This window comes from Rousettus aegyptiacus, unplaced genomic scaffold (assembly GCF_014176215.1).
Source record: "Rousettus aegyptiacus isolate mRouAeg1 unplaced genomic scaffold, mRouAeg1.p scaffold_m13_p_2, whole genome shotgun sequence".
NCBI classification, from domain to species: Eukaryota; Metazoa; Chordata; class Mammalia; order Chiroptera; family Pteropodidae; genus Rousettus; species Rousettus aegyptiacus.
Genome location: NW_023416295.1, coordinates 139736002 through 139993959, shown reverse-complemented (window position 1 = coordinate 139993959; position 257958 = coordinate 139736002). Strand labels below are relative to the sequence as shown.

Sequence of the window (257958 nt, the reverse complement as noted above, 5' to 3'; positions counted from 1 at the left end):
TGAGTGAGAGCAATGTGGACCATTCCTGCAACACCACTGGAGGTAAGAAAGAGGCCAGGATTGGTGGGAATTTGTAGAAGGGATTTTCTTAGTTTTGATTGTATGTGCATTGACTAGCACATTGCAGGAACTCAGTAAAGTAGGTTCCTTGCCATCTAGCTTTTCTTATAACACATCTCAAATTGAGTTTATAGAACCTATGTCATCTACTATAGTATCAATAGGCCCTAAATACCAACTAACTGGGGAAAATAGTTATTTCTTTCATTGTCTGTTGGTCTATCTAAAAACTAGATTGCTTACATTGTATTTGAAGGAGACTTAAAGTGTACAATGAAATCCTCCTTAAAAATTTTGTAAATCAACTATCACTTAAACACTTTAAGAAGAAATTCAAAATAATTCATCTACAACATAACTGTCATGGAAGATAAATCTTACTGGAAAAATATGGCCACTGTCAAAAGTAAACAATTTATAATATTTAAATGTAGAAAGAAATACAAAGACAAATAAATATAGTGACATCCTGTTAAAAAGTAAAGAAATGTTGCCATAATATGTGAGACCCAGTGCAAAATGGAAATGTGTACCTCCTTGTTTAAAACTTATTAAGAATTTCAAAACAGTGGCAGTAGAGCATTAAAAACCAAGCAGAGAGTCTCAAGACCCTGTGTGACTACAGGGATCCACATGGCCATGAAGCCAGCCTTGCCCAGAATGTGCTAAAATAATGATACAGGACCTCAAAACTGAATGTAGCTATACAAAATCTGGGCTTTATTTTTAACAGAATGAATTTTCCAGTTTCTGTGCTTAGATGAAAAAATAATGTGTTTATGTTCTGGAGGAAAAAAAAAATACTATTCGAAGAGTTATAAATTTGAATCTTGCAATATGCTCATATTCCAACACAGCCATACATTTTGATTCAAAATTTCTAAACTCTCACATATATCCTAAGTTGTACAAAGATTATAAAAATCAAAAGAAATTCAAAATGTCAGCAGTAAGCTTTATAATTACTGTATATTGAAGTAAAACTAAGAACCCTACTGATACCTTCATAACTTGACTTCCTTTGAAGTTTTAAATTATTAATAATGTCATCAAATATCACAGGAAGATTTACATCTTTTAAAAGAGCTATTAGCACAAGATTAATAAGTAATTTATATCTTTTCCTCCAAATAAATCAAAGGAGAAATTATTCACCTCATTGAAATCTATTGACACAAAATATGGGCTCATGCTATATTAAGCTTCCTGGTATGTAAAAAGGAGGAAATAAGAATATATATTATTTTTTCCTTTTTTTTGATAAAGTAACAGTGGAAACCTATAGAAAGGGTTATCCGTAAGAGAGCAAAGGATTGCTAGGAGGGAATGGAGAGAGGGGTCAGACTCCTTCATAGGTGAATGAATGTCTTTTTATATTGTTTTTCTATTTCAACCGTGGAAATATAGTACCTGTTCCAAAATGAAAATATAAAGAAATATGGGCTCTCAAAAATTTCACGGAGACTTTGCGGAAACATGGCAGAGTGAGAGACATCCCCAAATCTCTTCCCTTGAAACAACAATAAGCTGAACACCTAAAACTCAAGAAAAAACACCCAAACTGCACTCCAGCACGTCTGAGTGTGGGATCTGCGCATAAGAGCTACCAACAAGTCAGAACCCTGGGTGTCGGGCGGTGGACTGGAAGAAATAAAGAAGCTGCCTCTCGCAGCCAGAGCTCTCTGTAGGAGGAGGGTGAGGGGAGAAGGCGTGGCGACTTCCCTGAACAACCCTGCCGGAGAGTGCCGTGGGCAGCAGGGCCCAGTCCTCAGGGCAGAAAGCAGGGAAGCAGGACAGTACCACAGAAAAACAACAGTTGATTCTTACCAGCCACAGTTGTAAAACGGAGGGTGAACTGCAGACCCCAACCCCCAATCCAGAGGGTCCCTCCCCCAATACTCTCCAAGACTAATCATCACGGAGCCCCAGAGAAATCTGAACAAACATTGCTGAGACTGTCACTGACACAGGGACTGAAACTGAGGGTAGCGAGTGTGATTAAATATCTACAAGGAAATTTTTTAAAAAGGCATTTTTAAGGCTTTATATAAAGCAGGGATCCAAGAGCCTTAGATGCCACCTACTGGAAATCAAAAGAAAAGCACCTTCTTTGCAACAGGCTAAAGAGAGATCTTTACATATTAAGCCTTCTTTCTGGAAAAACAACAGAGTACACACTTCCATCAATGCCCAGGCAGAGAAATAGTCCATTAAACACCATGAACAACCGAAGTGACAAGGCATCTCAAAAGAAAGAGAAAAATCTCCAGAAAATAAGCTTACAGACATAGAAATATGCAACTTAAATGACAGAGACTTCGGGATGGTACTTCTGAAAAAACTCAGTGAGTTCTGAAATGAGTCATATCAACAATTTCAGGAATTAAAAAAAAAAACTAGATGAGCAGAGCAAGATTGAAACTCTCAAAAAGAACCGAATAGATCTTCTGGAGGTAAAAAAAAAAAAAAAAAAAAAAAACCCCAAAAAACAAAAAACAAAAAACACTACAAGAGTTGAAAAATGAAATAGCAAGCATGGAAATAGACTCAACCAAATCGAGGGAGGATCAGTGATATCAAAGACAGAAATCTAGAAATAAATCAGAAGGAAGAAGAGAGAAACCGAAGAACAAAAAATAATGAAAGAGAAATACAAGAACTAGCTGATACCATCAGGAGAGGAAATATAAGAATAATGGGCTTTATCAAAGGCGAGGAAAAGGAGCAGGGACTAGAAAGCATTTTCATACAAATGATGAAAATTTCCCAAATCTAAGAAATGAGCTGGAGCTTGGAATTTAAGAAGTCAACAGAACATCCAATTATCTCAACTCAAAAAGGCCTTCACCAAGACAGTGTATTAAAATTATCAAAAATCAACAACAAAGATAGAATTTTTAAGGCAGCCAGAGAGAAGAAAACGGTAACATATATATAAAAGAAAACCCATTAGATTATCATCGGACTTCTCAGCACAAATCTTACAAACCAGAAAGGAATGGAATCCAATATTTAAACTATTAAGTGAAAGGAACTACCAGCCTAGAATAATGTATACAGGTAAGCTCTCCTTTCGATATGAAGGAGAAATTAAGACCTTTCCAAACATACAAAAATTGAGGGAATTCTCCATCATGAGGCCTGCACTACAGGAAATACTTAAAGGTATCAGCTCATCTAAAACAAAATAACAATACAAAACAAAACAAATACATAATTAGGAGTAAAGTGACTATTAGGCAAATAGAAGCAGAGGAGTGCAGCCCTTACTAAGGACAGGGCATCATAAGCTTAAATAATAAGAAGTGAATTGTTATAACAAGATAGTAATGAATGTTCAGCATATATAGGGACAAATTGAAATGACAATGACTGAAAAGGGGAGGATTCCAAGACCCAAATTTGCAAAGAGGAATGGAGATAAGGCATGTGCAGAAGAAAATGGATGATTGTATATATATAACTATCCTTTACATATTCGTAACGGTAACCACACACCAAAGATTCTGAACTGAAGTCTATAATATAAAACAAGAAGAATCAGAGGCAAAATTCACAAAAGCAAACCGAAATAAAGGAAACAGAAACACAAGGACAAGGAAGCAATGGAAACACTGAGCTACCAAAAAGTAAAAGATAAAATGGCTATAAGAAGACCTCATATTTCAGTAATCCCCCTAAATGTAAATGGACTGAACTTACCAATAAAAGGCACAGTGATGCAGAATGAATCAAAAAACACAACCCAACCATTCGCTGCCTCCAGGAGACACATCTCAGCTCCAAAGACAAATATAGACTCAAAATGAAAGAGCAGAAAATGATATTTCAGGAAAATGGCATTCAGAGAAAAGCGGGAGTAACAATACTCATAGCAGACGAAAAAGATACCGAGGGACACTTCATAATGATAAAGGGAATCACGCACTGAGAAGACATAACACTTATTAATATCTATGCTCCCAAGCAGGGAGCCCCGAAATATGTAAAGCACTTACTAACAGAACTAAAGAGAGAAACAGACCAAAACATGATCATAGTAGGGGGCCTAAATACCCCACTATTGGAAATGGACAGATCATCCAAACAGAAAATCAATAAGAAAATAACATCCTTAAATGACATTAGACTAACTGGACATAATTGACATTTACAGAGCCTTCCATCCCAAAACAGCTGCTTATGCATTCTTCTGTAGTGCACATGGAACATTCTTAAGAATTGACCACATACTGGGACACAGAGATAGCCTCAACAAATATAAGAGGGTTGAAATGATACCAATTATATTTTCTAATCATTATGTTCTGAAACTAGAGATCAACTGCAAAAAGAAAGCAGAAAGAACCACAAATACATGAAGATCAAACAACATCTTACTGAAGAATAATGGTCAGAGAAGAAATAAAAAGAGAGATCAAGAGATACATAGAAACGAATGATAATAATACAACATATCAAAACTTTTTGGACACGGCAAAAGTGGTTTTAAGAGGAAAGTTCATATCATTACAGGCCTACCTCCAAAAATAAGAACAAGCCCAAATAACGACTTAATGCTTCATCTTAAAAATATAGAAAAGGAAGAACAAATGAAGCTTAAAGTCAGCAGAAGGAAAAAATAATCAAAATTAGAGCAGAAATAAATGAAATTGAAAACAAACAAAAAATAAACAATAGAAAAATAAATGTGACAAAGAGCTGGTTCTTTAGAAGGTTAATAATATGTAATATAAATATTATACAGACTCACTAAAGAAAAAAGAGAAAGGATACAAACAAAATCAGGGATGAAAGGGGAAATTACGACTGTATCACAGAAATACAAAGGATCACATGAGAATACTATGAAAAAGTATATAATACCAAATATAATAACCTAGAAAAAATGGACCAGTACTTAGAAAAATACAGATTCCTAGACTGAATGAAGAAGAACTGGAAAATCTAAATAGACTGATCAGTAGCATGGAAATTGAAACAATCATCGAAAACCTACCAAAAAGTAAAAGTCCAAGACCAGTTGGCTTCACCAGTAAATTCTACCAAACACTCAAAGAAGATTTATGATCTGTTCTCCTCAAACTCTTCCAAATAATCGAAAAGGAGCCAATACTTCCCAACTCATTTTATGAGGCCAATATTACTCTGATACCAAAACCTGGTAAGGATAACACACACATACAAAACTACAGACCAATATCTCTCATGAACACAGATGCAAAAATCCTCTTAAATTATACTACAAAGCGACAGTAATCAAAACAGCATGGTATTGGCAGCAAAACAGACACATGTACGAGTGGAACAGAATTGAGAGTCCATAAGTAAACCCATATTTATATGGACAAATAATTTTTGACAAAAGAGCCAAAACGTATAGTGGAGAAAGGAAAGCCTCTTCAATAAAAGATGCTGGGAAAACTGGAAAGCCACCTGCAAAAGAATGAAACTAGACTATTGTCTATCAACACGCACCAAAATTAATTCAAAATGAATTAAGGACCTAAATATAAGACCTGAAACAATAAAATGCATAGAAGAAAACATAGGAACGAAACTCGAGGACCTTGGACTTAAAAAGGATTTTATGAATTTGACCTTAAAGGCAAGGGAAGTAAAAGGAAAAGTAAATGAATGGGACTACATCAAACTAAAAGCTTCTACTCAACAAAAGAAATCGTCAACAAGGTAAAGAGACAGCCATCCAAATGGGAAACTGTATTTGCAAGCAATGCCTCCGAAAAGGGCCTAATATCCAAAATATACAAAGAACTCATACAACTCAATAACAAAAACAAAAATGGGCAGAAGATCTGAACAGACACTTCTCCCTAGAGCACATAAAAATAGCCAACAAATATATGAAAAGATGCTCAACATTGCTAGCCATTATGGAAATGCAAATCAAAACCGCAGTGAGATATCATCTCACAACCTGTTAGAATAGTTATAATATACAGGAAAAGTTATAACAAATGCTGGAGAGGATGTGGAAAAATAGGAACCCTCATACACTGCTGGTGGGACTGCAATTTGGTATGGCCACTATGGAAAGCGGTATGGAGGTTTCTCAAAAAACTAAGAATTGACCTACCATATGATCCAGCAATCCTTCTACTATTTATCCCAAAGACTTGAAAATTTATATTCGAAAAGATATTTGTGCACCAATGTTCATAGCAGCATTATTCACAGTGGTGAAGACATGGAAGCAACTGAAGTGTCCTACGATAAAGTGTCCTACTGGCTAAAGAAGCTGTGGTGCATATATACAATGGAATATTACTCAGCCATAAGAGTAGATGAAATACTGCCATTTGCGACAACCTGGATGGACCTCAAGATAATCATGCTAAGCAAAATAAGCCAGACGGAAAAAGTTGAAAATCACATGATATCACTTATTTGTGGGATATAAACCTAAAAGCAACAAATGAACAGGACAAACGAACAGAGACTCATGGACATGGACTATAGACTAGTGGTTACCAAAGGGTAGTGGGTCAGGGAGGATGAGGAGGGGGAGGGCATAAGAGGGGTTAGATATAGGGGAATAAGAGAAGGGCGAAGTGGGTAAAGGGGATCAAATATACGGTAGCTGAAGGAAGTTGGACTTCGGGTGGTAGACACACAATCGAATATACAGATGTCAAATTATAATGTACACCTTAAAATTATATAATTATATTAACCAATGTTACCCCAATAAATGTAATTAAAATAAATAGATAGATAGATAGATATAGATAGATAATAAAAATTTCACAGTGAAGTCAGAAAGAAATTTTTATCATGAATTCTAGAGAAATAATTGTTCTAAAGCAGGCTATGTCAACAGAGGTATTTTTAAAAGCGTAGAGTTTTTAGCAAAGTTTAGCCCTTGTACTTATCGGCTCTGAGACTCCAGCAAGGTATTTAATCTCTCCAAGCCTCCATTGTCTCATTTTAAAAATGAGGATAAAAATTCTAACCTGGCAGTTATTTTAAAGATTAAGCGAAATAATAAACACGACATCTGTCAAATGGTGTTTAGCCTTTGATAACTAATATTTTTAATAACAGTGCCTAGAGTATAGGGATGAAATTCATGCACTTATACATGCATTAATACAGCAAATATTTATTGAGAATCTATTTTGTATTAGATATTGTTCTAGGGGATTAAGATACGTCAGAAAACAAAACAAAGAGGCTTTATGCCTTTTTGAAGCTTATATATCAGCATTAATGAAGAAAAATTTTAAAAATGGTAAACAATACATATGTAAATACCAAAGTATATTAGACGGTGAAATTGTTATGGAAAAAGAAAAAGTAAAACAGAGAAAAGAGATTGTGCTGGGTGAAGTGGGGAGAAAGTGACACATTACCATCTTAAATGGGGTACTCAGGTTGAGCCTTATTAAAAAGAAGAAATAGGATAAAAATTATCTTGTTCCACATCATGATTGCTTCAGTTTATAAAATTATTTAATTACATATGTTTAAAGTTTTAGAAGTTATCCATCTAAAAAAATCAAACCACAATTCACATTAAACACTAACATTTTTAAAAGCCACTCTATTAAAATATTTGAATAATTTAGAGTAACCATTTAAAAATATGCTTATATTTTACTTTATGACAATTTTGCTTTAAAATCTCAATATTTTGCAAACAGATATGTTTTCTTGAATCTTTAGGACATGCCCATTTATGCTTCTCCAATAAAAATTTTAATCAAATAATTTTACTCAACGTTTTTATTGATAACTGTCAATTCTAATGAAGTTATAATTAACTGTATAAATAATCCTAAAGATAACTCATGATGTTTTTCAATATATAATCAGAGGCTAAGCTACCTTCTTCTAATCCTTAATTCCAACTCTCCTTGAATGATCCTCTCATCCAAATATTCTATAACATGAAGGGCATCTTTTAAAACATATGCTCACAAACTTTCCTCTTTATTCAAAGGTAAGAAAGATATCACAGATTCAGTCTCAAACTTGGCTATTTTATTAGACTTGACAAAAAGTAATAGATATTTAAAACTCAGCCTTCTCTGTAGTCTCATGAACAGTTGCCCTAATTCTGGGTGACTTTATTAGAAATTAAAGGCCATGTTACAAGATATATTTATATAATGTGGCAATGGTCTCATCAAATTACATGCCTAGGTTAGTATGCATATTTAATACCAAACAAAGATGAAAATAAAATCGAACTGATAAAAATATCATCTATTAAAAGTCTATTTAATTATCTCCTGTGAAGAGTTCTTTAATGTCGCTTCTTTCCAGCAGATGCAAAAATAAAGCTGTCTCAAATTTGGGTATAATTATGATAATGTGCTTTTAATTATACACACCAAACCAGTCAAAGGTTATCCTTTAAAAGTGTGTTTTATCAGGAAATCATTTGATTTCCACGTCTAATGATTAATGAGAAAAAGAAGATTTTTCAAAAATAACTTCTTAGAAACACATTCTTATTGGATGTTGAGTATTTCAAAGTCCATAATAGAATATATTGTGCATGTTACTATATAGTTTCTATATATTTTTATAAAGATATGTATGTAACATTTCAAGGATATTTTCTTGCTCAGGATACTTGATTAGAACTCTACAAATGAGGTCAGATCAGGGAAATGGAATAACTTCATATTTCTTCTATTATTGGAACAAAAACTAGATGAGTTCCAGTGATTTCAAAGTGTAGGTTATCAGTCTGTTCTCTTGATAATAACTTTGCATATGACCATTAAAACTGCAGGGTTTTTTTCATATAATCAACTTAGCTACTACTAAAAACACTTGTGGCAGTCAGTAGATGAACATTTATGGACCATATATACTACATGCATCAATGGAATCTCAAAAATTCCTCTAAGATCAACTGAGCAAAATTGTACCAACTACCCAACATGAAAAACTGGGACATGTGCTGAAGTACTGACTTTCTCCTGGTGCTTGCGGCCCTTTATTAAACATTGTTGATTCTTCTAGAGCAGTCTCATTATTTAGGGCATATGAATATAATATATGTACCAGAACATGTCCAATAAAGCTTGAAAATAAGCACAGAGAGCCTGTAACTGTTTCTATTTTCAGATTTAAAAAACTGTGCCTAAGGTATTGAACAAATTATTCGAGAACGGATTGTGTTCTTAAATATCCTCTAGGTCAGCAAAGACACGGGGTGATAATTGGCTGGGTAAGTGAAGATCACACCAGTGAGGCTGCCGAGGCAGTGTCAGCTTTTTAAGTTCAAGATCATATTCACAGCCAGCCTTGTTTATTATTCTTGTTCCTGGCAGAGCTTCTTTTGTCCTTGGGTGGGGGTTTCATCTCTCCTCCACAGCCAGGAAGTTTGGGAGGGACCTGCTCAGTTCAAGATAAAAACATTCATTTCACCTAAAATAAATCATTATTTTCCTGCAGATTAGTCATAGATGAAGTTCTATCAACCCCATTCATTTATTTCCCAAATGTTTGTTTTTCTTCTCATAGTAATAAAAGTAATACATGTTTATTGTAGCAAATTTAGAAAATGTTAACAATAAAAATTGTTAACATTTTGGTGCCTTTTCTTGAATCATACTGAATATACAATTCTGAATCTTGCTTTTTTTACTTAATATTTTATGATGAATATTTTTCTAATTTATTAAAAGTTTTCAACTACATTATTTTTAAGGCCGGTATAATATTCTATTGGAGGGATAAACTATAGTTTTTTTCAAAAGGAAAATGTTCTCCTATTATTGGATATTAAATTGCTTCCAGACTTTTGCTATTATAAATAAAGATGCCATTAAAATTTCACACAGAAACTATCTAAATTTCTGACAATTTACTTAAGATCTAGTCCTTCAGGAAGAATACTATTAATGGTCATGAATATTTTTTCTTTCATGCATTTTTCTTCAGTCAATCTCAGTGAGTGTTTTACTAATGGAAGCTACTGTGCAAGATGCTGCAGAGGATACAACTATGAATTAGACAGACTTTGCCATCAGAAGCTTACAATCTAGAAGGGAAAATCAGACAAAGGTATACATAACTATAGCATATGGGTGGAAAGTGACACATTTGTGCTTTAGAGACTCAAACATTGGGAGTCTGTTTTCTTGTGACCAATTGAAAACTATTAGCATGAAAATGTTTATTCCTCGCTTTAAAAATATTTCTGATTTCCAATATCCTTGTGCAAATATTTATCATATATCTGCGTGTACTTTGAGAAAAAAGCCTCTTTTGAAGTTATTGCATAAATAATATCACTAACTTCAGTTTATACTTAGAATGATTTCAAAGTGTTTTGAATATGGTTATTTTATATTCTAATGATGCAGAGCTATGTGGGCTACAGCATATGCCTGTAGATTTATGAGCTTTGTAACAAAGCAATGGTATTACTGGAGAAAGAGAAATTTACAATTACAGATTAGCACTACAGTCTTAGAATCTCAATGTGTCCCCTTCTGTTGATATTGTTATGGAGTATACAAAGGCATAACATATCAGAGCTTAAATTATAGTTTTTGATAATCATTTTTCAAAATCAAACATCAGGTGTCAACAAACTTTCTCTGTAAAAGGACAGATAGTAAATATCTTCAGATTTGCTGTCAATTGGGCCTCAGTCCCACCTACTTGATTGCTGAAGGCCAGCTAACTCCTGGTAAAATATGTCATCGTGCATGTGTAAACTTGGTCATTGAGGGTTTTTTTTTTTAATTGTGGTAAAAAGATATAACGTGAATTTACCACCTTAAACGTTTTAAGTGTACAGTATAGTAGTGTTAACTATATGCGCATTATTATGCAACAGATTCTAGAGCTTTTTCCTCTTGCAAAACTAAAACTTTCTACTCATTGAACAACAGCTCCCCTTTCCGCCCCCCTCCCCAGCCCCTAGCAACCAAGATTCTACTTTTGTTTCTAGGAGTCTGACTCCTTAAGCTACCTCATGATCATTGGGTTTGTTCATTGTAGATCTCATGTGGTAGGTTTAAATGCATTTAAAATGTCTCCAAAGATTTCATTATAAAGTGGAATTAGAAAATCTTATGGAGAGTCACAGGAGAGAAGGAGGGATTAGGAGAATCCTTTTATAAACTATATAAATGTCTTATTGAATACTGTATACTTGAAACTAATAAAATTAAATTCTAAAAAATTTTACAGTGTATACAAAAAGGCACAAAAACAGAGCAATGGGTGCAAATGCGATATTACCAAATATTTGTTGGAGGAATGACTATATTACTATATTTCCTTGCAAAAAAAAAATAGCACTTCATGTGACTTAATAAAAGAAGATACCTATAAGTAGATAAATCTGTATTTTTTTCTCCAGATATGCTAAACATTTTTCTATCACATTCCAAGCAATATAGTTAAAGCCCACAGAAATTGCCAAATTCCTTTAAATAGATAAAAGAAATTCCACAGTTGCAAGATTCCTGAATAATCGTTAAAACATTTGTTATGGTTTAAACTAGCAGAATTTCTTCCTTAGTGGTTCTTCCAATTGATGGCATCTTAGATCTGATGAAATGGAGTTTATGCTTGAGGATTTCGATAATCCATAAATGTAGCCTCTGGGACTAATAAATTTATCTTTACACTCTGGGCCTGCTCACTTCACAGGTTACTGTTTCGTAGCACTAAACTGGAAGGCATGCAGTGGTCTTATATCAATACCTATTACCAATTAAATAACCAAAATAGTCAGTAACATCTGGAAAGCTGAAGTACACATTCAGAATATTAGCTTTGTGTTTCCTGGTCAGGAAAGAGGAAAATAGTAATACAGAATTGCATTCCATTATGCTGTGCTCTAATTGTCCTGGCAACAAGTGAGATAGTTCAGCAGCATTTATGTATGAGATGTATAACAAAACAAATCATAAAACCACTACAACAAGAACTAACCAAAAAACAAACAAAACAAAACATGATGTAGGCAGCAGAAAGATGTGAAAATCTATCCCTAAGGGATAGAAAATATTTTCTAAAACTTCATCTATGTACCCGATAAAGTAAATTTCCCAAATATTTCATTCATTCATTTATTTAGTCAGTCAGTCAGTCAGTCATAGAAGTAGTATTCTTTGAGATAAAACACTTCAGGATTGATCAGTTTTTAAAAAATCCAATGGCCTAACAATAAGGGATGTGGACAGCTAAGGTGATTACTAAAATGCAAACCTGATAGCACTTCTTACTTAAACTCTTAAAAATTGCTCTCTCTTCATCAGAATAAAGTCCTAACTCTTTACCATGATGTCCATGATCCCTAATGATCTGACCTTACTTTATCTCCAGCTTCATTTTTCAATTCCCATGCCCTGAAGTACCACTTTGTCTCTCTGCCCCTCTGTCTCTTTCCCTCCCTCCCTCCCCTTCTTCCTTGTATGTCCTCTTCCTTCCACTAGGGTAGCTCTTTATCCCCTTTCCCAGGCCTACTATCCATCTTTTGAATATCCCTTAATTCTGACTTCCTTTAGGAATCTTCTGATAGGCCAGGTTCAAATTGCGTGCCCTACTCCTAATCTCACAGAAATATGGGATTAGTGATGACAGGGACTATGTGCTTTAGAAAGTAACTGTTTTCCTTCCAGTTTCCAAATGAATTTAAAAATATGTTGACTGACCACTTCCTTTGAGAGAGCAATTTAAGTACAGGGTCAAACTTGTACCATGACAGTTTCAGGTGACATCTCAAATTTGTACAACTTCTAAGAGGTGTGTATATATATTTTCTTACAAAAGTCATTATATATGCAATAATACCCAGTCAAAATATACACAGAGAAATTAAAATAATGTGTCAGAAATTAGATAATCTGCATATATATGATTTTACATATATATGAAACTTTATCAAAATCTTAGTCTGCATGAACTCAAAATATACTGTTTACTAAGTTCCTGTTACTCGATTAGGTCTTCATGAAATTATCTTCTGTACGTCAGCCCCCTGGTGCTACTGCATAAAGTCTTCATGATTCATGCTCAGTGACCTTTCATACTTTAATGACATTTATATGAATTCCCTCCTAGTGATAGCATCAAACTAAATAGTTAATACATTTATAATTCATTTACTGAGGAAATAACATGATTTATTATTAAAGTAGATGAAATTCTTTCCTAGTGAGATTAAAATAAGAGTAAATCTGCTATAAAGTGTTGATTTCTATTAAATTCTAACTTGGGAAGTGATGTTCTATCCGTAGTTGAAACAGCTTATTGATTCATTATTCTTCTCCTGAGTATTTTTTTGGTTTTATTTCATTTGTTAGAAACTAGAACAATCAGACTGGCTATGTTGATAAAATTAAATGGAATCTTGGTTTAAAACATTTTAATTAGAATTGAGACATCCATATACATATAATTTTTGCTACACTGGAAAATATAAAAATAAAATTTAAGGAACATGAATCAGTTCATACTCTTCCTGTGATTATATTAATTCTTAGGAAAAGGGTGCTTCTGGGGCATCAGCTCTTCTGTATATAGTGACTCCTCCATGGTCTAGGACTCCAGGTTTCTCTACCAGCCCCGCTGCACTCCAGCTGGCAGTTGGAGAGGAGGAGTAGAGAGTTTCACGACAAGGGTGCAGAAGCCAGGTTTTTACGTAATACACATCACTTCTGCTCACCTAACTACAAAGGAGGGTTTAAATCAGTCTTCTTGCATCCCCGAGGAAAGTGATAGAGGATTCGGTCAGCATTCAGCATTGTCTCGGCCACAGAGATATGGAGTATAAGCACTTGTGTATTGTGTACATCTCTGTATTTCAGGACCCGGCACAGTTTCCACTCAGTATGTATAAATGAGTTAGTGACAAACTTCCTATTAGCTATATAAACCAATAAAATAGTACATTAAGGCTATAAGATGATATCCAGTACTTTGTTCTACTCTAAGATAACTTGAGGTCAAATAAAGTTCGGTTGACTCATTCACTGAGTGTTGCAAAATGTAGTCATTATATACTAACTCCCGTAGAAATTTTTTTTATCTGAAAGTAGTAAGCAGCAGTAATATCAATAGAGGTATGTCAGATGATATGTTATAAAAAATTCTATCTGAAAGTACAGACATCCACTAATGTGAACTAATATATTATGAGGCAAATGTGAACAACCTGAATCAAGTAACAGAAACACATATAACATAAACAACTCAAAATATCTAAATGAAGAAGCATTAAACTGCTGCCCAAAATACTTTAGTAAAATACATTTTGCTCTATACAGATGTGTTTACAGCAGTTCTCTATAGAAACAGTGAGCATCTACTGACAAAGAATTTGGGAGGAGGGGTTTCCTTTAAGTTTCATTAGTAATCAGTTCTTTAAGAGAGAAGATTGCCAGTGTCTTCTCTCTTAAAAATAGGTTACTCTAAACTAGATTGCTAGTTCAGTATTAGTTACTGCGATACTACTCTTCTATTGAAGCAAATAAATTTTATTAGAAATTTACATTTATAGTTAACTTATGTATATGGAGGTAAAACCTCTTTTGGTATTTATATTTGAAACTACTTGTTTAAATCATTTTTGATACTATATGGCACAGTAAATAACACTGCAATTACACAGAAAAATAAACAATGATTAGGTGCAGTGCGGTGATACAGGGATAATAAATCTGAAGGGAACAAAAGCTCCTTTTGACAAGGTCTGAACAAATGCATTAGAACTTAGGGGCATAGTTCCTTCTCCTCAGGAGTATATTTATTGGAGTAGTAGCCAAGGAGGCTGAAACAGTTGAACTGACCTCCTAAAGGATTTCTTGAGGAAGAGTGGGTTATGGGCTTTACTTCAGGAAGCATGGGGTAAATGTTACCTGGGTGAGGGACCATTTGAATAAATGTGGAGTGGGTTTCCAAGGTGGAAGGGATGGTGAATTCTTTCCGCTTGAGCTGGGGCACTTAGAATACTGCCCTTTCCCCTCCTATCTTTGTGGTTTTGGACCCTCTATTATTAGAGAGAGTAGTGAATTTTAAAATTCAGGTAAGCAAACCAATTTAAAATGTATTTTCTTCAATTTGGTATTTAGCTGATGTTAAAAATTACTTAACAAATTAAAAGGACTCTATAGTGCGTTACTAATAAAGTCTTGAAAGTTCATGGTGATGGAGGGTTTGATACTCTTCTGGAACCTGTAGATTGTTAGCTCCCTCTTCTCTCCCACACACACCTTCAGCGTTCTGTGGGCTGATGCTCCTGGCAAGATGGTTTAATTCAGAGAGATAAGAACAGACCTTGGTGCAGAGAGCCGGGTAAGGATTCTAACTCTGTAGTGCTATGTGACTCAGTGTCGGTTTCGCACTTTGGTTTTCTTATCTGAAATACTTAACCCATTGGATAGTTCCACCACATAAATAAGATTGTTATCAAGGGCTCAGTACAGCGACTTGGGACACACGTATGACCCTTGGCGTGTGGGTCTGTGAGGACGGCAAGCCTTTGGGCAGAGTCCAGAGCAGCTGTAATTATCTTCTCTTTTTTCCCAAATTCAGAGCGTGGTTCGCAGGTAAGCGCGGCTGACCTTTTGAGCACCCCAGGTGTGCGGCCGCAGGTGAGCGCCGCGCAGTTCCTCTCGGCCAATGAGCGAGCTCGGAGCGGCGGGGCGGGGCGGAGCGCGGCGGGGAGGGATCACCAGTGGCGAATCTGCTCTGCGGCCGCACCCAGAGCGCTCCACTAGGCACAGCGAGTTCTTGGCTGCTTCCCGGGCGAGAGGAAGAGGCAGCGGCGGTGGCTTGGCTGCGCAAACAGCCTGAACTGTCTGTGCTCTCCTCGTCCCGCCCTCGGAGGCCACCAACCATTGGCTCTAGAGAGGAGGGGGTGGAGGCAGCCCCGGGCGAGCCACTGCGGTAGCGGCGTCAGGTGAGTGCGGGAGTCGCAGGGACCGAGTGTCAGACTCTTGGCGCGGCCCTGAGCGTCCCGGGAAGGAAGGGACGAGGAGGCATTAGCAGAGGAGACGCTGGAGCAGAGGGGTGCCGGCGCAGAGCAGCCCGGGAGTTGCCCCTCTCGGGTCGCGCGGAGCTTTGGCATGAAGGCAACACCCACCCGGGTCCGGATGTCCGAAAGGAGCCCGCCGAGCGCGCACTTGTGTCCAGACCAGGGCTGGAGAGAGCGCCGAGCCAGGAGCGAAGCCGACACCATGAGCAGCGAGGGCGGCTACAACTTCAGGCGGGTGGCAATACGACGGAAATTCAACTTCTCCTACCTGCCGCCTGGGACCCCTCGACCCTGGAGCAGGCCCTTGTCGCAACCGAGATGGACCGAGACGGCCACCTTCAGGGGCCAGGCACTGGCAGACGCCCCAGGTAAGTGCCCCCGGAGAGAAAGGATGGGCAGGGGGCGTTGATGCAGGTGAGGGACGCGCGGAGCGCCCTGCAGGTGCGCGGGGTCTGCCAGCTGCAAAGGGAGCCAGGCGGGGAGATTTTCCCAGAGGGCTGCGCTTAGCCGACTACCTCCTTACCTATTTTGTCCCTTCCCTCCAAGGACCTCGCTTGGGCAGGAACCCACGTAGAGCCGAACTTGCCCTAGAGGTCAGTTATCCGAGAATTCCGGAAGTAAAGGTATAACTATTAAAAGTTTGGTTATAATGCCCATTTTCTAAATACTGAAGCTTCTTTGCTCAATTTCTGCTTTTGGCAAGTCTTGGTGAAGGACGAGTGCTTGGGGGGAGGCAGATGTTTATTCCGCTCCAGCAGCGGAGCTGTTGAGTGACCTCGGACCTGTTATGAATGCTCCGGTTTTCCCTTTTGAAAAAGACCCTTGACTCCTTTCCTGAGTGTGAAAAAGCTGCAAGCCTCTCATAAGAAAGCATTTCCCTAATATCAGGAAATTTAATTCTTATTGCTGTTTTCCTTTGATAAATTCAGATATCAGTAATGAGGTACTTTGAGTTCTGAATTCTCGTGGAGTCTTGTGTTGGAAGAAATCCTCAAGATCTATTCAAGCCCATCTTCTTTGCTCTTCAAAGGCATTCCTTTCTCCCAAGGCGAGCTTGAAACTAGAACAGACTAGAGATATTTTTCTTGATTTATGAAACTTTCCTTTAAAAAAAAAAAAACTTCTTTTTTTGGTGCTCCTATTATGCCATAGCCAGAGATGTCGTGTTTGTATACCAGTTATGAGGCAAAACCCTTATTTAGGCAGCAGAAATACACATACTTTGATTCACTTTTACTCATTTAGTTCTGGTTTAGCAAAACTATTACAATGGTTTAAAAGTGGTGAGTATTGGAGGTTTTAAAATTTTCTATCTAGTCCTTGTCCTGAAGCTGTAGCAGTCATAGGGCAGAAAAATATGAGTTGACTAACAATTATGATGAATTTATAGCCACAGTATAAGGGCATAAATAGCAATGTGAGAAAAAACGTAAACTAGTAACCGAATTACAGTGCTGTAGGTCTCAACTTCTTCATCTGCAAAATGAGGACACTGCTGAGATAATCTCTTAAAATCTTCCAGATTTAGCTGTGATTCATTCTAAAATGAATGGCAGAATGTTTCTTCCTTTTAAAGTGAAAATATATTGTTTGTGTTAAAGTTATTTATGAATTAATTTTTCGGTTTGAGCTAGCCTATGTCTTAATTGCCAGCTGTTTTCAATTTGAGGATAATGGGATCCAGGTTTTTTAAATATCATTTTACTTAAAATCATTTGCTTTAAGTTTCAAACTCTGAGCAGGTGAGCAAAAGATAAATGCGCCCTCATAGTAGGAGTAGAGTTGTAGCAGTCTATAAATCATTTTCTACAAGGCAGCTGTACTTATTGAAGAAAGTCCGTTTTTTCCTTTTCGATTCTATTTTTTATTTAGAGAAAATTCAGAGCATTATTTTTTTTGTTCATGAGTTGGAGAACCTACAATAACTTTTCTAGGTCTATTACATTGTCTCAGTATTGTTTACTAAGAAGAAATCAAAGTTTTTGCTCTTATTATTTTCTGGGTTGAAAAGTATATCTTTCTAGATACAATTGTTTCTCTTTACTGTAATTTAATCTGTAGTATCTATTGAAGAATGAGATAGTGTTTTGACGGGTAGTCTTATACTATTGAATAACCACTCACACCATATTCAATTTTATGGGGCAAAAACATTTTAGAAAGTACTTTCTTCTTCAAATCAAATCTGCCTTTTAAGTCTCATCCAACTATCTATCATCAGTAGAATCCTCTCCTCATCAAAAGCTAGGTTTAAATTCCCCCGAAGTGCAAATCTACTCTATAATACCTAGAAAAGTATTTATATATGAAAATTATAACAGACCTACTGCATACAGAACGGATGTTACTCTTAATCCAATTGTTACTTACCCTTTTGAAGAAGGAACAAAAACTGAAAGCTCAAGAATTTATTAGAGAATTCAGTTTAGGAGTATTGTGTTATATTCTATGATTGTGAAACCCACTATTTTTAGATTTCTCTGCTTTTCAGCCCCGCCCTCCCCCCCTACAATTCTGATAACTGCATCTTCCTTATATACCTGAATGTGAATCTTCTCATCTAGGGAAAGCAGAGAGGTGAGGTAATTAAGACAGGCTTTGGGGTCATATAGCACCCAAGTTCTAGTTCTCCCTCTGTTACTGCTTATGAGAATTCAATCAAGTCTCTTAACTAATTTCTTAGTTTCTTCATCTGGACAATGGAGATAACAATACTTTGTAAGGTTGTTGGGAGGATTAAGTATAATTATATAGGAGAATTCTGGCACTAAACAAGTGTGCCAGATAGTATCCTAACAAGGAATCGTTATCCATCTCTGTCCCAAAGAGTCTGACACTAGGACTGGTTCATAGGAGACACACTGTGAATGTTAATAAAAGCTACTATTTATTGAATGTATTTCTATACTTAGATCTCTGCTATGAATATGAATGTATATGAATTTGTCACAACAATCTTAGTAGGTAGGTAGTACTGCATTATGCCCATTTTGCAGCTGAAGAAGTTGAGGCACAGAAAATTTTGCTAACTTTCTTGGAATCATAAACTGGTACTTGGTTAGTCAGGATTCAAGTTCAAGTGTGCTTGGCATCAAAGGCAATATACTCTTACTCTTACCACACATAACATACAGCTCATAATTCCCTTATGGAGGGGGAAAAAAATTAAAGAGATATATGTTTCTCTCTCTCTCTCTCTCTCTCTCTCTCTCTCTCTCTCTCTCTCTCTCTCTCTCTCTCTCTCTGTGTGTGTGTGTGTGTGTGTGTATGTGTGTGTATATCTCATACACGCACAGTAGGATTAAAATTTTTTTACTTTGTGCTTTTTTTTTTGGTTCAACTTTTCATGTGGTTTTGCTTTTTCCATAGTCTGAGTATCTGAAGCCCTTGGCAGTGGGGGAAAGTATCTATTGAATGTTTTTCCTGCTGTTATTCAAAGTAGCATGTTTCCTTAATTATTCCTTAGTTTTATGGGAATTCTGAAGGGTCTGTATTGAAGATGCCTTTCTGAAGAAAATGTTTGTTTCTACTTGCAACCCAAGACCACTTTCATTAGCCAGGCTTTTCCTTGACTTGAAAATGGTGTAAATTTAAGTTCAGGCTTACTCAGAGGAGATCAGCATCATTATCTTTATTAATTAATTTAGTCTTGATGTAGGTCATCAGTTTGCCTAACTGGAAGGCAGATTTTTCCTAGGCTACTCTTTTACCCAAGATGTAGCTCCTTCAATATGGAACACTGGTGTCCGTTCTCAGATTCAGTCCTTTCCCATTTCACAAACTCAAGGTCAAGTCTCCCCATCATCCCCTGCAAGGCCCTCAGGTCCTGGCCTCTGTCTAGGTTCCTGGGAGGGAATGGTTGCCCCCAGGGCAGCATGGGCTTACAAATTATTTTGCCACTAAAGTTTAGGTTTATAGTTCTTTTTTTTTTCTTTTCTCTTGTCCTTAGTAACCTTTTTTTTTATGATCTCAGCACTGTACTTAAAAGTATATCTTTTGTTCTTTATTGAGCGCCTGGGTGCTTTGTGGTGAAAGACTCTACATCATATGACATACAAGCTTTCTATAAGTAGAATTCCTTTTTATAGTTCTCACTATAGCTGGACTACTTGGGTTTTCAACATTTATTTGAATATCCTGAGCACTTTAGAAGACTAATTTCACCTTTGATTGGGAGTGGGGGAAGGGATGGAAATCTGGGTAAGAGCAGTAAGAATAAATACTATTCATTGAATGCTGGCTCTGAATCAAGACTGTATGTATTTTATTTATAATTCTTATTCTTATGACAACCCAGCAAGATAAGAGATAATGTTACCATTTTAGAGAAGAAAAAAAAAACAAGTTTCAGAAAGTCTTACCTGTAATGCTATATAACCAACCTAAGTTTCAGAGTCAGTATTTAAACCAGATCTCTCTGGTTTTAGTTCTCACATGCTTGTAATGCTCATTATTAAGACGTCCCAGGGCTTTTTAAGGCAAAGTACAATGAAATAACAATTATGTCATATATGTTTACACACGTTAGGCCTAATATTATTTATAACATGAATGAATGTATGTTATATTTAATGCAGTGGCCTAAACAAGTAATTTATCTAAAGATTTATAATAAATTTATGATGGACATTAATATCGTTAGTTTCTTAGAAGCTGCTTAAAGATGGACTTTGAAACTGGAACGTCCTTCAAAGGAACAAGAACCAGGAAGAGTTTTTTTTTCTTTCTTGGATTTCCTTCCAAGAGCAGTTTAAAGAGTAGTCAGTCAGTCATCTCTAGCCAGTTGTGCCACTGGAGCTTGAAAGGTATGTCAGATAATTCTGATGATTTGCTTGGTTTCTAAATGCCATCCTACTGGCTGCAACAGAATTATTTGGAGTGCTAATTGAAAATTCTCAGCCACACCCTAGATGTGAGTCAGAATCTCCAGGGGTAGGGCTAGAGAAGTTAAATTTTTAACAAGTGCACCTGATGATTCTGAATGCAACCAGATATATGAATGACTGCATTTCCAAACATGGGTAAATTCCACCTTTGGTCCTGAGCAGAGGCAACCAGGGTTTGTATGTGCAAGGCAAAGAATGGTATAGATCATCCCTTAGCCAACACATCATCTGGGTCCTTTGTACTTTTTGGGAAACTTTTTGCCCATTTCTGGTTGATTTCTAATTTCGTTTTTCTACATCTTCCTTTTCTACTTTGCTCTTGTTTCTCAACCCCACCATGTTGGAGTAGAGTTTATGTTGATACACAATTTATATCCAATAGGAGTATCTGATGTGAGCTCAGCCGACCTGTTTTCATTCCCTCCTCTCCCTCTCTTCCCTCCAAATGAGGTCTTCCTAGAGTTTTACCTTTAAAGTCTCTGGAGCTTTCTTCCTTAAATTACCATATCTGCTTTCCTTGCTGCAGCCACTTTTTTTTTTATCTTTCTCCCTACATCCTTCTATGCTGGCCTCTGTTCCTAACACTGGATCAGTGCTCTAAGTCAGCAGTGAATTCCCAAGTGTTAACCTAATAGCCTGTTTTCAGTCCTTATTCTTAATTTCTCAGTGGCATTTGCTTCTTTTTTAACTCTTTTTTTTCTTTTTCTTCTTTTTTCTTTTTTCTTTCTTTTTTTTTATTCTGAATTGCTCGAGATCTCTTGATTTTTCTATTTCACAGGATCTCCAGGCTTCTACCTCTGGCTAGCCCATTTTTCTCCTTTCTAACCTCCATCCTCTATTTCCTGCCACTTCTATTCTCTGGGCTTCTCTAACTCCTCAGTATTTTCAAGCAACTGCTTAAGAAATGTAAATGTCCTAAGGCGGCCAAATCGCAACTGCTTTTTCTGATGCAATCCAGCCCTTCCTCTTGACATTCCATGGAGGTATAAACCAACCTTGCTTTTGTTAGGCTTTAAAGTTTATTTTAAATCTGCCCTTCTCCCTCATCTATTTGCCACTCAGTCAGCCACCAGTTCTTCTTGGTTCCCTTTCTTTTCATGGTGGCACCTTTGTCATATTTCAGGCCCACTTCTCTCACGGGTGGTGTCGCTATTCACTCTACAACCCACTCCCCACCCAAACTAATTTTCTTAAATCTGGGCATTGATCACATCCTTCCCATGGCCAAAAGCCATGTATGGTTCTCCAATTGCCTGTTATTGATGTCTGTAATGGGATATTCCATATCTAAAAATAATCACTTGGTGACTCTTGGTTAAACCTTTACCAGTAATCCCTCAGTATAGAGATGGACCTTTTAAATTCATACAAATATGTAACCTTACTTGACCTACTAAAAGCTGGATTACTTATGCATTGATTACACTTTACAAATTGTATGTGTTTTCAGAAATAAATCGGGCATAATTTGCAGAGCATTGTGTAGAACTAGTCATCTGTTTTTTGAGTGCAGTTGACAAAGTGGACATTAGCACCAACAAGTATTCTGGGAGCCCACGTCAGGTTTGTATGATTGTCTCACTTATGCAGGAATAGATGGAAGACAAACCCAGCTGCTGCGCCCCTTTCACGCATGTACCCTTGTTGCAGAAAAATTGCAAAACTCAGATAAGCAAGAAATCAAGCAGCACCCGGAGGGTTGGAGAACTCAGTTTTATTACGCCGGTGGTCCCAGAAGAGCTAGTGCTCTGAAAATCAGGGCCTCGAGCTTAGGGGTGATTTTGCTTTTATACCCACGTTGACATGGGCTGATTTTCAGACCCCAGGAGTTGCTATGGGTTACAAGTATTTAGGCAATACCTCTGTTATCTATACAAAGCATTCCTAAGGGGAGAGTCGGTCTGCATGTTTACAGAAACAGGACAAGGAGCTGATTATAGCAAGCAAGCATGTTTTGCAGAAGCAGAGCAGAGTACGGATTACAAGGTTAGCTATTCAAGTGGAAAATTCCTCTTCACCCATTCACCAGAATTAAACTGTCCATTTTCACCACCTGCAGCCACACTGTTCTGGGGACTTTACTGAGCTAAATGTCCAGCCTGCTGCACACAAGGCTAGGCTGTTCCCTGGGGCCTCTGGCAGGCAGGATTTTGTGTTAGGACACATGTTGATTGTAGCCTAAAAAGTGCAAATGCCTTTCCAATAAGGTTATTTGTATTTTTAAAATATATGCTAATGAGTACATTTAGAAGGTGAAAAGTCAGTGTGTAGAACCAAATAAATTGTAAAATATACCAACTGAAGAATACTGAAGGGTTATTGCTTATAATTTCAAGTGCAGAATAATGTATATGACATTATCAAATTATAGCCATATTTGGTTAAAAATAATTACTTAGAACCCTCTATAGAAAAATGAAACTTTTAAACAATGTAATCTGCATTTCATCTGCAGAAAGTTGACTAATGTGTAACATTTTTTCCCTAAAACATGCTTCCTTAATGCTGTTTTATTGGCCACTTACAATATGATCATTGGGACTGGGAATCCAAAGATGAATAAGACAAATGCCTTGACCTTAAGTAATTTGCAGCCTAGAAGAGGGAACGTGATATATAATGAAGAAATCAGGATATAAGGCAGTGTTGGGTGGAAGAGCAGTCATCATAGTGGTTGTAATTCAGAGGAAGGCACACTTGGGCTCTGTTGCATCTAGCTTTGGTGAAGACTACACAACTAACTTGGACCTTCAGGGTCACCTGTATGCCTGTGTCTGCTGGTTTATGTATCTGCTTGGAGCTGCATCTTCCTGACAATCTGGAATTCTATCCCAGGTTAAAAAAAGAATTTCTTCCTCAAGTTCCATTCAGAGGCCTATTCATTCCACCAATATCTCTGTTTTCTTATCAAATCCCTAAATCCTCCAAAGTTTGCCTCCTATAATCCCAATAAAGCTAGGGATCCTTCAGTCCTTCAACAAATATTTGAATGGTTACTATGGACCAGGTATTGTCTGCAGGCCTAGAGATCAAGGTGAAAAGAATATCCTGTGATGGTTAACTCCAGTGTGGGCTCTGGATACTGGCTGGCTTTGAATTTTTCTCTTGTCGTTATCTGGGTGATTTAGGGCTCTTTTTCTTAATTCAGTTTCCTCATCTGTACAATGGGAATATAAATATTACCTACATCATGGAGTTATTAGAAGAATAAAAAAATTAATATTCTTAAAGGGCTTAGATTAGTGCTTGGGAAATATTCAAATCATTTTTTAGGACTTTTGTTAGGATTGACACATGCATTATCTTCACAGTCTGGTTTCGTTTGATTTCATGTGTATCTTTAAATCTCACACTATCTCACTAGATTGTGATTGGTTGTTTATACTGGTACCTACTGAGTGCTACTTACTGCCCAAGATACAAGCTCTTCTAGGCACTTGTCTTTCCATCCCATTTCATAACGTTTTATGCTTAGCCCTCTCCCTTTGTCCCTGCCAAAACTGCCTTTCGTTGCTGGCCTCTCTCTTCAGTCTTTCCTTCTGTGCTGTCTTGAGCCACACCCCTGTTTATGTCAACCTTCCTCAAAGCCTGAATTGCATCACAGAACCACCATCCTCTTCCTCTATTTCCAGAATGAAACCTAGCTTTCTCCTTTTTTTAAACAACAAAATTTATTTATGCTCTCAGCACTGTACTTTTGTTATTTTTGTTTTTTACAATTTTTTAATTTTTTAATTACAGTTGACATGCAATATTATATTAGCTTCAGGTGTACGACATAGTGATCAGACATTTATATAACTTAGGAAGTGATCACCTCAATAAATCTAATACCCATATGACATCATACATAGTTATTACAATATTATTGACTATATTCCCTATGCTGTACTTTACATTTCCATGACTGTTTTGTAATTACCAGTTTGTACTTCTTATACCAGTCCCTTTTTTATGCATCCCCCCAAGCCCTCTTCCATCTGGCAAACATCAAAATTTCTCTGTATATGAGTTTGTTTCTGTTTTGTTTAATTATTTTGTTCTTTAGATTCCATGTATAAGTGAAATCATATGGCAGTTGTCTTTGTTTGACTTACTGCACTCAGCACAATATCCTCTAGAAGGTTCATCCATGTTGTTTCAGATGGCAAGATTTTTTTTTTTTTTTTTTTTTTATGGCTGAGTAATATTACATTGTATTTATGTACCACTTCTGCTGAGGGACACCCAGGTTGCCTCCATATCTTGGGTATTATGAATAATGCTGCAATGAACATATGTATTTGCATGTCCCTTTGAAGTAGTGGTTTGGGTTTGTTGGGATAAATGCCCAGAAGTGGGATTACTGGGTCCTTCTTTGTTTCTTGTTATAATCTTTGTTTTAAAGTCTATTTTGTCTGGTATTGCTACCCTAGCTTTTTTCTTTTTCTTTTTTTCATCATTTTCATGAAATGTCTTTTCTTATCCATTTACTTTAAGTCTGTGTATCTTTCCATCTGAACTGAGTCTCTTGTATATCTATTTCCTTAACCAGGTTAGGGAAGTTTTCCATCACTATTTCTTCAAATACAATTTTAATTCCTTGCTCTTTCTCTCTCTCTTCTGGTACTCCATGATGCAAATGTTGGTACACTTGATGTTTCAGAAGCCCCTTAAACTATCCTCACTTTTTGGATTCCTTTTTTCTGTTTGCTGTTCTGATCGGGTATTTTCTGTTACCTTATCTTCTAAATCACTGATTTAATCCTCTGCTTTATCTAATCTGCTATTGATTCCTTTTAATGTATTCTTTGTTTCAGTTATTATATTAATTTCTGACTGTTTATTTTTTTATCTTCATTTTTATGTTTCCTATCACTTTGTTGAGGTTCTCACTGAGATCATTGAGCATCCTTATAACCTGTGTTTTGAAGATTGCTTACCTCCATTTCGTTGTTATTTTTCTGGAGCTTTGTTCTGTTCTTTCATTTGAGACATGTTTGTTTCCTCCTTTTGGCTGCCTCCCTGTCTTTGTTTCCATATATTCAGTAGAGTTGCTATGTCTCACGGTCTTGGTAGGGTGGCCTTATGTAGTAGGTGTGCTGTGCGGCCCAGCAGCACAGTCTCCCTGGTAACCTGAGCCTGAGCTGGGCACTCCATGTGTGATTCTTCTGTGGGCTATGCATGCCCTCCTGTTGTAGTTGAGTCTAGATTGCTATTTGCACATCAGTGAGAGGGACTGACCCTCAGGCTGATTGAACATGAGGATTGGCTGGGACTACAGTGGAGGAGATGTTGTGTAGGAGTTGACTCTGTGGAGCAGGATTCACTTTAGTGGGGCTCTGGTGCCTGCCCAGTCTGCCCTTCGGATGTGTCTGGTGTAGTCTGAATCTGACCATCAAGTGTGTTAGTTCTGGGGCCTCTTGAGGGGGCTCTTTTGTAGGCCAAGGTCAGCTGCTGCCTATGGCCTGCTGGAGGCCATTTGGTATGAGCTACAAAGTGATCTGCAGATGGTTGCCACTTGTGCTGGGCTTGGAGGTGCCTGGGAGAGGCTAAGCTGAAAACTGAGGCCTGCAGCCACTAGTGCTGGGCTTGGGGCTACATAGCAAGAGGTTTGGGGCAAGCCAAGACCAGATACTGCTTGTTTAGGGTTTGTGAACCTTTGAGAGATTTTAGGAAAGTCTGCAGTGTGAGCCAAGACAAGCCATGTGCATGGAAAAGCCACTGGAAGGGGCTTGAGTGGCCCTGCAGGTTAGGCGGGGCGGGGCAGGGCCTCAGGGAATCACCAGGGTAGAGCCAGTAGCGATAGGCAGACTGATGGAGACTCAGATATGATGCTATATGACGTGCTTGCCTGCAGTCCTCAGGGTGGGAGAGGGCTCGACAAAAGAACAATGGCTTCTTCCAGCTCTTCTGTCAGAAAGAGAGCTGCTCTTCCAGCCCTCACCCTGAAGCTAGACAGTTCAGTTCCTCTTAAAGTGTCCCTGACACCGGGGGAGCTGCTGTCTGAGCACTGGAGCACAGAGCGAGTGAGTCCATCAGCAAGTAAGTCCGTTCTGGGGCCCTTTAATGGGGAAGGCCTGGGGACTCCAGCAGCCCTCATCTCGCTCAGTCACAATCTGTTGGTTTTCACAGCCAGAAGTTGTGGGAACTTCTCTCCCAGACACTGGAACCCTGAACTGGGGAGCCAGGTGTGGGGCTGGGATCCCCTTGCTCCTCTCAGGGACATTCCACAGACAAGGCATCTTTCCCGATTTTTAACTGCCACATGTGGGTATGGAACTAGCCCGTTCCACATCTCTGCCCTTCCTACCAGTCTCAGCACGGCTTCTATGTGTCCTTAGTTGTGGGACTCTTGTTCAGCTAGACTTCAGGTGATTCTCAATGATGGTTGTTTTGTAGTTTAGTTGTAGTTTTGATGTCACGATAGGAGGCAAGCACAGTGTTTACTTGCTCCGCCATCTTGACTGGATCTCTAGCTTCCTCTTCTTAACATTGATTCCCTGGTGACTCAAGTGGCAAATGATCATTTCCATGTGCCACACAGTGAAAGGTCAGGACGTGAGGTCAACCCTCTGTTAGCTTTCTCTATTTGTTTTCTACCCAATTAAAAAAAAAATCCTCCTGCATTCAATCTTGCCAACTTCCTCCATGTCTTTTCTTTTTTTCCTCTTTAATTCCTCCCCCCCACACACACTTCTACCCCTGACCTATGGATGTTGCCGTTTCCCCTTAAGAACTGGATCTCTGAAGGTGGGGTGTCTCCTCTCACACGCTTGTGATGTGTACTAGCATCCAGGTGCACCGGGGCCAGGCATCCCCAGTGAACTTGGGGCCTAGCATCCCCAGCGCATTCGGGGGGCCTGGCGCACCCCCTGGGGCCTGGTGCTCCTGGGGCACCAGGCACACCCAGGGTATGGTCTGTGGCTCCACCTGGAGTGCTAACCCAGGACCTTCTGCGTGTAAAAGAGGCGTGCTAACCACTACACTGTGGAGCCACCCCTACCTCCATTTCTTCATTAAAGTTCTCCTTGGTTTTCTACTGTTCCTGCTCCTCTAGTTGCCAACTCAAGTCATCTGTTGCTCCTCAAGGTCCATTCAAGGGCTCAATAAATATTGAATAAACAGAAGAACCCCAAACTGGATTGACACATCTTGCTTCGACACAAGAATTTTCTGACAACACTGTCAAAAAAAAAATTGAGTTCCTTTGGTAGTCCTCCATTCCTTATTAACGAGAATACTCAAAGAGAGGCAGGATGACTTATCTGCTGTACTCTAGAGACAGAATGGCAGATGTAACCCTTACTGATCAGTAATCCCAGTTTACAAACTCAACCTTCTAACATCAGTAATTCTTGGCCTTCCTTCTGTGTCTACACCATTCAGATGTCTTTTTTAGGAATATGTAGCAATTTTTGTACAGGGGTGTATTTAGAAAGGCATGGGCATAGAATACTTCATTCTCTTTGAGAATTCATGGACTAGATATCCCTTTTGGTTTAAGGATGCCGATTATTTCTGGCATCCTTTCCGACGCTGTAATATGTTCGATTCAAGAGTGTATTGAGATTTGTAGGATCTGGGTCGCTCCTTTACTGAAACGCCCTGGAATGCTTTGTTATGTTGTCAGGAGTGGATCTTATAGCTTTATCATTTCCTGTTCCTACTGTCTCTTTTTCTTCTTTTATAGCCTTTTTCTTTGCCTACAGTTTCCTTCTATTAGAACTTGGCTTTTAAGATCAAAACTAACAAAAGTCCTCCTCTTTTCTGCTCATCTCTAATGGGCTTGCCTTGAAAAATAATCTGAGAAGCGGAAACTAGGAACGATCAGAAGCTAGATTTTAGCTTCTAGCTCTTATAGAAAAATATGAGACTGTGGAATATTTGACACCTGAAATATCGCTACTGTTTTCCATCTCTTAATGTATTTCATCAAACCTAAAATGTACACTTTTTCACATTTTTAATATCTCCAAAATTGTGATGCTTTTTTCAATTAATGGTATTTTAAAAATTGTGAGACATTGAAATGTAGACTGGCCTAAATTTTAAAATATAATTACACAATATCTATTCCCTCTGGATAATAGTAAAGATTATGAAATATATTCCAGGATTACATAACTGAAAATATTGACTAACGAATTCCTCCCTCCCCTCCTCTAAACCCAAAACATACTATATGTGGCTATCCCTTTTTATCTTTGCTCGCTTCTTTAGCTCTTTTAATAATAATCCTAAGAGTCATAATAATAATAATAGCTATCATTTATTAAGCATTTACTTTGTCGGTCAGACACTGTCCTTAGTGCTTTAGGTGCATGAACTCAATCATCACAAATAGGACCCATTATCCCCATTGTATAGGAATCAGAAGCCCAGATAGATTAAATAATTTGTCCAAGTTCACGTGGCTAGGGGAGCCAGGATTTAAATTCATATTCTTAATCCCTGCACTTTTTATCTCTCATAACCTTTTTGTTCTTGTTGTCAGTTTTTAACATCTCTAAACATAAAGGTGCTAATTGCTGATCTTTAGTAATGAAGAAAACACTTTTCTCTGATATTTTTATCCAGTTTATCCAGAGTATTAAATATAGAAGCAATTCTCTAATCAACTTTACCTAGCGAGTGAGGAAAAACAAACTTTTCAAGGAGAAAGAAATACATATTCTTAGAAAAGATTCGGGAAATGGAAACAAGAGTATCTTCCTGACCTTTGTGGTGCACCCAGAATTCTTGGGAAAGCCTGATCGGGCCCTCTGCTGCTTTCTTTCTAGGAACTTGTTTGACTACATTATGTCACATCTCATTAGCAGGGTGATAGTTGCCTACTAAACTTTGAAGTTATGTAAATGATATTAATTTTCAAGAATCCTGTTAATTTTAGATGTTCTGCAAAAACAGGCAAAACTGCACTTCTTTTTACCCCGTTAAAACAAAAGAACTGTAACGAATGACTATATAATAGAATGTGTCTGTATAAATGCACACATACATGTATGTATGTCATACTAATGTATCAGTATCATGATCCGACTGGTGTATGTTGGCAACCCACTTTAATTTTCCTAAGAGAATTTTGCATAGCTTTTCCCCCATTCTTTTGAACATTTTAGGGTAATAAAAAATTGAGTGCGATTCATTAACCAATGTCACCTCAATAATTTTAATCAAATATAAAAAAGGGGGTATAAGTAGTCATTCTTAAAAATGCTATCCACCGTGCGAGAACTAGGGAACTGAGTAGGGTGCTAATTAGAGCCCCTCTATAGTTCTGGTTATGAAAACAGTGAAAAGAAGGGAAGAGAAGGATTCAGGGGGAAGCAGGGAGGAAACTGCCAACGATGGCAGTCATTGTTCTGAAGTCAGTGTGGTGCCCAGTTTGAGCTCATTTTCACTGGGAACTCATGCCAGTTTCCATGTTTTGGAACTGAATGAGCAACTTGTATGTTTTTGTTAACCTGGGAGAATGGCTTTAACCACATTGTGGGTTTTGGGAAGGTAGAAAAAAGAAAAAGAATTAAAAGATATGCACATAAGCCCCACTGTTAGTGGGCAGCTGACATCATGTAACCTTATGAAAGCTCTCTGACGAGCCTGTAGGCCGGAGTGGGTGCTTCTGTCTCTCATGGTCGTGGTGGTGGCTTATTTCTGTAAACTTAAGGAAAATTTTTCTGGCAATTGCATGTATCACTGATATACCCAAAGCCCTTATTTCAGGATATTTATTCCCACGGCCCTTTTGCTAATTGTCAATTTCTGGTTGAGATTTGTGGGTCCCACTACAATTTATACTGTTTCATGTTAAAAAGGATTTTTATTTTTATTTCTTGTTTTGGGTCCCAAAGCCAATTTCTTACAGTTTGTTTCTGCACATGTTATAGTGGCTCTTTCAAAAAATAGGCTTAGCGATGGACTTTTGGAAAAGTTTAATAGTTTATGTTTGCTTATTTTCTTTTATCTAGTAATTACCCCCAAGAATAGATGAAGAAAATAATTTCCCTTTGTTAGTTTTTTTTCTTCTAATATTTTCTGTTTGCTAACGTGTTAAGTGACACCACTTTTTATTGTAGGCTTGAAAGCCTTGACTAATATGAAATTTCAGTCACTTGAAACCTTACTTTTAGTGTTTAAAAAGTGTCGAGTTGATACACACTGCACATCTTTACTTAAATTCACCTTCTTGTTGAGGCCTTTCCTTGGCCACCTTATTTAAAATAGGAAGCTCCACTCCCATACTCCTTACCTTGTTTTATATTTCTCTCTATAACACCACTATCTAACTCTGTATTTTTTTAAATCTTATTTCCTGCCCCCGTCCTTTCCCCCAGTGCACACATAAAACCCCATAAGAGCCGGGGGTTTGTCCGTTGCAGTTTCTTTTGTATTTATTTATTTTTATTAATTTTATTTATTTATTTTTTAGGCAAGGCAACCCTCGGTTTGACCTCACAGAGTGCAAGGACCTTGTCATTTTACAAATCCCTTATTTTTTAAAAAAATTTTTTATGCTTACAGCACCTGGTTTTCCTAGGTGGTCTCCCATCCAAGTACTAACCAGGCCCGACCCTGCTTAGCTTCTGAGATCAGACAGAATTGGGCTTTTTCAGGATGGCATGGCTGTAGACTGCAGTCTCTTTTTTAAAAGGAGTGTACAGTCAGGATTCCCAGTATGGAGACCACTGAGCTTAGCCCTGAGGACTCCTTCTCAGCAGCTGGTCTGTGAGACAGGAAAAGAGGGGGTGGGGTGTGTGTTTGGGGTGGGTGGTGAAGGTGAGCATTGCACAGATCTTAGAAGTAGGGTGCCAGCCCCTTTGCTCCAAAGCACCAGTGGCCATAGCAATTGGGACCTCGTGGGCTGCTGTCTTGACAGGAACAGGTAAAAGCTGAGGATGAGATCAAACTGATTTAAGTAAGGATAAGGTAGAGCAAAGAGTTGGCATGAGGCCTCAGTTCATCAGGTTAAGAAGCTTTCTTCATCATCTCTTTTATTAATTTGTTGGATCACTTTGACATTAAAACGAACCTTTCTGTTAGCATCATGAGAGCAAGGACTATATCTGTCTTGTTCCTCACTGTTTCTGGACACCTAGAAGAGTTCCTGGCTCTTATTAGGTGTTTGTGAAATTCTAATTGAGTGAATGAAGTGCTACATTTTCAAAGTGCACATTTTATGCCAGCCCAGTGCCTAATATAAATATACTAAACCAGTAGTTCTCAGCCTGGGCAATTTGACTCTCAAGAAATATTTGGCAATGTCTGGAGCTACTGGTATCTAGGGAGGAGAGGTTAAGGTGCTGCTAAATATCCTACAACTAATAAATAAGCTTTTTCACCATCTTACCTTCATTTTTTTCTTCACTCACTTTTTTTCCTCCCTCAAATAGGATTCCTTTAAATAAATTTCCTTGGTTCTTTGATAGATGATTCAATTTAAAAGTGCTTTTAACTATGACCTTCAAAAGTGTACCTGTTTTATGTAACAAAGTATCCTTTAATTATAGCTATTGAAGTTGTGCCACTGTCGTTTCTTTGAGATAAAATTACATCATTGAAAATCTCTATTATGATTGGTGGGTGGGGTGCAAGAGAACAAAATCCTTTGGTAAAGCAAAGGGATTTGCTATCTTATACTATAATTAACTTGAACTAAGTAACAAACTGAGCCTTTTCCCTTGTTTTTTAAGGTTCCTCATACATTTCATCCCTTTCCAGCTTTTTTCATTAATGGTACATTCTAAAACTTGCTATCTACACGTTTAAAATGGAGGAGAACCTTAAACCACTATAATTTGTTCCTCCTGTGTTAGCTTGCGTTAAGTTCTTCCTTAGCTACAGAAAAGTTGATTCCATTCCCGGTAAATTTCATGCCAATGAAATAATTTTGAATTCTTATGCTAAATTCCTTTCTTAGCTACTTTGAAATAGTATGGCCTTTTCAAAGAAGAAAGCTTTAATCACACTGTCTTCAGGAAGGTCATTTCCTTCATGCAAATTAGTGTTTCAGAGCATCTGGGCCTACTCTGGTTTCTTTATGGGTATAATTAACTTAATTGCCTTCCTGGTGCTTTATGTTAAGAAAATGGAACTACTTGAAACTTCTGAAGATATTAACATTTAGAATATGAGTAACTTGTGAACAAGGTTCAAATTTATTCTAATTTAAAAATCTGCACAATGTGGAAAGGCACCGTGTGGTGTTCTGACTGAATTTTGTCTGTACTGCATATAAGTCATGCAGAAGCAAGTAAGATTTTTAAAAATCAAATGTAGTGGTGAATGAAAGAGAATTTCTGTTCTTAGAGGAGTAGCTTCATTTCTTAAATGTATGATAAAACTAGTTATGCGAGGTGACTCAGTAGTCAGTCAGACCTGTGGTCAAATCCTGCCTCTGCTGTTTTACAGCTTTGGGCAGTTGCATGACCTTCCTAAGGCTGTTTCTGTACAAAATCAGGATAATGAAAATATTTGGTAAGGTTTCAAATGATTACATTAAGTGATGTATATAAAGCTTGGTACCTTTATGTATTCAATACTCAATAAATGCTAGCTACAGATTTTATTTATATATGTATATGGTGTTTCTGTATATTTTAATTGGTGATTGGAATTGGTCTGGGCCCTTCTGAGGATATCTGATAAATGTAATGCAGCAAAACTTGCAGACAGGTTCCCATGGTATTTATTTGTGTAGAACCAGCAGATTTCACATTTGCAGATGTTTGTATTTACTCCTAAAATCTTAGAGAGTGAACTGATATTAACATGTCGTATGAATTCCTTCTTTTTCTTTTGGATGTTTTGTATTTGACTAGTGTCCTTTCATTTTCAGAAAAAGTAAAATCATTTCCAGACACACAGTCCTACTATTGTACATTATTTCACTGTATCATCCCACATATCACATATACATTTTTCATGGTACGTTCTTTTTCATCGTGAAATTTTTTTTTTTCAGAATGTTATTGATTTCAGTGATGGAAGTAGAAGTATGCAGGAATGGTCATTGAACCATTTCTTCTCATCTTAGAAAACATTAAATTCTCATTTCTTTTATACAAATGGTTTGGAAACATATAACATTTAATAACAGTGTACTTACATAGGTCAGACTTGGGATAACAATAGTACCCACTAGGGCATTAGCCCAAGTTGAAAGAAAAAAGTATCTGCTCTTAAAATATTGTTGAAAACTCCGAAATTGATCACTTTAGCCTTCACTCAGCAAATTCTTTAATAAACTTCCTTTTAGTTTTTCCATTGCTCACAGTGGGTGAAGAGTCACAGATTAGGGGAGGAATAGAGTGGCTCTGGAGGGAAGTAGCTACAATAGTATGCTTTTAGATGTCGCGACAAATCGATGGTCTGACAAGATGAATAGAAAAAATTTGCAACAGTACCACCCATTTCAATAATGAGTATTTACACATTTTTATAAAAAAAAGTTTAATACGTAGCACTGTAGACAGCAAGATAGTATATAATTTCCCAGAAATGTCAACCAAAATATTTTTCAATTATAACTTCATGTACCAGAATAGGTATATAGTGTAACATAATAGAAATGCATTCTGGTCATTAAATCACCACTAGGCTTCTTTTTTCTCCTATGGATTCTGGTGGTCCACCTCATGTCTTCCTTGGATCAAAAGAAACAATGCAGATAAAGGGTCTTAAAGTTCTCTACAAATGAAAGTGGTTGGTAAACAAAGGATTTTCCTTGCGGACACTGATTACAATGATTAAGATGACCATCAACAAGGTATTTTGTTAATGTAGGAGTTCTCATATTGGCATTATTGACATTTCAGGCTGGATAATTCTTTGTCGTGGGGGCTGTCCCGTGCATCATAGGATGTTTAGCAGCACCCTAACCTCTCTTCCCTAGATACTAGTAGCTCCAGACATTGCCGAATATTCCTTGAGAGTGAAAATTGCCTAGGCTGAGAACCGCTGTGTTAGTGTAAGTATATGTAAGTTAGGTATAGACTTAAAACCACGTGGATCACTAATGTTGTTTTAGCTATACAGGACCTCCAGTTACCATCATCTCTGCTTGGTCATTTTGGGTACCTTCTGTTCTAATTTTTTTTTTTGGAACAGAGAAGGGAACTGCCTGTGTTTGAAACTGCTTCTTGCTTCTTGTTTTTATTGTGACTTTAATGTACTGGAAAAGATTTTTGTGACTTACAGGGAAGTATACATCATTGTTTAGTTTCACATTACAGGTAACTTCTAGACTTTTTGGTGGGTCATATAATTCTTAGTAGAGTGCCATGTGCCGATGGGCGAGAATACGTGTGACTTGCCTAATTTGTACCTGGTGTTCCAAAATAGGTGGTACTCTCGAAACCAATCTCTGTGGACATGCTGAGCTGTGTGTATGCGGTAGGGCAGAGTACCAGAGAATCTATCAATGAGATGAATGTTGCCAGCCTTTGCTCCCTTGGCCAAAGAGGGTGCTGAAAGCTTTGCTTTCTCATTTCTCCTTTCCTCCTCATTCCATCAAGAATTCTTTCATTTCCATATTGGTTTTATAGGGGCATGAACTGGAAAAAGGGGGCGGGCAGGAGAACCATAGGAGGCTAGGGTTGTGGGGGAATGTTTGAGGGAGAGTTTATACAGGCCCGGGAATGAATGCAGAGTGTTAAGAAGTGCTTGGGAGAGCAGAGGGGGTTTTAGGAGATGGTGCTGTGGAGTGGACACTATTTGTAGTGTTTTAGGGCCTTCTACATGCCAGGCCCTAAGCTTTAAATATACAGCTTTATTTAATTCCCCCATCATTTTGCTGAGGCGTGTACTGTTACATTTCTTTTACACATGAGGAAACCAAGGCCTCTGAAAAGTTGCTGACTCGCCCACAGTCTCATATCATAAACTAGTAGAACCAGGACACATTGAGTCTGGGCCAGGTCTAAAGCCCACAGTCTTAACCACAGCATTCATTATTTAGTTAATATGCTGTTAGAAATTACATTTCCAGTTTATGAGATTTAGATAAACAAAATAGTAGAAACTTATCTTTTATCTGGATTAAACAAAAAGGAACTGAAGTACTTTGGACCCGGGAAGAGGAGGAACACTGCTCCCTGCCCCGTGTGAGTGAGTTCATGTCTTTTAGCAGCATGACTTCTTTCTTTCTTCCTTGGGTGTGTGCACCTAGCTTCCTGGTTTCAGTTAGTCTACGTAGATGTTTAGGTAGATTTTTTTTTTTTTTTAGATAAATATTTCTGAGGGTAGGGAGGAGATTACAAACACTGAAACTCTTGTTTTATGGTAAGATATATGTATAAACCACCCACACATATCTCAAACTATTGTTTCTGACCTCTGCCATCTACATAAATAAAACCTCTGGATCAGTTCTTTTCTTAGAGAATTACTTTAAGTGATCCAGATTTTCGAGTACTTGGCTAGTAGCCGTCTGGTTTTATGGTGTGTTTTATGACAAATGTATCCTCTGGCCCTCTTAGTTAGGCAAAGTTCATTGAACCATCAGCTCGGAGATGTGGTCACAGTGGCTCACCTCAATCCTGTCCCCAGCTATTCTTCAAGCAAAAGTTTTATCTTCCAAGCTCAGTTCTTGTTTGTAAGCTGTCACATTCCTCAAAGTGTTTGCTTGTTGCTATGGCCAAGAAAAGGTTCGTGAAGAACAGACTATCATGTCAAGAAAATATGTTATTCCAGGAGAGCATAGTACTGATAGTCATCGAAAAGCCAGAAAGAAACGAATGATATAACCTTCAAGTTCAGTGTTTTGCATTTGATTGTGAAGAAAGACAGTTTTGAAAAAGGAACGGTATTTGAAAGGACTTAACACCAGACTAAAGCAGTAAATAATGATTTTAAAAACAGGTTGATTTAAAAAAAAAAAAAAACTTCAGTGACATGTAGTTCAGATATACAATTAACCCATGTAAAGTGAACAGGCTTATTTCTGAGGTGGGAAAACTATGGACTGTTTTTATACAGTTCCATAAAACTCTGAATTAGGCAAAGATTTGTGACGGAGGAATTTTCTCACTTCAAAAGTGCTTAATTGTAGCAAGACCTGAGGCGAGGCTCAAACAAAGAATAGGTGGCATTTCTTTAGGATTCAGTGGAAAGGTTTTGGCAACCTTTAAGAAGACTCTCCTCCCTAAATTCGTAACCATTTAAATGCTTTCTACCAAATTGTGTTACATATATTTGAAATGGTGATTGGTAATGTAAATAGGAATGGTTGACTTACAGGAATATCTTTCATGGAAGCTTATTAGCAACTTGAAGGTGGAAGAAAAGGGTCACTGATGAGTAGGTTTCCTTGCACCAGTTGAAGACTTTTGGGTGTGTTTGTGAATTGGCCTTGGGAAAAAAGTGAGACCAATGAAGTCTGAAAATGGTTCAAAGGTCCTTCAAAAGAAAGGAAAGTGCATACTTGCCATAATGAGATTTGTTAGAAAAAGAAGTTGGTAACTGTGAAGTTTTTGGTGAGATCTCAGTCCGTCCAGTCCTTATAGGATGGAAAACAAAACATTTAAAAAGACATACAATGTTTATAATATGGCTCTTTATAGTTAAGTTTTTTTATATGCTTAATATCTGTAAAAGCCCGAGTCAAAAATTTCTTTTTATTTTGCTATTTCTGTGGTATAAAATAGGAATTTAGGAAATTTGACTCTGCCTTATGTAATTCTTACCCTCTGACCATTGCTTAGGAATGATTAGGTTGCAAATTGGAGTTTGCCTCTAGGACAATGGCTTTTTATATGTGTAAGGACTGAAGGAAAACAGTTCATGATAGCATTATTGAATACAATGTATTGTTTCTATGGGTGCTGAAAACGAAAACAGCAGTCAGAAAATATATTTGTTGCACTTCCTCAATAGTTCTTTGTGCGTTGGTTTTTTGGGAACTGAACTAACACATCTCACGTAAACAATCATTTTGAGAATGAGGTGTAAGTTGATACTGGGAGTTACATTATACTGCGAGTTGTGAAGAAGACACGTATTATTTCCAAGAATCTTAATTTGGATTTTAGATTCTTCTGCCTGTGGAACTTCCAATTTTTCTAAAGATGCCTAAAGACAGGAATTTTATATAAAATGTCTTAATGGTTGCAAGTAATTTAAAATGTTACGTTTTATGGATCCAGCAAACCATGCCTATGGACTGGCTATGTGTCCATGTGAATCTCCAGCCTACATGGTGTGGGTCATGATTCTGCCTTCAGTGGAGAGGAGAGACATTGGTACCTGTTACACAAGCGAGGCCTAGGGTGCATGGAGTTGCCAAGGCCCTGCAGTGGAGGGAACAGGGAATAGCCCACAGAGGAAGAGACACTGATCTGGGCCCCGAAGGTGGGATTTAGAGGTGGGTGGGTGAGGGGCGTACATTCTTCCCGGAGGGGGAAGCTCAGGCTGATTATTGTGAGCAGCAATTAGTTCAGGGTGGCGTCAGCCTTGGGCTGTGGAGATATTCCAAGTAGAGGACAAAGCAAAGCTCTTTACATAATTTGTGTGAGCCGTGTACCCCAAAACCTCCTCACATGAATCATGTAGTGTAGGTCAAAAGAGATAGTGAAAATTTAAAAATAAGGAAAATCAGCGTTAAGATGGGTCCCCTTGGCCAACCAGATTGTTGACCCTTAACAACTTTTCTGTATAGTGGAGTTCTTACTTTTCTATAGTCACCCATTTTTCATCTGGGGGAGTCACTGGGCTGAAAATAAAAACCTTACACATCTTTCAAGTGAAGAAGATATTAGTTCAGTACTGGAAGCATTTAAGTCTTCAGTGCCTTAAATTTTGTTTTTCCTTCACTAGGTTTTCATATTTCAGAGCCACCTTTATATACCTCAGTGAGTAGTTTCTTGTTTGTGGTTGGATGACTCAAGGAAAGGCTAGTTATTCTTTTACCTTCCCATAAAGTTTATTGCCCCTTTCCTATAAGCATTAGATTTGCGGTTTAAGGTGACACTATTATATTTACACTATTGTGTTGTGTTAAATGAGACTGTCCGTTTGAAATATGGAAGATAATCTGCCACAACTAAGAATTAAATGTATAACTGAAAGGCTTGGCATTGTGGTTCTGGGTCATCCACTAATTTGCTCAGTGACAGAGCAAATCACTTGAATGACGTGCTTTGTTTTTCATCTGTTTGATACAGAAGAGTAACCTGGTTAAATATTTGATAGGGAAAGGTTTGGAACACACAAACAAAAATGCTGCCCCTCCCCCTAGTACACAGTATTTGATTTATTCACCTTGGACTGCTGATATGGTGCCTCATACATAGCAGGCACTCAAAATATTTGTTGGTTGATATCAGTGTAGAAGAGAAATCTATTTGTTTCTGTGGTGTTAGGAGATGTTGAAGGTATGTTTTCATTGTTTTTATGAGAGTGTGAAAAAAAACATTAAGCAGGAAAGGACATAGCTACAAGACAATGAATTGTTCAGAAAAAGTTGGAAGCGAATGCCTGCCAGATCTGCTCCCCAAAATTCAGGTGCCTCAAATTGTAACCTTGGCCCCTTTTTGACCTCACGTGCTCATTCACTTTGGTTGACTCATTCATTCAGAACCAATTTATTGAGCATCTAGTAGATGCCAAGTCCTGGTATAAGCATGATGGTGGATAAGATGAATTCAGGTTCATGCCATCAAGTAGGCCATCACCATAGCAGAGAAATGAATAGAAATAGATCACAATGCTATATGATGTTAGAGATATTATGATAAATGTATGTAGAAGGTATAGTGGGAATGCATATAAAGTAGCCATTATCTCTGAGCAGATGGAGCAGAGTCATATGGGCTCAAAGAAACAGGGGTACTTGAACTTGGTCTTGAAATATGAATATACACTGAGTAAGGGGAAGGGAAAAGAAGGAAATGAAGAGAATTGAAAGGAAGGGTGTGATCCTGGGGATATGGGAGCAGCTTGATCACTTCCTGAATTATAAGAGAAGATATGTGAGAAGGATGCCAGGAAAAACTAGCAAAAAACTAAGACCATAAGCCGTCTCCTGAGGCAGAGTATTTCTAAAGTAGGGTTATAAATTAATATATTTTATGTTAAACAATATCTTTCTTCCAGTAAGTATACTAAAAATTACATTTTTATGTAATTTAATCTTTCTAATATTCTTGTGGGAATAGTGTAGACTGAGAAACTGAGGTAGAGAAATCAGCCAGGTAGTTTCCTTAGGGTAATTACATTAGGTGTGTGTTTTTATCATTTTAATTTAAAATACTATCAAATATGAAAAACTTGCAAATATAGTACATAGAGTTTTTTTTCCTGATTGATCTGATAGTAAGTTGCCTGCTTGATGCTCCATCATCCTGAATGTTTAGTGAATCTTTTTTTAATCAACGAGGGCATCAACCTACATATTCAATACTGCCATCAAGATCAGGACACAATATTGATGATACTATCTAATCCTCAAGCCCTATTCAAGTTTCACAAATGGCTCTAATAATGTCCTTTATGGCAAAGGACCCATTCAGTATTACCTGTTGCTTTTCGTTGTCCTATTTTTTGAGTCTGGAACAGATCCTTAGTCTTTCCTTGACTTTCATAGCCTTGACACTTCCGAAGATTAAAGGGCAACTATTTCGTAGAATGGCATTCCATTTTATTTGTCTGAGGTTTCCTCATGATTAGAGTTAGGTTAGGCATCTTTGACAGGAATATCACAAAATTCTCTATTCTTCTAATTGCATCGTATCAATCGTGAGATGACTCATGATTTCTCTTTGTCCCATTACTGATACTGTTTGCTTTGATCACTTGACTAAGGTGGTGTCTGCCAGGCTTGTCTGCTGTAAAATTTCTCCCTTTGTAATTCAAAATTTTTGTGGGGAAGTACTTTGAGACTTTAAAATCTCATTTCTCATTAAGCTTTAAATTTATTCATTTATAGCAGTGTGTACCCATCATTTCTTAATAAGTTATAATCTGTTACCTTCCTTTCAAGTTGGCTTCTGTTACCATTTGACAAGTTCCATAATTCTTTGAGCACTTGTGGCTGGCATAAGATATTCTAGGGTTGTCATCTTGCTTTTTCCTGCCTTGGTCCTGGAATCAGCCATTTCTCCAGGGAGTCCAGGTTTTTTTTAGTGGAGAATGGTATTTATAAACCAAGATCTGGGTGCTAGATATGTTGATGGCTATTGAAGTGTTACTGTCTTCTCAGGGAATATACGCACTTATACACATACATATATACATTTACACTTTATCTATCTAAAATCATGAGTTGTTCATACAGATATATCCAATCCTAGTCTGACACCACAGAATTCATTCTAGTTTTTTCCCTAGTGGTATTTGTGATTTCCTTTCCTGAAAGCGAGAACTCTGCCTCCTATTATTCTTAATATATTTACCTATCTAGTCAATCTCGCTGTACATAACAATTTCCCATTTCTGCTGCCTGCTTCTCCCTCTGTACAGGTGTCCTCACACCACCTGTCAAGCTGGTGTCAGGTTGACCCACAGGCGGACATCCTCTTGACTCAGCTTGTGCTTGGTTTTTAAATGTGGCAAGTATGAAAGGCTTAGTTTACTTCTCTTACACTTTGGGTAAAACTTTGAATGGGATAACTAAAATCTTTCCTGTACTCTCTTAATCTTAAATTATATTTCTGTTGAGTTTTTTTTTTTTTATCTAATTAGGTATCTTTTTGTCTGTTTTGTCCTCTTCTATAATAGCAAATATATTTATGTGTGGATGTTTTGATTCTTGTATCAGTAAATACTTAAATATATCATTATTGGACAGGTTGTAGTATCTTACATAAATGCTATATATGATGATATGTTTTAGGCATAAGTAGTAAAGCTGTAAGTTTGTAGAGCAGCATAAAATGCAAAGATGTTAGGACTGGCTTAAAAATCCCATATATCTACCTGTAATTCTCATTACCACGAGTTACAATATAAATTAGAATATTACATTAATTTGTGATTCTCTGATTTTAAAATTATATAAAGACATTACCATTGGTGTTTTAGTTTCTTTTGGTAGTTGTGTTATTCCTTAGAAGAATGTGTTTCCACCCCGCCCCCCACACATATGCATTAGGAGAAAGTTACTGATTACAAGGTCATGCTGATGTTATAAAGATAACAATAACAGGGTTTCTTACCTTCCTGAGCTACATTCTTTTGGATATCCTTCTTCACAAACAAGCCAGTTTGCTGGAAAATAGAGTTTCCTGGACATTCCTATTTTACGTGCACTTACATATTTTGGAGGAAGCTGTGTAAATGTGGGCACTTTGAATAGTTGTTGACTGATCACCAAAGTTCTGATTGATTAAAAAGCATGCTGACTTTAAAGTTCTTTTAGTTTTTTTCTTCTTTATATTTTCCCTTCTTAAGTCTGTTCTGAAATAACACTTTTGGGAAGTTCCTATTGCATTATTTTTTCTTCAGTGATTTGGAGAGGCAGTTCTATAGGAAAAGGGTTTATATCTGTGCCTGTGGTACATGGTAATTCTTGTGGAATTCAGAGTGTCAGTATGTACCAGATATTATTCAGATCTCTCTCTTTTTTTTTCTTTTTGCAATGAATCTAGAGATTACTGTTGCACTCATGGGTGGGCAGATAACTTTACTCAAAAGTAAATAAATGTATCCACTTGTCTATGAATGTAATTTTGGTGAAATAAGTGAGAAGTACAAAAGAAGTTATCAGTACAAATATAGGTATATTAGTTTGTAAGGTATAGTCACACCGTAAAGTAATACAACTGGCTGGATTGATTAGATGTACTGTTCTTTGGAGGTTGAATTCTGAACCAAAAAGAGAGCTTCAGTGAGCACTTGGTAGGTGAATAATTTTATTTGAGCATTCTCCTTGCTTTCCATTCTAGTTCGTTTTTGTCCTGTGGAACCATGTGACACCTTGTGGTAAAGCATGCACTAATTAAACAATTTTATTTAACTTTTTATTATGGAAAATTTTATTTATGCAAAGTAAAGAAGAATATGAGCTCCAGCTCTATCACTTTGACAATTATTAACATATGACCCAATAATTTTAAGTTAAAAAAGATTTTTAAAAGACCCTTTGAATACTTTTAATGAAATGCAACTTATTTATAACTTTTATGTTCTCAGAATGAAAATAATTTATATTTAAATCAATTATTCATGTGTGAACCTTGTCTATCACATGAAAAATGAGAAATTTCTCTTGGATTCCAGTTCATCATTGCCTTAGATACTCTATTTTCTTTCTTCCTTTGTTTCGTGAAATCATTTGGATTATTTTCTGGAAAAAACCTTCCCATAGATCTAATCAACAGTAAGTAAAACAAAAAATTTATTGTACTGATCATTGTTAGTTACCTGAATGAATTAAAAGAGTTCAAGGCCGTCCACAGAGAACTTTTTTCCTCCTTTTTTTCATTGTGGCAAAATACACATAACAAATTTTACTGTCTTTATCATTTTTAAATGTACGGTTTTGTGGTATTAAACACAGTCACGTTGTTGTACAATCATCAGAACCATCCATCCCCATAACCCTTTTCATCTTGCAAAACTGAAACTATATCCATTAAACAGTAACTCCCCATTTTCCCCTTCCCCCACCCCTTGGTAACCACCAGTATACTTTTTGTCTCTATGTCTCTATGATTTTGACTATTCTTAAGTACCTCATGCAGTATTTATTTTTTCTGTGACTGGCTTATTTCACTTAGCATAATGTCCTCATATTTCATCCATGTCATGGCATATTGCAGAATTTTCTTTTTAAGGTTGAATAATATTCCACTGCATGTATATGTCATTTTGCTTATTCATCCATGGACACTTGAGTTACTTCCATGTTTTAGCTATTGTGAATAATGCTGCCAAGAACATGGTTGTAAAAATATCTCTTCAAGACCCTACTTTTGTGTGTATTCCCAGAAGTGGGATTGCTGGATCATATGATAGTTTTCAAAATTTTTTTAAGGAACCACCACGCTGTTTAATATGGTGGCTGTACCATTTCACATTCCCACCGAATGTGTGCAAGGGTTCCAATTTCTTTAGATCCTCACTAACACTCGTTTTCTGTCTTTTTGACTATAGTGCAATCTCACTGGAGTTTTGATTTACACTTTCTTGATGATTAGTGATGTTCAGCATTTTTTGTGTACTCGTTGACCATTCTTATATTTTCTTTGAAGAAGTGTCTATTCAAGCCCTTTGCTTTTTTTTGAATTGGGTAATTTTTATTTTAGGAGTTCTTTATATATTCTGGGTATTAATTCCTTATCAGATTTGCAAATATTTTCTCCCATTATGTGAGTAACATTTTCACTCTTTTGTCAGTGTCTTTCGATGCACAAAAGTTAAAATTGCATGAAGTTCAATTTGTCTTTTTCTTTTGTTACCTGTGCCTTTTGTGTCTTATCCAAAAAATTATTGCCAAATGAAATGTCATGAATCTTTTGTCCTATGTTTTATTCTAAGAGTTTTATTGTTTTTAGGTCTTTCATTTAGGTTCTTGATCTATTTCTAATTAATTTTTGCATATGGTGTTGGGTAAAGGTCCAACCTCATTCTTTTGCATGTGAATATCCAGTTTTCCCAGCATCACTGATTGAAAGACTATCCATTTCCTATTGAATCGGCACCCTTGTCAAACATCATTTGATCACATACATAAGGGTTAATTTCTGAGCTCTCTATTCTGTTCCATTGGTCTATATGTCTCTCTTTATCCCTGTATCACATTGTTTTGATCACTGTAGCTTTGCAGTAAGTTTTGACATCAGTACATGTGAGTCGTCCAGTTTTATTCTTTGTCAAGATAAAAGGCATCCAAATTGGAAAGGAAGAAGTGAAATTATCTGTAGATAATATGAACTTCTCTGTAGAAAACCCTAAGATTCTACACACACAAAAAAATGAATTCAGCAAAGTCCACATGTAAAACTCAGTGGCATTTCTATACACAGTAAACAAACTGAAAAGGAAATTATGAAAACAATTCCATTTACAATAGCATCAAAAAGAATAAAATACTTAGGAATTAACTTAACCAAGAAGATGAAAGACTTGTACAATGAAAACCCCAAAACATTGCTGAAACTTAAAAAGACATAAATAAAAGCAAACTTAAAAAGACATAAATAAAAGCAACCCCAAAACATTGCTGAAACTTAAAAAGACATAAATAAAAGAACATATCCTATGTTCTTAGATTGAAAGACTTATGTTAAAATGTCAATACTTCCCAAAGCAATCTACAGATTCAGCGCGATCCTTGTCAAAATTTCAGTGACACTTGGGTCTTTTTTGGGGATAATTTCTGTTTATTTTTTTGTTTGTTCGAATGGGTTATACGTTCCTATTTATTTGTATGCCTTGTGATTTTGTTGTCATCAACAAACACTGGACACATCTAAACACTGGACATCTAATAATTGGTAACTCAGGAAATCAAATTCTTCACTTTCCCAGAATTTTTTTTATTTGTTTTATGATTGCTTTGTTATTGTCTTTTGTTGTTGTTGTTGTTATTGTTGTTGTCAGAGGCTGTCTCTTTGCTGAGGATCAGTGTGAGGTGTAAACTTAATGTCTTCTCAGGTCTTTTCTGAGTCTTTCTGTGGCCAGAGGCCTGGTCAGTTTCTAATTTTCTTGTATGTGTATTAGTTTATCAGTGTTCTAGTCTTTGATGTCTGGTTCTTGAAAGGTAAAAAAAAGTGGAAAATAAAGTGGGGAAAGGGGGCTCCGACTCCTTAAATCCCATGCAATCACTTCAGCTGGTGGGGCAGGGCAATGTGGAAAGGTTTAACAACAATGACTGCCTACCTTTTTTTTTTTTTTATCCCCCTCTGTGATTAGAAGCAGCAATCAGCAATGAAAGCACAGTTCTCCATTGTTTGGAAAACAGTGTTCTTTTTGCCCACCCTGATTCCCATAAGCTGTGTGCAGCTGCTCCAGAAACATGTGCACAGCTGCCTGCCAAGTGTCTGGGGGTGGGGAATGGGTTACTGGTACTGTACCAAGAGCTGAAATTGACCTATGTTAACCACAATTTACCATCCTAGTCTTCCTCTGGAAGTTGCAAGCCTTCAGCAAACTCCAGAGTTCCAAAAATAGTTTTATCAGACAGATTCTGCCAATGCAATTGCTATCTAGGTGGGGAGACAGATTCCTGGTGCTTCCTAGTCTGACATATTTCTGGAATCCTCTTCACAGAGAACTTTATGAGGAGCACAACATCTTCCCACTATAGTACAGATTGGGTCCTGTGGTACATGTACTTAATTCTGTTTTACTTCATTTAAAATTTGTTGTTCTCCCCTCTCTGATCAGCTTGTTCTAGAGTTTGGTCTTTCAGATCATATTACTTATTTGACAATTGTCTGTTAGGGTCGGATGATCACAGAGGACTTTGTGAAATGAATACCCCCAAATGATATTTGAGCTTAATTTTAAGGATTGGTAAAATTTAGAATGGAAAAGGTGGTATGGGAGTTGGGAAGACTATATTCCAGATCTCTGGAAAGTATAGAACTATATCCAATTATAATAAAATAAATGTCTTCTTCTATGACAAACTCTGTTAGATTTTTTAAAAATATTGTTTGTAATTCAATAATAACCTTAAGAGGTAGATATTGTTATCTGCATTTCCTGTATAATACTAGTCTACTAGTCTCAGGATTCTTTCTTTCTTTCTTTCTTTCTTTCTTTCTTTCTTTCTTTCTTTCTTTCTTTTTTTTTTTTTATTGGCATGTCATCTTGTTTAGTGTTGGTCCTAGATAAGTGTCCTACTTTGGCTGATAAATTATATCTTAATCCTACAGAGAAACAAAGTAGTGTTCAGACTTAATAAACCTGCTCAGTTTTCTTGGAAAGAGCCTTATTTGAGCTCATGTTTTTCAAATTGTAACAAGTAATATTTTCCACAAACTGTCTTGGGTAGAATACTCAGGATGGGGAGAATAGTGGGGAGTAATTGGCCCTAGATCAACCAATGCCTCGGACCTGCCTAACAAGTATAAAAGCAAGACCTGAAAGGCACAAACTGTTCCAAGTAATTTCTAAGTGCATCTTGAGGAACAAAAATCAAGACTATTTATAGAAATACAAAAATAGTCAACATTCAGCAAAGTGAAATTTATGTCTGACATCCAATCAAAGATTACTAGGCATGCAAGGGAACAGGAAAACACAACCCTTAATGAGAAGAATTATCAATGAAAACCAACCCAGACTAACAAAGATTTTAGAATTATCAGAGAAGATCATTAAAACAGGTTATTATAACTGTATCACTTGTTGATAAAGAATTAAATATAGATATGGGAGATGTAAAAAAAAAAAAAAAAAAGACCCAAATAGAACTAAAGTTGGAAACGACAGTATCTGAGATGAAAAATACACCAGATGGAATTAATGACAGATTAGACATCATAGAAAAAAGATTACTGAAATTATAGGCATGATAGAAATGATTGAAAATAAATTCCTGGGATGCAGGGTGAATGAGGGGATAAAATGAAAAGAGAATAAGTGAGCTGTGGACAACGTTAGGCAGCCTGATAAGTGCACTTGTAATCCCTGAAGGATAGACAAGAGATAGGGACAGGAAAGAAAATGAAGGAATCGCCAGAAAAAATTCCAAATTTGATGAAAACAGTAAATCCATATATCCAAGAAGCTCAGTAAATCTGAAGCACAAAAAATTCTAAGCAATTACACAGACCAATCATGATCAGATTGCTCAAAACCAGAGATAAAAATCATCAAAATTTAAAAAAAAAAAATGAAACTAAACATTTTAAAAATCATCAGAATAGCCAGAGAAAAAGAGATTAATAACAATTAGAGGAATAAAGATAAGGATGTGAGGAATAAAGATAAGCATGTTTGGCACTAATTTCTTCTCTGAAACAAAGCAATTGAGAAAAGAAAAGAGCAACATCTTCAAAGTACTCAAAGAAACTATAAACCTAGAATTTTATACTCACTAAAAATGTTTTCCTTTTTTTCCTTGAAATTTAATTGTATTTATTTTTCTTATACTGAATCAGAGTAGTAAAAACCAACAACAACTCCAAGTAAAATGGCTTAATCTGATTGATTTGGCTGCATACTTTCTAAGCGCATAGTATTCTAAATTAAAAATAAGCACACATATGTCATATTACAAAATGTAGAGGTAGATTTTTTAAAAAGTTCAAGTACTAGCACATAAATGATGCAGTGTGTTAGGGAAACAGTCAATTGCCCATTTTCCCAATTAAATTTATATACGATTTCCTTTTTTTTTTAACAACTTTTTTTTCATAAAAGTACTTTCAGAAGTTACTTTTTAATTATGTCTTGAGTTTACAACCGGTAATTAGTAACACTTCTCTGTCTCCAAATCATCTTTTACAGAGAGCTTTTCTGCTTTGCTGGGGAATAGCACCTTCAGCACACTGCTCTGTGCGCTTCTTGTACAGTGTATAATCAGTGAAAAGGGGTGACATTTCACATCCTAAGTACTGTGGTGAAGCACTAAGAATGATTTCGGTTTAACAGAGTTGTAAATAGGTTTTGATGATGTATTTAAGAAAATGTGTTTTCATAGGAAAAAAATCCTTAAAAGAAAAGCCTCTGAAATTATTTAATTTCCATTTTTAATATGCCTTTTCTATTGCAAAACTATTGGATGAAAGGTTGAAATTTATTCCATTGATGTAGGACTAAAAAGACTAGATATCCTGGCAGTTGTTTTATAATAATAAAAACAGCATAAATAACACCTTATCATGATTCTGCAGGGGTTTTAACACTTATAATAGTAGGAAATAGCCTTTAAAAAGTTGTTCTTACTTAGATTTCTAGCTTTAATGTTCTTTAACAAAGACCATATTTTGTGTGGCCTTAAAAACAAGCAAAAACATTACATCTGGCCTTAAGTATTAGTACTAACACATTAGTACTAACACATTAGTACTAACACAGGGTCCATATGTAGTTCTGGAAAACTATATGTTATGTTTATTAATAAATGTGTCAACTAATTTCACTAAAAAAATCTAGTATTTTCTGATGCCACAAGCTTACTACAAAATTACTTCTAAAAATTTATAATACAATCATTGAAGTTTTAACTACTTTAAAAAAAAGAAGGGTATCTGTTTCTTTTATGTTAAATAACCTGAAAATGAGTCTATAAAATATTTTTTAAAAATGTATTAACACTGCTCAGTTTGTTAGGAACCCCTCTCCCCCCACCTTCTTTTCTGTTAGAAAGAATGGACAACTCTTTTTGCAATTAATGCTAACAAAAGAGAAAAAGAAATAGTGCTCCCTTCAAGTTTAGTAGCAGCATAAACATCACCCCTATCTGTCTCAGAGCACTTAGAAAGAAGCAATCAGAACAACATAAACTATGGATCCTTCAGGAAAAAGAAATCGCTTCATTGCGCTGGAAGCTACAAGCTGGCCTGTGCTCAGTGTCAGCATGGACAGGGCAGCAGCATCTTTGTCCTTTCTCCTTCGTAAAGTGCACCAAAGCCTTTTCTTCTATGACAGTCTTTTTATAAAAAGGTCGTAGTAGAAATTGTTTTGTTCCTTTGGGGTACCTCCCATATCTCCTGCTTGTCTTGCTTTGGGGTTACTATAACTTTTCTATGTCCATTTCACAACTAGTGTCCTTTCCACTATATTCCATGGCTTTACAGCTTCATCTCTGACCTTTATACTTGACTCCTTTCCAACAAGGTAAAATGTGTTCTGCCCATCTATATTCTGGTAGATTGAAAAGGATCTTTAAGATCCCGAATAAGTAAGCCCCTTTGGGAATTGAAAGTTTCTTCTCAGAGACCTGAATTATTAATGTCTTTTTAAAAAGATATTAAATTCAGAGATTATAAATAATGTCAGTTGAAAACATTAAATAGTTGAGGACTTCATCGGCAAAGCAAGCAGAGTGCATGTCAGGTGAACCCAATGTTCTCTCTCAGTCCTAAAAAGTCCTAATAAAAATATTTTTGGTTACATAAGAGGGATTGAGTACATATTTCATACCTTTTATACCAACAGTGGCAGATAAGGTTAGGATAATATATTTAGGAATCAATTTTACTGAATTCAGAAATGTATGTTTCCACCATACATCCTCAAAGGGCTTTTTTTTTTTTTTTACATACCATCAGAAATCACTTCATCCTTCAAACAGTTTCATAGACAAGATGATTTTAAACACTTGAAATCTTGAAAGCAAAACCATCAAGGTTTCAGAATTTGAAAAGCAACAGCTTCCTGTGTGTGCCACCAGGTTGAAAGCTATGTTGTCCTGATATCAGAAGTTTCAAAAAGATAAAAATACAGTTGCCACTGATTTATCAAAAACATTTGGCTGCCTTTTGTCATCAGCTACAAAATTTAGTGCTTTGTAAAATAAACATCACATTCTAACCTGCACTTTAAAAAAATTCAACTTGCTATTTAAAAAAGTTTTGCTTAATGAATAGTCAGAATTAGTAACAACCTGGTCTCTTTCAGAAGGTCTGAAGTGTAGGTACTGTTACTAATGCTGCTACTACCTTCCTGCTGGAAGGACAAGTTGTCTAGATGCTATGCCATAAAATGATGGAGGACAAACTACAATAGGATCGTGTGTGCCTTTGTAAATACAGAGTAACAAGAATCATCAAATCTAGTGCGATTCAAAACCACATTGCATTCCATACAGCAGAATTTTTACTATCCATACAATGGGTTTTAAAGCTCAGGCTAAAGCATTTGGTATTACTGTTATCAATATAGTTTTTCAAACTATAAATCAGGTTTGATTTCGTGTACATTTCTTGGACCGAGCCACCTGTCAGAAGTTGCTGCCTATGGTCAGCTTTTTATGATACATAATCCATCGAAGTATAAATTTCAACTAACACCCATAAAGCTTTGTTATGGGGCTGCAGAGAGAAAAACAGAGAAGCAATTCTTCATAACCACTACAGGAATGTAGGCTTGTGTAAAATGAAAATAGAGTATTTATTTATGTTTAGCTTAAGTTGCTGTCAGTCAAATCCAGACAATGATTTAACTGGCCACAAGGGAAGGAGGGAGCATGAGTCATGGAGGCAGAAAGTGGTACACCTGCAGACTTGCTCAGCTCCATCCATTTTTCCAAGATGCCCAGGAAATGTCAGATAAAAGCTGCACTCAAATTACAGCGGTATTGATTACAGCCAACTTAGGAAGAGCTCACTTTTGTTCAGAGCAGACTCTACATCATTGAAGAGGAGGATCAGATCTTCAGATTCCAAAGTTCCTAGGTCAACATTCGTTCCTGGCTCAGGGTACTTGGTGCCCATTTGCTGCTGGTATTGGTGATTCATCATGAGATTTGGCTAAGACACGGCCATGGACCTCTGGGGTTCTGGTGTGGATATGGTAGCAGAGTGAGGTTCATATTGATTCAGGGGCTGATTCAACGCCTTTCTAGGGTCTTGCCATGTGATATTTTTCTACGTACCAGTGGCCGTGAAGGTCATCTCCCAGCTCAGGTGCAGTGGCAGCTCTTGGTCTCATGGTACGACTGCTGGCGGCGGTGTGTGCGCTGCTGCACGGGGCTGCCCACAGCGCCCGCACCAGTGTCCAGCTGCAGGACACCGGTGACGAGTGTGAGCAGACGTGCTGGGCCCCCGGTGGCCATTGGACGTGTTGGTGCTCGACTGGGTTAAGCGCAAACAGGAGTCAGGCTCCTTGGAGAATGTTTAGGACAGGCTGTTCCTCTACCATGAGCCGGGCTTCAAGGCTGAGTTGAAGAGGACTTCGAGGTCTGTGTCCAGGTCCTGCGTGGCATGGGGCACGTGCCGTCCAGATGGCAAGGGCGGGAGCTGAACGAGCACCGAGGCCCGAGTCATCTTCTGGGCGCGCAGTGAAGCCAAATCCAGGTGTGCGGCATCTGGGCTTTCGGTGGCTGCTGTGGAGCCTGAGTTGCTTTGGCGCATCCCAAGATTTCAGAGCTGGAAACCAGCCTGGCTGGCAAATCCCAACTCAGCTCGGTGCCTGGCAGCCCAGGGGCTTGTTTCTCACATTCTGTGAACTGGTTTCAGGTGTTAGGACTCCAGAAGGAGGTGGACAAGAAGCAGACAGTGTGGCCACTGTGGCTCCTGAACTGTTTCAAAAGTATCTTTCAAAAAATAAAATTAAGATAAGGTGGGGCTCAGAGGATGGGCAGAAAAAAAGGAAGAGAATTATAAAATAAGTCATGGGAGTTTAATGTACAGCATATGGAATAGTCAATATTGTAATAAATGTATGGTGTCAGATGGTTACTAGACTTTCTGAGATTACTTCATAAGGTATGTAAGTGTTGAATCACTCTGTTGTACACTCGAAACTAATATAATACCATATGTGAACAAAAATTAAAAATTTAAAAATCTTAAGGTGAAATAAAGACATTTTAGCTGTTTTCAGATGAACAGAGCCAAAAGAATTCATCACTAAATGTATGGGCTTTCAAGAACTCTGTTTGATTGGGCACCAATGATTTAATGAGCAGACCTTAGCTGGGCCAATCAAAATATCCTAAGAATGTGGATTTTGGACTGAGAAAACGTTAATATATGAGGTTGGGGAGTGTGTGTGTGTCTATGAGTGAGTGAAGGAAAGACTATTCTATGATGTGACCTTTGCCTGAGCATTGCTGGACCTGCCAGCTAGATCCAGGGCAGACCAGAGATTGCTTCCCCTGAATCAGGTGTCCGCAACCCCCGGGCTGAGAACTGGTCCCAGTCCTAGGCCTGTTAGGAATCCCAGGTGAACCAGTGAAGCTTCATTTGTATTTGCAGCTGCTCTCAAGCACTAGCATCACTCTCAGCTTCACCTCAGATCATCAGGCACTAGATTCTCAGGAGCGCTGGTCCCTGGTGCCAAAAGGGTTGGGGACCTCTGTCCTAAATCCCCTCAGAGACTGTCTGACCCCTCCCCTATGCCTACAGTGTGCCGGTTTGTGCTGGTTCTTCTTGGAACAGACTGTTGCCCTGCCCCAGGCAAACGTGATAGGCCAGTTTGTCCTTATCTGGGGCAGGTCAAGGCCCAGTACTCCTGTTGTACTGCCCTGCCCTACATAACCTCTTAGAGCCTGCAGAGGATATCCATGGTGTCTATCTGCAGCCCAGGACGCACTGTATGTAAGTTTCCTTAATATACTCAGTGTAATGATAGAGTTGTCAACCCCTCCTCTGGTCTCTCTGCCCCAGGAAGTTTTCCCAATAGTGTGGTAGGCCGTGGAGACTGAATAACAAAAGATTATGAGAAAAAGAATTATCCATGAAATGAGACAGAGGCCAGAAGCAGATGCTCTCTTGGTTTCCAATGGTCTTCCAATTTCCGATTCTCTTATTTCCTGAGACTGAGATACAGCCCTGCATTTGGATTCTGTGAGAAACCATTCTATCTTTAGAATAGATTTCTCTCTTTTTAATCTACCACTGTTCTTGGGTACTTCTCACACATATACACACACAAAAAAATCCAAATTTTCTTCCTTGTTTATTTTCACGTAAATAATTATGCTGAGGTTGTCACATCTAGAACAAAGAATAAAAGTAAATTGTGAGGACTTAGCATTTCTGGGCCTATTCATGTTTATTTGGTGAACTTTAAGACCTTGGGTTTCTGTTGAGTTATGGAGGAAAAAGATTTGATAGTTTTAAGGTTAGTTCCCTTTCTCATCATCTAGTGTGCCTAGGCAGCCAGAAATTGAAGAAATGAGGTTTTGGAGTCCAGAAAAAAATAAGGTTTTGTAAATGTACTATTTGCTTTTCAGGTATTCGCCACAAGATACTCTTATATGTTCTGATTGTTATTAGATATGTTAAACAAAATTTTTAACTTCTGTGGCTGAAAGAATTTTAAAAGGAAGAGTTTGTTGGGCCATTGCTAGCAAGGAAAAAACCAGGTCTGGGGGAATGAAATTGAAACCACCAGCAGCAGCGCCAGGTGGAAAGGGCAAAATGTCCACCATCCTGGAGTTGGTGACTGTTCTTGGTACATCAGGTAGGGACTAGAAAGATGCAAGTTGTTTTGAAAGAGATTACATTGGCCATAGATCAAAGGGGGTGGGAGAAGGTGAAGTCCAGCTAGTGCTGGGATAGGTGCAGAGTCAGGGTATGTGCAGAGTCTGTAAGGAAGAAGTGTTTATTCATTCGGATTGGTGTGGGCAACTGTTTGGAAAGTTAATGTGTAAACTAGAAGTGGAGGCTCCTGGGATTCGATGATACCTGGCTCTTCTCTCCTTTTCATAATTGTGGAAGTTAATTCAAAGTTCAAACATGCACTCAGGAATGTGAACGGTCTTGTTAGCTAGCCCCTAGCTACTACTAAAGGCTAACCACTCTCTTCTCACTCTCCAGCCTACTGTAATTTAATTTAGAACACCTCACAATTTTTCACTTGTAAGATAGAAGAACCCTTGATTTTGCCTTTTCATTAGTCACTAGTCTTTTATATGCCTTAAACATTTTTTTAAAGCACTAGTGTTTATAGAACAGTATCAGCGTGATAGAATCCATCTTCTGAGTCCGTATCAAATGATTGTTTTAAGCAATTTTTTATTTCTATTTGTATCTCTAGTAGTTTTGCTTTCTTTTATTTATTTCAACAGGATAATAGAATGCTTTTGACCAAGTATTTTGCTGGTAAATAAATTGACTAGACTCCAATTTAGAATCTCAGAAAATTCTCTTTTAATAGTTGCTCTTTAAAAAATCCTCAATGTCCCTTTTTCTAACAATGTATCTTGTGATTCTTTGTATTTTTCTTCCTTTCTGGGTGAAATGACAGAGCATTAAAGTCTTTTATGAAGGTTTTGGTGATCTAAATACTGTTTGGGGAGCTTTGACCTACTTAGAATGGTCCTTTGTGCTAGAGAGCATGTTTATCCCCCGGGGAAACTGCTATGGCATTGCCCCGTGTGAATGCATTAAAACTTCCCACTTGCCAGATCTTTTATTACACCAACACAATGAAACAGCATGCAGCCAAAAAGAAGTGAGGAAGGTTGCATTGTACTTGACTTCCTTGAATTAAGTTTTATTCATCTTAGTGTTTTCTGCAGATTCTTTAACAATAATATTGTGAACAAGGATTTTCCAGCTACAGTTGCTTGCCATGTGTATTCATTCTCAATAATGTTTGCTGGGTTGGGAGACACCTTTAAGTTTCATACTTAAACACCGTTTTGTTTAATAGGACATACTTACAGATAAAATTTTACTTTATACTTAGAGCTTTTTAGGCATATGGCTCTAGTGTAGCACTGTAGTCCTTTTAGATATTTAAAGATGAACTATAAGGATACTCATATTTACACTTACAGTATACATTTTTTAAACATTCACATTTATTAATCTTCCATTTTTTGGTGATTGACAGCATAATATTTATGTCATTTGCTCCATCTCTTCAGGGTTGGATGATTGGCAGTGGACTTTTCACCTGACCATTTCAATTTTTAAAATGCAAGTAGATATTATTTAAAATGCATCTAGAAATTAGAAAAAGAGTCACTTAAAATAATAAAATAAGCAGGGCCTGTGCTGTTTGGTCATTATAAAGACTAATTTGAGAATATAGGATCTTAAAACTAGACTGATAAATATAGAGGTGATTTTGTGTACCTTCTGCCTCTAGGAGGCAGCATGATCTAGTTAAAAATCTCTGGATTCTGAATGAGGAAACTTGGACCTTTGTCATTTTAAGGACTTGCCTGCCTGAAAATATTTGCCCTCTGAGTCATAACATTACACTGGAAATGAATAAAATAACAGCTGATAGTCACAGAATCCTAGAGACAGAGATTTTGTGATTGTTATTCTCTTCGTATTAAAAAAGGAAAAGTAATTATTATGATTGCCATAGCAGTAGCCTAACAATTACAAAAGTGGAAGAAGAATTTTAAAAGGGTGAGTATTGTCCATTTGTAAATATTCTCCGAGCTTTATTGCCCTTAACAGTGAGTTTGGGTCTCTTATTTCTAGCTGGTGTTTTTGCTAAAATAATATGTTGTTTGTTTAAATATAATTTGAATAAAATCATTAGCAATGTTATAGCTCTCCTATAGCTATATTAAAAACTACCTAAAATTGCTTGAGATTCAGGAAATAGATTGTGCCATTTTTTCCATTATAATTAGATACTTTTGGATGTGATAAAAATGTTCTTATACCTGTGACTGTTGCTGCCTTCAGGAGTATAGGGACTGTGAATGTATTTTAGGGGGACAGTGGTTGAGCAGTCATCTTTTAGTCTCTTTTCCTTCCTTTTCCTGTTTTTATGGCACCTGAGTAATTACTATTTAGTGACTTGGAGAGAGTATTATAGTAAAAGGATAATGCCCCTTGGTTCTTTTGGAATGGACACTTTTAGGATAATTTATTCTGCTTGGCACTCAAAGATAGATTCAGAAGGGAAGGAACTGGTGAGGAGATTTGTATATAACCTTATTTATGAGATTGATATCATTGTTTTTGTCATTAATTTAATCTTGGATCTGTTTCAACCAAAACCTCTTAAAGTTCAGGTCATGCTCTTTACCCATGAATTCACTTAATCTAGAAAGATTTAACTAAAGTAGTCAAAAGTTAATCTGAAAGAATTAACGAACATTAAGAAAAATTAGGGCAGCTCTGTAATCTAAAGAAGTCCAGTACTTTTTGCACAAGGAATGGATTATTTAAAATGGAAGTCCCTATGAACAAATAATCTGTCATTTTCTTGATTGAACAGTCTGAGACTTCCATGTTTCCTTTTGTATTAGAGACACAAAAGTCTTCAGTCAGCTAATGAGCTGGGCTTATTTTGCTTTTTTTTTTTTTTTTTTTTTTTTAAAGAAGTGTTCATTTAAATGTTTGTTGTTTTTTCATTGACAGGATGATATTTGGGACAATATGGAAATGGGAGGATATGAACTGGTATAATTTGTTCTGAGTTCTATAACGGGCAGATGTGTACTTAATGAAGGAATTAAATTATTTGGAAACTTTTAGATTTAAAAAGGCAAAACAGGGCCTCTATTCTACATTTTTAATGTATTCTATATTTTGTCATTGCAAAGTTACTTATAGGTAAACATAATTTTGACCAAGAAAAATGGTGGTTTTAAAAAGTATCCTATTTCAATATTGTTTATTGCTTTTATTTAAAAATAGAAATCAGAGGTAATGAAAGAGAATCATTGTGAGACATTCTACATTTTAGTCATTGTGTTTGTGATTATTTTTGCCCATTAACTTAATTCAGGACTGCTACACCTGAAATATGCTTAGCGATACCATGATCTTAAGATGGAGAATTGTAGGACCCGGATTACTTTTCTTGCTACTTAGAACTTTCCTCACTTTGGAACTAGTCTAGCCAATGCATGCCACAAGTAAACATCACAAATATACTACAGTGTCTATAGAGTGTGGAGGGAAATTTCCAATATCTAATCGCTAGCCTCTTTTGCAGGAAAAGATGGCTTGTGCTTGGTTTGTCAAATTAATATGGAATAATATGTGCTGTTACAACATCCTGTGAGCTTCAAGGATGTCTTCAGTGGACCCAGTTCTTCAAAGTTCTGTTCTATGGGTCTGTGTTTATGTGAGTGTATGTATATGTATGCCAGGCTATTGCATTAAAAATTGTCAGCTTATTAGGCACTATTAAAAATATTACATTGTTATTTGCACCCAGAACAGCATGAAGTACATACAAATCAAATGCAAATTTCAATGGAATCCAAAGAGTCTTAGAGCTGAAAGGGAGCTTGAAGAATGTCTACTGTTTTGGTCTTTTAGCTCTGCTCCCAGGGGCTGCACTTAAATGATTAATAATTAAATTAAATAATGACAGGATGGCTTTCCTTTCTGTTAATTAGATAATGAATAAAATTTCCTCATTTAAAATTTTTTCACTCATTTTTTTTTAACTTTTATCATTTCTTGCTATTTGTTTGTGAGTTCTAACTGAATTCAAGGTAAAATTTGTACAGGTATAAATGAATGCCAAGTAACAGAAAAACAAATGGTCCATTTTTTTGTGGCCTATTATGCTCATGGCTGTGATTTTTAAGTTTCTAATAGGTGTAACATAGTTGTATTTTCTGCTCATAAGTGTCCCTTGTGTGATAGCACTGAGCTTAGTTGGTAAATCAATATTTTATCCCACAGGAACATTTCTGCAAAGAGCATCATAAATTTCAAGTGCTCCATCACCCAAACAGTTATTAGAATTAGTAATCCAGTCCAGTGCTCTTACTTACCAGTGAGGTCCAGAGAGATTTAATGACTCAATTAAAGTCATCCAACAAATCAATGGTAGGTAGGGTTAGGGCTCTAGTATATGGCTTCTAACTTTGCATCCATTGTTCTAGATTTAACAGCAATACTTCACAAGTGTAACTGAATTTGGAGGGGGTTTTTGTTGGGAAAGCATTCCCGTATTTAGTAATGTAATCTCCATTTCTATAGAGGAGAAAACAGGCTCGTATAGTTTAAGGGATTTGCCTAGAGTTTGCTAAAGTTTCTCTACTAGGTCTTATACTGAAATTGCTGGTCTTTTCTTCATTTAACTGTCTGTTGGAAGGAAGGAAATTATGAACAAGAGTGATGATACCTTTAGAAATCTCCTGACTCATTAGAATTAAAAAATTTTAAAGATTTAGCCAGCAGGAAGAGCTGGGTTAACAGATAGTTATTTGAAAGAGATTATCAGTTTGATTGGTAAATTGTGGTTCTTTGGGGGATGTTTGACTATTGCTATTATAAGGATTACAAAAAATAAATTTAAGGTACTTAAAGACACTTCTATATTTGGATTTGTCACCTTCAACAAAAATAAAGATTTTAAAAAAGCAAGTATATCTGTTTAAAATTGTATAAGTATACATGGATATTAGTCTAATTTATTTCAAAACTAATATATCTCAGGTCAATACATGAAACTGAAAAATTGATTATGCAGCTAACTCAATTTAAATTGTCTTATTTTTCCACAAAATATTGTCTGGTTGCAATTTACCTGTCCTCTGAATTCTCAGTTTGATATATAAAAGAGTTTTTCATTAATGAAGAAGAAGCCCTAATGGTTAAATACTAGGTATTTTACTTCCCAGTGTCTGATAGTTGCTGGGACTTATAAAGACCTGAGGGAGGGTGCAGGTTACTGGAGAGTGCTCAGTGTGAGAAAACGCACTCAGTATGGTGTGTGCATTTTCCCCTGTGTGTTTATACTTCTATAAAATTTGGAAAAGTAAATCACCTATAGAGCAAATATATTTCTTAAGTAGTTAATCTTAACTTTAAAATTTTGATAGTTGTCATTAGGCGAAATAATTATTTTGCAGCCTTGCCCACCTCTTTTCAACATTTGACGATTCACTTTTGTACAAAATTTGAATTGGAAATGTCATGATGAAATAGCAGTAGGAATATAACAGTATCACAAAGTGATACCTCAATTGCTGGGAAGAGGTGACCAAGTCTTTCCAGGGCAGTTTGTAAAGTAAAAATTGACATTTGAACTGGATTTTTTTGAAGGAATCGTAATAGATTATCAAACAAGGAACAGAGGAGACAAGTATATTCTGAGTGAAGGAAATAGCACCTGCATGACAGGAGCTTAGAAACCTTCCTCACTCCAGAGTTTCATAACACTTTGTATTTATATCTCCATTAGAGTGCTTTTCATGTTATGCTGTAATTTTATTTACTTGACTATTGTGCCAGGCGACTGAGCCTTCAAGGGCAATTACTGCACGTTGTTTATCTTCCCCAGTGCTTTGTATATAACAGGTAGCCAATAAATGCTTGCCGAATGAATGAAGGTGTGCAAGACTATGTGTGGGAAACATCTAACAGTTCTGTGGGGCTCCAGAATAAGGCATAACGTAGGCATTGGTAAGGGATGATGCTGGATATATATGAGTTCGGGGCTAGACTTTTTATGCCTTAGGCTTTTTATGCCATGATAAACCGTAAGGATTTGGATTGATGCTGTAGTGCCATTGAGGATTTCCAAAAGGGAGTCGGTAACATCAGATTTACGATTTAGAAAGGTAGCAGTTGTAAGCAGTGCTGAAGATACAGACTGGGGGCAAGAAGAGGCTGACATTGGTGAGGGGAGGCCATTTTAAGAGTTTCAGGCCAAGTGCGATAGAGGATCTGTATATATACTAGGGGTATGCAAGATATCCCAGGTTGGGAGAAAATATTAGAACTTCTGTTTATTAGTTTTTAAAAGTCTTACTAACATTTATTATATGTGTCAAAAAATTATGTTACTTTTATATGTTGATGGTGAATGCCTAGTCCGAATGTCACATTATCACATGTCATATCTCATGAGGTAGATAAGGCTTCCTGAAAGGAGAGTGGCAGTTTGACAACTCAGAGAGGATGGCAGGGCTATTTTGTCCTTTGCTTTTAGTATTTTGCTAAACATTGCAGTTCCTATGTGCTTGACTTAGTGGATTTAAAGAACATATTGTTGAGCTTTAACTAAACTCTCACAAAATGGTACATGAATGTGTAAAAATACTCTTAAGAAATCAGTTTAAAAAGTAAGCCTAACAATGTAAGTGAACCATAAGTAAATAGTAGAGCTAACACTTCAATGACTGAGTCACATTATAATGCAAAAACTATGACTGTCTAACTAGATATGATAAGAAAATTACCCCCCCAAAATAAAATCAGAATTATCACAAAAGTTCTTTGAAATCTGAATTGACACCCACTGTTGTTAAATATGAATTTGCTTTTAGCTTTAGTATGTCTGAAGATATTAAGTAATACTAATACTACGAAGTCAGTATTTAAAACTGTGTTTCATTTTATCTTCATATCATCTTATTAAAAGTTCTATTTTCATATATTTTATAATAAATATAGTGATACGTATATAAAATTGATAAATATTCATATCCTGGGGTTGAGTCAAAAAGTTTTAGTGGGTTATTCTGATGAAAAAGATTTGAGATGAATGGTTTAAGAGAAAGATGCTAAGAAACCAAGACAAAGAGTTTGGTCACTTGAATATCTATTTAGATTCTATTAGGTACTGTATACTCTGTGGTTTCTTTTGTAGTATATGTTATACAGCATAATGTTAACAGCAATCCTGTGAAATAGACATTGCCATTTTATAGACAGCAAAACTGAGGCTCAGAGAAATGAAATACCTTGCCTAAGATCACGATATTGAGGATTCGGTGTTTCAGCCAAGATCTCTTTTAAATCCATGGTTTTTGTACATATTGTTTCTATTGAATAGTTGAGCATTTAAAAATGTTATCTGAGATAAAGAATACAAGTAACTCACTTTCTCCAGTAGATAATCAGTGAATTTTTTATGAAGTTGCATTTATAGTAACCCTACCTGACACATCTAATCCATACATGATGCATGTTATTTGCTTCTGTGTATAGCGGTCCATAACTTACTCATTATGTTCAGAGTTAATATTGTTTCTTCTAAGTTTGTGTTTGATGATAGGCTATTCAAATAAGAAAAACTATTTTTCTTTTGGGAAATGATCCTAATTTAAATCAGGAGACAGTGGGAAAAACAAAACTATTCAAGCACCAAAGACTGGTGTAAATACAAAATTTACTGATTTTGGTTGTTGTTGCCCTTTTCAGATAAAGATATTCATAGCTCTTTATGATTCATGTATCTCCAGGCTTGTTACAAAAGCTTTCAAATGATTTCTTCAGTCTTAGAAGCTAACAAGACGAAGAAAAATGGCACAATGCTTAAGAGGTTTATTACCTGATGAATTTATAGATAATACTTCCGTTTTATCTGTTTCTCTTTTGATGTATTTTTACCAGGCAATTTATTTATCTGCTATGAATTTATGCAACTAGCAGAGTGGAATTTGGATCCACATATTTGCACAGAGCACTGAGAGATGCTATAAAGCAAACAGAAACCTTCCTTGAGGGAATTTCAAGAATGTTTTACATTTTTAAAATGGAAATATTTGTATTTCTTGATCCTGGTTTATGCTTTTTTCCCTGAGACTATTATCCTTCCTTTGGTTTTTTAAAAGTCTTCACTGTGACCTTTTAAGTTTTGGATGTGGTTTGTTTTCTGCAGAATATCAGATGGTAAACACTACATATCTGTCAGAGGAAAGTTGGTAGAAAAATTACTTTTCCATTCTCGATGTGGTAGCCTTAAGTGCTTTCACAGCTTATTCCACAGTTTGCCTTTTCTGATGTGTGTTAAATACAATGGCACATGCAAAACTTTTAAGTACTCAATAATTGCTATGATTACATTATTCTCCTGTGTTTGACTCTCTCCCTTTTCTAGTTCAAGGCCATTAACATTCTCTACAGGGTTTGCTTATCTTTTAAATCGATGCCATTGAAACCCTACCATGCACTAGCATTTGCTTTCTGCCCATTTCTTTTTCATCTGTGAGGAAGCTACTTATATTTAAAACAAAACTTAATTTTTATCCAGATAGGTTTCCAAATATTTCTAAAAACAGACAAAAGGCTGGAGGCAATTTGTAAGTGCAAAAATGCTTGGTTCTCTCCTTCATTTTCCAAGGGGCCTCCCTCTCCCCACATTGTTTCAAGAAAGTGGAACCAGGATCAAAATAAGGGAGAGAGTCCAGCTACCACATGCCTGGTATAGCGCTAAGCTGTTTAGTAAGCATTATGAAACGTATTATCCCCATTTCACATTGAAGTCTTGTGGCTCTTGCCTGGTGGCTGAGAAAGAACTTGATTGGCTCAGGGAATGGCCCAGACCTTTCTGTCTCAAACACAAGCAGTTAGCATTGCTTTAGTGAATCCTGCTGCCACTAGGCGGCAAAACAGAGGTAAGAATTCTAGGCAGACCTATAAGATTAGGGAACTTGGACAACCATACTGCTGGGATGGGAGTAGGGAGAGGGCGGTCAGGGTAATATGCAGGGAAAGAGGTGGTGTCCTAGAATTGATTTTTCTGGTAGTTACTTTAATTCTACCTCTGGTGATAAAGTTTTCTGGTGACAAAATTTAATACTTAGTGTGTGTCATCTTAAAGATGTGAGTCATAAAATCTTAGCTGTTGGAAACTTTGCTAACCTCTGCCATCAGGGCGATAAGGTACTGTGATCCCTGTTTTACAGATGTACAAATAGAGAGCCATAGAAGTTGGCTTTTGCAAGATCTCACAGCAAGTTACTGGCAGGTCTTGCTCTTGAATTCCAGTTCCATGCCAATTAAACTATCGTTTTGAGCTCAGTCTTATTTATGGAAAAAATTAGAGACTAGACAATGTCTGAAATTCTACCTTCTGGTTATTCCTAACCCTGAATTTGGGCCATGTTCAGCCACAACCAGGCACTGCTCGTCAGTAGGTGGTAATGACCAAACAAGTCCTGTGTGTACAAGAGATGACCTTCATTAGGTCATTACTTAACCTGAAAAACTGTATAGTCAGAGTGGCTACCACATTGTGATACAGAATTGTGAAGATTTAAGTAGTAAGCCTATATGTGTGCCTGGCATATAATCTAGTACAATACCTGGAACTAATAAAATGTTTTTCCCTCTGTACCTGCCTCCTCCCTAGTCAGTCTTTTCCTATGTTTGTCTCTTGTCTCAAAAACGTATTAGTTTTCTGGGCATATTAATAATCAGTCGGAACCAAAGTGCTGAAGTAGGAGGGAACACTTTCTTTTCAAGAGTCCAGCCTTTTAAACTGTCTTTCTTTGTCATAGCAATGGACTTTTACAAAGTAGTGTTACCATGGAAACTGAATATATAAATGCTTTTCCACTTATTTTCAGAAGGAGAGCAGTCAGTAACTATGCTTTCCAATAGTGGCTTTCAACCTTTTAAACTACAGCTCAGTACAACTCTCTCTCTCTCTCTGTGTATGTGTGTCTGAAATAAAACTTATCCTTTCTATGTGCTTATATACTCTGCAATTGTCCATCGGATCTACTAATGGGATTGGACCATAGTTTGAACCATCTTCTGCCTTAGAGGAAAAAGCAATAAGAAAACATTCTTTTTTGGTTTGTTCTTCTATCTTAACTGAACACTTTCTAGGTTGGCAACACCCATGGCCAAATTAAAAATGAGAAGGTTTACCTCTTGAAAAATATAAGATTGGATCCTAGACCTTGATGCTTCCAATAATGAGTGGGGGTGGGGGGTCACTGACATTTTCATCAGCTCACCCCACACTTACTAGTGCCATAGTGATGATTAAAGGCAGTGAGACTAGAAAGAAAATGCAACGTAAGTACTGTGACTCACAGCTGATATTTTTGCTAAAACTTTTACTCACCCTGTATTTCTCTTGTGGATGGATTTAACCTTAGTTCTTGAAGTTCTTGAATCAGTGGGCTTGTGTTAACTTACATCACCTAACAAATTCACTTGAGACAACTTCAGCAATTCAGGTGTGAACTGTTGAATGACATAGACTGCTGCCTTAGCAGGTGATGGAATAGGGTGGTAATGTTGACCGGTGCCTTCTTGTTCATAACTTGGTGTACGTGATCTTGTTTGCTCCTCACAACCCTGTAAGAGAATAGTTGTCTTCTTTATTCAGAAACACCCACCACCACTGAAAAACAAAACCCAAGGATACAAGAGGTTAACTAGCTTGCGCAAAGTCACATAGCTAGCAGGAGTGAAACTGCAACCCCACTGTCCTTTATTACTAAAAATCTTCATTTCTTAAACACTTTATAATATGTAATTTAAAATGTCAAGAATATCTTTGATGTGGATTAATATAAATTAAAATAGGAATTTGTTGGGAGACAAATTAGTGTAAAAAGTATAACACAAGAAATACATTATCATTTGAGAATAAATAACCCATTCTTCTTGACTTTGTACTTCAGATACCTAAGAAGCCTTCATTAGAGGAATGATACCATCCCCATAAATACATTTTTCCCTTTGTGCAGCAAACCTGGAAGTCTGTGGAAAAGGCCTGTGTGTTATGGTTTGTTGTCTTTACGGTTTTTGCTCTGGAAAAAAAAAAAGTGAAGTAAAGGGGCAGGTGATGTCACTGTTGGCAACACTGAAGTCTGAAAAGGTTGTGTGAGACTTTAAATGAGAACTTGGGTCTTCTGACTGCCTGCCCACGTGGCAGAACCATTAATCCACGTGGGCAGAGTAACTGAATGTTTTGAGTAAAGGCCCAAGGTCAGAAATGGCAAACGAAGAGGACCACACATTGTATTTGCTTCTCAAGTTTAGAATGTAGCCACATCAAGACTGTTTTGTGAGTATTCTATAAAGTGCTCTCATGAGGGGACAATTAAGTAAGAGTTCTGCACTTAACTAGTTCACATAGCTAATAAGTAGTCAACTCAACAGGTAGAAATATTCTCTAAGTTGTGTGTGTTTTTTTTTCAGTTCCAAGTTTCTATTAAGGTCCTGATAAATACATATTTGCATGTGACCCAGTGAAGCATGCTATGTAAATAAACACTGGATTAGTCATAGTTTTTAAGTGTTTGGCCTCATCCAGCTGAAATTCTTGATTCCACAAAAGATTAAAGAAAAAGGACAAATGTGAATAGGGCATTTATATTATATAACCATTGAAATACTGATTAAGTGATAATAAAAAGAATGGATTAAGTTTGTTGAGGGTCATAGATAAGTGGTTTAGCAAGTGTAACTGTTATATTGCCTCCTTGTGTAATAGACTTTAAATTCGGAGTTAATAGAAAATAGGTCCTAATTGTAGTTTTATTGTTAATTTATAGTCTAAACTTGTACAAGTCACTTTATCTCTTATCTCTTTTTGCCTCTGTTCTTAATCTCTAAATTATATAATAATAGTTGTTCTACCTACAACTTCATTTTGTGATAGGGATTAAAGCTACAGAGGTACAGTGGCCGTGGAGCAGGATACATTGTGGAAATGAGAGGCAAGGAAGAGGAGGTAAAGATGATTGAAATACTTAATTACTTTTTAAAAATGTTTACGTGCAAGAAATACTTCAAAATGTTGGTTTGGTGAGAGAAAAGTAAGTGCAATATGTAAATTGTCAGGGTAGGTAAGCTATGGGTACCATCTTCATGGGAAGGTGAGTGGGAGGGACCAGAAGTAGATCCTGGAGAAGAAGCACAGTCAGTGATAAGTGGAGGTTAAGGGATAACCTGTGGGGGCTGCTGCCTGAGAGGTGGACAGCAAGGAGATGAGCTAGGACGACATGATGTGGGATGTTAGGATGAAGCATAACCACGAGGTGGTACATTTATTACAGGTTTATTTGCTTAACCAGGCAAATGTTGATGAAAAGGCTAAAAACTGGAATGGAGAAGTCCCTAACTGTTTAGGTTGATATTTGGTAGTAATTTGTTATTTTGAGGGAGGCATGAATAATTCAGTCATTTGTTATGGAGAACAATGTGTGTGATGCACCAAATCAGGGGACTTTGTGCTTTCTGCCACTGTCTGTTGGTTTTTCCTTCCCTCTTGTCCTCTCATTTTCACAATGACCTCAGCAGGTCACTGCTGAGACTTGTCTAATTATTCGATTTTTATATTTGTGTTTTTAAGCTTTGAGCAGAGTATGAATTGCTTTCAGGAATCAATTATTTTCTTAGGAATCTAAGGAGTAAGGGATAATAAGCTGTGCCTAGCTATGTCTCCAGGCATATCAATGCATCCCCACTCAGCATGGCTTGGAGAGCATCATGGTAGAAAGAAAGGTTAGGTATGCCCTGATCAGGAGAGGCCATTTGTCCCTCCTTGAATGACTCTGTGTAGATATTAAACTGCTAGTAGCCAGGCTATGACTACCCAAGGGAGCTCCCTGTATTAGTTAGGATTCTCCATAGAAACAGAACCATAGGGTGCTGGTGTGTATGTATGTGTGTGTGCACTCACACATATGTGTATGCACACAAGTATATTACAGGGAATTGGCTCATGTATTTAAGGTGACTGGCAAGTCTGGATGTGCAGTGTGGACCGGCAGGTTCAAGATCCAGGGAGCCCGTTACATGTTGAGGTCCAGAGGCAGTCTGCTGGAAAATTTTCTCTTGCTCAGGGAGGCCTGTCTTGTTGTTTTATTCAGCTTGTCAACTGATTGAATGAGGCCTACTCACATTATGGAGAACAATCTGTTTAACTCCAAGTTCACCAATTTAAATGTTAGTCTCATCCAAAAACACCTCCAGCTGACACACAGAATTAACCATCACAGTCCCCCATGGAATGTGCTGCAGGTAAGACCTCTTAGAGAACTTCAGCCCTCACCACCCCATGGATGGTGACTCTACATTGACCTCAGAATTTCTCTCAAATGCCAGCATTTTCAGCTAAATGTAAGTAGGTAGAAATCCTATAACCTGTTTGAATCAAATCAATGGATAAGAAAGAACTTTGAAAATTGCGAAGTAGTTTACACATGCAAGGAATTTGAGGAAGTGATGAGTGAAGAGGGAGTGGGTAGGGTTTAGTATCATTGGGTGGATTGCCACCTGTCATGAGGATTGTAGTTTGGCAAGAGAACAATGAACTCTTCTTTTCGTGACCAGACTTCACATGACCACGCACAGTGCAGTGAGGGCCTTCTCAGAGCCTTCCCTTAGATCTGCAGGAAACCCCCTTCTCTTTTCTATGGGAGAGTGGCTAGGGTGGGACCTTTGGAACTCTGGTTCTGCTATGTAGCTGTTGAATTATTCTCACCTACTCTCTGGGTGAGCTGCTGGCTCTTCAGAGGACTCCTTGTGGTGCTGTGCAATCCATGGGTTAAAGAAATGGATAGATGAAAAATATGATTTATTTACAAAGCAGTTATATTTTGAGCCACATTATCTCATATATACCTTGGGAGAATCTAATAAATTAGAAGGGGTGATTATATTGTTATTTATACTTTCAGATAGAACAACTACAGTTTTAGTTCTTCTAGTCAGTGCAGGACAGTATTTTGCATGTAGTTGCTTAATAAACATTTGGTTTAAAAGAAATTTTATTTCTGTATTCTTCTCTTTTATTTCTTACCTCTGATTTTCCCACAACTCACGTTTGAGTGCCTACTATGTGAAGAAAGTCGTGTTATTTTTTAGAAACTAAGTAGAGTTGAGATCTGCTCATTGAGGAATTTTAAATGAGATTAATTTATCTCAGCATCACAGTGGAAATAAAGTGCTTAACACTAAATACTACATTGTCATTTAATACCTTTTAAAGTACTTTTTTGTAACTTAAATATTTTATTATACATCAGAGAGGAAGCCTTTCTTTAGTTTAACTTACAGAAATGGTGGTGTTTTCATTTTATAATGAACTCACAACAAAATGTTCATTAATTAAAAATAGCTGCCTGATACAGGAGACAGTTCATGTTGCAGCTTCTGACACTGTTCTAAAAACAGACTTGAGATGCTCGTGTGCTAAAGAAGAATGAACACTGGAAACTGTATGAACAAATTCAGGTAAAAGCATGCTGTTTTAAGAAGGATTTACACGTGCCTTTACACTAATGTTTTTCTGATTATGAGTCACATGAGCTTACTCTTTCAAAAAACAAGTATAGCAAATTATTATGTAGAAAGTGAAATTCCTACCCAAAGTGTGATATTTATTTAGTCTGGTGGTTTCAATCAGATTATTTTTCTACATGTATATAAACAATATATACTTATTTTGAAAATAGAATTTAATATTCTTTCAACTTGGTTTTTCATATATACATTAGGAATTTTTCACATTAAATCTTTCAAAAGTTCTTTATTTTATTATCTCTTTTAAGGTAGCATAATATTTCAATGTATAGCCATACTATAATTTGTTTAAACCAGTTCCCTATTAATAGACTGGTGATTTGATACTATTTTATTTAAATTTTTTCCTTGAAAGTCATTGTTTTTAGAGCAGATACACTTGGAATTGAACAAATTTACCAAATGTACTATGTCGATGGTGTACTATATTGAGAGTTTTCTGTGTGTCTGGAACTTTTCTCACCACTATCTTATGAAAATTAGAATAATTCTGCCATCTTATGAGAGATTTACTATTAATATTCCTATTCTTGAGATTCAGAAAGCCTCCAAGCTTCCTGTATGCCATCATGGCCATTTGTCAGATGGACTGAAAGACACGGTGACTGAGCAGACATGTGAGAGCCTTCTAAATCCAAAAGAGCTAAGCAGAAGGACAGCAGCTGTGTCAGCATAAGAGACAGAGGAGCTTACAAATTCTTATTAGAGTCACTGATGTTAAAAATCTTTTCTCGTTGCCATAACAACAGAAGACCTGCCATCTTAACCCTTGTGGCTGTGCCTTGAGGATTCCCTGGCTATTACCACAGATTGCTTGGTATCTGTGTATCCCTTGCTGACTTCCAAATTCCTGTTGCGAGTTTATCTGAGGTACAGGGCCTCTCTTCAGATTTGTTTGTACCCTGGTTGTGCCTTGCTGAGCACCAAGAGATGTCAGTTAATGCTTGAGATCTCCATCCTTAGTCAGTCCTCCCCGATGACCTAGATAGCTGCTTTTTGCTTTCTACTACTGCAAATGAAAACTCTCAAGTTTTGTTATTAGTAGTGGCTTAGGCTCTAAGATCTATCTCTAAGAAAAGTCTTATTTCGTTTGCTTCAACAATTATTTAATTGATCCTAGGTACAATACATTAAATTTCCCTGGGGAGGGGGGAAGTTATTTCATATTACATTTCTTCATAATTAACTTTTATATCATAACTAGAGAGAATTAAAGTTTAAAACGCACCAAAAGGGACCTGTGTTTTGGTTATCTATTGTAGTGTAATAAACCACCCCCCAAATTAATAGCTTAAAATAGCAACTTATGACCTCATGATTCAATGTGTTGACCAGGCAGCGCTGTTTCATGTGGTGTTTGCAGGATGCTAGAATGGCTGTGGCCCTCTGAGGCTTGGGTAGGAGCTCACCTGGGACCCAGTGGCTGCTTGGGTTGCCTTGTGCTGTCTGTATTCCAAAGGGGAAGAAGTGGATGCTGCCCAGTCAGTTAAGACCTAGGCCCAGAATTGGCACTGCATCATTTCTGTCATATGGTCTAAGGCTTAGACGCTAAGCAGTCATAGGCCCATCCCAGAGTCAGTGTGGGAAGGGACTATACTATACAAGGACATGAATACCCAGAAATGTAGTTTGTTGGGGGTGATCCGCAAAATAACAGTTTGCCATAGTGTGCTCCCTGGCCCATCTCACATGCAAACTATGTTAATCCACACATAAGACCTTCACAAGTCTCACTTCATTACTAAATCAGCTTGAGTTCAGGATCTCATCATCTAAATTGGGTCAAGGTACAGATGAGGCCCTTTCAGTACAGCTAATCTCAAACTGAATACCTGTGAACTAAAGGGGCAAATGGTTTGCTCTTGTCCTGAACCCCACATGCAATAGTAAGGAGGGACAGGAAAATTGAAACACACACCCTTCAGAAAAGATATTAGAGGCTCTAGAGAAACCAGAACCCTGATATACTGGTGTTGGGAGTGTAAAAAAGGTATCATCATTTTAGAAACAGTCTCACAGTTTCATAGAAGGTTAAAACAGAGAGTTGCCATATGACCCAGCAATTCTGTAGCTAAGCATATATATCAAAGAGGAAGAAAAACATGTCCATATAAAACTTGTACACAAATGTTTGTAGTATCCTTATGATAGCCAAACCCAAATATTCATCATCTGAGGAATGGACAAATAAAATGTAGGGTAGTCATGTAATTGAATGAAGTCCTTATACATACTACAACCTGGGTGAAACTTCAAAATGTGCAGAATGAAAGAACCAGTCACAAAAGATTAAATGTTATATAATTCCATTGATAAGAAATGTCTAGAATAGGCAAATCTATAGGGTCAAAAAGTATATTAATGATTTCTTACGGCTGATGGGAATGGCTGTATTGGGGGGAGGCGGGTGATAACTAATGGGTACATGTTTCTTTTTGAGGTGATAAAACATGTTCTAGTGTTAATTGGTTGTATGTAACTGAATATACTAGAAACCTTTAAATTGAAAACTTTTGGTGAATTATATGTGAATTATATTTCCATAAAACTATTATTCAAAAAGAAAAAAAAAGAAAGAAAAAGGGAGTTGGGAAAATGGGAGATATACAGCAGTCTCTGGTCCGTGGCAGTTCTAACATCCAGCCGGGTGTATGTTAGCGGTTCCTTATTTAGGGACCAGTTCGTAACCTGAGTGGTTCTCTGTTGCTCTCAGCTCCACCCTATAAGCTCTTGGCTGTGGATTCTTTTTACGTTTCCACAGGAGATGGTTCATATTGGCAGCCTTTTCTTATCTGATTAAGGGCCCTGATAGTTTTCATTTTGACTATTTTTGTCTTTTTGATCTAGGCTAATAATGCTTCCACTGATAAATTTCTCAAAGTCTTTGCAGGTTTTCCCATGTATCTCTCTGGGATTCACTGTCTTTCCACAAACCTCTTTGAGACAAAGCTCTCTACCTGGGACAGCCATTAAGTCAGGGTGCTGTGTAAAAACATTTTTAAGATTCTTAGAAGTTCTACTGTCTGGTAGAGATGTTCCTTAAGATGCACCCTTAAAATTCTTTAAAGCCTTTTGGTCTAGCTCTGTGATTTGCAAATTATGGTGTTTGTTTCAGCAGCATAAGCATTACTTGGGAACTGACTGCAGAGGTCAGACCCTATTTTAGATCTGCTGGATCAAACTGTGAGGATCCAGCCCAGCAATCTGGGATTTACAACATCCCCCTCCATCCCCCACCCCCAACCCCAGCTGCGTCTAACACACACAAAATTTTAGAACCACTGGTCAAATGGAAAGAGTCTATGAGGAACCACCTAAAATCTTTGAGGGGTCAATAAATCATACAACCACATCCTTGAGACTACATTTTACTGGCAGCACAGGATTTGACCTTTGCCCTTAGCTATTTCTTACTTTTGGCATCTTTTACTAAGATGCATAATGAGAAATAGTTTTATTTTTGAACCTAAATTCTGCTTGGAAAGGAACTAAACAGTTTCTTTTTTAGTGCATCTCACTACTCCTGTGTTTTATCAGAAGTAGCTAAAATTAGCCATTTGGTGCTTTCAATATTTGTCCCGTAATTCTTCTTAGTCAGATCCATGAATTTATTAGGTAAACTTTCTATCTTCCACATTACTGCATTTAGTGGATTTGCTAATTATTCTGGCAGTCCATGACATTTCCCCTTTCTTCATCCACCAATAACATTTCTTAACTTTTTCAAACCTTTATTAACAGTCTCCTCAAAACTCTTCCAGCTTCTCCCCATAACCTGGACCCAAAGCTAGAACATATTTTAGGTTTTTGTGATAGTAGAGCCCCACTTTTGGTACCAGATTTTGTTTTGGTTATATTGATGCATAAAAAAAAATCACCCTCAAATTTAGCAACTTAAGACAACATTTATTTCCTTGCTCACAATTTCGAGATTTGTTAGGGTTTGATAAGGATGACTTATCTCTGGTCTATGTGCTATCAGCTGGGAGAGCTCAATGAGGGTTGTAGAGTTTATTTCCAAGATAGCTCACTGACACGTCTGGCAAGTTGATGCTGACTGTCAGCTGGGATTTTATCTGGAGTTGTCAGCTGGGACCTTGATTCTCCTTCATGTAGACCTTTCTCATGCATGTAGCTGCTCGGACCTTCTCACAGTATGGCACCTGGATTCCAAAATGGAGGAAGCAGAAGTCGCCAGGCCTTTTAAAGATTTAGCCCAAAACCGGAGGCACAGTGTCATTTCTGCCCTTTGCTGTAGGATAGAGTCATAGGCCCAACCCACATTCAAGGAAGTGGAGTTGTAGACTCTACTTCTTTGTGAGAATACTGACAAAGAATCTGTGGCTATTATTAACCCTCTCTAATCTGTTAGGAGTTTTCTTTCTTTCTCTTTTTTTTTTTTTTTTAAATAGTACTGAAAGATATTCTTGGCTTAAGTCATGAGTTGGTGAAAAGTAATTTGTTCATTAACTTGAAGAAAGGTTCAAACTCTGGAAGAAGGTTTAAAAGAAAACATTTACATATAAAGAGCCTATGGCTATCTGTTTGGAAATTTGAAATCTTATATTTCATTGGTGGACAGAAGTCATATATATATATATTTTTTTGTAGAATTAAATTTTAAAATTTCTCATCAAGAGAATAATACTCTTTAGCACCTATGGCTGCGTCAAGATTTGTGAGGGGACATATGATTGTGTTTATGTATCTTATTTGGTCTTAACAATGAACTGTTTATTTTTAGTAAGCATTACCTAATAATGTATGTTATCAAATGCAGACAAATAGTCCCCTTCCACAGACTACCCTTCTTAAAGAAAGTAGGGACTAAATACTGTTTAAGAGTTACAAATGATGAAAGGCAGATTCTGGATACATTATAGAAATGATTGTGGTAAAGGATGATCGTGGGTTGAAAGAATCCTAAGGTTTTCTGTCACTTGGAGCTTTTGTGTGCATCTGTTTCTAGATTAGCAAGAGAGTACAAAGCAAATGGCAGCAGAAGTTGCCTCTGCTTTTGCTCCTTCACCCGGATCATCTGTTAGCTCATACAGGCTGGTAAATGGCTTCCTGAATTTGTTAAGGACCTATATTAGTAAATTTTTATCACCCAATTTGGAGTTCTATTTTAAAAAAAAAAATCAATGTTCTGTTAAAATAGTGATTCAACAGAGTTCAAATACATGTTATAGCTTTAAGATTCATAGAATCCAATGGGTATTAAATTTTTGACCTTTAACTTTAGTTTTTACTTTTAGCTTCGGTTTCATACTTTTGTGTTTGGTTACACATTATGTTGATTGTGGTGTAATACTTTGTTCAATAATAAAATAATTTTATTTATATATTTATATTATTTATATATTTTTATATATTATTTATGTTTTTTCAATTAGTTGTAAAAATTATAGGCCAGCACTAATTCCCTTACTGGCTTTTAGTTTTACTCTCTCACATCTGAGTAGTTGCCAAGTGTGACTAATAATGTGTTTCCTCATTTTCTCTTTCTCCTTAGTTCTTCTAATTATGTTTTTCTTCTCTGTTCTTCTCATACCCTACCAAGTCTGGTAGAGTGACATATTTAGGGGTGAGATTATGGGTCGTATGTATGAGATTATTATGGTATATGTGTTTGATGATGTATGAAGAATCCTTCTAGATTCTTCTTGATGCTCTCCATCTGTTAAATTTCCCTGGCACGATATCAGTCCAACAGTTTAGAAAACGATGCCCACTTTCTTGGTTTTCAGAAATTGCCTTCTTTTTCTCTACAAATTATAATTCCATTTGCTCTGGGGTACATACTCATTAATCCACCAATTACTGAGTATGAACGAAGAACATATTCTGAGAGACAAAGAGGTGAATAGAAAATGGTCACTGTTATTTGCTCCTCAGTCTCCCTTCTTCAAATTCTTTCTCAGTCAGATTTGAAATCTAGGCATGGTTTTCTGAAGGCTTGGATTATAGACTTATAGAATGTTGGGATCAGGCGGGGTGGGTGGGTCTGTGAGTTACTTTGGTGCTCTGAGGCCTTCACATCTCACTCATTATTAGTAGGACCTTCCTTATTTCATGGTTTGCACAACCACTGTAGTCTCATTATCTTTTTTGCTGCAATTCTTAAGAATATTCTTGTATATATTTTTATATGGCTATTTATTTCATTTGGGTAGGTTCATAAGTTCCTGATTACCTTCCAGGTATTTTCACAGAATTCTCATTTCTAGGCTAAATAATTTTAATCCCCTTGATTTTCTCATATTCTACTTTTCTTCATAGCTTTAGTAAATTGTCCAAATAGTTACATACATTTACTATTGAACAGAATTATTTTTTTCCCACTTGACCTTCCTTCTGTAGATATTTAAGCAGCATAATTCATAAAGCATTATTTTCTACCACTTACTCTTCAAAAAGTAATTCATAATGTAATGTAGAACTTGGAAGGGACCTTTGAAACTAAGTAATTTGTTATTTAGGGCCCTCATCTTGCACTATTTTTGTATCTGTAATGCATAGGTTTGATACATAGAATAAACCTAATAATAAAAAAAAGAGAGGAAAGTACTGCTACATGTTATCAGTGGATACTTACCCTACCCTTTTTTATGCCTCCAATCTACTCTATTTACTGTTTTAATTGCAAAATTCCCTGTAGCACCCCTTTGTTCCTTTGTAAATCATGTAAAGCCTGTCTTTTAGCAAGATCTGCTTAATTGCCTCAAATGGGTATATATCTGTTTATGTTATTCTAAAATTTACATGGAAAGGCAAAGTAACTGGAATAGCTAAAATAGTTTGAGAAGAAGAATAATGTGAGGAGAGTCACTCTACTCAATTTTAAGACAGTATGTAGCTATAGTAATCAAGACTATGATTTTGCCAGAGGGATAGGTAAATAGATAATTACAACAGAATAGAGAATTTGGAAGTAGTCCCATATAATCATAGCCAAATGATTTTTGACAAAGATGCAAAAGTAATACAGTTTGTCTTTTCAACAAATGATGCTAGGACAATTGGAAATGTATGGACAAAAAAGCAAACTTCAACCTAAACTTTAGACTATATGTATATAAATTAACTCAAAATAGGTCATTAATTGAAACATAAAACATAAAACTGTCAAATTTTTTTTGAAAACATAGATGAAAATCTTGACCTAGAGCTTGACAAAAGTTCTTAGCTATGATGCCAAAAGTATGAACCAAAAGAGAAAATTGAGAAATAGGATTTCACCAAAATTTATAACTTTTGTTCTGTGAAATACTGTTAAAAAGGTGAAAAGATGAGCTATAAACTGGAATAAATATTTGGGAACTTTATATTTGACCAAAAACTCTATCTAGTATATGTGAAGAACTCTCAAGACTCAACAGTAAAAAACAAAACAAAACAAAACAAAACAACAACAAAAAACTCAGTCTAATTAGAAAATGGGGAAACAACATGAAGACACATTTTACCAAAAAGGATATAGAGACAACAAATTAAAATAAACACATGTGGGACACTCATCATATAATCTAGCAGTTGCACTTCTGAGCATTTATCTCAGAGAAACGAAATCCATACTAAAACCTGTGCACGAATAGCAGTTTTATTTGTAAAAAACAAAAACTGTAAGCAATCTAACGATTGGATAAATGATTGGAATGATTGATGGATGGCTAAACCAACTGTGGAACATCCACACTATGGGCTTCTATGCTGCCGTAAAAAGGAACCGTACTACTGATATATGCAAGAACTGTAATCTCAAGAGCATTATGCTGAATGGTAAAACTTACTGTGTGATTCTGCTTACATAGCATTGTGTAGATGACAATGCGATAGAAATAGAGAACAGAGTAGTGGCTGCCAGGGGTCTTGGGGTGATGGGGAGAAGGGTACTATGTATGACTTTTTAGGGATAGCATGAAGAAGTTCTTTGTGGTGGTATCGTTGAATATCTTGATTGTGGTGGTCGTTATACAAATTTATACAAGCGATAAAATGGCATAGACCTAAACGCATCCTGTATCTGTCAATTTCCTGGTTTTTACATTATAGTATAGTTATATGATATGACATAATCAAGGGAAATTGGACCTATGTACTATTTTTGTAACTTCCTGTGAGTCTATTTCCAAATTAAGTTTTTGTTTTTGTTTTTTTTTTTTTTTTAAAGATACACCCAGACTTTAGTCCTATGCTGTCCACTAGCCACAGGTTGATTTTAAAATTTAAATTAACTAAAATAAAATTTCAGTTCCTTGTTCATATAAATTATGTTTAAGTGCTCATGTACCATAAATGCAGAATGTTTCTATCACCACAGAAAGATCAGTTGGCAGTACTGCGTAGACAAACCCTCTGCGATGTCAAATGCTATGCATGTGGATGCCTACACATTTCTTAGTGAACTGCCTTAAATTTATAAATCAAAAAGTAGTTAGTGCCAGGAAAATTCAAATAGAAGAAATGAATTCAACAAGACAATTTTAAAAAGTATTATAATTTTCGAGGCTATATTCCATATTTTAATTAGAAAAGAAAATAAAACATTTGTTTTATCTTTGAAATAGGAATAAAGGTTTTTTCCTCATCTGCCAAGGCAGTCGTAGTTTCTTTCCATAATCACAACATAGAATATACAGTCAGGGGAAATGGGCAAAATAGATGAGATGGACATGTAGGAGAAAGTGATATCAACAGGAAAAGTGTTTTTAAAATCCCATACTTGTTATTTTCTGTTTCTGAGTGACCAGCTCACCAATTGTAGCTTACCATTGCGGACGAAGTGTGGGTTAGCAACCAGATCTTAAACTATAATTCTATTTCTGGCTCAAAGTGACCTTGAGGAAGTGACATATTTACTCTTCTCGTTCTCATAACCAATAAGCAAATTAAGATAAAACCAACTATTGCTTGGGTGAACTATAAAATAAGTTATTCTAAAATAGTCCTGTGATTTGAGGTTATATGTAAAACCATTTGCTTACAAGTAGATTTTATATACAAAGTTTTGAGGAATTTAGTTATGAAGAGTCATATGATGTAGAAAGAGGAAGTTTACTGGGCATGAACAGTTTTAGGTTTTGAGTTTGGGAGTTAAATGCAAGAAAACTCATATATAGGATAGAATTTTTTTCTTATTCCATCCCAGGTTAATAATTCTGAGAAAACTTTGGGAGAATAAGCAGACATTTTGCATTTGAGAGCTTTGGTTTTGAAGTTAAAGAGTACAGGGTTTGAATTGCATCTCTGCCATTCACTCTCTGGGAAGGTTATTTAACTTTAGTTCTCATTTTCATCATCTACTAAATGGAGCTAATGACACTTTTTCGTTAGCACTGTTATGAGAAGGACACATAATAAGTTAAGTATACAGCCGTAATTATAATATTGATGTTATTGAGACATGAAGTACAATAATGGTGGTGTTAAGAGCAGATAAACAGCTCTGTTTATTCCTTTATGAAGATTTCTTTTTAGCCACATAATTTGTTAGGAGGAAAGTACTCGTTTTAGCTTTACAAAAATTGGTTGCTGTCATGGTTCCTAAAGCCATTATCAAATTTAACTAAATGTGTGTGTGATTAAATTGATCAGAATCACTTGCTTTAAAGCCAAGAATAAATCTACTTTTTTTTTTTTTAAATCTAGCGGCTGAAAATATAAACAGCAAACTAAAGAAAGTAAAGCACATATATATGAGAGAAATTTAATTTTAGTGCAATCTCTGTAGCATATCTTTTTAAAAATTTTTAATTAAGTTTATTGGGGTAACACTAGTTAATACAATTATATAATTTTCAGGTATACATTATCATTTCACATCTGTGTATTCTATTATGTGTTCACCACCCAAAGTTCAGTTTCCTTCAGCTACCATATATTTGATCCCCTTTACCCACTTCACCCTCCTCCTACCCTCCCCCCTCCATATGTGACCCCCTTTACCTCATCTGCCTCCCTCTTCCTCTCCCACCCCCATCCCTCTGGTAACCACTAGTCTACAGTCCATGTCTATGAGTCTGTTTGTTTGTCCTGCTTATTTGTTGCTTTTAGGTTTATATCCCACATATAAGTGATATCATGTGATTTTCAGCTTTTTCTGTCTGGCTTATTTCGCTTAGCATGATTATCTCAAAGTCCATCCATGTTGTCACAAATGGCAGTATTTCATCTCTTCTTATGGCTGAATAATATTCCATTGTATATATGGACCACAGCTTTAGCCGATCATCTGTTGTAGGACACTTCTTTTGCTTCCATGTCTTGGCCACTGTGAATAATGAAGCTATAAATATCAGTAAACAAAGATCTTTTTGGATATAGATTTTCAAGTCTTTGGGGTAAATACCAGTAGAGGGATCTCTGCAGCATGGATCTTTTACAGCTATAGCCACATAAGAATAGTGAAGAGATTAATTACTTACAAAGACATATAAAAATCTACAATGTACAATGTAAAATTGTTAGAAAATATTTCATGTGAATTTTCTTTTTCTTTGCCTACTAAATTGCTAAAACATTGAAAATAGGTCAATGGAACCTCATTAGGAACCTTCCAGCCTTGGTACACTAAAGCAGAGTGAGACAGTTCCAGTTTTAGCTAACAGTTGTGGTCAGCTTGAAAGTTCCTGTCCTCTGAACTAGGGAAAGGGAACCAAAAGTGCTGACATCCTCATTTGACTTTGTCACTCATGCCTGCTCACACACACCAAGACTTTCTGTGCAAAATCTGCACCGACTGCAGAGACACCCCCGGCCCTCAGCTGACCTGAGGGGATGACGACTTGGACTGGTGAAGTTTGGGAAGCGTTATCCCTCAGTTGGATACCGCCATGTTATATGAACATGCCATATTTCCTCACTATGCCTTCCACTTCATAGAGATCAGCTTTAAAACTTGTAATAATATTCGTTGACAGCAACTGATTATTGCAAGCAGGTGAAAGAATTATCCTGGATGACAGCATGCTTAAGAAATAGCTGATTTAGAAATGTAATGCCATGGAAATTGCACTGCAAAAAAAACTGTCAAAAGATCTGAAATGTATATAGCTCGTCTTCCTAATGTCAATATGGCTATGTCTGTCCTATCTTAACACTGTTGGCCTCAGTTTTCTTATCCATACAATGGGAGAAATACATTTTTAAAGTGTATTTCTCCAAGTAGTTTCCTTTATGCTTCCACTTGTTGGTTCATAAGCAACGTTAATTTTACCCATCAAAATTTTCTCAAGTACCTTAAGGTAGCATACTATTTGCAGTTTGTTATTCTTTCAGAAACTCAGTAATTAGAAGTGATATCACAAAGCTGAACCAAGTCCAGGTATTGTAGTTCGGTTTTGACTAGAACATCTATATATCACATAAAAAGGAAACTAGAATTTGGATTATTGAGCAAATGTTCAATCCACATGATGATGAACCTTTAGGTGTTTGGAGAATTCTGTGGTATGTGATAGTTAACTAGAACATTGACTTTAATCAGTAGTTTTATAAATATGGCAAGGATGAGAAATTGGTGCATCGGTGCCTTTCCTACTTTAAAATCCTGGTGTGTTTTTACGAGGTTATTTGGGATTGCCAGGTGCACTGGGAAGCAAATAGAGACTCTTTTGCTTTGAGAGGGATGGTGAGCTTAAACACAGTTTCATTATATAGTATTTCTTCTGACTTTTTAATGACCATGAAGAGGAAAATTTCTAAAATCCTTTAACATCTAATTCCGGATAGTTTGTTATAAATCTAGAGGCTGTAACTACAAATCACATGTAGTTGGCCCCATCCTTCCCACTCGACCACAGCATTCTGGAGTTTACTCACTACATTTTGAAATACTTTCATAGACTTTTGAAATGCATTACTTGCATAGTTCTTTGAGGCTCTGTCACTGCTAGAAATAAAGTTATGAAACCTAGCTCTGCACTTCCCATTAAGTAGTTCTTGACCACGTCAAACAGAAGTCAAATACAGAGTGCCTGTAGATTTCACGCACAGATCATAGATCCAAATATTCCTCCACAAACAGGAAATAATGCTTAATCAGAAGATTAAAAGGCACTGCTGGATGTTGTTTGAAAGGATTCCCTTATGGGGGGCTGTGAGTATTGTTATTTTTGCAATTTCCATTTCTGAAATATGTCAGGTTAAAAACATTTGAAAATTTTGAGTATGCGAAGTGTATGGGTAGATGAAGTAACTGATGTTTGCCTTTTTGTTTACTACTAAATGATAAGCAATTTGTATCATTATGGTAAATGTATTATGGCTCTTGTTTAGAATGATTTTGTGCTGTGATTTCAGCACAAAATGTACTTTTCTTATTTTTGTGGTCCACGCATACTTAGGAGGTAGTGGCATTTCTCCTTGTGGATTCACGGCACAGCAGTGTTCCCTGACAGTAGAGAAAGTGAGCTATGCTTTCAGTGCAATCACTGTTAACCTTTCTTATGGGAGACTTTTTATTATCTCTCTCCTTCTATTTCTAATTTCTATTTCTTTTCCTTTCTTCTGTTACTAATATGTAAGATCTATACTACAGCGATTTTCTTAGAACTTATTTGTGCACTTAATAGTCTCTTGATCACTAATCATTTGGTAATAAAATTCCCTATACTACTTAAACAGTAGTAAGGTACATTGGTAATGTACAAATTTAAGGGCTTATTGAAATTACATATGATTTATTAGAATCAGAGGTCTAATTGACTTACTAGATCCTTCTATCATTGTGCCTTTAATGTTCTTGTAATCTTTTATATTTAATTGAAAAACTATTTTTAATAAATGTCTTTTTCCAGAAAAAAATATTTTTAAACAAATTTTTTTGAGTCATAAGGAGAAAAAAAACATACCATCCAGATCTAACAACTGGTAACATTTTGATGAACTTTAAAAAAAAAAAAAAGCTTTATTTTGTTATTAGTTTCCAGTATACAGTACATTGGTTAGACATTTATATAGTTTATTAAATGGTCCCCCAATTGCTCTTTCACTCCTCTGGCTTTCCACCTAGCCATTACGTTAATGCCAACCACATTCCCTATGCCGTAATCCCCATCCCCGTGACCATCTATCAACTACTAATTTGTACTTCTTTAACCCTGTACTCCTTTCTCCCAGCCCTCCAACCTCTCTCCCCTCTGGCTGTCACCACATTGTCCTCTATGTCTGTGAATCTGTTTTTGATTAGTTTGTTCTTTCTGTTCCTTAGATTCTGCATATACATGAAATCATGTGGTATTTATCTTTCTCTGTCTGACTTATTTCACTCAGCATAATAACCTCTAGGTTCCATCCATGTCATTGCAAGTGGTAGGATTTCATTTTTTTAATGACTGAGTAATATTCCATTATATATATGAACCATAACTTCTTTATCCAACTGTCTGTTGATGGGCATTTAGGTTGCTTCTATATCTTGGCTATTGTAAGTTGTGCTACCATGAACATAGGGGTATATAGATCTTTATGAATTATTGTTTTGGTTTTTCTTTGGATAAGTATCCAGAAGTGCAATTGCTGGATCAAAAGGTATAGCCATTATTATTTTTTTTTATTATGGTGACATTGGTTAATGAAATCCAGTAAGTTTCAAGTGTACAATTCAATAGTAAGTCATATATATTTTACATTGTATGCTCACAGCTCATAGTTAGATTTCTTTCTGTCACCACATATTTGAGTCCCTTTTCCCCCATCTACCTCCCCCTCTTCCCTACCCTCTGGTAACCACTAGTCCATTGCACATGTCCATGAGTCTCTGTATGTTTATCATGTTCGTTTGTTGCTTTTAGGTTTATATCCCACATACAAGTGATATTATGTGATTTTCAACATTTTCTGTCTGGCTTATGTCACTTAGCATGATCATCTCAAGGTCCATCCACGTTGTCACAAATGGCAGTATTTCATCTATTATAGCTGAGTAATATTTCATTGTATATATGTACCATAGCTTCTTCAGCCAATCATCTATCATAGGACACTTCTTTTGCTTCCATGTTTTGGCTGCTGTGAATAATGCTGCTATGAACATCAGTGTACACATATCTGTTCAGATATATGTTTTCAAGTCTTTGGGATAAATACCCAGTAGAGGGATTGTTGGATCATATGGTAGATCAATTAGTTTTTTGAGGACTCGGACTCTCCATACTGTTTTCCATAGTGGCTGTACCAAATTGCAGTCCCACCAGCAGTGTATGAGAGTTCCCTTTTGTCTACATCCTCACCAACACTTGTTGTTTTTTGATTTATTGATAATAGCCATTCTGACAGGTGTGAGGTGATATCTCATTGTGGTTTTAATTTGCATTTTTCTGATGATTAATGATCTTGAGTATCTTTTCATATGTCTATTGGCCATCTGTATTTCTTCTTTGGAGAAATATCTATTTAGGTCTTCTGCACATTTTTTAATTGGATTGTTTTTTTGTTGTTGGATTGTTTGAGTTCTTTATATTTGATGTATTTTTTTTCTTTGTATCTGTTTTGCAAAGTTGAAGTTATAGTAAAAAAAATAATGGATTTTTTTAAATCATGCTTTTCTTTTCTCACACATAATATTAAATTATTTAATGTTACTAAAAATTTAATAGCTATATAATACTCTTACAAAGTAGTACTTTATTTTAGTTTATGTGCCCTCTATTGTTAGATATTTTAATTTTTTTTAGGATTTTAATTGTAAATAACTATGAACACCATCATTTTTAGATCTTGCAAGGTGCCTTGTGGGGGAGAGGGTGGGAATTCCACTGTACTTTATTCTTGATTTAAGATACTATTAATAGCTTGATTTTAGAAATTTAAAGACAAACACTGAATTAGGATTTTAAGCAAAACTGTTAGGTGCTATGTTTGTTTAAACTTACAGGTACCACATTTTAAAAAAACTTTTACTTCTTTGTGGCAGACAGCCTATGAACTAGCTTTTTCAAATGTGGGTTACATTGCTTTCTTCATAGAGACAAACCAGAGTGGGATCCATAGCACTTTTGCAGATAGGTGGATCATTTAGGAAAATTGAAAGAGGACTTTCCTAATTAAGGCAGATTCTTCTATGCCAAAAGCCTCATGGGCTATGAAAATACTGGTGCCTGAAAAACACGAAGTCACAGACTTTGGCCAAAGTGTTTCTTTGTTTCATTATATTAGAAATGGCCTGAGATTCTCCCAATAATTCAGTCACAGAAGGAGAAACAGTTTGTTTCTCATTCCCATTGTTTAGAGCCCTTGTGTCATAGACTTCCACCAAGATGGAGTACTGACCTTCTTTGTGGAATGAATGGAACTGAGTTTAGAGTACTTTGAGTTATATCTTTTATTTAAAATTTCAACAGTATGAAGATAAATTTTAAGAAGGATAAATACGGTACTATAAAATCAAAATATGGAAGTTTGGAGCCCTGTTCTTCAAGTAATTATTTGGGATCAGAAATTTTGATTTCAGGATGTCAGGGGATTTATTTTTCTTTGCCCTACCTCTGTCTTCCCCTGGCTTAGTTTAGATCATAATACTTTTCTTTATAAGTGAGTATAATTTTATTGAATATTTGTTATACTTAGAAGTAATCATCTCTCCTAATTTTTATTGTACCTTTAAAATTTAGCATCTGGTTGCTACTAAATGTCAGATACACACATATCCATACACATATCTATTTTATGTTAAAAAGAAATCAAAGTGGAATTTATTACAGGACCTATATGTTTTATTCTCTAAATACAAGTATGAATAGATTTATAAAACTAAAGGAGACTCAGAATTAGGCTAAAAACTGTAGTAGTACTGGATTTTGTTTTTTGTTTTTCATTTTTCCCCTTCATTTCCTCTCTCTGTGTTTCAGGGATCCCAACCTGCATACGCTCCTCCTCAGAGAGTACACACAGTGCACATAGTGTTCTGAGGATCAACTTTGTAACTGAACCATTTGGGTTCCCATCCAGCACTTATACACTTGGCATTTCTCCCACCCATTTGTTTAATCTTTCCCATTCATTTGATCCTCTGGCATTAGAGCTGACAGCTGCAATTACATATGGGGTGCATAAAGTAGCTGAATAATAAAATGCCATGACCTGGTTTTTGTATAGTTTCATGATGACTTAGCTGGCATCTCAAAAATGCTATAGATTTATTTGGTGGGTCAGGTGGAACATTATTTTACAGGAAGGGAGTTTATATGTAAAAGGGACTGATCCTAAGTGATATATTTCCTAAATCCTAGTCCGACTGTTTATTTAGCGCCTACCAGACAGTGCTTTGTGTTATATCCACATTATATCTAGTCCTTAAAATCTTGTAAGAGAGGTGATATGACCCTATTTTTCAGAAGGAGAAAGCAGACTCAATGAGGTTATATACTCATATCTACATATTTAGTCTTACATGGTGAATAGCAGAATTGGAATTCAAGTCCAAGATCATCTGTTGCAAAACTTGTGGCCTAGCCATTACACAGTGCAGCAGTAATTTTGTTTATTGTAAGTAGTATTTTATTTCCATTTTGCTGTTGATAGACACTGACTATTATGATGAGAAACGCTATAAACAGTGTACATGTCTTTTGGTAGAAATCACCAGGTCATGGGATATGCGTGTGATCAGCTTTGGGAGCTGTTGCCTAAAAGTTTTCTGGAATGGTTTTGATGTTTGAGTATTCTAGTTGTTTCACCTCCTTGCTAATACTTTTTGTTGGTTTTAAAAACCTTTAGCCATGTGGCAGATGTCTGGTAGTATCCTTTTGGGATATTAATTTGCATTCTCTGATGATTAATAATTTTTATATGCTTTTTGGAGATCTTCTTTTATGAAGTGCCCAATCAAGACTTTTGCTCATTATAATAAAGATTGGATTCTCTTTTTGTGTTATTTATATATTCTGAGTATGAGTCCTTTGTCCAAATTTTGAGTTACGACTAGTAATTTTTTCTCCTGTAAGGCTTCCTTTCTTACATTTAGTGATGTCCTTTGAATACTGATGTCCAATTTTAGTTCTTCATTTAAAGTTAGGCCTCTGTGTTCTTTTTTAAAAAAAAACCTTTGTTTATCCGAAATTCATAAAGATGTTTTCCTAGGATATTTCTAGAAGCTTTATTGTTCCACCTTTCACATGATCCATCTGAAATTGGTTTTTGTGAAAGATATGAGGTAGGGGGTCAAGATTCTTTTTTGTTGTGGTCTCATGTGGATATCAATTTGATTTAGCACCATTTATTGAAAAGACTGTCCATTGCCCACTATATCTCAGTGGCAACTTTGTTTTATATTTTGGCTGAGAATTCTGACATCTGACATTTCTAGAATCCAAACCATCTGAAATTCTTTTTGTAGTTTTACTTGTCTCAAGCATGAACCATGTTTCCTATTTCATCTTATCTCACCTTGTATAATACTCTGTGTACAGTACATAGTAGGATAGAGCATAGAATTTACCAGTCTTGAGGGGTGTGTGTGTGTGTGTGTGTGCGCGCACGTGCGTGCGTGTGTGTAATTACTGAAGGGAAGGGCTTCACATTGCTGGATGGGAGCAGTTTATGTGTTGTTTCAGGATCTTCCTAGCTGCAGTTTTCCCATACATTTCTTTTCATTGAAAATTATGAAGGTTTAAATTATAGACCCTCTCAGGGGACTGAAAACCAGTATCAGAGGATTCATTCATTCAAAACAGAATTATTTAGCTGTACTACTTAATGTGTTTCATATGTGCTCAATAATCCTACATATAGTTTAACAGAGTGGAGATATTTCGCGCCCCCCCCCCATTTGTTTTGTTTCATTGAGTTTTCTTAATAAAATCGAATTTTCAACAAGCATTGAGAAAGGATTCTGGCCATAATGGAGTAATGTATATTAGAATACTCTCTTGCCATAAAAAAAACAAACAAAAACAAAAAACTGTAAAATAGGAAAAATATATTCAGTAACTGTTTACAGGCATATAAGCCGTATATTCTTTTACTAGGAAGAAAATAAGTTTTAGAATCAATGATCTAAGCTTCTATCTGAAGAATTTAGAAAAAAGAGCAAATTAAACCAAAGGTTAAAGAGGGAAGAAATAATGAACACTAAAACAAAAAATATACAGTGGAAAACAAAAGAATAATTTGTTTCCTTGAAAGTTTAATAAAATTTGTGTCCTCAAAAATGTAATAAAATTGATATATTCTGAATGAGACTGATCAGGAGTGAGTAGAAGACAGTCCCATCATCAAGATACTTACAGACATTAAAAAGATTAGTGATTATTATGAATAACTTCATGCTAATAAATTCTACCTAAATAATATAAACAAATTCCTTTGAAAGACAAATTGAATAAAACAAAACAAACCCTGAAGAAATAGAAATTTGAATAGCCTTACTAAAGAAAATGAATTTACAATTTAAAATCTAAGAAAGAATGCCAAGATACTGCTGACCAGGGCCCGCTGTGTTAGACTGTGAGGTCCATGAGGGCAAGGAATAACTTTCAAAGATCTTTTTATGATCTGCATGTGACAAAACATTCTTGGTACATACTTATTAAATAAAATTTAATTGATTGAATAACATGGAACTAAATAGAGAGTTTGACTTCTTGCGAAATTTAATGATTTTTTTACCTTCTTCCTTTGCTAAGAAACTGATTATCTGATTCTTTTCAGAAAATGTGTACACCTTACTGAAATAAGCGTTCTTTATTTCCTTGTGCTTATGAAGCTATATCAGATTAGGAATGCCTCAGTGTTTCCTTGGTGAACATCCATATTTTTTCCCCTTCTTTAATTCCCCCTACCCTACTTCCACCCCTGACCTATAGATGTTGCTGGCTCTCCCACCCTTTTTTTTTTTTTTTTAAAAGAACTGGATCTCTGAAGGTGGGGTGTCTCCCTCCCACCCTGCCCCCGCCCAAGTAATCACAGCACACGCCCAGCGCACCCGGGGTATGGTCTGTGGCTCCACCTGGGGTGCAAACCCAGAACTTTCTGCGTGTAAAGCAGACATGCTAATAACCGTTATACTATGGAGCCATCTCTGTGAACATCTAAATTAGGTTGGGTGTAAGTATGGGCTGTGTTGTTCCCAGGCATGCTACTGTAACCTAAAATCATAAATCCTAGTGTCTTACACGACTTAAGCCAAAATTAACATAAATCTTCTTTCTAGCAATGGCTGTTTTAAATAGGGAAGAAATAATGAACATTAAAATGAAAAATATACAATGGAAAACAACAGAATAATTTGTGTGTGTTTCCTGGCATTGCAGTCTGTTGAACACTTTGTAGTCTGATTTTAAAGAAAGAACCAAATTATAGCATCCCAATTATTTCTTAAAATTCATGATTTTCATCCAATATTCAGCTAACAGTTGAAAATCCTCTAAATTGAACAGCACTTAGGAAGCTGTTGGAAGCCTTATTAGAAAGTCAGAGAGTGACTCTGACCAGTGACTAGCTCAACCTGTAGGTAAAACCTGTACATTAGCTGAAAGTAGAGAAGTTTCCTTTGAATCAGGTCAAGTCTTTTTGGAAAGAGTTTTGTTTACTTAAAGAAACTTGAAATAAACATACTGATATTTATTGGGCCGTTAAGAAATTATGTTCCTGAGCAGTGCCAACTCCTACAAAATAAGTTAAGTAGCTTAATTACATACTGAAGTCTTCTTTTAAATCCCAACTATCCTCATGTGATTGAGAAAAAATGAAGCAAACTTCTTTTGAAATGATTTCATAAAATTTCTTATAGAACACAATGTTCAGAAAAACCTCAAATCCTGATGTGTTATGAAAAAGCTTTTAAGGAAATCCATCAAAATGCTAATCACAATTATGTCTACATGGTAGTTTTGTAAATGATTTTCATTTTCCTTCATTTAGTAATTTATAAATTTGTAAAAACACCTCTTTGTCATTTAACTATTTTTAATGTTTAATGGAAATATTTGGAAGCATTAACCAGAACAAAGTAGAGTTTTTTTCAGAGTAAGCACAGCAGTTAAAATTATTTGCACCTCATATTTTAAATATACTTACAAATATGTTCAACAGAGCATATATCTGAAATTGCTCTAGTGTTCAATAAAAAGATAAAGCAGGATATACAATACACTGCTTTTGTAAAAATTAAATATTTGTAACATATCCATGTTTATCGATATATGAATATTCAGAAAATAATCTGGAATAAATAACCTAAGGTATTAATAGGGGTTATCTTTAAGTGATGAGAGTAATCTGCATTATCTTTTTGCTCGTTCTCTTAAAAACTTTTTGTAATGAATATGCATTACTAGTTTATAAGTTTTCTTTAAGCATGGGAGTCAGCATTTCTTCTAGCTTTGGCAAAGGCATACAGCTGATGCCCTAAGCAGGTGGCAGTCCCCTGGTGACAGCCATGCCCTCCAGTGATAGACAAGAAAGGTGGAACCCACAAAGAGAACATAGTTGGGTGCTACACCGGCTGTAATAGGCTCCCATGTCTGCAGACTCCTGCTTTCAAGAGGAAAACTCCATGGTGTGAGCTCATTGGAATAGTGGTGAAATTCTGATGACTGCCAGGTTTAGGTCATGAGTGTAAAGTCTGGGTAATAGCCAGGGAAATGGAGATCCAGCATGACTGTCAACAGACAGTCATTCTCCAGCCACCCTGGAAAGCAAGAAACAGGGAACTGCAAAAAGAAGATGAAAAAAATTTTTTTACTTGATTTATAGTCTTGCTAAGGTGGACAGCTCTTTTTCAGTTTTTCTCCAGAAAGCATACAGAATATCAGTAAGCTCCATAAAGTCCTTCATTATCTCCTAGGCTGCCAAGCATCTTTGAGCTCTGTTCTCTTGTTCTGGAGACAATGTGGTAGCTGATAAGTAAAGTTCGTTAGTCCTGGGAAATAAGCTTCTTGCCTACTGGTTCCTTGAGAAGCCCAGACTTAGCATTGTTTTCATTCATTTTCTGCCATTTTTTTATTCTTTTCATTTGTTCTTTCAACAAAGAGATAATGAGCACCTATTTTTTTGCCAGACCCTGGGGGTTCCTTGGTAAACAAAACAAAGCCCCTGTCCTCATGAACTTTACCTTCTAGGGAGCCAGAAAGCAAAATGAGTGAGAAAGAAACATTTAATATAATATTGGGCAGTGATAAGGGCTATTAAGTAACAAGAAACAGATCAAGGTGCTAGGATAGATAGAAAGCAATAGAGACAGTTGTGAGGAAGGACAGATATACCTGGGGAAGTAGCATCTAAGTGCAGACTTGCAAGAGGTGTGTTGTGGAAGCCAGAGGAACATCTGGGTGAACATGTTCTAGGCAGAGGGAACTGCAGGTGCAAAGGACCTGAAGCAGAAATGAGACTTGGCAGGGAAGTATTTACATTCCGGCAAAACTGTTCACTGGTCAAGCTCTGGAGGGATGATACGGTCTTTACTTGTACCTTTTTCCAACCATTTACTCAGTAAGATATTATTTAGCTCGTTTTCTTATTTATAAAACTTATAAGCTACTGTTCAATCAGGAAGGTTCCACGTTTGAACTGATAACTTCATATTTTGCCAGCGAATTGCTATGTGATATCTAAACATATTTACTTACTTGTAGTTTGTCACATGAATGTTTATTCAGTGAGCATTTAGTGATCTTACCTGATTGATTGGATGCGATGGAGGAGGGAGAAGCTAGGGAGATGAAGAAAGGAGTTCCTGGGCAGAGCCCTGGAGAACCAGGCAAGCTGCTCGCCAGGGACCCAGGAGGAAAGTATGTCAAGGAGAACGAGGTCAGCACTGAGGATGGCACTGGGAGAAGTTCAGGGACACAAGAGCTTAGTGGTGACCTGTGAATGTCCCTGCTGGTCTTGGTGGGAACAATGTCTGATGTGTGTTGGTCTAAGGTGAGCTGAGGAGCTAAGAGGTGAGGAAGTGGAGGCAGTGATTGTAGAGTTCCCACCTTTTGAGAAGCGTGAACGAGAAAGAAAGGAACAAAATTAGATGACTTGACAAGAACACGAATGGAGCCAAGGGTTTTTTTGTTATTCGGTTTGACTTTGGTGGCTTTTTTCCATGACAAGAAGTCATCCTTTGTTATTCTTTGCTCAGAGTAAACAGTTGTTTACCCCCTTAAACATGTTTAAAATTTCTTACAGCTGCATAGTTTTCCAGGCATTCAGAGAATTCACTTAATGTAATCTCACATTGTTCTGAGGGAAAGGTGCCAGGTATTTTATTCCTCTGTCTTAGATGAAAACTTCAAAGCTTAATAGTTGTAGCTTAGAACTTATCCCACGAATACACTATGGGACAAAAATTTTTATCAGTGTATTCTATCCAGCCCAGAGTTTGGGACTTTATATGCATAACATTAATTAACAGTGATTTGCCCCATATTCAACCGGTCATCCTCTGCTTACCCCCAAAAAGAGCCCAAAGCATTTAGATATAACTTACAGGATGAATTAAGAAGTTTTTCAACATACCCTTTTATGTCCCCTTTGCACACACCCATCTCACCCATCTGTGACTCATATATACACACACCATCCAGCCCCCACACACAGCCTGTCACACAACCAACCTCAAAGTTGGACATCTTCAAGTGTTCACACTTAGATACACCTCATTCCTAGTCTCAAAGGGCCCTTGCCCACAAAGCTTAGCTACTCTCTTTTCAATACTTTCCATTTTCTGGGGATTGAACTTGGGGTAGCAAGCTGAAAATTAGGTTAGAGAGAATTGATTTTATAAAACTAGAATAGAAGCCATAAATTAATTCCTAGGTTTCAACAATAAGGGTTCAGTTGATCATTAAGTTTTTGTTGAATTCGTTTTCTCTCCTCACAAAGGAAATCCTGTAGAACTTAAGCAGTTTTGAGTAAATTTGATCTAGTGTAACAGTTGTTTGAATGCTTTGGTCCTTCAGGATATTTTTTGAATTACAAGGGTTAAGCTGTTGAACATTGGGTTTTATGAGTACAAAACCTGGATTGTTATATTTTTCATTCAGGCTTATTTCAGCTCTTAAAATATTGAAAAGAATGCTCACAATATTGATATTTTGATAACTTTTACAGAATGACATATTTGTATGGTATATCTTTGCTGCTTATCTACATGTATCCTTGTTTTAGCTTGTTAGCTGTTTCCAAAGATCAAAGTCTTTGTTTCTCAAATATGTAAAAGCTAATCAAGAGAAAGGAGCCAGTGTTTCCTTTTTTTTTTTTTGTCTATAGATTTAAGGTTGGACCTAAGCTTTGGTCTCAGATGAGGTTCTCCTCTCTGCGATGAGTCAGAGGATAAAGAGCTTAATTCCTGAGTCTCAGTTTCCACATCTAAAAAATGAGGATACTAATATGTACTTCTTAGTCTCTATAAGACTTAAATAAAATATTTGGAAAGTGCTTATTATATTGCCTTGCAGATACTAGGGACTCAGTTTCTTAGACTGCCTCTAAATATGCACTGGAATAAAGAATTCTGCAGCAAACTGTTATTCAATCAGCAGATTCGATAAGTGCTCACTATGTGGACCTTTGCTTGGCTTCAGGAGCACAGACTTTAGAGCAGCACAGTCCTGGCCCTGAGGAGCTCACAGTTGGGAGGGGGAGATGTGTACAGATAATGCTGGCCTATGGTAGATGCCATCACTGTACAAATTACTGAGAAAGTTCAGAGGATAGGACAAAATGTCAGGCACTGCCTTAGAGAGAGCTCAGGGAAGGCAAAGAAGGGTTGTAGGAGATGAGTTAAGTGATTTAATAGGGTGGGGTAGATCAGGTTACTAAAGGCTCTTTAAGCCATCATCATACAGATTGGGGCTTTTATTCTCAGCGCAGTGAGACAGTCAGCTTTATCCGCTTAGGTTATCCAGCCTATAGGGGGCAAAGTGGAAGCAGAGAGTTTAATTGGGAAGTTAATAAAGAAGCCAGTGAGAGACGGGGTGGCCTAGATCGGGTGGGAGTGGAGGTGGTATGAAGGGGCCAGATCGGAAGAAATAACCCACAACGTGAGCTATCAGGTTGAATGTGAGGTGTCAGAAAGAGGAGTCAGTGATGGGCTACAAGGCATTTAGCCTGAGTGATTGGAGTGGTAGAGTTACCATTTCCAAAAATAAAAGTAAAGATAAAGATGTGAGAGGAGCAGGTTTGGGGGAAACATCAAGAGCTGAGTTGGAGAATATTATGTTTGAGATATTTATTAAACAGCTAGGTAGAAATGCTTAATAGGTAGTTAGATGTACAGTCTGGAGTTATAAATGCAAGATGTGTTGGTGTATTTATGGCATACCGTGTTTTTAAAATTTGATAATTCTTATATTAGTAGTTGATATTTGGGCACAGGGAGCATGGCAGAGGGAATGTAGTTAACATTAATATGATGGCTAAGTGGAGGACCGGGGGGGGAGGGAGCAATTGGGGGGATCATTTTATGAACATTATAGATGTCAACCAATGTACTGTATTCTTGAAACTAATTTAAATAAACAAATTTATTTTTAAAAAAATTTGATAGTTCTTTTAGCCATTACTCTTTTCATACAGAATTTTCTTTGGTATTTTCATATATATATTTTTTTATTCCAAATAAACTTAAGATTCACTTTGTTAAATTTATTTTTTAAAGTATGTTGGAAATTTTATTAGAAGACTGTGTGTGTGTGTGTGTGTGTGTGTGTGTGTGTGTGTGTATAAATTTACTAGATGACTAGAAGTTTTGTGGGAAGACTCGATTTTTTAAAAATGGATCTTTGTATCCAATATTACATTATGTCTCTCTACTTAGTTTTCCTTTATTTTCCTCCCAAAGGGAGTTCATTTTTTCTCCACATATATCACACATATTTCTTGATAATATTATTCCCAAGTGTCAGATACTTTTCGTTGCCATTGTTAGTAAACCTCTTTTTATTGATATTCAGATGAATTTTGCTCTTACAAAGGAATTACTGTATATTGATATATTTGGCTACTTTACTAAATTTCTGGTACTATAAATAATATCTTGCTTGGTTTCTTTGAATTTTTTTTCTAGGAATTGAATCATATCACTTGCAAGTAATAATTTAATTTTCCTATCAATATTTATGTCTCATTTCTATTCGTGCCGAGAAAAGGAACCCTAAATTTAAGATGGGGTAATTACAAAACAAGGAGGCAATTAATTAATACCTACAAGTCTAGTCACAGGTTACCATTTTTGTGTCATTAGTTTTGCTTTAGGCTTGTCCTAAATATTTCTTTTCCTTGCCCCTTTATTTTATTTATTTATTTTATTATTTTTTAAATTTTTTAGGTGAGGCAACCCTTGGTTGACCTCACAGATTGCAAGGAGCTTGTCAGCTTACAATCCCTTATTTTTATTTTTTTATTTTGTATGCCAACAGCACATAGGTGGTCTCCCATCCGCGTACTAACCAGGCCTGACCCTGCTTAGCTTCCAAGATCAGATGGGATTGGGCTTTTTCAGGGTAGCATGACCATAGTAGACCTTGCCTCTTTAAAAAGCCATTTTTGATAGATTTTTTGAATGCCTAAAACTTACCTATTTTAGATTTTTTCATTGCCTCCAATGGTTGGTTTTGCTGTGGTGTGTTTGGTTTTCAGCCATTTCGCTCTTACAAGGACTTATTCTGATCGATTACCATGGATTGGGGGAAAGCCCTTTTCCTGCTGAATTAGCATTTGACTTTTATGAAGCAGAAAAAAAAAACTAGTATAGAGTACATAGCAAGAGATTTTAATCCTACAATTAGGTAAGGCTCTAATGAAAATTTTAAATTCAATAGCCTTCCCTTCCCTCATCAACGAATTACTACAACTGTTTTGCAAAAATTCTTACATGATTTATAAAACAATTACTTTTGAAAACCTTTGTTTTCAAACTAAAACACTATAGTTTTTCAAATTTGAAAATTGTTTTGTTTAAAAAAACTTCGTAAATATAAAACCTGTTTTACTTTTGATGTAGATGGTAAATCAGAAAATGACTTGCTGACACAGCTTAGATTTCTAGAATGCTTTATCATAAATTTTCAAGTTAACTTTCTAGTTTTGTTTCCTGTTTGTGAAGTTAAGCTTTTGATGACCTTTCTCCTTGAACAAGCAGTGGACACTACCTGAAGTGTTCGGACTTTGTACCACCAAAGATAGACTCATCGTAAAGCTTTTATTGGCCTGCATTACCTTGTTTAAATAGCCAAACACCTGCTGGGCAAGCCCTGCGCATGTGAGTGGCTATATGTTCCTTCATTTAGATTTTGCAAGGCTGGAGCACAAAGACAGCGATTGTTACCCAATAAGCAGTAGTCACACACTTCTTCCAATCGCCTTAGGAGGGCTGGTTACCATGGAATCCACCATCTGTTCACTCCCCGCTGGAATGTGATTATCCTTGCTGGGCTGGGAACTGGGGGAAGCAGGGGAGCGTGTGTTGTGTGAAATTATCTGCAATGGACTGGGTTAATAGGAGGCTAGATTTGGCTCGCTGGAAGAACAAATGAAGGGAGTTTTACCTTCGTGGCTTCTAACCAAGAGGAATAAATTCAGCTTTTATAAGGTAAGTGACCCTGGTACTGTACATCTAGTTTATACTACGTTTGGTATGGGGCATTATCTCCATGTGGTCTAAGGAAAAGGAGCTTATAAGCTCTTCTACAAGAAATCTCCAGTATCACACACTTTCGTCGGATTGATTTTAAGCAGCTCACTTATGCCTGTGCTATTAAATGTCGATGTTGCAAAAATGAAAGAATTAATCTTTAATCTTTTAAAAATTTTGTGCCTGTAAAATTGTTTTATGATCTCTGAAAGTGGCAAAAAGACAGTCATTTTTAATGGTTTCTCAGAGTGAATTTTACCGATATTCTTTTTGAAATACGCCCTTGGCCACGTGTTCAATGTCTTTTCTTCAAATAAGAAAATGTCTCATGCCAGGGACATTTGTAGGGTATAATTTAATTAATGGCTTTTCTGGCACACATGATTTGCCTACCATCAGTAGCTCATGTTTTGAAATGTGATGTTTATGTAGTGTAATTTCGCAATGCTTTTGCACAAGTTTCAAGGGCCCAAGCATGTGGAAACAATGTGACAGTGCTCTAACGGCAGGCATGCAGGCGCACTGATAAAGGAAGGGCAAAGCTAGGAAGATCTGCTTCTGTTTCAAGGGCTTCCTTTGTTTTTCTGTTTCAACAGCCCGTTAAAATGTGTGGTGCATATTGTAAGCAGTGGAAGGAGATTTTGGTGCTAACAAATGGATGACTGACATTTTTCTGTGTGGCTAAGAGGCTGGTAGCTCAAACAAGGGACTTCTATGTCCTTTGTAAAGCAGCATTGTATCCCCTTCCCCAAAACTGTGCGCTAAAATGTAAAAGTGAAAAACAAAAAGAGGGCTGTCTATACGCTGGATACTTCTTTCGTGTAAGTTTTTCTGTCATTTAAACCACAGCGCCAGGGCTCTGTGAGTCTAGCTGGGTCTGCCATTTTTATTTGCTATAGGAAGGCTGCAAGGACAGGCTTCGCTTACGCAGCTTTAGTTCTAATTTGCCGTTCAGCTGTCATCTTGGACATTCATGTCAGTGGCTGCTCAGAGAGCTGGAAAGGTCATTGCTAATAGACTCTATTTGTTTAGTTTTCTTTGTTTAATGATAGCATAAAATTAGGTAAGTCCTTGTATTGGTCAAGGACTCATGTTCTTATTTCAAGAACAGGTTTTTAGAACTGACTGACAGTTGTGGGTTCTTGGTATTAATGGTAGTTGACTTTAAAATTCTTACCATTTGTACTTACTGGTCTATATACTTTATCATTACTATTTTAAGTATTTTTAAAATATACCTCCTTAGATTAGGCATATACTAACTCTAAAAAGCATATTTTTCAATAATAATAGATGTATGTGTGCCTGAAATTTTCCTTAGCATCTATAAAAATTTTTAAGCTAATCTTGTATTGAGATGAAATTTTTATCCATAAAAGTTCTTTGTTCATAAGCAATCTAAATTTTGGAGGAAAAGAAGTTAATGTAAAAGCAAACCTAAAAAAGCCTGTGGGTGAATGGATGTGAAGTACGTGAGGGTCTGGTTACTTAAGCAGTTGAGTTGAGTTGAGTTGGATAAATCCGGACAATTCTCATGTCCTCTAGCGTTTGAATTTTCTTACTATTTTTATTATTACTCAGAGTTGTGATTGTGTATTTTTAAGTGAATATCTAGTTAGAATTTATCTGTGTTCTATAGGTATTGGGAGGTACCTAGTCATTTATTTTCACTCATAAGCGTATTTCTTAATATGTTCCTTGACTGAATTTTCCAAGTAACTAAATAATAAAGCCACAGGGTGTTCAAAACATGTTGAAAACACTGTTCCATCAGCCATTGACAAGAAACTGAGGGTTACAGTTTATGAAATTGGTGAAGAGGAGTGGTCAGCAGGGTCAGTCCCTGGAGCACCTACCTCAGTGCCAACCACTGTACCAGAGGGTGAGGAGAGCATGGCCATATGACATGGAGTTTACCTGAAGGGATGCGGTTTTTGGACCTACTGTTCCTTATTGCCCAGGGTAAGGTGTGCACTTCCATTCACAAACATTGTCAGTGGTGAGACCCAGCACCATGCCCAGAGTCTTGTGGTAATGAGTTTAGAATATGCTGAGTTCTCAGATCTGCTATGAAGCATTGCTTTCTGGCTCTCTTTGTCCTTGTCTGCAAAGGTAGGGAAAGGTCCCAGATTTCAGTGAGTTTTGAGACTTCTTACAGCTTTTCAAGCTCTTTGATGGCATGACGTTTTTCAGTCCTTCAGTACAAATTCAAGGTTTTACTAAATGACAAGTTTATATTTATATTTGTAAATATGTAAAGAGTTATTTCTTATAAAGTGTTACATAGACGACAGATTGGAAATGCTGAATAAAGTGCTTGGAGTAATTCAAACCTGTAACAGAACAGTCTGAGTAGACAGATCAACCCACCACTATTTCTGTGCAAATAGTCAAGTCTTGCTGCTTCTTGCTTTGACACATTATGCTGGAATGCTGCCTGACGTGACTTAAAAGTGAATAATTTAACTACAGAGAGAATAAACAGCTGTTAAATTCTTACCTTTTTCCCCCTGTGTTTTATTGCCACATTCTGTCTAATCTCTAAATTGAGTTTTTCTGTCTATTGGCTTTTGAGGTACGGATTTATAATCTATTTTTTGAAGTTAACTATTTTTAGTCATTGTGGTCCATTTGGTCCATGAGCTGTCTCAGCTGTCAGGATCTTCATTTTAACACCCTCATTTCACAGAGAAGAATCTGAGGCCCATAAAGATTAAGCAATTTGTTCAGGGTCACAAAACTTGAATTGCAGAAATGACTAATGTTGAGAATTGCATGTTGGAAGCAAAGATATGGGGTAAGGTCTACTGACTTCCTACATTGTTAACCCATATGAAGAGTGGAACATTGGATATCACCCTAAAGTCTCACAGATGTGACTTCCAGTGTGCTCAGGGGAAGAGCAGGTTTGAAGTGATTCCCTCAATAACCACGGTAGTAAGAAAAAGAACTATTTTTCATTATAAATGCCTAAACTTTTACAAAATATAACTGCCAAGCCAGTTAGATGTATGTGCCTTTTAGTTCACATGTTCTCTTCCTTATATCTATATTTATAGAAATAAAATGATAATCATAATGTTGTTTTGCGATTGTGGAGCCCAGAGCAAGTGGGGAAGGAGCACTAAGGAAAGACAGCCTGAGGTGCGAATATAGTTCTACTCTAGGGCACAGGTGTCACCTGGACAGTATGTATATTCATGCTGTGGGTTAATGCATTCTCTTCTGTAGGCATTGCTGGTGACATAGAACCTGTGTTTGCTTACCTGGACTCTCTTTCCTGAGCTCCCCTCACCCCACCAACCTTCTCCAACTCGGAGAAATTCTTTCTTTGGCTATGTTACTGTTATCAGTGGTAACCTTGTGATCATTCGTCAAATATTTATTGAACGTTTACTCTACCCTGGGCAGTGTTGTTGATGTGGAGGATAGGGCACCGAATACAACAGGCAAGGTCTTTAGTGAAACTTACATAATAAAGGGTGCAGACATAGTACACAAATAGGTGACCGGTGTAACTTCAAATAGTGACAAATGTGTGAAGACAAAACATGATGTGTTAAAGAGAGATTTTTAGGGCAGCAAACTTTAGATTGGGTCATCAGAAAATGCTTATCCTGGGAGGTCTCATATAAGCTGAGACACAAGAATAAGTATCCCGATGACCCAGTGGAGAAGGCGTGTGTTTTTATCTATACTTTATTTAGTGGAAATTGAGGAAAGCCTGTCATCATGATCATTTCATGTGCAATTACTGCTGCAAAACCATATCACATGTTGGCTTTACTTTTCTTTCAGAGCACAGTACTGACAATTTTTTTTTTTTTTTTCTAAATCAGAGTTTGATGGGCTAGCATGAGAAGGCATTTCAGTTCAGTGGTTAACAGCACAAGCAGACCTAGATTTAGTTCCATCTCACATCCTGGCTACCTGGAGGTATCTAGGCAGGTTACTTAACTCTCTCTAAACATATTTGCCCGCTTTCTTAGAATTTACTGGGTTATCATTGGTATTAAAGAATGTAATATTCAAAAACCCATTTAGTGCTAAAGATGATGTTGACAGTTGTGATATTCTCTAGAGTATCAGTAATAATCCCAGGAATGTTAAAATATTTGCTACTGTGGCAGTGAAATCCTGGAATACTATTTTAGCCTTCTCTCTACAGGATAAATTTTTCTTTAATCTCTTTCATTCACACTCTCATCCCTCACATTCATTCTCACCTAACATTTTTTTATTCAACACACCTTTTTTTTTTTTTTTAATTCCTTTATAGAGGCATGGCCGACATACAAAAAGCTGTACATATTTAATATACACAACTTGATGAGTTAGGGAGATAAGTATACACTTGCAAAAACCATTACCTTAGCCTATGCCATGAACGTATTCATCACCCCCAAAAGAACAAACGCTTTTTGCATGTCTACCTGCTCTTGTTAAATTCTAAATGAAGAAAATGATTAAACATGGTATGTGCCACGGTGCTCAGGTAACAATTAGTGGGCCTGGGAAGAGCTAGTAGCTGAGCGCAGAATTTGAGCTAAGGTAGGGCAGGATTTGAGAATGGAGATATTGGCTTGCATGGACATTTTTACTGTATCCTATAGAGAATAAGGAATCTTTGAATAATTTTAAACATTCAAAGAATAGATCTTCAGTTTTGTAGTCTAATGATAACTGAGAGTTTAAATAGTGGAAACATTGGTGGGAACGATATCCAAGGCCGGCTGAATTCTTCTTTTTCATCTTCCTCTTCTTCATTCACAGCAGGGAGAATTTTTCTTCTGTCATTACCATCACAATACAGTCAAGTCCCATCTTATTCTTGATATTCGGATTCTAAAGGCAGCACATAAAGTAATACTTGCATCAAGTGAAAAAAAAGTCCTTGAGAAATAGCGTAGCTTTGGAGATCCGCTCTCTCACTAAGTCCAGCCCAGTGCATGTTATTCCCCGCCTGCCCACCACCACCCCAGGATTAGAAGAATCTGATGCTTCTTTGCTTGGGCCTGAAAGGAAATAATCACTTTGCCTGCATTTAGGGACCATGCTGTAGGAAATATGAAGGAGCAGAAGGTTCATGGTCTCTGTCTCACTCCTACTGCCAGGCACGTGAGCACTGGGGTCAAGTTGCCTAAGCAGCTTCGACTGTTGCACTTGTGTTTGTGAGCTCTCTTGCATAGCTGTTTTCTATAGCTGCAAAACAGTCATCATTCACTTTGAGCAAGTGTAAGGGCATTTAAGGTACAATTATTGGAATTACAATATGAACTTTTAGTGTTTTCTTAATGTCAGACAACATAGAGTACATTCATCATCTTATTTAATCCTTAAACATTAGAGAAAGTGGAGTTTATCCTCACTGAACAAATAAAACTCTTGCTATGAGATACATATTATTTTCAAGTTTCACTAATAATTAAATGGTGAACTAGAATTAAAACCCTGATCCATTCTGACCTCAATCCTACATTCTCAGCTTTTATGCTCAATTTTCTTAATGAGAAAGATATTGCATTAACTCAGATATGAAACTTAAATATTACAGTAGCAGAGGAGTATAGAAATGATAAAATTTCAAAGAGAAGAAGATAGAGAATTGAGTTACTGTCTTTAAGAAGCCCTTAGATAGTAATTGTCAAAGAACATGAACAAATATTTCAAAAAAAAAATAAAACAAATGACTAATACAGGAGAAAAAAACTTTCATGTAACTGGCAATCAAAGAAATATACAAATAAATATTCTTTTCTTACATTGGCAAAAATTTCCTGAGTAGTTATATTTTAGATTGGCACCCTTATAAATTTCAGATGACAGTGTAACTTGATGCAAACTATGGGAAACCAATTTGACAATATGTGCTTAGAGAACATTTTGTTGCAAGGAATCGAAGAATCCCACTATATCTTAGAGAAAAAAGGGATGTATGAGGACAGTAAAACGGTATTTTCTAGAGCCAACGGAACAGTAAGTTCATCTGGCCTCACAGGGGCCCAGAACCAGAACAGTTATGCAATCTTGCCATGAGACTGGCCTCTTCTGCATCTGTGTGCTCTGCAGAAACATACTTGTTTCAACTACTGATGCCTTGGAGAGAGACTCTGATGGGCTAAGCTTTGGTTAGCATTTACTCTTGGTCCCATAAGATGTGGCCACAGAACACAGGCTGCTTGACTTAACTACCTACTCAGAATGTCCTGTGAAGCAAGAGCTCTCTGAAAAGAGAATGCATGGAAGTAAATAGAAGAATACACCTGCTACATGTACCAATAGCACTAAAAATGTTGATGTCTTTGATCCCACAGTCTCAGTTTTAGAAATTTACCCGTAATAAGTTACTGAGTGATCTAGTGAATAATTGATCACATCAGGTACTCCAGTGGGAATGGGAAGAAATGGGAAGCCACTAACATGTTCAACAATACAGAAATGGCTAAATGAATTATCTACTCATGGGACACATTGTGAATGTTGAAGCTAGAAATACCTACATGATGTCAGGTGGGTTTTTTTTTTTTTAAACAACAGAAAAAAAAATTCAGTGTTAACTGTACTTCCTTTAAGACACTGCTCAACTACACGTCTTGCAGTAAAGCTATTTTCCCTATGGCATTATTCTTCTTTGAGCTCCTTAAGCACTCTGTGGTAATATGTCATCAACATATTTTGCAATTGACTATTATCTTGTCTCTCTCTCCCCAACTAGATTGAGTTCCTGAGGCTAGGAACTATTTTACTTATCTTAAATCTCCAGTTTTTGGCTCAGCATAGAACACACTTACCTTTTAGATCGTTGAACTGAACTAGGGCTAAATAAAAAAATTTAAGGTAAAGAAACTTGCCTAACTTGCCAGTGACAGTTGTATGTTGCCATTTTAATAATTGGAAGACAAGGAGAGATACCACACTGTAAGATTAGAGCAGTAACTATCTGACCTAGCTCCTATGTCTCCAATTCTGGAAAGAGCTCTACTTTGAGAGAGAATTAAACTGTTCCTCCTCCAATCTCTAATGGTTCAGAATTCATTTTTGTCTACCTCTCCCTGACTAAATTGGATGCTTTTGAAGGTCATGGATTTTGTTGATCATTTTTGTGCTCCTAGGTGCTGCACAAAGCCTAGCAACTAGGAAGTGCTAGGAAGGAATGAGGAAAAGAATGAGTCTTACTCAGATGTCATCAAAATGTTTAAGAATCCCTAAGGAGAAGAATAACAAGCAGAAAGGGGAATTTTCAAAACCAGAAATAATCCATTGAAGAAGTCAAACCCAATCCATAAGCAATAACTTCATTTTAATAAATAACAGGCTGTTAATTCTAAATTAGTATATGACGTAATAACGAAATCGTCAAAATCAAAACTTAAACTCTTCTTAGCAACCCGGAAAAAAATTTGAATAATAAGGAGTGGGGGCGGAAAGCCCTTTGAAAGGTTATAGGATGTGAAACTAATTACCCTTTTTACAGTTGTGGTTAATAGCATCAACATTTTCTGTTTGCACTGAGTATGCATGGTCTTTTCAACACTACCCTGGCAATAGTAATGATAGCGAGATTGACAGAAGTTATTCCAAACATGTAGGCTTACATTGATGCATACCGTAGACTACAACATGTGTAAACTATAAAGTGATCTTTTAGCATCAACTCTTACATTTAAAATAGAATAAAGTTTATTTTAATAGAATAAAAGTCTCTCATTTCAAAATTCAGGGTGGCTAGTAGATGGTTTATAAATAAATGATAAGAATAAAAATTCTTCTCAAGTAAAAAGTCTCTGACCTATGGATATAGATACCAAAACTCTAATTTATTATTTAAATGAAGAAAGAAATGAAACTTAGTACTTTGAAATGATAATTTTATCTAATGAACACATTATCTATTACATATATTGAGAATATTATTGTATAATGTAATGGATCTGGAAATGATCATAATTTAAATTGGGCAATTTCAGGTCTAGCGTGTTTTTAGTGAGTACCCCCCAAAAAGTGCCTACATGCTTAGTGCAGCTTCTTTTTTAACTCATTCAAATAGTCAATAGTTCATGGCTTCTGTGTACTTTGAACTGACCTTGTCCTGGGGAAAGGAGTATCGTTATAAAAATAATTTTGTTAAACTGTTAAGTTGCTTCCAGTTTTTCCCTGTTCTAACTGACATTACATTTATCTTTATGTATGTAGATTTTTCTTTAGGAGAACTTGCCCAATGTGGCAGAGGTGATGTGCTGTTTTGTGGTATTTTGATATTCATTACCACATTTTGCCTTCTCAATGGCTGTTTTCTTGCCGCTGGGAATACTTGAAATGACAGTTTCTTCAGGATCGGATCTTACAATTTAAAAGCATTTATTCTAATTCAAAGCTAAAAGTAATATTATTTTAACTGGTATCTTTTATTATGGGGATGACATTCTTTTTCAAGGATTTCTTTACCAATATTATTCAGAGTTACTTTTAGATTAAAATGTAATGGCATCCTAATTCCATTAATTTTCTTAATTTTTCGTTATCATAATTGATATCCTATAATCAAACCATAGGGTTAGGTAGTCTTTAGATTGTCTAGACTATTCTAGAGACTATGATTACAATTTTGAAAGAATTCAATGTAATTCTGGAGATTTTTTTAAAATGTTTTTGCATGTGGCATTTATTGTTTATGCTGTTTTCTACCATCATCACAATTTTAACATTGGTACAACAACATTTATGTCAGCTTTTTAATTTACATAATTTCAGGAATAACTTGAAAATCAAAGTGGTATTAGCTGAAATATACCAGATCCCTGTGAAAAACTACCTAGGAACATAAATGTTACTTCTATAAGTTGTCTTCTCCAGAGCAATGGTCCATGAAGGGTTACATGCCCCCAGGAAGTACAAAATTTGAACCACTGGAGTATAAAAAGCAAATCCTAGAACTTGGAACCTTTTCCCTAAGCAGTTAAAAAAGAAAAAAAAGAAAAAAAGACCTTAGCATTCCTAATATTTATGGATGTATTCATCAAGTATATTAGATAGGTACATATGAGGAATTCCAAGGGAAGGGTGGGAAATGGCAATGGGAAGCTCAATTGTGTCCTTCCTGCCCTTGGCAGTTTGGACTTGGCTGATTATGTCGACTGCAATTACATTATTTTAGATAGTGGAATTCTGGGACTACTTGGAAATAAGCGACCATCTTTTGTACTACCCAGAGATTTGTAGGTTCTATAATGACTACTTAAATGAGTTCTCGGACCAAAGAATTTATCTTTTTCTTTTACAAAAAACCACACAACTGTTCGCATTCACTAACATTTCATGTGAGCACAAGTGTTTGTCAGTACATATTTAGCAGGTTCTTACCAGGAGATATATTTGAAAAAATAAATAGAACCTATCCTTCTGAGGTAACAGTGAGATTTGAATGAGCAGAAGAAAAGAACACCCTGGACAGAGCATTTTTAAATGATTATTTGGAAATATTTCCATTATTGTGTAGTTTTATCACCAAGATTGATGTGTGTATCTTTTTAAAAAACTTTTTTAAAGCCTCATTTCTGCGCGCACACATTCAAACTTAAATACAGATCTTTTTAGCCTTGTTTTAAAATTTTTGAAATAGTTTTAGTAGGTTTTAGACCAAATTTTCAAAAATAAAAAATATATATATATATTACACTTAAGACATCAAAGCAGATGGAAATTTAAATTTACCAGAAGAATTACAAGGAAAACCTTTGCACAATTGGTAGATGTTATTTAAAAATGTATATCATTATTTAGTAAGTGGAGCCAATGCTATATGTCTTAGAACAATGACTCTTTCTCAACTAGGGCAATCATTAAAACCCTATATGGAAGTAAACTGACTTTGATCTGCTCTTTCAAATGGCTGTATCACGAAATATTTAACCAAAATTAAAAAAAAAAACAGATTTAAACACATCATTTTCTCAAAAATAGTATGTCTTTACTTCATCCTATTTTATGTTCTATTTTTGTGTTTTACAGTATGCATTGTATTGAAGTAGTAGTTGTATTTAACTTATACATGGATGCATTCATGCATGCATACATACACACTTGCGAGTGCAACACCCAGATTTCACACCGAGAGGGTTGTGGCATCAGAAGGTTGAAGATCATTTGTTCCAGAAAGCCTTTTCTGACCCTCATCTATACACTTATAACAATAACAGGGCCCTAGCTAAACCTGTCACCATTTTACATGTCTGCTCTCCCTTTGAATCCTTGGAAAGGGGATCATTTAATGAGATTGTATTAAGTGTCTGACACGGTGTGCCCAGGGCCCATAATAATGCATGGGACAGTCATGGTCCTTGCTTTCCAGGAGTTTTATGAATAGTAAGGACAACAAATGCTAAACACAGACATTGTATGAACGTTTATTTAATTACAGGTACAAAAAAGTGTTTAAAGGAAATCCATAGGGGATAGTGAGATTAGTCATATGCGAAGACCTTGAGGCCATAGGAACTCAAAGGGATAGTGTGGCTGAAGGAAAATGAGGTTCTAGGAAAGTGATGGTCAGGACTTACCAAAAAATTCCCAGGTACCTAGCGGTGTGCCGTGTACACTGTGTAGAGTCCCACCTGGGCTCAATAATTCTTTGTAAATAAACAGATAAAACAATTTTAAGAGGGATCGCAAATTGATACCTCAAAGTTTTCTTTGACCCACCCAATGTTTTTGTTTAAAAATTAAATTTAAAAAATTATTCCCCAGTTTGCTTAATATATATTGTTTAAACCTGTATCCTTACCCATTTGTGTGGTCTGCCTAGATGCTAAATACGTTTGCCTTTGCTACCCTGTGTAGAGTATAAATATATGCCATTTTTACAAATAGAAGATTATTTTGAATTCTAGTGATTAATGCACAAACAAGTCTTAAAGGCTATATGAATATGTTATAATCCTTAATGTAATATTGAAAACCTATTTCTGTTTCATCATTATTGGTAAAGTTCAGTATCTGTGTTGCTAGGATAATAATTTGAAAATTTCAAGCAAGTAAATTTATAATTTATCAAGTACCCATTTATCAGTTATGGCCCATATGATGGAAATGGGCTGGGTTTTTTTTTTTTAATTCCTGTTTTTTCCTTGCTTTTATTTCCTGCTACAAAGATAGTAACTTAGATAAAAGTTTATATTAGTTTTCTAAAAGTTTACTAAAATCTAGATCTACTACTAATAGTCTTTCTTTAGAATTTTCTCACTTCTATAATATACTCTGACATTGCATCAGAAAGGAAAGTGCATCTTTAAGTGTGTCATTATCTGTGGGACGAAAGGGTAGAAATAAGTAGAGTGGATGATTTGCAAAGACAAGATGGTGCTGTTTATATTTAGGGTATCCACATTCTAAGTTTGTTCTTACGAACATTTGGACTAACGCAAAAGGCCTAAGCGGCTGCTGTTACACTAACAAACTGTGCATTGGGGTCTTGGGGAAAGGAAGACAGTAATTAAAAGAAATGTAGATGAGACAGCTAATCAAGAAAAAAAAGAAATGAAAGTTCTTCCTCTTTTCTCCCAAGTTAGTAACAAGTAGCTGGATGTGCTTTATTACCCTTTATCTGACCTGGCAAGAGCAAAGCCTAAGTTTTATTTTCTTAAAGTCTCAGAGGAGCCTTTTCTGGAAGCTACATGATTATTTCAAAGTTGGAAAAAATAATAGTTATGTTCCTGTGGAAATTTATGAAAAGAAAACATTTTTCTTGACTTCCTTCTCAAAACCGATGATTGATAGAGGGAACAGGGTTTGGGAACATATTTTGAAAGCAAAGTGGCAAGAGATGAGGCTAGGAAGGTAAGTGGAGGCCAGAGCCTTCAGGCCTTATATGGAATTTGGATTTAATTCTAAGTGCAGCAAGCAGCCATCGAAGATACCAACTGGAAGTGGTGAACAGTTCTGCAGGCCGTAATGAAGTTGAAAATCTGCCACAGATTTTCTCACTGCAGACCTAAAATATGATCCTTTCCCTCTTTTTGCTGCCTAATGAAATCGCACTTATCCTCAAGATGAGGTTCAAACTTCCCTTCTCCAATAAAGGAAATAGCTTCCAGACATGTGGAAATGAGAACATGAAGCTGAAAAAAGAAGTTGGTACTAGGAATTGACATTTTAGAATTTTCTGTACAGTGGAGGATTGTAGCCCTCCAATAGGTCAGTTGTTTAGAGAAGAAAAGGAAGAGAAGAATGCAAAGGAATAGTATAGGCAATAGAGAGCCTATGATAGTAAATTCATAAGCATGAACAAATAGATTGGGGAACAGCAGGGATACGTAGCATAAACTGGTGGCGGAAAATGTAATTGCAGTAATTTTTTATTGTGGTAAAATGCACATGAAATTTACCAGTTTAGTCATCTTTAAGTGTACAATTCAGTGATGTTAGTATTCACTTATTCTACTAGCATACCACCATCCATCTCTGGAACTCTTCGATCTTCCCCTACTGAAATTCTATACCCATTACATAATTGGAATAATATATTGCTCACAATAGATGGCAACCTCAGCTTTATAACCCTACAGGTAGACATTGTCATGGTAGGTATAAGTATAAATGAAAGAAGACTCTAAATTGCTAGAGGAAGCGTTTGTAAAGAATGACTCTTATTATGAGGCAGAAGATCTATGATAGGGATTGAGTGGAAAAGAGAACTGAACATCTGTTGTTTGCCTAGCATGGTATTAAGTGCTTGGTATATGTTCTTTAATGAAGATATTATGAGAGCTAAGAATAGTTTCACTTAAGAATTTTGAGTAGGAAAGGTAGAAATCTAGGTGGTGGCAAGATTAGAGTTATAGAATTTAAAATCTTAAAATTAACTACTTGATGAAGTGAATGTGATTTACTTACAGGATATACATAGCTCTTCCAGTGCAGGGTAGTTACTTAACATTGATCAGGTGGAATCCAAAGAAATTCTGTAAAAATAATAAAGGTTGATAAACACCATCTTTATCCATTCACTTTGTTTCTGCTTTAACTTTATATAATATCAATTACTAGGGATTAGTAAAAAAAAAAAAAATTAAGAAAAAACATGCCAGACTTAAAAAGAGTAGACCGTGATGGAGGGAGGGGGAAAATGCCAAAGAAAAAGATATATCACCAATTTAAAGTGTGCTTACCACTGAATTCTGTATTTGAACACATAAAAGGAATGGTATGATGCAGGAAATCCATACAGACAAGATTAGACAGGCTATAAATTGGGGCATGGGAATCAATTTCATAATTTAGTTTAAGAAGGAGTGATTTTATTTCTTGGATTATCTATATTTTATTAGAAGAAAATTATTAAAATCAGATGATATTTCAGATACAAGGTTTCAGCTAAGTCATATACCTGAAATATATAAATTATTCCTAGTCACATGTTATTAGAAAGGTGCGAAGCTTTCTATTCATTGTCTTCCAAACTGGGAGAGTAATGAAATAGAACTAGAACCCACAATGGGCAGTAGTTTAAGATTGTGTCATCCATCCAGAAACCCTGGTTTAAGAGATACTGTCTACTTGAACAATACTACATGGTTGGGACTTCAAATATCTAACTAAAGAATTAATATAAAACATTTATATTAAAAACATTTTTTATTAAGGAATAGAGATCTAGGGATAATAGGCTTGCTTTGAAGATCTGTATAAAAATAGTTTGGTACAGCAATATGCAAGTAGCAGGATTTATCTGGCATATTAAAGAATTTCCAGGCCTCACTTCATCAAGGCTTGCAAACATGTAAAACAGAAATTATTGGTGGTTGTTTTTTTAATTAAAAAAAATTTTAAAGCCAATGAAGGAATCATCTAAATACCAAATTGTTCTTGGACTTTATTAGATTGTCTTAGAAGATTAAAGATTACAAAATGGGTTAAGATTCAGTTTAGTTTTACTTTATGAAAATGAAGACTGCTTTTCAGTTAAACAATATTGGAGAAACAGTTTGAGAACTTTACTCCTTAGTTGATAACTGAAAGTCAGCAGTACTTCAATTATTTTTTTCCTATTCTTTGTTTTATCTGAAAAAAAAAACTGAAATAATAACATTCATTTGATATGTGTTCTGTTATTTTATTGCCAAAATATGTGTATTAGTAAATAATTAGTAAAGCCAACTTTGTCATGGGTACATGAAAGTTTTCAATTATATGACAGATGATGTGTCAGGTTGTTTCAAATAAAAATGATGGGGTAGACTACTTAGTAATCCCCACACCTTTTTAAAAACATTGTTGATTAATGAATTTTAATTCAGGAAGCACGGGTTATATGGTAAAATTCTTGGTTTAGGTTATTTCGATTAGAAATGTTACACTATTGAAAACAATACAGGTAGGCTTTAATAAAAAGTAAACTAAGTTCAATATAATGAAAAACATACCATGTGAATGTTGAGAAGAACTTTCTAAATTCCTTATTCAACAGGATTTGTAAAGAAATAAACTGCTCTACTAGGAGGAGAAGAATAAAAGCAAGAACACAGCCCATTAAGTCTTCAGTGCACAGGGTGTTTTGTGAATAGCTGTTAGTTGGTTAGCATAGATTTTTGATATTTTTCAGGACTGATATCTATGACAAGTAATCTTTTACTAAATTACCTAAACATTTATTTGAAAGATCCTTTTAATTATACCATCATAAACTTCACTGTTCACAAATGAACTTTGGGGAGCTAATTAGGTCACTTGAATTTTTCAAGATTTTTTTATTTTCTATTTTTCAATTACAGTTGACATTCGATCTCGATGTGACTTCTTCTTTATATCTTCTGCTATACGAGTTCCATTCAGCTAATCTTCAGATGGTTCTCCAGGGTGATTGTTCTATAATTTAGTTGTAATTTTGATGTGGTCTTGGGAGGAGGTGAGCACAGTGTTTACCTGCTCCTCTGTTAAACGAGTCTGTCAAGATTTTTTTTTAAAACACAGGAAACAAATAACAGTGACCCTGTGATTATCTCTACTGTTGATGAGAATGGCAATAGATGTACCAAAAATCATTTAGTTTTGAGTTTACATTATCCAAAACAAACCATTCATTTCATAGCCTTTTGTTTTTTAACCCATTTCCTGTTTAGAAAAAAAGAAAAGTGCAGCTTGCTGCCAGCATTAATTTAATTTTACATAAATGTGCTTATTGAGGCTGAAGCAAATCTGATTGGTTTTCAGTGTGAAAATAAAATATGAAAAATTTTCTTGGAGTTATTTCTAAATAGAACTTGTCTCTAATCCTAATGTAACAGAAATATATACATAAGTTGAATTCATCAAATGAATCTTTGGCTAACAACTGAGAATGATATTAATCACATTTTCTAGGATTGACATTTTCAACGATCAAGAGTTACTGTATTTTATAAATGGAAATAACCACTACTAAAAACAGAATGCTGTAAATAGAATGATGTCATTTGTTTCCAAAGGTTATCAATATATTAGAGTGAGATGAAAATAATAATAAAAGCAATATGTTTCATGGTAAACTTTGAGGGTAAGGTTAGGACTGTAATCCATGAGTTATCTCGGGGTAAACACTTCAACCACAAGCACTGCCTGTGAGTATTCTCTGGGCAAATGGGAAATGGGTTAAAGAATAAATTGCTTTTATTGCACTTTAAATTGCTGCTCGATTTTTTAAAAATTTAAGGCGTAATTTATGTACAGTAAAATTTATCCTCTTTAGGGTACAATTCTGAATTTTGACAAATGCATACAATCATGTAACCACCACCACAATGAATATATAGAACAATCCAATCACCTTCAAAAATTTTGTCATGGCCTTTTGTAATCAATCAGTCAGTCCCTTCTCATACTCCCTGCAGCCTTAGTTCTATTTTATTGCCTTTTTCAGAATGTCATATGGAATAATATCTATGTAGCCTTTTAAATTGCCTTCTTTCTAATGTGCATGTGTCAGCTCATTCCTTGTTATTGCTTAAGTGTTATGCCTTTGCATGGATTTACCATAGTTTGCTTATCCAGTTGCTAAATGAAGGACAATTGGGTGTTTTCAGCTTTTGGTGATTGTGAATAAAGCATCTGTAAACATTTCATGTACAGGCTTTCGTGTTAATGATACATTTCACTTGGACGAAAGTATCTAGGAATGTGATTGCTGCATCATGAAAGTATATGTTTAACTTTATAAGCAACTGCAATGGTTACTATTGGGAAGCTTGGAATTTAGTTACAAGTTTGTGGTAAATGCTGAATATAATTGCAGATTATCTATTTGTGGACAATGAGGGTCAATGATAGTAGTTATGTTTTATTTTAATGATCACTTTCTAGCTGCAAATCATGTTTTGGTTTTCTAGTTTTCGTCTATAAAGATTCAAAAGTATATTCCATTATTTCTTCATTTATTGTATAAAAGTGAATTAAATTTCTTAAAGGTTATTATTTCCCAAATGTTATGGGCCAAGATTTTTAACCTTTTACACTTAGATTTTTATTCTGCAAAATGACACTAAATTACTATTTCTTACCTTACCTATATTATTCCTTTTATAGAAGAGTGGTTCTCTTCTGTAAAATAGTGATAAATTATTATGATTTTACAGTGAGGATTTAATGAAATGCCGCATGGAAAGTGCTTAATGTAGCGCCTGGCACAGAGTAAATGTTAGCTATAAAAAATGAAAAGGTATTTGTTTGAAAACCAAACCTGAGGTTATAAACATTGCTATCAAAGCTCAGGAAGCACAGAAGTTGGGGCATTTTTATGACAGGAAAACATTCTGTTTTTTACATTACTGAAACTTAAAAAGGCTGAGTGGTCTTGGAATGAAATATAAACAGTTTTCCTGCCACAGTGAAATTTAAACACTTGGGTAGGGTTTGTGAGGGAAATAAGAGACAATTCAGGTTTTTTCTTTGACCCCTTTTTCTTTGTCTATTCTTTTTAGATTAGTTGTAAAACTAATTCATGCCTAATATGCAAACATATTTATTAAGAATTATCAAGTTGCCAGCCCCACTTCCTTATTATGAGTCCTGTTCGCACGTGCACATAAGCCCCGCTCACACCGCATCATGAGTATTGTCCCCTGCCCCGACTTGCTGCGATTCCCGAGCAGGGGCAGTTGAGCCAGAGATTCAGGCCATCGACTCCAAACCAGCAAGTCTGTACCTAAGTGGTTGTCCTAGTGCCGTCCCAGAAAGCAATGTCAGCATTCCCTGGAAGATTGTGAGAAATGCAAATTCTGGGACTCTACCACAGACTGGTTGAATTCAGTTCTGGAAATGGGACCAGGCAATGTGTGTGGAAAGGCCATGCAAGGGACCTGGTGCACACTACAGTCTGAGAACCCCTGCATCTGGACACCAAGGAGGGGCTTGGAGAGGTTGTTATCTACCATGGGAGTGATGTCTATGGCCAAGTTACTTTATTGTGATTTTATAAATATTTTAATTGACATTTTTCTCATCTTTAAGGGCTCTGAGAAAATTTTTAAATGTCAAAAATCAAATGACATAAACTTACAAAGGTATATAAAAATGAGTAATAAATATTTAACCAGTTAATGTTCTGAAATAACATGTAGAGCATGGCTTCCTTAGGAAATTTATGGTAGTATTTATTTGCTCTGCACTATTGATTTATCAAGATCAATGAGCTGTACTGAGATGGAAAGGCAGAGGTGGCAGAGTAGCATTCGAGATCATTTATAATGGCATTTTACCATCTTAAGCCTGTAAATCCTGACTCTGTAACCTCTGTGGTCCAGGGTATGGACTCAGTTAAAGTGGAAACAAACTGTTTTCTTGTTGGCTTTTTTAGAGCATTACTAATGGTTAAGGAATTAGTCAGTTTATAAACCATCCTATTCCCCAATGTGTTCCCAGTGCATTTGAAGCTTCCATGTGCCTCTGTTGTTGTTTATTTTACTGTAATAAATGGAAGTCTCTCCGTCTGCCTATTCTTGGCCTCATGAAAAGCACTGCAGCAGCCCTTCCTCTGGGGAGGTGTGGCATATTATGCATGAGGTTGTCTTTGAGCCGTGAGGTTTAAGAATGCCCTAAAGTATAAAGTGCTGGGATCCGAACTGACTGAGCTGCACAATCTCCACTACCAGAGGCTACAAAGCCAGCAGTGAGATTTTATCACATGAACTTTAAAAGACTAAAGCTAAATATTTTCTTATCAAACCAGAGTAGACTATATATCAGTATATGTGAAATCATGTCCACTGATCAAGGTAAGTGGTTTCATTTTCTAGTGTATTTTATGTTTTTTCTTTTTTCTTTTTTTTTCAGTGTGTGGGGGTCAGTGTGTAAACAGCGCACCGAGGAACATCAAAGTGGCAGTTTGCCTTGGGTTTGAAGTTAAGAATAAGATTCACATTATTTTCCAGATTTAACATTAAAAATATGTACTATATTCATGGGGTTTGACTGTTCCAGGAGGCTTCTTCTGGGCTTTCAAAATACAAATTTGTTTAATAGTTCTGTTTCTCTGACTCATTCTTAGTAACATTTAGAAAAGTTTGAAAATTCAGTCACCAAAGAGGAATGCAGAGAAAGAAAGCAAAAGTTTTCTTTCTTTTTTTCCCTTCTCTTTCTGGTGTTGAACAAAGCTAAGAAATGCTTAGCACTAATGCTTTTCCAGTGCTATAGCATAGAATGCTATTCTGTTCAAACAGAAAAGTCCCGTCCATCCCAGTCTTCTTGATTTAGCAAAATTCAGGAGTGTGACTTGTTTTTCCATATTAAATAACATTGTAGAGACTGGCATAGATTTGTTATTTGAAATTGTTAGTGGTATTAATCGACTATTTTTCTTCCATTATTCTACAGTGTATCAGAGACAAATGAAATGCTACTGTGTGGTAGAAATCTAATCATATGACAGGAAATTTCTGCTAAAAATATTTTTAAAAAATGAAATGGGTTCATTATGTGTAACAATTTTCCTGTTGTTTCTTCACAATATAAACCTTCCTGAAGAATGTCTACACTGCTAAAAAAGACAAACCGAACAGGCAGGCTTCAGAGTTAACAAGGTGCTCTTTCTTGTGGTGTCACTATTTCCTTCTTTTGGCCTTGGGGGGACTTGCACTCCGAGCAGAATCTCAAGGGTGGGGTTGGTCAAAGTGCCACAGCGGGAAGCTGAGGTTCCCTCTGCAGCTGCATAGCCTTGGCTGGCTCTTTTCCAAGGCTCTAGCCCTTGCTAGAGATTGAGTGTCCCAGTCTATGCCTGCCCTGGCTTTCTCCATCGTCCAGGCAGAAGCCTCGAATCCTTTTTCGGGGGTTCCACCATTCTTGCATAAAGTTCAGGGTTTCTATGATCTCTCTCCATGGTTTACCATTGCACTCTATGAAAAGTTTTAAAGTGGTAAAAGAGAGGTATTTTCTTTCTCCAGTGAAGTTCTCTATCCCTGAAACAGCTTCTATCCCTTCTTATTCTATCCTCAAATAGTTAGGTATGATTGGAGAGAACTAGTATTTCCTCTAGAAGGCAGCTCACAACTGGAGAATTTTCTGCGATAATAGACAACTCTGTTGTGAGTGACCACTACAATAATGTGGGCTTTAGAAGTTCCTTTTAAGGTTTGCAAACTAAAAATACATTAATGTAGCACTTCCTGTACATAGTACTGGGTTGTTTTATTGACTAAGTTGCCTAAGAAAAACTCTTAAATATGCATATTTAGTGTTCATGTTATTTGTAAAAGTTTTATCTTTTTTTAAAATGACTTGGAGAAACTTTCCTTTTTAAAACCTGTGCTTGTAGAGAAACATGAAAACTGAACAGTGAAAAATAGTATGATGAATGACTCAATAGGAAGTATCGTTTAGTCTTCGTGGGGATGATAACATGGTCTGTGGTATTCATTCAAACTCTATGTAACATAAATTGCAATCCAAGATTAAGATTTACATTTGACCAACTCTCCTTAAACATGAGAACAATCAATATTCATCCTAAAAGTAAAATGGCCTTTTCCTAGGTGCTTAGAGACTTATCCATCCCTGCCCCCTGTCTGATCTACTCTCTAATATTCGTCTCTACTCTCTGTGCTTTTTCTTCTTTATAAAATAGGGAGTGAACTTTCATTGGTCTGAAATATATTTTTAAAGGTCTTCATCCTGATTGAAATATGTTCTCTGACTGATCCCCTAACACAGTGCCTGTTAAGCACTGCTTAGATCGTGTGTGTGTGTGTGTGTGTGTGTGTGTGTGTGTTAATGATTGACCCAGGGTCTGTAGTTGGTCATATGTTGAAGCAGGCAGAGCAAAACACCTTTGAGAAGAAAAATAGTGTTAGTCATGGAAATTGGTCATTCTACATGGTGATTATTAAAACCTGACTTGGGGAAAACCATTCTTTCTCCCTCTTAGAAAATGAATACAGACGAGATTTGTTATTAATTTTAAACAAAAAATAAAAACGCGAGTCATTGTGATCTCAGTCTTCTCCATGTCATTATATAACAATAGTTATTTCTTATGCTCAGGCCAAACACCTCCGTCTTCATTGAATATTTTTACACATCCAGTTTGTAAACAAATCCTGATTTAAGAGGTATCAAATTGACCATATCTCATGCCTCCACTGCTGCTACCCTGGTTCAAGCCACATTCAACTTTTCCTTGGATTATTTAGTAGCTTCCTATCTACCACTAACGCTGTGAAGTCTGTTCTCTACCCAACAGCCCCAGTGCGCCTTTAAAAACGGAAAACAGGGAATCGTCACTCCCCTGCTCACACCCCTTCAGTGGATTCCAGTTTCTGTCAAAGGAAAAGCCTCCTCAATCCTGTCAGTGTTACGCAAGGCCCTACCTGTTAACTCTCTGACCTCAGTGCCAAGTATGCTCCCTGCTCAGTCTCATCTGCGTTGTCTTTCTTATTTCCCTTTGAACACATCATCTGCACTCCAGTTAAGATTTTGTAGTTTTATCCTTTGCTTGAAACGCTAATCCTCCAAATATTTGTGTGCCTCACTCTGTCCATGTCTCTCTACTCAACTGTCACCTGTTCAGGGAAGGCTTCCTTGAACTCCTTGTAAATAATCGCAGCCCCTTACCCAACAGTACTTTCTATCTCCTTTACTCAGCTTTATTTTCCTCATAGCACTTTATACCATCTAGCACGTTATGTAAATTGTTGTTGTTGTTGCACAGTTCAGTGCTGTATCTCTAGGGTCTAGAAAAGTAACTGATATATACTGGATACCTGATTAATATTTGGTGTGTGAATGGATACATTTCTAATATTCATATGCCTTTTCAGTTTGTAAATTTAAAGCTAAATGAACAGGGATATAAAAGAAGGGAATAACTTATAAATATTTATAGGGTTCTCCATTTCTTCCCCTTAATTCTCTTTTACAGAGTAAATATTCTGCTTATTAGTTTCTGGTCTCTCTTGCTGTGTAGAATCTGAGTAATGAGTTTCTTCCCATTGGCCTGAGAAGCTGAGTTGATCACATTTATAAAGGACTATGACTAAGGAGGGTAGGCAGTGAGACTGGAGTCTATGGATGGGCTCAATAAACAGTTTTGGATTATAAATTTGGGGGGCTCTGTTGGGAGAGAAGAAAATGGATGGGAGAAGTTGTGGCATGCTAGACCAAGAAATTTGAGGAACAGTTTGTCTGCTTGGAGAAAATTGTAGGAAGATGTAGAAAAATTATTTAAAAATTGTTTTGCTATGTATTAAGAGTGTACTCCCCCACTTTTTTTCTCCTGCGTTTAAGGTATTTAACTCTTTGACATTCTCCTGAAGTATAAATATGGTTCCTTTTAAGAGTTCTTATAAAACTTGTTTGAATTGTGTAGAAAACACAATTCAAACAAAGAGAATTAAAGTGTGAGCATTAGATATTTATACTTCATGCAACTTCTTTCTAAGTTCATCTGGAGAATTGGAAATTGACCTGCATTTAAAATTTTGTAACCAGCAGTTAAATTTTGTGAACTGTTATTTGCTATATGATAATACATTTGATCAGAATAATAATGACACATTAGATCACACAACTTCTTAGAAATATGACATCTACTTTGAGTATATAGTAAAAAGGAATATACAACTTGGAAATGATTATTTTTGTGATTTTGTACATACGAGCCCTTTAATGACTATTGATTGAACTGGTAGAGTTACAAATATGTATGGAATATCAGTTCTTCTCTTTTAACATTGCCCAATAAATATTTTCCTTGAACGATTTCTATCACAGTTGCTACTTTAGAGTATAAATTAGCAAAATAGTGAATAAGAATATTGAGCAAAGAAGATATTTCTTATACCTTTTTAGTCCAAAATAGATTAACTTATTAGACGTAAGAGAGTAGTAACAAGACATGGTGAGAAACAGGAAATATAACTATTTACTGGACTCGATTCTAAAACCTTTAATACTCCTGTTTTCAAGGATATTTAAGTCCGTTTCCACCATGAACATCTAAAAGCAGTAAATGTGCACGACAAATGTCACAGTAGAGATAAAAAATACGTGTTTAGAAATAAAAAAGGAAGGGCAACTGATTTTGAATCAAGGAAGTGTCCTCAAAAAAGATGACATTGGAATGTGTTTAAAGAAAGACTATCAAGCTAAGAAGTGAACCAACATAGGTAAAAACAGATAGAGACACAGAATAAGAGTATAATGTGTTCTAGGAGTCTACAGCCATGCCATGCTGAACAAGCTCGATCCTGTCTGATCTCAGAAGCTAAGCAGGGTCGGGCTGAGTTAGTACTTGGATGGGAGACCATCTAGGAAGACCAGGTGCTGTAGGCATAAAAAATAAAAAATTAGGGATTGTAAGCTGACAAGGTCTTTGCAATCTGTGAGGTCAACCATAGGTTGCCTCACCTAAAAAAAAATAAAATAAATAAAATTTTTAAAAAAATGTGTTCCAGGAATGGAGAATATTAGAATGTAGCTAGAACATTGGGGGTGCATGGCTGGAGTAGGTAGATATGAAGGTAGGTTGATATCTGATAGCAAAGGGTCCTTTATGCAAATTAGGGGTTTTTTTTCTCCTGCAAGTTCTGCAGTTCCATTAAAGGATTTTAAGAGGGGGAGTAATAAGATTGGCTTCATTGTTGAACAAATAAAATAAATATTTTTTTTGTAGGAGCAATCATATTATACCTAACCAAACATGACTATATAATGCAGTTTTAAAATTCAGAATTAGCAAAGTGGTTATTTTGATGAGTTGGCTTATTTTTCTTCTTAACTTCCTCTGTCAGACAGAAAGAAAAAAAAGATAACCTAATGCAGTATTTGTTTAAGTTTTGTATGACTGAAACAATCCCTTACACTGTTAGAAGCTGAACACACAATGCTATTGTGCTCCTGGTCTAGAATCTAGCCAGGGAAAAAACATGAGGCCTGCTGGTCTGATTTCACAGCAAGGAGTAAAGAAAGCAAATATCTTATTTTGTAAGCTGTTAAATATTAAAATTTTAGGAAAATTGGATTTGTATTATTGTTTGTCTTAAAGGAGAGAGTATCAAAATAAAAAGGAATATTGGGACAAGAATAGAGGCTATCAGCAAGCCCTTTTTAGAAAGCCACCTATATTGTCAGGTATGTTTTTTAAAATTGCTACCAGTCAAATAGAAGCATCTGGAAAGCCACATCCACCTACCTGTGACCTGTACCTAAGCAATGACACTAGAGCAGTAAAAATTTCTCTTAGGAGGAAGTTAAATAACTTCCTCATTTTCACAAAGGAAGTAAATGGTCATGTCGTAACTTTGTCCTTTCAACCTATAGTTTTACTAATCTATTTTTACTATTTTCTCCTAGGGAAAAAAAAATGTGCTTCCCAGATAAGCATAGCCTTTCTTCTCACAGCAGGTCTGGCCATGGACTACAGTGATAACATTGGTGTGGTTAAAATAAACTAGCTTTCGAGATGAAGGACTGGCTGGCCCTAAGGAATTTTTCCTACTTGGTACAGTTCATTTTCTCCATTATTGCCATGGAACTAAGTTTAGGTTTGAACAGTGAATGAACAATGTCAATAAATGCAAAACAAAGTGTTGGAGGACAGTAGACTGAGAAGTGGACATTGGCCAATAATTTTAAATAGACAGAAACAGAAATTAGTTTACAGAGTATTAGGCTGTAATGTTTTAGCTGCTGGGAATCAGGTTTCGATAAATCAAGTTCAGAAAAATAAAACAGAAAAGTAGTTACAGAACTAATGAAATCAGGATCAGAAAGGATTTGCTTATGAAAAGCATGTATATTCCTTTTTGTGAAGAGAAACAGTAGCCTGTTCTGGGTTGCTTGCGATTAAGACAATTAAAAACAATTGCTTGGTTTTAGCAATATCCTTTTTCAACCTTATGAAACATTGGCCAGTTTGATTTTCTCCATTCTGGGTCTGTGGATAAATTTATTGTGAATAAATGGAAAATAGTTTGGCAGTGGGTAGGAGGAAGAGAAAAAGCCAAGATTCTGTTAATTTATAAACCAGACATCTTGAGTGAATGAGTTGGCTACGGCTCTTAGGAAAAAAAAACTATCTTTTGCCCTTCAAGTTCTTTTCTTACATCTGTTTTTATTTCAGAGTTTATGGAGTCAATAACATTTTTAAATTTTATTGTTTCAGAAGTCTCTTCTTTCATTTCAGAGCTTTTCATCCTTATACTCCATCAGTCAGTAACAGTCTCCCTATTTTGAACTATCAAGGTTCCTAATTGGTAGCTTTTCATATAAACCAGAGGATGTCTAGGTTATTTTTAGAAGAGGATTCTAAAATCAGAGATTCATACTTTGCCTACCACATGGTGAGGAGGGCCTCATGCTTGACATATAAGTATTGTCTGTGATTTAAACAGGAGTCAGTTGATGCTGTGAACCTAAATCATGTCTATTAAAATTTTATTAAGTCATCATAGTATCCCCATTTTAGGATATAATTTTGCTGGAACCTTAACAGTTTAAAATTACAGAATTTATCTCATACAACTTCCACTGCAAATACTGATCTGTTCCAAGCCTGTTAACATGACACCAAGAATGGTGGTTCTCAACCTTGACTGCACATTGGAATCGCCTGGGAAGCTTTAAAACACAGTGATACCTGGGCCCCATCCCCTAGAGATTGTGATTTCATTGGTTTGGGATACAGCCCCAGGTAGTGTAGTTTTCTTTTTTAAAGCTCCATAGGTGATTGATGGTTGAGAACCACTGACCAAGAAGCATGACTCGTTGACTCTGGTTCACATGCAGTAGATAGCTGGGAAAGATAATTTTTGTAAAAATATTAGGAAGAGAACTGAATAAATAGCACACTAGGCATGTGGGATTTAAACCAATAAGAAACTAAAGATCATGCCCTATAAAACTGTTAATTTAACAAATACACTGTAAGCTGTAAGCCCAGAAGTGCGCGATTAGCTGTGCCATGATGTTGCCAATGAGTTCCCTGAGACCTAGAGATTTCTGCTTGCCAAAGGTCACATTGCTAACTAGGGGCAGAACCAGGACTGGTTCTGGAAAATTATAGTACTAATATATTACTATATAGTGATACAAGGATAGTGTTATAGCACTTCTGGCACTAATCCGTGGTTCGTTGCCTTGATTATTTAGGTCAAGTTCTGCACACCGTTTCTGTAAAGGGCCAGATTATAAATATTTTAGGTTTTGTGGGCCATATGGTTTCTGTTTCAACGACTCAGCTCTGCCAATTTAGTGAAAAGCATCATACACAATATGTAAATTGTATTGGCTGTATTCCAATACAATTTTATTGACAAAAGTAAGAGGTGGACCAAATTTGGCCTGCAAGCTGTGGGTTGCAGACGTCCAATTCAGGTATATTTTAATCTTTCCACAGAGGGTTTCCTGGGCTGTAGTTTGCAGTCCTCTGATTGAGGAACATTTTAATCTTAGTACTTGATAGCAGAGTTAGGCTCTAACTGATCCTACACAGTACCTGGCACTTACTGATCCTGTCAGTGATCCTTGTAAGGTGCTAAATAAATGCTTGTTGAATTAATGCATTCGTACAACTCTTAACCTTTCTTCTCTTATCTCCAGCCCACCGTTATAACTAGTCTTTCAATAGGGGGAAAAGTCAGCATATATTTCAGCCATGGAGAAGAAATGCACCTTGGTTCTTAGAGGTCTGCAGCAGGTTGTAATTGCTGGATTTGGTAGAGCTCTTGAAGCGAATAGAGATTTAATTTGCTTTGAGGACATTTATTATTGTCCTAATTTCCTAGAGCAGATTCTAAGCCTTTATTTAAAAACTCAGAAGTATTTCTTAAACTCGTGTTTGTGACTAGGGTTTTGTTAATGATGGAAAGAGTATTTGTAGTCTCTTGAAACAATACTTCAATTGATTTAGGTTTAAGATCACCATTGTGCTTGTACATAGTGAGTGGAGTCTTTGGCGAAACAGCAAATACTGATCGGTCCTCACAGCTCTAGAGGTACTGGAAGTACAGCTCCAGATCACAAGCCCATTTCCAGTGCAAAACACAGTGGGCCTGACAACAGTTGTAGTGGAAAAAATCATTGAACTTGGAATCAAAAGCCATGGTGTGACTCTTGGCTTTGCCCCTATTTACCAGCCTTACTTTCCTCAACTATAATTTGCAGATAGCTGTCCTGTGGATGCTGAAGGTGAGATGTGGTATGATCTATGTGAAAGTACCTCATGAGGTCTTTTCTGACCTCTTCTTGAAGAGGTCTGGGTCAAGCTGAGCAGAATCAACAGCCATGTGCAGAGCTAAGACCAGACTAAGCATGGAGTGAACCTAAGGGAGCATGCCCATTAGTTTCTAGAAAGAATGTGTAAGAGTCTGTAATGGAGAGGCCCTATTGGCCTCAGTAGAGCAAGGAGATCAGAAATCTGAAGAACGAAGAGCAAGCAAGGAGATTGATAGCTGAGAAGAGGCAAGGAAGTCTGGAACTCTGCCTTGATCTGCTTAGTTACCCCAAATCCAGATTCACATCCTTCTCCCATATTTCTTAAATTGTGTGTGTGTGTGTGTGGTCTTGGGTATTTTGAAGCTTTGGGCTGCTTAGTATTGGCTGAAATAGAGGCATAAGGTCAGGGCAAATAGCTGTAATATTCTAATTACTTGGTTACCTGCTGAGTGAAAGCCAAAGGATTATGAGTTAGAGTCCCTGTCCAGAGATACATATGAACTATATATATATATATGTGACATCAAACACCAGCCTCATCACTTAACACCACTCGGTTTACTTATCTTTACAATGAACATAAAAACGCTTGCCTTACTTTATCTCATAGGATTCTTGAGAAGAGCAAATAGTTACATGCTTGGCACAGAATAAACAAATGTCATTACTACCGTTATTACTAATAGTAATAAGAACATTAGTAGTGTTTGCAAGCAAATTTGTTGTTAACTGTAAGTTTTGCAGCACTGTGGAATCCCAAGTTATAATTATCAATATTTTGGGGACGTTCGGGATAAATATTTTTGGGTATATGTTACTCAAGAACATGTCTCTTAGTGTCTGTGTATCCCTCTCTGAAGCTTGCACTGCACTGTGTTTATACAAACTTTTCTTGGTGTCTATAGAACAAATCTGTTAAGGTGATTTTGAAAATGAGTTGTTTTTCCCTGTTCTGATGTCCTGTTGGTATATGGGTATATAAGTCTTCAGAAAGAAGTCAAACACCTTATCAAATAAAGTAATTTTTTTTTTTTTTTGCCTGATCTTGGGGTTTAAACCCACAGAGGTCACAGAGCAAAGAACAGTTATGTCTGTGACTCTGCAGAATGAAAGGCCAGTGATGTGCTTTTACATTTAGGGTGTTTAATTTCTTAAAACATTATTTCAATTCATTTGGATTTAAGGTCACTATAATACTTGAAGTGGTCAATGGAGTCCTTGGCAAAAGGGAGCAAATACATACATTCTTAAAATACTTGTCTTAATGAAATAAAACTGCCTGCTTTATCCTACACATGACTCTTCTCTGCATTGTTAATTATTTATAATACTTCACATTTCATTTTATAACCACTTTAAGAAGTCCCTTTGGAGATTTTTCTGTGTTACTGAGTTGTATGCCTCCAAGTCTGCTAGGCTGCTAGGATTTGCAGCTAAGAGGAGGAGGAAGGTAGAGAGAACAGAGAGACAGTGGACTGGCAGAATTATAGAACGCGATTTCACCTGACTTTTTAAGCTGAAGGCTATTTTAGTTTTAGGCTTCACAAGTGGAACCCAAGCGTTCTGGGCCTGCCCCTGGTGCAGCTTTTGTGGCCAGTGCATTGTGGGATTGCGAAGCCTCAAAACTGGGTGCAGCAGGGTCATGTCCAAAATCCAAGGGCAGGTCAGAGTTTTGAGAGCCAGGGTCACGAGGGCAGCCAAGGTGGTTATCGGAAAAGTCAGGAGCGAGATGCCAGTAATGGAAATGGGGACGTGTGGGAAACAGCCAAAGCAATAGCTGACAGGACATGGGAAGGAGTCCCCAGGGGTGTCTTTTCCCAAAATGTGTTCCAAGACACACTAGCTTCACGAGATACTGAGTTGTACTTGATCCACAGTGGAAATGTTTCCTGGCCACACACTGAGTTCAAAGTTAAATAGGTTTTTCTACTTACAGGGCTTTTCACAGCCTCTAATATGCTCACTGGCGTCTTGAATATAGAAGATGAAACTGTAAATTTAGCAAGTTACATCTTTCATATAGAATCATGATCGTTTGTGGTGGGGAAGGTGGATGGGGAAGATGTGCGATCCTATTGCTAGTAGTCCTGTTTCGCAGAACACGCTTTGGCAGAAGTTTCCCTAGGGCCTGTGGCGTGGGCTGTGAAGGTCGTGAAAGTGTGTGACTGGCTTTTCACCTGGGCTCTTTAATGGGCTGCTCTGAACCCCTCGTAGTCCTGAAGGAACCAGCTAGCACCCAAAAACTGTTCTTCAGGATCTTAGTGCTTTTTTCTCCCTCCAGCCTAATCATTTAACTGATATTTGTTACTACTATTAGTAAAATTAAGGATATCAGTTCTTACAGGAAGAAATGGAGGTAATTTAATCCATAATTACTAAGACGGCCTCCTCTCCTCTCCCCTGCTCCCCCCCAAAATTCAGAGCCTCTGTACAATTGGCTCTGCATCAGGCAAATAGGCTTTTCCATCCTCCATTAAAAGGCAATGGACTGATATTGTAAAGATAATATCAAAGGGAATATATCTGAAAACTTTGAATAATGTGATTGAAAAATGGAGCTGATAGAGTGTTTAGGGATGGCCGAACCTAATGAATAGCATGGCAAATCGTTCATTCTAGACAATCTCACAGGCTCCTGAAACTACCATATACAAAACTGTTCTTGCATTCTTAAAGATAAGGCACATTTCCATGTCACGTTAGTCAGGTGCCTAAGTAAGCATCATCCTTTATTACTTTCTATCCCTCCCTCAGCCAGTCCCCTACCCATTTTCCCCTCAGTATGTTCCATAGCCGTTTCTCCTTGTTACCTTTAGCCATTGCCGCATTGCAGGTTCTTACCCTGGTACAGTTGCTTCTAACCACAGTTAGCAAGGAGTGGTGGTGGGAGGGGTAGGTGGGTGTTCCAGATACCTATGGAACTGTACATCTCATTCCCTCTTTAAACCATGAATTACATGAGGGTGAGGATTATGTCTTATTTGTCCTCCTGTCCCCAATAATTAGAGTACCTGGCACTTTTAATTAAAGAGTTATCACTCAACACATTTAAATAGGAACAACAACAACAAAAACAATGGAATAAAGTAGATGTTTGGTTTTATTACTCTCTTTGCAGTTGATTATTAGTTATTCTCAGTCCTTCCAGGACAGTGTGTACTTTGGAGAAGTATAAAGATGAGAGCTCTTAAAATTAAATACTGAGTTTCTTTAAGAGGTCATAGACATTTAAATTTTCTTTTCTGAAAATGACTCATTGTCAAAACGAGCAATTGTGATTAATATCAAATGAAGAAATGTCAAATGGAGGAAAAATGAAAAAAGTTTCTTGATTCTAAGACACACATTTACAGTCATGGTGTAAAGGGTGAACAATATGATTAAATCATTTGGGATTAAACTTCAGTAAATTCTCCCAATGTCAGACATCATTTTGTTATTACTAACATTATTGTCACCTTTAGTGAAAATGAGATTCATGATTGATGGACCAGGCCATACACATATAAATAATGGAATGTCAGTCGAGCACCCAGCTAGTAAATGGAAAAGCCAGGATTTGAACCTAGGCAAATAAAATGATAGTTATATAACTGAGGTGCACTGAAGAATGTTTAAATTGCTGTAAGGGTATATTTAGTACTTAATAATATACAATAACTAGGACAGTTAGCATAGAAACAGCCAGATACCGTGCTTCTGGAGATCAAGGAAAGCTGTGTAGGTGTGCATGCGCATAGCATCTGAGCTGCCCTTTTGATACAGATGATCATATCAGGGAAATCTAACATTAGTTATCAGGTCCGTGTGCACAGTAACATACTTAGAGATCTTTGTGGTATATTCATTAATATCAAAGCTTAAAACTCATGAAGAATTTTAGGTTCTGGCAAAAGTGTGATGGCTTCAAAACTCAGCAGTTATTTGATTGTATGAATAGGCAGCTTCTCAGAAACATTTCTCGTCACTGGTACCACAGTAACACAGAGTGTTTCCAATTTCTCCTACTCAGTTATGCTTATCAGTAGAAGGAACTAAGAAAATGGGTGTTGCTATAAGTTAGAAACAATGTATCAGATAAAGCACAGCAAGCTATGAAACTCCAACTCAAAGATGTCAACTAGAGCTACCCTTTACAAGTAAACAAAGAGAAACACATGTAATTGTTTGTGGTTTTTCTCAACTCCCACCTTCCGCTCTAGCCATGGCTGCATATACAGAGTAATTTTTGTGCTTTTAATAGTAAGAACTTTTTGTAATCTTGACTAACATTCTTAGCTGAATGTAGCCAAAAGGGGAACCTCTGTTAGTGTGCATGGTTGGGGGTGGGAAGGCTACCTCCAGTTCCCTTCCCAACTTGGGTATTCTGGAGGGAGTTCAGTCTCTAACTAAAATAACACCAAACCAAGGCACAGCAGAACACATTGAACAAGCCAGTCCCAGCACCAATCCAGATGTCATCATGGAAAGTACACTTTTAATAACTTTCTATGCAGGGATTCATGATACGTAACAAATGGTCACCCTGATAGTGAAGAGCAGAGGTTCGGACCCCTAGAGCCAATGTTCAAATGGTAGTGATATATGTAGTCTCTGACATAACAGGCATTATGGCCATCGATCTCATCTGTGAGCACCTGCTCAAAATTGGAAGTCTGACAAGTTTAGTGAAAGGTGGTTCAGTTTAACCAATAGAATTCAAACTTTTAAGGGACCACAAACATAAGCATTCTTTAGAAATTGTATTGGTATTCTTTTCATCTTTTCTGGGTAGCAAAAAAAATTTCATTCAGTAAATAATCATGGAGCATGTTTCATATTTCAAGGAAAAGCAATATTTTTAGTTTGAAAACAAATTATTTTTGTGTTTTTAGAGGCTGCACATTTCTTTTATCTCATTGCATACATACACATTGCATTTGCTTAAGAGTGATATAATAGTAACAGTTACCTTCTTATGCATTTTATTGGTGCCATTCAGTTGTGGAACCTTTAAAAATGTTAAATATCTGTAGTTTCCTACCTTTAAGGCTTATTTTGATTTCATATTGCTTTTGAACTTTAAAGACCTCCAGCAATTTGCTTTTCCTGACAGTTTAACATTCCATAATTTTAGGTAGACTCAGAGGATGAATCTGAAACATTGGCAGCCTTTAGTGCATTTTAGTTAGTGACTCTAGTAACTGTAAATAAAATTACAGATTATAATAAATGTTAACATTTCAGTTGCTGGGATTTTTGGCTGCTGCTGTTTTTATCAAGACAAACATCTGGATCCCATCATTCCAGATGTCTAGAAATCTGCTGGGTTGTAAGGAAGATTACTTCGGTACAAGTTTTTTTCTAGATATTTAGAATTTGTGTAGAAATAACCTTGAATGTTTCAAAATTTAGATAAGAATGGAAATGTTTGGAATTTTATATAGAATGAGCTCTAAAATAGCTACATATTTTGTTATTGTTGGAATTTAGAAAAAATTTCTCATGCAATAGCAACCAAGAATGAAGACAAATGAAGAGGAACTCGCCTCAGGTACCTAGGATTCATTTGTTCAACAAATATTTATTGAGCATCTACCTACTATATGACAGGTAATGCCACTGGGGTACATCAGAAAACAAAGATCATTGTCTCCTCAGAGCCTACATTCTAGCCAGAGGAGACAGACAATAAACACCAAACAAAATAATGTAGCCTGTTAGACAGTGATAACTGCTTTGGGGAAAAAAAAATTTGTAAAATATGATGAGTAGCACTTACACTAGATAGAGCTGGCAGGGTAGCTCATATTGACAGTAGCTAGACCAAAGGCCCTATGGCGTGTGTGGCCCATTTGAGGATTATCAAGGAGACCAGTGTGGTTGAGTGAAGTGAGCAATGGGGGCAACACCAGCACTGAGATCATTGGTCAGAGGACTAAGACCAGGTCACGCAGAGCCTGCAGCCACTGTGAAAGAGCTGAGTTTTCACTGAGTGAAATATAAAGCTATTGGAAGATTTTAAGCACGAGAGTGACATGATCTGACTTGGGTTATAAAATGGATCTCTCTGGTCCTGGTTGAAAATATGGACTGTACCGGGGACAAGGGTAGGAACAGGGAGACCAGGTGGAGAGTCTTGCTAAGATCCAGTTAAAGATTGTGGTCATTTATGCCAGAATAATAGCAGTGGAGGTGGTGTTAGATGGTAGAGTGAACAGAATTTCTTGATGGATAGGATGTGGAGTATGAGAGAAAAAGAGAGGCCTTGAGGATGCTTGTCACCCTAAGCATAGATGAAATTGCCATTAACTAAGATGGAGAAGACTGTGAAGGTAGTTGGTTTGGGTGAGAGTTGGGAGATGAGGGACTTAGATTTGGATATGTCGAGTGTGCAATAGCTCTTAGACGTACTAGTAGAGATACTTGTGTAATTTTAAAAATTTAATTATGTTAAAAATGCATAGCAAATTGAACATCTTAACCATTTTAAGTGTATAGTTCATCGGCATTAAGTACATTCACATTGCTGTGCTGTCATGACAACCGTCATCCACAGAACTCTTCATCTTGCAAAGCTGAAACTCTGTACCCATTAAACAATAACTTCCCATTCTCACATCCCTCCAGTCTCTGGCAACCACCATCCTACTTTTGTCTCTGATTTTGACTACCCTATGTACCTCATATAAGTAGAATTATACAGTATTTTTATTTTTTTAACTGGCTTGTTTCACTTAGCATCATAGCCTTGAGGTCAACCATGTTGTAGCATTCATCAGAATTTCTTTCTTCCTTAAGGTTGAATAATATTTCATTGCACATATATGCCCAGTTTGAGGGATATTCTACAAAATGCTTGACCTTTAAAAGTGCCAAGGTCGTGCAAGACGAACAAAAACTGAGTGACTCACAGATTGGAGTATACTGAGACAATAAAAACTAAGTGCAGCATGATGTCTTGGATTAGATCCTGTAGCAGAAAAAAGATGTTTGTGGAAAAATTGGTGACATCTGAATGAAATCAGTGGTCTAGTATTGTATAAATATTAAATTCTTAGTTTCGATACATATACCTTAGTTTTTTAAGATGCTAAATTCTGGAACGTGAGTGTAGCTCTTCTGTAATTTTAAAATTATTTCAGAATAGAGTTGTTTTATTTTTTTTTTAAGGTATCTCTTTACTTCTGAACAATGTACTACTGGAAAGATTATTTCCCCTAGAAAACTACTTGTGTCCTCTTAAATACAAGAGATCCCCTTGTCCCAAGGAGTGGAGTCCATTGAGATCTTCTGGGCTAGAGACTTGGTGCAGGTGGGAGAGAAGTTATGAATGAGTGAGGCAGTATGGACATAAAGATGTGATCTGAGGTCCTGGATACCATGGCAAGAGATCAGGCTTGAAGAATCAGAGAACTGAGTGGGCCTTGCTTTGGAATGGATGCCCAAAGTATAATTTCAACTTTAAAATGTGAAAGAGCGATTCAATGATGATTTGGTGAAACATAACAGCCCACCATTAAAGTTTTGCAAATAGGAAACAAAATCACCCTAAACCAGTTAGGTTTTATCTTCCACTTATAAGTGTCCTGCAAAAGAAGACAGATAAATAAAAGTTAAGCCATAGGGGCATCCTCTCCAGTTGGAACAGGGAGCCTTATGCAGTCAAAGGTGAGGTTGAATTATTTGAGAGTATTTTAGAATATCTGAGGAGCCCCTACGGTTAGCATATGTCTAGACATTCCTTTTAGGAGTTAAGACCCAGAAAGCATAAGTGAGGTACCCCAAGACAGAGGAATTCAAAATGATTAGGACCCGTGGCTGAAAAGATTACCAATTCTCAAGAAAAGACAGTATATAATTAAGACTCCTTCCCCAATGTGAACATAATATGACTGGTCATATCTGTGTCCAAGATAACTGTTTAATCACTCCTGGTTTTTCTTGGTAAATTGTAATCTGCAAGTCTCTACATTTAATATAAATTTTCTTGAATGGGTGGATCATCTGGATACAATTTTGGTTTCAATTCCCTGTTTTGCAACTGGCACCCAAAAAAGGATTGTCTCCAAATGTGAGTAGCCTGCGTCAGTCGTAAACAAGCAAAAAGAAGTTTAACTTTTTATTGCTAGTATTTAAGCTGTTAGAAGATGAAGTATTTAATGAAACGGTGCATCTTTTAGGCAAACTTCCTTTATCTTGATGTGTTTGGCCTAGACCAGTGTTCAGCTAACTTTTCCTATAAAAGGTCAGATAGTGAATATTTTTAGCTTTATAGCCATATATAGTCTCTGTTGAACATATTTGTCATCACTTTAAAAAAAAAAAAACCTTTAAGAATGTGTTTTCTGTCTTTTACCCTATTTTCATGCTTTGTGATAGTGGCTAAAGTTTGGAGACTGATTTTAAACAATGATCTGAAATTAAGATTCTGGCTATAGACTTATTGTTATGAGCAAAAGATTTGTAATTGTGACTTTAATGGATTTATAAGAAAATGGATTTATAGTTGACCTTTTACTGAAGGCTTTTCAGCACATTAGTGTGAGATATTCACTAATAGATGACACTTGTAAAGCCCACCATTACTTGACAGTTTGCTCTACAGAAATTAAGTACCTAGTTTTCAATTTCAAATTGTTATTAATTTAAGACATGCTTTGTTTCTAAATCGGCTAGTTATTAAAGTAGTTTCATCTTTTAATAGCAACAGCGATCTGTTTTTTAAGGTTCAATTTAATAATTTATTTCCTCATCTAACCTATTAGCTGTGGATTTTTTAGAGTTTTACTGCTTTAAATTGCCTCTAAAGCTACTTTCTTGCTTTCACAGTGTCTCATTTTTTATAGTCACAGGAGAGGGCCTCTGACTTGTAGTTGGGCTGTGGTTTTTCACTGTTTCTGGCCCAAGGCTGTCCTTCACTAGACCCCAGCAGGTGGCTTGTAGGATTACTAAACCATTGCTAGGATCACTGTGGTGCAAACACTCTCATGCCCCTAAAAGGCTTTAAGTGGGTGATAATATAAAGTAGATTTTAGGGATGTATTTTGCCCAATTTACACATTTTTTTTTCCAAGAAAGAAGATAATAATCACACATTTAAAGATTTGAACTTATTTTTCTTCTGTTTATAATTTTAATAATATCCTGTCAAATAATCTTCCATAAGTCTTTGCCAAGATTTTGGCAAAATAATGCTTACTCCAGCTGACAGCCTATTTTAGCAGAATGGTGTCATGTATTTCATTTGTTTTAGCACTGTGTCTCTAATAACTTCTTAGACAATATTTGAAACTGTTAATATCTTTTCAAATTTATTTTACCAAGACAAATTTTATGGAGAGCCCAGAAAATAGAGTAGTAGTGTGGTGTTTAATCAATATTACTTAATAATCAATTGAACTAAAAGGGAATTAATTGTTTTAGTTAATAGACTAATTGATTGGGTTTTATTAGCTTTTCTTGTTTTGAATAATAAAGGCATTTTATCTCTAATAGTTCTTTTTACAGATATGTGAATTCTGTGAAAATGAAACTCTTTGTTTCTTAAGCAAATCATAGTTTCTTAAATGGCATGCTTTTATTTAGTGGTAGAAATTTTATTTTCTCCTAAGCTAGGTCAAATCTGTTGTTAATATCACCATGTCAACTAGAAGAAATGGAAATTTAGTATGCATATAAAGAGAAAACATTGACATATGATGCCTTAAAAAGTCTCTGAAATTCAACATTTAACTTATGTCAGAAACAAAAAATAGACCTATTCTCCATTTATCTGTCATGATGTATTGTAGTGTTTTGAAGCATATTTGGGAGCTTTGAGTTGTAAATATGTGCAAGTGTTATTCATGTAATCTCATGATTTTTTTCTTTTTCTTTTACAAAATGTAGATATTCCTTTATATATATTGATGTGGAATCTGAGTAAGCTAGTGATTCCTTACTAATAGAGCTATTCTCATAGAGTCTTTAGGTCAGCTGTCACGTTAGTGCTTTCCTGCTTTGTTCTTTTGAGTTGCTCACTGACTGAATGCTGGAAAGGAATGTTTCTAACAGATTAGTGCTGAGGCCCTCTGGTCCTCTCCTTAGCCTGCTTGGTCTGCATCATAGCCGCTGCCTTCTGCCCTTTCTGTGGCCCTGCAAGGAAGGGAGTGTTTGTATGTGTGTATGTGCGCACGTGCACGTGCACTCACGTAGCAGTCTCTCAGTATGCCTGCATCATAAGGTTTCTCAAGCACACGGAATGAGATCTTTCCCAGGAAAACTCTTTGTCAATGCCAGCACACATGAGAAAAGAATTTTTGTGCTTAGTTTTGTAACTGATTGTTTTTGCTTTATGAAGTTAGAAGAAATTTAAAGTCACAAGACGTAGTTATGCTTCACATCTGCATTTACCTGACCTTTCTTCTTGAACTTTTCCAGGTAGCAGTACTTGTCCAAAGATCACTAGAGTTCCAACGTCTCTGAAAAGCAGCACAACCACACTGGTTGATCAGAATGTATCTGATGAAGAGGCTCAGGGAATAAATGGAAAAACGCCAGCGAAACACTCAGCCGCAAGTCCAAAGCCACAAGGTACACTGATCAGGGTTTTTTGAACAGGTTGGGTACTTTGTTTATCAGCGAAGGCTACCCAGAAGAATGATGACCACTAAGAAAGAGTTTTAAGCTACCAATGAGAGGAATTGTGTGCATTTATTTGTTTAGGAGAAAACTTACTTTGTGAACCTTCTCAAACAGAGTTGAGTATTTGCTCTGCTCCTAAAATACATTATACATTTTTCTGTCACAGTTCTTTTTATGTTGCAGAAATTGGCTACATGTCCCCTTAAGGGGACTGTGTGTGGTCTCTTCAAGAATGATGCTTGACTTAGTACAGGGCCTAACTTACTGTTTGCGTAGTAAATGTGTAACAAATGAATATGTTTGGAAATACTGTCAGAAGTCATTATGCCTTGTTAGATGTCACAGGGTCTGTGAAACAGATCATTCTAAAACAGTGCTTAGCATGCTTAGCAAGAAGATGATTTTTACAATATTAAGGAACCTGGGCTTAATAAGCCTTCTTAGTAAGTCATCCACAGAAATTAAAATTAAACGGTCCCTCCATTCAGGAATGGAGTAACAAGCAAGTAGTAATTACAATAGTGAAAATCTTTGAATCTGTTTTGTTCAGGGACCATTTCCTTTTACAAATAAATTTCTAATGAACTGAGAAGAACAAAATTATAATTTAGATGATAGCAAGGCCTTTTAAAACATAATATAAAACTAAGCTCCACTGTGGTTTAATGTGTAGTTTCTTCCTAATATGTTTTTATGTACATTGAATGCTGAACATTCAGCCAAGAACAGTAATGAACATTTGTAGAATTACTATACTGTGGGAAAATCAATTTCTGTTTGGTTTCTTTTATATTCACTTTGGCGTCTTTCCTGCTCTTGCAAAGAAAAAAGTGTTATAGAGAATGCATTATAAAAGGGCTGGTGTTATTTTTTAGAGTTCTTATGTTTTAAGGATTTGTGAAACAGACCCTTAAAAGGATTTTAAATGGAGTCTTCCACATTATGGGCTATTTTCCTTTTTTTCTCAACTACTAGCTACATTGGTGGTGATATGAGGTAAGGTTATCAAGCAAGATGAAATAATTGGTGATTCAAATGAATAGCCAATTCATGAGTTTATAACCTTTTCTTTTAATCATACTCTTCCCCATGTGTGAATATGAACATGGAAATTTTTGATCGTGATTTAATTAAACCATTTATTTGCAGAATACAAAATTCCATCTTGCTCATTAGACCTGAGTTGACAAAGATTAAATGGGGTAAGATATAAAAAGTGAATATAACTTAATTGTATATAATTGCCTAGATCAGAAGCAAAAATTTCATTATTTATAAAGCCTTTTTTTAGAAGTATCATCGCATTACTTCATTGTTTTTCATAGTTCATTAAGATAAATTATAGCAGTGTCGTTCCTGTGCTACCATGTGCTGAAATAATCATATTCTTTAGGGAGACAACATTTGATCTTGCTTCTGCTGTTTATAGTTATATTAAAGTCAACATATTGCTACTTAAACACATATTTACTTCTTATCTTGATTTGAATATGGGTTCATAGATACAATTTTACATAACTACAGAGAATATTTCCAGATATAGTTATGTGCTGCTTAACAATGTGGGTACAATCTGAGAAATGCATCATTAGGTGAGTTCATTGTTGTACAAACATCACATACTGTATTTATAAACCTAGCTGGTTTAGTGTACTACAACCTGAGACTAAATGGTAGAGTCTATTGCTCCTAGGCTGCAAACCTGTACAGCATCTTACTGTACAAAACAACATGAGATTAAATCAAGCACAAGAGAAAATGAGGCAATCAAGAGACGTGATAAACACAAGAAATATGAGGCCACTGCCTGCGGCACAATAAAGCATTTTATTTTCCAGCAAATGTTTTGTAAGTAGAAAGAGTACACTCTAAAATAATGTTAAAAATGTAATAAATACACAAACCAGTAACAGTTGTTTGTTATTATTATCAAGCATTATGTACTGTACATAATCGTATGTGCTATACTTTTATACAGCTAGCAACAGAGTAGGTTTGTTTACACCCACATCCCCACAAACATGTGAGTAATGCATTGTGCCATGACGCTATGACAGCTAAGATGTCACTAGGCGATAAGAATTTTTCAGCTCTGTTTTAGCCTTAAGGGACCACAGTTGTACGTGCAGTTACTCATTAACTGAAATATCATTAGTAGGCAGTGCATGACCATATTAAACAAATAGAGTATACTTTGTTTTCAAAATGTTCTCACTCTTTTTTGGCCGTTCCCTAGACCTCGAAGTTAAAATTTTAACTCCACCCTCAACTTGGACATTTCGTATTTCCCCAACCCTACTTTTTTTTTTTTTTTTCCCACAATCTGACCTACTATTTATTTTACACTTCCAGGTTGGGTTTTTGTTTTTGTTTTTTTTTCTGTCTTTTGCACTGCTGCCTCCCCCATGCCTGGCACATAACATAGCAGGCCTTCAGGAATACTTGTGAATGAATCCCTGCTCCATCATGTTTCCTCCACTTCGTTTCTGATGTTCTTTGTTTACAACTTAGAATATGTGCCATAAAGAGACCAACATCCCTGAAGTGAGGTTATACACCTTGATATTGTGAGATCAGCTGCCAAATAGATGGGGTACTACTTATTGACTTATTGACAATAATAACTGTTCCCTACCCTCTGGTAGAGAGAAACTACTTATAATTTCCCCAAACCCTGAAGAACGTCTGGGTGACCAAGGCTGAGAAAGGGGATGCTAATGAGGACTCCCATGCAGAGGAAGAGATTATCACACTGATATCTGTATTCCCACTGTATTGCAAATCCCTTACAAGTAATGAATGGTGAGGCTGCTGAGGCTTCAAGATCCATTATGTACTTTTAATCTAATTGATGATGCTTATTCTAGATCAATAGTTCTCAACTGGAGACAATCCCCCATTGGTATTGTCTGGAGACCTTTTTGTTTGATAACTGGCATCTACTAAGTGGAAAGAAGCTCCATATCCTGCAAGACACAGGTCACCACTCCCATCCAAAAGAATTATCCAACCTGAAATAGCACTAGTTTGTGAAAATCTCATCTAGATCCTAAAAATAGTTCATAATTAAATTTTGTCTGTTTCTCATGTGAAGTGCTAATAAGATCATAGCTACAATTTGGTGATTTTTTAAAAGGAGAGATAACATCGAATAACTTTATAAGTGGTGAATATACAGTAATATGTCTGGAACAACATCAGGTTTACGTTTGTGTTTATTCATTACCAATAAGTAAGTATTTTTGAAAAATTATAATTTTTAGAAGGATATAAGAGTTAAATTTTAAATTAAAGATAAGCTTGCGTTTGAATCTAAACTGGAGATGGTGGATTTAGAAAGAGGTTCCTTCAATAGTCAGGGGTTGTTTTCCCTCAGCCTTTGAAAACAATGGTTCATTCACTTAATACCAACCCTACCAGTCAAACAAACAAATTAGTGAGCAACTTCAAATGTAAGTCTTTCTTCTCATTCACCACTCTTAATATTGTCCTATTTCCTTCCATGTGAGACAAAATCCAAAACAACTTTCTTAGCAAATAAAGCTAATAGTTCTTTTTCTCTTAAGAACTTTGAGTGCAACAGTCTCCATAGTTAATTATTTTGATGAAACCGTGTATTGTCAGTTCTCATTCATTAAACCTAAATGTTTGAAACAGTTTCATGAACTTGGAAAGCCACATTATTGTTTGACTATTTAAATAAATGTAGAATACTAAAACCTATTTCATTTACTCTGGAGTAAAGAATTCTATATATAGTGTTCCATTCTGAAGATATAATGCTATAAATTTATAATGCATTAATATACAGTTAGCTACTGTTTTTCCTAGTAAAATAAAAATAGTTGAAATGTACTAATCATCCTTAAAGTTAAACTGCAATCAGTGTCCCTTTCATTCTTAATAATTATTTTACATAGTTAGAAATTTTTGAATAATTGATATTGTTAGATTTAAAATTTTTGGTTAATCTGATGGGGCTGAAGTGATATCATATTGTGGTTTTCATTTGCATTTTCCTGATTATTAGTAAGGTGGCACACTAATTTTCCTGTTAACACTCTTTGGGCCGTGGGGTGTGGGGAGGAAGAAGTAGTAACTCTTGTTCTAGTGATAATGAACTAGAGGGGCTGATAGGACACCCAGGAGGTGTTCCGAGAGCATTTCAAAATGTTAACCCTCTATAGTATAAAAGAAAGATCAGAAATGGCGAGAGAAAAGAATAATTTTCACTTGTCAGTTATATCCTTTGAGCAAAGTATGCATTGTTTTCCTCTAAGACAATGTTTCTGATACTTTAGACATGTATGTACCACTTGAGATTTTTGTCATAATCCTGTAGTGTTTGTGCTTTTATTTAAAATGTGTATATTTACCAATTTATTATACATTTAGATTGTCTCTCTTGCTGAAGTAGATGTCTCCTCTGTGTATCTAAAATAACTGTGTACCCAGTGTCCACCTTTGTCAACATCATTAAACTGTCTCCCCTCTAGACTATGAGTTCCTTGTTGACACAATTAATTAGTTTCTTCATGTATTCCACAAATTTGTCAATCACTGTGCAAGTAGTTACTAGGAATATAATTGTGATCAAAACAAATGTTTCTTACTGTTACAGAACCCCAGCCTTGTGGAAGAAAAAGCTGTACATCTATAATGTATTTAATATTTTATTGCTGATCTGTTTAGTAATACTGCTAATTAATAATCATAATTTATTATAAGTACTTCCAAAAACACATAGCATTATGAAACAGTTTAAGAGATAGGCATAATTGAGATAGGAAAAACTGGTGTAGTCATCTTTGAGCAGCTGATTGGCTGATACATATTATTTTATGTGAGTTTTTCAAGCATCTAACAATGTCTGGCACATAATAAATAAGGAATGTTTACTGAGTAAACTCTAGATTAGGATGAATTATTTTATAACAATCTTTGCACACAGAATTGTGAAGAACATATTCAGATTCTTCTTTGAACATTCTAGTTAGAAATGTTGAAATTACTCCTAATGTTAAAACTATTATTTTTTGGGGGGGGGGATATTGTCCTGGTTTACTATCTTGGTATACAGTTTATACAGGAAATAATTCCTTAAGATTAATAAATAACACATTTATATAAACACCCTCCTTCCCAATAGACACTATATTAACTCCCCCCAAGCATATCTTGGGGGAAAATATCTTTTTTTATAAAAAGAAGTGTTATTTTTACTGGGATTGTCTTCTCATTTGTGCTGAAAGTAATGAGGTGAATTGTTATACTTGTAGCTCATTGTGATATATATACTTTTTTTTTTCTCTGTAAGAATTGATAACTTGAACAAAAATGATGAAATCTAGGCCAGTTAGCATCAGACAACCATCAACTGAGTTTATAAAAGAGATGAACTGACTGAAAACCAGCTGGAGAAAATGGGGCATGTAATTAGGAAGAGACATAATACCCCACCCTTCTTCCAGAAATTAGGAAAAAGATTTAAAAAACATAGGATTCTATTAATTTGTTAAAACCAGTAGTAGAAATACACATACATGTTATAATCTTTTATCCAGAATGTAAATTAAGCTCTTATGATATATTTTCTTATCTAGAGTTTTTCATCTGTTAGGGGAAATTCTGTAGATTTTAGTATTAGGGGAAATGATCTGTTCCTATTCTGTTAATTAAGTGAAAGGTCTATTAGTAAACATGATTTGAGGTAAATTAATGCAAACCAGCTATTAATGTAGCAGACAGTAATAATAGAACTTTAATACCCCGCTTTTGCTGGATTTATGATGAGGAACTGATAATAGAAGAAGCCAGAGTCTGAATACCAATCATAAAATCAGATTAGCCTTGTTACCTCAGGCCAATCACTTAACTCTCTAAGCCTTTGAGGACATAAGGGATGAGTAATGGTACCTACCTCGGAGGACTGTAAAGTAAAACACTTTATCTAAAATCAAATGAGAATAGGTACTTAGGTTAAATGGGAAGTTGCAACATTATAATGCAATATTACTGTTGTTTGTTGTTGTTTTGCTGGCTTTTATGTTAACTACCTACTTCTGGATTCTGGTATATTTGTTATTTATTCAGTTATTGGAAAATGTGTCCTTTAGCAAGCAGTGTATCCCTAGGAATTAGTTTCACGTTTAGCACTTTCTTTTCTCTGTTTAGATAAATAACTGCTATGTTAACTCTAACAGAGCTTGGAATGCTGTAGCCCTATGTAGATGGCTAGGTGGTTAATATATTTGAAATGACCTAAAATTAAAAGATCCACTTGAATCTTGGAAATAGAATTTCCACAGGACACAGAGCAAATGTCCAAGATAGAAAAAGGTCCCTTGGTTAAAATTCAGTACAAATTTGACAAACCTCTTTACAAAAGTTTGACAATGCTGAAGATTTTTATATCCAGGACACCAGAATTTTTTTGGTTAAGAAATACTGAATTATATTAATTCTTTTCCTACAGTGCCTCCAAAGCCATTGCATCTGCAGAATTCACCTTTGTCCAGTATACACCAAACCCCCAGGCATAAAGCTTTATCTAGTGCAGCACAAAGGATGGAGGAAGTTAAACCTGCCTCTGCTTCTTGTGTCTCAAAAGAAAAATCCAGTAAAGTATCAGATCTCATCAGTCGCTTTGAAGGAGGCAGGTAAGAGCTAATTTACAATGGGAGAAGACAGAGTTCTGAAAAAGATGATGCAGTCAATAAGTTTTCTAAATCAAAAATGTGTCTTCTTCCATTAGATTTAGTAGGCCATCAGAAAGAGTGATTTTTAAAAAAATATTTATTCTTGCCATTATATGAATTGTCAGCACTTACACCACCAGCATCTATATCACTTTGTGTGCTATATAAATTTATAAATATGCTCTCTCTCATTCTTCTGTATCTGCGCATATCACTGTGTGTTTTCTCTTTGTGGGTCCTTCCGTTGGTCGGTGGATATCTGGGTTGGAAAGGCAGAAAGTTGTCTCTGTCTCTTTGTTTCTCACTTTGTATGTTTGTGAATGTGACTTCAGTGCTGTCCCATCTCTATGGGCTTTATAGTTCTATATTCTTTAGTCCTAATGTTTTAAAAACAGTGGGTGAACTATTATATATTTCTTGCTTGAAGATAAAAATAAACTCGCTTAAGTTGCTTTTCTATTTATATGACCCTCAATTGTTTTTTCTTAGAATTCCCATCACTGACAAATAGAATTTTAAAAAATTTCTATCAAAAGCATTTTATTTTTATATGTCATTGAAAGTCTGTATATCATTAAACAGAGTATATATAACTTCACTTTCATCCTTGAGGCCACATATTTCAATTCGTTCCAGTGTGGTATTGGGTAATGTTTTCCCATTAAGTGATTATTTTATTTATTTGCAGTGATTGTATTACTTACTAAATATTAACAAAGATTATTGAATATTGTTAAATATTAATAAATATTTTAATATTTGTTTATTGTTACTTATTTAATTAATCATAGCTTGGAAATGCTTTAAAATCTAGATATTGTAACCAAGTATAAAACTACAGTGTGCCTCATTTAAAATGAGACTAAATTTAGTAACAAGTTCTGGAGAAAATTAGTTCAGAAGCCTGTCTCCATTCCCAATCAATTGTGGGAATTTGGATCATGAATATTTAAACTTCAACATCTCCCACTCTAAAATAGGATTTGTAATACCTTCTCTATCTTAAAGTCATCTTTACTAGAATGAGTCAATTCCACTTTAAAAGTTTTCTTTCTTGGGGCAAATTGATTCAATTGCACAGAAAGCGACTCCTCATATTTGTAGCTTTTCAGTGCCATGTCCAGTGATAGCATAATTTAAGGAGGCACGGGAGCCCCGACCCCTATCTATTAGGGTGCATGCCAGAGCCTGAATCCCCTGAATGGGTCGGTATGCCAATAGCTGAGTCCTCTAAACCTCAAAAATGTGATAACTCACTCTTTGCATTCCTCTCCCTACCCAAAAGGTACACAGTTTTTCTACTTATTAATATTGGTCTTTTACTCTTTCAAATTTCACAGTCAAAGTCATATTTTGATGCAAAGCTTGACAGTTGATTCTGAGGAGAGATGTGCTGTAACTTATGACCTTTTAAGCAAACTTGTTCTAAGTGACGCTAGGATGCCATGTGAGCATTTTAGCAAATCTGGCAAAGAGCCGTTACTTGTGGCAGAGTCCACTGCCAATGCGAAAAATAATAATGTTCTTAGTGAGGTGTTATCAGTAGGAAATGGCCCTAAAAGAGTCTGAAGGGGTGAGCATTGCGTTAGGTCTGTAGGATTTTAATGGGAAGCTTGTATTTCCCACTGAGTGATGTCCCTGTGCCTGCAGGGTGGCTATCCCATTTTACCCCAGTTATTTATTACAGCTTTGTAGAAAAGAGGGAGCTTTGGCAGGCTCTGAGTTACCACAGTAAACTGACCAGAAGAGCCCATGTCTGTTACAGTGGGATCATAGAAGACCAGACCGCAGTGTTAGGACCTTAACCATATATCATAGTTTTGCTTTAAGTAACTCTGTTTTAAGATGAATGACTCAGAGGGTGTAGTTGGAGCCAGTGAATTTTATTTTATTTTATTTTTTTATTGTGGGTTCTTTTTCTTTCTTTTTTCTCTTTTCCTTTTTTATTTTTATTTTTTTAGAGTAAGAGAAACTAGTTTTTTTTAACCTGTGGAACAATTTAGGATCTTAGGAAGAAATAAATAACGTTTTCTCACAAAACTGAACATTAATTTTTCCCGAGAACACCTCCAAGCCAACTCCTTTTCTCCAAAGCAGCAAGAATCTCCTACCTACTAGTCAACCACTGCTTTTACTAACCTTCCCTGCCCCCTCCCCCTCAATCTCTCTCCCTCCCCCACATATGCCCTGGATATCACTTATTACAGCAAATTCTCACTTCTCATCCAAAACAGTCATTTTCAGAAGTCCTAAGCAAGCCTAATGTTTGGTATAGGTGATCTACTGCTGGGGGTCTTTCCATCAGGTTGCTGGACGGATGTGGCCAGGAAAAGAAAGACAGTTTCATTCAGATCTCCCAAAACTGCTAGGAAAATTATCTAGGCCATGGGTATAATCTCCTAAAAGACAAATATCAGTTTTGGAATTATTATGAGGATGAAACAAGATAATCAACATGAAGGTCATAGTAGAGGTTCTGGTGCTTAATGTTAGTTGCTAATGTCGATTAAGTGCCATAACTGTTATCATAATCACAGTTATTACTCGAGTATTTATTGAATACTTTCCACATGGCACATGCTGTGTTAAGAAGTGGGGCGAAGCAGAGAACAAGACAGGCACTTTCTGCACCCTCAAAGAGTACTTGTCTATATTTATCTTTTCTCTTCATTAGATCATAGGAATCTCTCTGAGACTGCAGCCAGAGTTTTATTTTTTTCCCCCAGGAATCTTACATTAAAAGGCTATACAAATATTTTCAAAGAAATATTGTAATATGTTGGCAGTTTGATTCCATCATACTATTATGGTTCTGTATAATGTCAATAATAGAGGTTTTAAAGAAAACGAAAATGTGTAGTCAGTCAGTGGTGGAGCGTGCGGTAATAGATAGAATAATCCAGCCAAGGCCTCTTTGAGGTGACATCTGAGCAGAAACCTGAAAGATGGGAAGACGCCAAGCACACCAGTGTCTTGAGGAAGGTTGTCTTGGGCAGAGAGAGCAGCAGCTCAAAGGCCCTTGAATGCATACATTTGCTTATTGCGAGTGGGGGGACAGCAAGGAGACAGATATGGCAAGGGCACAGTGAATGAGGAGAAATGGAAGTTAATGAGGCCAGGACTAGTAGAGTAGGCCACGGTCAGGATGCCCAATTTACCTTTAAGTGTGTGAGGAAGCCCTCACGGAGTGTCATCTCTACAGCTGACTTGGAGAGACGAGATCGGAAGGGATCAGGGGTGGAAGCAGAGAAATACGAGGCTGTGGCAGCATGTGTAATAAAGTTTTCGAGACTATACATTCCGTTTTCCAAACAAAAATAACTTTTGGCTTCTAACATGGTTATAAATGAAGGGCTGATTATATTTGTTTTTAAAACGTTAGAGAAGTAACAAAAAATCTTGAGAAAAGACGGTTTTATTAAATATAAATATTTCTCATATCTAAGCCTATGCTATCAGTATTGGTAAATAACCTGAGGAAATGTTTCAGAGCATACAGGTAAAGCTCAGTCTTATCATCTTTATTAAAATGTTTAAGTGTGGTTAGTATTCCAAGAGACTGAGAGCTACAGGGAATATTCTTATCTATCTTTCTAAAACGATCAGAGGAGGAAAAGAATGTCTTCACTAAATATCCCTTTTAAACTTGTATAAACTTGTTTTTACTCTAGAATTTGTCAACATTGTTATGCCTCCTTTGTGTTTTATCTTTCAGTGCACTATCATCAAATTATGGTGATTTGAAGAAGGATTCTGCCATGAACCTAAATGCTTCCAGGACCCCAGGAAGGGTAGGACTGACAACCACACTTCAGCCAAAACTCCTCCCCCCACATCCACCACAGAAGCAGGAAAATGATCCAGATTCAACTCAGGGAGTACAGACTTGTGTGGCGAACGGTGTTACGGCAGCACAAAACCAGGAGGAACGTGAGCAGGAGAAAGCAGGCACCCGTAGCCCAGGTACTCCTATTCAAACTTCTGAACCCTTGCTTGACGCACACTTAGTCAATGGAGAAAGAGATGCAAGTTCCACGGGCCCTGCCTCACCCACAATAAACGACCTTGATGGAAATGCTTCTGACAGTGGCCGCGGATCTCTAGGCGTAGGCCCAGTGCTCCTGGAAGATGGAAGGGCAGACATGGAAGGCAAGGTGCAAGAAAAGGAAAATGGAGACAGCCCTCTGGAACTGGAACAGCTGGACCAGCACCACGAGATGAAGGTAAAGCATGAGACGAGCTCCTAAGTGGGAGGAAGCACTGACCGTTCCACTACAGTTTTAAAATTCTACTTCACAGCACTGTGAAATGAATGAGTCAGATCACGCTCACCACCAGTTTAACAGTTTTCAAGTTTAGCTGCTAATGGGTGTTTTCCCTACCCTCTTAGGAGACATTTCACTTTTCTTCTGTGTAGTTTCTGTTGATCTATTGTGATTTCAAGAGTTAGAACAGTGGGAAGACTTCGATAGAGGAAAACCACATTGTTTTTATTTACAGAGGAAGAAATGTTCTCTGTTGCCCTAAGTTTTAGGGCTGCCTCCCCAATATCTGTAGGCTAAGCAAGAAGAAATTGTATGATTTTTGTTGTCAGACATTTCTAACCTAGTAAAAGAAGTAGACCTGGAACATTAACTTGTACTAGCAAATGTTTCTTGAAAGGACATTTAATGTAAAAGTACTAATGTGGAAATCCTTACAAATTATTCAACAGATATCTATAACTTCTTCCAGGCTTCTAATTTTTTAAAAGAATTTCTTCGTAATACACAATTTAGAGTCTCTTTGAAAGTGATCCTAGTTCAGCAATTCATTTATAGAAGTAAAAGCAGTCCCAGAAAGATGGTGTGATTTTTCTAGGGTCACCATAACAGCCTGGCTCCCCTGGGCCCTGACTACCAGGCCAGTGTCTGTCCCTGATGCAAGAAGTCACAAACATAATGCCTAAGTGTGAGAAATGTCAATGACTGTAACAGCCACAAGTAATATACTAGAGAGAGGTGAGACTTTGGCAAACCGGAAGTTCAAATTCTTTCTAATGAGGACAGTGTTTTGGTGAGCCACCTGAAAGGTGTTTCTGCCTGTGTGCTAACAGAGCTGATTTGCTGGTGAAATACAGTCATAATTTATTTGTGTCACAGTAGAAACTTTGATATAATTCCAATGATAAAACCATTGCATTTGTATTCTTCATTTATGTCTGTATAGTGCTTTAGAAATATTGATAAATATGGCTTTTATAAAGTACTTGGAATTTCTTGGATCAAAGGTGCAACATAAGCATCAACACCTGGACTAGACAGGTGTTTACATCTCTGAAGACAAGAAAAAAATTTCCATTGCTTGGTCTCTCTTATCAATTTTAAATAACAATCTATGGAGAAGAGTCGAGAATTGAAAGTTTAACAATTATAGGCAAATCCAGCTCCTAAATCTATGTTAACTGACATTAATGTAGGCAGAAATTAAAAGGGATTGATACTGAAATATTAGAGTAAAGAGTGATTGATTGATGTATTTAGAACTTTAAACTTTATAGTACATTTTCCACTGACCCTGAAAAGAATCCCAACTAGACAAAGAGCCACTGGTTTATTTATTTATTTACTTTTGAGGTTAGTAAATTAATTTTAAATGTTGACTTTCACAGGGAAAGTTTAAGGAAGTGGGTGGGAGAAAGTCATACTCGTAATGTCTAAAATATTAAAGCAACAGGACATTGCAAAGTGATTCTCTTAACATCTTGATATAGTGGTAAGTTTTAGTGTCTCCATTTGAACTGTGGTGAACAGAAGAGAAAATTAGAACAAGAAATTAGAGACATAAATCTGTCTTTTTACCTTCGGGATGATACCACCAGAAAGTATTTATAAAACAGTAAGAGTCGTTCTTATTAAAGGAAATATTTTAGTCAGTGATGATGCCTGTGGTTTCTCGGTACTACTTTTTTCCCCCTGTCATATGTTATGTATACATTTTCAGAGATAAGTCTTATTGGTTTGGGAGAGACTTAATAGAAGTTTCCTATTAAAGTAGTGAAACATAGACTAGTACAGCTGGCCTTTCTCCTAAATGGGAATTTAATTAGTGGATGGCACATGATATGTGTGGGGTAAAAATTTTTTTTTTCTTTGCAGAGCTGTTGATCCAAATACCACATGTCTCCCTTCTAAAAAGGATTATTAGGATTTAATTTCTCTGTGGTGACAATGTGTTCTTCTTTGCTGCTCTGATGTTTATTGCATTGCCTTTCCTGATTCCAAAGTGCAAATATAAATGTTAGTAGTGTTAAGATGGTAAATTTTATGTTATATACATTTTACCACAATCAAAAATAAAAAATTAATCTTAAAAAATAAAGTTAATATACAACTGAACCTAACAATTGGAACCAGGAAATCTCGATGTTGCTTCTGGCTTGTCCACTAAGTAGCAGTATGACCTTGAACAAGTCAATTACATCCTTTGTGCCTTTAGTTAAAGACTATGAACTGATTATGATCTTAATTAAGGCCCTCGTCAGTGATAATATAATAATTCTGTGCTGTTATATGTGGGCATATCCTTTGTTAGCATAGCCCTCTAGATTGTTAGCTGCTTCTTAAACTATCTAATGTGCTTAACTTCTGAGATGTAATGGAAATTTTGAGTTTCACTATGCAGATAACTGAAAAAAATTACTCCAATCTTTATATAACTTGATAAAGAAATTTACATCAAAATAGTCTTAAATAAATTTCATTTAAACCAGAATTAAATTTAATGGACATTTCCTAAATGCCCACCACGAGTGGGAGTATTAGATGTTTGGGACAGAGGTAAGAGTAAAATAGAATGACAGAGATGGTTCAGAAAAGTAGATACATATTAGAATATATCTCGAACAATCATTATTAGTAATTGAGGACTGTCTCAGCCTGTGTAACTGTTTCACTGGTTATCCGATGTATTTTGACCAAGAATCCCTTTTGATGGCGAATACCATTATTTTTACCAGGTAAAGATAAAGAACACCTACCTCATTGAAATTGTTGTCTCTGCCACACTTTCGCGATGCTACACTTTTCTAATGTTTAAACTTTTGGCAGCACTATTGATCTAAAACATAGCCAGAAACCTCAAATAAGCAAGTATATTTTTTTAAACCTCAGAACCAAAAGAAAATGAACACTTTGTGATACCTTATCACACCCACAAGGTATTATCACTATCTTTAAATTAAGGTTAATCTTGTATTACAGCAGATCACAAAAACTAAAATCTACTAAATGGGAGATGTTGTTTTAAGGGAACATAGATTCCAGGGAAGATGGAGACAAAGAAATATCTCCTTTGTGCAGGTGCAAACAAACATACTTACAGACACTGGGAGAGGAAAGGTTGTAATAATATATAATTTCTGTTTGGCATGACAAATTTGGGTTTTTATAAATATTATAAACTATATTAGGACACTTGGACAAATGGGTTGGTACATTTTAGAGTGAATTTCATTAAAAATGGTCCCCTTTTCTCAGATTTGTAGGTTTTAGTAGATAAGCTTTAGTAGAAATGCACTAATGTGGAATCTTGCATTCATAGATTCTGTCAGTTTTCACTAGTCTTTTAATATCCGGTGTATATATTAATGGGTTGTATTAGTAGATTTTTCTGAGATTTATTATTTTCCTCTATATTTCGTATAGCAAGCCAAATGTAAATGTGTGTAGAAGTGAGCTTTTTAAGACTAAAGTTTGACAAATCTGTTATTGGCAACATAAGCTCAGCGTAGCAGCGTATTAAAACTCTAATAATAGTTTTATCAAGTCAATAACAGAAACAGATTTTTCTATCAGAGTAGCTTTATTATATAAAGTTAAAATATCCACTGGGATAATTTATACCTAAAAAAATAAAATACCAAAATAGATTTAGTTATTTTCCTTAATATAAGTATATCCCCCCAAAAGTCTTTAATTTCTTGTCATTTTCTTCTTTCTCCACACCACCCAGGATAGTGTTGAAGTTTTACCATTGAATTAACTGTGTAGAAGCAAGTTCTCCCTTTTTTTATCCAAGCCCTTGGACCAAAACTCCTTTAAAATATAAATAGCTCTAAGATCTTTGGCTTTTACTTTCATATCAAAGACTTCTTCCTAAACCTATATCCATAACCATGCTGTGTGAACCGCATTGTACTCAGTTCATCGCTTACAGAAAAGGGAGAGTTTAGTTGATCTTGTCCGGCTTTGACTTTGTGACCAGAGGTATTCCAGTACCAGCCCAGATTCTAGACTACATGATGAGCTATTTCTCTCCTTTATTTTTTACTTCTTCTCTTGCTTCTTCTGTATTTTTTTAGGGGAGGGGGTAATCATTATTGAATGTGGTGGCAGATGGCATGTCTCTCAGTGAAATCAAAGGCATGTGGCGAGCTGTGTTCAGTAGTGCCAGGCCACCCTTTCAATATTGTCTGTCTTGGTCTCTGTGGTACAGGGAGATGCTTATGCCTCACCCCTAGGTGCTAAGATCCTTCCAGTGCGGCCTTGTTCTTGAAGAAATTGTTAGCTGTTCTTCTTTTAGAGGGAACAAAGTCAGGAACAATCTATGTCACCATGTTAATTATGTCACTCCCTAGAAACAGATCTCTTTTTAAGTTAATCTTTCATTTTACCAAAAATTAAAGAAATTATATAATAAAGTGGTGGATAGATGAAGAAGGAGGTATCCACAAAATAGGGACTTACAGGAACATTCTTTTAAAGAAAAAAGAAAAAAACTTCAACATTTATTTCTTAGTTATTTCTGTTTTTTAAATTACCATTTTATTTACTATATTATTATATAAGCCTTGAGGGCTTATAACTTTCGAACATATTCAAATAAAAATTAAGACCGTAATCATCTCCAAGGAAAAATAATGACAATCAAATCAGAAGTAAGTTGTGAATAGAAAACAAGTGCTATAATCCAAGTTCACTTACTTTTCCTCTTTTTCTGTCAATTTTCCCTAAGTTTAATTATAATTCTTTAAATTATTGATTAATTTTAAAAGCTATAATGTGTGATTATCAACTTTTTCTGGGAGTTAAAACAATGTTTACCTTAGTTATCCATTTCATATGATGGGCGAAAAGTTCTTTTTTTGGTAAAGCTTTAAATTTCTTTTGGTTCACTTCTTGAATCATAGGATAACTATTGAGGTCTTCTTAGATTTGAGGACAAATAATAAATTACTCCTTAGAGGTTTCCTCTCTTGCCAAACCAACTTTAATTCTAAGAAAGTGAAAGACAGCCCAACAAAGACGTTATCCAGCTTGACTTATCAGCCTTTGTCGTTGCTGTTATTATTATGAAAGCTGCAACCAAAGTCGTAGGCGTTTTAAAACAATATGTAGGATAATGGAAAAGTCACACCATTAACCACATGGTTAGTTCATAAAAATCTTGAACATAGCTTTTCTTTATTCACTTAAAAATGAGTGGTAAACTCAGAAACTTTTTTATTTTGTGGTGACTCCATTTAGTAAGTTGGAAAAGCATAAGAAAGAGAAATGAGAAAAAAAATGAACTTCTGAGAACCTGTACCTGAAAAAACCACCTACTTGTTCAGTTTGAAAATTCAGTGTGCCAGGTTCACTAGAGGTGCTGGAAACAAATGACCAAGTCAGTCCCTGCCTGCAAAGTTTCAGTCTACAGAGGAAAGAGAAACTTAAGTAAATAGCCGTGAGGTGATATGTAATATACTTCAGAAACGCTATGAGGAAACAACTGTGCCTGGAGGAGGGCTGGTTGAGGGGTGAGGTGATATGTAATATACTTCAGAAACACCATGAGGAAACAACTGTGCCTGGAGGAGGACTAGTTGAGGGGTAAGCTGCTGAGAAGCAGTTGAATTGGGCTTGAAGAAAGAGTAGAAGCTTGTTGGGTTGTCCAGAACAGATGAGAGTAAGGTAGGGAGCAGGAGTGCATCTAGGCAGAGGGAAAGTGTGAGAAATGAGTGGAAGTGAGAGGGTAGATGCCATATTTAGGGGTATTTTTTGGCCTCATAATAAGAGGCCGGAGGTCTAGAGAAATGAGTGTGGGTGTAGAAGGATAGGTATAAAAAGAAGATGTAAGCTAAGGACAAATTGCAATGGGTTTGACTGCAATTACAAATTGCAATGGAGACCTTTAAAAAGATTTTTAAAAGTCTTAATAAAAATTAATAATTCTCTTAGAAGATCATGGAAATGCAGCAAATCGTAAAAAATACAAAAATCACCCATAGTTTTACCACTCAGAAAGAGCTGCTTTGATATTTAACAGTCCAGCTTATTTTTCTTTTTAAAAATGTATTTGTTAGCATAATGTATGGTCATTCTGCATCCTGTTTTGTTGGATTAAATGTAGACATTCTCCTGTGTTATTTCAAACTTTCCGTAACCCTGATACTATCTGGCCTCGGAGGCACTTAATTAAGTGTGGAACATCTGTAGGTTTTAGAAGAATGAGTCAGATAAAAGGGAAAACAGATGGAGCCGGGTACATAGTAAATGACTGCAGTAGTCCAGGTGTGCAAGGACGAGGTCCTGGCTGCAGCAGAGGGTTTTAGGACCAGGAAGAGGGATTTCCGAGGATGCTGTGACTAGATGTAGAGAGTGAGTCATGTTCAACTCTTAGCTTAGATGAAGTGGCAGATGGTGTGCCATTTATTGAACTGCAAGGAAATAGAAGGAGCAACATATTCGGGGGCATAAAAGTTTATTGGATTTAGACAGACTGAATTTGTGAGAATTCTGGGATGTCCAGGTGAAGATGTCGAAAAGAAAAATGGGATTTTTCTGGAGACATTATGGTTTACTGATTAAAGATAAAGGCTTTAAATTTAAGAGAAGAGTACAAAGCCCATCTTGGTCACTTACCTGCTAGACGACTTTGGACATGGCACCCTAACATCACTTTCCAGGCCTCATTTTTCTAACATGTTAATGAAATGATTGAGATGGTAGACAGGAAAGAAGGTAATTGTGTTTGGAATGAGGGGAGGGAGTAGAGTTGTTAATTAGGTTAGTTTTGTACGGCTACGTTTATGACACCTACAAGATAACCATTTGGAGATGTTACTTCAGCAAATGGAAATGTGAATCTGGAGCTCTGGAAGGAGATAAGACTATAAGAGGATATACACGAGGGTATGACTAATACTGCTGAAATAAAATGCGTAGGAACAAATCAGTGGTTACAAAACAATCGCGGGGATTTAGAATATAGCACAGAGCAGTGGTCCCCAACCTTTTTGGCACCAGGTCTGGTGCTCCTATGAGAATCTAATGCCCGATGATCTGAAGTGGAGCCGGGGCGGTGATGCTAGACTGGGGAGCAGCCGCAAATACAGATGAAGCTTTGCTTGCTCACCTGCCACTCACCTCCTGCTGTGCGGCCTGGGGGTTGGGGACCCCTGGCATAGGGTATATAGTCAATGTTATTGTAATGGTAGTGTGGTGTGCCAGATGGGTGCTAGAGTAATTGGGGAGAATCATTTCATAAATTACATGAATGACTAACTATTGTACTATATACCTGAAACTAATATAGAAAAATAAAAATAAATAAAAATAAAATGTGTATGAACAGAAAGAAGGCCAAGGACTGAGCCCCAAAAGCACAAACATAATCAAAAGGGAAATACTGTGAATTCTTTGAGAGGAAAAAAAAGAAGAGAGAGCAGTGTTGTGAGAACCAGGGGCCTTGAGAGCAGGGAGGACATGAGAGTATTGGTAAGTTCCTGTGGACAGTTATCATTTAGAATATGGAACCAGGAGTTAACCTGGAGACCTAGGCATTTACTGAGACATTGCAGCTCACTAGCTAGTGAACCTGGGTAATCAAGTTAAATTGAGTGGATTTATAGTGTGTTTATACTATGTTCAAGACACTGCAGTGAGTATGAATTGGAAACTAACAGTTGAGAAGGAGGATCACGATAAATAAATGACTATTGCTTATGCTACCATAAAGTACACGGGAAAGGAGAACTCAAAGATAAAGCTAAGGTTCCCAAGCGTGGTTGAGAGGGTGAATTCCTGTCGTGAACACAAATGGAGAAGTCGGGCAGAGAGTGTGCAACTCGGTGAGGTAGAAGAGACCACAGTGCGGAGATGACTTGGAGGCTTGGTGCTGGACATGTCGATTTGGGAAGTGCCTGTAGAGGCCAATGAGATGTCCTAAATTAGGGATGAGGCTTGGAGCTTGAGCACAGTAGAGAAGGTTAGCTCTTGTGGTAACTTGTGACTATGACACTGAGGGCCCAGGTCAAAGATAATGGGATTAGCCAGCAGTCTCTCTGGCATTGCTGCATGGCCTGGAACTCAAGAAAGAGAAGAACCAAACTTATAATGGGAGTGAGCTGGGATCAGCAAGTGAGCATGCCAAGAGAATGAGGGAATAACGGAGTCATGGGTTCGACAATGTTGCCACGAACCAGAAGCTTTGGGAAAGTCCGGTGCCTGGAGGTCACGATACACATATAGATCCAGTTTAGTGTGGGTGTGAGAGAAATGGAAAGGTCAGATCTTGAAAACACAGCAGTTGTATGTGGCTTACAAAAACAAAAAGAAATCGATACACCATAGCCTGGTAGTCAGGAAGACAGGCACAAGAGCCAGACTCTCTAGGTTTGAATCTCAGCCCAGCCACACTAGCTGTGTGACCTTGAGCAGGTCTCTTCAATGTCTCTGTACCCAGTTTCCTCATCTGTAAAATACCTACCTTATAACATTGTTACAAGGCATAAATCATTTAATAGTTGTAAAAGACTTGGAACAGTGCCTTGAAACATAGTATGAGCTGTGCATTTGTTAAATAAACATAAAATAAAATCCTATTTCTTCATTTATAAGTCAAGACAAATAGATTTATGACCTGAGATGTCCCTTAATAGGTCCAAAATTCAATATATCCCACCTGATGAATATTCTAGAACCTTCTATCATTTCCATTATAAACTGAGCTGTGCTCTCTTGTGCGATGCTCAAAGGTAAGTTTGCATGACTCTTTTTAATGTAGGTGTCCTGTATTTTGTTTGTCTCTTGCTTAAAAACCATAGGCTTTTACCACACAAAGTACTTATTTTTATATATAAGATTTTAACTCCAGGGAATTATCATCAGAAATATTTATAAATGATCTGATTTCTTTGATATTCTGCCTAGACTTGGGGTAGGTGAATTCAGTTATTGATTGTATTTATTCAGTTCTTCTTGATTTCTGATTTTTAATTTCTGTAAAACCCAAAGGACAGGTTAGTCTAATGTATAGTAAACTGAGTAGAAGAACAAAGATTTCTCTTTGCTACCACTTACTTCTTGTCTGACCTTGTGCACATAATCAGATTGTCCTTGTCAGTGCAAGCTCTCTTTCGCCCTCCTCCCCAACTTATCGCAAAAGAATATAATTAAAAGCTTCAGATTAAAAACTCTCCCTCAACTGCCCTCCTGTTTTGAATTGAGTAAATAGTGTAGAGGACATAAGATTGAGAAAATATTGGTGCTCGGTCAAGAGAAGGCTTGGACTTTGCTCCCAAGGCTCCCTGAAGGATCATGCCTGTGACACTCTATTATAAAGCACTAGGAAAGGAATAATGTTTGTGTGTTATAGTGAGTATTCTTTTTTTCTTGTAATGTACACCTGGCAATAAATTTCTCACTAATTACAAATCTCCAAGACCGTGTGGCCTTACTTATAGCCTTATTACATGATCTTAATCAAACACAAAATTTGTTTTATTCCCTTACCTTCTCATTTTCTTGCTACCCAAATCCAGAGGAAGTTTTCTCAGTAAAAGGTTATAACAACAAGAACTTTGTTTTTACAGATCTGGATTTAAAGCCTGGCTCAGTCACTTACTAGCTGTATGACAGCTAGGTTACCCAGCTAGGGCAGGTTACCCAGCCTCACAAAAACACAGCCACTTGCTTCATGAGAATATATTAGGTAATTCATGTGAAGCACTTAGAGTAGTGCCTAAGACACAGTAAGAAGTCAATAAATGGGGTTTATCACTGTCTTTCACTTACGATAGCTTCACTCAGTTTCCCTGCTCCGTAGTATAATGAGAAAAGGTACTGGAATGTAGGTGTCTAACTCAAGTTAGTGATTTTAAGGAGCTTTTGAGATGCTATGCCAATTATGTGACATTCAACTATCGCTGTGATCTAATTTTAAATTATCACCTAGAGCCATATTAAATACTTTGATGTCTGGAAATACATTAAAAATGCCAATCAATATTTTGATGCATCTCATGAATTACAGTACAAAATCAAATGTTTATTCACTAAGTTGACTGATCTTGTTATAAAAGAATGGACTTCAGGGAGCGCTGAGATACATGTACTTACACAAAGCCACATCTTTCTCCATGGAGCAGTCATTCTGGTCCCATAAAATCTCAATAATTTATATACATATTGTTTTTAATATAACGTCTCATAAATTATGGGAAAGGCTTACGAACTTTTAGTAATTTCGATTCAGTGCTTTTAGAAAAAAATTCTTCCTGTTTAAAACAAAATTACATGAGAACATGTACCGAAGAGTTATAAAGCATAATTGAAGTTATAAAGCATAATGCCAGTGTCTGATTCATTTTAAAGTAATTGAAGATTTTGCCCTTAAAGCATCTTTCAGGAAACTGTAATTGTTCATTAGCGTTTACAGAATTCTTTCCAAAATATCTATTCTCCCACTTGGTGGTTTTGAGGCATGTGGCAGGGCATGTGGCACCAAGATTTTGCAGAATGATTCACTGGCTCCTCACAAGCCTTTTCTGCCTATCCAGTTAATAGACTCTGTGAGATGCAGTGTGGGGGGTGGGGGGGAGGGGGCAGTTTGTCTCAGCTCCTGCCATGAAAGCGTCATGTCAAAAGGTCTGAAAAGAGCTGCAGGAGCTGGTGACATCTGCAAATAAGGAGACAGAACTGGCACTGCAGCACAGTCATGGGCCAGTGACAAATAAGCAGGGTGAACCTAACTAACCCCAGTGGGAATGGAACAGATCTCTACGAAAGGTCTCCTGGGGATGTGAAAGGGCACAGTAACAACCTAGGAAGTACGTTAGGCAGAGAAGAGTAAGAGAAGCAGAGAAGAGTAAATTGGATAATCTATTATTGCAAGAGTGTATCTTACTTTTTTGATTCTGGTACTTTAGGTATACTCTTAACATATTTTTGTTTGAGGCAGAAATACTGAGAAGCAGCTTCAATATACAAGCATGTATTTGCAAGTGAAAAAAATCCTTTTATGGAGGGATACCAAAAGTAAGATGCTTTTTAAATACCACATTTATCATTATTCTGAAAAGTCAAGCCTGTTTATTAGCTTCCAATAGAAGCAAATAGGATTATTTATCAAATCAATATTGTGTAACAGTTTTGGTTTTCCAAAGAATCACAAGAATAAATGATTTCTGAGTAAAGTGCTAAATATAAAGTAGTGGTTATATACTATTGAGTGGCAAATAGTACAAAACAGTGTGCAACTTTACCTATTTAACTATTTAAAAAATATCAGGCTGAAGCTTCAGTGCATCAGCAATTTTAAAACTACTTTGCTATTTAAGCATAAGTCTGATAGAGTAGTGAGAGCCTTGTGCATGCGGAGGGATCATATATTTCTCTCTAAATGTACTCATAGATTAGTTTCAGTAACTAAACTAATTTTTAGTAATTAAAGTAATTTTTTTTAAAGTTGGAAGCTATCATACTATTACATCAAAATGACAATTTTTTATCCCTGATATTTATTACTAAAATGCTGAAGAGTATTTTAAGTAGAATTTTTGTTGGAAAAATAATGTGTAAATTAAAATTCATAGTAGGTAGGAGCCACATTCCATTTCAAAGTGGATAGTTGGTATTTTGCTAGTCCGTTCACTTGTAGGCATTTAATACAGCTTTATTTTTTTATTGCAAAAGAGGATTAGAGTGAGAGCCAACTACTTACTGAGTAGTTAAAATCACATACCACAGATTATAATTTGATTCAGTTACTTTCTAACCGTGATCTTGGCCTCTTCGTTCTGTTGTGTATATGTGCTGCATGTAAGATAAAAATTATAATGATACCTGTTTTATAGAGTTGTTGTAAAGGTTAGTCAATTTATGTAAAATACTTGTAACAGCGTCTGGCACATAATGAGCAATCAGTGAATAGATGTTAGTTGGTGATATTATTGTTGTGATAAACCTAGAACAAGACTTCATGAGTCAGTGATTTTCTGACCTCAACCACAAAATCCCTAGTAACTTTTCACAAACCTATATGTGAGTGATTAAACTGTGTCAGCAAGCTTACTTTTGCTTATCTTTGTGTTGGCTTTAGCAAGGTCAGGGACCTAATCTTAGAAGACCATCTGTGTGAAAGGAATATAGCTTTTGCTAATAACTGCTGGCATCCCCTTGGATTTTGCACAAAATGACCAGGATACCCACAATTTGCCATGTTCAGCTAAAGTATGATCTGCAGTCAGCAAAAGATTGTTTCTTATAAGCATCCTGTCTGTGATCCATAGGATGTGGAAGACCTCAGGGGTGACTTCATTGTGTAGCAATAATAGACAGTGTGACCTGTTGGTTAATGAATTCTCTCTGACTCATAAAAGATAGCCATGTCACACATTCTGCTAGATTGTTTTAAGGATATTTGTCAGAACTAGTGCAAATCAAAAAGATACATCACTGCTATTAGAACGAAACTGGGAGCTTGAAAAGAATAATTACTACTACTAATAATAACATGGATGTATCTCAGATGTATTTTGATAAGTGAAAGAAGCAAGACTCAAAAGGCACATACTAAATAATTCCATTTACAATTTTGTTCATTTCTGGTTAGATATTCCTTGATGGCCGTAAGGAATTGGGTACCTGAGAAGCTTTAGAAAACTGTTTTTATCAAACAATTTGATAAGATGTTTATTACTTGGGAAATATTATCCAAGCTTTATTTTCTAATATGTGAATATCAATTCTATTTTTAGGAGACAGATGAGCAAAAACTTCACAAAATAGCCAATGAACTTTTGCTTACAGAAAGAGCTTATGTCAACCGACTTGACCTCTTAGATCAGGTAATATTTTCCCTTTCAAATTGTTTTATTTTTTCGTACTGTATATTTTAATTTAGTAATTAAACTTAGTAATTTAGTTTTAGTATAAGTGCTGCTGAAGTGAACATATTAGTAATTTAGTTTTAGAAACTACAAGAAAGGCCTGACCATTCTTGGCCAGTGAAAGGAAATTTCTAACATTGTCAGCTTTGTCAGTATAAGTGAATGCACTGGGTATAAAGGTTTTATACTTCATGAAGAACAAATTGAAGGACTCTCTGTACATGTCACAAGAGCCTTTATCTTTATTTTCAACCCTAACCACTAATCTGTTTCTTGACCATTTATTGCGATTCCAGGAGCCATGTCATCATTGTACTTTAAAATAAGAGACTGATGCTTCTAATACTAACGTGAACACATCACTGATCCTGTTCAGCTCGTTTGCACTTCAGCCCTATGTGAAGGATCAGAATTACTGCACTCATAGGGCCAGAAGGAATTTTTAGAGTTCACTAGTTCAGCCTTGTATGAAACGTTTAATATGTTGCCTAGTGTAAAGTTGCACAGTCAGTATTTGTTGAATACATGAATCTACTTTATCACATCTTTTTCTTACATCATCATAGAGCCTCGAGTATTATTTCAAATGTACATTTGCAAGGAAAGCTTTAATATGCATCATAAGAATACCCTTGAACACTAAGGCTTCTTAATCCTGTTTCAGTGATAAAAGAACTAGATAATTGGTAGGTTGCTAATTTAGACTGCTCTTATTAGAAGAGAAAGTTGCCCACCAATTTATTTTGAGTTTGTGCTTTTGAAACAACTTTTCTCCTCATGGGGATCACAGATCTGCAGCTTTTAGATATTCCTGTAGTGGAAATGTGTCTTCCTCTTGATGAATTGTGGTCCCTCTAGCCCTTTATTTTCCCCAGCCGTATTAGCTTGTTCAGCTATTGTTGCTTGCCTTTTAGGATTTTAGAGTCTAAATTAGTACAATATCTTATCTATTGAAGTCCCTAAGGACATAATTTTGTGTTCTTTTTGCCTCCCAAGAAAATGCAATGGAGGTAAATTTAGAAAATTAACAACCACCTGGACATTATGAAGGAGCAGGTCTCCTTCTGCCTGCACTCAACAGAATGGCCAGAGGTATAGTAGCCCCAGTGGAGTAGAGCCAAGACAGAAATGTTTTTTATTGTCTTCAAGATACCTCTTATTATGTATAGGAGATCTTTTTATCCTCATATGAGTGTTTTAAGTTACACGTTATTATTTTTTATTAAAAGACAAGAAAACATTTGAGAACTGAAATAGTCTTTTGTTCATCCATTGACCAAATATTTATTAAGCACTTTTTCTACTGTGAAGACTAAATTATGATGTCCTCCTTCCTCAAGGAGAGTACAGTTTTAATAGGGGAAATAAAATTTATGCCAACAAATGACAATGAAGGCAATATGTAGTAAGTGCCAAAGAAATCATTCAAAACATAAACAGGAGTGGAAAATACCACAATTATTATGTGTATATAAAGTTTTTTATATCTCCAGAAAGGGTAAACCCTGTTAACCTCAACTGGAAGTTCTCTGGCATAGAAAAGGTTAACATCTCACAGAAAGAGACATATCCTAGGTTAGAGTCAAGGTTTCCTAATTCTGATTCCCTGTTCTTCTTACTCAAAGCATGTACTCACTCCTACATTTCAAAAATGACTTATTTCTCGAACCACGAATTTTTCCGTTTATTCAACAAGTTATTAAGAGCCTAGTATGTGCCCAGCATAGTGCTAGGTGGTTAACCAATACATTCAATGTAATGTTTGCTTTGTTTTCTTATTCAGGTATTTTATTGCAAACTATTGGAAGAAGCAAATCGAGGGTCATTTCCAGCAGAGATGGTGAATAAAATCTTTTCTAATATTTCATCAATAAACGCCTTCCATAGTAAATTCCTATTGCCAGAACTGGAGAAACGAATGCAAGAATGGTAAGAGGAGTAGAGAGCAAACGATATGTCTTAAGGTGGTTATATTAGGCGCTGTGTTATTCAGCTTTTAAATTGAAATACTAATGCTGCACAGAGCTGTAGCCAAACATTTGTGCTAAATTTTTATGTTAAAGACCGCTAATGGAAGTTGTTGGTACATTTTCAGCTTTAGTTCAAAAGGGATGCATCTCTGCTCTCTCGTCTTTTGACTGGTGGAGATAAGATATTAGGGGTTATCTGGAGCTTCAAGAATCCCATAGCATCTCTTCTTACTGTGTCATTCCTAAACTTCTTTAATTCCTGAACTTCTCTACTTTCCTTTATTCTCTACCATTCCCACAGCAAAGTGGATCTGATAAAGTACGGGGTGTATGTAAAGAAGTGATTATGTCATTTGAAGTCCTGTTAATTCGCTCATTCTATAAGAAATCTTAATGACTTGTTTCTATATTTTGTGCAGGGAAACTACCCCTAGAATTGGTGACATCCTTCAGAAATTGGCACCATTCCTTAAGATGTATGGAGAATACGTGAAGGGATTTGATAATGCAATGGAATTGGTTAAAAACATGACAGAGCGTATTCCCCAGTTCAAATCAGTAGTGGAAGAAATTCAGGTAATAGGACTCTTGTCCAAGGCTATAAATTATTTTTTTTTTGGTAAAAATCATACGGTCTTATAGATCTAAAATTTAGATGAGAAATCTGAGACATCTATCCAAATTCCATTTTATTCTGAATTATGCAAAAATCTTCTCTGCAAAGTTAAAATATTTATTGAGCATATGCCATGTGCTGAGCAATAAATTTTCCATTTGCTTTTGAGACCAGGAGAGTTTGGTTTTAGCAGGCTCCACATAAGTTCACAAAGGGAATTCCCATTTAGTTCTGTGCCCCTTGCTTTCTTTCAGAGGTTGAGATGTTGGAATGACTATAAATGAATAAAACGAATGATTGCCTATAAACCCTGACACTTGCAAAGATAATTATTCTGGCTTTGTTTGTTTGTTTGTCACTTTATATCCTGATTTTGAAAAAACATTTTCTCACACCCGGGTAGTACATTTTCATACCATAGTAATTTCTGTTTGATTCTCTAGTCAAAATTGTTAATAACTGTTCCTTGTTAAAGGTAAAATATTACAAAGGAATTTTTTAGATCACATAAGATTCTTGGTATGGGGATACCATTGCTCCTTGACTTCTGCCTTTTGTGTTTCCTCATGCTCTATATTTGCCTTTGAGATAATATATTCAAGGTGCTTACCATGGAGATTGTTGCATATTTCGCTGCATGATGGTGATGGTGGTCATTATTGTTTTATCAAATCCTAAAATTCTATCTTTGCAGTGTGTATGTTCTCCACATCATGAGGAAATGATAGGGTTGTGAAAGGAGTGGTGGATTGAGAATCGACTAACCTAGTTTAGAATTCTAGTCTGCCACTTACAGTAATTGACCTTAGAAAACTATCCTAACTTCTCTGAGCCATAGTTTCTTCACGTACAAACTTTGGGATCAGTTAACATATACTGTATATCAGTATATACATACATACGTACACAGACACAATAGGTTTGTTAGAGCAAATCAAATGCGATAGCTAAACTTGTAACAGTTTATTTCTTTAATAAACTGTAAATAACTTTAAGAAAAGCCATTAACCCTTGACTTCCAGGCTAATTTCAGGCCACTTTTATTTTTCCTGGCCTACAATAATAACTTCCAAACTAGTTTCCTCACATCTTCCTTAAGCCGTATTGTAGTAGGTTTTAATAGATCTCGGATCTAACAATAATCACTCCTCTGCATGAAAACCTTCATTAAGTGAAACAAGTCTAAACCCAGCTAGACATTCTTACTCCAGATTACCATTTCTTCCTCATCCCCTGTTTCCCTATAAATATACTAGCCACCAACAAAATTCAGTTGTTCCCTTTTACTGAATATGTTTCACGTCCCACTGTCCTGGACCTGTTCTCCAATGGCCCTCTGTCTACCCTTGCCTCCTAGTCTTCCTCACTTCTCTTCCCACCAAAGCCTGCCATTATCCAAGTTCATATTAAATTCCCCTTTCTCTGTGAGGCTTTTAGTTTTTTTGTTTGCTTTAAATAGAAATATCATGTCTTAATACAACTTTCGTATCCTGCAGCGCCTTGATCATGGTAGGAGTTCAATAAATATTTTAAAGAGTTTCATGCTTTGTTTCATGTGAAAAGAACACATTTTTTTAAAGTAATCTTTTCCCTCTCATGTTAACAAGTTATTGAAAGTAAGTATTATAGACTCAATATTTTTTTTCCTAAGAAAAGGAGCTCTCCTTATAGAGTTAGGTTTCTGATGAAAAAGAATGCCATGACCTAATGCAAAATTAAAATTTTCTGACAGATAATGAAATGCTCAGATCTTGTCATTCTTCTTTGTAGAGTCTTTTTTAAGTTCAAAGGAAATGACATTTATGGTAGCCTTATTATGAAATAGTTTCTGCTGAGTACAAAGTCATTTAATACAGTTGTGTTTAGTGAAGCTCATTAATTAGATGTTTCTTTTGAAAATCTCTGAGTATGATTTAATAATGCGACCTCACAAACTCTTGTAGTGACTAATTGAAAAGATTGCCAGCAATCGAATTTCTTGCTTAAAATTCTGCTTGATTTTTCTTTCTGTTCTTATACTGGATCGGTGGTCCTCAAACTTTAATGGAAGAATCTGGGGTGTTTTAAAATACATATGCCCAGACACTTGCCTCCAAGATTGTAGCTTCATAGATTGGAATGGGGTTCAAAATTTCTATTTTTAATAGCACTCCAGACACATCTAATGTAGGTGATACTCAGACCACACTTTGTAGGGAGCTGCTGAGCTGGATAAAAGTTTTGTATTACAGCGAGTTTTTAGTTCTTAGGCTAACCTAATTTTTATATCTTTCTTTACAAACCTTTCTTATTACAGAAACAGAAGATCTGTGGGAGCTTGACTTTGCAGCATCACATGCTAGAACCTGTTCAGCGGATTCCCCGATATGAGATGCTCCTTAAGGACTACCTAAGGAAACTGCCCCCTGATTCTCCAGACTGGAATGATGCAAAAAGTAAATGCTTCCCCCGCTCTTTTTCATTATGGGATAATTCAGTGGACAAGCAGCCTTGTGGTTCCAAAGTGAGATAAGTCTTAGAGCTACTTTAGTAAAACGTTGGTACCAGAAAATAACCTCACTGGAAATTGTTATCAACATCTCAGTTAAGCAAGCACTTTTGAGCTCAAATCATAGGTTTAGAGCAATGCAAATTACATTTCTCTTGTTGGTTTCATGTTAATCATTAATTCTGAAATATAAAACCGTAGTCTTAGAGATATCTGGAATAGGAATACACAATTACCTTCTCACAGGAAGAATACAATGATTCAAAATCACTAGTGCTGCTGGTTAATTAGATAGGTTGATGCACACAAAGAAAGTTAAGATGGCACTTACTGTGTAAAAATAACCTAAGCAAAGTTGGCTCTATCTGCTCAGAAAAGAAAATGGTGCTATTTAGTGTCGGTTACCATTTTCCCTGAGAAAACTTAATTTCTTTTCTGTTGTCTTTTATTTTTTCTTTTGATTGGAATGAAAGCCTTTTTCTTTTTAAGGCTCAAGAGTATCAATAATTTCACTTATGTACTTTTAAAAAGCTAATTAGCTGTGAAGGGAAGAATGAAAGTGAAGGAAAAAATGGGTTAGTATTCAACAAGTACTAACGATACTTAAAGCATCGCTAGTTGTCCTAATAATTTTTTGTCTTCCACTGTAAGTGAAACTCGATACGAGATGAGGAGCAGAAGACAGAATCTTTGCTCTTGGAGCCTGAGTCTTTTTTTGAGCACAGGCTCTGCTTTGATTCCGCACCACCCAAGTGAGTCAGTGACCACAGAAACTTTTCTTCCGCCCCGCCCGCCCTTCTCCATTTCCAGTTTAGAGCTTTCCCGACTTGCCTCCTTCCACTTTCCACTCATCCAGCCTGAGTGCTGGGTTTGGCAGGGCTCGTAGTTGGGTTAGAGATAGGACTCATCATTGCGACTCCTCAAACTGGTGTCCTGGGCAGCAGCCCCAGCCCGTCTGGTTTTGTCTCCGTCTACCATGTATCCTGTATGGAATGCACAGAATTGCCCAAATCAGGATAGTACAATAAAAATTCAGTGTGTTCCACACTCAAAGTCTTTGATTCTCTCTAAAGTGCCAATGTCAAAAGTGACAAAGTTGGCAGCGTGGTAGCATATATTATTACTCTTTTTTGTTTTCCCATTGCTACTTACACTAAAATTCTAAGAAAATCACAGAAGTGCTTTTAGAGACCTACAAGTAGAGGAGAAGGCAACCAAAGTGCATTTTGTTTAGCAGTGGAACAAAGAAGACAGAAATGTCGGTCCGGTCCAGGGGTGATAAAGTTGTTGTGATAACAGAATTAAGCCGACGGGTATTCACAAGATAGAAAAGAAAGGAAGAGAGCAGGACACGGTTTCGGATTGAGAGCGTGCCCTGGAGTTGAGCCAGCAGGAGGCCTCAGCTCCCACAGCTCTGCACCAGCAGTCCCAGGGCTCCTGCCTTGCCCACGCCCAAGAGTTCCCATTGCCATCTCTTGCTACCCCCTGCCCCCGCAACAAAACCCTCCATCAACATTGGCACCAGAAGATTCTCTTTCATCCCACTGAGGTTAGAACTGTGAGTATGTTTTCTCAAAGAAAGTTGGTTCAGCTTGGTGGTTAATTTGCTCATAAAACCAATGAAATACTACTGCTGAAATGTAGAAATTTGAGTAAGAAGACTTAGGTTCAGATGTGGCCCTTTTGTGTGACCTTAGCCAAGTCATATCACTCTCCATTTCTTTCAGCTGCCAGATAGAACTAATATACTTTCCATTCAAGGTTTTATAAGAATGAATTGACATAATAGATATGAAAGCATCTGGCAAAGTGGCCTTGTACCACGCTGGTATACCTGGTATTTGTTGATTTTGAAGGTCCATTATGGATTAAATATACATATAAGCCTCATCATTATATATGACTTTTTGTGAGGAAATATCCTTTATCCTTCAAGTCCCAAGTAATCTGCTTAAAAGTGAACTTTTGAAAGTATCTAGTTTGTGAATGAAAATTATCCCTGCTTTTATTATGTATCTTTGATCTCAGATTTTTTCTTTTTTTTTCTTTTTCTAGATTTCTTCTTATTGTAGTGTGTAGTGTATGTTACTCAGTTATCTAGTAGTATATAGTAAGAACAATGTATATTTATTTTCTTTTCCTTTTTCCCCATTTAGAATCACTTGAAATTATATCTACAGCAGCAAGCCATTCTAATAGTGCAATAAGAAAAATGGTAAGTGGCTTTCATAGGAGACAGGAGTCTTCTAGTTAGATAATTATTGATAATGTAGCCTAATTTTATCTACAGATTTCCATCCAAATGAATTGATACAGTAAACAGAAAAGATTGTTTATAAAATTTTAGTGTTATCTGTAATAATCTCTCTTCTCTCTTCTCCCTTGTTTTATTTTCCTCATAACTGACACATTTTATGCCAGAATTTATGCTTAGTTCCAATTACTTCTGGATTATTCATACTTTAAGGTTGTTATATTATTAAAGCCACTAAGGTGAAACCTCCTTATATTTGATCTTGTCATATTTTGTTTTATTTTCCTAGGAGAATCTAAAGAAACTCTTAGAGATTTACGAAATGTTGGGAGAAGAAGAAGACATTGTAAATCCTTCAAACGAACTAATAAAAGAAGGACAAATCCTCAAACTAGCTGCTCGAAACACATCAGCACAAGAACGCTACCTTTTCTTAGTGAGTATTATAGTGTGGGCAAATCACATAAGAGTAGTTCACAAATGTTATATACATCATGGAAGAGCCGAACGCTTGCTTGCTTGCTTGCTTGCTTGCTCGCTTGCTCACCAAAGCAATTCTGTCTAACCCAATGTAGTCAGGATTCCACATAAGGGAATGTCCTTAGTGATTGAAACGTGTTCTTTCCAGGACACAAATCTTTTTTTGAAGTATTTTTCTATAATTTTTCTGTGTTCTTACCATATATAATTTATTTCAGCAAAACATATTGAATACAACCTTTCCGTGATGATCAATAGCCATGAGTGTATATGTGGTGTATGATATGCTTTTTGGAATTCTATTTTTGTTTCAGATTTTCTCTTTTCTTTCATTCTTACAGGCTAAAGGATATGATTTCCTAGATATTTTGTCAGCATACTATTTCCTGACAGCAGTTTTCTTCCTAATCCTCTCTAATCACTAATTTTAATCTTTCTAGTGTGAAGAAATGTATAAGCAATGTTGGAAAATTTGTGCCTAAAATATCTGTGAAAAGTGCATGAGTTTGCTACATAGTTCCTTTCACTGCAGTCAGTCCCTGTCCCTTCCTTCACTTTTTGGAAATCACAGTCAGTCTAGGGCTTATCTCAAATGTAAGAGCTCTTCTTGGAGTAGCTTGGATACTGGTACTTACAGCTCCTTTTTGTATCTAATGATATGATGATAATCATAGTAATAACTAACAGTAACAATAAGCTAACACTGAGTAATAGCGTAGTAAATGTTAGCTATTATTATGACTGTTATTTTAAGGAAAGAAACAGAGAGACTTTGGTGAAGAGGCTGCCCAGTGACTGGCACATAATACAGTCTCAGGATAATACTGACAGCTGACTTTTCTGCTACAAGGTAGTCATCTTACCACCAAAATATGAGTTGTCATTAAGGGCTTAGAGGTTTCTATTGTCTGATTACAGCCTCTCTTGAAAGGCAAATTTGCAGGAACTGTCATGCACTATTAGAATGGCTTGCAACTGTAGATATACGTTCAAATGATTCTAAATGGGGAAAAAGGAAAAGAAACATATGTTGTTATTAGTGTACTACTAGATGGCTGAGTAACATACACTACACACTACAATAAGAAGAAATCTAGAAAAAGGAAAAAAAAAAAAAGGAGAAAATCTGAGACCAAAGATATACAATAAAAGCAGGGACAGTTTTCTAAAAAAAGAACATATGGTCACCATATGACCAAGCAATTCCATTCCAAGTTTGTGCATAACTCAAGAGAATTGAAAACATATGTCTGCACAAAACTTGTACATAAATGTTCCTAGCAAAATTATTCATACTAGCTGAAAAGTGGAAGCAACCTAAATGTTCATTTGCTGATAAATAGGTAAACAAAGTGTGGTATATCCATGTAATAGAATACTATATGGCAATAAAAACTAATAAAATACTGATACATGCTACATGGATGAACTTTGAAAATACTGTGTCAAGCGAAAGAAGCCAATCACAAAAGGCCACACCGTATGATTCCATTTATATGCAATGTCCCAATTAGGTAAATATGTAGAGGGTAGGATATAAGTAGTGGTTGCCTAGGGCTAGTGGGAAGGAAGAAATGGACACAGGGTTTCCATTTGGAGTCATGAAATACTCTGGCATTAGATGGTAGTGAACATTGCACAATTTACCACTCTACTAAAAACCATGAATTCAACATTTTTTAAAAGGGTAAATTTAATAGCATATAAACTATATCTCAACAGGAGTACTTCACCTTTCAGAGGTTATAAAGCAAACTAAATATAAATCAGGGACATGTAATGTCCTGTCAGAATTCAGAGGACTATTTATTTTGAAATACAGCTTTTGTTTTTCAGGTATGGTAAGGCCACCAAGTTGGAGGCAATTGCCATTGAAAAAAATAGTTATACTCAAAAAGAGAAGGCATGCCACACCATGCAGTGTGGGGGAGGCTACATGAGAAAGGACCAGAGTCAGGAAGCAGAGAAAACAAGCAGTAAATGTGAGCTAGAGCCTTACTGTAGTTTCTGTGAGAGGAATGGGCAGGGGAAACAGGCTTAGGATTCCCTAGTGTAAATGATTTTGTCAGACTCTGGGGCTTAGGGTCTGCAGTCTAGGGTGATGAGAGCTGGGCAGTACTCTGCCCGAGTGTGAGAGAGAACCTGATAAAAGAGAGGTTAGGGCGCATGGGCTCTGGATTGGTTGGTTTCCATATGAAAGGCATGCTTGCAGGTGAGTCATTTACTTTCTCTAGGTATTGGGTAACCCTGAGAGGGGCAGTCCTTCCAGTGTCCCAGCATCAAAAATACAGATGAAAAAGACATGCTTGATACCCAACATGCCCGGAAGTCAGTATCTTCCCTTTGTCTTTACCCCACCTTTAGGCGCTTAGGTAATTTTCTTTTCTCCTCTTCCACGCTAGTGTTTCTATAGTTAAACTTTAACTCTGTATCTAACAAATTGCCTTAGTTTAAATTTCCTATGTGAGAATTATTCTGGAGATAGTTTTAGGTTGAATACCTTGATGTAGAGCCAAAGTAAGCAGCTGTTTGGAGAACACAGAGACAGTAACTTTGAGGAAAGGAATCATTGTGTTCTCGTTATTGTAAGCTGTCAGACTTATGCCATTGCTTCCCAGGAGAACAGAGTCAGACAGCAGGAATTTTAGGAAAGCCACATCCATCTTCTGAAGGCTATCTTAGCAGCATTTCCTGTAGCGTTCATTCTTTAATCCTCCCCTTGTACTACGGTACTGGTCACAAAATCCCTTTATTCCCATTAGAGCTGCTTGGTTTTTCTGTATGTAGAAACCTCAGAAGTACCATTTTTATTTTCTTTCTCTCTAGAAAGAAAACGAAGGCTAGTTTTCTGTTTCCTACTCTGGGGGTGTTACATTTGTCTGAAAAGCCAAATTATGTTTAGAATTTTATTTCAGTTTTTTCTGAAACAAACTTTACTGACACTGTCACTGGTAAGACATGAAATTGAATTATTTCAGTCAAATTAATATGTTTTAAGTGACTTGAAATAAATAGTTGAATAACATTAGAGATCAAGAAGGGAGAGCTTCCCTATGCTTTTAATAAAATTGATACTTGCTTCTAGGTTTTGGCATAGCCTAACACTTCTAGATTTGCCTCACCGGCCAGAGATCACTTTGTCAATAACTACTTCTTAGCTAGGGGCATGAAATAAAAAAGGAACCATCTACACTGAAAGGAAAATTGACCTACGTGGTGCAATAGTTGCCATAACTTCCTTTTTTGATACCAGTGAAAACCCAGAGGGAAGGTGATGGTGGCTTTTGCCGCAAGAGCAAAGTTCACAGAGGAATCAGGACTAGCTACCTGATTGCTTTACATATATTGCGTCTTCTACTTTGTAAGCAACATTTTATATCCTTCAAGTGCTCTCACCTTCGCCTCTAGGAAGAAGAAAAAGAGTATTTATGGACTAGCATTAGAATGTGATCTGAGTTATAAAAGGTTATAGTACATAGTTATTGATGATTTGGAATGTGAAGTCTCACTTAGGAAGAATAAATAAGTGAATTGTAATCCTGAAAGCATGAAAGGGAAAGAGAAACATATTCATATTCGTTGTAAGATATAGTCTGTCATCTTGCTCGAACATAACTCTAAAAAGTAAATGCTAAGAACTTCCATAGTCGTGAACTTGTATATCTATAAAATAACAAGACTTTGCTGAACTTTATAAAGTGAATTTGAATACAAGTATCAGATAACTCAGAAATTGTTATGGCCCAACATTACATTTGTCACACAGTTGGCTGAAAAATGTGGCGGTTGTTGCCATCTTGAAGGTGTGAGCCCTGGCGGGCTCCTGCTGCACCATTCACATCCTTGACCAAATTCCCTCCTGAGAAGACCTTGACAGGAGAACGGTTAACATGAACAGGTAGCAGACTAGCAGTTGCCTTAATCAAGCTGGAATGGTGATGAGAACCTTTCAGAGTGTTTTCAAATCTCTAAATCCTGTGTGCTACAATGAGGCTGTGATTGCCATAGTTAGAATACAGCAGACAGTTCATGATAAGGCATAGGTAATTATTAGTGTTCTTTTCTAGAAATATAAATGCAAAATGTAGTGCTAAGATATATCTGATAAAATGAATTTTGTGCCCTTTTATTTCTACATTATCCAGTTGTGGAAATGAAATTTATAACACTAGTTACAGGAAGTTGCAAATTAATGCATGAGGAACAACTGGTGAGAACTTTGTTTTCAAAATGAGTACAACGGATGGTGTCGCATAAACATGTTGAAATGTGTTAAATAGTCATCAACATTTCTTGTCTTTATGTCCATATGGAGCCAGACAGAGAATCTGGCAGAACAGGACATTTTTCTTCATTTAATCCTTTCAACAACATGTGACTTTTATAAATAATAATCTTGAGACATGAGAGGTCACAAGCACATAAGAGTTTAAGTCACCAGTTGTTCTTATTAGAAAAATATATGTAACTCTAGAAATAATGCAAGAAACAAATATGAATTAGGGAGATATAGGTATCTTCGTTAGGGATCTGCCTACAGATTAACCCATATATTTAGACTTTCATCTTTTTTGCATGTTTTAGTATATTCAGTGTGAATTACATACCCACTCCAAATCATTGCTTGTGCCTAATTAGCGAGAGCTCTTCATTGTTGACTAGAAATGAAGCAGTATATATAATTTGATTCAGTTGCAAAATAGTTTTTCATTTTAAAAGTAGATCCTATAAAGATCTTTAAAGACCGCTAAAATAGGTGACTTTTCTGTTAAGTTGTACCCAATAAATTCTTAAGAAGTGGGCCAATATAAAATAGTGACTTCATTTTTTACATGGAGTTAAGTTGCCAACCAACCCCGCATGTTCTAATGGCATTGAAACTAATAATTTAGGCTATATTTAAACATTAAACACATTGATAAAAATAATTGCTAAACATTACTCCTTTACTCTAACAGCTATTGTAGAGTTACTCTCTCAGACACATGAATGAGAATTTTGTTGTCTAAGGACTTCAGCTTACATGCTTAAGAACTTCATTTGCTGGTATATAGAAGGTTCTTAATGAATTGTTGCTGAATTTAATTGAAATAATTTATAGTACAAAATGATGACTGCTTTACTTAAATATCATTAAAACCTTTTGAACCAACAAAGGGAAGTATATGATATAATTTGAAAGTATGATTTTAATGCAAATACAAAATCTCAATATAGTTTTTAAGTAATTTTGCTCACATAGAAAGCATGCTATTCCTTGGAAATTCCTTGGAATATTGCCTTAGGGCTACTTCCAATATTGGTCACTTTTCACTCTCCTTTGTTTTCCTGTTTACTGATATATGCTCTGCCTCTCTGCAGTTCAACAACATGTTGCTGTACTGTGTGCCAAAATTCAGCTTGGTGGGCTCTAAATTCACAATTCGAACCAGGGTTGGCATCGATGGAATGCAAATTGTAGAGACTCACAATGAGGGATATCCACACACTTTCCAGGTGTCTGGGAAAGAGAGAACACTGGAACTGCAAGCCAGGTAAGAGGACCATTCTGTCACACAGCTTTCCAAAAGCATCAGAGTGAATCATAGGCAAGAATAATTCTGAAGATCTTTCCCAAGTGAATGCTACAGACCTCTGGGAACACAAGTAGAGAAATATAAGCTCTTGAGAAGCAAGAATTATGTATTCCCTTTGGATTCCTCCTTAGTGCCTACAATGGTGGTTTTCAGAGAGTAAGCATCCAGTGAATTATGTTTACTCTTCAGATTTATAAGGTGCTCAGAGAATGAAGTTGTTATATTTAAGCTGGAGTTTTGAGTCTTGTAGGAAAAGGTGCTCCCCTAACCCTTTTTCCCTCCATCATTCCTTTGGGTCCACAAATGTTTATTGATGCTTATTATTCCATGCTAAATGTTGGAGCTTTAACTCTCAGTCCTTCAGAGGCTCTGCATTCATGGAAGTTCATGGCACTTCGATGGAGAGAGTATTTGGAAGAGGTAGGGTGGAAAAAGTAATCATTCTCCTGCCACAGTTGGAGAATACATGAAAAAGACCATTTTGGGCCTTGGTGTCCTCTAGCAACCAGGACTTCTGGAAAGGGGGCTCCTCTTATTTGTTTCGTTGAGTGGGATAGAAAGGGCCGGCATTTGAGCATCCACCCCCCTAGCATAACCATGTTTGAAAAGAAAAACATGAGAATCACTGCAGTAGACCACAGCTACCTCATCCGTGAACCACTGGAAGACAAAGTGCTGTCTGTTTTTTAAACATCTGTGTTAGAAGACTATCATCCATTTATCCTATAAAGCCCTAGCATGGCGAAAATTGGGATACTTCAGAAAGTCAAAGATCAGAGGGTTAAGTACCAATCCCAGCTCTGATGGTTCTGATACCTTAGAATCCATGGAGAGTCTGTTCCTTTCTGTTCCCTTGTACCAATAGCATGTAGATCTGGCTGCTCAGATGAATTCATTCTGGATATTTGTACTTAGTAATTGTGCAAGAGCTCAAACTTCAGACTTCCAAAAGAGAATAAACTTCAGACTTCCAAAAGAGAATAAATCATTTTAGCAGGAATCTATGCCCTGGAAGTCAGAATTGGTGAAATGAGAGTTGTGGAAGATGTGGCAGGTTGCCAAAATTTGAAGAAGTTGCCACCCAGTTCTTTGATTTCCCACAGAAAATATACTGAACCTGACTTACAGGGCTGCCAGGGGACTACTCTGAGGATTAGAGGGGGGCATTTCAAGCATGAGTTAAAATGGTGGAAGACTTGGCTTTGGATATCATGGTGTTTCTACCTTGTCATGATGGGGTTTGGGCCCCAGCTGTCAAACATAAGAGAAGAATGTATGATGTTGACTCACCGAGTGATTGGACTGGTAATAAGGAGGATTCACCAACAGTTTTCATCACAGAAGTCTTCATTGCAGAAGAATGAGGTGCTGCTGGCTCTGAAATATCAACATTCTTCCAAATCTGCAAACCCAAGAGGTGTGTCTGAACAGCAGGAGAGAGACTGATTATCAAAGTTTCTTGGGTTACCTAAGTTGAAACTTCAGCCCTCCATTAGCAGGTTGGGCTGTTTTCTCTTTAGGAGGGGGCTTATTCATGAGACATTTTCTTAAGTACAGGTAATCATCACTTTGTAGAGTTCCAATATGAGTACTGACTGTGTATATTTCAATTAGTATTGAAAACATGGTCGTTTTTTCTTAAATTTCTTATTCCCCTAATGTCATTGCTTTAGTTATAATTATGTGAATTGAAGATCTAAATTGTTATTACTTTTCATCTAGTCTATAATGACTCAAGAATGGAAATAAACATGAAGGTCTTAGAAAGTTAGAGTGTTAGAGGGATTACATGGAACTCAAAAATTAGATATATATTTGGAGATGTTTAAAGAGAATTCACTTCTGAAGCCACCTGAAAAAAAAAAAAAAAGCCTTTTCCTTTTCTTGTTAAATGAGCTAGCCTCAAGACTGACCACTTATATTCTGTGCACTCAATGTTCAAAGGAATAAAAGTATTCCTGTTTAATATAATTTTTATTCAATGGTTTTCTATTGCTAAATGGATATAAAAGTATAGTAATAAGTAAATTAAACAAAGGAGTAAAAAAAATCTGCCATGACTGAGAAAGTAAAACAAAAAGCACTAAAATTATGTTAAGGTTCTTTGCATTTAAAAGGCTAAAAGCAACTAGCAAATACCTATGCTTTCAGGGCAATAGAGCTGATTTTGTGGGGACGGGACACAGCAATAAGGAAGAAATATTTTTCTAGCTTGGTCCAAGATTCCCCAGATGAACATTAAGCAGAATCTTCCAATTGACAGGCATAGATTCCAGTAGCATTCCTGGCACATCATGGTGCTTAATAACAAATTTGCTGGAAAGCTATATAGTGTCACAGGAGCAGACTTCCTGCCAAACTCATGCATGTGTGATACTTGTAAGACCAAGACATGTGACATTCTGGCCAGAATTCGAACTTAGCTCAAGCCTACCAAACACATGCCAACAGAGCCCACTCTTTGACACTCTTCAAAATCCCTCAATTTGAAGGTCTTAGAGTCTACTAAAGGGGATTTTTCTAATTTAGGACACAATGACTCAGCTACATAAGCTACCTGCAAGGGAGATGAAATGAAAAAAAATTTGCCTTAACAAGAAAACAGGAATTTTTTCAAAGAAATTTTTCCCCAACAGAAAATTATTAAATACTTCCAAATCTGCAAACCCAAGAGGTGTGTCTGAACAACAGGAGAGAGATTATCAAGATTTCTTCTCTTGCCTAAATGGGAACTATGAATCTGTGAAACTTCTTTCCTACAGGGATTAGAAATTTTTGTTTTGCTCCGTCTATAATTGGTTAGGTATGGTATTGCCTGAAGCCTTCTAGGGAAATAAAATTAAATTGTTTATCAAAGGAAACGTTAAATAACTGCCTATAGCCTTACAAAGATATTTTAGATTCTCAAGGATAATTATCTTTTTTTAAGATGAGCTTTGACTAGTAACCTTTAAAAGCCTCATCTGTTTTTATAAAGGTGAATTGGAAGACTAGTTATATATCCAGTATAATGCCAGATCTCCAGAGTTACCTCATTTATACAACTGGATGACGGTTGTTAAACTTTACGTCAGGGCAGTATGTTACTAGAAGCTAAACTTATCTCAAAAATTATTCAAAAATTATGTGTACCCAAATAAATGGATGGTCTAAAGTTCTGTTTAAGAATTTATTTGTTCATTTTCCAGAGATTCTGTTTAATTTTGATTATAATTCCTTCCCGGATATCCCTCAATTTTCCAGAAAGTAAACATTAGTAAACAACATTAAAGCATAGTTTTATTCACCAGGTGTAACTCATTAATGGTCTCTGCATTCAGTTTAATTTTGTTTTGTTTTAGTTCTGAACAAGACAAAGAAGAATGGATCAAGGTAAACCTGATTTCCATTTTCATTTTTTGTTTTTTGATAACCTCTGTATCATACACAAGTGTGCACATACTGTTGTTTTGTGCATGTGTTATAATCATTGGATTAAGGTTCTTTAATTTTTAAGGCGATGCCCATCCTAGATATTTTTTAATAAAGTGTTTTCATTAATTTGCATGTGATACTTTAATGTGTTCTTTGAATTTCATTTATATTTTAGGCCCTTCAGAAGACTATTGAGGTTTTCCATCAGAGGCATGAAACCTTCAGAAATGCAATTGCAAAGGATAATGACATTCACTCAGAGGTTTCTGTAAGTTGAATTAAATTCTTAACTTTAAGCTTTTTTCTCTTTGCAGTCACAAAAAATCTATCTGGTCATTTTGTTCTCCACCTTTTTCCCTTTGCAATGCCAGAACTGGCTGTTTAAATACAATCTCATTCCTTCTTAGATGAATACAATAGTGAGTACCTTTTCATACCGATTCAACTTCTTTGAATCTTTTATTTCTTTACCTGGGTCTTGAGTTTCAAAACATGGTATAAGCAATGTTGTTAAAGTGCTTTTTATAAATGAATGAATGAATGAATGAATGAATGAATGAATGAATAGATGGATAGATGGGTGGATTGATGGAATTGATAGTTTTTTCCTATTAAAACTGAATCTCTCTTTCTTTTTTAGACTGCTGAGCTAGGGAAAAGAGCCCCAAGATGGATCCGAGATAATGAAGTAACGATGTGTATGAAATGTAAAGAGTCTTTCAATGCACTGACAAGGAGAAGGCATCATTGTCGAGCATGTGGACATGTAAGTGAGATTTCTTGGACGTTAAGTTTGCTTGCAACTACATAAGTGCTGTAAAATCAACTTGGGAAAGACCCCAAAGACCATTCATTAAATTACTTCGTTGATAAAGATATTTTAGTGATAACTATGTATAAAGCACTATGCTGGGTCCTGGAGGAAAAATGGTAAGCAGGATGAAACTCAGCTTCACATAATTTACATTCTAATGGCAAAAATAGACCAAAGACAAGTAAATGGACAAATAAGCATTTCAAATCACTACAAATCCAATAAGGAAGCAATCAAGAAGTTAAAATGGAGAATAATGGTAAGGAAGAAAGATTTGGAATCAATTTTAGGTAGAAAAATGAAGACCTATCAGAGGGGTTAGTATTTAAGCTGATGTCTAAAAGGCAAGAAAAAGGTAACCAGAAGAAGAGAGGCGGGAGGAGCGTCAGGCAGTGAGTCTGTGTGTTAGAACCCCTGGGTAGGAAAGAGCTTGGTCTGTTCTTGAGACTGCCAAAAGGACTTGTGGCTGGAGCATAATGAATAACATGATATGTGACATAAGAAATAGAGAAATAATAGCCGCAGGAATTGTTGGCTTTGAGAAAACAAGAGATGGAACCTGTTAGCATTAGTGGAAATTCAGGCTTTTATAAGGAGAGGGAAACTTTCGTCCCTATAACAGAAAGGAAAAATGAAAAGGCAGGTGCATATGTGGGCGTGTTTTCGATTTTGTGATGAGAAATGAGGGAATTTAGGTCTGATGATATGTATGTTTTCATTGAGATATGAAGAAAAGTAATGAGCAAAGCGAAGGGGGAAGGAAGAGAGATGGGAGAGATTCAAGAAAGAGGCCTGAGGGTGAAATTGCTGTGTCAGGGTAGGGGAAACAAAGGGAAACAAAAGCATTCTCATGGGTGCCCTTTACAGGTTTATGATTATAAATATAAAAGGACATACTAGTCCATTTAATGGCAGTGATATTTTATTGACAAAAATTCAGCAACTCAAGCCAGAGAAGGCACATAGTAGGTTTTCAGCAATTGAGTTGTTTCATATGGAAAGAGTGACAAAGAACAATGCATCAAATGAAGCTGCAGAGAAGTAGCAGCAGGTTCTGGAGAACCTTGTAAACCAAGTCGAAGATAATACACTTTCCTCTAAAAAGCAACAAGTAAACATAGAGAAGAGTAGGCATTGCAGTGTTATGAACTAATATATTATTAGCATACTTAAATGCAATGATTATTATTGATCTTTTAGATTATTCTCACACTACAAATTAATTCATTCTCTTTTTCTAAGGTTTGATTCAGTGAGATAGTTTTGTAATCAAAATTAAATTGACAGCAAACATCTTTTTTCCTTCAGAATAAGACTAAAATCAATCATTGAGTTTGCATGAAATGATTTTAGGTATTGACATACTTGCTTTCAGTAAACAAAAACGCGTTTGAATGTGGATCATCAAAATACTGTGGTATGATCTGAAAATAAGATATTGGTTGATAGGAATTTATAGATGCAGACATATTTTATTCTAACTTCTAGAGTAATTTCATTGTAATTATGAGAAAAGCATGCAGTTTTTTTAAATCATGAATTTTACATGCTATGAACCTAAACCAAAAGTTTTACTGATGTTTATATTTTTTAAACAAAGTTCGTCCACTATAAATTGGGGGATAATATGCTTCTAGAAGCAAGGAGATAATTTTTAAACTGGAAGGTTTTTAACAATTATCCTATAATAATCAGGAAAAAATACTATTCACTAAGAAATAGTATATTTTCATTATAGTCATTCATTCCTTAACATTCTACAAATGTTTATTATGTGCTGATGAGCAAAAGATGCAAGGACAATCTCAGAGCTTATAGCCCAGTCAGTACAACACACATTCATCAAACAGTTACACAAATATGTGATTATAACCTGTAATTAGTGCATGAAAAAGTATGGGGATCTTCAGTGGCACAGTGACAAGAGACATGCTCTAGTCTGGAAGTTGGAGTCATCTTTCTTGAAGAAGTAAAATTTTGAGTCAACATCTGAAGGATGAACAAGAGTTAACTCACTGAAGCAGAGATGAGAGAGGGAGAGAGCAGAGCACTTTAGGGGTTGTAGAAGCAAGTGTCATTAAAGATACAAGGAGTAAGACTAGTAAGAGGGGCAAGACTTCGTAGGCCATAGATAAGAATTTGTTGGTTATCCAAGAGCAAAGGTAAAACCAAAGGATTTTAAGCAGTGAAGAAACATATCAGATTAACATTTTTAAGAGAGCATCTGGCGCTGTTTGGAAAATAGTTTGGAGGAATGTAAGAGTAGAGACCTGGAGGCCAGTAAGAATGCCATAAGAATCAGTCCTGAGGCTGTAATCCAAACCTGGACACTGATAGCTTGAACTCAGGTGATTACAAGGAAGTTGTAGAAAAATGGACAGATTGAAAAATGACTCAGGAGGTAAAATCAGCAGGACTTTGTAATATGATAACTGTGGGATGAGCTGTAGAGAGATGTCAGGGATGGTCTTAGGTTTCTGACTTGACATGACTAGTGAGATGGGTGTGCTGTCACCTGTGATAGGGGCACTAGGAGAGAGGAATGAGTAGGGCAGGGTGGGATGGAGTAAGCTGAGGGCAGGGAAGATTGTGAGTTCATTTTGGGAGAATATCAATAAAACATCCAGAGTATGAAGAATAAAGGTCTGTACCAAGACTTTGAAGATCTCCTACCTTCAGAGGCCAGAAAGAGAAGGGTAAACAAACAGAGCTGATCACAAACAGCGTTATAATACTTTGAGAAATACTCCTAATGATCATGGAGATATTCTTAGTCTAATAAAAATTCACCATTTTAAAAAAAAATCCTTCCTCATGTATCAATACTGTATTGGTTATTGCTTAAAACTTGTTCTTTAAATATGGTTATTCACTCTTCATTACCTTTTCTAATTTAAGGTGGTTTGTTGGAAGTGTTCTGATTACAAAGCTCAGCTTGAGTATGATGGTGGTAAATTGAGCAAAGTTTGCAAAGACTGTTACCAAATAATAAGTGGATTCACAGACAGTGAAGAAAAGAAAAGAAAAGGAATTTTAGAGGTACGAAATATTAAGATTTAAATATCTTTTAGATTTTTATACAAGAAACAAAGAATTGTCTTTTAATCCTGTAGAATACAAGTAACATGCTTGGTTATTTCTTAGTATTTATTTGGATAACGGTGAGCAAGATCATACTTTTGTTCTATATTGCTGAATTTGGAGATCATACTTGGTTGTATAGAAAGAAGAGAGAAGCAGTACTATGTTAAACCAACATGCATTTGAGAGTGAAATATTTTGATTTTGTGAAGGTAATTATAGTCAAATATTAAAGTATTAATTGTCATCTCTTCTAATGCCTAAATTATTATAGTATATATTTTTTTAATTGGAAAGCTTTTCTCTCAATTTAATCATACTGGCTTTGAGAACTACTCCATGAAATTATTAAAGTATTATTATCTGAAAAACTCTTCCAACTTATTGTACTAAAAGTATCATTACTAGCCATTGACAGTAATCTCTTAACTGCATTGAAATACCGAAATGCCTCACAAGTGAATTCGACTCATATTTTAGAGGAAATTCAGACCCCCTAAGCCTGGGAACTATAATGCAGCTTCTATCTGAAATGAGTTTCACACCCAAAGATATTAACAACATAAGGAATAAATTATATAATAAGGCCTTTGTGGCAGAAAGTTCAAGAGAGCCTAGAAAATCTGTGAAAAATAGGTTCATGGTCAAACTTTTATGTATCTAAAGTCATAGACGTACTGGTTTATTAAGAGTTTCTATGGTTATATTAAGAATCGATGAATGTTTATCGAGCATCTACACTCTATAAGCCTTCAAAGGTCATTTCGGGTAACTAAAAAGAATCATAAACTTCAAGGTACATTTTAGGTTAGAGTATAGGCCCACAAACTAAAAGTTTAACTCTGAATTCTAAGGTATAGATGTTACCCGAATGGCAGACCAAAATGGGACTTTTTTATGTCTGGTGGGTGGGGGTGATGTAAAGAACTGCTTCATTGGCTCCAGAGCCTCAGTACTTAACAGTCACAACCAACGCTACTGACATAATATAATAACTTGTTTTGAGGGATGAGTTTCAGACTGTATCCATGAAATAAAATTCTCTAGTTTTCTAGAAAAACATACTCAGGGAAAAATCAATTACTAGGTTAACACATTTAATCAAATAACTATATAATGTAAAGTCCATAAATAGAAGATAAGTATGTATGCGTGCATATTTAAAACTTACTATGTGTCAATTAGTTTGTTATGTATGCTAGACCAAGGGTCAACAAACTTTCTGTAAAGGGCTGGAGAGAAACTATTTTAGTTTTTGCAGGCCAAGAAGCAAAACTGAGAATATTACTTCTATAACAAGAGAGAATATTACTTCTATAACATTTTCACAAATTTTTATTGGTAAAATTTTAAATATAATAATTTGATATAATTTTTAAAAATGATAATAAGAATAGAATTCTTTGGAAGGGGAGATAACATTTTACTTAATTGGAGTCCAAATTTAGCTTTTCTAATTATCAAATTGATTTTAAATGTTCATCTGTAAAAACCATTCTCAGCTCACAGGTAGTACAAGAACAGGTGGTAGGCTGGTGGGCCATAGTTTGCCGGTCAATGCTTCTTAAACTACCTATGATGAATGGCCAGTTTTATCTCCAAACCATCACAGCTCAGTATTTTTGTAAAACACACAATCATGTGCTTGGGCGCTGTCACAAAGTCAAATTTCTATGAAAGTTTCTCAATGCTTATTCTTACTCTCTGTGTTTACCTTGAACTGGTAACAAAACAGTTCGCAAACCAGCATTGTTCAGTGGATGACACTGAGTAGCACTACCCTAAGGATGTGAGTGATAGAAAATAGAAGCAGATGAATTACTTTCCATAATGTGTGTAATAAAAACCATCATTTAGTCAAACAATTTTATTCCTCTTTTAGCCAGCGATATGTGTGTGTGTGTGTATGTGCGTTTGTGTATACATATATAATATACATTATATATACATTAAGAGGCAACCCAGAAAACTGTAAATGCCTCTACAAAGAGTTAATACAATTTTTAAAACTTTTAAATTATTTCAAGTTGCAAGACAAAGATTGCTTGTCAGTCAATATTTGCCTTTTTGATATTGTATTCTTTTATAGTTGAAGTCGGTATGCATTGTGGTCGGTATGCATACCGACTGTGGATCCAGACTCTGATCTTAGCAAGCAAATTCTTATGTGTGTGATCTTGGGGAAGGTATTTCATCTCTGAACCTCACAGATAATGGACGCTGTAACTTCTTGGTGTTGGTGTGAGGATTAAATGAAATAATACTCATAGCAAGCTAAAGTGTCAGCATAGTAAGCAGTCAGTAAATGTTTAATTCTATTTAAATTCAAGGTCTGATGAAAGAGTTTAAAATTGACTGAAGTATTTTCTCATGCTAGTAATAGATCTAGATGAATGTTTAATGCAGATGAACCTTTTTGGATGAGCCCAGGAGACGTTTTATATAAACACATTGTACTTTATGATTATTTTCTTAAGTTGTATTTCTTCTCTATCTGGCCCATTTTGTGTTCTCTTTCTCTCTCTCCAATATTTTTTTCTAGATTGAATCAGCAGAAGTATCTGGAAACAGTGTGGTGTGCAGCTTTCTGCAGTATATGGAGAAGTCAAAACCTTGGCAGAAAGCTTGGTGTGTGATCCCCAAACAAGACCCTCTTGTGCTGTACATGTACGGTGCTCCCCAGGTATAGACTGCATCCGTCTGAAGGGACAGAGGTCACGGGGGGCAGAGGAGGGCGAGTGGACACTAACTCAAAATTCTCCCATCGCTCCTCCATAGAACAAGAGTGCTCAGACAATTTCACTGTTTTATTACAATTAAAAAATAAGTCACTAAAATTCAAGTTTATTTAAGCTGATCGATTCCTTTTATAGTCTGTAATTTCTTCACCCTCTGGATCACTCTCCCCTTCTCTCATTCCTATTCAGTGGGTTTGAGAAAAAGGTGGGTTGAAATAGGAAGGGGCACAGGGAGAAGGGGATGAAGAGAGGGGGAAATGAGACAAAGGAGCATTTCCAATGACAGGAAACAATAGCAAAGCCCTCTCCACGCTCCCCCCCCCCGCCCCCTGCCTTTTTTCCCTGAATGGAGGGATACCTGAAAGAGAAATTTAGAGTAAGGGGAATTTAAATCAACTTTAGGTTAACATTATCCAGTAACGAATTTTTGAGACCCATATGTGCATGGATCTGAGATAAGCCTTTAGGAACAACAGACGTGCAGGCTTAGCTTCTAACCAGAACAGCACTAGGCACTATGGACTGTGTAGTGCTTAACAACAACAAACAAACAAACAAAAACTTAAACCAATTATACATTCACCTAGAAATATATAAAATTTTAAAGGTGCCTGTTTTTTAGCCTGTATCTACATTAAGGACTGGTAAAACGTTTTTATTTTAGAAATAGGCTTAAAATGCCAAGGCATACATTTTATTCTGTTTCATTGTTTTTCTTATAACCTCTCTTATAACCTCGCCATAAATAAATGGATGCATGAATGAATGACACAGCAAATAAAACTGTTTAGTAATGAAAAAACCACTAACACTTGCCGATTTTATATACTAAGATGACTATTCTTTTTTTCCTTTTTTCTCTGAATGAAGGGCTGAGTAGGATCCCTCACAGGGAAGAGGTATAGAGCCAGTGAAACCTCACTGGTTTGGGTGTCAGCCCTCTTTTGTTAATTCATTCAGCCAGCATTTTCAGTGGCCTCATGTACAGGTGCTGTCCTAAGTGCCGGATCACAATTTCTTTCTGTGGAGATCTCACAGAGCAAGTCTGTGTGGAATGGTAGTAGGAAAAGAGGTTGAATAGGAACCAGATCACAGAGGAACATGCATAGCAGGCTAATACATCTCACACTCTTACATACCATGTTTTTTTTTCTTTAGGATGTCAGAGCCCAGGCTACCATTCCACTCCTGGGCTATACTGTGGATGATATGCCGAGGAGTGCAGACCTGCCATACAGTTTCAAACTGACCCAGTCCAAGTCCGTGCACAGCTTTGCTGCAGACAGTGAGGAATTGAAACAAAAGTGGCTGAAAATCATCCTTTTAGCTGTTGCAGGTGAGACACCAGATGGCCCTAATGAGCATTCGGCCACCTTGGACGATCATCCTGAACCTAAAAAATTAGAATGGTGAATCCAGGACCAACCATAGTGTGGGGCTCTGAAGATTCAAAGCTCATGACATTCCCGGTTCTCCTTATTCATCTCTTTGCACTTTATGTTGAAAACTGTAAGCTCATAAATGCATCTGTTAGGGGACTACTTTCTTATGTTTATGTACTCTTAGTGAAATTAATGTGCAGAGCCATTCTACCTATAAAAGTTGAAAATAATGTGAAATATGGAGCGTTTTTAAATGAGCTACTCTGTGAATCTGTACTGTCTTGAAGAAAATGGTGTTAATTGATTCTATCACTATCAGGTTAGAATAGCCCACTTTGGTTTAAGAAATCTTTTAATGTCTTCTCTTTCACTTGTAGGACTTGTAACATTTCAAAGATATACCTCCATGTTGCCAAAATAGATCTATGGTTAAAAAAATACAGGGACAGTTTAGGCTATTGTATTAACTTATTTAATTTAGTTTATAAAGCTCAAGCTGCATAAATAATGTATGTCCTTTTAAAACAAAAGACAAAGGAAAAATTGTTGGTGTTCAAACTTTTGACTTATTAAGAAAAGATAATACTTGTTTTTGTAGAAATACTCTTAAGAATAAAATATCTTAAGTATATAGCAATTATGTATATATAGCATTAAATATAAACATATATATACTATACATGCTTTTCAGCTTTAGGTTCATATTTGTTTCTAATTTATTTTTAAAATCTAAAGCATGTTTTATCTTGGAATTGAACAATGTTCTAAACTTAAGAAATGTTTTTGGTGATTCATGTGTAACTGATTGACATCTAAGGGTATTGATATTTTTATAATAAGAAAAAGCAGTAATTTATGTGGCATGGGATATGTTAGTGAATTCCAACAGTATTTTTAAAGTACTACTTTTTTTTTTGTTCTGTGCCTATTTAAAACAGTGCCTCTCTTTGAAGGTGCTAATAATTCCTGTTTAAATATAAGATGAGGGTTTAATTAATGCTTCAGTCTTGATTATTCTGAGATAAAGTACATTTTGTTCACTGGGATGGTCAAAGTCATACAGGTTATTTTACCTTTTACAATCTTCCAGTCATTGCAGCAGTTAATATCAGCTTATACAAAAAATTTCACCAAAACCTAAACTGTGCAAAATGCCTGACCCTACTCAGCACTGGGACATATGGAAACTACATTTACTGTAATGTTTTTCCTTTCCATAAGACTGTTAAACATGGTAAATGAGGACTATATACAGTTAACACTTAAAATGACTGTGTGCACCTATTCTTTGTCAGATATGAAACAAAATCCACATGTAATGACCTCTGCGGAGGTAGATAGATATTAAAATAAGTTTATGCTCAACTCTTTAAACTCATCGCTGAAGAAGAGAGGGGAAATCACAATGTTGAAAAGCAATATTTTAATGGTAGGTTTTGGGGAGGTACAGATGATGAAGAGAGTCTGAGCATTTTTTCCCCGTTTATTTTTCTGGGGAATCATAATAGACAAAATTTACATTCTTGTGATGAAAGCTGCTCTTCGTTAAATGATAGTTATTAAAATCTTGTCTTAAGTTGGCTATTTAACTTAACCCTTTTCTCGAATTAGATCTTTTTCTTTTATTTCATTTACCCTCTTATGCCCTAAACATTATCACTTTTAATGTATTAGTCTAGAAATCCACAATAATGACCTCACTATTCTCAGCCTTTGGGGATTACACCTGAAATGTAGCATAGAGTCACTCAGAATATGAGATTTCTGCTCACTTATTTGGGCAATCTTAAGAAATATTTGAAATGTCACTTCTCCTCCACCCAAAGGAATAGATAAACTAATTATGGCTGACACGATTAGGTTGCCTTCCTCCATAAAAGGAATACCAGCCATGATCATTTACATTAAGCCTAATACTTGGAGCCAAAAAGAGATAAAGATAACTTTTTCCTATTAAATCAGGGTCTAACTAAGAAATATTGTACATTGCTTCTCTTTTCTAGTTGCCAACTGGTGTGTGTGTGTGTGTGTGTGTGTGTGTGTGTGTGTGTGTACAACATGTGTGTTTATGGGAGGTTTTTGAGAAGGTTAAACAATAGCTATAGATGATACTTTGGTTTACTTAATCTCAAGAAAAGAGAAGCAATGAAAATGTAGAATGGTTATCAGGAGAAGATAATATTCATAAATGTGGATAGAACAATGGAAATGTAAGGGCCAGTTAGATTTATAGGCCAGGTTATTTTTTAAACTGTTTTGAACAGCAAAAAGACCGTACTTCCCCTATCAGTCAGTTATTTTCCTGCAGTGGAAGTAACATGGACATACTCAAGTTTTGGCTCAATAAATGTAATGTTACTTAATTTATAATACTGAAAGATTACTCGTGAAGAGAATATTTATCATCATGGTCTTAGGTATTACCTTTAATTTGTTTTAAAAATTAGAAATAATATTATAAGAAGAGAATTTCTGGTTATCCAGTCACCATCTTCACATCCCACCCCATATTCTTTAGCCAAGCACAAAAAGCAGCAATGAAGCAGCCTTACCTGTTTCTTATTAAAGAATCACTAATGCTTTTACTTGGAGAAAGGCAAAGGAATACTGTTAGCCACTCAACTAAACCAAAAGACTTCAAAGTGTGATTGGTTACAAGAATTATCTATGTTTTTTGCTTTCTGAGGCACCTGAGCAGTCATGACAAATGGAATCTAAAAAAATAATTGGTTGCTTTCCTATTGAAACCAACATTCCATATGGGTCTTATTCTTTATTTTCTCTAATTTGGTCCTGTCCAAGCCATCTTTTCTTTAAAATGCCCTTCCTCCAACCTTAAAAAATAATTGTTTGATAAAAACTGCTATTTATTATAAAACATTCCAATTTTTTAAACTTAATTTTTGCTTTATTAAAAGTCTACCATTGGTATATTAAGCATGAAATATAGTGCAGACTGATATCCAGGTTTTAAGTGGGACTCAGTAATGAAAAACACCATCAGCCACTTTTATAATAATGGCATCTACAATGCTATCATGTATGCAAGCAATAAAACTCTTCAGGGTATGCTTTTATACTGACATTTTAATATAAACACCCCTAGCCACAAGGACATAAAGAATTAACTTCTAAAAGTGATAATGCAACTCATTGCTCAATATAGGGAAGAGAAAGTGTGTGTGGGTGGGGAAGTGGACGTTGTTCTTTGGATTCAAATATCTATCAAAAGCATTTTACTTTTCAAAGGTCATGGATGGTGAAACAATTGAAGCACATGTGCATCACTTCATCAAGGTACATTTCATTTTAATACAACATACAGGTTGCTGTACTTATCTTCACTGAGTGACCTACTCTAATTTTTTAAAATTACCAAACTTTTTTTAAGAACTAGCCTTTTAAATGTACCCTGTCCCCATATATTTTAAAAAGAATACCCGTTGTCGTCATAAACATATAAAGAAAACTACAAACTTCATGGTATTACGGGGTTGTTAAAGATTCATTGATGCCTTCTAAAAACCTTATATCAAAAATACTGCAAGTTCACAATTATGTCTTACTTTTTCTTGTCTACTTTGTGAAAAACAGGGTGTTTTATTCTCTTCAAATTTAGATCTCATTTCTGGTATACTCAAAGCCTTAAGTTCTTATTCTGAGCATTTTGTCTGTGATAACTCTGATAATGATATTTCTGGGCTTTATCTGTCCTGAGGAAAAGGCACCAACAGGAGCAAATAAAGTTCTAAGGAACAAAGGTGTCTTTGCTACAATGCAGAATAGAAAATTAATTAAAATTTTTTACATCACATGATGTTCATGTTAGTGGGTCTAAAATTAAGCACATGGTATTTATAAGCTAAAATTAATTCAAAAGACAAGAATGTCTTTGAAACTAATAATAAAATAAATGTTTTTTTTTAAAAGACAAGAACGTCTTAATGTTTTCATTCTTAAGTTTTGTATTCTTCAAGAATGTATTAATATAAAAACTATGACTAACCAGTTCTTATTTTTAGGACTGTATTGACATCTGTAGTGGATTATGTTATTTCTTTATTCTCATCCAATTTTAGTTGAATCAAATGGTTCTTTACTTTCATATCACTACCTATTATAGATTCTCCAGATTTAGAAAATATGGATATGATATTTAAAGACCACTAGATCTACTTAAAAAACACTTTTTGTGAATTTATGCGTATATGTACATATGTAAAAATACTATTTCCAATTCTGTTTTTTCATAGGAATGAAATTTTTATAGAAACGATTCTTTTTAATTTAAATACTTTAACATAAGTTATTTACATGTATTTTCAGTATAATTCATTCTTATGTATGCCTATAATCATATCATGAGAAGATAACTTTGCTTTCTTTACTGATATGGTAGAGAGGATTAAGATTAGAAACTGAAACAAGAATGAACAGGTTGGTGTACAGAAAGAGACTGCTGGTCTCCAGATCAGAGCAATGTGTGTTAAGAGAAAAATACTTACCCTGCAGAAGAGATATAAACTATAAAATATAAATATGTAATTGCATACTGATGGGATCTGTCGCACCCAGGCTTTTCACCTTGGCCTCTAAATTATACCATTAGCATCTTATCATTACTTTCTTTTTTTAATTTAGGCTTTAAAAGAAATAATTTCATTCTATTGGGCCATTTTCTGTATAGTTTACTGAGGCAAAAATCCCTCTGAAGTCCATCACGGTCTTTAACTTTCTGGACTGAACATTGGAAAGAATGCAGTGTTCTGAGATGAAATAGCACATGGCTTCTACAAGATCATTTTTTACTTGGGGTCAATGAGGGTTACATGATAGTCATCTCTTCCTAAAGTTCGTTATAGATTTAGTGAGAAATTAAATCAAGAAATCTCACTGTAGCATATTTTAATAAGTGAATACCAAATACATAGAGTGATTTTATTTATATATATATATATTATATATATATATATAATATATATATATATATATAAAATCACTTTGGAAAGAAACGATAATCTGTGGGGACCATTATGATAACAATTGCATTATATATTACATATTATATAGATGTTGGAATGTATCACTTGGGGGTGGGGGATTTCCCTTCATTAGCAATCATGTCTGTATATAAAACTGATTTTTGTTTTCATTTTTTCCAGACTAGCATTTCATTTTGTGAGTGACAATTGACTGGTATTTTTGAATAAATGTTATCTGGGATTTGAATTGTTGACTGATGAGTTTGAAAAGTTATGTTATCAGAATTTTAGAGCTAAATGTGAAAAAAATACTCAAAAGTAATTTTTCTTTTCTAGCTATATGAATGTAAAATACTTGCAGATACTGTACATATTGTGTAACATATGTATATTTGGTCATAAAGGCAGAATTGGAAACAATGTAAAATTAAGCACCTTAATTCCTATTAAATATTAAATATTTGTATCTTGTAAATAAATACATCCTTAAATGAATACTAAAGACTTAGATGTTATTTTAGCTGTGGTTATATATGTTCAGTTCACAACGGTTTTGGTTGTCAAAATTTTGGTTCGCTCCTTCTCCCTCCCTCCACTGTTAAGTAAGCAGCCCAGGGACACAAGTCAAATCATGTTACTTCTCCACCACAGTCTTGGGTGGGGGTCCCCATTTCACTCAGAACAAAGCCAAAGTCCTTTGAGTGGTCTTGGGAAAGGCCCTATATGTCTTCCCCCTACCACCACCTGGTACCACATGTCTCTTTGCTTTTCTTTAAACAAGCCAAGTATATTCCACCTTAAAATTCACACAACTGGCTGTTCCCTCTTCATGTGATGCTCCTTCCCCAGGTATCTTCATGATTAACACTTTGCCAATTTAAAGTCTATGCTCAAATTTCACCACCACAATCTCACTTGACAAGGATATCTTAGATTACAACTGCTTCCACTACCAGCATAACACTCTCATTCTTTCTTCATCTGATCTATTTTTTCCAAGAACACTTATAATCTTGTAACAAATTAGATAATTAGCTATTTTTTGTTTGTTTTTATTGTCTCCAACTACTAGAACATAAGCTCCATAAAGGTAAGGATTTTTCTCTGTTTTGATCACTGATGTCCCCAATCCCCAGAATAGTGCCTGGCACATTGTAGGCCCTCAATAAATACTGAATATAAAAGTTAGGTTATATAAAAGGGAAAAAAATGAACAAAATTTTTCTTCCAAAGTGTTCAATTGTTAGGGTACAGACCTTTGGAAGAGCGACTGAGAGAAAAAGAAAACATTTTATATAACTAAATTGTTTTAATAACAAAGCCAGATTCCTGATTAAGAGCTTAAAACATAGCCAAGGATTTAAAATATAATGGTGACAGTTTTAGCCTTTATGTGATCTACTCTTGCTTTTAAAAAAACCAGTCTCAACCTATTGTCACCACCATCACCAGGGCACCTGGACTGTGAGGAAATCAGAGGCAGCTGGTCACTGTTCCAAAAAGAGCCAGAGATGCTGAAAGATATACATCCTGAGGAAGTGGGGCTGGCAGAGAGGACCTGGCCCAAGGTGTGGATAATGAGCACTTACTCTGCAATCATTCTCGAAAAGGAAGTGATTCATTTTGGTCCTGCATTTAAGTAAAAACAAAGCCAAGTTGTTTGTCTCAATAAAGGAAACGCTCCTCTTTTATACAGTAAGATGGCACCCTGTAATCCATTATGGTGTTTTCACGAGACACAATCTTTTTAGTTAATCACTTAAATATATTGTTATCATGCATTGAACAGAGTTCTGAGTTGCTGATCCTGGGAGCCAGTTGTTGAGGTGATGTCCAAGTCGGTGAGCAAAACTCCAGGATGCTGCTACTTGGAGCTTTGAGTTGGCTTAAGGGCTTGGTTCACTTTTATCAAAGAATGCACCTTGGTCTCAGGGAGATGAAATAATTCTAAAAGCTTGATTAGTAACATCAAATTTTAATTCTTCTAATAGTCACATTTTAAAATATATGCGTTTTTTTTTTTAATCTAGAGATACAAGGAATTCCTGCATTAGAAAAGTTTTGTCAAATTGAGGGTCAAAAGAATTGAGTTCTAATCTTGTCTCTTCTAGTAACTTGAGCTGTGAATGTAGGCATGCCATTTTACCTCAGAGCCCTGGTTTCCTTATTTATAAAATACTACTGTTGGACTAAAATTTAAAATGATGAAAATTGCTAACGTTCTTTTAGGCTCTAATATTATAATCTTATTTATATATTTGTTATTTATTGATCTGATTCTACTTGCCTTTGAAAGCCTATTTTGGTATCATGTGCAAGTATAATTTAATTGTATGTATAAAAATACATAGTCGCTTATATTTTTCTAGTTGTTCCTCAAGTGCTTCCTTAATATAGTGCTGTACGGAGGATCTTCTCCCCATTGCCATTCAGCCAGAAGATTCTGATATCCCAGCCAAAGCCAGTGGGAGTCAATGGATTCTGTGAGTACAAATTAGGTAGTTGGTTGGCTCAGCATTGGTGCTGATAAACATATAAAAATCTCTTTAAGAGTCAAAGTTTTTACTCAGGCAAATAGGTTGGGCTTATTGTCAGATAAGGCATTCTAGGTGCTGAGATGACTTTTGTAGGGGCCATTTCTGCCCTTGCTGAACTATGCCTGGAGTCTGATTCCTAACCCACAACATACTTATCCTGTACCATTTACTTGTAAAAAGGCCAGATTTGGCTCTGTGACTTCACTTTTATACACCTAAAGATACCATTAATGTAATTAAGACAAAATGCATATTGAGAGAGAATGTTTACAACATATATAGCAAACCTTTTTTCCATAATAAATATAAAAAACTAACAGATTAATATTTTAAAATATCAGTGTGATGGGGAAAAAGGGACAAGAATATGAGTAGATAATTTACAGAAATATAAAGAACCAATATATGCAAAAATTCACTAATGAAATACAAATAAAAAAGATTGCTTTTTTTAACCTATTAAATTAGCAAAACAAAATATTGATATTACCCTAGAGCAGGTATGGGGAAATGGGTACTTAATACACTTTTACTTGAAGTACAAACTGCCACACCAATATTTATTTAGATTTTAAAGATGCACACCCTTCAACTTAGAAATTCTATGTCTAGGAATATATCCTACTGCAATACTAAGAAAAGTATAAATATATACATATATAAGGATATTTTCCACAACATCGTCCGCAATAAATTCAAAGTAATCTATCATCTATCAAGAGAAAAACTGTTAAATAAATTATAATCTCTCCAAAAGAATACTATGCAGCTGTTGAAAACACTATTTTTTTTTTGGATTTTTATGTATTAATATGGGAGATATCTATAACAGCAATGAGTGAAGAAAATCTACAATTAAAGGAGCTTTTTTCAAGTTATATGTAGTATGATCAAATTTATGTTATAGGTTTGTATAAAAAGTATGAATAGACAGAAGCTATTGAAAGTGGTTCCCATCTGGAGACTATGATCAGAGGTGAGGTTTTTTTCATATTTTACACTATTTAATGACATTGTTTTGGACCTAATTGTGTCCCCCCTAAATTTATGTGCTGAAGCCCTAATCTCCAATGTGACTGTATTTGGAAATAGGGATAATTAAGGAATAATTAAAGAAATAACTAAGGTTCAATAGCCATAAGGCTGGAGCCCTAATCTGACAGGACTGGTGGATGTCCTTTTAAACAGGGGAAGAGTCACTAGAAAGCTCTCTCTTGCCACATGTGCACAGAGGAAAGGCTATGAGAGGACACAAGGAGAAGACAGCCAGCTGCAAGCTAGGAAGAAGTACATTACCAGACACCAAACTTGCTAGCCACTAAAGCAAAGCCCACAGGAAGAAAGTTGAAATACATTGTGAACAAGCCATTCTTTTATTTCTGTTTGCCTTTTGGCCACTATTTTATGGGTTTTTTTTTTTTTTTTTTTTTTTTTTTTTTTTTTTTTACATCTTTCTTCTGCCTCTTAACTGTCCCTATTGCCCATTGCCCTTGCCTATTTTTTTTTCTTTTTTCCTCTGGACAGGCACATCTATTCTAAATTTGTCCCAGTGTCTCCATGGCCATCAATACCACCCAGGTATACATTACCATCATTTATGACTTGAATTACTGCACCACTTCCTATCTGGTTTCCCTTTCTCCCTTACCTCAGCCCAATCCAGTTGGAATGGGGTGATCTTCATAAAAGTCATAAGATTATGTGTCTCTGCTCATTCTGATTTTCTCTATTACCTTCAGGTTACATCTCTAGCTCCTCATTCTCACGAGTTCATCTCTGACTGTCCAGCTATTGGCCTTGCCACTCACCATTCCCTCACAGACCCTCCTGCCCTATACTTAGCCACACTAAACTAAAGCATCCAGAATGTATCATGTTTTCACTTCCTCTTCCCTCTGCCTGGTTTGAAAGTTCTTTCTCTTCCTCTGGTCAACTCCTTTAATCCAGGAAGCCCAGGCTATGTCCTTTTCCTATGTGCTGACTTCTGCTATATTAATTCTGATTACTTGTTCCTTTCTTCTCGAGACTAGGGAATGAGAAGAAAGGAGATTTGAGGAATCTGGAAGAATGCCAGTGACTGTTTTGCTTACCTTTGTATTTTTATTACTTATAATATTAAAGCTAAACTGTTTTCATTTTTTTTGTTGTTGTTCGCTTTTGTTTTTGCTACTGGTGTGAAAAGTGGCACACATTTAAGACTAATGTCTGGATTTGGGTTGCGTCATTTTCTACATTTGCTAGGACTGCTAATGCTTTTTAAAAACTTTTATTTTGATTGTAGGTCACATCCATAGTAGTTATATTATTATTTCTATTTCATATATCAGGGGTTGGGAGTAAGATCATGGCTTCTTAAAGAGGATGACTAAGGCAGAACTTTTTCCTCATGCTGTACTAGTTCTAAATAACAATGTGTGAAAGTGGTTCCATAGTGTAGCGGTTAGCATGTCTACTTTACATGCAGAAGGTCCTGGGTTCATGCCCCAGTAGAGCCATGGTCCATGGTCTATGGCCATTCCACCCTGAACAAGCCTGATGTCTGATCTTGGAAGCTAAGCACGGTCGGGCCTGGTTAGTACTTGGATGGGAGACCACCTAGGAAGATAAGGTGCTGTAGGGCATAAATAATAATAATAAATAAGAAATAAGTAAAATAACAATGTGTTAGTCACTGACTAGCTGGGATGAAGTATATTTAATATGCAAAACTTTCAGTCATCCAAACATCCATCCATCCACCCATCCATTTAGTCAAACATTCAGTAACTAAAGAAGAACTAAAATAAATAAAAGCCATCATAAAGAAAAAGTCGACTGTTACATAAACCTTTACTTTACATATATTATATATGCTGTAATTAGTACTTTATTTATACTGCTTTATTCATTAATTTACTAATTGTATCACGGATGTGTCTTATCATCTACCATGATTGTATGTAATTTCTAGACAATTGGTTCTTAAAACTCAAAGTGACTTAAGCTGTCCTCTATTGTTTAGATGAACTGGTTGGAGAATTAGAAAGAAAAGATGTTCAAAGTCTCTATTATATCTAGCCGCTAAACTAAGAAATCCAGGGTAGATGTTCCTTTTGTTTACTACTGTGTACTAGTGAGATTTGATATGCAAAGACAGCTAACCAAGGGCTGAAAAGTTAAATTTCTCTTCAATGTAAAATGTGGGCTTATGCAGTTGGTGTAAGGAAGACATAAAAGAAGCCTAAAAAATAGAAGAGAAAGGAGATTTGAGGAGCTCCTAAGAATGCCAAACAACATTTTGGGAATGTAGAGTGCAGCTGTAAAGAAAAGAAGCTAAAGAGAAATTCCCGGAGACAGGATAGATAAAGTAGTTTAAGAACAGAGATGTCTTAACATGGAATTTTCAATTGTTGGCATTACTGTAGTGTAAAATCACTCTATTATCTCAAACAGTTAGTAAAACATGCCATATGTTTTAAGGGTGGGAGGATTAAAAGAGACTAAATTCTATTTCTGTATGGGCATGGAGCAAAGGGAAGAAAGTAATCTAGGGAGCAAAGGATTCTACTACTCTTAATTGTGTTGTTACACTGCCCTCTGATGGACTGCCAGTATTTCGCCAAATTCAATTACTGGACTCCACCATCTGCAGACAGTTTGCTGCATCTGCAAACAATTTCCTGCACCTGCTGACAATGTCTGTTAAGCTTGAGGCCTAAGGAGTAGGACAAGGTGATTACAGCTGTTCTGTTTATCATTTTTGCAAAATATGAGCAGAGTTTTCAGAATTCTATATTTTATATTAACTTTAGATCTTCACTTCCCACTATGATTTGAAGACATGGATAATGAGAGCCTGGCTATTAGTGATGATCGATACGTTGGCATTAAACGATTTGAATACTTAGGCTATAAAAGTAGTCTGAACGATCTTTTGCAAGAACTATTGAAAATTGTCCAGTTATTAATTTGATTTAAAATAAACTCTCTCATTAGGGATTTTAAGTTAGAACAAAGCCAGCCTATTCACTAGCAAAAAATTTTGCTGCTAGTCTGATGAATCCTATGCCAGGCCAACCTCATATGTTTTGGCTGGGTTTGATTGCAAATCCTAGTTGCAATTGTACCAGTTTAGAGCTGCTTAGATCTTTGTTGTTCCAAGTAAAAGAAAACTCCAAGTTTACTGGAGTACTATTATGTAGCAAGCATCATACTAAACAGTGGAGATAACTAGCTAAATATGACACCACTTCTGCCTTCAGCGAGCTCACTGTTGGCTAAGGGGGAAGGGCGTGTTACCGTCATGTTCACAGTGCCTCTCTCCCTTTAGCAAATACAGTGCCTGGCTTGGATCCATACGCCTAATAGATACTTGGTAAGTATGTGCCGAAAAATGAGGGAATGAATGAAGAAATGAGGCAGTATATATAGAGGTTTTGATCCCAGCTCTGCCACATACTAGCTATGTAAATGTATCACTTTACTTAAACCTCTAGAGACTCAGTTTCCATATCTGTAGGCCTATCCCACAAGGCAACTTAGCGCAGTGCCTCACATACAGTAAGTACTCAATCAAAAATAGTTTAATAATATTGTGTGAAAAGAGCGACAAGGAAAAGAGAGAGTGATTATGGGGATTATCCTAGATTATGTCCCATACATGTACATTCAGAACTATGGAAATTATTTGCTTTGAAAAATTTTTTTATGGCAAATAAGGAGTCTACTTTATTTTCTAAAACCAATTTATTCCATTTGATAAGAAACATGATCTCTGGTGACAGTGACCACACCCTTATAGCTCCATAACAAGAGACAAAAAATTCTCTGGTTAACTCAAGTTAAATATTTCTCTTGAAATATTTAGGGAAGGTCTCTAAATGGCCTGCTTAGGTCATGTCCATTCCTAGACCAATCACCTTAACCTGGTGTGGTAGGCAGAGTCATGGTCCCTCAAATATGTCCAAGTCCTAATTCCTGGAACCTATGAACTTTATGTAAAAAGACCTTGCAGATGAAAGGTGTAGCTGGGATAAGGAGCTTGTCCTGGGTTATTCAAGTGGGCCAGATTGTCCTGGTTTATCCAGGTGAGCTGCTCAAATCATAGGTTCTTAAAAGCAGAGAACCTTTCCTGGCCATGGTCAGAGAAAGATATAATGACAGATGAAGGGTCATAGAGATGTGATATTGCTAGCTTTGAAAGATGTTGGAAGGGGGTCAAGCGTTAGGAATGTGAGCAGTCTCAAATCAAGGAGATGGACTCTTCCACAGAGGCTCCAGAAAGGAATGTAGCATTGACGAAACCTTGATTTTAGACCAGGGAGAGACACATTGTACTTCTGACTTACAAGGCTATAATAAACTTTTGTTGTTTTAAGACACTAAGTTTGTAGTAATGTGTTAAGACAGCAATGAGGAAGTCATATATCAGGGAGACAGGGAGACACCTAGTTTCAGTTTCTCCTGAGATTTGCTCAGCCTCATCTGCCCTGAAGCAGCTTGGTCAGTGAGATCCCCTGCAGCCTCCACTGTGGTCTGCTCACTTCATCCACAAGAATAAATTGATTTGAGAGAAGGAAGTAGATGATGCAGAGATAGAGGTAAAATTCTCATCCTGCCTGAGCCTCTGGTTATAGTAATTTTTGAGGTCAAGGTCATGCTAGCTCTTTGGTTGTATAAGTTCATTAATTCCTCTTTTTCAGCCAGTTGGTATGAGTTAAATTTTTGAGACTTGCAAGCAAACCGCCTTTCCTAAATGATAAACCTACAGTGAGAGAGGGATGGCTGAAAGAGGACTTTTAAAAAAAGCGTTCGGAGACAGTACCTGATAATGGCTTAATTTGATTTCATAGCAACCCACTGAGAAACACATTATCCTACTTTAGATGAGAGAAGTCACACTTATTAGCTAAGTGGCTTTCTCACAAGCAAGAGTGTTCTGAATTTAAAATGTGAAAACCCAAATTCGTTGGCTTTCTTTCTCGTGAAACACATTGCACATAGAGTATCCTGCCTTATATTTTTAAAAAACTGTTATCGAATTAGAGCCACTTTTTTTTCAAGGCCTCACCACTTCCTGTTTCTCTAGCCTCAAACAATTTTCTTCCATGCCTGATGAACTCAATGCTCTAGTGCAGCGGTTCCCAACCTTTTGGCACCACTGACCAGTGCTCCTGTGAGAATCTAATGCCTAATGATCTTAGGTGGAGCTGAGACAGTGATGCTAACGCTGGGGAGCAGCTACAAATACAGATGAAGCTTCGCTCCTTTGCTCACCTCTTGCTGTGCAGCCCGGTTCCTAACAGGCCATGGTCCAGTACTGTCCACGGCCTGGGGTTTGGGGACTTCTGCTCTAGTGTCTAAATAGGTATTGGACAAAACCTGCTTAAATCTAATTGGTGGTGCCTGTGATAGGATACTTTTGAGCACTGGCCATGTGATCATTCTTCCTTCTCCTAGAAAAGCAGTCATTATTGTTCCTAAAGCATGTTAAAACTCTGATGTTCCATCACAAGAAATATTTTATAACTTAAATGGAAATATATAATGCCATGTAAAATTCATGACATTTTTTCTTTCTGGAACACATGTATGCTTGCTCTTTTGATGTGGGCATTAACAAACAGGAAAAAACTATGTCTGTCTGTGCCACAGATAAGGGTAAAACAGTTGTAGCTGCATTATTTTTGCCCCAGGGCACGTCCCCCATGAAACAGTTACTGATTGTACCCATGGAGCTTCACTATCAGCCTACTTCCTCTCTTTTGTCTGCTCTGTTTTTTGGAGTTTTGAAATTTTCTCTCAATGGCTCTGAAAGTTTTGGTTTTTAAAAGCATTCAAGAGAAGGGAATGTGTTATAAAACTTGGTAAGATGCATAAATACCACGAGTAGACCTTTGGGTCTTAGCTTGTTCAAAAATATCTATTGAGTATCTATCATGTGTCCTGCTGGACAAATGGAGCATGTCCCCCAGGGCTATTGTGTATGGCTGTACTCTTGGATGGTACCTACTCAAGTGGTGCAGTGCACAACTTCCACTAAGGCTGGTGGGCCTTGCCCTCATGGAGATTAAATCTAGTGACTTCTAGAAGTCTTGCTTGAACTTTCTCTCTTCCGCATTAGAAAAAGTGCTCTTATTACGTGGTCCATAATACACCCAATTATAAGACTTTACCCTTTTATTTATAATGGTTCCAGTTGGATTGTAAACTCAGAGATTAGTATTATTCATCACTTTCAATGTGCTAGGGATGCATCACTGAATTAAACAGTCAAAATTCCCTGGCCTCTAGGATCCGATACTCTAGGTTATTTTAGCAAAAGGAGAGAGAGCAAATAAGCTAAATGTGTAGTACGTTAGATGGAGATAAATTCTATGGAGAAAAATAAAGTATGGAGGAGGGTTTTCTCCTCACCTACTTTACATCTTTGCTTAAATGTCCCCCACTTCCCTCCCCACCCTTGCCCCACTTTTTTACTTTTTTTAACTTTAAGATAGGAAACTATGAAAGTTCGGTGTAGAAGGAAGATACTGTCTAAAAAGAAAAACAACATTTAGGAATAGAATAGTAGGCACACTTAGCAAAAAGCTACCAAGGCGGTTATCAGATCTCCACTTTGCAAGGAATCAGACCACAACGAATAACATTTTATACAGAATATACAGAAAAAGGGCCTGGCCCTTTCCCTCTAAAACTGACACTCTAAGAGTCTTTATAAACACGTTTTTACAAAAATCCTGGAAACCCGCCTGTTGTAACATGCCTGATTTTGTATTATTGCAAAATAGCACCCCACGCCTTTTACTATCAGCCTACAGACCTTCTGCATCTAGCTGAAGTGTCCGAGGTTGTCATTTAAGCTTTTCCAACTTGCCCTTATAAAGTGTCCTCATGAGGAAATGGCATCTTGGATTAATCGAGAGACTTTATAGTACTTAACACATATTTGGTATAATACATCTTGAGGACAAGATAAGCGTATTGCTTCCCTCCTAGTATCTGGGCCTCGCTCCCCAGTGTTTTGACAACAACCCGGGTAGGATTCCAGGCTAAAGCACCCCTCCCACTCCCGTCTTGGGCTCCGCTCGCCCCGCGTAGCCTTCTGGAAGCCGTAGGCCGTGGCTTTCTTCCGCTCCAGAACTACAACTCCCGGCAGGCTTTGTTCCTCGCCACCTCCCTCTTAGCGCACGGCCTGCCGGGAGGGGGCAGGTAGCGGCCGGCAGGGTCCAATGGGTGCTGGCTCCCGAGGAGAGGGCGGAGGAGAGGAGGGAAGGAGGCGGACTCCGGGCCGCGGCCCCATTCATTGCCGCTGCCGGCCGGGAGGGGGTCTAGTGTTTTGGGGGTCATGGAGGCGCTAATTCCTGTTATCAACAAGCTCCAAGACGTCTTCAACACGGTGGGCGCCGACATCATCCAGCTGCCTCAGATTGTCGTGGTGGGAACGCAGGTGAGACGAGGGCAACGTCTGCCCAGGCCAGAGCCCGGGACGCGGGCCTGGTCGGGGCTGCGGCGGCGCACGCTCCCGGGCCAGCCTTTGCGGCCTATGGGAGGAGGGCGCTGCTTGGGACCTCGGGGCCACCCCGGCTCTGCCGTGCCTGCTCGCCTTGGTCTGAGATGCCCTGGGGCTGGGAATCCGGGCCTTGCCGGGAGGCGAGGGGCGGAGCCGGCGCGGCGGGCCTAGCGGGTCCCATGGGCGGGGTGGGGGAGGGATGGGTCGGCAGGCGGAACTGGAGTCCGCCGGGACCGGGCGCGGCTTTTCCCACAGGCCGCTGCTTCCAAGGGCACCTGGGGGACGCGGTGGGCACGCGGGACTCACTGGCTTGTGGTGGGCCGGCTAGCCCCTTCTCGGTTGGTTTCAGGGTGGCAGGGTGTTTTATTTCCCTTCTTGCCTTGCTTAGGGGTTGCAGAGTCAGTTTTGGGACCGCAAGCCCTGGACTGAGATGGACGCTACTATGTAGCACCTGAGTATTTTTCTGCAGTATTTATAATCCGTCCAGTTTGGAGAACGCTGAAGCAGTAAAAAACCAAAATACCCCCAAATCACTTAGACCCGGGTGTTAGGAAGTAATATTCCCATTTTTCTGCGTGGGCTGTCTTTTTTGTCTTTCATCTAAATTGGGCATCAGGGTTCTCTGGTCTTTTCATGTTGGGTCTCAGATAACGCATAATTTTTTATATGCAGAAATGTGGAAGAAATGTTATTTCTAGAGTGACAGAGAAGTGTGTTTCATTTTTCTCTGCCTGCTGTTTTTCTTTATTGAAGAGGAATCATAGGACCTTATCAAGGTTCAGAGATGCGCGTGCTGGAGGCTACTTAGCATATTGATTTTAAGTGCTTTCATTTCTTAATGATCTTTTCTGTTGAGAAGGGGATGGTCTCCCATTCGTTTTTTCACGAGGTGCATCACTACATCTTGCTACAAGTTGAAGTGTAGAGTATAAATATTATAACAAGAAACTTAATGTTTAAAATGCTACATGTCTAGAGTATATCCAAACTGGAAACCTTGGAAACTATAGACATCTCGTACTGTGTGTGTGTGCGTGCTTTTAAATAAATAGAAATTATTTCAGAAACAAATTTCCTTGGTCTGTTAAAAGATCTGTATAAATTCTGTTCAGTCCCGCCTGCACATATTGAAGTGTTTGTAACTCAATATTTGTAATGATTGGCCACCCTGAATCACTACCATATAACAAATTATGAGCAATACTTTAATGAGCAGGTTTTTTTTCACTGCTGTGTTCCTATTCGTAGCCCCAGGAACAGTCTGGGGTATGTAGTAGGTGCTCCATAAATATTTTGAAATATTGTTCACTGTAACTAGAAAATACTTTAAAACATTGGAACTTTTATCATCAAAATCTGTTTTTGTAAATAGAATTAGAGGTGATGATATAAATTAAATCTTCTTTGGTAGTATTTTCAAGGTGTTTCCTATGGTAGACTGGAAACTTTCCATAACATTCTCAGTGCTTTTTAGGCTTGAAGAAATAAAAGAATATCTATATTGTGTGTATGGACTAGAGTATGTCAGTATAAATAGTTTAAAATCTAGAAGCATTTTTCTTACCCAAAATAGTTTATTTCAGTGAGTAAACCTCGCAGCATTGGAAGGGGTAGGGAAGACTAGAAAAGATCTCACCATTATGAAAGCCATTAACATATGCTAGCAAAAACCCTAGTGACAGTTGATGTTTGAAATTACTCAGAAGGAAAATTACTCAGATTTTAGATTTGCTTTAATGAAGGTTATCTTCGTTTAGGTCTTTATTAACTGAAATTCAATCCTTTATTATTCAGATGCAGAAGAAATAAGAACAAATGTTTTTCCATATTTTCAATGTTGAAAAAAACCTCATCACTTGATTTGAATACAAGTACACCACTATTTTGTCATCTATACCATTTAATGTTGTGTAACCTACGTAGACCACACACCTTCACATTCATATTTAATGGAGTAGTGTACAGTGAGTTCCAGACACGAAAAGTGTTTTTGTATTCTGTACTTAGTTCTGACACATAAAGTCAGTGGCAGTGATCCTGTCGTCTTAATACAGATGTAGTCTTTTATACATTACCTATACCTTAAATGGCTGAAGGTCTCGTTTTCTTGAACTTTTTAGAACAATGATTCTCAAACATAATATGTATAAGAATCACTTTGAAAATAAGTTTCCTGGACTCCATCCCCAGAGATTTTGAGTTTCTAAATCTGGAGTGAGCCAGGCACAACAGGTGATGTAGATGATTTCCTAGATCCTAATTTGAAAAGTATATTAGTGAGTCTTTGATTTTAAAATGCATGAAACTGGAAAAATCAGGGAAAGGAAGCTGAGTCTAAGGGCATACCACCAGTAACATGTTGATCTCGGTGGCTTTCTTGCTTCAAATTATCAACTCCCAGTCAATCTTTATTGACATCTAAATGTTTTAAACTTTGATTTCTTAAATTGCTGAATACTTATTTGGAGCCTAGAGAGCTAGAGGAGTTGAGAGAGAATAATTGGTTTACAAATTGGTCATTTAGAACTCAAATTCCTTACACAATCATTCACAGGTTTTATGATTTAGATAAATTGCTTTCCTCTTTTTCTAGTTGAGATCATCTGTGGAAAGAACAGAAAAGAGGAGAAAGAGGTTGATACTTTTGAGCATGGTGTACTTTGCAGATGTAAGAGGAGATAAGACTTGAATAACTTTTGTGAGTCAACTTGAGAAATTTAATCACTATTTCTTAGATTGAGAAAGGGAAGGATGAGCCGTCTAGGTTTGTAATCCAAGCCACCACCCAGAATAGGAATCCCTATGCAGATAGCATGAATTTGAGACTCTAGCTCAGTGTTGTTAGCTAGTAATGTACTTTTCACTTTCCCTTTATTTCAGTGATTTCAGCATTTTACCTTTAGTAATTCAGACAAATGCAAAAAAAAAAAAAAAGGAATTTGAGTTCTAAATGACCAATTTGTAAACCAATTTTTTAAAAATTCAACATTAAAAATATTGAAATATTCATATAAAATTCACCATTATAAAATCTACAACTTAGTGGTTTTAGTATATTCACAAGGTTGTACAACCATCACCACTAATTCCAGAACAATTTTCATATTCCCAGAAAGAAACTCAGTACCTATTATCAGTCACTTCCCATTTTGTCCTACCCCAGCCCCGGCAACCACTAATCTACTTTCTGTCTCTATGGATTTACCTTAATCTACTTTCTGTCTCTATGAATTTACCTATTCTGGCCATTTCGTATAAATGGAATCATACAATATATTGTCTTTTATGTTTGGCTGCTTTTGCTCACTGTGATGTTTTATAGGTTCATCCATGTTGTCACATATATTAGAACTTCATTACTTTTTATGGCTGAATAATACTTCATTGTTTAGATATGCCAGAGTTTATTCAGTGAGTCTGTTCTATTCATTAGTTGGTGAACATTTGGGTTATTTCCACTTTTTGGTTACGATGGTTTTATTATGCTGCTGTGAACATCTGTTTTCAGGTTTTTGTGTAAACATGTTTTTAGTTCTCTTTGTTATATACCTAGAAGTAGAATTGCTGGGTTGCATGGTAATTCTATGTTTAACTTTTTAAGGAACCACAAAACTGTTTTCCACAGTAGCTGTACCATTTTACAGTCCCACCAGCAATGAATAAGAGTTCTAATTTTTCTTTGTCTTCGTCAGTACTTGTTATTGTCTGTTGTTTTGTTGTAGCTATCCTAATGAAGATGTGAAGTGACATCTTATTGTGGTTTTGATTGCATTTACCTAATAACTAATGCTATTAAACATCTTTTATGTGCTTGTTGGAGTCATTTTTATAATCTGGATATTAGACCATTATCAAATACGATTTCTACATATTTTCTCCCATTTTGTAGGTCCTCTTTTCACTTTCTTGATAGTATCCTTTGATGCACATACCTAATTTTGATGAAGTGTACTTTATCTCTTTTTCTTTTGTTTGTGCTTTTGGTGTCATAGCTGAGACATTGCCAAATCCAAGGTTGTTAAGATTTATTATTATTATATGTTTCCTTCTAAGAATTTTATAGTTTCAGCTCTTACTTTTAGGATTTTGATCCATTTTGAGTAATTTTTTGTTTTTGGTATGAGGTAGTGGTCCAACTTCATTCTTTCCATGTACCTTTGCAGTTGATCCAGCACCATTTGTTGAAGAGACTATTCTTTGCCCCCTGAATGGTTTTGACACTGTGGATGAAAATTAGTTGATCATTTTTTTCCCACTGCTCCGTATATATGTTCTTAAGCTAATACCACATTGTTTTGATTGCTGTAGTTTTGTAGTAGGTTTAGAATCAGGAAGTGTGTCTTCCAACTTTGCTCTTCTTTTTTTTTTTTTTTTCAAGATTATTTTTGCTATCTGGAGTCCCTTGCCATTCTGTATGAATTTTAGAATTGGCATTTCCATTTCTGCAAACAAAGCCATTGGGATTTTGATAGAGATTGTGTTGAGTCTGTAGATTGCTTTGGAGAGTATTGCCAACTTAATATTAAATCAAATTTAGAATTATTGGTTGATAGGCTCCCTCCCCCCTCTCCGTCCAGCAACTGCCTCTGGCTTACATGTTGATGAGAAATCTGTTGTATTTGTACATGAGTTACTTCTCTAATCCTTTCTTGTTGCTTTTAGTATTTATCTTTATCTTTCAACAGTTTGATTATAATTACTGTGGATCTCTTTTTCTTTATCCTACATGGAGTTAATTGAGCTTCTTCATTGTGTAGATTCATGTTACTTATCCTATGCTTTTCTGCTTTTATGGAAAAGTGGGCATTTTTATGGATATTACTTCTGCTATTGAATTTCATGACCTTTTAGATATCTAGACAACACTAGGCTGGTACTTTTATTAACCAAGAAAAACATTCTTCCCTAGGGATTGTTAGGTCTGCAGTATTTTAGCCAGTTTGAACTCCGGACAGTTGAAGCGTTACAATATATTGAGTTAAATGTGCAGTAATTATTCAGTACAAGAACCACAGTTTAAGACCAAAAGTTATGAAGTGGTTTAAATTTTAGATTTAAATTTTGCTGACGGGTAGAGAAATTTTGACAGAGATTGCATTGTATCTCTCTGTAGATCACTTTGGGTAGCATGGACATTTTAACATTTATCTGTGCCTGGGCTTTTGTTCATTTGGTGTTTTTTCATTACTGCTTCAATCTTGTTACTAGTCGGTCTGTTCAAATTTTGTTTCGTCATAATTCAGTCTTGGCAGGCTGTATGTTCCTGGGAATTTATCAGTTTTTCTGGGTTGTCCAATTTGTGTGTAATTGTTTATAGTAGTCTCATGATCTCTTGTATTCCTGTGGTTATCAGTTGTAATGTTTCTTTCATTTCTGATTTTATTCTTAAGTCCTCTTGTCTTCTTGGTGAGCCTAGCCAAACGTTTATTTTATTTATCTTAAAAAAAACTAGGTCTTAGTTTTAATGACTTTTTTTTTTCTATTGGCATTTTAGTCTCTATTTCATTTATATCTACTCTGTTGATATTTTGTTCCTTTATCACTAACTTTGGGCTTAATTTGTTCCTTTTTTTCTAGTTACTTGAGGTATAAAGTTTATTTGAGATCTTATTAATATAGGCATGTATTGCTGTTTTGTGATTCTGTTTTGCTATGAACTTCCTCATTAGGACTGCTTTTGCGACACCCCAAGGTGCTGGTATGTTGTATTTCTGTTTTCATTTGTCTAAACATGTTTTTTGATTTCTTTTTTCATCCATTGGCTTTTCAGTAGCATGTAGTATAATCTGCACATATTTGGGAATTTTCCAGTTTTATTGTAATTGATATCTACTTTTGTACCATTTTGGTTGGAAAAGATGATTCATATGATTTCAGTCTTCTTAAACTTATTAAGACTTGTTTTATGGCCTTAAATGATCTGTGCTGAAGGATGGTACATGTGAGTTTGAAAGGAATGTATATTCTATTGCTTTTGAACAGAATGTTCTGTGTTTATCTGATAAGTCTATCTGGTCTAACTTGTTTAAGGCAAATGTTTATTAGTTTTCTGTTTGGATGATATATTCATAAAAATAGGGTATTAAGTATAATAGTATTGCTGTCTATTTTTCCCTTTAAGTCTCCTCTGTTGGATATGTAAATATTTACAAATGTATAACCTATTGTTGGATTGACCCTTTATCATTACATAATGGCCTTCTTTGTCCCTAATACAGTCTTTGTTTTAAAGTCTGTTTTGTCTCTTATTTGTATAGCTACTCCAGCTTTATTTTGGTTTCCATTTGCATGGGATATCTTTTTCTATCTCTTCACTTTCAGTCTGTGTGTGTTCTTACACCTGAAGTCTCTTGTAGGCAGCATATACATGGGTCTTATTTTTGAAATCCATTCAGTCACTCTGTGTCTTTCAATTGGAGATTTTTTTTTTTTTTGTATTATAGGCTTCTTTATAAATGTTTTAAAAAGTTTTTTTATAATGGTGACATTGGTTAATGGAATCCAGTAAGTTTCAGGTGCTACTTTATTTCCTATCCAAAATAATGTGAAATAATGTTGAAATATTACCTGAATTGCTTCTAGCTCTATTGTAGCTTGAGTATAGTACTTTGGACTTTTCAGCAGAGTCGGACATGTAAGCTCTTGTGCGAAAGGGCAGGATGGACACAGGAATTGGTCTATAACCTATATCTAAGCTGTGTGGCTATACCAAGTGTCCACTAAGGGTATAGGAGAGAAGAGGAAATGTTGTAACTTCTTACCTTTTCATTATGAGATCCTGTACCACATTTGAGGTATTATAAAATTATGTTGAAATATTGAAAATGTCAGCAGCTTATAAGGAATGATACTATGAACACCATTGTATCTACCTCCCATTTTTAAGAAATAAAACATTAACTACCAAGTGAAATTTCCCTCCCTTCCATAGAGCGAGAACCAGTTTACGCATTTGGTGTTTATTGTGCCTATACACTTCATTATATGTATTTTACACATGTAGGTAACTAAATAATATATATTGTTTTACATGGTTTAAACCTGAAGTAGTGTCAAACAGTATATATTCCTCTGTGATGATTTTTTAGTCATACATGTGATTTTTACTCATACATACACATACATTTTCTTAATTTGCTCACACTGCTATATAATATAATTGATTACGTAACTGTATCAAAATTTATCATCTTGATGAGGAACATTTGAGTGTTTCCCATTGTTTTCTATAGTAGTTTAGTAAACAAGGGTATTAAGAACATTCCTATAAATACATCATTGTATACATTTGAGAATTTCTTCAGGGTATCAAATAGTGGAATTTACTAGATTGTGAGGGTTGTATTTATTTTCATTTTTACATGATACTGCTACTTTCTTCTCAGAATGATGGTAACTCATTATATTCCCACCAACACAGGAAAGTCTGTTTGTTTATATCTGTACTTGGTATTACATTTTTTATTTATAGTATCTCATTGTGATTACTAAGGAGTTTGAGCATCTTATGTCTTGGCCCTTAGTGATTCTGTTTTGTGAATTTCTCTTCGTATCTTTGCACACAATTTTTATTATATTATGCATGTTTTTTATTGATTTGTAGGGGTTATTTATATATTTGTTTACTAACTCCTTGTCAGTTATGTGAATCAAATATTTTCCTCAATTTTTTAATATGAGTAAAAGAAAAAAATTTTTGTTCTCACTGACACAGCTGGCAGACATTTTACATTTTCACCTTTTCAAAGATTACATTCATTTACTTGAAATATGTGACAAGCACTCTTTCATTCCACAATAAGCCTAAACCAAATCCAGGCCACGTGCCCATTTCTGTCACCTCTTGTAGCCTGTACCTTCAGAGACATTAATCAAGGGGCCTAAAGTGAGACAGGGCAGCCACACCATGATTTTCAAGTTGCAGAGGGATGACACACTAACCTGAGCGCTCTGCAGGATACAGAAAACCCCCTTTAGACCATTCGGGTTGATCCCTAATAAAGCCTGAACTACTTTTAAGAGCAACAGAGCCAAAGAAACCTGTAAGCCTTAGAATAGATTGTTCTCCCTCAGTCGAGATTTTCAGACAGGGGTAACAAACCATCACAGGCTTGGAAATTTTAAATTTTACTGTAGTTAAATTATCAGTCTTTTCTTCACTAGTTTGTACATTTGTGTATTAAGGAATCCTCTCCTATCTCAAAGTCATGAAAGCATTCTTATGTTATTCTAATTTACAAAGTTATGCTTTTTCACATTTGTTTGTAATTCATTTGGAATTTGTTTTTCTCCTTTGTTTTTTAACAGCTTTATTGACATGTCATTTATAGACCATAAGCTCACCCATTTGAAATGTAATAATAATTCAGTGTTTTTAGCATGTCTGTAGAGTTGTGCAACCATCACCATAATCTATTTTAGAGTATCTCATTATCCCAAAAAGAAACCTTGTATGCATTAGCAGTCATTCTCTACACCCTAATGCCCCCTAGTGTTAAGCAGACACTTAATCTACTTTCTTGCTTATTCTGGACATTTCATACAAACAGAATCAAATAATATATGGTCTTTTATGACTGACTTCTTTCACTGAGCATAATGGTTTTTAGGTTCATCTATGTTGTAGCATGTATCAGTACTTTATTTCTTATTATGACTTAATAATATAAAAAACTTATGTAAGACTAAACTTTTAGTTTCAGAACTTCTGAGTGGGGTTAAATTTCCATATTAGGGATTCTGGGAAGATGACAGCAATGATAGAATAGTTTACTAATCTCTCTATGACTTTCTCATAAAAAACAAATACGATAGGAAAAGCAAAAACTCAGGAACAATATTTACAAGACAGTTAGTTGACCGTGTTTCCCTACAAACCCTCACCAGTAAATTAGGGTCAAACCACCAACATCTCCAAGCCATGTGTTATTATCTATGTAGAAAGAAGAAGGAAGCAATGGAACATCAGATCAATCTGAGAATTGGAAAATAGCCAAAAAGAACTGGAAAGCTTGGTCCAGTTTAAGAATACCAGCTGAAAAAAAAGAAAAAAAATACTAGCTGAAACTGGGAGGGGTTTTGCAAGCACTGATAATGGGCGAATGAAATTGGTCATAAAGTCTTCAGAGACTGAAGTGCCTTCGTGAAACTGTTACCAATCCTCACAGTGAGAAGGAACTGAGAATACAATTGATTATTCCCCGAAAGATACAAAGGAAAGAGATGGTCCAGATAAAAGTGATGGAGAAGAACAGAGCCAAGATATTTTAGAAAACAAAGAAATATATTTTCAAAAACTTATGAAAACAAAAGGAGGAAGTTTTAGAGTATGAAGTTAGAATAGTTATTCTAGGCCGAGTCTCCTTTAAAAGTTCAGGAAAATGAATTTCATTTAAATATCAGCAATATGAAATTATTGTTGTCAAATCTTATACAAAGTTTCTAAGAAAAATGAAACTCAGGATAGCATCCCTACAGACAGTGAAAGCATACCAGAAAGACATGTCCACAAAAAAGATGAAAACCATTGGATATTAAAATAAAAGGCAAGACATAAGATATTGTAAACAGAACAAGACATTTCCATGAGACCAAGTTTCCATAAGAGAAAAAATTTAAATTAGGTGGTAGAGCTTAATAAAGTATTAGAAGTGAAAGACTATGTTAGAAAAGACATACTGGGAAGAACACAAGAGAAAATAAGCATAACAGTAATACCTTAGAGAAAGACATTGAAAAGAGAAAAGTCGTTAAAAAGGATAAGAGGTATAAAAAATTTGATAGAAATTGACATACTGAAAACAGGCAAAGATCCAACATATGTATAATAGGAGTCCCCAAAGAAGAAAAATCAATAGCAAGGGAACAGAACAGATACTAAATTTAATTAAAAACAGATTTGGAACTCCATTTTGAAGGAGTACAGCACATACCTGAGAACATTGACACAGTAAAATTATTGGACTTTTAAAAGAAAAAAAATAATCTTTCAGACATGCAGGCAAAAGTCACAAAGTCTCTCATGAGGAAAATAAAATCAGATTATTATACTTTTCTGCAATAACAATTTATGAAATGATAATGAGAGAATTTATGAGAACACTTATGGCATTTCATCTTTAAGATAAGAAACATGAACCCAAGGTTTCATATATAACCAAACTGAGTTTCAAGTATAAAAGTCACAAACTATTACTAGTGTGCTAGAACTTGAAAGATATTGTTCTTATTAGCCATGCCTGAGGAATTTACTAGAGAACAAGTTTCAGAGAATCACAATGACTAGAGAGACATTAACATAAAGACTTATGGTTAGCATCACACATTACAGAACCAAGACAAAATGAGTCTTAAAAAAAGAGGTTTGTAAAGAGGTAGGTATGAGAATGGAGAGGTCATATACAAAGCATTTTAAAAACTATTTTCAGTTATCATATTGGTGATGTAGTATTGGCATTATTTGGAGACTATAATGTGGGGAAAAAAGCAAATGAATAAATGTGTGTTATTCTAGTTTTGTCATAATCTGTGTCCTTGAAAACCATGATTCTCAGCATAGAAGATGGAAGATAGAAATGACTCAGATTAGGGGATGTACATGTGTATAGGGTTGACAGGACAAGAGTTGGTATCCAAGATAGAGAAAATAAGCTAAGCATTTAATTCTAGGTCTCTTAAAAAGGAGAATAAATAACTCCTCTTACTCAGGTAAGAACCAGGAAGAAGAGGACCAAGAAGAAGAAATTAACAGTATTAAAAAAAGTTATAAAGTGAAAACAAAATACAGATTTGGTCAATAAAATCAGTTAATAGTCAATTAGAAAATCTAAAAAAAGAAATACAAAATATTAGAAATAATAAAATGAATAATTTTTAAGAATATTATAAGCAGGTCTGCCTATAAATTTGAAAATCTAGGAGAATTAGATGATTTTTTTATGGACAGGTTTTATCAAACACATAAAGAACAGGAAATTTCTGTTTAAATTATTTCTGAGTACAGAAAAGAAATGACTGAAAGCACCTCATTTTACTTAATGAAAAGGATAAACGTTAGTACCAAAGCCTCGCAACACCAGATAGCCACATAATCTTCAGTATGACCCTCCATATCCTTTGTTATATGGGCCCTTTTATCTTCTAGCTTCTGATTCAGTTTGGAAATGGGGAGTGTTGGCAGGAATTGGAGAAAGGAAGGAGACCAAAATTTAGGTATTTATTCCCCTGGCTTATTCCCTGTATATAGGTGCCTTGGTCTGGCTCTCACTCTTCTGAAAGTCCCAGTACTTCCTTCCAGGACTATGGATGGATGATAAGAGATCTGTTGTCACAAGGCTGGGTTTTGCATTATCGTTTGTGATTCTTGCCTCATCCACAGCTTTGGAAATAGTCCGCTTGTAAATAAACCTTTCTTAAATTAACCTCACTTGAGTGGGATATCTCCTTTCTGTAGACCCTTTTTGATGCAATAGATGAGTTTAGGATTTTGCATTTGTAGAAAATATGAAATTAAAGATGTGCTAGGTTTGACTGTTAAGAAAATGTGTAGTATGGAAAATTCTGTACGGAAAAATATATTACAAAGTTAAGAAAAACAGCAAATTTATAAACATTAAAAGTGTTGAGACTAGGGGTTTATGTTATTTGATTATTATTTGTTTATTATATTAGTACAGTAAGCCCTCACTTAACATTGTTGATAGGTTCTGCAACTTTAAATGAAATGACATATAGTGAAACCAGTTTTACCATAGGCTAATTGATATAAACAGGAGTTGCAGTGTCATCTCATCCAATGTTATAGATTTGAACAAAATGATGCTGAAGGAAATAATGTTATTTGAGAACCCGCTGTATTGTATCTATGTTAAATTTCCTGAATGTGACCATTGAATTGTGGTTATATAGAAGAATGCCCTCGTTAGAGATATGCTTCAATGTTTAGGGATGAAGTGTCATGGTAACTAACTCTCAAATGGGCCAGCAAAAGACGTGTGTGTGTGTGTGTGTGTGTGTGTGTGTGTGTGTGTGTGTGTGTGAGAGAGAGAGAGAGAGAGACACACACACAAAGTAAATGTGTTAAAATAATAAAATAATAATTAGTTCATCTTCGTTAAGGTATATGGTTATTCATTTTAATATTCTTGCAACTTTTTGTGGCTTTGAAAATTTCAAAATAAAAAGTTAGGGAAAATTGAAAACAAAAAATGAAATTATATGGATAAAGCATTTTATTGAACTAATAAAATACCAGCATTTGAACAAGCAAATCATTGAAGGAGAAATACAGAAAATCCTGGCAGCCTGGCAGTATCTGTGATTCCTTAGTATCTATGATTTTAAATCACAGTATTTTTATTTAATGAACTAAATATAATGAGATAATAGAAGTGAGTGAAGTTATATGTACAAAGCATGTACATTGAAACATCGTTAATAGTAGCAAAAACTATTTGAATGTCATTAGTTGAGGTTTGCTTTTATACACAGTAGAATACTATTTAAACTGTTTAATACAGCAGTTAATATATTGATATAGAATGATATCCCTGATTGTAAAAAGCAGGTTAGAGAAAAATATATATAATACTGCCCCATTTAAAATAAAATAATTATTGTAGGTATAATTTTACAAATACCAACATTATATAAGTTTTGGAAACCTGGTTGGGAGAGTGTCAGAAAGGTAGGATAATTATGGTGGAGGGGGACTACTTTATTTTCTCTTTGGATTTTTTATTTTAAAGAAATAAAGATCATATATTAGAAACTAGAACTTTCATTTTAAAAGTTTCTGCAACCATTTTTTCTTTAAAATACTTTCACATATGCTGCTTTATTAGTTTAGTCTTAGTGAGTTGTAAAAAAAAAATTCGTTAACTCATTTTGCTCTTGTATATTCTGTTTTCAGAGCAGTGGAAAGAGCTCAGTGCTAGAAAGCCTAGTGGGAAGGGACCTGCTTCCCAGAGGCACTGGTATTGTCACCCGGAGACCTCTCATTCTGCAGCTAGTCCATGTTTCACCTGAAGATAAACGAAAAACAACAGGAGAAGAAAATGGTAAATTCTAGAATTGGAATAAAAATGATTATTTTTGGTCAAATCTTAAAAAGGTATGAATTGATTAGTCAGAAATTAATGGCTGTAGGAAAATCAGAAGTCCTGTGAAGAGAATTGGAATGCATCTTTTCTCATGTAAAAGAGTAAATTTTTGTTTTGAGGACCATGGATAAACTTTTTGGCAATTCAGCTTAGTAAACTGTTGATAATGCTATCGTATGGAGGATTTAGTGAGATACTCTGCATAGAGGAATCAGTTAATTTTAAAGAAAAAGTTTTTGTGCTTTTGGAGTGTTTTAAACTATTTTCCCTAGTGTTTAAAACAGTGTTCTTGATTTAGAAATTAAATAATTTAGATTCTAGTGTAAAAACTTTAAGATTAAAATGACTTTGATTTTCAGCATAGCAATTTAATCTCACCTTCCCTTTTCTGGTCTTATCAATGTGCTTGCTAAGTTAGAATCCTTTTTCCCTGTACTCTAAGAAGAATATTATTATTAGAAAGAATTTTGATATATTTACTTTTTTTTTATTTTACTATTCTTCTTTTGCTAAGGCTTACTTACATAGCACGTACTATTTTGATTTTTAAGATCTCCCTCCCCTGAATAGTAAACATGGATTATTAAAGTAAAATATGCACCATCCTTTATCTAACTTCTTTGATTACACTGAAGATATCTTAAGAAATGCTGTATGTGTTCATCAGCTTATTTTAAATTGCTTAATAAATATGCATCCTATATTAATCTTTTATATTGGCGAAGTTTGAAATGTTGAATAGGCATAATATATTTAATCTTCCGTTTTTTAAGTTCAGTGTTTGGTTCAGACTTTCTTATTTATAAAAGTCTATGAAATAGCTCTAATTGTTAAATGACATTTACAACAGAGTGCCCTGTTTGCTTTTCATCTGCAGAGATCTGTTTTCAGTGCAGTTTCATTCTGCTTATATTCTGATTTAAGGTGATAGTGTTGATGAAATTAAAGTTACTTTAATTTCTGTATCTAATTTTTTTTTCTTCACTGATTATAAGAACATTGGTGGTGGTTGGTTTTTGTTAGTTTTTTGCGGGGGAGGGTGGAGGGAGAACGGGGGCAGACCTGTCATGAGCATCCACAATGATTGTAGAAAGTTAATTGCTGAAGCAAGTTAATGAAGTCGTAGATGTTAACAAGTAATTTTTGGGATAGACTTCCAGATGATATGTAAGAATCTTTTAATTGTATTGGGTAGCCTCTTGGTATATTATCGATTACTTTGCATTTCTATGTTTATGATTAAAATTCTTGACCTTGAATTTAATCATTTTGCACTGATTTATGACCCAGCTTCAAATATATAGAATAACTTTAAAAATTTTATTCCCATGAAATAATTTCATCAAATTTGCTAAATACCTTAAAATTAGACTTTAAGAAACTGTATGACATTCATTAGCTGTCTTTATTCTTAACTTTCTATTTTCTTCAGTCACCTTGAAATGGGCAGATGATACCTTGCCTCTCAGAAACTATTTGCAAATGTGGGTCGTTTTTAGAAAAGGATGTACATTTCAGCTATAGAAGTGTCAGTTTCTCGCTCTTTGCTTATATGTCCACTATGTTCTGTTTACGTCTCCTCTTGGTGGTTGGTCATTAAATCTGCATATCTTTGCCTGTATATATACATATATATATATATATTCCAAGCTTAGTGCTTATTTTTTATATATTAAAAAAAAAAAAAAACCTCAGTTAAAATGACATCTTAGCTACCCAGAACATGAGATTTCATAAATTTTGAGTACTAAATTTCATGTGTCTTATTAATAAGTAAGATAGTTCCTAGTTACTCCTCAGCGCCTCTTTATCATCTAGATAAACAATTCTACCTAATCATAAATCATTCTAACCCGGAGGAAATTAGAACAATGAAGCGGAAAAACATTTAATTAATCAGAAGAGTATCAACTAACTACCTGACAACCTGACAACCACTGTGGAGAAAGGGAGAAAAACAATCAGAAGAACTTCAAAAAAAGAAAAGATTAGATTCTAATCATTTTTTACAGGGCTTATAGCCTGAGGGCTTTGTTATGTAACAAAGGCCTAAGATACCAATAATAGGTTAATTTAAGAGGAATGTATTTTAAGGTGTCATGGAGTAATACAATCCATTTTAGATATAGGTCTGTCAAAACTGGCTTAAAAGATTTTAATAATATATATAATTTATTTATCAGGAAAATTTACTTAATGTGAGATCATTCTGACAAATATATAGGATTATTGAGGTGTCAGTATATAGATTTATAGTATTTTTCATCTTGTCCCCCACTTATGCCAACGTAAAGAATTTTCTGATGAAATCTTAATAAATTTAAACTATTTTAGAGTGGGATGGTGTTTTAGCGTGAACTTTGAACTCCACGATTATCAGTCATATGTTTGTAAGATTTCCTTTCAGACAAAATCCAAAAGTACCCTGCTAATTAAAAACCAAATTGTTTCTGTGGTGTTCCATTAAATTCAATATATATTTCGAAGAACATAATCCCTTATAAAGCTCAATCTTAGCAAATAGGGTAAATACTTGTATATAGTTATTTGCTTTTAGAGTTTTGAAAGATGTCTTTGGTATGTTTTTGTAGATTCTTTCTGGCCAGGCAATTTATCTTTTTCCATAGTCAGTTATCAAATATCTCAGGCAAATTTTTGAATAGCAAATTATTTTTGATCCATTTTGTGTTAAAATTAGAAACCAAGGGTGACAAAATTAGTTGAATGGAAAATAAAAATAAATGATGGCACACAACATGCTTCATTTGTATCATTTACAATATTATATACATCCCTCTAATTAGAACTAATTAATTATAATGGAAAGTATACTAGTTGTAAATTTTGAATATTTGAATGCTACATGCATTTGAAATGTGTTTAGGTTTATGCACATTTTTTAAAAAAGGGTTCATATTAGGGATAAGCACTAAACTTATCATTATGTGCTGTTTCTCTTTAACTGCAGACCCTGCTACATGGAAAAACTCAAGACACCTTTCTAAAGGTTTCTTTTATCCATTTGTTTTTGGCCCTTTTTCTATTGTGCCTGCATGTGTGCTTATGTACTCTTCCAGGCTGTGTGCATTTTTTTATTTGCGTAGCCACATTGATTGTTGCAGGTTTTAGTGGTTCTTGTTGGCATTTCATCAGAATGCCCGCTTCTTTTGGTGGTGAATGTAATTTATTTTTATTTTAAAAAACATGCTTGTGAAGCTAGACATTTTTATATAAGGTGAATTCTAAACATCCCTTTGGTATATAGTACTTGCCTCTGTGAGTTCCGTTCACCTATATTACTCCAGTCCTCCAATGAGACTTCTTGGAAGAAGGTACTAAGCTTCAAGTAGGTGAGCATTTTACTTGTAAAAAGAATCCAGTTTTATTTACCTTTATTCCTCCAAAGACATGATCCACTTTTCCTTCAATAAATATTTGAATATCTTAGTCATTTTTATTTTGATTTCAGTTGGCTGATATGCATTACTCATAAATTCAGTCATTAAGATATTTAAAACTCTGAATTTGGTAAAAGCAGAATAGCTTTATCTTGGGGGAGGCAAAATTAGTGTACCTTTCTACAATTAAACATTTTTTGCTTGCTTTCTAAGTTTTGTTGCATATATTTTCCTTTTTCAGCAAGTGCAGACCAACTATTGGAAACTAATGGAGAGTAGTGACTACATACAGTTCATATGCTAGGGTTCCCCCACTGCCGCCTATTTCATTCCTTTCCAACTATCATTCCTGAGGGAAAACAGTCTCGCTCCTGGGGGAAGAAAATCACCTTGAAAGTGCATATAAATGACAATACCTTTACACTACTAGAGAGCTCTTTAAAGGCACAACAAATTGTGACTTTAGGCATCCAATAGGAAACCAAATTAAAAAAAAAAAAACACGATGGAAAAGTTAGCCGTTTCATTCACATATTGCAGATTTTTACCTTGAGTTATGTGTGTAAATATGTTTTTTGCATTACTCAGTAAGATTCTTAATTTTTCTTCTTTTAAGCCATTAGGCTTAAGTGACTACTTTCATTAGATAAACTACTTTATGTGTAAAATATTTAAAAATAAAGTATGTTTTTTACTATAACATATTAAAATAAAATTTTATTCACAAAAATCTAGATTTCAAATGGTGTGGAGACCTGTGAGCAACTCAATCTGAAATTTGTCATGTTTTTGAAATACATGATAAAATTTTAAAACATGAAAATAAAATTTAGCAGATCTTAAAATACTCATTAATTTGTAGTTACCGGCAAAATAGGAACAAATAATATTGTGTTGCCTTTTTAAATCCCTAACTAAAGATAAAAAGTAATTTCCATAGTTTGCTGAAATAAAAATATGGAGCTTTTCTTTTTCCAGGGGTTGAAGCAGAAGAATGGGGTAAATTTCTTCACACCAAAAATAAGGTAATGACATAAGAATATCTGAAGAAATAGCATGTTGAAAAAAAATTTTGTACAAGTAGTTGATAATTTAGCTTCTTATCATTGGCAATGTGGCATACTATCTCTAGGCAACTGCTCTTTATAAAATAAACCTTATCTTGGTAACATTTCTGACCACTGTAGTTTATTTGGAAACACCTTAAGTTGAGCCCTAGTCTCTCTGATTTGGAGATTTTTCTTTTAAAATTTTTTTTAAATTTTATTTTAAAATTATAGTTGATGTACAGTATCGTGTTAGTTTCACATGTACAACATAGTGATTAGACATTTCTATACAAAGTGATAACTACAATCAGTCTATTACCCATCTGGCACCATACTTAGTTTACAGTATTATTTGACTGTATTCACTATGCTATATTTTATATCCCTGTGACTATTATTATGTGGAGAGTCTTAACTGCTGTGGGATCAGGCAACTTTGAAAAGCTAATATAAACTTTATGAATCCTTGGCTTAGAATTTGTTTACTAATTCTCTGAGCAAATCCATAGACATTCTTGAAATTTATCAACCCCCCCATTTAAGAATTTTTTATCTTAATTTTGAATATCCTGCTTTTTGTTTCAATTTTTAGCTTTACACGGATTTCGATGAAATTCGACAAGAAATTGAAAATGAAACAGAAAGGATTTCAGGAAGTAATAAGGTAGGCATCTTTTTAGAGTTAGGAAGTGGGAACATAAGTAAATTTATCATTGAGAATATTCTGTATATAATATGTGGTGAGCATTATAAATTCATAATTACAGTCTTTAATGGAGTATTCTCACAAATATATGAAAACTTAAAATCCTTTTGTTTCTTAGAGCTCTTATATGTTATCAGATATTTCACTTAGATGTTTAATCTTGATCTAGTGACATACATACCACTTGATTATATAATTTTTCTATTTACTACTGCTACCGTGTTGTCTTTTTCTGATGGATTGATTGTATTTAATTTAGGAAACATTATGTAACTTATGAGGTACATATATTTAGAGGAGCTCTTTTTCTCACCTGTGTAAGGCTAAGTTTACTTATGAATGTAAAGAAAGAAATTAAATATTTTTATTTCAGCAAATATGAAAAGTGCAGTTGACCCTTGAACAGCACAGCAGTTGTAGGGTCACTGACTGACTACCTTCACAGTGGAATATCTGCACATAACTTCACTTGGTCCTCTGCATTCATAGATTCCCAGCTGAGGAGTTGACCCCTGAAAAACATGGGTTTGAACTGTGTAAATGAATTGAACTGTGCAGGGCAATTGAAAAAAATCCATTTGTGAGTGGAACCAGGCAGTTCAAACCTGTGTTGTTCAAGAGTCAACTGTAATGTTAACAACTGAATTATTTTCTTCTAAGATTGTGAGAATTTAAGATAAATTAGGTATCTGAGATAACCATTTATCTCGACATCAGGCACTGTCAAACTGCCTCCATTAAATGTTTGTTTTTTCTTTCTCCTTTATTCTTATTGCCCTTTTTGTTTTTACATCTATTCTAGTATTATCCAGAGGCACATTTAATCCCATGAGTAGGCACTAGCCTAATAATAATATTCAGCAAATATTTATTGAGCCCTTTAACCTGCCAGATACTGTGCTGGGGAGGTTATTTCCTGACAAAAAGGCATTTTTGGAGCCAGGTTAATTTTTCATGCCTATCCAGGTTATTTGTCTCTTTTAATGATTGACTAAATTTTGTTCATTATTGAATTCTAGGCTGCTACTATTTTATACTTACTTGAATTTCTAATAATTGTGTTGTATAGAAGAGATAGAAAAAGTAACAGGAAACTAGATTAGCTTGTCTTCATTCCTGTAATTATATCAGGGATAATTTTGACTTTTGGGATGTCATTAATTATAACACCAGTCTGAATTATCTCTCCTGTGATCCCCATAGATTTACTGAACTCAGGAATTGGTGGTAATTATACATAGTACTAGAATTTAGAGCGGATGTGATTGACGATTCAGAAAGGAAAGATTTTAATTACACTAAAGTGAATGTCATGAAAGATCTGAGTTCATATGCATACAAGGTGTTTCATTTATAGTGGGGATATGCTGTACTTACCTACCAAGTTTTCTCATCCACAGTGTCCAAAAGTCTCCTACCCCCAAATCTATGAAAAATCTTTCCTAAGTCATGTTTGAAATGAAGTAAATTGTCCTTTATCTTAAAGAAGTAATTTTATATGTGTAAATATGTAAATGATTTCATATGCCTAACATAAAACGTTGTAGGATTTAAAATATCTGTGAGATTGGAGTTGTAAAAGCTTTTGGACAAAACTTTGTATTGGTTATAAAAGAATACCTGAGAATCGTACAGCCAAGGTAGATATACTGAATATCAACAATAATGACTTTAGAACATAGGAGTTTTTAGAAATAGAAAAGTAGTTTAGAGTAATCTAACATAGCAAATGAAATTGAATATAGAGAACTCAGAGTAAAGGATGTTCCCCAAAACTTTTTGGTAAGTTTGAATTTTCAGTGGAATAATGAAGGAAGATATGAGGTGGATAAATAGAGGAAAGGACATTTTAAAGGATAAAGAAGGACATGTAAAAAGACAAGTTTTGAACATTTTGTAAATGTCTTTTACATATAGCTGACTTGACTAAAATTTGTAGAGGGCCAGTAGTGAAGAGGAATGAGCTGAAGGGAGAGAAGATATGGGTATCTCTCACTATCCAGATTCTTTTTGTTTGAATTTAGGGATCTGGAGATCCAGATAAATTTTCTGAGTAATCTTTCAATATGTACTCTTGCCACTTGATAATCAAAGATTAGGAAGCAAATTGATTTAGATAACTTGCTGCTTTACCTCACTCTCTGAACTCAAGAACCTCATAAGTTGGGATAGTGATACATTATTCTTTTGTTCAGCACTAAGTCTATTAAACAATTTAAGAAATACTGCTTAGAACCAAGAGAAAAGAAGGCGAAATAATACAGGAGAAATAAATGGTGCATATTAATGGTATAGGGTTGATAGGATTAACCTACTATATGCCTGGCTGCCTTACATTCCCAGGTTTTGTGTTTTACCAGGTTTTGATTGATGAAATGTTTTAGGGATTTAATTTATATTTAAAAGCACCTAATGTCTGTCTACTTGATATGAAGTTTATTTTAGCTTTTTGTATTTTGTTGAAATTTTAATGTGATTTTAATATCTTTAAAACTTATTTTTAGGGAGTAAGCCCTGAACCAATTCATCTTAAGATTTTTTCACCCAACGTTGTCAATCTGACACTTGTGGATTTGCCAGGAATGACCAAGGTAAAGAAGAGTTGTTACTCATTGTGGATTTGGTCATATTTGTTTTCACTTGAACAAATGTGGTTTTTCCTTAATCTCATTTGAGAATAATCAGCTTTTTTTCCTTTTTTTTTTTTTTTTTTTTTTTTTGCAATCAACTTGATCAATTAGCAGCATTTGAAGTAGTTGAGCCCTCCCTTCTCTTTGAAGCACTTTCTTTACTTGGCTTCGAGGATGCCATACTCAATAGGTTTATCTCCTGTCTCACTGGCCCACCACTCCTTAAAGTCTCTGTCACTTTTTCTTATCTTCCCAGTGTCTAAGCAGTGAGTGCCCAGAGCTTGGTTTTTGGACCTCTTGTCAGGGAGGTACAGTTAGCTCCTTGATGATTTCATCCAATCCTAAGGCTTTAAATACATGAGTGACTGTATGCTGACAGTATTCAAGTATGCCCAGACTTGTATATCCATTTCCAGAAATGTATACCCAACTATCTACTTGACATACACACTTTAAAGTCTAATAGGTATTTCAAACTTAACATATGAAATACCACATTCCTGGCATATCTATCCTTCAAGTTGACTTGATCCTTCTATAGTCATCTCCATCTCAATAATTTTAACTATCAAAAAAAGCTCTGTTCTACATGTTGTTTAGCCAAAAAGTTCGTAGTCATCCTTGATACTTATCCCACACCCTACTTCTTCTGTTAGCAAATCCTCTTGGCTCTCCCTACCTTTAAAATATATCTAGAACCTTGTTATGTCTCACACATTCATCTACACACATTCGTATCTACTATCCTGATCTCGCCACTATCATCTCAGTCGGATTACTGAGATAGTCTCCTAACAGGTCTTCCTCTTAATCTATTCTTAACTAAGCAGCCTGGGTGATGCTACTGAAGTGAAAATTACATTGTGTTATTCCTTGGCTCAAAATCTCTCCAGTAGCTTCCCATTCCATTCAGAGTCAAAGCTTAAATTCCTAAAGAGATCTAAATTATCTATTTCATCTATTCCTATTACTCTTCTCCTAACTTCTGCTCCAAGTCTTCTGCACTTATTCATTCTACTGGAATGTTCTTCCCCAGATATCTGCATGTATCTTTCCCTTATCTCCTTCAGTTTCTGGTCATTCTCTCAAATGTCATTATCTGAGTGAGGTTTTCCCTGATTACTTAAGAGCACAATGCAATCTCAAATAATAATTTAAAAGTATAATCTTCTCTAATCATTCAGTAGTATCCTGTTCTGCTTTCTTTTTCCATAGCCCTACTACTACCTAGATACTATGTTTACTTGTTTATTATCTGCTTTTCATTACTAAAATACAACCTCTATGAAGGCAGGAATTGTGTTTTTTTAAATTCACAACTCTGATATAATCTGGCATGTAGAACAGTGTGTGGAATACAGTAGGCTGCCAATAAATACTTGCTAATTGAATGAAAGAATGAATTTGTCTGTAGATGCTTAACATTGACCAATCCTTAACATGGTAAACTTGGTGTTTGCAAGAGTTATACTTTGCGACTTTCATTTATTACCAGATTCATATATACTACTGTAGTGTATAATTTCTACATTTTAACTATCTGTAAATGGAGTAATACTTAAAATCTGTGTATTACATGTGGGTAGGGGAAAGCTGAGTTGATTTTTATTACTAGTTCCTTGCTCATCTCTGTTTGGTTCAGGTGCCTGTAGGCGATCAACCTAAGGATATTGAGCTTCAAATTAGAGAGCTCATTCTGCGGTTCATCAGCAATCCGAATTCCATTATCCTTGCCGTCACTGCTGCTAACACAGATATGGCAACATCAGAGGCACTTAAAATTTCAAGAGAGGTAGATCCAGATGGTAAGGACATGTGTTAATATTTAATGAGCTGCTTGGTTAGTAATGGTAAATCCACCCTCAAGAAAGGAATTGTTATTTTTAAAAGAAATAGTTCTAGCTTTACAGATTTAAAAAATAATGTTTTCCTATTTTGCTTATAGTTTCAAATAGAAGTTCTAATAGAAAATAAAATTTTAATAGATAAGCTGTTACACAGGCCAGGCAAAAATACTTCACCATAATGTCCATATTTGTAATGGTTACCTAATGATTTAAAAATAATAATGTGGCTTTGCAAAATGAGTTTTTTGTTTTGTATAAATAAAATGATTTAGATTTTTGAATAGCTGACTTCCAAGAATAATTAACTCACATAGTAGATAATTATTGTAGATCATTATGTTTTAGTAGATAATTATGGTATCTACATTTTGCAGAGGTGGAAAACATTTAGACATGCTTAAGGCAGAGGAGATTCTTAGAAATAAAGGTAAAATCATTCTATGTAACATTTATAACCCCAAGGATTTATACTGTGGGTCAGTGTATGATACTTGACTAATGCTGTAGTGTGCATCTCTTAGTACATATAAAATGCTAGCTTGTAAGAGAGTAATTGTTATTATTGCTAATAAATGTATGCTTTGCTCCATACAGGAGCCAGTTTTTTTAATCCGAATATTTGAAGGGTCTCTGGGCTCTGTCATACTTCTTTTTTCCTGCTTTGAGAATTTCAGATAAAAATTTGGTAGGAAATGTTAGTGCTAAAAAGACTGATAAATTGAAATGCCCATAAACAGGGTCATTAAATTTTTTTTATTAAGTTTTTAAGAAATTTGTACTGTATGAGTAACTAATGTTCATTTTAGTTAGCTTAAAAGATAAACTATCAAAAGGTTTATTTAAATTTTATTTTTATTTAAACTGTTAAGCATTAATTCTATTTTGTATGTATTCTATTTTAAAGAGACATTTGAGCCATAAATATGATCACACTTTTGATCTAGTAATCTTAATATAGCGATATACTGTAAGGAAATAATCCAATCCAGTATTATAGTATCAAAACATTAGAATCAACCAAATACATGGCCCACCGTAGGAATGATTAAGTAAATTAAGGTAATAGAATATGAAATCACTAAAAAAGATGATTTTGTAGATTTGACGCAGTATAGAAAAATGCTTATAATTGATGCCAGATGTAAAATTAGACAAGATGCAGAGCAGCTGGAACTTTCATATATTGCTGGTAGGAATGTTTTAGCTACTTTTGGAGTTTGTCACTTAAAAAGTTAAATCAGCTCTTCTACTCCTAGGTTTTTACCCATGTTAAATGAAAACCTATATTCATATGAAAACCTGTATGCAAATGTATATAGTAGCTTTATCCATAGTCTCCTAAAACTGAAAGCAACCCAGATGTTTTTCAAATGAGGAATGAATAGCCAAAACAAAATATATCCATACTATGGAACATTATTCAGCAATAAAAAGGAATGAACAATTGACATAAGAAACAATATAAATGACTGTCAGATGTATTATGCCATATGAAAGAAGCCAGATTGAAAATGTTATATATATAATTCCATTTATATAACATTCTGGAAAAAGCAAAGTTAGGATGGAAAATGAGTTTGATTGGGTGGTACAAAAAAATTTGGGGACTGTTTTGTCTTGAGGTGGTAGTAACATAACTCTTTGCATTTGTCAAAACTCAGAACTGTGTACCAGGAACAAGTAAATTTAAATTTTAAAATGCTTATTAAAAAGTTATCCTTGAGAACTAATAAAAAAATTATATGTGAAAAATTTTAAATGTACATGATAATTAAAATTAGGTTTTTAAAGTATTTGTAAACAAAGGTTAGAAAAGCATTACTAAAATGATGACAAGAGGTAATGTTAGGATTATACATGAGGATTTTCCTTTATTAATACTTAATAGCTTTACTTCATTTTGTTTTCTTTTTTGCATTTACCAGGTCGCAGAACCCTAGCTGTAATCACTAAACTTGATCTCATGGATGCGGGAACTGATGCTATGGATGTATTAATGGGAAGGGTTATACCAGTCAAACTTGGAATAATTGGAGTAGTTAACAGGTTAGCAATCAGGAAGGGGATAAGAATTGCAGCATTCTCATTTCAAAGCAAATCTGAATTTTAAAATCAGTCAGACCGTGATAGTTTCCCTATTTGTCCCCCTTTTATTATAATCTAGGTGTTGCTAAAGAATTCATTGCTCTAAAGGGATAAAGATTTGTGATAGCCTCTGGTAGATGTTTTTAATGGAAAATATTTATAAAGTAAGCAGTGCCATGAAGTGGAAGGAAATTTATTACTAGGCTTGAAAAATTCCTGCCTATTTTATGTAGGAAGAGGACCCTTGATAAGGGGGAAAAGTATGTAATTTGCACCCAATCAAGAAAGAGTACGTTAAAATGGTAGGACTCTTAATAGATTGGTTTAATGCCTAGAATTATTGATCCTATGTAATTGTCGGGATGTGACTTGGAGAAATTTTGTTAAAAGTATCCTAATTATAAATAGCTGATGTTCAAATTTTCGAACAGGAAACTAATTACTATTGAGTGTCTAATTGTGTTTTAGACACTCTACTATGAGCATTTGGCAAATGGTATCTCTTTGAAATCTTACAACAGCCCTGTGAGGTAGGTATTGATGTCAATTTTATAATCAGAAAACTCAAGTTATACATTTACCAAGGTCATGTGGCTGGTGAAGGCAGAGCTGGATTCAGATGAAGATTCTTTTAGTTTAAAGCATTTATAAGTCAGAAGCACTAAATTTATCATGAGATGTGGCCTCTAGTCCTATTTTATCCACAAACTAGATACAGCGTGGGTTTAAATGACACCTAACATCTTTAGGTCTTCGACCTTTTAAAAATGAAGATGTTTTTACTAAGTGATATCTAAGATTCATTATAGTTGTCTCCTTTTATTCATATGTCCTCCTACCTCACCTGTACTCCAACTTTCTACATTCTATTGCCCTTTTCAGGCAAGCAGGTGGTATAAAATTGTTAGTTGTATTTGTAGATGACTGCTCTTCAAGTTAACTTAATTTTTTTTTTTTTGGTGGAAATTATTTGCATGCCCATGCATAAAATACAGAGTTTATTAAGACATACTTACATTTTTTTCACCAGTCTGTCCATGTTAAAGAGTACTGCTTTTGACTGTAGTTAATGATAATGATGAGGTCAAAACTATTTAGGCTTTACTTATAAGTCACATAGTTTGAATCTTGGCTGAACTACTTAATGTGTGATCTTTGGTAAATTGGTTAATCTCCCTGAGCTTTAGTTCCTTTGCTGTAAAATGGAATAATACCTATCACATAGAATTATTGTGAGAATTAAATAAAACAGTCCATGTCAGGCATTATGAACTGTGCTTGGTGCTGCTATCATCATCATCATGTTTTAGACTACTATCATCATTATCACCGTCATCATCAAAGGTACATAGAGATCCACAGCTGACTTCAGCTGAACAGATTTGTTATTTTTCAATTTTAGGAGCCAGCTAGATATTAACAATAAGAAGAGCGTAACTGATTCAATCCGTGATGAATATGCTTTCCTTCAAAAGAAATACCCATCTCTGGCTAATAGAAATGGAACAAAGTATCTTGCTAGGACTCTAAACAGGTAACATTTTTTACCTCTTGGAAAATGAGATGGTTTGGGTTTGTAAATAGGCGTCTGAGACCTTTCATTTTCAGTTGCTTATATTTTCATAATGTTCTCGCATGTACATACAACTTTTTGTTTCTTATACAGTAGCTTCTTGTAATGTAGATGACAGTTTTTATTGGGATGATTGGCATTAAACCATCGTGCCATTTGGAATGCTAAAGTGAATTTTAAAATGTCTTATGACATTCTCGATAGTCAATTTTCCTTTGATGATAGAACTAGATGGATTACTGAATTTCCATTTTGGTTTTCAGGAACTGAATTTATGATTTCTATATAATCTATTCTTAATTTAGCATGTCTTGTATTTCTGTTCATGAAAATAAGCTGTATACCTCAAATTCTGAATACTCACAGGTAGTAGAGGGACTGACTGGAAGACCTTTCTAGGTAATTTATAAATGACTGAAGTGAAAGCTGTTTTCTCTTACTTTTGTCTTATTCCTTAAATAAATAAAAGCCTGGTGACTTGGATCTTATTAAGATTTTCACTATGCTGAGTACCTTTTGTAAAAGTAAGTCAGGAACCAAACTTGTGTAGGTAAAATTGGATTGAGTAGCTTACTTTTTTGAGGCAACTGAAATAATTTAAAATAATTTTTTTCAATTTGGTTTTCTAACAATTGCTACAATTCGATGGGTTGAAAGCAAATTTAAAAAGCGTTAACCAAGACAGCTTCCTTCTTGTCATTTTTTTTAAATTTAAGTATTTACTTTTAGTCTAAAATTGTATCATTTCCTCCCAAGACAAATTATTTGACAGATTTTCCCAGTTATTTTTATTTTAAAAATTTGACCTGTTAGGGTCTTCAGAATACACTTCAGAATACATACATTTACTTTCAAACCCTTCCTTTCTAACTTTTCTTAGGTTACTGATGCATCACATCAGAGACTGCTTACCAGAGTTGAAAACAAGAATAAATGTTTTAGCTGCTCAGTATCAGTCTCTTCTAAATAGCTATGGTGAACCTGTGGATGATAAAAGTGCTACTTTACTTCAGCTTATTACCAAATTTGCTACAGAATACTGTAACACTATTGAAGGAACTGCAAAATACATTGAAACTTCAGAGCTGTAAGTAAGAAGTTTCTCTTATTTATTTGGTGCCTGGATTGATAGATTACTTTTATCTTGTTACAGTAAGAAAAGATACCTCAAGATTATCTAATTGTGATTTATTACGTGTAAAATAGGAATGTCATTTTGTAGAAGTGATAGAATGATATGTGTTAAAAGTGCTTTTAAACTATGTCTAGTAAAAATTTCAGTTTTATTACAAGACTTCAGTAAACATTTTAAAATGATTAGTAATTTAACTTTTAAAATGCTTATTAAATACACACAGTGTAATTGTTTATAAAGAATATGGTAATATAGATAAGAAAAAAGAATAAAGCATAAGGACAAAATTACTCTTAATTCCATCATACAAAAACAATCCTGGCTGACTTTAGCATTAACCTGTTTTTCTCTGCATCTGTAAAACATAAATGCACCTGTTATTACAATTTTTAAAAACCAGGTGCTATAAATGCTATTTTGGAATCATTACAATTTTTAAAAATCAGGGGTGCTATAAATGCTATTTTGGAATCATTTCTTTAAATCAACATGTCACAAATAATTACTATTAATTGTACATTTGTATTATCAATCTTAAAATTTACATAATATTTTTTTAGATATACTATCATTTGTTGAACTATACTATTGATAGTTGGTATAAGTTATACACAAATAAAAACAATGTTATGATGGACTGTCTTTAGAGCATGTATTCAAGTAAATCCCTAGGACAGATTCCTAGAAACAGATTACTAGATCACAGAATATAGCATCCTCATATTCTCTTATTATTGCCACACGATTAATAGATTGTATTGTTTTACTATTAGCAATATATAAGAATGTGTGTTTCTCTAAACTCTCACTTTAAAAATATTTTCATTTTGAAATAATTATAGACTTTCAGGAAGTTGCAAATGAGTGTACAGGCAAGTCCTGTTGACCCTTCACCCTGTCTCTCCCAGTGTTGCCATCCTGCATAACTGTAGTACAATAACAAAATAAGAAAGTGGGCATTGGTACAACCCACAGAGCTTATTAAGATTTCACCAATTATATATGTACTTATGTTGTGTGTATAGTTCTATGTACTTTTGTGTGACCTAGGTGGCCTTTTATGTGATCTAACTCCATAAAGAGATAGAGTATTTAATCAACTAATTATTGAATGGTTATTATATGTATGGTATAATGAGAGAAAGGTTACTAAAATGAACCTTTAAAGAGTTTAGTGGGTAAGGTAAGGCAGGTCAAGGCAAGATTGGGTGGCAAAAAGGAGTACAATCAAGTATTTTTATTTACATACTTGTTAAATATAAACACAGCCAGAAAAGTACATTTACCATTTATAGAGTCTGATAAATAGTTAATAAAGGAGATATTTGTGCAGTTACTTAATCAAGCCTTTAGAACACTGAAGAGGGACCATTTACATTTCTTTTTTTTCTTCCAAATATTCCCTTTTATTATTTATTTATTTATTTAAATTAAGTTTATTGGTGTAACATTGGTTAATACAGTTATATAATTTTCAGGTGTACATTATAATTTGACATCTGTATATTCTGTTGTGTGTTTACCAACCAAACCCATTTACATTTCTTTCAGGGATTAGGAAAGCTCCTTAGTTAAGAATGCATTTGGATTGGGCTCTGGGTAGAATGCTATTTTAGCTTTTGGAAGAACAAAGAATATTCTTGGATGTATTTGGAGAATAACATGTATAGGGATGGGACCTAACAGTAGGAAAAGTGTCAAAGAACAATATTGTGGATAGTTGAGTATTTTCCAAATTTAGAGAACTTCCTACTATAAAAAATAAAAATCTTGGTCACAGTAGTATCTGTTTTAGAAGGATAATTCAGGAGAGGGAAAGGGTGGAGGCAGAGACCAATTACTGGTAATTTTAATCATTTTTAAGTGTATAATTCAGTGGCATCAATTACATTCACAGTATTGTATAACTATCAAATAGTATCTATTTCCAAAATTTTTCATCACCTCAACAGAAACTCTGTATCCATTTAAGTAATAGCTCCTTATTCTCCCCTCCCCCAGCTCTTGGTGACCTCTCATTTACTTCCTCTATGAATATGCTTATTCTAGATATTTCATATAAAGGGAATTGTACAATATTTGTCCTTTTGTGTCTGGCTTATTTCCTTTAGCATAATATTAGGCTAGTACCTTTTGCTTAGGCTACAGTAACAAAGTAGTGAATAGTGATGTGAAAATAGAAAGGGCTGATTTGGGGAGACCTAAAGGCATTTGTAAAATTCACTGGTCTTGAATCAAAAAATAAAAGATAACACCAAGGTTTCTAGTCATTAAAATAAGAAACACAAGGCCCAGAGATTTAATTTGTTTAAAGCAGGAGTTTGCAAATCATAGCCCATTGGTTAAGAATGATTTTTAAATTTTGCATTTTTAAATGATTGAAAAAGTTTTTCAATGAAGAAAATTAAAATTTTAGGATGCATAAATTTTATTGGAACACAGCTGTGTTTGTTTAGATATTGTCTGTAGCTGCTTTTGTGCTCAGCGGCAGAGTTGAGTAGTTGTGACAGATTTTTGTGGCCTGAAAAGCCTAAAATATTTAGTATCTGGCCCTTTATAGAAAAAGTTTGCCAATCTCTCTACTCTAGATTATAAACAAACAGAAATAAATGCTGTTTCTTGTCCTTAGAGAGTTGAAGAAAACTAGGGCAGAGATAAAATGTTTAGTAGTTTTTAGAACTGATGTTTCCTGACAGAAGAGTGTGTGTGTGTGTGTGTGTGTGTGTGTGTGTGTGTGTGTGTAAGAGAGAGAGAAAAAATACCATTCATGGGATGAGTGCTTTCCCCATTTAAAAAAATATAGAAACTGGTTCAAAATGGAATTGAAGACATATGGAAATGGGAATGGTCTAAATGTAAGTTATTACATTTAGTTATTACATTCTGAGATTTTCTCAGAAGACGAAAGAAGCTTAAAGCTTATAGAAAGACTTATAACTTGTAGCTTCTTTCCCTTTTAGTAATATTAGAAACCATATACTTCATTGCCTTTCAGATGCGGTGGTGCTAGAATCTGTTATATATTCCATGAGACTTTTGGGCGAACCTTAGAATCGGTTGACCCACTAGGTGGCCTTAACACTATTGACATTTTGACTGCCATTAGAAATGCTACTGTGAGTATGCTTAATTCAGAATTTTTTGAAATGAGGTTAAACCTCTCTTTTTTAAACCTATTTTGTACAGTTTGTTATTTTTCTCTCATTGAAAATTAGGAAGCACTTTTCATGAAAAATACCAAAATGTGATTTATTTTAACCTTTGGAAAGAACTAAAATTATATGTAGCTATAAGTGCTCACAATTTTTTAGGGTCCTCGTCCAGCTTTGTTTGTGCCTGAAGTTTCATTTGAGTTACTGGTCAAGCGGCAGATCAAACGTCTGGAAGAGCCTAGCCTCCGTTGTGTGGAACTGGTTCATGAGGAAATGCAAAGGATCATTCAGCACTGTAGCAATTACAGTACACAGGTAACTGGAGAGTGTAACAGGTTTCAGAGTAAGTAGTAAAAGACATGAGGTGGCAGTCTCATGTTAGGTTTCTTAACTTTTAAGATGAGCTGAAAGTTGAAATCTGCAGTTCCACAATCTAAAAGTGATTTTAAAAGTGTACTTAAATGTAGCTTTCAAATCTAATTCAATATTTCAGTGATTATTTATTTTTCCTTTAAACCAAATTGTTTTATTTTCCTTTTGTCACATATAGGAGTTGTTGCGGTTTCCTAAACTCCATGATGCCATAGTTGAAGTGGTGACTTGTCTTCTTCGTAAACGGTTGCCAGTTACAAATGAAATGGTGAGCTGTTATTTCATAAATCATCACTGTAATCACTATTCATAGAAATTTTTTATACAGCATTATGATTAGAGATTAGGCATAATGTTTCCTAGTGTTTTGAGAAGAAAAATGAGTTCGTCTTATTTTAAAGGAAACTTCAATAATTCTGATACAAAGTATATTTTTCTTCATATTTAATGTTTGCCTGTAGCCACAGGTTTTCATGAGAATGGAATTATTCTTGAGGATTGTGAATAGCTTTGCTCTGTTATGTGTTATGTACCACCACCAATCTAATAGAAAATTAGTTTTATCTTTAGCCCCAGGGTCTATTCAAATGAAATTCCAATGCTCAGTGTCCATAGCAAGCATACCCTCCAGACTGAGATGAGTAAGAACATAGTCTGATCTCAGATTCCAGCCACTGATATCACAGAAGCACTGGAATTTCATTTGAATAGATCCTTTACACCTGGTTCTGGACTTTTTAATGCTGTTGTGATACCTGAGTTTTTCAGGACAGTGCAAACAAAATAATTTTAATATCTTGGAGAAATTAATTTTAACTTTCCTTTTCAATTACTGTCCCATTAGGATTTTGAACCACATGTAATATTTAAATTAGGTGCTTCACAATTAAGGTTAATCAGTCATCACTTCAGGTCTTTCATAAATAAAGTAAACACCTTTTATCTGATTATGAAATATTATTGTTGAAACTGACCTAAAACTTGGACACGGATAGTGGATGATCTGAGGTTTTAATATCAAAGTTGCATAAAGCCTTGGAACTTGAGGGAAAAAAGTTATATACCTTAAACAAATCTAACAATATTTTTAGCTACCTTAATGTCACCTCCCTCCACCCTAGAAGTGCATTCTTAGATGCTGAATTAGAAGTAATTCAGAAGATAGAGCAAATTATATTTGGCATAAGATTTTTCAGTTTGGGTATAATTATCAAATATTTTTAGGTGTCAGTTTCCTGTGTTGTCTTATTTTAGAATTATCTATATAATAAGTTGTAATATTAGGTTACATATTTTTGTACATAGCCTAATTTTATTTTTTTCCAGGTCCATAACTTAGTGGCAATTGAATTGGCTTATATCAACACAAAACATCCAGACTTTGCTGATGCTTGTGGGCTAATGAACAATAATATAGAGGTAAATACAATTCAAATTGTCTTTTAGAAAACTGTTGTAACTCAGTCATATCAAATATATAGAGCATTGGGTAACTGTAGAATATATATGTATTAAGTTGTCTGTTTTATGCTAGGAAATATGCCAAGGGCATTATATTGTTTTCTTAAATTCTCAAAACCATCTGGAGGCATTATTCTCATTTTCTGCTTATGAAACTAAGAGAATCTGAGATTCACTGATTTAGAGTTGAAGACTTTCTGGCTCTATTTCAGTAACTATTGCAGTTTATTCAGGTTGAAGTGCGTAAAACAAAATGAATGTTAAAATTGTCTTCCTTTGGCTTTGAAAGTTGTGAAGGAAACATTTCAAGAATGACCTAAATTATAGCAAATTTGGAAAGGCAGAATACTCCTTTTACTGGTACCAGGGTGGCTGCATTTTAAGGATTTTTCTACTTGAGGTTAATGTTGCAAGTTGCCTAAGATCACAGACAGAGCCAAGGCTGGAGAATAGAGCAATTTATCTGGACACTATTTTTTTCTCTGCCACTTTTATTCAAGAAGAGTAAATTTGTCTGCTGCTCTTTAATTTGGTAAGACTTCAGAGTCCTGTATCAGATTTCCTCTTAATGCTTATGGATGGAAAGAATATTGTAAACATGGAATTTGGGAGCTGGAAGGGACCCTGGGTTATTGACTTCAGCCCTTTGGTTAACTAACAGATGAAGAACCTGAGGCCCAGAGACGATTACAGCTGTTACTTTAGTGCTTATTTTGCTGGGCACTGTTGGAGGAAACAAGCACCTTTAACAGGTACAGGGAACTATTTGTTAGCTATATAGCTGAGGTGACTCCTATTATCAGAAAAAATTCTAAAATGCACATGAGTAAAACACTCAGAAAGTAAACTGGATTATAAGTGTGTTAAAAATTAGCATGTAGACAGTCTTCAGATTAGGATTTAGTTCTTGTGACATTGAAACCAACTTCATGGAAAATTTGTGCCTGGCACCATTATTTTAATTACTTGCAAGGTCATTTATATTTCAGATCAAAGTTTTTTACAAATGAGTATGTCTGGTTTTAATGACTATGCCAAAAACATAGTCATTAAAACCAGACACACTCATTTAATACAACAACTTTATGAGGGTAGACAGTGTTAACAGACTGGGAAACCAAGGCTTGGAAAGAGTTGGTGACCTGTGTGTAACAGATTAATACCAGTGAATAAAGCAAGGAAGCCAGAACTGCCAGGCTCCAGGGCCAGCTAAGGTCCTAACTGGTTGGTAACAGATGAGGGTGAGAATTTCTAGTCTTTGGATTCATTCCCCTGCCTTTTACGTTGTGTCCCTCTTCAAAATGTACATTTTAACATGTTAACTTTTTATTCTGTAGTTAAAATCTATATGTTTTTATCATCTGCTATATTTTTTTTATCACTGGGTTACCGCCCATGAACAAATGAAAATGACTCAAATTTTGGTAAGAAAATTTTATTAACCATAAAACATCATTGTGAAGCTTTGTTAATTTAAAGCTTTTTGCAAGTTCGAAAGTGCTCATGAAATGCTTTCTGCTTAGGAACAGTTTTAATATTTAATCTAAATGCTTTTCTACTGCATTTGATGCTGCCTCCGAGAGAGCTGTTATTAACCACCTACATTCTCTTGTATTTTCGTAGTCATTCACCTATTGTGGTGCTTCACATATAGTAGGTGTTCAGTACCTTATTGATTTGAATTTAAGAGTTTCTTTAGCTTTGGACCAGAATTACTTTGATAATATTAGCAGAGTAGAAGAGTGGACAGCAACTGCTCAGTCCGTGAAATCAGCCAGGTTACAGAAAGGGCTGTTGGTTTTCAACATTACATTTATTTCCTGGAGGTAGTTTAGGATAAAGAAAATGGAACATTGTTATAGAATATCCTCTACCACAGATATTTCTAAAAGTTAGGGTTTTATTTGTGGGTTGTGTGAATTTAAAACAAAAATGTTTAGGCTGCGGTAATTTTTAAAGGTTTTTAGTTTTCTGTGCACTTCAAATTCTACATAGTATGCTGAAGACTTAAATATACATTTATGTGGGGACAGTTTAAATCTGTGGTTTTTAACATAATGGAAAGAGCAGAGATGTCAGTCCATTGCCCCACAGTTGAGGATCCCTGGTATAGGGGAGCCACTGTTACTGACCTTATATTGTATCCCTCAGGTATGCTGGGGCAGAAAAAAAGATTGAGAAGCATTGGGTTAAATGATTTCTTGTTTGTTTTTAAAATGTAATTATGGCATGAGTCCCAACAGTGAAAAGATATATACTGTAAGTTATCCCACACTTTTCAATTAAGCTGAACATTTTTCAGTAGGCTTATACCTCAATGCTCTGATAATCACTTTTGTTTTACTTGGTTGTGTTTTATAGGAACAAAGGCGAAACAGGCTAGCAAGAGAATTACCTTCAGCTGTATCACGAGACAAGGTAAAAAATGTTTTAAAGCATATTCCCATTACGCAAAGATGGATTGGTAAGCCTCAGACTATTACTCAGTCCTAGGAATAATTTTTTCTTCTTCTCTCTTTAGTATTCCATTGATTGAGTAAAAGTTTAAAAACACGCTTTGCGTAATTTAAAGATATATTTTTAATACATTGGAATAAATGCGTAAAGGTAGATTTTAAAAATTCATTGACTTTATCAGCTTTCTAAAATTAGTTGAAATGAGTAATGACTTTATTATGACAAGGTTTTTTGAAGAGGGAAGACAATATGCACATAACTAGGTAAATTATAAATATTACAACATTAATATCTATAATAGTTGCATAGGTTAAAATGTGTGTATAAAAATCTTTTACCTTGAATTCTTTACCAGAAAAGATCTCACCAAATTTCAAAACTGAAAATGAAGGTTTTAGATTTTTCTCAGGTACTCATCTGAAGAAAGCCTTTTACAAAAGTGATAGGAAGGAGTACAGGAAATAAAGCAGAATAAACATTAATTTTATGTCCCACAATTATTGTTTTTCATGTTATTTTACTATTTTCATGTTATTTTACTATTTTGATACAGAAGGGAAATTTTCACATTTATAGAACGTTTTTGAATGCTTTCTTGGCATCCTTGATTTTTTCCCTGCATTTTTTGCCTTTAGTCTTCTAAAGTTCCAAGTGCTTTGGCACCTGCCTCCCAGGAGCCCCTCCCTGCTGCTTCTGCTGAGGCTGATGGCAAGGTCTGTTCTGATTTTTAATCTAAGCCTGCATGCCTAGTTGTTTGGTGCAACAATCATTTGGAAACAATACACTAAATAGCAGAATATTAATACAAGTTGTTATACACTAAGGTCAGATCATTTTATTAGCCTCATATAAATTATATAACAGTGTATATATTTCATAAAATATTGTCGACATGCTTTTGCTTGCAATGTAGAAGATGCTTTTGCTTGCAACGTAGAAGAAAAAGTAAAGAGGAAATTATCCTGTACTTTTTGAATTTCAAGCCATTGATACTGAAATTTTGCTTGTTAAACTGCATGTTTTAACATATCTTTTAACAGTTAATTCAGGACAGCAGAAGAGATACTAAAAATGTGAGTCCTTGCTTCAGAATGGCAATGTTGGTAGTACCGTTGGTTCTAACTGAAACACTTTCAAAACCATTGAAGAACCTGTCTGTATAGTGGCATCTATCTTGTTGTCTGTGTTGTTTTTAATGTTTGTTTCTCTTGTCTAACCCTCTTAAGATGGCATTAATTCTAGTTTTAACATTGTTTTAAATAACAGTAGCCTTTCCCACTGTTTTGTTATCTTCAAGAATAGTTTCAAATTTAATATTTTGGTACAGAATTAAGATTCCAGAGCCAGAAATTATACTTTTGGACATTTCCTCTTTAACAGTTCTGAGATCTGTCTAGTACTAATGGACAATCCTCACAGGCTTCTTTCTTATGCCTCCATTCAGCTTGTATCTGTCACGTTATATATGTAGCTCATCATGTGCCTCAACAGCTTAAGCGCATTTAAAACAAACGGGTACTGTGAGAGTTTGAGACTGTTGTCATTTCTTGATAAGCTTTTTAGGGGAACAATAATCTGTAATTAAGACTCGTTCGTATTTCTGTTTATTCTCCCATTTAACTCCTTTACTTATTGTCAAGACTTAAGGTTCTGAACCTCAAAACCCGAATGTCTTATATTCTCTCAGTCCACTGTGCTTAGACCTTAAGAGAGCCATCTGAATCATTCCTTGTGTTTTTTTCCATGGCACCACTCTGAATTGCTTACTTCCCTTAAGATTTTGTTACCTAAGTATATTACTGCCTCTATTTAGATAAAATTCATCTTAACATATTAGAGACAAATTTAAATTTAGATAAGTGTTCTGATTCGATGATGATACCACAAACTGACATTTTTAAACAGCTGCCATAATACTTTACTGTTTAATTTATATACGCCATTTATTTCTGTCTATGAATTTTGGATATCATCTATAATTTTACATTATAAGATCTTAAAGAGCATCTGAAAACATCTCAGATGTTTATGAGTTACTGTTTTTCCCATTATCCTAAAATATGCATTTTTCTTGTAGACATTAAGACTAACAGCCTAGAAAATGAGGTGCAAAAGCAGTTGTAATTAATAGTAGCACTAGATTTCTTTTGGCAGATCCTTACTCAAGAGGGTAGACACTGAGGAAACTTCTGTTTATGTCATGTTCCACATTTTAGGCAGTTTAAAGTCACTACCAGCTTAAGACTCATGGTTATATTGTGTTTTTGTTGTTGTTTTTAAATAGAGTTTCTACTTTTATCTCATGATATTTTATTGACTAAATGTAAAATGACATGAGAAACCTATCAACTCCTGAGTTCACGGAACTTTCGGAGAGATCATAGTTCAGCACCATTTAGGTTACATTGAAGAAATTAAACTGAGTGGCAGTTTTGTTTTTCCTTGTGCTTTTTTATGAGCAGCCTTAGTTATAAGGGCAGCTTAGATTTTTCCCACAATCTAGTGTTAGAAGGGTTGGGAAAAGTAAAAGAGCTGGCAAATGCTAAAGAAATAATATTGGCAGAGGCCTTGCAAACCTTTTACAACAGAACCTCTTTAGATAACTCAGTGTTCCAGTTAAACCTGCTGCCCTGTGTCTTTCTACCCTATTATCTATCTGAATAGATTGAATTCCAGCTGAGTACTGGATGTGTGTCCTTGACTAGCATCAAAGAAAATGAACTTTGTTTAGTTAATGTCATTTTTGATATGGTTGGCACAGATTTTGGAACATCTTTGTCTTTCCAGGTAGCATCTGGAGGAGGTGGGGTTGGAGATGCTGTTCAAGAACCAACAACAGGCAACTGGAGAGGAATGCTGAAAACCTCAAAAGCTGAAGAGTTATTAGCTGAGGAAAAATCAAAACCAATTCCAATTATGCCAGCCAGTCCACAAAAAGGCCATGCTGTGAATCTGCTGGATGTGGTAAGTCATGAGAATTTAGTTCAGTGCTAATATAACTAAATTACTAGGAAATACTTCAAAAGACAAACTGAAGTCTCAAAAACTTATTGATCTTTGAATGCTAAATGTTGCCATTTGAAAATGTCATAAAATATTTTTTCCTCCCCCTCACCCTATTTAGCCAGTTCCCGTTGCACGAAAATTATCTGCCCGTGAACAGCGAGATTGTGAGGTTATAGAACGACTCATCAAATCATATTTTCTTATTGTCAGAAAGAATATTCAAGACAGGTTAGTACTACATAATAAGTCAGACTTATACTGTGGGGTGATTCTGTAAATTTGGAAACTGTGTATTTTTAAAATTTTAGGCTTTTTTTCTAAGTTAAATGGATCGTCTGTTTGTTTTGTAGTGTGCCAAAGGCAGTAATGCATTTTTTGGTTAATCATGTGAAAGATACTCTTCAGAGTGAGTTAGTAGGACAGCTGTATAAAGCATCCTTACTGGACGATCTCCTGACTGAATCTGAGGACATGGCACAGCGTAGAAAAGAAGCAGCTGATATGTTAAAGGTATTGGTGTGATTTTTTTTTTTCGAATTTTTAACACTTTGCAGATATAAACATGTATTGTTTAAAATGCATTCTGATTTTTGGATACATATATTGTGTTCATATGATAGCTAATTTCTTTGGTACTTGATAAAATTGAAATTCCAGAGAAAATAGTGGTTATTATAAATTGATTATATATGAAGTGGAATAATTACCCCCACATAATTCAGATTCTTTGCTGTAGTGCCTTAATAAGCACTTATAATAATTTTTATCATCTTTAATACAGGCATTGCAAGGAGCAGGTCAAATTATTGCTGAAATCCGAGAGACTCATCTTTGGTGAAGAGAACTATACTGAGACTTTGTTGACTCGAAACTTGCTAGTTACTGCCTACTTGAGTAGATTTTTATTTATGAACTGCTGGGTATTACAATGGTATGAATCTGCTCATGTGAAGACTGGCTTTAAACTGAAAATTGTACTCTACTACAGAACAATTCACACATTTAATCCAAATAATAAATGGATGTTTCTAAAGTTTCCCAGTATATATAAAATACATCAAGTCTGTCATGTGACACTTTCATTTGAACTTTTTAAAAAGATGTGTTAATGTTTTAGTTGTACAAGCATTTGCCTGTGGGTAAGATGACCTATGTACTCTGTTAGTAGTTGGTAAAGCTGCTGCCATAGTCCTTCAGGAAGAACACAAAACATTTCATATGACTATACTGCATGCACTATCTTTGAAAGATGTGGGTTGACGAGTTACTCACATAGTCACTGTATTCCACCTGTCCTTCGATCTAGTTTTATCAAGCTTCTCTGCAATCTCTGATGTGTTAGTAAGGAAGTTGGATGCGCAAGAGGATCTGTAACCATAATGATGCAGTGTACATAATGTGTGGCTACGCAGCCCTTCCACTTCTGGGTCCACATGGCCCTAGTGCATTAAAAATTAAAATATTTTTGATTTTTACCTGAGAGCATGAATTACATTTTCTTGTAGTAAGAACAACCACCTAGACCTGATTATCTAGTAAGACCTGGAAATGACCATTCCTTCTAATTTTTAGAGTTTCTAATAAATTCCCCCTGGTTTCCAAATACAATAGTAATTCATATACATATTTAAATTTAAATTGGGCCACTTACACCATGCTTAGGATTCACTTGAAGGGGGGGACTTACAACCAAATACTGTGCTGATTATAGAAGTGTATCCTTTCTCTATAAGCATTAATTGGTAATAGTTACTTTTATTTCACACCAGCAAAATATATTGGAATAGAGGTATAAAAATACTGGTGGGGTCTTATTATTTAAAGAAAAACATATGTATACACATACTCCTAATGGCTTATAGACTAAGAAACTGCATTCGGGGGCTTGGGTGTGAGATTTAGAACACATATACATTTTATTAAAACTCCCCAGGTGATTCTTTATACAAATTACATTACAAATTTAAGATGATAGGGTCAAAATCCTTAAGGCATCTGGCTCCATCTCTAACAGATAACATGTTAAGTAAATTATACATTAGATATTAAAATTTCTTTTTAAGTGATGACATTTATGAAGGGCTACTGGCCAATATGAATATATCTCTTAACTAACTTATGGTACCCCATTTTACTAAGAAACAGGCTCAGCAACTGATCCCAAACATAAAAAAACCAGATTCAGTCTCATATGGTACTATTTCAAATCAGTTAGAATCTTGATAGAATATATGCTACCAAGATGTTTGTTAGCACTTTATAATCTCTCTGCCATCATTAAACATCAGTTTTGAAATTATAGCCATCTATGATTTACTTGTTTTAGGTGACTATCATTATAGCTTTTTGAATTGTTAAGGGAAAAAAAACCCTTATAATGCACCTTCCTCCAGCATATCAAACAGGTTTCCAATTAAAAATGTTATCTTTAAAGACACGCTGTGGTAATGCACTTTCTAGCACTACACACCTTGTACAAAAACAAAACAAAACAAAACAAAACAGGCGAGAAAGGTATGGAAAGAAAACTTTCCTTTGTTGGCCCTCAAACTGAGTGAAGCTCTGAAATGTGGAGATGATGACATTAGTCCCTATCCCTTTTGGCACCAGGAACCAGTGCTTCTATGAGAATCTAATGCCTGATGCTCTAAGCTGGAGCTAACGTGGTGATGCTAGTGCTGGGGAGCGGCTGCAAATACAGATGAAGGTTCACTCGCTCACCCGCCCGCTGCTGCTTGCCTCCTATTGTGTGGCCTGGTTCCTAACAGGCCATGGACCAGTAGGGGTCTGTGGCCCGGGGGGTTGAGGACCCCTGATCTATGACATTTATAACGGATACCTGTATATTCTTGACATGTAAATAAAATTGCTGGTATGAAATGACATTAAAGCTTATCAATAAATGAATTCCTAATTTTACTCTCAGAAAAAGGTTTAAACTAGTTTTTTAACATAGAAATCTACTTTGGACATCACAGTACAGCTTATACTGCAGGAAAGTTTTATGATTTTTTTTCCTAGTCTCACATTTCACTGAGATATTATTGCATCTCCATTTTCCCATACGAAGATAGTGACTTGCTCCAAGTCATGCAGGTAGTGAATGGCTAGAATTTGAATATTAAAGCCATGCTTTGCTGCTTGTAAGGTTTTCTAGAAGATGTCTGTGAACCATTCTGTATGTTTGCTTTTCACTTGATCCTTAGGGATATAGGGGAGCTATTACGTTGATTTTTTAGATGTGGAAATGGTTCTAGAGATTTAACTTGTCTAATGAATGTAGAACTTAACTAAGTCTTAACACCAAATCCTTTAAATTTGATCTGAAAGCTTTCCTTATCTGAATAACTTGATATTCTCATATCATTAGATGTTTGGTATATTTGCCTCTATTTTATCTCTTTGGTTACTTTTCGGTTTATCTCTAGTTAGCTTGGGGACAGGATTTGAAACTTAAAACTAAAAGCTTCTAAATTTATAAAATATTGCTACCTTAGTATTCTGACAAAACAAGGCTGTAAGTAGACAATTATACTGAAACACAGGCAAGGGACAGGAAAACTGAATTAGAAACTTTCTGAAAAGTCAAATACTGATTTTTATTCTTTTCTTTGAAAAGAAACTACTCCTGTTGTAATTTATAACGCTCTCCCACCTGAGGTATTTTGGCTAACTTTTCTCCTTTTTAAGAACTATATTTGCTTCAACTAAACAACAACATATTAATTTCCAATACCAGATTCTGCATTTCTAATATGGATACCGCTGGATTTGAGCAGTATAAACACTAGCAAGATCAGTGAGATCAATACTGATATAAAAGTATCCACAATTCATTACACTACCTCTTTTTCATTGTTCCTCCTCATATCCAAAAAGAAGAGCAAGCATAGAATAGTAAAGATAGCAATTAGTTTTTTCATAAAGTATAATTTTTAAGAGATTAACTCTAGAAATTATGGTTTTCTATGGTAGTCCTTAATGTTTAAGGATCAGGAAATAAAACATCCCATCATTAAACAACTTATTAACCAGCCTATGTAAATAATGAAATTACTCACACTGAGAGGCCCAGAGTATACTCCATTCTCTTGTTTGATTTGCATAAATGAAGGTAAAAGTTCTGGAGCCAACCTTCCAAATGTCTTGAGAATGAAATGATGGATAAGATTGAACCACCTGAAGGATTTTTCATCATAGCTGAAGCCATTTTATAATGTAGAAATTCCTTTTTCCTATTTTAAGTAATGAAAGTCCATTCTTAAGTATATGTTGTCCAACAACTAAAACACTCTCAGGATTTGTTACTTGTCTGTGATTTATACTGACTCCGCCTTCTGTTATCATCCGATACCTAAAAATAGACATGTTTCGTAATTAGATAAATCCTATCACTGTTGACCTCTTCCAATAATATAGATACATCATTACTGTATTTCTTTTAAATTTCAGAGGCTTTCCCAAGTGCAACCTTTTAGCACTGGATTGTTATCTTCATGTTTTCTAGATTCTGCTTCCCTTTAATGCTCCTTAAAGGAGCAGGTTTAAGGCAAAACAGATTTCTTGTTTAGTGGAGAAAAAAGCTGGGATATCTCAGCTCTTGATAGAACTGTTTGGTTGGTTGTGGTTTAAAAATGAAGTGAATTAGAATAATAAAGGATCACTTTCTGGAGGGCTCCCTCTACATTGGGGGATAAAAAAGAAAGTCACAGAAACTCCCAAAAATAAGAAAGATGGACAATGCTGCTTTTCATGAGATACAAGTCACAACCATGGTAAGTCCTCACAAAGTCGCTGAGAGGTTCTTTGAAACCGCAACTTTTAAGTGAAACGACAAATAATGAGACCAGTTTAACCACAAGCTGACTGATAATAAGTTCCTATGGCATACTTCTAGTAACAAAAATATCACCAAACTTCTAAACACAATGTTAAACACTGAAATGTGAGCTATGTATACATTTAAGAGAGATTAATAAAAACAAGTAAGATGATGACTTTTCCAACCCACTGATTCCAGTTAAGGGTCATGTGTGTCTGGAGCCTATCCCTGGCAGCTCGGGCACCGGCTGGAACCCATGCCGGACAGGGCACTCCCATTGCCAGGGTGCACTCACACCCACACCCACTCAGACTAGGACAGTGCAGACACGCCAATTCACTCATATGCACATCTTTAGGATGTAGGAGGAAACCAGGAGTACCTGGAGAAAACCCACAAAGACATGAGAGAACGTGCAAACTTCACAAAGACAGTGGCCCTGGCCAGGAATTGATTTTTTTTTTTTTTTTTTTTTTTTACATAATGAAACATTATTTGAGGACCCGCTATTATATAGTGTTATCTATAGCCATCTTGAGGAAACTTGCATATGAAATGAAAATCCTTGCAAATTGCATTCTGAGACTGCAAATAATAAATTTTGTTAAAATTTTTCTTCTAAAAAGTTAGCTGAGTTCAGATATGGAAAATCAGTAGCTGATTTAATTCTAGATTACAAGAGTTTCTGATGGTCTATGTAAACAGGTTTTGTTCATTATCATCTAATTCATTTGATATGTTTACAGAGCCCCTACTATGAGCTAAATATAAAGTATTGCAAACTCATGTAGAGAGCCAGACAAATGAACAATTACAACACACTGTGATTAAGTGTTATACCAGGAACACACTGGGCGGTGGGAGCTGGACATTTTCCTAAGTCACCTAAAGTAGGAGAGTGAGTTAGCAGTTATTTTCAAACAGGATGAGGAAACATGGAAGTAGCTAGAAAGAGGTGAGATTTAAGAAAAGAGGACTAGAGCATTAAAGGCCTTGCAAGTCCTGCAAGGCAAATGTTGGTTTTCTCTTATCTGACTATGTTACCAAATTAAATTAATAAAGGACTGTGCATGGTTTTATAAAAGCCCAACAGTAAAAGATTTTCTATTTATGGACAGATTTCTTTCTTTTTGGAAGTATTATTTTAGGTTTGCTATAGTTTCCGGATCATGTTCTACATTTTGTTTAAATGCACAATCTAAAAAATGTTGGTATTACTTAGAACTCTGGCTAAATCAGATATGGTGTCATCTTAAATAGTAGTAAAACTTCCAGTATTAGTAAATAAACCACTAGAACAGTTCAGAAGAAAATGAAAAATGTTTCCAGTGAGGAAAATTCTTAGAACCAGTGACTCACTGTAGGGAGGGTATATGACACCATCCTCAATTCAGTGAATATTAAGTAGACTAGCATATTAAAAAATCAATAAGGGAGAGTGGCAGTTGAAAAAAGAGACATTGGATATGTTCTCTGTTAAGAGTACTCTAAGGCTCTTTGGGATAGAGGCAAATAATCTAAAACAATTGGGGGAAAAAAACCCAACAACCCAGCAACTATAATATAACAAAGGTCTTTCATAACCATGAGCTTGGACTAATAACTATTTGACTTATGCTAGAACTCCTGCAGAGGAGGCACCCAGGTCTTATGGCTAACTAATGCTTCTTCTACATTACACTGTTTCATTTATAAATGAACAAGCATCAAGTGTATGTCAAATTACTTTTTCTCTGGAACACCTTAATCCCTAATAATACTGCATGACTGAGGAATTTAAATATTATACCTACTTCCCGAGTAAGAAAACGCAATTCTCAACAATAGTATGTATTTTATAATAAATCTTGTGAAGTTACAAGATTTATTGTATGCTTATTTCATTTTCAGAAATTCAACTAATATTTTAAATAGGCTGAACAACCCTTCTACTCCCCTAAATAAAAAGGATACATACAGTCTGTAGATGAGAGGGGTCATGTGAATCTGTCACTTTAGGGCCTCTCTTGTGATCTAGAATTGTAACCATCCCTGAGGTGAATGATCCCTGAGTATTTATTGAACATAGTGGTCCCTTAAATGCAAGCCTTTTCCAATATGGGAAGAAAAACTGGGTTAGATTCTGTAAGGAAGTACAGTATTACTTGACTTCACAGAAAATGTAAGGTATTTTCAGCAACAAGTATTCTGTTCTTACTTTATTCTCAGACTAACCTAACTTCAGGAAGGAATGAGACAGCATTAAAGCATTATCAGGAAAACAACCTTTGGAAACATGCTGCGAATTATAACATTTAATGTTGAATTAAATGTGAATCTGAAAGTTAAATAATCTTACCCCCGGGGACCATCTGGAATGGCATTTGCTTTGCGGCATGTATCTAGGACGCTTGTTCCAGGGTCAAGAACTAATTCAGAAAATGAAGCTTCTTTGAACAACTCTTTTAACTCTTGATCAGACATGACCTCCAGTGCATCTATGCTACTATGGTAAAGGGCTTGTGTACACCTGAAAAACATGTTGAGAACAACATCATGTGAGTGCTTATTCAGATACATGTCCTAATACCCAGTAACCAATTATGAAGTACCCATTAAGTTCCAGATGTAACGTTTTTGAAACAGTAACATTTATTTTGTATAATTTATAAACTTAATTCGTGATAATCTTCCCAATAAAAAAGAGGCTATTTTAAAGCAGTTAAGTCACACACTGACAATCCTTTTTAGTGGTAGAAGACAACTTTAAAGGAGTATAGCTCTAAACTTTCTTATCTCTTAACTAATTTTATCAAGTGTTAATTATTCTCAAAGGCCACCTTTTAGCAGAATCCAGCCCTTCTTGCCCATGAACAAGCTTCGTGACTTCTGCTGCAAGTCGTTTCTGAGGACCGCGCTTTTCCGGTTCTCTGACATGCAGCTGCATTATGTGGTCAATCTCCGGAAGGGGCAGAAAAGTGAAGAGCTTCAGGTACCTTCAGGACAAAAAAATAAAGTGTTATATACCTAATTTTTTAAATTTCCAGTTCCCCTTACTTTATAATACTTTTATTTTTAGTTGTGAAACACAACATGCAGAAATATACCAAACATAAGGCAATCATACACATACCACCTGAACTGAAGATGTTACTATTGTGACATCTTTGTTTTAGATCTTCCCTTTTTTAACAGCTGTAATAATGAAGCTCTCAGTCCCATCACAGTCTCCTTGCCCCCAGAGAAACCACCTATCTAAATTTGTATCTTTCCCAGGCATGTTTTTATTTCTGTTTTCTCTGTATGTGCCCATAAATAAAAAATACTGTGTAATTTAAAAACACAATAGTTTATATATATATCCTTTAAAGAAATATTTTCTTTGGTGAAAAGCACAGAAAAACCCACAAATCATAAATATATAATTTAATGTAAATGTAAAACAAACAGCTATATATGTAACTGTCACCTGTGTAGATGACAACATTGCCTCTACCCAAGGAACCACAATTGTTCTACAACCCCTCACCTCCCTCTAAGCTAACCACTCTTCTGCCTTTCGTGGCAATCACTTCCTTCATTTCCTTTATCCTTTACCATCTCAGTATGCTTCTCTAAATAGCATTGCTTAGTTGTGCCTGGTTTTAGATTTTATATAAAAGGAACTATACAGAATATCTTTGTGTTTGGCATATTGCTATGTTTGGGAGATTCGCCTGTGTTGCTGTGTATACAGCTGTTGTATACAGCATTGCATGTTACGAATATTCCATAATGTATGTATTTATTCTACTGTGGATGTTTGTGTTGTTTCTACTCATGGACAACTGCTAATAATGCTTCTATGAATACTCCCCAGTATTTCTCTTGGTGCACATGTGCAGTCATTTCTGTTGGGGATATATCCAGGAGAGGAATTGCTGGATCAAAGGTTATGTGTGTATTCAGCTTTAGTAAGCAGTCACATATTTTTCTAAAGTGGTTCTATTAGTATAGAATAAGTTCCTGGCATTCAGCTTGCCAAGATATCCATGCAAGGACATCCATCTTGAATAAACATACTGCCAGCTGTATGACACAGCTAGTAGCAGACTAACTAGATAAGGGAGCGGGCATCCCCACTCATGAAGTTGTCCTTTTAGAAAGCCCTGGGTAACCTAGATAACTGCCTGAGTGGCCTTGCTTTTCCTTTCCCACTCCTTCATTTCCACTTTTATGTTTTAAATTTGCCAATAAAGAGTGAACCCATGAAACCCTAGGCACCCCACCCCTTGACCCTAAGAAAGTCAGAGCCCCTAGTCCACACTCCCTCCTCTCTCCCTTCCGGTGACCTCAGAGTGCGATATATCCTCCAGACCTTGGAAGTTATAAATCTTGTTTCTTCAAAGTCCCTGATGGTTGTTGTTGAGGTGAATCCCACATTTGTAATACAAAACACAAGGGTTGGTCCAGCTGCAACACTGGCTCCCATTGCCACAAGGATATGGGCCCAGGTGCACTCCCAGGCATTTCTAGCAAATAGCATCACTACTAACAGGCCAAGGCCAACACAATTGGCATAGTTGGCAGGACTGCACGACTGACTTGCAATCAACTGAGGGGAATGCCCTTTAGCCTTGATGAGCTTACTAACTGGCTAATCTAAGTGGGTAACACCATTCGGGAAGGCAACATGCTGTCATGTGTTTTTGCATATTGCCTCTGCGAAATGTCACTGCTGCCATAATAATTCAGTGATCTCCACAGAGCAGCGGGATCAAGGCCACATGGTCTAACAAGATGATTAGACCACTAATTATCTAGGCCTTAATGGACTGCTAATGAACATACTGTTCTCGTGCTTCAGGAAAAGGGGCCCTAAGCAAGGCTATCGCTCCCACCCTCACCCTGCCTTGCCTCAGCCCCATGTGCCTTCCTGCTGAAGACCTTCAGGAGAAGGTATCACTGGAGGTAAGGAAGAGGGAGACCTCCCACTGAAACCACTGAGCAGTGGGTAACATGAGGACTACATGTGAATAGAGCAGCTTTGCAACAGGCATCATGAAAGGAGAAATGCAGCCAAGGCTTGCTACACAATGTACCACTGCTTTCACTGCTGTCCCCCTTTTCCCTCCAACCCAATGGGATATCATGGGTCTGACCCCTGGTGCGATGTTGCTGAGGAGGTATGCCAGCTGCTGATAAATGCAAAACCCCACAGAAGCTTCCTAGGCATTGCTTAGTGCTGCTGTGTACTAACATGACAAGGCTCTGGCATTAGGCTCCAGAGAGGTCTAGGGATTTCCTAAAGACCCTGGGGTATCACTAGTAGAGGCAGACCCAATCCGGGGTAGATCAACGGGACACCCTGGAAAGGTAGCCACCTATGAAGAGGGCTCATAGGGACATCTTCCACAAACTTTCTGGTGACAACACGTAAGATCAAGGTAATGAAGAAAATCAGGAAGTAAAAGTTGAGATTAGAAATTATCCCTTAACTGAAATTCTAACTTCCCTTAAAGATTCTCTGCAGAGTGGGAAGGAAAGAAGGGAGTTGATTGCCCACTGCAGATTCTGGAACCTAAATTTTTACTCATGGCTGCCAAACTGTGCCAACTGGCTGGTATCTCTACAGACCTAACTATAAACGTCTCAGAGCTCCAATAAGGCTATATGTCCATTTCCTCTGAGATACCACATATCCTGAACCTACTTGGCTTTCCCCTGCATGAGGCACCCCTGCCACTAAAGGAAAAGCTGACAGTATTACTGAAGCCTCTAGTGACACTGAGGGCCATAGAGCCACTGGTATTTGTACCAGGGACCTCCCTCTCATCACCTGCATATTTATTGCCTGACACTGTGCCCATACCCCCAACATGGTGATCATTGCTAAGGCCCACAGTGAATGGAAAACCTCAGAGGCCTGTGTCCTACCATATAAAATTTGCATAGCCCAGGGGACTTATCCTCTCCAAATTCATCATGACCCAAATGACTCCCTGTTCATTTCCAACCCTGAAAAGGCCTCGTTTGACTCTGAGTCCAGAGAATTCTTTTTATAAGGCGCTCCCCCTAATTATGGAGCAGTGCTCCATTTTATTGGGACTTAAAAGCTATCTGAAAGGCCCTGGAGGGTGTTGAGATGGTTGCCAGACAGGAGATTCTTACCCAGACACTTCAGACCTATGCCCCTCCGCCCCCACCACCTCTAGGGGCCTCCTTCAAGCACAATACCCTAAATGAAAAGGGCTCTCTAATCCTTCCCCAAAAGACTCCTCCCCCCCAACTTAATTTTGCCCCCTTTGGGAATACACAGACTAACTTCTACTGGGAGTTACGAAATCTTGCAGTTGTTGGCCACTTAACCCCTAGACAGCCAGTCTCTAAATTCCAGGCCCTAAAACTAGTATTCTCCCAGCTATGGCCTCTTCTGCTATGCGCCCTCTTGCCACACAGCTGCCCTCCACCCTCCTTGGCCCCAACCCAGCACCTACTACTACCCTACCCTCCAAAACTGGCAGCTACCTAAGCCTTTACCCTTGGAAACTGTTGGCTCCCTAGCACTTGTCCCATTTCCCAGGGACAACAGTTTCTATATCACTCGGGTAGCTCATTGGGAGAATAAAAATGCACAGTCCTTTTTGGTCCTATTAGATACCAACAACCAAGTCATTATTATTCCAGGCAATCTCTCTAAATTCTCGAAAGGGGAGCCCTACCAATGGGGCAATTAAAGGTATACAAATCCATTCGAATGTAACTACTGGGCCCATTCACCTTGGATTCTATGATGGAGCCTCCCTTGGCTTTCTTTTCTTCTTATGTACATGGATGCACTGACATGACACCATGTCACATGGAATAAGCACAAGTTCCTGGCCTTCCTGGCAGGACTCACCGAAAGGATGCCAGTAACTCTTACTCTTCTGGCCAAGATGGTAAACATGCCCCAATACCAACTTAAACAGGGCACTGAAGGCCTAAACCTTGTTATTAAAGATATACTTGAGATGGAAGTAACCAAGAGCCCCATTTGGCTGACACTTAAACTAACCACCAATGAATCACACCTCACCATCGACTATCAAAACCTTAATGTTCAGATTCCCCTGAGTAAGGCTCTAATCCCTAGTATTAGAGAATTGAGAATATACCACACACCCAAGGAGCATCCTTCATGGTCAATGACCTAGCTAGTATGTTCTTTACTGTTCTCATCACAGAGGAATCCCAGGCCTAATTTGCTGATTTAACTTCTGAAGGGGCTCAATATCCATCTATGTGGCTCCCAATAGGATATTTAAACAGCCCTGCAAATGCACATAACCTGTACTGCAAGATTTAATTATTACAATTGGAAATTGCAGTTTGAGGCATTATACTAATGACATTATGCTGAGGAAAGCATACTCTTTGAGAAAGTGTTAGGGGTAGGTTTACACATCCTCACACACCACCTATATCAATGTGGCTGGGCAATTACTCCTTGTCAAGTTTCTGTGTATCATCTAATCCTCTGAGGGCTGAGAAATCCCACCAAGAGTGATATATCAATTACTATAAATTGCCCACTACCCTCAGATAGGTACAACACATACTAGGCCTTTTCATGTTCTGGAGTCAACATAGCCCTCATCTCACTTATTCTTTGCCTGATACACACAATCTTATGCAATCACATGGAAATCTACCATCTTCCGTTGGGGTAAAGTCCAACAAGCCTTACCTTTAGTCCTACGTGGCTCCACATTCTGATTCAGTCTTTGACTATACCTGACTATGCCTCCTGGAGTCTCTGGACTAAGCACATAACCCCAATGGGTACATAGAGATTGAATGCTAAAATAGTATCACGAGCTTATGAACTAAATTTTTCTCAGCACACTAGTAAGAACTCACCTTTCTACAGAATCATCTTGCTGCCTGAGAAAGAATTGATACAATTCAAATGGAGATGTCTTCTCTCTGTTTAGCCAAACAGCATTGCCAGCAGACTTTCCTAGTTTTGCTCCAGTTGTACTCGTAATTAGAGGCACAGTGATTCCAAATACGTCTTCTCCAGTTAACCTATGCATAAAGAACATCATTATGTGTTTCAAGCACAGGTGGTAGTAAGTTCAGGTAATCACTCTTCCAGTTTCAGTAAGGTCTCTTGCTCTAAGAAAACTTTCGTGACCTCCTAAATCTGGATTCTTGTCCCTCTTACTACTTTCACGGTATTCACTCTATTTTGGCATTTGCCATTCTGAATGGCAATTGAACCAAGAATGACTGGGGAAGCCAAAAGGTGTTGCTTAACCAGGGCTTAGAAAATTTTAAAGGCTGGGTGGAAAGAAGAGACTTGAGTAAAGGGGGAGTCAGGTAGAGAAGCTAAAGATGATTTAGAGATTTAAAACAAATGAGTAGCACATGGGCTAGCTCTGGTTCGCCTCCCTCAATCTATTATCAAGATTAATAATTAAAATGTACGTTATTTCCCAAAATTTTCCCCCAAAAGAGGAAACAAAACATACAATCTGAATCCTGACTAGCCAACTTCCTGCAGAGCTCTAGAATACATCCCATACTTAATACTTTAATTCAGCTCTTTAGTTCTCATCAGCCACTGATATTAACAGCATTACATATTATATAGCGATAATATTAACACCCTTAATGTGGATAAAAACAACAAGGGCTTGAGGAAAGACGTCATTTCACAATCTTAATAATGCATCACAAGCTATTCGTGTATGTTATTTGTCACAGGATTTTTCCTGGGTCTAAAGGCGCTTACTTGTGAATAAACTCGTATCCAGACATAATATTGCCCAGCTGATCAGATCCACCCAGCTGGACCCGGCATCCATAACGCTGGAACAGGTAGTAGAAATCATAGGCCTGAAGCACCTGGTATAAGAACTCCGCCATACTCATCCCCTCGGGGCTCTTGAGCCTTGTCTGTACGCTCAGCCGGCTCAGCAGCGTGCCCATGCGGAAGTGGCCGCCCACTGCCGCTAGGAAGTCCACCAGGCGCTGCTCCTGATACCAGGCAAAGTTGTCCAGCACCGTGAAGCTGCCCCAGGTCCGCCCATTAGTAAAGAGCTGCTGATGATTAGCCGCCAAGGCCTCGAGCGCCTGGCGCAGGGCTCGCGCGTTGCTTCCCACCCGCTCTGCATCCAGCACCTCGCGCTCCTTGGTGCGGCCGCTTGGATCTCCCAGGCGCGCCGTGGCGCCTCCCACCAGCGCGATCACATTGTGGCCCGCTCGCTGGAAGTGAAACAGGCCCAGCAGTGCCAGCAGGTGTCCCACATGAAGCGAGTCGGCCGTGGGGTCGAAACCGCAGTAGATGGTCTGGGGAAAGTTGCCCGTCGTGCGGCGGTCAAAGAGCTCTGGGAGCTCTATCTTCGTACCCTTCTCGGGAAAGAATTCTTTGAAAAGACCCCTAGCCTTCTGCATCGCCAGCAACCCTTGAGCACCTGAGTGGGCCTCACGCAGCCCCAGGAGCAAGACTCCTAACGGGCCAGGGGTAAAATAGCACCGGCCCCGGGAAATGAACCGCAACATGGGGGCCGCCATCTTGGTGGCGGCACGAAAGGGATGCTGGAACTTTAGAGCCCCGCCCCTCAGTGCTTCCTTACAGAATTTGTTTCAGTGTTTTTGTGCGCATGTTCTGGTAGGGCGAGGCAGTTACTTAGCTACGGGACTAGCGTGCTCGTCAGTCATTGTTCTGACCACCCAAGGTGGGGTTTCACTTACCGTCCAGCAACCTTAAACCCTAAAACTTAGTCCGAAAACTTCATCCGAAACGTGGACGTATTTACGATAATAGTTCCTGTCTCATAAGGGCTATTGTGAGAATTAAGAATTAAAGCACTTGGCCCATAGTGAGAGCTCTACAAATACGAGCTTTACAATTTTCACCTTAAAGAACTGATGCGCAAGCTCTTCGAAGTCTTGGTTCTAATCAAAAACTTGTTCACAGGGGTTATGAGGCGTTAGGAATTTGCTTAACTTCATGGAGAGAGACGGTGTTGGGTTAAGATGCAACTTCGTAATACTTTTTCCCCAAGCAGATGAGAATGCCTCAATCCCCGGTATTCATTAGTTTCTCCAGAAGGTGGCAGTCTTGTCCAAGCTATACTGAGAGAAATTTCAATACACCAAATTAAATGCATAAAACCCCGTGTCTTATTTAAATTACGGGTATGCAGGTGGGAAACAACTTTAGCATTTCTGGATTCAAATCAGTAATCACATCGCCACAGCATTGCCAGGTGCTATTAGTACTCCATTCACCAGGCACTTGGTTCTGGTTGGCAGCCGCCTGGCTGGGATTCAACTCCGAAACCCCATTTTAGAATCTCATTTCTATGACCATTTTCAATACCAACTGTCTTGGGTTGAGTTCCTTGGGAAACAGACTCCAGTTGGAGATTCGTGTGTAGGGGGGTTACTGGGATGTGTTTTTGGCAACAACATCTAATGGAGTGATGGAAACAGGGTTGGGCAGAGAAATTGAGCTGTGAACAATTTGCAAGAGAGGCCTCAGACAATCCTATAGGGGACTCTGGAGCTGGGATTCAGAGTCATTTTGAATTGAGGCGAGGGGGCAGGTCTTTGTACCCTATTATTGATCAGTCGTTAAATGTGGGATTTCCCTGGGAAAGGAGGCAAAATTTTGGGCAAGACTTTGGCAGAGAGAGATGCAGAAGAGGACTCAGCTGTGAGCCATCACCAGCTGGGGGATTGAACACTTTAGTTCTGAAGCAAGAATCTAGCCCATGCTCGAAACCATCCCCTATGGGACCTTTCCACTTCTTAACATTTTAAGTCATTTAACAAAATGAAATATTTAAAAAATTAGTTTCTTTGCATATATAATTACCAGTGAAGAGAGTTTTTCATTGCCAACTTCTGTATGATTATTAGATATGTATTCAGCAGGTTATGTAACATAATCCTAATTGCTGAAGAAAATAAGCAGTCTATTCTCTCATATTAATATTCAAAGTATCTTAAATTTTGTGATCATAACCTGCTTACCTGAAGTCTTATTTCGCACCACTTTGGTCAGGGACATATTTCAGTATGTGTAGCAGGAAATTCTCCTGAACACACAGCAGATAATTCTTTCTATTTAGCACCTAACGCAGGAAGATTTCTACATTTTAAAAGGGGTATCTTTCATTCATGAGGTTCCTGGTTAATATGACATAATTATTTGTGGCTTTTACTGGTATGTTAGTAATTTTATACCACAAAGTATGATTTCATATTGTGGTTTAATTACTCACTTTAGGAAAACTTACTTCTTCTTATAGAAACATGTACCTGTTTCAACATTACTGATGGACCTGTGCTTAATGGAGAACTTCTGCAGCTGCTGAAAAACAGAATTCAGAGTAGCATTTATTATAAGGTCTTTAAAAGTAGACTTGAGTTTCTTCTTGGTTTCTTCTTTGGCCGTATTTCATGAATAGGTAGCAAAGTCTGGTACAGAAGGTATTAAAACAGATTCTACGTGAGACTTGATAGTGGCTCAGTGACAGCAACAATTATTTTTCTTTCGTGACTTGTCTTAGTATAATAGGAAAAATGAGGCTTTGTCCACAAGACAGGAACAATAGAAGAAAGTGGGACTTTTAAACCTTTGGAATTATATACATGACTAAAATTTAATGGAACTGGACCCATGACTTGAGCTTGGGGTAAGGAAAGGTACACAAATTCTTGCTGTTTTTATTGCCTTAAAAAGTGAATGGATAATGTTTAAAAGTATTTTAGAAAATAATTTCTCTTAATTGTGATCACTTGAGGTTAGCTGACCTTGGATCAGGGGCACATCTATTTTGCAAGCACCCTATGTATAATGAAATGTCACATAAATATTCGCTTTGATGAATGATCCTTGTTTTATATAGTTCCATTTTCAAAATGTAAACAATTATAAATATATAGGCATACCTCGGAGATTTTGTGGGTTCAGTACCAAATCACTGCAGTAAAGCCAATGTTGCAATAAGGCAAGTTACTCAAATTTTTTGGTTTCCCAGTGCATATTAAAGTAGTGTTTATGCTATACTGTAGCCTATTAAGTGTGCAATAGCATTATGTCTAAAAAAACAATGTGCATTGAAATATATTTTATTGCTAAAAAATGCTAACCATCATTTGAGACTTCAGTGAGTAGTAATGTTTTTTCTGGTGGAGGGTCTTCCCTTCAATTTCTAAAAAAACACAATATCTGTGAAGCACAATAAAGTGAATCATAATGAGATGATATGTATTCTCATAATAGCATTCGTAAAGCACACAAATTAAATATTAATAATGTTTTAACTGGTCTCTCGCAGGTCATCATGCCCAACATTTTAAAGTTAGGCGGTCCCATTTCATTCTGAAGCACTTCCCTATCTCATGGTTCACATGCAAATTACAGCAGAGATGAGACTGTACTTCAGGCTGGGCCTGAAATATGAGCTGTCTAAAGGTCACAGCAGAATGACATCAAAAGGAGCCTGAGGAATTCTGGTCATTATAATTACTAAAATGTTATTCCTCCTTGTGTTTTCTCTTCTCTTGGAGACCGGAGGTATAGGCTTTTTCTGGAAGATAGTGACACGTAGGATGCAAAAGAAGAGAATACAAACAAGAAATAGAAATTGTAGTTCACTTCAGGGATTTAGTGATGGCCTTACGTCCAATTGAAGTATTTCCATGATATTCCTATTTCCTACTATTTGAGAACAAGAATAATTTCTAAAAACTGCTTTCAAGCCTTTGTTGTTTTTCTATAATAATTAATAAATCAATCTGCCTCATAATATCATCCTCTTTCATGATTTCCCTGGAGCTATTATTCTTGAAACCCACACCCTAAATCCTAAAGAATCCTTCCACCCTACCCATCCTTTCCTGCAACCCAATTGCTTCCCTTTCATTCCAAATGAATTCCTTCCAAGAAGTTTGCTTTGCATTAGGTAGGACAAGAGAAAAATGCTCTTACTATCCAGGTTCATCACACCCCTGAAATGTGTTAAAATGTACAATCGATAATACTTACCGTCCTTACAATAAAGGAAGGCCATTATATTTGGTTTAAAAGTATAAATTTATCTAAGTGCCTGAAATCTAGTCTAACATCCTTTTATTGAAGTTGCTCCAATGCCTTTTGAGCTGGACATCATGTTAATACCGAAACATATTTTAGAAGAAATTAGTTTCTTTTATGCTGTTGGTTATAGGACAATATTGACCAAAAAAAAAAGTTACTAAATGTGCATTTCCTTTCTGTATTGCGGTTTAGAGAAGGATAAACATAACTGTTCTTATTTTCTTTTAAGCTGATTTTGTGGCCAGTGTAATAATCTGTAGGGCTTATATGCACCTGGTCATGTACTTAGCTGAATAATATTTTGAGATATTTATGACTTTTTCCACTCTTCATCTTCCTCTTTCCATTATATCCATTGGAACAGGTAGTGATTTCTGCGTGTAAGTGCCTGGGGGAAGTCAGGGAGGAATAAAGAGTAAGCCTGGAACTTTTTATAGCTCTTATTTTCAAGTAAAAATATAGAGACAAGGTAAAGTTGAGGAAATAAGCTTGGAGAAGCAGAAGAGAAAGAGACAGGATCTCCTTTATTAAAGAGGACCCCAACCTGGGCAAGAGAGACTGAGCTGTTAGTCCCATTTGCAAGAGGAACTGTGCATTTCTCCCTGACATCAAAGAGATGGTCTCCTGATACACTTAAGGCCTGGGGTTCTTAGCCTCAGCCAAAATTTCTCTGTTCTATTTGAGGCAGAGTAGTGCCTGAGTACCAACTGGAGGCCCCTGCAGGCTTGGCCAACCAGCATAGCTAGTGTAACCAGAATAGATTGGGGATTTTAGATATTATTTCCTGGGCATTGTGTAAGATGATTAAAATTTTGGAAGGAGAAAGGAGCCCAGAACAACGGAGAAGCAATCTCTTACTCCTATAGTGGGTTAAGGACTCAGAAGTTTGCTCATTCATTTAACAAATATTTATTGTAAATATTCAATGAGTCAGACACCACTCCTAATGGCTTAGGACACATTTGTGAACCAAAGAAAGATATTTGCCTTCATGGAGATGAAATTGTTTTATGAAGTTATATTTCTCTGAGCAGTCTTGTTCTTTACCAACTTCCCTTCTGACCCAGGGTCCTTTTCCACCCCAAGCCTTGGAGTAGAGAGAAGAAATGACTCCAAGGTAATTGCTGAAGAACCTGCAGGTTAGTATGGGGCTGTGGGAAAGAAACGCTGTGGAGGATATGACAAGGGAAGGACACCCTTTGCTGAATAGTGGTGATCGAGGCGTAGAGTTGAAGGGATCTTGAGACACAGAATTCAAACAATTCTTCCCCTTTCAATCTATAAATGTTTCTTTACAATTCCTGTACTGATTTTTTTTTTCAAGTAACTGAATGTTTTTCGTCAAGTAACCCTCCTTTTGCTCTGAGTTTGGTAAGAGGTGGTATAGTCCACACCAACATTTTGTTTCACAGGCTCTTTGCCAGGGTCATGCTTCAGAAGGATATTGAACCCCCCCCCCCAAAAAAAAAAAAGTTAAGAAGTTACTAAACGTGCTGAGGGTTGCTTATCTGTTTGCTAATGTGATGAGAAAAGTGGTCTTGTCTCCTAGAAACAGAATCTTGGAGACACCAGTTGTGATTGTATTTTGAAAAGTTTAGTTCAAAAGGATAATGTCTCAGGAACCACCTCTAGAAGTTGCTCAATGTCTTCCTCATCCACAGCCAGGTTAAAATTGTTTGACATCTCAACCACAGTCTTACTGATTTTTGCAACTTCTTTATCCTTGTCAAACCTTTGAAGTCATGGACGAATCTCTGCTGTGTTTTCTTCCAGATGTCATTCATACACTCTTTGGTGACATCACCCCAAGCCCCAGCAAGGTTCTTGATGTAGTCATAGATGTTGTAATCCTTCCAGAATTACATCACCATCTTCTTCATGTGTAGCAACAGCCTGGGCAATGGTCATCCTCAGGTAATAGGCCTTAAAAGCCACTATAACTCCTTGATCCACTGATTGGATCAAAGAAGTGGTGTTTGGAGGGAGAAACATCACTTTGATATTAGGATGAAGATCACTAATAAAAAAAGATGTCTGGCCACATTACCAACAATAAGCAAAAATCTTGAAAGTTATTTCATTCTCCAAATAGTTCTCCTTTTTGCTGACATAGCAATTCAGAAGGGCATCTTGGAAGCAGAGCTGTATCATCCATGATTTCTTATTGCTCCTGTATATAGTGACCGTGTGTGTGTGCTTCCTGATATGCTTTGAGGCCCTGGGGTTCTCACTGTGCTAGCTCACAAAGGGTTTCAATTGGTAGCCTGCAGCATTGCCCCGAACAAGACTGTTCACTTGATGTGGCCTTTTACTGGCAACACTAGCAGCGGATTTTGTACACTTAGGGGCCATGATGAACAAAATAACACAAGAATAAATTGAGGACAAGAGAAAATGATGCAATCAAGAGATGTGGTAAACAGGAGATGTATGAGGCTGTTGCTGGCATAACACACATACTGTTTTTACAGTAAACTTTTTTTAATAAGCAGAAAGAATACATTAAAATACCACTAAAAAGTACATATACTAAATAAATAAACCAATAATGTAGTCATTTGCTATCAAGTATTATGTACTGTACTCAACTGTATATGCTCTACTTTTATATGACTGGTAGTGCAGTAGCTATATTTACACCAGTATCACCACAAGCCTGTGAGTAATGCATGTGTTATGATGGCATTAGGTGATAGGAATTTTTTAGTTCCATTATAATTTTCTAGGACCACCATTGTATATGTGGTCTGTTGTTGACCAAAAGGTTGTCATGCAGCACATGACTATATAGTAGTTCCCCCTTACCTGAAGGGGATACTTTTAAAGACCCCAGAGGATACCTGAAACCACAGATAGTACTGAACCCAATACATACTATTTTTTTCCTGTACATACATACATACGTACGTACATACCTTTTCACTTAAAGGAAGCACTATATGACTTTTCTTTGGCATATCCAAATTGTCGGTGTCACTACTCTTGTGCTATGGGACCGTTATTAAATAAAATAAGTGTTACTTGAACCCAAGCACTGCGATACTGTGACAGTCGATCTGATAACTGAGATGGCTACTCATGGGCGGGGAGCATATAGAGCTTGCAGATGCCGCACAAAGGAATGATTCATGTCCCAGGCAGGATGGAGTGGGATACTTAAGATTTTATTACACTACTCAGAGTGGCAAGCAATTTAAAACTTATCAATTAATTATTTCTGGAATTTTCTATTTAATATTTTTGGACCTACATTGAATAAGCATAACTAAAACTGCAGAAAGTGACAGTGTGGATAAGGGAGGACTACTGTACTACTGAAAGAATATATATATGTAATAAAACATCCACAAATCGAACTAAAAATATAAAAGTAAAAATTCTTATTTTTCATCCTGTATCGCAATGGATAAAATTGCACCCTCTGTGGGGTAAACACGCTGTATTTTATCATGAATGCCCTGAAGTTCGGCACAAAGTGCAAACAAGCCAACCCCCAGCAGTGGTAAAGCTCCCTTGGCTTCCCACAAAGGAATATTTTTAAACTAGTTTTTAATGACTTTATATTAGTTTTTTTAATGCCTACATGAAATCCTTCTTACTCTATGCCTTAACTACTTAATCCTTGATTTTTCTTGGTCTTTTCTGACTTCTGTCACATTTCTTTTCCTTTGCTCACTCTTCTAATTTGTAGTCTTATTTTCTCTCAGGCAATCTATATCCCATCACATTTTAACATTTAAAAACATATGCATTTACACCAACTTTACAAAATATTATTCCCAGCAATACTGACAGGATACACACATAAGCAAGGAGATAATAATTCCTTTTAGAGTCCACATGGACTCTGCCCAAGATGGAAAGGACCTGGAAGCCATTCAAAGACTGGATAAATTGTCAACTGGGTAGAAAATTTGAAAGTATATTGGGATTTCCCACATGTAAAAGTATGTAAAAGAGACACAAATAGAAATAAAATCTGTACTACTTTTCATAATGAAAATAACTCTATCTAATACATAATAAGAACTAAGATCTCAGCTATTTGGCCGTCATAGCCTCGGATCAACGTCAAAACTGATCAATGTCAAAACCTATGGGCAAATTTGAGGCATTTAAAGATGGGTCCAGTTTTCTTCCAGAAGACAACCATTGTTACCAGTTCCTTGTGTATCTTTTCAAATATTTCATATGTAATACTAATAATAACATATTAATAGACTGTTCTGCATCTTTCTTTTTTTCATTTAACATTATATCTTGGCAAAGTTTATGTTAGGTACAGGAAAAACACTCTCATTCTTTTTTATAGTCTCATGAAAAGCTATAATTTTATTTTCTTTTTAAAAATTGAGATGTAATTGACAGAAAACATTATATTAGTTTCAGGGGTACAACATAATGATTCGATATTTATATGTTGTGAAATGATCATTACAATAAGTTTAGTTGACTTCCTTCACCGTAGTTATAAAAATATTTTTTCTTGAAATGAGAACTTTTAAGATAGTTTCTCTTAGTAACATTCAAATATGCAGTACAATATTATTAACTAGTTAATAATATTAATATTATTATTAATAGTTGCCATGCTGTATATTACAGCCCCATGACTTATTTATTTTATAACTGGAGGTCTGTATCTTTGACTCCCTTCACTTGTTTTGACCACCTTTGGCGCCTGGCAACCACCGATTTGTTCTCTGTAACTATGGGTTTGGTTTTTGTGTGTGTCCGTACAATGCTGTGAATAGTGCTTTATAGTTAGTAAAAACTCATATACTAATTTTTGATCTGATTAACTGTTGTAAAATCAAATAAAGCAATATATGTGATAGAAATGTGAAATATATAGTATTCAAGATTAAAGCATTATGATTATTCTCAATTATAAATTCAAAATCAGCTCATGTTGAACAAATGAGTTTCCGGGTTTATTGCTTCCTTGTCCAGCCCTGGGCACAGAGAGATAAATCAGAGGTAAGTTATCCATCCATCTAAACTCCGCCCAAGCCTATAAATTTACATCATACTGGCTGTGGCTTCAAAAAGCTTTTGCTTTAAGAAAAAAGGGTGATGTTCTGTTTTATAAACCAAAAAGCAAGAATAAAGCATTTTACAGGATCTGTTTGTTTAGATGAGGATCAAAGCTTGTGCACTTCTTTGGATAAGATATTTCTGTAAATGCCTCAATAGAAGTCAACCTACTGAGTGGA

At 36.0% G+C, this 257958-nt stretch overlaps 3 protein-coding genes and 2 pseudogenes across 16 annotated transcripts; 3 read left to right on the top strand and 2 right to left on the bottom strand.

The window, feature by feature from the left end:
- Positions 1 to 15767: 15767 nt before the first annotated feature.
- FGD4 (FYVE, RhoGEF and PH domain containing 4) lies at positions 15768 to 181139 on the top strand. 5 transcript variants are annotated; one of them, XM_016131352.2, is made up of 17 exons: positions 15768 to 16404; positions 132037 to 132189; positions 138716 to 138899; positions 142654 to 143161; positions 155938 to 156027; positions 157853 to 157998; positions 158459 to 158615; positions 160952 to 161090; positions 163300 to 163358; positions 163687 to 163833; positions 169239 to 169411; positions 172795 to 172825; positions 173043 to 173135; positions 173508 to 173633; positions 176580 to 176720; positions 179305 to 179445; positions 180659 to 181139. In XM_016131352.2, exons 1-17 carry the CDS (start codon positions 16128 to 16130, stop codon positions 180911 to 180913), a joined length of 2820 nt encoding a protein of 939 aa, XP_015986838.2. In that variant the 5' UTR covers positions 15768 to 16127; the 3' UTR covers positions 180914 to 181139. The 5 variants fall into 5 exon arrangements, with proteins under 5 accessions (XP_015986838.2, XP_015986840.2, XP_015986841.2 ...); XM_016131354.2 differs by lacking the exon at positions 15768 to 16404 and adding an exon at positions 78634 to 80502; XM_016131355.2 differs by lacking the exon at positions 15768 to 16404 and adding an exon at positions 93830 to 94923.
- Positions 31417 to 31535, bottom strand: LOC118614713 (annotated as a pseudogene).
- On the top strand, positions 117635 to 117753 carry LOC118614816 (annotated as a pseudogene).
- A 15430-nt stretch (positions 181140 to 196569) lies between the features above and the next one.
- DNM1L (dynamin 1 like) lies at positions 196570 to 236343 on the top strand. Of its 8 annotated transcripts, XM_036236658.1 has the most exons (21): positions 196647 to 196829; positions 209803 to 209950; positions 212961 to 212999; positions 214369 to 214415; positions 215032 to 215103; positions 217650 to 217736; positions 219418 to 219580; positions 221548 to 221668; positions 223110 to 223241; positions 224161 to 224367; positions 227411 to 227531; positions 227727 to 227882; positions 228118 to 228207; positions 229266 to 229358; positions 231762 to 231818; positions 232493 to 232570; positions 232898 to 232930; positions 234645 to 234821; positions 234982 to 235091; positions 235214 to 235373; positions 235645 to 236343. In XM_036236658.1, the coding sequence occupies exons 1-21, from the start codon at positions 196728 to 196730 to the stop codon at positions 235699 to 235701; spliced, it is 2250 nt and encodes a 749-aa protein (XP_036092551.1). In that variant the 5' UTR covers positions 196647 to 196727; the 3' UTR covers positions 235702 to 236343. The 8 variants fall into 8 exon arrangements, with proteins under 8 accessions (XP_036092557.1, XP_036092553.1, XP_036092554.1 ...); XM_036236660.1 differs by lacking the exon at positions 212961 to 212999 and having other exon boundaries at positions 196577 to 196829; XM_036236662.1 differs by lacking the exon at positions 232493 to 232570.
- On the bottom strand, positions 209105 to 249224 carry YARS2 (tyrosyl-tRNA synthetase 2). Of its 3 annotated transcripts, none has more exons than XR_004955643.1 (6): positions 248423 to 249219; positions 247546 to 247713; positions 242505 to 242660; positions 242024 to 242194; positions 238925 to 239217; positions 209105 to 215657 (listed from the first exon to the last, which is right to left on the bottom strand). XR_004955643.1 is itself a non-coding variant. In XM_016121532.2 (5 exons), the coding sequence occupies exons 1-5, from the start codon at positions 249202 to 249204 to the stop codon at positions 239058 to 239060; spliced, it is 1437 nt and encodes a 478-aa protein (XP_015977018.1). In that variant the 5' UTR covers positions 249205 to 249224; the 3' UTR covers positions 236756 to 239057. The 3 variants fall into 3 exon arrangements, 1 of the variants encoding a protein (XP_015977018.1); XR_001594057.2 differs by lacking the exon at positions 209105 to 215657 and adding an exon at positions 231963 to 236302; XM_016121532.2 differs by lacking the exon at positions 209105 to 215657 and having other exon boundaries at positions 236756 to 239217; positions 248423 to 249224.
- Positions 249225 to 257958: the final 8734 nt, after the last annotated feature.

What these genes read in the sequence shown, in the direction of transcription:
- YARS2 (XM_016121532.2), bottom strand. Translation starts at nt 249,204, where the DNA reads ATGGCGGCCCCCATGTTGCGGTTCATTTCCCGGGGCCGGTGCTATTTT. An exon ending in CAAGATGATTCTGTAGAAAG is followed by an intron (nt 242,661 to 247,545) that starts GTGAGTTCTTAC and finishes TTTGTCCTGAAG; the next exon opens with GTACCTGAAGCTCTTCACTT. An exon ending in GGGCTGGATTCTGCTAAAAG is followed by an intron (nt 242,195 to 242,504) that starts GTGGCCTTTGAG and finishes CATGTTTTTCAG; the next exon opens with GTGTACACAAGCCCTTTACC.
- FGD4 (XM_016131352.2), top strand. Translation starts at nt 16,128, where the DNA reads ATGAAGGCAACACCCACCCGGGTCCGGATGTCCGAAAGGAGCCCGCCG. An exon ending in ACCAGCACCACGAGATGAAG is followed by an intron (nt 143,162 to 155,937) that starts GTAAAGCATGAG and finishes TTCTATTTTTAG; the next exon opens with GAGACAGATGAGCAAAAACT. An exon ending in ACATTCACTCAGAGGTTTCT is followed by an intron (nt 173,136 to 173,507) that starts GTAAGTTGAATT and finishes TTTCTTTTTTAG; the next exon opens with ACTGCTGAGCTAGGGAAAAG.
- DNM1L (XM_036236658.1), top strand. Translation starts at nt 196,728, where the DNA reads ATGGAGGCGCTAATTCCTGTTATCAACAAGCTCCAAGACGTCTTCAAC. An exon ending in TTGTCGTGGTGGGAACGCAG is followed by an intron (nt 196,830 to 209,802) that starts GTGAGACGAGGG and finishes TTCTGTTTTCAG; the next exon opens with AGCAGTGGAAAGAGCTCAGT. An exon ending in CTGCTGAGGCTGATGGCAAG is followed by an intron (nt 232,571 to 232,897) that starts GTCTGTTCTGAT and finishes ATCTTTTAACAG; the next exon opens with TTAATTCAGGACAGCAGAAG.